General features: G+C 33.7%; 12 protein-coding genes and 1 long non-coding RNA gene across 27 annotated transcripts; 7 read left to right on the top strand and 6 right to left on the bottom strand.

The window, feature by feature from the left end:
- Positions 1–3,827: 3,827 nt before the first annotated feature.
- LOC140051297 (polypeptide N-acetylgalactosaminyltransferase 1-like) lies at positions 3,828–37,126 on the bottom strand. Its single transcript, XM_072096462.1, has 11 exons — positions 36,662–37,126; positions 32,680–32,932; positions 32,238–32,404; positions 29,850–30,063; positions 25,878–26,051; positions 7,290–7,407; positions 6,948–7,136; positions 6,421–6,549; positions 5,522–5,620; positions 5,144–5,278; positions 3,828–4,817 (listed from the first exon to the last, which is right to left on the bottom strand). Exons 1-11 carry the CDS (start codon positions 37,089–37,091, stop codon positions 4,677–4,679), a joined length of 2,049 nt encoding a protein of 682 aa, XP_071952563.1. The 5' UTR covers positions 37,092–37,126; the 3' UTR covers positions 3,828–4,676.
- A 1,476-nt stretch (positions 37,127–38,602) lies between these two features.
- LOC140052119 (uncharacterized) lies at positions 38,603–39,608 on the top strand. Its single transcript, XR_011845581.1, has 3 exons — positions 38,603–38,690; positions 39,057–39,181; positions 39,372–39,608. It is a non-coding gene; the product is annotated as an uncharacterized lncRNA (long non-coding RNA).
- Positions 39,609–60,307: 20,699 nt separating this feature from the next.
- On the bottom strand, positions 60,308–99,499 carry LOC140051843 (SET domain-containing protein 9-like). The gene is made up of 7 exons (XM_072097167.1): positions 99,326–99,499; positions 88,809–88,906; positions 78,847–78,990; positions 63,142–63,265; positions 62,518–62,633; positions 62,287–62,413; positions 60,308–61,898 (listed from the first exon to the last, which is right to left on the bottom strand). Exons 1-7 carry the CDS (start codon positions 99,406–99,408, stop codon positions 61,811–61,813), a joined length of 780 nt encoding a protein of 259 aa, XP_071953268.1. The 5' UTR covers positions 99,409–99,499; the 3' UTR covers positions 60,308–61,810.
- On the bottom strand, positions 80,321–84,762 carry LOC140051718 (zinc finger protein 862-like). The gene is made up of 7 exons (XM_072097013.1): positions 83,607–84,762; positions 83,071–83,254; positions 82,608–82,938; positions 81,821–82,161; positions 81,497–81,635; positions 81,156–81,375; positions 80,321–80,394 (listed from the first exon to the last, which is right to left on the bottom strand). Exons 1-7 carry the CDS (start codon positions 84,469–84,471, stop codon positions 80,321–80,323), a joined length of 2,154 nt encoding a protein of 717 aa, XP_071953114.1. The 5' UTR covers positions 84,472–84,762.
- On the bottom strand, positions 91,115–92,096 carry LOC140051783 (uncharacterized). The gene has a single exon (XM_072097098.1). The coding sequence runs from the start codon at positions 92,062–92,064 to the stop codon at positions 91,120–91,122; it is 945 nt and encodes a 314-aa protein (XP_071953199.1). The 5' UTR covers positions 92,065–92,096; the 3' UTR covers positions 91,115–91,119.
- A 6,908-nt stretch (positions 99,500–106,407) lies between the features above and the next one.
- Positions 106,408–106,920, top strand: LOC140052436 (uncharacterized). The gene has a single exon (XM_072098048.1). The coding sequence runs from the start codon at positions 106,408–106,410 to the stop codon at positions 106,918–106,920; it is 513 nt and encodes a 170-aa protein (XP_071954149.1).
- A 115-nt stretch (positions 106,921–107,035) lies between these two features.
- LOC140052437 (uncharacterized) lies at positions 107,036–107,458 on the top strand. Its single transcript, XM_072098049.1, has one exon. It carries the CDS (start codon positions 107,036–107,038, stop codon positions 107,456–107,458), a length of 423 nt encoding a protein of 140 aa, XP_071954150.1.
- Positions 107,459–107,476: 18 nt separating this feature from the next.
- Positions 107,477–108,427, top strand: LOC140052438 (uncharacterized). Its single transcript, XM_072098050.1, has one exon. It carries the CDS (start codon positions 107,477–107,479, stop codon positions 108,425–108,427), a length of 951 nt encoding a protein of 316 aa, XP_071954151.1.
- Positions 108,428–109,404: 977 nt separating this feature from the next.
- On the top strand, positions 109,405–150,924 carry LOC140051483 (nucleotide sugar transporter SLC35D2-like). 4 transcript variants are annotated; one of them, XM_072096718.1, is made up of 11 exons: positions 109,405–109,877; positions 134,233–134,266; positions 136,150–136,236; positions 136,918–136,985; positions 138,252–138,323; positions 138,694–138,762; positions 141,983–142,085; positions 142,695–142,855; positions 145,604–145,682; positions 145,945–146,027; positions 149,435–150,924. In XM_072096718.1, the coding sequence occupies exons 3-11, from the start codon at positions 136,150–136,152 to the stop codon at positions 149,559–149,561; spliced, it is 849 nt and encodes a 282-aa protein (XP_071952819.1). In that variant the 5' UTR covers positions 109,405–109,877; positions 134,233–134,266; the 3' UTR covers positions 149,562–150,924. The 4 variants fall into 4 exon arrangements, with proteins under 4 accessions (XP_071952819.1, XP_071952817.1, XP_071952818.1 ...); XM_072096716.1 differs by lacking the exon at positions 109,405–109,877 and adding an exon at positions 111,877–112,036; XM_072096717.1 differs by lacking the exons at positions 109,405–109,877; positions 149,435–150,924 and adding exons at positions 111,877–112,036; positions 146,147–146,572.
- Positions 150,925–151,230: 306 nt separating this feature from the next.
- LOC140051481 (protein Hook homolog 3-like) lies at positions 151,231–206,993 on the bottom strand. 12 transcript variants are annotated; one of them, XM_072096704.1, is made up of 21 exons: positions 206,795–206,993; positions 189,149–189,234; positions 188,807–188,930; positions 179,711–179,843; positions 178,917–179,137; positions 177,652–177,746; positions 177,200–177,235; positions 176,333–176,477; positions 175,332–175,544; positions 173,265–173,429; positions 172,850–173,004; positions 172,216–172,356; positions 171,353–171,440; positions 170,821–170,859; positions 170,015–170,035; positions 165,405–165,439; positions 164,881–164,940; positions 163,982–164,064; positions 163,216–163,418; positions 162,814–162,885; positions 151,231–154,600 (listed from the first exon to the last, which is right to left on the bottom strand). In XM_072096704.1, exons 1-21 carry the CDS (start codon positions 206,831–206,833, stop codon positions 154,463–154,465), a joined length of 2,292 nt encoding a protein of 763 aa, XP_071952805.1. In that variant the 5' UTR covers positions 206,834–206,993; the 3' UTR covers positions 151,231–154,462. The 12 variants fall into 12 exon arrangements, with proteins under 12 accessions (XP_071952805.1, XP_071952804.1, XP_071952807.1 ...); XM_072096703.1 differs by having other exon boundaries at positions 163,216–163,421; positions 206,795–206,991; XM_072096706.1 differs by lacking the exon at positions 177,200–177,235 and having other exon boundaries at positions 163,216–163,421; positions 206,795–206,991.
- LOC140051757 (uncharacterized) lies at positions 191,336–193,344 on the top strand. Its single transcript, XM_072097063.1, has 3 exons — positions 191,336–191,439; positions 192,002–192,243; positions 192,343–193,344. Exons 1-3 carry the CDS (start codon positions 191,402–191,404, stop codon positions 192,474–192,476), a joined length of 414 nt encoding a protein of 137 aa, XP_071953164.1. The 5' UTR covers positions 191,336–191,401; the 3' UTR covers positions 192,477–193,344.
- A 12,223-nt stretch (positions 206,994–219,216) lies between the features above and the next one.
- On the top strand, positions 219,217–226,011 carry LOC140051461 (E3 ubiquitin-protein ligase RNF170-like). Its single transcript, XM_072096681.1, has 5 exons — positions 219,217–219,358; positions 222,974–223,182; positions 223,323–223,396; positions 223,801–223,914; positions 224,234–226,011. Exons 1-5 carry the CDS (start codon positions 219,249–219,251, stop codon positions 224,492–224,494), a joined length of 768 nt encoding a protein of 255 aa, XP_071952782.1. The 5' UTR covers positions 219,217–219,248; the 3' UTR covers positions 224,495–226,011.
- Positions 226,012–230,589: 4,578 nt separating this feature from the next.
- Positions 230,590–233,271, bottom strand: LOC140052056 (rhodopsin, GQ-coupled-like). The gene is made up of 2 exons (XM_072097440.1): positions 232,407–233,271; positions 230,590–230,886 (listed from the first exon to the last, which is right to left on the bottom strand). The coding sequence occupies exons 1-2, from the start codon at positions 233,211–233,213 to the stop codon at positions 230,779–230,781; spliced, it is 915 nt and encodes a 304-aa protein (XP_071953541.1). The 5' UTR covers positions 233,214–233,271; the 3' UTR covers positions 230,590–230,778.
- Positions 233,272–263,275: the final 30,004 nt, after the last annotated feature.

Below are 263,275 nucleotides of genomic sequence, written 5' to 3' on the forward strand. Positions count from 1 at the left end.
TACCTTCAAATTCATGGCACAGCGATGGGCACAAAAATGGCGCCATCTTTTGCAAATTTATTTATGGGACAATTTGAAGCCAATTTTCTGTCCCCCCAACCAAATAAACCACTTGATCTGGACCCATGGTGAAGATAATTTGGAATCTTTTCTTCTCAATATTAATTCAGCCCACCTAACTATCAAATTTACAGCTACCAAATCCACTAGTAGCGTTGATTTTTTGGACACGATAGTGACCATAGAAAATGGTACACTCAAAACTGACCTATTCCGTAAACCCACGGATAAAAATATGTACCTGCTCTCTAGCAGTTGTCACCCCCGACACTGTACTAAAAACATACCGTACAGTCAAGCATTACGTATCAGACGTATCCGTTCTTCAGATTTAGATTTTCAGAATCGTACTGAAGAACTAACCAGACATCTCCGGAATAGAAATTACAAGAAGGAATACATCGAAACTGCTATAAAGAAAGCAAAAGATATTCCTTGATGTCAAACACCGACGTACAAACCACGTCATCCAAAAAATTCGACCAGAGTGCCATTGGTCACAAACTATCACCCATTACGGGCTATTATTGAGAAACATATGCCCATTCTACAGTCCACTCATTATTGCATTTTGTAGACCTCCCAACCTTCGTGATATATTAGTCAGATTCAAATTTAAGAGTGAAATTAACTCTCATGACAGCCAAAATTTGGGCAGTCACCTTTGCGGCAAATCTTGCAAAACTTGTTCATTGGTTGATTCTACTGACAAATTTGAGAGTAACCAAACTGGCCGCATTTTTCGGATAAGACAATCAATTAATTGTCTAACCAAAAACGTCATTTATCTCATATACTGTAATATTTGTGGCACATTTTAGACGGCATCAGATGACGGCAGAGTGAACGGTCACGCGCTTTCTTAGCTCCCGAGTCTAGCATTTAACAATGAACCAAACTAGACAAACAAGGAAGAATGCGAGCCAAGCTGTACCGGACGACATTGACTTCGAAAGCTTTGTGAAACAGTCCCTCGAAAAGATTCTAAAGTCACAGGAAGCATTATAAACTAAATTATCGAAGTCTCAGACTTTAACGATAAACGAATAAAGGAACTAGAAAAGAAAGAAGCAGTTAAAGACAAGAAATGTAATGAATTGGAATTAAAACTAGAGCAAGTAAGTGGAGAACTAGAAAGGATTAAGCTTGAAACGAATAAAGCAGAACGGTTTTCCCGAAGAAACACTATAAGAATTATTGGTTTAAAGAAGAAAGAAGGAGAAAACTGCATTGAAAAAATGGAATCTTTTTTGAACGACACATTCAAAATTAAAGTAAACATATAACGGGCACACTGGGATGGAAAACCAAACGCCGACCACCAGCAACAAATGTTAGTGAAACTCCTATCATATAGAGAAAAGGTTTCCATCATGAAAGCCCGAAGGCAAGGCCTTAAAGACGAACCTATTTTTATCGTCGACGACCTTACGACCATAGATTTGGCTGAAAAAAGAAAATGGAGTCGCGAAGTTCACAGCCTCTACCAGATCATCATAAATGGAGATTTCAATCACTGTACTCTAAAGTGTATATACAGAGTGTATACTACTATCAGCACGTCGCATGTAATACTAGGCTGAACAATAAACTAGACCTTTGCTATTCTAATAAAGAACGCTTACATGTCTACCAAGTTGCCAGGATTGGGAGACCATAATCTGGTTATGTTACAACCAAGATACACCCCGCTCCACAATATGAGCATACCCAAAAAAATCACCGTAAAGAGATGGACAAACGATGCGATGCTACAACTGCAAGGTGCACTAGAAGCAACTGATTGGGACTGTTTTAAAAACAATTGTAACTCCACACATGATTTGACACAAACTGTAAGCGACTATATCTGTTTCTGTAGTAAATTAGTTATTCCTACAAAAGTAATTAAAGTGCACAGTAATAATAAACCGTGGATAACCAACAGAGTTCGTGCAGTAATACATAAGAACAAAAAAAAAACAAATACAAATAAAAAATCGAAAGCCAGTTCACGAATAATAATATGAAGAATGTATGGGAAGGTATGAGACTTATGAGCGGTTTCAGAAATGCTAGCAAAGATTTTACAAGTTTGCCACAAATGTCCACTGAGTATGCTAATGAGCTTAATGTATTTTTTAATCGATTCGATGATGCATATGATTTTACAAACGAGAGAGCTATCCGAAATCAAATGATAAACTGTTTAGAAGATGATGCAACTTTTGTAATCACAGAAAATAATGTTAGGAAAAAAGTTTAAGAAATTAGATAAATCGAAATCAGCAGGCCCTGATAAAATTTCACCCCGTATTCTAAATTCATGTGCAGATCAGCTATGTAGTACCTTTTGTTCAATCTATAATATGTGTTTAGTCACTGAAGCTATCCCCTCCCTCTGGAAAATTTCATCCATCGTTCCCGTCCCTAAACGTAAACCTGTTAAATGCCTAAACGATCTTAGACCTATAGCGTTAACTTCTATAGCAATGAAAGTATTCGAGAGACGTGTCCTAAATGTATTCAATCCTATTATTTCGCCTTCCTTAGACCCTTTGCAATTCGCATATAGAAATAATCGTAGCACTAAAGATGGTGTATTATTTAAGCTAGACAAATTGTATTCACACCTTGGTAATGGTACACGTGGCAATTATGCCAGAATCATGTATTTTGATTTTAAATCCGCCTTCAATACCATTCAGCCACATTTATTAGTTGATAAATTGATTAAGTTAGATGTGCCACGTGTCTTCATTGCACTTTTCTTTGATTTCATGACATGTCGTACACGGTTTGTTAGACTTGCTTCTCAGACCTTTTTAGACCTTATTTTCTCAAATACGGGAGGACCTCAAGGGACAGTGTGGGCTTCTTTTATTTACTGTATTTATACATTTGATTACAGATCCACCTCGAGTTTATGTCCTCTAGTGAAATATGCAGATGATTCTGCACAGATATGCCTCTTCTGAATTCAATGAATGGTTCTCTTCTGAAATACAAGGCTGAGATTGTGAGATTTGTTCAATATTCTAAGAAACATTTTTTTTTAAATACATGTAAGTAAAACGAAGGAAATGATAATTGATTTCCGGAAAAAGAAAGAGCATCATGAACCAATATCTATACTAGACGATAATGTCGAAGTGGTTTGTACCTTTAAATATTTAGGCATCACATTTAACAATACATTGACCCGGTCTGATCATATTGACACCTTGATAAAAAAGATGAATAGCAGGCTATATTGCCTTAGGAAGATGAATAATTTCAATGTGGACAAGAAGATCCTAATATTTGTTATAATGCTGTAATCTGCCGTGTCTGGTTGTATTGTATAACAGCGTGGGGCGGTAATGTCGGGAAGGGAGATAAAAGTAGAATTGAAAGAATAGGAAGGAAGGTAGAGAGGATGGTCGGTCAGGGGCGGAGGTCGGTTGATGATGTCTATCACGACTGCGCCTTGCGTAAATTTGTGTCTGTCACGAAAGATGAAAGTCATCCTCTTTTCGAGAGGATAAACTGTCACCTGAATGTGACAAGTGGTAGATATCGTCTGCCGGCCTCCCGCACTGAACGATATCTTCTCTCCTTCCTTTCACAAGCCATTAAACTTTTTAACAAAAATCACAAGCGATGAAATAGTTATATAATTATAATACAAATATACTGTATACTGTAAATAGTTCTGCATTTTATTGTTTATATATAAATCTGTCGAGTATGTTTTTTTAGTAATGTAATTTCAATTGTTGTAATGTAATTTTTAATGCAAGCAATGGAATTTCCAGAAATGGATGAGAATAAAGTATGGATCTATGAATCTATGAATCTAGACAGGAGTTAAACTTCGATTTGTAGCGGGGAAATGGCGAAATGGAGGAGTCGCCTATACATTAAAAAAAAAAAACGAGTAGGCGAGTTGAGTTTGTGTTCACAACTAGAAACTTTATTTGTATTGACTATTATTCCTTTAATTAGACAATTATTTTACAAACTAATTTTAGGCCTTACTTTACTTAAAATTTATATTTACGACTCGGGAGTTAAAATTCAGCACGCCGCCATTTTATGGCTTTGTTTGAATCCCAGGTGTGTCACTACGGTATCGGTATGTTAGTATTTGTCTCTAATTTACATAACTACTCTTGTTTTTTTATTTTTGATTACTTTACTTTTTATTTATCTACTTCTCTGTGATTTATACTTATTATTTCCTCACAAAATCCAGACTCTTGTTATTCCATATATGTATTGTATATTAAATATCCGCATAAGTTGTTTTTTCGTAATGACTCTTTGAAATTCATGACAGTTTGATTTTATATAATATACTTTTATCTTGTTTATTTTGCTTTTACTTCTTAAAGCATGATGATAATAATTGTGTTTTAGTTCTATTTGTTTTAATAGTTTGAGTTGATTATGAAATAAGCACTTATCACTAGTAGTACAGGGCAATCATAATACATTGAATTTATAAGTATTTAATCAATTAATTAAATGTATTGAAATATAACTGTAGATATGTATTCTATTCTATAAACAATATACAGCATTATTAGACAATATTTTATTCGTAAAACAGCACTAATTGGTTTGATATCCGAACTTATATTATTGTTACAGGTTCATGTTGTTCCTTTGTATTTGACGTCTTTTTCCCATTTAATATGCGGTTTATTCGAGCATGGAAGCATGATTACATGATCAGCATCAGTTGTTGGAAGGGCCAGGCATTTTCCGCTGATTTTATGAACAATGTGCATAACCTACAATGTAAAAATAGAAGATATACCGCTACATAACATTTTAAAGAAAGAAAGTAATGTTGGACTTATTGAATTGAGATAGTACGTCATCTTATGTCACCTGGAGCTATTATATTATAATGTTTATAAAACCGTTAGAACGAGCTAATTTCGATTTGCATCCACATGAAGAAGTTCTCGCACAACAGTGTGGTGTTTTAAGTCACGTGGTGCACGTGTGTCCAGAAATCGTTTTCCCTCCCGACAAAAAAATGTGTAGACATTGCTTTTGTGATTTTGAAATCAGTACACTCTATATAAATCGATTTGTTTTCAAAGATACTTACCTTGTCTCTATACTCCCAAACTTGATTTCCGCCATTTTTATGACAGTTTAACATTACTATTTTAGAATCACTTATTGAGTAATCTAGGCAAAGAGTCTTCTGCATTAGCTCCCCTTGTGCGGTCATTACAAATAACTTAAGAAAATGAGGAAAATAAAAAAAAACAATATTTTTTAATAATGGTCATGATCACCAGATCATGTAATTGTCATTGAGCAGTAATCGCCTAACCTCTTAAACTAATTGTCTAATTCAACTTTGTTGTATACTCGTTTTCATTAGGTGCACAAAATCAGTGCAAACTTTCTCAACTTTTGATTGAAAATTACGTGCGATTTTCATTTACTAATACTACTAAAATGTATAATAGAGTCCTACCTGTGTTGTCTTGGAATATTCATTAACGCAATTATATCCTGTGACAGTGTGTTTTACTGCACCGGTGTCAAGACACATTTTCTTGTGAACATTCATAAACTACAATAGAACAGAATAAACAAACAGTGTTAAAATTACAGTAAAATAAAACATTATGATTATAATTATTATTCTCATGGTCGCCATGTAGCCAAATATCTAGCTCAACAAAAATGTTTATTTTTTATGTTTTTGAATTTGGTATGTATTCCGTAAAAATTCTTTATATTTAGCTATAAGTGACAGTGTTCAATGCCAAAATCGGCTGATAATTTAATAGATATTAAAGATTACAAGTTAGAGAATTATATTACGATCTATGTATGGGAGACAAGTAAGTTAGTAAGTCACAACTAAAATACAGGTAAAATCATTGTTCCTCCTATACATTTTAGTGCAAAATACCGCCACTGACAATCAATTGGAGTTATGCAGATCACGATATAGTGTGCCGCATTCTCTGAGTAGCAAAAATCGAATTGGGTTAGCAACACATTTCTATTTTGCGAACAGAATGGTCGTGTTTCGGCCTCTTTAACCACGCATCCTCTCTGTTAATACAAATTTTAAGTTAAGACAAATCTTTCCCTCAAGCCCAATTTTCTGTCATTTTATGGAATTAAGGGCTATTTTGTCTCTGCTGAGCATCCCTGTGATGTCTACTTCGAATTGGAAAATAATTACGGTAGTATATACATTATAATTGGGGTTTTATGGGTGAATGTTCATTTACTAATTAAACTATTTAAGCCAGAACTTATGCTGTATGCTTTTTAATTTTTAGTATGAGTTTAATTGCCGCAGTTTCTGAGTAGCAAAATAGTGTTTCTTGAATCTTTAATTACTAAATGTTCACTTACCCTTCCAATAAAATGATAGTCTAAAGGATAAACTGACTGAGGATAAACATTTTTCAGATACCACTTAAACGATTTGCATCCAAGTTTATGACGAAGTTCTTTACGTTTATCTACATTTCCAAAATCAACCTGAAAATGAAGTAAAAATATAAGTTGGAAATTTGAAATATCCTATGATTAACTTCAATGACGGTTATCCATGTTATTTAATTTGTTGCGGTGATTGTTTAATTTAATACAGTGCTTCTAAACTGTTGTCGAGTTAATTTGCGTGATTAAAAAAAAATATGTTGCAAAATTATGTAATTACATGATTTTATTTTATTATTATTTGTTATTTTAAGTGACTTATATGATTTTATCGCGTAGCTAGTTTTAATTTTTGCGATTTATTCTTAAATTGTGTAAACCTACAATTTTTGTTGGTATCCAAAGTTAGGGACTTAATTAATATTAAAGTAATAGGCGTGAAAGGTATATTTTGGCATAACGGTATATCATTAACTTAGACAAAATAATAGTAATACCTCTCGTTTTCCTGGATTGTAGGCATAATACAAATCTTTATAGTCGTCCAAAAATACTTCGACAACTCTTAGTACATTACGCTCAATCGAATTCATATTACTTTTATCAAAATACGGTGATTTTTTTCTAAAAATATGACCAACATGAGAACAAGGAACAACCTCTATGACTCCTCCACATTGCCATACCTGTAGAAGCAGATTTTAAAGTTTTTTTTTACTACAAGAAAATCATTAAAAAACATACTTAAAAAACATAATTTTCTGAAATATGAATTGTATCAAGTGGTACGTAATTATTGTGAAGATGAAATTGAATAAATTAAACTGAATCCGACAAACCTTGAACGAGAGTTCTAGGTTTTCACTTCCCCATATTTCAAAGCCATCGTCGTACATACCAAGGTGCATGAAAAAGTCCCGATGAATAGAAAAAAGGCCACCTGCCATTGTCGGCGATCTGAAGATATAATTATATATTTAACATTAATCATGTTAATGTGTTAGTATGTTGTCTGGCCGATACGCTTGACCCATAAATTATAATGGAAATAATAAAAATTGTACATTTTCAAAAGGTTAAAATGTATATTAATAAAATTAGTACTATATACAATATTTATATTATTTAAAACAATCAATATATTAAAAACAGACATGAATACTACAGAGATACAACATTTTAAAAGCAATATCAAAAATACTATAAACATTACTTTATACTGGTAAAAAAAATTTAAAATGCTAACTTTACTATGCTCAAATTGATTCAATTTAGATTATTCAGCGTTATACAACCTGATCGTATCAGTATGCCTATCTTTTATATCTCTCGGTTCTACATCTGATAGATCTATACAGATCATTTCTCTCGAAGCGCATTTTACGGGTGTTTTACGTCTTTCTGAATATTAGTGGTTTTAGATTTAATACATTTATGACATAGGCCTATTTTCCTTCAGCGAATAATTAATTTCTGTGATTAGTCCACATTTCTTCACGATGCGTTGGATCAAGTAGAGAATCGATCTTGCAACCCTATGGCCATTGCCTCTGAGCCATCCAGCTCGTTGATCCAATTGGGTTTTACTTTGTATATGAATGAATAAAACATACATTATACGTAAGCATTTTAATTGACCAATCAAAACAGGGTTGACACCTTTTCTTGAACTTTGTTTAGGTGACATTTCTGAGCATCCCAATGCTTCCGAAGACGTTGTTTCCGAAGACATGCCGAAGATGACGTTCTTGGTGACGTCACAGGTCTTTTAAATAAAATCAGAAAAAGTTTTGGCTCAGATATACTATTTCGTAGTATGTTTGTCAGCGTTTCCAACCCTCTTGAAACCATTCTAAAGGCCAATTTACACAGACGAGCGGTAACCGTAAGCGGTAAAGTTGAGCGGAAAACGCAAAAATAGAATCTATGTTATTTCTTATGACCATTTACACAGAACGCGGAGCGAACGAGCGGTTGAGCGGAAATCCGCTCAGCATCGAAACAGATTCGATTTTGTGAAAATACCGCGCGGTATTTATGGATTCTGGCCAACCAACGACATGATTGATATGACGTCATCTATCAACAACTTTTTTTTGCGTCCGTCGAGTGAAAGACGACAATATATATAGACCGGGCGCCCAGAAGATTTATTCATGTGAAAAGCCACAAAAGGTCTGTTGGGCTGATTATGTAGATATATGGCCAAGATTTAATAATCAATATTGCTGCCGGGTCCTATCCTGTAAATTTACCCTGGGGACACCAAATAGGAGGGGTAAAAAATGGATTTAATCATGTGAAAAGCCACACGGATAAAAGTTGTTGGACATTGTTCCCATATGTGTATACAATGTTAAAACAGCAATGACAGCAACTTTATCCTGTAAGTTGCCCGAGACAGTAGCCCCAAGTGACCACTAAAAAATGGTGTTATTCATGTCAAGAGCCACACGGCTAATTCCTTTTGCATTGCAACTGTTACACATTGGGGTGCACAAAAATATCATTGACAGTAACTTTATCCTGTAAGTTGCCCCAAACAGTAGCCCTAGACAGTTGCCCAGAAATGCCCGTTGGGCTATACAAAATTTAATCACACGAAGAGCCACACGGCCAATTCCTTTTTTATTGGAACTGTTACGTCTTGGGATAGACGAAAATACCGATGACAGCAACTTTATCCTGTAAGTTTCCCCAGACAGTAGCCCCAGACAGTAGCCCATAAATGCCCGTTGGGTCTGGGCCTAAAAGATTTAATCACACGAAGAGCCACACAGTCAATTCCTTTTTTATTGCGTCTTGGGATAGACGAAACTACTCATGACAGCAACTTTATCTTGTAGGTTTCCCCAGACAGTAGCCCCAGACAGTAGCCACACGGCCAATTCCCTTTTTATTGGAATTTTTATGACTTGAAATATACGAATGTATTCACGACAGCACGTCGGCGGCAGGCTCCTTAACTTCAAGTTTACCCATCAAGTTACAATTTACATTTACCACCATGTGACACGAATACGGTTTTGTCACCTATTATTGGACCATATTGATCATTCTGGACATCGTTTATAAGAAACTGTGCTAGAGCTTCCTTAAATTCTCCATTCTTTAATAGATCTATATACCTTTCTTTTGCTGTTGCTGATCCGCTCCAGTTATAATGAATGTGTTCTTGGCGTTCTACTCTGTACCTCTCTTTAATCTTTCGACATCTTTTATTGATTGTTCTATATATTTGTCCAGCAACATGAGAATAGAATTTTCCAATGGCTAAAGATACCTTAATCATGATATCTGCAACGATTTTCCCATTATGTAGACACATTATGACGAGGTAAAATTTCATGCAGAACAAGTCCGCCATCAAAGAGAGTTGTGTCGGTCGCAGGAATATCTTTCTTATGTGAACCAGATTGTCTTGTTTCTAAAATCTTCGCAAAAATTGCCTTCTCTGTTTTTGTTGGAGTACCAACGAATGTGCAATGGAGCTAGTGGTATTTCAGTGATCGTTAGTACATACTGTAATGCAAATCTGTAGTCGTCTTTGATAACAAGTATCCAAAAGCATCACGAACACCTTCAGCTGCACCAAGAGCTTTGTTGCATTTAACGATTTCTTCTTCATGTTTGAAGCAGTAAAATTGCGTACCTTTATACGCTTTACCGTCTTTAATAATCTTGTTTCGTCTGAAACACATTCTTTGTAAAATAGCTGCCGTGATAGGGCTCCTCTCTGTAGTGTTCCTAGCAAATATGTACTAGTTATGTCATTTACAGCTTTACCTGTAGCAATATTTACTAATGTGGTTGGTGAATTAGTGGGGAATGGATTGCATGTACTATTTAGCTTAATGAGAAACTTGTCTACATCATTATTATCTCTCTCAATCCTCCGTCGACGTAACTGGTTAGCTGGTGTTTCACCGGGTTGAATTCCACTCATGGACTTCATTTCAGACACAGGCATACTCCGTTGAGTGAGACTTACGCAACAACGACGAAATGCACTCTCTGAGTTCGCAAAAGCTGTATTTCCAGTTGCCGATGACGCAGCATCTCTGTTAACAGTTTGCTCTAATGTAAGATCTACGTTTTTTCGTTCGTCGTGTTGAAAAAGCACCGGCTTTTAAAACATCTAATGCTGCAGAGTCCAAATTCTTCATTTTTTTCAATAAAAAGTGACCCCCAACGAGCATAATTTGGCCGGTTCAGATTTCAACCAAATACGGTAGTACATTAATGTACAGAACCACATCATTCGTTATTACTGCACGCGCTGGAATTGACGATACAAGCGGTTGATCAGGTACACGTATAGCCCAATATGCGGCAGTGTTGCCAAATTCACCCTTTATAGGTACGATGTAAAAATTCTTCATATTCATTAAGAAGTATTAAGAATTCGTCACTGTCGGCAATTTGATTAGGCGCATTTATGTCGTCCGTTGGTATTGCTCGAACACTTTGTAGCAAAGTATCATCTTTCATAAAGTAGGTACCCAGGAATCGCTTAAACAATTCTTTCTCAAAGGCCATAGCAATGATTTGATGTATTCTGGTGCATCGGTTGTATAATTTACCATGGATGAAACCATTATCAATCAATCAATCAATCAATCAAATCAATCAAAGTAACATTTATTTCTCTTCTTTTCTTTCATAGAATATAAAATTAACAGTAAATATGATTAAAATAAGAGGGGCAAGATTCCAAAAAAAGCGAAGCTTGTATAAGGCAGCCCATAAAAACTGAAACAAAAAAAAACAAACAAAAAACAGGACAACACGGGAACCGGAAACAGGACAAAAACAGTAATGAAGACTTTTAGTTTCAGGGTACCGAAAAGACTAAATAAAGTCTTAAGTGACCTCTCTGCCAGTATACCCGATTCAGTTAGAATATATTCGATCCCAGAATCAGAAATGTATGTTCCAACCGCTCCAAAAAAAGCCCCTTCGATATGAAAATGACCAAGTAAAATTACAAGTCTATCAAAAGCTTTAAGTGCCACGTCACTGGATGATACGGCATTTTTGTCTCATCTGCAACTTTAAAGTGGAGCTACACTCAGACTTTCTCAGCTTATATTATGTTTAAGTATGTTTAATTGAAAGTGATTACATAAAAAAAACCAGGAAAAATACGGAAATATTTTCCAAAAACTCATTTCTAAAAAATCGGTCAGAAAATAGTGTTTTTTAACAAATTACAGTTTTTCAGTAACTTAGGGGTTATTAGTTTACAATACGTCGCGAAACGCGTTACACTTAGCGACTGACGCGTTTTAGTCGCTGGTCAACGCATTGTGGAAATTTCTTCCCTTTGGTAAATTATGTGTCGAAAAATTGGGAATACATTTTATACACACAATTAATACGATTTGTTTAGGCCTAAGTAATATTTCCGATAAGAATGTCAGTATAATTTACATGTAACCTCATGATTTTCACTGTACAACAACAACAGCATTATAATCTTATCAGATTGCTTTTAACTTTAAGCTAGGGCTAGGCCTAGCTAAGCCGTCTGCTCAGCCTAGCTAGGCTTGAATTTTTGTCTAGAGGCCTATGTATTCATAGGCATGGTCGTTTCGCCCCATTTATCGTTCCTGGGTTTTCTCGCATATTAAGAACTGTGAAACACAAAATCCTATACAGAACAAGAGTAGTAAAGAATAGTAAAGCGATGTGCAAGCTTAGACCTGACTGAAAAGCAACTATTCAGGCACCCTATCATGGCCCATGGGTAGGCCAAGGTCGGGTGACAGCAAAACAAACTTCACTGCTGTCAGCCTAGCCTAGCTAGAGGCCAAGCCACTAAGCAGCATCGGTACATACCTACACTCTAGTAGGCCTAGGCCTAGCTTTATTGAATATATAGCCACATCTTTCTCAAATCTCGTTAAATTTGACATTTTAGTAATAGTCTCATAATCACATTATTACACTGTGAAACATAATAGGGTCACATTCAGAATGTTTTAATATACTTTTCGCCCGTCAAAAATAACATCGCGACAAAATAACAGATCGCCAGCTGCAGTAGTGTGTGATTGTGAAAAATGTCACGTGATCGGACTCCCTAGCAAAATAAAAAACCCAATTGGACCCGAAAATACCAGAAATAGAAAGATCTGGAAAAATTACATAAATATACATTTTACTTTTTTTTTTTGGTGAAGAAATGAATTTTTTAGGATTATTCAAATATACCCCCCTTTTGCATGTAAAAGAATAGGAAATTACAAGGTATCCCCCCAAAACGCAAAAAGGCGTGATTTTCAAGAAAATCGTACTCATTGAAAAAAATTTCAAAAAAATATGAAGTATAAGGGATGATATTTTTAAATAATAGTTGAAATGTATGAAAAATAGTAATTTTCTGGGTGGAGCTCCACTTTAAGAGATCGAATCATTGTCTCTTGCACAACATCATTTCTTGTTGTTGGTTATAAAATTGGGTCCATGTATGCAATGGCAGTTAAAGGAAATGGATCGTTAACGAACGTTGAGTAAAAGCCATTGAACAGAGGAAGTTTTCAATTAGATGATAAGATTAGCCAAACTAAATCTAGGCTTTTCCATCTTACAAGGGAATAACTTGCATAGGATTCACTTATTTGTTCCTGGTCTTTTTCTTCCAATTTAAACTTGGCAAGTTTTAGATTTGAATAAAATAGTGGTACTATTTTCTCTGCTCCGTCAAATTTTCGCCTAGGTCTTCCAGTGACCAAACTGATCGGCAGTCCTTCCATCTCAGTGGTTTGCCCCTGAAGGACATTCTGATACGCAATGCGAACTGTAACATTGAGACTATTTTTACCATCCAGGGTTTCCATGTTTAAATCGTAATTGTCCCACGCAGTACCTGTAAAAACAAAACATGTCAATATATACACATAATGTACTGTGCAATTTGTCACCTTGATTATTGATACTAATTACTAATTTCATTTATAATTTTCATTAAATTAAAAATATTTATATTACCTTTAGCCAATAGAGGTTGCAACAATAAGCCAGCAAGTGTCTCCAATTCACTCAAAGAACATGTGTATGCTATTTCGATCTCCAGACGTTTACATTCATCATAACTTATTGTATGACCAAGGCGATTTAAAATAGTGATTGCTCCCTTAGATCCAAGCATGGACGTTAAACCATGGAGAAATAAGTTATTTCTCCATGGTTTAACGTCCACGTTAAGCCAAGACCTAACGATGTATGCTTCCAGGGCCTGACAGTACCTCGTGAAGTTGCAAAAAGAGCATCCGGTGACAGTGATTGCGTTTTTCTCAGTGCCGCCTCACCGGGATTAGAAGATAATCCACATAAAAATGTTTGATAAAACAATTTAGTCAGAGGTGGTAGTGGTGAACATTGTTTCATTGTGTGAATAGATTTCGGTGAAGGAATTTTTTTTTTTTCCATTTTCAAGATTTCTGACCGAAGCGCTAAACCGCACATTGAATTGTTTCATCATTTTCATTGATTTAGCTTCATTGACGCTCATGTCTTCAGTGTATAAAAAGTTTCCAGCCTTGTTTGACTCTTTGCTAATATTTAATCTATCTCTAAATGTGGTCATTAATTTAGTAACTAGTGGCTGACAAGCAAAGGAACGAATATCATCGTCAGTACCTCCGACTGCCTTATACTGTTCTTTGTACAAATCCATGATTTTACAGGCATATTTTGGTATACGTTTACAAATTATTTCCTTTTCAACGTACCTCACCATCCCATTGTATGCTTCTTCGTGTGTTTTTCTGTTTCTACTTATTACTACTTTCTGGGACTACTGTCTGGAGCAACTTACAGGATAAAGTTGCTGTCATGTGTATTTTCGTCTATCCAAAGACGTAACAGTTCCAATAAAAAAGGAATTGGCCGTGTGGCTCTTCGTGTGATTAAATCTTGTAGGCCCGGACCCAATGGGCATTTCTGGGCTACTGTCTTGGGCTACTGTCTGGGGCAACTTACAGGATAAAGTTGCTGTCATGAGTATTTTTTCTATCCCAAGACGTAACAGTTCCAATAAAAAAGGAATTGGCCTTGTGGCTCTTTGTGTGATTAAATTTTGTATGGCCCAACGGGCATTTCTGGGCTACTGTTTGGGGCAACTTACAGGATAAAGTTGCTGTCAATGATATTTTTGTGCATCCTAATGTGTAACAGTTGCAATGCAAAAGGAATTAGCCGTGTGGCTCTTGACATGAATAACACCATTTTTTAGTGGTCACTTGGGGCTACTGTCTCGGGCAACTTACAGGATAAAGTTGCTGTCATTGCTGTTTTAACATTGTATACACATATGGGTACAATGTCCAACAACTTTTATCCGTGTGGCTTTTCACATGATTAAATCCATTTTTTACCCCTCCTATTTGGTGTCCCCAGGGTAAATTTACAGGATAGGACCCGGCAGCAATATTGATTATTGAATCTTGGCCATATATCTACCTAATCAGCCCATCAGACCTTTTGTGGCTTTTCACATGAATAAATCTTCTGGGCGCCCGGTCTAATACGAGTGCCGTAGTAGGCTTAGCCTAGTTTGCAACTTCTTTTTATTCAGAAATACAAACACCTACGACGTGACTAATGTTCGTATAAGGATAGTGAAAAGAAAATATACATTTTAGTACGTTATTAGGCAACAATTCCCTATAAAACTTAGGTCTGTGTGTGCTAGGCCTACTGACAGTCAGTCACATCCATGCCAGCAGTGACTGCATTAGCCTCGAGGCCTACACGCACCTACTTTCCACCACTACGTTCGCGAACTGTGTAAATGGGAAAGGCCACGCGGTTTTTCGCTTACAATTACCGTTACCGCTCGTCTCTGTAAATTGGCCTTAAGACGTTCCTTGCGATACAATGTCAAAATGTTGGCTACAACATACATATCTGGGGCATTTTAGGTCATTACCTGATTTCTCACTACGAAATTACCGTAATTGAGTGTGTTCCGTAAAAGTTTTACTCGTGTTCCGGGCACATTGCATCTAGTTCATTTAACCAAATGTCCCTGGGCTGCCGGTCTATAAGTGACATATCGCAGCTATAAATACCCCGCCAATTTCAGGGATCGCAGTTTTGATTCGATTAGGCCCGGTGATTAGCTGTGACGTAGATTTGATTTCATGGTATCTTTATTTCGAACATATACAAATATATTTGCAGCCAAAGGCTGAATTGCTGCATCTTATTAAAAATTACAATAAAATGTACATATAAAAATGACATCAAACGTTAAAATGTATGTATAAAAAGACCATATATATACCCCTTTCACACCAAAAGCAAAACTCCGGAGACATTCCGGAGTTGACGCCCCGGTGTTTTGGTGTGAAAGGTAAAATCAAACAACAGCGGGGTTGAACAGCTGAACGTTCTCCGGAGGGCGAACTTCGGGGACACACCGGTGTTTTGGAGTGAAAGTAATAATAAGTAGAAAAAAATTAAAATAGATAATTAGTTTAAATACTCATGTGTTCACACGTACGGCGTTCGTTGTATTAATGAATGTCGTTAAACAAAGTCCAGTCCAAGTATCATTTACGTTTTAAAAGTTAAACCCTTGGTTCCTTTTTAGAATTTACACTGTCTTGATGACCATATTTTGGGTTTTTTTTAACCAGGCGTACGCCACGGCTTACGCCATACGTGTGGACAGGCTCTATATGACTTCTGAGATTTTTGAAAATAATTATTAAATTAAAAATATTTATAATTAAAACGATTCATTCATTTCATTCATTCATTTATTTATCAAAATCACATAAAACAAGTAAAAAAACAAGAATTAAAAACAACATAATCAATGATAAAAATATTCTAAAACATCTAAAACCGTATAAAAACAAAGTTTAAAATATTTTTTAAATTTTAAAAACCATTAGAAAATCTTAAAAGAGATAAAAAGGGAAAGGGAAAAGGTGATTTCGATCAGGATCGTCCAAGAAAATTGGAGTCCTTGAGGTAAAAAAAAAAAGTTTTAAAAGAAGTTAAAAATAAGTTTAGATGCTATGCCGTTTCGATGCGATATTGTTTTTAACTAATTGTCTAAATACATTTACACTCTCAGAACTTTTTATCGTGTTTGGTAATTTGTTCCATTCTTTAATTGCTGAAGCATAAAATGTGCCATTATTCTATAACATTACAAGCGATTGGTGGAACAAAATTAAAATAATTGTGTCGGGTACCATGTGCATGTTGGTTCCCAGCCTTTATAAAATTATTACTAAGATATGATGCTACATTTCTATACTGCATTTTGTGCAGTGTTTAATTTTATTTGAGTCACCCAATTCTAATGATCGTCGCTATGTAAACAAACAATATAGATGGCGACATTTACAATTTTATTTTATAACTCCCGGAGTTTCTCGACGTTTTGAATGGTCATAACCCCCGGGGTTTCTCTGGGGATTTTGGTGTAGAAGGGGTATACAATTGCAACATAGAAAATATTATATAACAAAATCTGTACAAATGACATCAAAGGTTAAATTTAAAATAGGAAAAAACCCTTTGATAAGGATATGTATATTATTATAAGAAAATACGTCAAAAAAGAAATAATGAAACAAAGCATTGCTTCATCAATCATTGGTCATAGACAGTTCGGTTGTTCAATAATCGTGTGAAGTATGGTAGTGGACTGGAGAGAAATCGGTTAGTTTTACAAGCATGTTCATTAAAATATTTATTATGTCTGAGGGAAATATGGGAATCTGGGTTGCTCCTAGAAAACTAGTGTCTAAAATAGTCAGATTTAACAGCAAAGTCTTTGTATAATTTAATTGTTTTTAAAGCAAGAGAGTTGCACTGTTTGATACACAATGGGGCTTGCAATAAGACAGGAGAATGCAAAGTTTATCAATCTTGGATAAGGATTCTATTAAGCCAGTGAAAGTATTGGGATTAAAATGACAGCCGGTCAACGATAGGCTGAGTGTAGAAGCTGAATGTATTGGATTACAGGTTCCAGAGCATTTGACAAAATGAACATGCTTTAGTTAGATGAATGCGGTATTTGACTTAGGAATAAGCTCACCCGTGAGAATAAGACCTAAAATGTTGTTGAGAATTAGGTTTTGGGGACTAAAAATAAATTGGGATACGCCCATAAGGAGCCTGAAAGACATGACTGGTTGGTACTGTTCCAAGAACTGCAATTATGTAAGAACCTACACATTCCTAGGTGCGTTAAACCCACTGGAGCGATTGACGATATCGATCCAGTATTGATAATGGTTTTCAGACGCATCAGAGAAGGCTATGTGTGCGGCAGTTTATGTCCGATACCAAATGCAAGAAGACCGACATAATATGTCCAGATTGATAGCGGCCAATAGCAGTGATTGAGCACAGAGTTTGGCAAGAAGGCCCGATTTCTATAAATTACCTGTGGAAGAATAGATAATTTTCACAAAAGTGTAGCTCGCAAGAGATTCATGAAAGAGTTAAAGTTGTGATGGCTGCAGATGTAGAGGAAGTTCAGAAGTGTTGTATCAAAGCGGAAAGGTTTAACAGTTTAGTGAGATTACTACGAGTAACAGCGATGGTCATGAGAGTTCTCAAGAACAAGAACTTCAAATCAGCTGCATTAGATCTGACGCCAAATGAGACTAGTGGTGCTGAAACAAAGTACAAAGTACAAAGACCACTAATTATGGAGGAGAAACCAAACGACTTCATTAAGAACTATGGCAGTCCAAGGTTTCGACAAGACGTAGTAGTAGTGGGCGACAGGATTAAGGAGCATGTGTTTAGCTACAACCACGAAGAGGTCCCACTATTGACTTATGACCATGCATTCACCAAGCTGGTTGTTCAAACAGTACACAATAGAGGACACAATGGAGTCAACACTACTATGTCACAGATCAGAAGCAAGTATTGGTTGGTGCGGCTTTGGAAACTGGTGAGCCATAAAAGGCATAATTGTGCCAGATGCAAGAGATATGAGGATCGGACAGCCAATCAACAAATTGCACCTTTGCCAATTCAACGTTTAAAGCCATCACCCTCGTGGCATTTTATAGATACTGATTTATTTGGACCGTTCGTGACGAGAGAGGAAGTCCAGAAACGTACTAGAGGGAAGGCTTATGGTATTATATTTACATGTTTAGTAACTAGAGCGTTACATGTTGAACTATCAATTGATACAGCTCCGATTCCTCCCTGAAAGCATTTCGAAGATTTGCTTCTATTAGAGGATACCATAGAGAAAAATGTAGTGACTGTGGTACACAATTAGTTGCAACAAAAGAGAGTTTACAGAACTTCGGAATTAAACATGGAGTTAAGTGGAAGTTTTCAACACCAGATTCGCGGTGGCAAAATGGTGTCACAGAAAGCTTGATAAAAGACGTGAAAAAACATTATACCATGTGGTGGGCGAACAGATTTATGTTATTCGAAGTTGCTAACGTAATGAACGGCAGACCGATAGGTAGACATCCGACCAACCCTGAAGACGGGGGTTATATATGTCCCAACGATTTGTTGCAAGGTCGTGCTTTATCGGATGTACCCAGTGGTCCGTGGTGTGATCACAAGGGGCATGCGAAACGCCACAAGTTTATCCAAGGTTTAATTGAAGTGGATAACAGATGATTTCCCAACGATGGTCATCCGTAAGAAGAGGCATACAAAGGTTCGAAATCTACAAGTCGGTGACGTTACGGTAAAACAAGAGGAAGGAGTTAAACGAGGACGATGGAAGACTGGTAGAGTGTCCAAAGTTTTCCCTGTTGAACTAAAGACAGTCACTGAAACGGGAGTCATGGGTTACATCAAGAGAGGCGTTTATAGATTAGTATTACTAGTCTCAGCAGATTATGAATTGGAGGTTTAATAATATTACCGTTTTAGACTTTATTGTTTATAAAAGCAAGAGTTTTAGAGATTTGATATTGAAATGTGTTAGGTTTTTATTGCTTTGGGTGGGGGAGTGTTTCGTTGAGCGAAATTGTTAGTGTACACTCAGTTTTATGTTTGAGGTGAGTCGACGAAAAGAGGGGTAGGATAATTGAAAGAGAACACAGTTATATGTAATCATCAAAGATAAGATTGTTTGTTTAAGATGCCAGAGCGTAAGTTCTGAACTTGTTATAGTTTTCACTCATTTAGATATGCTGTAATTATTACACTTCAGTGAATATGCTTCACTCACGTGGGCCTTTTGTGTAATGGCATCGTGTTTGCCGTCGTGATATGGTACTAGGATTAGGAGGCGGATCATACATTCGATGAATCTAGTAATTATACCACAGGTTTAGAGTTTATTTTTTATGAAACACATGGTTTAAGTTAAGGTGGTGGCACCAAACCAACATAACACATTTTTACTATAATAAACGCAATTGGAGGCTAACAATTACTTTTACTTTGTTGTTGGGTTTAAAACAAGTGCGTAAAAGCCCCTCTGGATGTTCCTTCCCACGTTCTCCTATATGGATTGAACTTCAATGGAAGGTTTGTTCAGTAACTCTCAATCTCTGATTTAAATTCATTAATAGCTGGTGCCATAACTGCTTTCTCTGGTAAGTCGTTCCTGCTCTGATAGAAAAGAAACTGCTGCAACTTTGACTTCTGTAGTGAGTCGTCTTGAGATAGCGTCGGGCGTAGTTTTTAGGTCATCGCGAGAACTTTAAACATGTTTAATTTTCTTCCGACGAGACAACTTGTTGGGCCTCTTCGTACAACGCTGTCTGAGATGGCATTTAAACCTAACACTTTTGCATACAGAAGTCAAGGTAAGTTGAGTGAATATATCACCATCTTTTTCATACATTGGACACCAAACTTTTTACCATATTCCTACGTTGGTCGAACTATTGACTTGTATAAGCTTAACATTCCTTTCATGATATTTAATGACGTAAACGATCTCTTAACTATCCTGAGTTTTGAGTTTGATCTTTTAGCTGCATCAGTAATATTAGTTCAAAAAGTTACATGACGGTGGTTAGATTGGCGGTTTACATCTGGAGTGATGTTTTTAATTTGAACTATCCCCCACTGATAAGAAAGTGGTTATTTTCAACAAGCTCGTGTAACACAAAGAAAATCCCAAAAAATTATGAAACATAGGGGAAACTATAGATCGATGATTATTGGAATGTATGATCAATAGAAATTTCTTGCCCGCACCCGGCCTTTAAGTATATACAGTTGAAGTGTAGCATTCTGTAATTATTAGGTTATATGCATGATATGCATATAACCTCTTGATTCTGTCAAAATCTTTATTTATTTATTTATTTATTTATTTATTTATTTATTTATTCTTTCCTTAGCACTATTTGTCCGTGAATTATCTTGGCATCAGTTTCATCTATCTAAGTCAATTTTTCACAGTATATTCCTTATGGCCAGGAATCGATGTGGTTATGTTTTCACGATGCGCAATCAAAAATTACGCGGTCTACGCGCGATTTAACGAAATCACGTTTGTAATCATATCTTCACCAACATGAATCACTTTTAAACAAAATTTGGTAATCATAAATTTCAGGTCATATTTCATCATATGGCAATACAATTACGTGCGTAGCGCATATAACGCATGCGTACGCGCGCTTAAAATGTTGAAAATTGTCAGAATTTATTTTCGATGAAATTAGAGTACGTTTCAGGCAATTTTAAGCGTTTAAAAAATTGCCATGAGTGCGCAGATTTTTGCACGCGCACTGCGCGTCAAACATTAATGCGCACTGTTTGTGTCCGATTACTGTTGTATAACCTTTCTTTAATAATATCATCATATTTTATTCACTTTTCAACGCGAAACAGCGTTATACGAGCACGTCAAAAGTGACGGGCTACGCACGTGTAAGTTAACAAAATGGTGAAAATATGCTAAATTTTAAAATTAATATATATCGTTAGAATGCTCGGGAACACCTATTTTTTATTTAATTTTCTTGAAGTGTATGTATCATATGTATGATTTATTATGAAATTAGAAGAACAAAAGTTGATTAAGTCATCATTAATGGCATATTAAATTTAACAAAATTAATTTCGACAATCAAACAAATTATAACATTTTCTTAGGCCAAAATAACAAACTTAACGTTAACTTTCTTCCTTAAGAAGTTCATATATTAAAGTTAAAAGTATATAGTTTGACAGTGCATCATTTTTTTAAATTTTTAAAGATGTCATCATAGTAAAACATTATAATTCATTGCGGTATGTAATAATCTATCTGCACCAAAGTGGTTACTGCATAGTAAATACACGGAGGAATTTTTCTCCAACTTTTAGTCAGTTGTGTATGGCTCGATGGTCTGTGCTCGTGTCAATGGCATTCAAGGTACCGAGTTCGAGTCTCACCTTGTTGGGAAACGAAATAAGATTTTTTTTTTATTATCCGTATTGTTCAAATTTATTTCTTAGTGTATAGATTATACACATGATTTATAATGAAATCTAGATAAAAAGTTACTTTATGTCTTTATTATTATGTAACAACAAATGCGGTTTATGACATTATACGCAGAGGGATCTTTGATCGGATAGTGATACCGGCTATGGTGTTCGCGTTAGCAAGGTCCTATCATATATTACAAATAATTAAAGATTCTGAGAAAATCAATCAATCAATATATCTTTTAAAAATCAATTATCTTTATTTAAATCAATGCATATAACCTATAATTCGTCATAGTGACGAATTAAATCTAGTTGTTATATTATTTGGCTTTAACAATGACTACATTCAGACATGGTATGGTGTAGTTGAAATATAGCAACTATAGCAGCTATAGCTGAGGTTTCAGGCAAGTGACCAATGTGTCACAGTAGGATAGTGATATAACAGCTATCCCAAGGCTATTTGCAGCCTGTTTTTTCTAGATGGTGTGAAGCAATTGCACAGGTATTTGTTTGCTGTTTATAATACAAAAGCTATCCCAAGGCTATTTTCAGCCTGGCTATATCAATTATAGTAACTGCAAGCTATTTCCATGCTATTTATGCTGTATAAAGTATAGCACTTACACAGCTATTTAATTGCTATTAATTGCTATTATTGCTGTATCATATATAGCAATTACACAGCTATTTGTTTGCTATTATTTGCTATTATTGCTGTATATCAGGTATAGCAATTATACAGCTATTTGTTTGCTATTATTTGCTATTATTGCTGTATCAGGTATAGCAATTATACAGCTATTTGTTTGCTATTAATTGCTGTATCATATATAGCAATTACACAGCTATTTGTTTGCTATTAATTGGTATTATTGCTGTATCAGGTATAGCAACTATAGCTGAGGTTTCAGGCTAGTGACCAATGTGTCACAGTAGGATAGTGATAGAACAGCTATCCCAAGGCTATTTTCAGCCCGTTTTGTATATTATTGCTGTATCAGGTATAGCAATTACACAGCTATTTGTTTGCTATTATTTGCTATTATTGCTGTATGAGGTATAGCAATTATACAGCTATTTGTTTGCTATTATTTGCTATTATTGCTATATCAGGTATAGCAATTACACAGCTTTTGTTTGCTATTAATTGCTATTATTGCTGTATCAGGTATAGCAATTATACAGCTATTTGTTTTCTGTTATTTGCTATTATTGCTGTATCAGGTAGAGCAATTATACAGCTATTTGTTTGCTATTATTTGCTATTATTGCTGTATCAGGTATGGCAATTACACAGCTATTTGTTTTCTATTATTTGCTATTATTGCAGTATCAGGTATAGCAATTATACAGCTATTTGTTTGCTATTATTTGCTATTATTGCTGTATCAGGTATAGCAATTACACAGCTATTTGTTTGCTATTAATTGCTATTATTGCTGTATCAGGTATAGCAATTACACAGCTATTTGTTTGCTATTATTTGCTATTATTGCAGTATCAGGTATAGCAATTATACAGCTATTTGTTTGCTATTATTTGCTATTATTGCTGTATCAGGTATAGCAATTACACAGCTATTTGTTTGCTATTAATTGCTATTATTGCTGTATCAGGTATAGCAATTATACAGCTATTTGTTTGCTATTATTTGCTATTATTGCTGTATCAAGTATAGCAATTATACAGCTATTTGTTTTCTGTTATTTGCTATTATTGCTGTATCAGGTAGAGCAATTATACAGCTATTTGTTTGCTATTATTTGCTATTATTGCTGTATCAGGTATAGCAATTACACAGCTATTTGTTTGCTATTATTTGCTATTATTGCAGTATCAGGTATAGCAATTATACAGCTATTTGTTTGCTATTATTTGCTATTATTGCTGTATCAAGTATAGCATTTACACAGCTATTTGTTTGCTATTTATTGCTATGACCAATCCTGCGCCTTAGTGCGACTTTTATATAAATCTTGATCCAAACAGCTTCCTTAAAATCATCCATGTTCTCTACTAAAGACCCTGATAGACCATTCTCCAAAAAATAAAGCAACACCTCTACCTCTCCTAATTGTTTTTGGTATGAATAGTTAATACCCTCAATTTGAAATTCAGCAATATTTAATCCGTCCAGCTTTCTCTTCTGTTAAAGCTATAACTGCGTTTACAGCTCAATATTCTTGACTGTAACTCACCTGTTTCATTCATTAAAGAATCAAAATTTGTATACATAAATGAATACATTTCTGCTTCTTCAGTTCTTCTAGTGCAATAACATTTCAGGGTGTGTGAAACTGCTGCTCTTTAGTTGAGGCGAAAATTAGGTTTAACAATACTACAATTTCTGATTGTTAACCGTTCCTCTCCAGCTTCAAATTTCGGCTCATCCTAAGAGACATATAATCTTCACGTTCTTGTTTAGTTCTATCCTTCGCAGTTTTAGCTCGTTTCTGCGCACACTAATTATTAGGTCGTCACAAACTTCTGAATTTGTCATAACAAGCATTAGTGGTCGAGCAACACTAGGATCTCTAAATTAACACTTGTAATCTTTAAAAACAGTTTTAATCATAGTATCGCCATGTTCTCTTCTCTGATCAGAAACGTTACTTGTTGATTCCGTCACCCCAAATATTATTATATTGATCTTTCTGACATGTACAGTGATGCCAGTACCTACACAGTTCATATTCTAGATCTTTATCAGCGTCCAGTACATCCTTAGAAAAGCTTCCACACAAAGTGTTATTTTTAACTGTTTTTACTACCTTTCCCATTGTTTTTTTTTATTACTCACGCTAGCTCTTCTAGGTGCTTGAGCCATCATAGTCTAAAGGATATCAACCTGGTTGTTCACCATTTACACTGCTGGCCAAGTCTGGACCTAAGAAACATCTGCTCAATTTTTCAGTTGTAGTAAATATTTTAAACTTGCCAATTCGTATAAGATTAAAACAAAGTACAACTAAAAATAGAAAAATAATTTAATCTATAACATCGGCTTAGGAGAGACACACATCCACCATATTAAAGTACCCAAAACAAAAATTACAATTTAGTTACATATGGAACTAAACTATCTGTATCTCCCAATGACTCTGGTGTAAAAGCATATAAAACAAAAAATATATAATAAATGTAATAATATGGAGATGTTCGTCGAAGACACCGAAACGTTAACAACATTATACATATTAAAATAGACCCTTCATTGGTCAAAAAATCGCAGGGTGAGTTGACTGGAATAATGTTTTTAATCCTTCAGAATCTCAGGAAAAATGTACAGAATTCTATAATACACTTCATCTCTCAATTGATACTTTCTTTCCAAAACAAACTGTGAAACGTTAACCCACTTATATTGGTGTCTGCCTTGACAAATATCGTATAAAAAGAGACAAGAAGCGTTCGCTAACAACAAGTTTGGCTTATGGAGGTTCTATCGTAATAAGATTAATACAACCACCATAAGAGTAGATAGAAAAAACTACTTCTCTAAAAATGTTAGCCATCTCAAAAACACATCGTCAGCAAATTGGCATAATGTATCGGGGCAAAGTAAGCCAAGTGTTGGAAAACTCTGAAATAGTGGACCCTAAACGTGTTGCTGACCATGTAAGCCTCCATTTAACAAGTGTGAATGATTCGCTTGAAACATTAAATAGGAGAATGTTGCCAGTTTTTTTCCCATCCACGACAGGTTGAACCATGGGAGGTTCTTGCGCAATTCTACAAAGTTCTTGTGACCCTGATCAGATATCTGCCAAGTTCATTAAGACATTTGCCTATGAACTGTCAATACCACTTGTAATCAATTGTTCATATCAAGAATCGAGACTGGAGACCGGAGAATCTGGAGACTAGACCCGACCCCCGGGCTGACAAACTTTTTTAGAATGTCTTTGATAGTATTAACAACATTAAGGTTCAATCCTGGGTGAAATAGGGTGATATCATATTTTACGGGCTCCCAGACTATAAGTGTTTGGTAATTATGATAGGCTATACTACTAACATACCTAACCGGTTCACTGTCAATGCCACGAATGCGGATGCGTTCAGTCTGTGGAACTATGTGCCAGTCAAATGTCAGGTCCCATGAAAATCCACCAACATGCATAGCTTTTGTATTCTTGTTCAAAGCGAATGTTTCATCGTCGATTACATTGATAACAGGACATGGAACATATGAGCTGGAAAAAAGAAACTTAATTGCAATGAAAATACCCTAAAGGACATATTACATTATTCGAAAGAAAACAACTTTAGCACTCTAAAAAATGATATATATTTGCAGTATTTTACATCCAGAAAAAGTGACAAAAAAGGCGGAAAGATTAATCTTTAAAATTCATTTTTGAAAATTAGAAAGAAAAAATAAAAATAATAAAAACATGTGCGGTTATTAATTCTAGTTCAGTAGCTAATGCTTACATAACCCACTGAGAGGTGGTCGTTACGGGAGGTGGTCGATTATGAGAAGCGGTCCCTTTATTACAGAGATGGTGGTCGTTCAATAGAGGGTGATTGCTTACGATGTGTGATCGTTTTAGGGAGGTAATCGCTTTCGAGATGGCCGCGTTTTGAATTCGGTGGATGGTGGATAAATTGAGAGCTAAGTAAAGAGATGGGTTTGCACATGATTTAAACATAGGTTTGTAAAATATATATTTTCTACATTAGCGGGCGATAGTAACTGCATTAGCTGGGAGGATATTTTCGTTACTACATTAGCTGTTGACCGTTTTACATTAGCTGGTGTTGATTTTGTATTTACTACATAAGCTGTTGGTTTTTAGTCGCGTGGAAGCGACTCTATAGTTCACTATGTCGGTCGGTTGGTCGGTCTGTCTGTCTGTCTGTCTGTCTGTCGGTCCGGTATCACTATGCGTTTTATCGCTTTATGACCTTATCTTGATATCAGTTTAATCTAGCTAAGTCAATTTTTCACAGAATATTCCTTATGGCCAGGAATCGATGTGGTTATGTTTTCACGGTGCGCAATAAAAAATTACGCGGTCTACGCACGATTTAACGAAATCACGTTTGTAATCATAATCACAACCATGAATCACAATTAAATAAAATTTGGTACTCATACATTTCAGGGCATAAATCATCATATGGCAATACAATTACGTGCGTAGCGCATGTAACGCATGCGTAGCGCATGTAACGCATGCGTACGCGCGCTTAAAATTTTCAAAATTTATTTTCGATGAAATAAGAGTACGTTTCAGGCAATTTCAAGCGTTTACAAAATTGCCATGAGTGCGCAGATTTTTGCGCGCGCACTGCGCGTTAAATGTTATTGCGCACTCTTTTTGCCCGATTTCTGTTTTCTTGACTTACTTTTCAACTCGAAATTACGTTATACGAGCACGTCAAAAGTGACTGGCTACGCACGTGTAAATTAAAAAAATATAAATGTTTTTAAACATTTCAACATTTTTAAACATGTTAAGTAATTTCGGTCAGTATAGTTCACTATGTCTGTCTGTCGGTCCGTCTGTCTGTCGGTCTGTCTGTCTGTTTGTCTGTCGGTCCGGTATCACCATGCATTGTAGCACGCGACTTAATGGCTGTTGGCCTTGTTCTATATTAGCTGGAGGTTTTACTACATTCAATTGCGGTTTGCTGCAGCACGTCGCTAAAAGTGAGGCATACATATATTGTATTTGCCTTGAGATATTGCCTGTTAAAGAATAGCACGGGCTAGGCTATACCATTTTGCTGTGGGTAATTGCCCTCAAATTTATAATAAATATTGAAAAACTGCAGGTATTTAAAAACGATTTTCTGATTGCTGCCCTCTATATATTTTATTCCATGGATTTTTAACTGTATTCAAAGATAGCGTCACTATCTTTTTGCTGTATTGTAGAAACCACTGCAAAGTGTTTTCGTTTTGTTTACAACCTCGTGTTTTCTGTCACATTTCTACTTCCATACAGTACGGTGTATTTTTGTACTATGATTAAGGCATAGAGATAATATCTCTATGATTAAGGTTTTATTTAAATTGCCATAGGCCTATATACAATTAATAAGAAATAACACAAGTTCAAAACATGGAGATATAAATTCAAAATGATCAAGGCAATTTTCCTTCGAGGGTATTAAAAAGAAAATAGAGCCTACACCCGACACGGGTCATACTATACTGGATACAAGCGTACTCGCATAGGCTATACATAGAGATATTATAGAAGTGAATTTTATATAAATATTATTTTGAATTGATTTGCATCTCTAAATAAGAATGTCGGTTTTAATTCAATGTAAGTTTCATCTTACTCGATAACAGATTCATCTTTTTAACATGCTCCTTACAGTTCTGTTTATGTTCAATTTTGGATTTGTTATATATGCGATTTCTGGTATTGTTAGGGCGAATTTTTTTTATTGTACTTAAGTATTTAATTGTTGAAATAACAACCATTTTAACGATGACCACCATACTTACCAACCTGAGAGATTTAAAATGCGGGACTATTTTTGTAGGGGGTGGGGCGTGATCGAAAGTATTTTCAGTCGACGAAACAAATTTAGTTTACTAGCACTACAGGATGGCCGAAAATATTACCCTCGCACGTAAAATTCATGATGAATGGCACCTAGTCATGTATTCTAGTACGGTAAACGATGCAAATAATATTAGATTGTATGATACTCTTTTTTTTTGTTAATCTGTAATTCAACGTTTTTCATGCTAATTCTTGAATTTATTTTATTAAAAAACTGATCCACCAACCAATGGCATAAAAATTGGGTTTACTTTTTATAAACACACACAAAATAATGTAATGTGCAATCACGATCGTGACTAACGCATGGTCACGGCGAGCGACGACGGAAAAATTAATTGTAATTTTCTGATACTACTAATACTAGTATTATTTTATTGATGTTTCGTGTTATACTTTTAAAATATTGAATGCATTTTCCTGTCAAATTATGATCAAAAATGATAACGCATCGCATAGGCCTCCTACTTCTGATAAATGCGTGACAAATAATATTGGGGTCATAATACGCATGTGTTCAAAACGCGTGTTTCATTAAAAATCACTTGAAATGCGGGACCGTCCCGAACGATGCGAGACGGCTGGTAACTATGGACCACATAATAATTTTAAGTAGCCCTACCATTTGTTTGTGGGAATTAATGGTATCGAAAGTTACAAAGCATTTGAATAATATGTAATGTCGTACCTTATAGCAGGGAGTTGTATTTATTATTTATTTTTGTTTTACAACTCCCTGCTTATAGCGCCAAACCAAAAATTTTGTGTTGAAAGATTTTTTGTTTGTTTAGAATGGATCGTTGACCGGAAAACAACTTAGCTTATCTTACACTTTGATAGCATGTGTTATTGGTGGTACAATTCAGAATAGGACAGGCGGTTTAGCGTTAAACCCGGCCGATGTAAAATAAAAATCGAAGAAAGTTACGGTAATTTTCCGTCGATTGTTTCTTTGGTAAGTTGCCGATGGTGGTCTAAATGTCGTCAAATTTAATAACAATTTTGTAATAGGCCTACATATATATATATTTTTGAATTGAATGCTGTTTACAGTTACTAAAGTTAAAAAGAGATGTGTTATTAAAGAGAAAACAAAGATTTGTCATTAATTATACATTTAAGTTTTCTCTATAGCCTTATCGCAGTTCAACTATTTTATACACTGTGGTATAATATACGTTACTTTAGGCTATTCGTAGACGTTTTGACGATAGTTAGAACCGGATAGGCTTGTGAATTTGTAAGAGTGTAAAACCTTTTTGGCATACACCAAGTAAATTTATAATAAATGTAATACAGTAGTAAATAAATATTTGTTATAATAATCCACGATTGAAAGGAAATTCTACATATTTTCATAGAGTTCTTAAGGCTCTACTAAAGTACTATGTCCTAATTTTGAGTAATTTGTTAACTATGATTTTCCACTTTATCTGTAAATTAATACTTTAACTTTTAACTTACTTGTCTATAGTCACACGGGAAAGAAGTGGTTCAAGCCACCCCGTTGTACACTCACAATGGGCATCTAAGAAGGTTAGTATAGCACCACTAGACTCAGCTACACCAGCCATTCTGGCTCTGATTAGACCTTCACGTCGGCCGGTTCGCAAAAGACGTACTGGAACGTCTTCTTTCAGATTATTAAGGTATTCATCCAATGGTGCCTTAAGATGACCTAAAATGTAAATATACAGTTGTTTTTGCGTGAAATGATAATATACAATAAATGCGTATGATTTGAATAGAAAAAAAAATGTTTGATTGCGTTTTCGTTGGGGTTGAATTAGTTTCTTTTAAATTGTTGTGTCAACCATTTACATTTAGACTTGCGGTTATAGTCTCTCTATGTATTCCGGAGTAAACGACACTAAAATGATGGGGGTTGGGTGCGACAGTCCGCAGTTGAATTATATAATAAACACGGTTGATTTGTCATTTTGGTTTGTTTTCGTAGTACACCATGACTGAATTATTATAAGTTGTGACTAATGTACAAATGAATTTATAATAATTATGATTGAATATGGTTGTAAAATTTTTATTTTTGCAACGGCACAAACTCGTTCTTCCACGAGGCCGTATAACATTGTCAAAACAAAGTTGAGCGCCACAATGTTAAACTTCTTTTAATTCTGTATTTGGGTAGGTAAAGGTTGTTTGTTGACTTTGTGTTGTGTTCATTCAGTATTATAATAATTTGGAGTTAGTTCATTCATTATTTTATACATAATAACATTTTCATTAAAAATAAGCTTATCTTTAGGACTAGACAATTTCAGTTCTTCAAATTCTTGTGTACTGAAATCATAATTTTAGTTGCACTGCTTTGTAATATGTGCACTTTGTTGCTTAAAGATACTTTAAGATACTTTAATGTTACATCTACACCATACAACATTGTAGTAGTCAAAGTGAGATGCAAGAATTGCTTTGAGTGTAAAAAAAACGTATTTGAATTAGGTAATTTGATTTCTTTATAGATAAAACAAGCCGGGAAGAACTTTAGATCAAACATATTCTGTCATGATAGAGTTTCATCAATTTCACACCAAGGTTACCATATATATCCAAGTCATATTATAGAATTATGATAACTTTTGGTGAGTTTCAATAATAATCATTAATTCAGTCTTATTAACATTTAGGCTTAATGTATTACTAATTTTCTTATATTTTCTAAGTCTGTGTAAATTTGTTGTGTAATATCATTTTATATTACATAGCCTATGTAAATACGTGAACGTGATTGGTTGAAACTGCATCACATGACTACCGCTTCGAGGATCGTATATATCATCGAGTACGATGATAGGGACTGAGTAATTTTTGCGTATTTATCGTGTCCCTGTCATTAAACATATAAAATCCAGCAAATTCTCGATTACGATGATATTGACTGTGTAATTTTCGTAAAGTACCGTAAAGATCTATCTATCTTTTGGGGCGATGGTAGCGGCTGTGTGGTAGTTTTGTGAAAAAAGGAGGGTGTAATAAATCCACTTAAAAAATAAAAAAGACACCACTTTTGGCGTTATGGTGAAGTAAAGTTTAGGTGTTTTTAACAATTTAAAAAAACTGAAAAACACCCATTGTTATTATGCATACACTAATTTTTTTTTTTATTAAATGAACAAAACAAAAATATCAGTCATCAAAATGCAACCAATATTTATATAAAAAACCTTAAAAAAGGAAACAATTTGTCAAAAACACCAATTTTTCCGTTGCCATGGAAATATATGTGAAATAAAAAATACTTCATATGTGATATCTCTCAACACATAATATAAACATGTGCAAAATTTGAAATAAATCCATTTTTTAGTCTGCCACTAATTTTGATATTATTTATATACAGACAATGGCCAAATAAATTTTTTTTTTTTTTATTACGATAAGAAATGTAGCTTTCAATCAATCAAAATAACAAGGTAACTTTCACAGGAATTACGTATCTCAAAAATTTTTGTCTATATAATTTCTTAAAGCTTAAGTATAGAATTTAAAACTGACACCTTTGCCACCTGCTAAATTTATATGCCAATTATTTCTGTAAATTAAAACGTGAAACTATAGCATAATATAATCTATATTTTTAAAACTATTGGTTAGGGGGGTTGTTTTTTTAATAACATATATAGCAGTAGTAGTAGTAGCAGAAACAGCCGCTGCGGCAGCAGTAGAATCTTGTGAATAAGCAGAATTAACTTGTTTAGTTTGTCTATCTGACCCAAGAGTGTAAATTAGCATGGTCTTCCGAAACTAAGCTGCCAATAATTACTACGTCAGCATTAAATAAATAACATCTAAAAATATATTATAAAAATATTATATTTATATAATACTTACTTCGATCACTCCCGTCATCAACTAAAATAATTTCCGCAAGAAGATTATGTGGAGATCGGTTTAAGACACTATGTAATGTTCGTAACAATGTTGAACGCGCTTCGTTGTAAAAAACAATTATTATACTAGTGTTCAACAAGTTTTCGTCATACCTTTTTCTTTCACATCTGGAATATATATATATATTATTATGATTAGATGAATAAGTATAAACTTTTACTTTTTTAATAATTAACAAAAAGTAAAGTGTGATTAATTAATTTGTTCATAATTTGTGCACACAATATTCAGGTCTTAGTCAGAGAAGGTTGTGGTAGACCGAGCATCGATAATCATTGTAATTAAAACTAAACTACTTAAACTTGTTAAATATTGTTTATCTATACGTATACTTTGTTTTAAATAGTACTAGTTTGTCGTAATGTAATAAAAAGTATATTACCCCTTTGCTCTTATATCTGGTAAAGAGCGATCTAGAGAAATTCGCTCGCTTACATACAGGTTAAACTCATGTAAATGGAACATTTTGTTTCTTCCTTCTTTGTCTTTCTGCCGTGATAGAATAACCGGTTCTCCCATTTCACCTTCATTGATTCCAATTAGACGATAACTTGGTTTATTAATATTATTTTTACGGTCATGTAGAGGAGGTGCTTTGATAATGTTGTTGTGAAATTTATTTTCTAAAGCAGGATCTATAATAGATAAAAAATATGTATTGAAATTATTATAATTTTGGATTACCACAGACAAGAAAAGTCGACAATTCGACAATGCAAAACTCTATCATATCGTCACTACAGGCGAGAAGAGTCGACATTCGCACCATTTCAACACCTTCCAAGCACCTACCAACCAATAGAAAGTAAATAGGTCAAAGTGTCAATTTAAAGTATAAGCCAATTACATTACTGTATTTCTACATAGAAAACATTCTAAATATGTGGATGATTAGACCATATGTGACTGATCTCCCTCCATACATTCAGGACTCCACGGACTTTATCCGCAAAATTAACCAAATTCAAAATTTACCTAATAATTCTGTTCTGGCTACATTAGATGTTTCATCATTGTATACTAATATCCCTCACGAAGAAGGAGCCGACGCATGTATTTTAAATTACAAACAACCAGGCAAAACGCCTACTAAAGCTCATTTACGAGAACTGTTCACATGTTGATTTTAACCAACAACAATTTTATTTTTGGAAATGACCATTACCTTCAAATTCATTGCACAGCGATGGGCACAAAAATGGCGCCATCTTTTGCAAATTTATTTTGGGACAATTTGAGGCTAATTTTCTTTCCTCCAACCACTTGTTTGGTTTAGATACATTGACGACATCTTCATGATCTGGACCCATGGTGAATCTTTTCTTCCCAATATTAATTCAGCCCACCAACTATCAAATTTACAGCTACCAAATCCACTAGTAGCGTTGATTTTGACACTATAGTGACCATAGAAAATGGTACACTCAAAACTGGCCTATTCCGTAAACCAACGGATAAAAATATGTACCTGCTCCCTAGCAGTTGTCTTCCCCGACACTGTACTAAAAACATACCGTACAGTCAAGCATTACGTAAAAGACGTATCTGTTCTTCAGATTTAGATTTTCAGAATCGTACCGAAGAACTAACCGGAATAGAAATTACAAGAAGGAATACATCGAAACTGCTATAAAGAAAGCAAAAGATATTCCTCGATGTCAAACACTGACGTACAAACCATGCACGTCAAATTCGACCAGAGTGCCATTGGTCACAACCTATCACCATAGGTTGCCTCCATTACGGGATATTATTGAGAAACATATGCCCATTCTACAGTCCACAGAACGTCTCAGAACTGTTTTCCGGAACCACCCATTATTGCATTTCGTAGACCTCCCAACCTTCGTGATATATTAGTCAGATCCAAATTTAAGAGTAAAATTAACTCTCATGACAGCCAAAATTTGGGCAGTCACCTTTGCGGCAAATCCTGCAAAACTTGTTCATTGGTTGATTCTACTGGAAAATTTAAGAGTAACCAAACTGACCACATTTTTCGGATAAGACAATCAATTAATTGTCTAACCAAAAACGTCATATATTTCATATACTGTAATATTTGTGGCAAACAGTACGTCGGAGAAACAAAAAACACTCTCCGTATGAGAATGACACAACACAGATCAGCTATTAAAACATTGAAGCTTGATCAACCTATAGCCAAACATTTTAATTTAGCTGGTCAGAGTTATTGTAGGCCTAATAGACCACGATGTCAAATGGAGCGACAAAACTCACAAATAAAAACCACTGGGAATTACAACTTAAAACCACAAAACCTTTTGGACTTAACATTAGGAACGTACTCCCAGATCGGTAAAATTATCTATTATTGACTACCAAAATTTAAGTTTCAATATTAACCACCATTTAAGCTGTTTTTTAAAAGTTTTTTTTGCGGAAGTTTGAAAGACATTTTTAATTGCAGACCAAGTTTGTTTTATATTATGTTGATGTTTAGTAAAAAGCTGAAGAAAGTAATCAGATTTTGCAGAGCGAGTTATAGTTATGAGCAAATTACGATATCATTTAAACATCATTTTATTTTTTGACGTTGGGTTTAAAAAAAGTATTATAAATATCATTAAATAAAGACGATAAGTTATAAGCCGAATTCGGATCATTGTTGGTAATAACATGATCTCATGACGTTGAATAAAGTTATACAGTAATCTAAATGTGTTAATATTTTCAGGGCTGATTTCTAGAGGGTGGAAGTTCATGATTGTTATGTTGTTTATCGATTAAAGTGTAGACGATATTAAAAACAGGAAGGTGATCAGTAGCATCGCAGAAGAGATCTCCGCTTAGATTTTCATATCAAAATTTGTTTGTATAAATATGATCTAAGAGGGTTTCTGTTGTTTCGTTCATTCTGCTAGGTCTATGAATAAGGGGTAAAAATGAGTTGCTAAAAATAGAATTCATAACAATATTAACACGATTATCATATTGGTATTAAATCGATATTCAAATCTTCAAGCAGATTTCTTTTCATCGTTTAATTTGATTAATATATCAACCGATAACAATATTGGCTTGAGAAGAATGTTCTATTTCAATAAAGATAGAATCACAGATTCTGGCGTGCGGATATCATGTCGAATTTTAAATAAAAGATGTTCATGAACATAGATTCCAACACCGCCGCCACGCTTAAAGATGTATTGTCCCCCCAAAAAACATGACAAATATAGATTTAAAAAATCAAATTTTGAATGGGCAATTTCACAGTTTTAATAAATTATTCACTTTTGTAGAAAAAAAAATCATAAAAAATAATTATTTCAACCAAAAACCATTGTCTTACCAGACAATTTAGGTATATTTTGCTTTAAATTACATTTTTTTGGGGGAAATGCTTTTTGTTGTAAATTTGATTTTATGTATTCTCTATATATATTAGTTGCATAAAAAAAAAATTTTTTTTGTCTTGTGTGAGGTCATCTCACGTTTATTTAAATTCTCATTGGTGAATATATTTAATACATATAAGTACATTTGTGACAATTAAAAGTAAGTGTTTAAAGTAGTTAATATACAGGTATATTTACATAATAAGATGCTTGAATTCAGTATTAACCATATTTGTTTTCATTTAAAATTTTAGATACGATGTTAATTAAAATGTAAAAATGAAAAATGGCGGTAAAATACATGATTAAAATTTTCTTGTTAAACTATCTTATTTGTGATCTTATTTGTGTTCGAGTAGAGAGGCTATAAACTCAGGGGAGGAAAATGTAGTATCCTCCCTTTTCAATATTGATTTACTTTTTGGGAACTGACTATAAAAAGAAATGGAAGCCTTATTGTGAAATATTTTTGCATTTTATGATTGCAATCTAAAGTAATGTATACGATTTTATGATATATTGCGTGATTTTTGGTTATTTTATTGTTTTATTTGCACCGTTATTGCTTACTTATAACTATTGTTATTATGTAAGTGTTTTGTGATATTGTTTTTGTTTTGTTTTTTTACATTAGGAATTTATCTTACTATAATCGATATATCCAAGCACATTTCTAATGCCATAAAATAATCTGAAATTCCACGTGTCATCACATGTATTATATGTATTCATGATATTGATTTAATAAGTTGGTAAACAGATAGATTCAATGCTGTTAGCTGTTTCCAATAAAAGAAAACCAGTAAAGCGTTACATTATTGATTTTTTTAGTAGTAGTATTTTCAGTAGTATTTAAAAGAGAGTTAATTAAGGATTTAATTTAATATCATCTAAAATAAAAATGATAAACGTACGAGTCAGTAGAATAAAATACAAGAGTTGATATACATGACGAGCAAGTGGCAAAAGGGTGGTAATTATGATGAAACAAGAAAAATTACTAACCTACAAAGTCAAATAGGTTTGGTTTTGGGTCGTCGGGTTTAAAATCTTCGATAACTTGCTGGATCCTGTAAATTGTGTTTGTATCTGCGATGCTGACGTCTTTCTTGTTTTGCAAAACTGATTGTTTAGTTTCAGTTTTCTGTCTCATTTTTGCATAAGAAACATTTTCTGGGAATCTTTCATGTTCATGAGGTTTCTCATCTTTTAATTTACTTTCGTATTTAACTTCTTTTACCAAATCTCGATAATTATAATTCAGCTGGTTTGCATTTACAATATAGGCATCCTTTTTTAGGCCAACTTCCGCAGATTCTGATAGAAACCGCGCATGACTAATGTATAAAAACATTATATATCCAAAAACACAAAGTGCAATGATTATTTTTAAACGTCGTTTTCCGTATCGTATCCTTGTCATTTTCTCGTTCATTGAAATGATTCTTTAACAGATTCCCTATCATGAGTTTAACCAACACCCGGATACCAGCTTGGTTGTTTAATTCTAGTGGGATGATATGTATTTATGTTGGCTGATAGCAGCTGTTCATAAAATAACTTCATTTAATCAATAAAAGTACAATGGTACATATTTCGACGATATCAATATTAACATCTATTTGTCAGAACTTGAATTATACGGTATATTAACTATTATGATAAACCATCAATTTCAATTGTGCATACAAACATACACGTTTATACTAGTGGTTTAAGGGATCTTTATACCCACCTGGACGTTACATTAAATCCAAATTTCTTTAAAAGCAAAACATCTAAACTAATTGTAATTATTATAATTCTAGATGTAATATTTATTTGTACGAAGTTTGGTGGGGGAATGCCAAATAAATTTTGTAAAAACAAAGATCTTAAATTATTATTATTATTATTAGGAAGTGTAGACGTTGATTCTTGGAATGATAATGACTCGGGTAAAACGGTTTTAGAAGGACATTGTCCGTGTACGTTTTCGGTCGGTTACCATTATTGAAATGCTTGAAATTCGTAAAACTAAACCTACTCTGTTACTGTTTCACAGTGTCTTAGATGAATAATAACATTTTAAAGTATAGTGTTTATTATTTGGGAGAGCCCTTATAAGGCGGAGATGGGGAGGAGGAGTTCATTTGTTGGAGGTGCTTATTCAAGGGATATGTTTAATTTTTTAGTGTGAATAATATGGTAACATTTATAATCAAATAAAATCCTCTAATAGATATGAAAAGTAGTAAAAAAGAATAACAAATGATTGGTAAATTGTAGATAACAGTGCGATGAATTCTACTACAAATAGTATAATTGTGTTATTATTAACATAATACAATATTGTGTGTATAAATGTGGATGAGCGTTTATTAGATAGTTGGGTTGGGTAAAATAAAAAGAAAATAACAGTCAAAACAAAAACAAGTAAATAAATATTAAACCTAGAATAATTTGTATGAGGATCAAGAAAAATAGGTCTAGCCTACTAACAAACCAACATTCTGTGTAGGCCTAAACCTGTCTGTATTGAAGCATATGCATCCTAGGCTGGTTACTGGGCAGACCTACAGGGGGCCTAGCATCTCTAACTAACCTAGACTGGGGCCATCTACAAGTAGGCATAATACTCGCACATACAGAATCGTCAGCACAACCAAGGTACTGAATAGTTAAAGATGTATTGTCCCCCAAAAAATGAAAAATAAAGATGAAAAAAATCAAATTTTGAATAGACCGTTTTGTAGTTAACATAAAGTTATTCACTTCCACCGAAAAAAAATCCGAAAAAAATATTGATTTCGCTTATAAAAAAATCAAAATAAGTTTACCATTTTTTCGAACTCATCGGCTCAGAAATTAGGCCGGTAGAGCTAACTCATACATATGCATGATATGTTAATGAGCATCCACACAGCAGAGATCTGATCTAACAATGGACGATGCACGTTGTATGTACAACCACCACCAGAGATCGACGCGATTCGACTGTGGGTTTCCCTGGCCTGATCGTATAAATATGTAAAGCTGAGCTGTTAATTTGTCGGTAAGTAGGCCTAGACGGTTATTTTAAAAATAATAATATATATAACGCAATAATAACATGAAGGTAAATTAATTAACTTAACCTGGGATTTTTTCAGTTCAGGGCTAGGCCTAGAATAATTAATACATGCTGCTGCATATTACTAGAGTAGGCTAGTAGCAAGCAGACTGTGACAATCGGGTCCCTGCAGAAGATGCCCAGCTAGGCCCTATCTATACATTGTACTCTTCATAGACTGGCCTAGGCTATATGCCATCAATCTTAGCTACATTCCGAAAATACAGCCAGCTTGCTGTACCATATATATTTACAGTTGAAGCTTGTTTAACTAATTTTTATGATAAAAATAAAACAAACATTTTTCAGGGAAAATGGTTGCAATACAATACAAGCCTGAAATTGAGAACCTTCCAGCAGCACTGTACAAGTAGACAGAGGGGAAAAGTCAACTTAGCCATTTTACAACACAAACAAATGTTCTCTGTACTGTAGTAAGTCAAATATTTATTTTCTCTTTTTATAAGTTATAACATTATAAGTAATGTGTTTTAATTACCATAGAAAGGTAGTATACTTATTTGACTATGTCAAAGTAAGCAATTTCACTAGCCCAATTTCGCACTAAATATGCATGATCTATTTTTTCCAGATTTTCATACTTTGCTTTTACTTTTTTTAAAGACGTTGAGCTGATGAAGACTGGAACAGAGGTCACCCAAAGACAACAATGATAGACTCGGTATTGAAATATGATTGGATATTGCAGGAAAAATATTTCTGACTCTCCTGCTGCATTCGGCCAATATGTTCTTGTCCAGCTTGTAAAATATTGTATCATTTTTTTTGTATTATATGTACAGTATATTATTTTGTAAACATAACATTCAATAAATAAAAAAAAAACTACTACAACAGTACACAGGATAAATTCTTCAAATTTACTTACACTTCATAATTTTACTGTAAATATTACAGTGCAAAAGGAGTTAATAAAATATATATATACAGTATATCTGATTGAATTCCTGTATTGTTTTTTGTGTCAATTTGTCTACTAATTATTAATGTGTTGATTGTGGCAGTAATTACGACAGCTATAGTCTTCTAAGATCGCTCACATCCATTACAAAGTGTCATTTTAATAGTAAGAAACGTTTCAATAAATTGTGAATGTTGCCACTGTACGATACATTTTATGTTTCTCACTACTTGCTCTTATTGTTCAATCAATCAACCTAAAAAAAAAAAGAAATTTGTGTCAAAATATCTGCATAAAATGTTTATTTGCGGAATGTTAATTTGAACCTATTGCATTTGATACAGAAAATATTTTAAAAATATTGCATCAGTAAAACATCCAAAACAATATTTAGATTTTTTTTTTTTTTAATTTTCACTGCCGAATAGATAGTTGAAATCTTTAAAAATTAAACCAATTCATCATGATTAAAACAAAAATACATCCCTTCTGGTGGTGTTCTACTGTAGCCCTACTAGCTAGCAGTGTACTGCCTAGGCCTACTACACTCTCTACTTCTAGAGACAGAAGTAGGCAGCAGTTCGGCTACTCGAGACTGTCAGTGCTAGTAGTAGTAGTAGTTACTAGTAGGCCTAGTAGTAGACTAAGAAGACTAGTAGTACAGTAGCAGCAAATTCGGGCCTAGGCCTAGCTAGGCCTCTCCTGTTAGCGAAACAAAAACTCACCTAAATGAATAAGATTCAACATCAAAGTTGCCAACTGTAATTCTAACTTAGCATTCTGCTAGCTATAGTTTTCGTGTTTTCTTCAAGATTCGTCTCGCATCACTACTCGATCTCTCACGCATGCATTGCTATCGTTGTTTGTTGATTTGGAAAGCATCATCCATCCACACGATGTATCCATACAATATGAATATTTATGAGCTAACTCAGGTCAAGGGTTAAATTAAACCGGAACACATTTGTCTTCCAGACAAATAGCTTCCGGTTGGTTAATTTTTGCATTAAATTGCGATTTTCCCGTGTAAAAAATTATTTTTTTCAATCCAAATTGAGGTCAAAGTGAATAACTTTTATGTGCAATTAAAATGGCCTATTCAACAAAAATATTGAAACAAATTTTTTTTTCAGGGGGACAATACATCTTTAAGGGAACTTTTAAGGGACCTCTGAGGTCCCTTAAAGGTAAGGGGAAAATAGACCAAGTTAAGGGTTTCCCTTAACCTTAACCCCTTTGTGAATACCACCTAAGTGAAACCCTTAATATTTTCTTGATTTAAGGGAAATTCTTAGGATTTAAGGGAAATATCTCACTTAAGTGGGATTGGTGAATACGGCCGGCCAAAGGAATCGATGTGGTCTACGCACGATTTAACGAAATCACGTTTGTAATCATATCTTCACAAGCATGAATCACAAGTAGGCCTAAATAAAATTTGGTACTCATAAATTTCAGGTCATATTTCATCATATGGCAATACAATTACGTGCGTAACGCATATAACGCATGCGTACGCGCGCTTAAAATTGTCACAATTTATTTTCGAAGAAATTAGAGTACGTTTCAAGCAATTTTAGCGTTTAAAAAATTGCCATGTAATGAGTGCGCAGTTTTTTTTCCACGCGCACTGCGCGTTAAACCTTACTATATACACTCTTTTTCCCCGATTTCTTTAATAATATTATTAATAATCTCCATGTAGGGCTTTCTCTTTTCAGCCCTTGGTTTTCTGCTCTTCCCACCTCTTCTGATAATCTATAATTTTGTTTTATATCTAACACCTTCTCCTTTAAAAAAAATTGCAGCATCCACTTTAGTATTTTTACTCTACTGCAGAGCTCACTATGTCGGTCGGTTGGTCGGTCAGTTGGTTGGTCGGTCGGTAAACACTAACTCAAATTTGAGCACGCGACTGTATATGGCCTTGTTACGTTCCAATTTGGTAAATGAGTGGTCATGTGATAGGTGATGGCTGAGTTATGAACAATTAATGAGGCTGAACGTGTTAGAATACATGTGCAATGTGAAGTAACATCTGCTTTGTGTTCTTTTATCCTTGTGGATAAGGTTCTCGGTGTTTTTCCTATATAAACTTTTTTACCGTAGTTGCAATTTACTTGGTATATTAAACCAGATATGTCATCATTTTCACGCTGCTGCTCTAACCTGCTACGTCACACGAGATGACTCATTTATTAGATGAAATCATGCAGCAGTTATATTACTACACTTTGACATTTTTGCTAAAATTGAAACTCGACTATAATTTATAGGTACCAGCTGCATTTCTGGTATTTATGAGTCCCATGACAATACTGTATTTCGCTGTCAGATAATCATTGAATTATTATCAAGACAGTCCATGAAAGTTTTTGTTTGTAATATGACACTTCACACTTGAAGTATCTAAGGCTTGATGAAGTGATCCCCAGACTTGACCTTAGCAATAAAATAAACTAAATTGAGTCTGTTTCATACCAAAGCTATTCACTTCTGTAACAAAATTCACATTATAAAACGAGAAAAGAAACGTTTAATTATAACTCAAAAACCACATTGTCTGACAGACAATTGAAGTATTTTTTGCTTTTAATTACATTTTTTCAGGTAAAATAACTATTATGTGACAATAAAATGACACATTAAAAAACAAATTTGAAATAAAAAATATTTTTCAGAGGGACAATATATTTTTAAACTGTCAATAAGCGAGCAGCGTTTTTTGTAAGAAATATTTCTTGTTTATTTTGTCTTTAGGGTGAACTAAAATATTTCTTAATTTGTTTTGTGGTGTAAGTGTTGACATTGTAACTAGATAAGCAGCGTCTAATTCTTTCTGATATTCTTGGTATGTATGGTATACCTATGTTCCGTTTGTTTTTGTTGTTTCTTTCGTTTTTTGTTTGACATTTTGTTTTCCTTTCTCCGATATTTTTTGGATTATCTTGTCCATGGACCAATTGGGGTACTCGAACCCAACGAACGCGTGTTTAATATTTTATTTATTTATTTATTTATTTGGAATTACACCTTTAGATCGGTGGCACACTTAGCACAAAGGTGCATCCTTCACAATATAAAATATAACAATTAACAGAAAAGTAAAAAAAGGCAAAAGCAACTACCAACCCCTATCCTACCCCCCCCCCCCCCCAATTTACATCGATACATACAGTAGATCATTACTTTACACAATGAATACAAAACAAGATATAGTAAAAGTGTATAAAATAAAATATAATCTTTTTCGTTTATGTTAGTTTCTCTTCTTTTTTAGTGACAACTTTTTCACATCTGTCAACCAGATTGTTAACCAAACTTAACTTGTGTTCCAATGGATGGCAGGAGTGATAATTTAAGTATAGATTTGTGTGGGTTTTTCTGTAAACTGTCGTCGTTATATCTCCATTGTTCAATGTAATTATGATGTCTAAGAAGGGTATTGTATTGTTGGACATATGCTCAGTTGTAAATTTTATGTTACCTGTTTTATCAATTCTGTTTAAGTGTGAGTTAAGATTTTCCGCTGAATTATCAGGAATGAGAGCTAATATGTCGTCAACATACCTTTTCCGATATGTTAGTTTCATTCCGTCTGGTGCTGTTTTTTTCAGTGCTTATTTTTTTGTAATGAACATGTTTATGCGTTTTCAGTGTTTTATCTTGTGTAAGTCTCCTTTCTACTATTTCTATTGCTTCTTTATTAGGGATTTTAGTAAAAAGAGACACTACGTCAAACGAGACAAAATGTGTGATTCGCAGGAATGTCAAGAGTGATCAGTTCCTCGACTAGCTGTTTTGAATTATCGACGTGATTGCAACAGAGAGAGGATATCAGCTAATTTTTACCCAAGCTATAGTAGATGGTGTTTATGCAATCCTCAGTTCATTTCTGATCCTCCCATTTGGGTAAACCAGCGAAAGCTAGAGTAAAAACGTAAGTTTACGGTTTTATTCCCTTTGGATCATCCAAAAGAATCAAAATTAATTGAATACTATACAGAGATTAGATAAACCTTTTTACTACTGTCCAATAATAATTATCATTGTAGGACTACTCTCCACCAAAAAAACTTTATATTAGAATGTATTTAATACGTCACGTCTTAAAAAAGGAGAATTGGGTAATATGTCTCGGGAATCTTATATCTCACTCCAACAGCTCACTCTATTTATTTAGTGGAATGTGAATGGAAAAACGGGAAATACTTTAACTTTAGAATACTCTGAATTCTGGAAGACGACTTCGAACTTAAAGAATCGCCATGGATGATGTTTAATGGCTCATAAACTTCACACATGTGGATGTGGAGGCCAGACGGATTCAGAGAAGGTCAAACCGGCTCCTCCTCCCCATTGGCAGTGGGGGAAGCGGTGGATGGCGGCGGGTGAAGGGGGAAAATGAATGAATGTTAATAAGATACAGACGAATCCCAAAACCAGCCTATTTGCTACGCTCTTTTTTGGAAAGTGAAAGTACTAGAGGTAGTATCTTTCGTATACGCGAAATGGATTATCCTTAAATGGATTGAGGGCGTGAACAGCGGTTGGTTTTTTTAAATGTTCTTATACTGCTGATCTAAAAACATCGGAAAATCTCAGTTTTTAATCAACGGTTTTTTAATATAAATAGTACTGAAAAAAAACCCCCCAAAAAACTGCTGAACTTAAGTAAACGTACATCGAAGTTGAAATCTGTGTTGGAACTTGGTTTTTCAAATTGATCATCAGGTAGGCTCCTGTCACTGTATTGTAACGCTAAGCCGTTACGTTGGTCCCCCACGAAAACCGATCATATAGTGGGTTACTCCAATCGATTGATTGATCATTCTATTACTGTCCGATGTCGCCTACTTTAATATAATTTGATATTAAACTTTTTATAAAGAATCAACTTATAAACGATCTTGAAGATCTCAACCTCAGTTACAAGAAATATCAAAGTATTATATCTCTGTAGCTGCTTTTTATTACATTTAAACCGATTTTACCGAGACAATTGACACGTATTTTAGCGCCTTTTGTCAGATCAAAGGAATCGCCGCCCAGTGCAAGCTATTACGTAACACTGAAAGAACTGTCAAGATCTTTTGTTTTCTTTTGTTTTGGGCTTCACGCTTGATCGGTTAGCAATACAAAACAACTGCTTTATTGATACGATTATCATCGATGGCTGATAAGAAACAGAAAAAGAAAGACAAACCACGTAGCTGTAGAAATCACACCTGGTATCTATAATACAAGGGCTGAATGCCGAACTAAAACTAATGGTATACATGGGGCAAAAGAAATGGTGAGGATTGACATACCTGGTTCTGTCCCAACAGAACCACAAACTGCTCGTTCTCCGCCAACCTGATTGAGAATCTGTGATGAATTCCCTCCAATAAATGAGCAACATCTTGGAACATTAGATAAAGAGTCAAACGATATTATTGCCAACTATATGCAAGAAAACTGTGAGCTTAAGCTACAAATTGTAAGAACAGAAAATGAAAATCTCCGAACAGAAAACAAATCACTAAAATCTGAAGTTGAGTCTCTAAAACAAAGGCATCTAAAAATACACTGTCCCAAAAAAACTGACGACATTTCTAAAATCAGAGCTGAGATCGACAAATCTAATGAAAGATTGAAAAAATTGGAGAAGGAAAACAAAAATCTGAAACTAGACTTTGAGTCTTGGAAATTATGGGAAAAACGGACAATGAATAAAAAAGAACAAATACAGACATTACGTTAACAAGTTACCGAAACGGAGCGTAGCTTATCCATAGCTAAAGACGAAATATATGAACTGAAAAGAACGCAAATTGCCATCGACACCTCAGATTTTGAACCACAACGTAAGACGAGAAAACAAATAATGGAAAGTCACACAAGTTCTACGACAATGCAAACAAGGAAAGTTTCTTCTACCACCAACGATTCTATAACGCAAACTGAACAATTGATTGATAATCTATTTGAGGAGCTTACCAACAGGCAGCCATCTTCTACTCCTTCAAAACTGACCAAATCAAAATCATCTGCGTCTGCTGCATACCAGGATCAACTAAGCAAATATAGAAACAAACACAAACAGATACACTCTGATACAGCTTCTGACAGAAAAATCTTGATTATTTGTGATTCGATGATAAAACAATTTAAACCAAAACGACTTAGCAGGTCAACAAATCTGAACGTTATCTGTAAAACAATGAGAGGCGCGAAAATTGATGACATTGCACACAAGGTAGAAGTACTGTCCACTGAACATTTCGTGGACAGAATTATTCTACACGCGGGAACAAACAACTCCACAGATCACCCAGCCACTATTGCAGTAAAAATATCATCTCTCGGAGAATCTTTACAACCGAAAAGAGTAACGATCTCCTCGATAATTCATCGAAAACATGAATTTGTTACAGAATCTAAGCGTATAAACGATGCCAATGACAAGATAAGATCAGTTGCTAGAAAGAAAGATTGGGGTTTTATTGACAATAGTTGTATCATGTCAAAGCACCTGTCTTCGGATGGAATTCACCTAAACCAAATTGGAGTTGGGGCATTTGCCAAAAATGTTATAAATCACATGAATGGTAATTCGTACGACGAATCTCTGCCTGTACCTGTGCCTGACATATACAAGCCATAGTCGTCAATTTTTCAACGTGCAAATCTATATCGCCGACAAACGGAAGCAAATCGTTCATTAGAGAGCATCATCAATTTCAACCAATAAAACCCCACAAAGACCAAATTTATCGAGAATGGAGATACTACCTCGACACAGTACGCCGACTGCAAAAGGACACTTTTTCTAAATTAAAATTAGAGCAAGTATCTGCAAATGTTGAGATGAGCATTCAATCCAGAAAAAAGCATAGGTCCAGAGTAAAAGCACTATCACATCTTAATTATGGCGTTCTAAATGCACGTTCACTGCGTAATAAGTGTGATGAATTTGTGGATCTAGTTTGTAGCTATAATCTAGATGTAGTGGCGGTGTCTGAAACCTGGTTATGGCCAGATGATGATCTTGTGATTGGAGATATAACTCCACTAGGATATCGTTTTGTGCATGTCTCCAGGGTGGAAAAAACAGGGGGTGGTGTTGGAATTCTGTCTAAGTCTAGCTTAGTTGTAAACATGAAAACTGATGTACATACATATGCATCATTTGAGGCTATACATGTGCAGATTACGTCTAACTCGAAATCTCTTCGTTTAGTTAACATATATCGACCACCAACCTTGTCTGTTACAGAATTCCTCAATGATTTTGAAAAAATGTTGTTTGACTATATTCTCTTTTCGTCTGAAATTGTCTTTTGTGGAGATTTTAATATCCGTATGGATAATACTAAAAATGTGGCAGCAAATAGATTTAAAACAATGCTTAGATCGTTTGGTCTCCAGCAGCATATAAATGAACCCACACACTGTAGTGGGCACTGCCTTGACCTTATAATCACTAGAGATGATCTACTGCTCCCGGATGTTAAGATACACCCTGGCATGTCAGATCATTTTGCCATATTTTGCAAGTTTGATCTTAAACGGCCCACAACCCGTAAAACTGTAAGAAAAAGTCGCAACCTAAAACAAATTGATATTGAAAAATTCAAAAATGACATTCAAGCTTGTGTCTAATATAACCGATGTAAGTGTGATTCTTGAAGATAGTGTAGAAAACTATTCTCATCTCAGAGCTGTACTTGATTTACATGCACCAGTTCAGAAAAAAACAATTAGGCAAAAGGAAGCTAAACCGTGGTATACAGATGAAATTCGATCTGAAAGGAAATTACGTCGTCAACTTGAACGTAAGTGGATGAAATCAAAGCTTCTTAAGGATAGACAATACTGTGACCAAAGATGTATTGTAAATGGACTGTGAAAAGGCCAAGACGCGGTATTACTCTAGTCTGGTTAGTGACTGCACAGGTGATCAAAAGAAACTTTTCGATTTAGTAAATAAACTGTTACATCGTTCCAAGTCATCAGTCCTTCCTTCGTCTGTCTCAGATGAAGCTCTTGCTGAAAGATTTTCTGTATTTTTTATAAATAAAATTAAATCAATTCGTGATTCACTTGAAAATGAAAATACTGCAGAAGTTACAACTGCTTCTGATAAATGTATTAATATAAATAAATCTTATGATTTAACTAGGTCCATACAGTTTTCTCAGTTCGAACCTGCAAGTGAGGAGGAAATTTTAAATTTTAATAAATAAATTCTCCCTCAAAATCGTGTGCACTTGACCCGGTACCAACTTCACTGATAAAGAAATGTACTTCTGCATTTATTCCATTAATCACACATATTGTAAATAAGTCTCTTGAAAGTGGTTCTTTCCCAGAGTTTCTTAAAGTCACTCATGTTCGACCCACATTGAAAAAAATAGGTCTAGATCCCGAGATTCTGAAAAACTACAGACCTATCTCGAATCTTAGTTTTTTAGGAAAAATAATTGAGAAGGTTGTTTCTAAACGGATATTGTTGATGGAAAGCTAACTGCTCTAGTATTATTAGACTTAAAGATCATGGAACATGGTATTTGATGTTTATGTAAAATAGTAGTATTATAGTTGTTCTCCTTGATGGATATTAAACAGACAATAAATTAAAAGTTTTCATGACATAATTAAAGTGTTTTCTGCTATTTCGCGCAACTGCTCTCAGTTCACGACTATTCGGGTTTTTTCGGCATTTTCCGGTAACCTCTGATAGTGACGTCATAAGATGAAGAAACTTTTTCGCCCGCCTGAGCTGTACTGTACAAACTAGGATGTCAACACGTATTGCGTATGATTTTGACAGTTCTTCGTCAGAGGAATTAGAAGAGGAAACATTGATAGTGGAATGCGAAACTGAGGAGAATGAAGGAGAAACTATTTTGTTTAACAATCGAAATATTGAATGGAATGTCGATGAAATTAATTCGGCCGTACATGTACGAGCCCGATTGTAGTTCTGACGATTCTTCATCATCAGAAGATGGCGACCGTCACCTAGCTAGTAGGCCTAGGCCCTAGGCCCTAGGCCTACCTACAATTCAAGCAGAGAATATTCAACTTCAAACCCAGTTATTAAATTGGTTAGTAGTACTATCTCTATTAAAAATTAATGTATAACTTTATTGTATAATTATAATATATAATATAATTCCCTAGTAGATAACTACGATATTCTTCCGTCATGCCAGTGTGTGTATTGTGGCTTAGTTTAGGCCTAGCCTAGATAGAGGCTAGGCCCTACTGTACTTTACTCCAATTCATGCGGCTAGCCCTCTCACCGGTGACGGTCGGCTATCGTCTATAAGCCTACGGCCTAGATTGAATTTTTTTAACGAAATAAAGATTAGGCTAAATTGAATCGTAGAAAGCAAAAATGTACATTACGGTATTAGACTGACCATTTTATTTAACAAATTTGCACTTTGTTGTTTGAAATAGGCCTAGGGTAGGCCTAGATAGATAGACCCACCCCTAAGGCTAGCCAAGATGCAGATTTATTTTCCTATTTCACACACAATACATTAAATTAATCATTAATAATCACTAAAACTTTAAAAATATTTAAAGGGGGGTTCCGGGTTTAAAATGAATAGTAAAAAATGTAAAATATATTTGTTTGTCTCTTGAACGGTAAAAGTTTCAATTTATATAAGCGCCCAGTGAAGCAGAACGAAGGCTGTGAAATGAGGCCAGATTACAAGTGCAGCTACGGCAAAATCACACTGTGGTTACAGAATAGGAAATTCGTGAAATGGTCAATCTTCCGACGACTCGTTATCATTAACCATATCAATTACTTTTGTAAAATTATACTTATCTGATGTAATTTTAGTCGGTCTTCCCATTTATAAAGTCAATTTTCTATGAAAATCCATCAAAACAGTGAAAAATTAGATAAGTTTGCACTTTACGTTTGCCGATTTTTGCACTGACTTAGGGAAAGCCTTCAAAATCAATGAAGCGTAACGTATACATTCCTGCTGAGCGAGGAGAGCGAGACGACGATACACATGCTCTCTCTGCCCATGCCTGGCATCGTCACGTGATAAGCAGATACAGTATACAATACCAAACTGGTCGTGTCGAGTATACCCCGTCTATAATCACAACATGAACGATGTACAGTATTTGATTGAAGGTCGACTCAACCTACCGGAATGGTATAGATAGTATAGCTCGAATGAGAGAGTTGGAATATTTGCAAACATAAGTACAGTATTGCTAATTTTAACAAGTGTAGCCTATAGTAAAAGGCCTGGTAGTATCAATTCGCATAGGGTCTACTACACTAGCTAGCTCAATTTTTAACTGGGCCGGATCGGCTAGGCTAGGCCTCCTTCCTACTACCGGTCTACTTGCTTGATGCAGTATCCGCTTTTTTGGAGAGTAAACTAGGCCTACTTATTAGACGATCGGGACACCATACGTGCGGACGGCGATCGGACCTTGTTTTGCCTCAATATTTACAGCCGATTTTTGTAGAACGTTTTAGGTTTAGATTGTTTAGGAGTTTGGTTGATAGGATGGGTTTGGAATCCACTGAGTTTTGTTATTGATGGGCCAATCGTTTAGTAATAGGCTAGCTAGGCCCATGAATAATGGCCCCAATGTTTTAACGTAGCCATCGTGGCATGGAATCCCTAGTCAGAAATGGCTCTCACCCCGGCATGAATAAAATGATTTAGGCTAGGCCTAGCCTAGTACGTGAAGCCGATATACGATCTGTACTATTAATTCGAGGTATAAAAATAGTATAATTTATGACTCCGTAATCTGTACTAAATTTTGTATTAAATTATTGCAGTCAGCTTGTGCACAAGCTATATTTTTATGAGGGCAGAACAACTCCCCACCTGAACTATTATGCTGGGGCTTTCAACACAGTACTACTAGCCTAGGCCCTTTGTGTTGCTGATTTTAAAACCGAATTAATCACCTAGGCCTACTACTCTACTATACTAGAAAGAAGTACTACCTAAGGCCTACCTTTTATTTAGTTAATCGACACAACAACTTCAGTTTTACTAATTTTTTTATTGCGTTTAAAAACACGATAATAATGCATTCGTATAACTGACTGTAACTAACCATTCCAAAGTTTGGGTCCGTAATTGAAAATGTAAACCTAGGCCTAGGACCATGTATTGTTGGTCTGGTCAATTTCCCCACGACGTTCTTCGCGTTGGTCCGCCTCGCCTTCAGAATCGGTGAGATCGGGCTCTCATATAGGCCTAGGCCTACGGTTGAATTAATTGCATTCAATAACACTTTCTTGCGTATCCATAACGTCGTCTCCTTCATCTTCATCAATTTCGAATTCATAATGGATAGTTTCCTCTTCAAAATCAGACTCCGAACTGTCGAGATCGTACACAATACGTGTTGACATCTTGCCGATACAGTACAGTTTGTATACAATAGATGCGTCGCGACGACCAGGGCAGTGCAGTGTGTTCATCTTATGACGTCACGATTTATCGCCTTGGATTTCCTGCTTCCAAATTCGACTTCGGAGATATAAACTCCGATGTATGTAAATCATAAAAAATTCATAATTTACGCTTATAGAATTTATTTTATCAAAACGTACTAATAAAATCAACATATTCAGACCCAAATCAGCCAAAAAACGTTATACATCAAATACCATGTTCCATGATCTTTAAGTGCAGCATTTGATACGGTTGACCATTCCGTGTTGTTAAATAGACTCAGTACGTATATTGGTATTGAAGGAAAAGCACTTGATTGGTGTCGGTCATATTTGGAAAAAAGGCCTCAACACGTTATGTATTGGTGATATGCTATCTCAAAAGCTTCTTTTTTAAACTTTTCTGTTCTTGGGCCGCAATGGTTCACAATTTATTTACACCCAATACGGGATATCATTAGTAAATATGATCTGTGCTATCATGTTTACGCTGATGATACTCAGATTTATATTTCTTTTAAACCTACAATGACACACAGTGACATTTCTTTGGAATTGCTCCAACATTGTATCCATGAATTGCGTGTCAGGATGAAAAACAACTTTCTTAAATTAAATGATGAACAAACAGAATATATTCTCTTTGGATCAAAGCTGCAGTTGGAAAAACTGCCACCAAGTTTTATTTACATTGGTGAAACGCAAATAGACCCGGCTAGGCAGGTTAGAAATCTAGGGGTTGAAATTGATGCGGGTATGACTATGATTTCTCATATCTCAAAAACTATTTCTACGTCGTCTTTTCACTTACGAAACATCCGAAGGATTCGAAAGTTTATTAATGAGGCAGCAGCTAAACAACTTGTTCATGCTTTTGTCACTTCACGACTGGATATGGGAAACTCATTGCTATATGGGCTACCACAAAAACAACTCCACAGGCTTCAGCTGATTCAAAATACAGCGGCACGAGTTGTTAAAAAACTACCATTACTCTAGTAGCTAGATCAACTTTCGTATGCACTTTGAGGTCCAGAGAATTTGACTTCAGAAATTGGTTTAGGGTGGTCAAACAATCATATTTGGCTTGGTTACACATTTTGAAAATGTGGCAAAAGGTCAAAAGGTCAAGGTGAAAGGTCATAAGACCAAACATAAATATGTCCTTAAATCTCAGCAACCACTTGTCACAACGAGGTAATTTTGGTCTTAAATTAATCAGAAGGTATACATTTATATTCAGTCTAATGGGACATTTTAGTAAAAAATGACCGGAAATGCCATTTATGACCTTTGACCCACAACCCAGAGCATGTATGTATCTCCGTAACTACTGGTCGTAGACACTTGAATTTGGTTTTAAATTGTTCGAAATATATGTTTTGTTATTTGTTACACATTTTGAAAAATGTTACAAAAGGTCAAAGGATCAAGGTCAAGGGTTATTTGAACAAATAAAAAAGCTACTTTTATCTCGGCAACCACTGGTCGCAGCAAGTCAATTTTGGTCTCAAAATGTTCAGAAGGCATGCATTTATATTCCATCTAATGGGGCATTTTAGTCAAAAATGATAAGAAATGCCATTTCTGACCTTTGACCCACATACCAGGGCATCTTCATATCTCATAAAGTACAGGTCGTAGAAACTTAAATTTGGTATCAAATTGTTCGAAATATACATATTTACATTCATTGTAATAGAAAATGTGGTTAAAAGATGAACAGAAATACTCTTACTAATGTCTCAAACAAAAAACATATCTACACAACTTATCCTTAGACAGTAATGTTATGCAATAACTGATACTTTAAATTGTTTTAATTTCAAGTACTAGTTATTGCTGTCCCCGAGGACATTTTGATAGAAACGTTAAGCTCAACAGTTCTTTTCAGAATGCTAGAAGTAACTTGCCATATGTATCCGATTAAACGCCCCTGGCATTTATTGTTCAAAATGGTTTTTAGGGGGAAAGGAGGCATCTTTATTTGGGGTATAATATGGTAACATGTATAATCAAATAAATACCACCTAGATGGGAAAAAATACTGAACAATTAATATCAAAAAGTGATAAAATTTTGTCAAAAAGCTTGGTAAATTGTAGATTATGGTAGTTAATGAAATGTGTTGACGTGATACAATTATTGTGATGCATGTGGCATGTTTATTCCACATGGTGTTCTATTTGAGGGAATGGTGGCGTTTATTTGAAGGAATACTCTAATATTAATAATTGTATTTCGTTTCTCAACTGATAAAAGGTACTTTACATGATTCGTTTTCCTCTTTATGCTTTTTAACGAAATGTTTCTGTCTTTTAAAATAAAAGTGATAGATTCCATTAAATGGATCTTCACCTCCAGGTGCCAGTATAATGATATAAAACAATGACACATCATTATCCTGACACGATTGCACTCATAATGGATCTTCATTCTATCATCTATTTGTTTGTAACTACAATTTGACAACAATCTTTTGCATAGTTTTAAATGCCAATACATAGTTTCATTACTATTGTACAATATGTCCAGCTTTCCTGAAAACACCCTTGTGTACTGTAGTACAGTGTTGTAGTATGATTTTATCATGATAAACTTCTGATGCTTTTATTGTCAATGCATTCAGTACCTAAAACATGTCAAAGTTTCTAGTGGTATTGATAATAAATCTCCAGAAATATATATTGTTTTATTATCTACACTGGGAACAGACGTGTATATGTATAAGTTTTGTCGTTGACATTCAAAACTATTATGCAACAGTGTTACGTAATAATGACAATGACTTGGTCTATTATTGTGGTCTCCGATACCTTTTATTACATGATTGTACTTCCTCCAGGATAGAATGAGGTTTAATCCCGTTATTATTCTTATTATATAATATATATTTTTTTTATATATAAACAAATCAGGCAAAGAACATTAATTCTAAACCGCCCGGTGATATACTGAAATTTAATTAATTTGAAACGATAAAGATGAGGAAATCTGTGAGAATGAGAAAAAGTCGCCCCAACCGAGACTCGAACTCGGACCGCCTGCTTGATATGCAGATGTCCTAACCATTAGACCACTGGGGCTTTCATGGTATTGTTCGAACTCGATTGGATAGCGACTCTTTAACATTCTCGGCGTGGTACGGCGGAACAGCACTAGTCCTCAGTTGTACGCACGCGCACCAGAGATCAAATTGATACGACCTCATCTTACATACAGTATTTTTATTCACGAGGCGGGATCTCCGAAGAGATACTTTTATATATATAAACAAATCAGGCAAAGAACATTAATTCTAAACCGCCCGGTGATATACTGAAATTTAATTAATTAATTTGAATTTATATATATATATCTGGGGTGTATTTATTTGATTATACATGTTACCATTATTACACCCAACAAAATAAACGCCTTCCCTGAATAAATAAATGCCCGAGGCGTTTATACGGGTAACTACAGTAAATTACTTCTAGCATTCTCAAAATGTTCGGGGGTAAACAATAATTTCTAGCATTATTATAAGCAAAAGTAGGCCTACAATTATTACAAACAGTAAAGGATTTGTTTTAATTCCTACAGTATAATGAAATCATTAGGCATCAATTATTGCATAACATTACTGTCTAATGATAAGTTGGGTAGATATGTTTTTCATTTAAAAGATTAGTAATTAATAGTATTTATGATCATCTTTTATCCAAATTTTCTGTTAGAATGATGTAAATATGTGTATTTCTAACAATTTGATACTAAATTTAAGTTTCTACGACCTGTACTTACAGAGATAAGAAGATGCCCTGGTATGTATGTCAAAGGTCAGAAATGTCATTTCCGGTCATTTTTCACTAAAATGTTTCATTAGACTGAATATGAATGTATAGCTTCTGAACATTTTGAGACCAAAATTTACTCGCTGTGACCAGTGGTTGCCGAGATACAAATACCTATTTGTGTTTATTCATATAACCCCTGGCCTTGACCTTTTGTAACATTGTTCAAAATGTGTAACAAATAACTAAATGTATATTTCGAACAATTTGAGCCCAAATTCAAGTCTCTACGGCCAATAGTTACGGAGATACAGACATGCCCTGGTTTATGGGTCAAAGGTCAGAAATGGCATTTCCGGTCATTTTCGACTAAAATGTTTCATTAGACTGAATATGAATGTATACCTTCTGATCAATTTGAGACCAAAATTACCTCGCTGTGACCAGTGGTTGTCGAGATTTAAGGACATAATGGTGTTTGATCTTATAACCTTTGACCCTGACCTTTTGACCTTTCGCCACATTTTCAAAATGTGTAACCAAGCCAAAAATGATTGTTTGACCACCCTAAACCAATTTCTGAAGTCGAATTCTCTGGACCTCAAAGTGCATACGAAAGTTGATCTAACTACTAGAGTACATATGCACACATATCAAATACCTTGGAAACTTTGCATTGGCTTCCTTTTAGGTACCGCATTGTTTTTAAAATATTACTTTTTGGTTTCAAGTCTATAATGGCATGGCTCCTGAATATATTTCTGACATGCTTAGGCTGTATGTTCCCAGACAGAATCTGCGTTCTAGTGATACGCTGCTTCTACATCAACCTAAGTCTCACCACTCATGGGGAGACAGAGCTTTCACCGTTACTGCTCCTCGTCTATGGAATGCTCTACCGAGCTATATCAGATTTTGCAAAACTGTTGATACTTTTTAAAAATTATTTAAACACATTTATTCATCAAGGCATATGGAAATCATGAGGTTTCTTAAAGTTCTAGAATTTTATAGTATACTTTTTCCTGACCAGCATTATCTTTGGGGTGCCTCTGTCTTGGTTGTTGTCTCTGAGCACCCGGTCGTCTGTGGCAAGGCAAATGTGTATCCTGCTCCTTTGTTTGGTCACCTAGGTAGGGGTCCGGAGAACGGATGGGGACCCTCCAAAGAAATTGCATTTTATTTGTCAGGCATTTGTATGATTTGTTTTTATTTTTTTGAATGCGCCTTGAGCACTCTTGAGTGGTATGTGTGCTATAAAAATCCTGTTATTATTATTATTAAATGATTGGTTCTTATACTCTAATTAAGATTTTACTCGCGAATGATAGTTGAAAATATGCAATGCATTGTGATATCCACGCAAGTAATGCTGTAAAAAAAAGAATGTCCAGAATAAAACCAGATAACCAGGAGATCATTTACGCGTCAGATATAATGCACTATAAAGTATAAATAATCCAACAAGATAATAGGTATATTAAATCCCAGGTTTTGCAAGACGCAACATCAAGAAATCTTATTTTTCACTTAAAAAAACGTAAATTTTACCCATTTTGGCATGTGCATTTTGCCCTTAATTAGATATGGCAATTGAAAACAGAATAGAAAACGAAAAAGAATTTGTGAATTGTTTTGTGACATTATTTTGTAATAATCTCGCTCTTCAATCAATTATTGAATTTAGGTGATACAATTATTTTCCGTAGGGGTGTTTCCAGGAATTTCATAAATGGGTATTATTTATGTCTTTCAAAGGGCTATAACTCCGATGTTAACGCTTCAAAAGCAACCATGGTGCAGGCATGGTTGCTCTTGCTGTTTCCATTATAATTATCGTGGGGAATCATGCAATTGCTATGTAGTGTTTCTAGATAAATTGTTGAAATTTACATTTTCTACAGTTATTTGTGTAATATCCAGAAATAGGTGGTATAGATTTTTCAGTCCAAAACATTTCAAATTGTTTTTTTAAACATATTAAATTATAGGGCTATTTAGATGTTACAGTAGTATTTAAAATTTACCCTGGTTCGTTTATTAGCAATTACCTAATATCCATATATTCAACATGGCTGCCATTTGAAAACCTTGTCCCTAATTATCTCTTTATTAAACGACTAAGTATATTGTATAAGAATGTATTAAGCACAAATATAAGCATTATCCTTACGATTCAGAATAAAACATTTCATTTTGCCTTTGGAGTCTTGGTCAAAGGTCAATTTATTACACTACATACAAATATGTTATATCATGGAAGAAGAGTGTAATTTCACTCTACCCTTAAACTCAAGTATTTTAATAAGAATGTATTAAGTACAAATATGTGATGTGAGCTTCAAAATAACATTTAATCTGTGCTTTCTTCTGGATGTATAAAGTTAAAGGTCAAAGGCTTAAATGACCCCCAATTTTTGTTATTGTTTAAATTACTATTTAACCTAATAAAATCATAACTTAAAAAAAAAAAATAGTAAACTGGAAACCATACCTTAACACCAGAAACCAGAAATTGTAAATATCCGAAAGGGAATGCTCATTATTACCAAAATAAGTGGCTACAGATAACCCGGAAGTCTTTAATTTAATAGACCGTAAATATTCTACAAAGCTGCGTTTAGTTTCATCAATATACAGCATATTACATTTAGTACACGAAATACAATAAACTAGAGTTCTAGTGGTGCAAGTAATACGATCTGTGATAACATAATTACAAGAAGGTCCTACTATTTTGTTTGAACATGAAAACATCTATTTCTGTTACATTTGAATTTTCCAGTTGATTCATTAGCTTTGTGTTGTAATTTAGATTTAATTAAAGTGTCTTTAATGCTTTGATCACGTCTGTAAGCTATCATTATGTGGTTCTTGAAAAATATCCTTTGTAGCGGATTTATCTTCAGTCAAAATCGAAAGGTTATCGCGGACAATGTTAATAACCTTCTTATTAATAGGATGATACGCGAGTACTAGAGGTATGCGGTCACAAGCATTTGTATTATGTGTAGGTTGCAATGTGTCCTCGTGCATTAACTGGCAAACTTTTCCGGCAGAAAACGTACAAGGAGAACGTCCTTCTAAAACCTTTTTACCCGAGTCACTATCATTCCGAGAACCATCGTCTACACTTCCTAGAGGGGGAGCGTGCGAAGAAATGAAATCTAGTGCATGGAATTTGTTTTGTATTTTTTAATTGTTTTCAAAACATAGTAGTTTTCTTTATTTTAGCACATATGTGTTTAGTTGACGCGCAGCATCTTGCGGTCCAGAACGATGGTCGATAACTCGTCTATCTGAACCTTTTAAGATTATTTACTTTTAATTAATAAAACCATATACTGATACCGCATTCGGGTAATTGAAAAAATCATATGCTTTGAAATACTATAATTCTGATTAAAATAGGCTTATATAGCCTAAGAGTAAGAACTATGTTTGTTGCGCATACTGTTCTCTAAGATCAGTCTCACATTTTCACGATGGTGTGCCTTGCTTTGGAATGTGGCTTTTTTGCTAATTTTATCCCCTTTTATTCAGAATACCGACAGGAACACTAATCCAATGTACTGTTGTGATGTACTATGATGCAATTGGACAGAATCCAATGTACTGTTGTGATGTACTATGATGTAATTGGTCAGAATCCAATGTACTGTTGTGATGTACTATGATGTAATTGGTCAGAATCCAATGTACTGTTGTGATGTACTATGATGTAATTAGACAGAATCCAATGTACTGTTGTGATGTACTATGATGTAATTGGACAGAATCCAATGTACTGTTGTGATGTACTATGAAGTAATTGGACAGAATCCAATGTACTGTTGTGATGTACTATGATGTAATTGGACAGAATCCAATGTACTGTTGTGATGTACTATGATGTAATTGGACAGAATCCAATGTACTGTTGTGATGTACTATGATGTAATTGGACAGAATCCAATGTACTGTTGTGATGTACTATGATGTAATTGGACAGAATCCAATGTAGGCCTACTGTTGTGATGTACTATGATGTAATTGGGCAGAATCCAATATACTGTTGTGATGTACTATGATGTAATTGGGCAGAATCCAATGTACTGTTGTGATGTACTATGATGTAATTGGGCAGAATCCAATGTACTGTTGTGATGTACTATGATGTAATTTGGCAGAATCCAATGTACTGTTGTGATGTACTATGATGTAATTGGGCAGAATCCAATGTACTGTTGTGATATACTATGATGTAATTGGGCAGAATCCAATGTACTGTTGTGATGTACTATGAAGTAATTGGGCAGAATCCAATGTACTGTTGTGATGTACTATGATGTAATTTGGCAGAATCCAATATACTGTTGTGATGTACTATGATGTAATTTGGCAGAATCCAATGTACTGTTGTGATGTACTATGATGTAATTGGGCAGAATCCAATGTACTGTTGTGATGTACTATGATGTAATTGGGCAGAATCCAATGTACTGTTGTGATGTACTATGATGTAATTGGGCAGAATCCAATGTACTGTTGTGATGTACTATGATGTAATTGGGCAGAATCCAATGTACTGTTGTGATGTACTATGATGTAATTGGGCAGAATCCAATGTACTGTTGTGATGTACTATGATGTAATTGGGCAGAATCCAATGTACTGTTGTGATGTACTATGATGTAATTTGGCAGAATCCAATATACTGTTGTGATGTACTATGATGTAATTTGGCAGAATCCAATGTACTGTTGTGATGTACTATGATGTAATTGGGCAGAATCCAATGTACTGTTGTGATGTACTATGATGTAATTGGGCAGAATCCAATGTACTGTTGTGATGTACTATGATGTAATTGGGCAGAATCCAATGTACTGTTGTGATGTACTATGATGTAATTTGGCAGAATAGTTGTAAGTTTGTCTGAATATTGTTAATTACTGATCTATATAAATAGTAATTATCAATAACATGTTCACTGACAGTGATGCACTGTATTATGCTTTAAATTGGTTTACAATACTGAATTATAGCACTGATTACTGTATTTGATTAAAAATGATTATGATATAAATGCATTGAACTGTTAATTAGTTATACCACTGTTATGCTTGTCATTTGTTTACTGCTTTTCATTTGTGAAACTAACTGGATTGGATTTATGTAATTTTTACTTGTTTACTTATACATAGTTTTGTTTTGATTCTTGCAGAATTGAATAAATTCATTATCTAGTAAAAGTTACTGGGTTGTTTATCTCAAATCCCTCATCTCGTCACGCCTGAGCAAATCCCTCATCTCGTCAATGTATTATATTTAATATGTGTTTACTATGTATAAATTCAAGTAATTAGGTGATCATTTAGAATAAAATGATCACCTATTGTTATTGTACAAAATCTTTATTATTGTTCTTCTTTATTTCTTTCTGTACAGATTTTGTGTAACAATTATCTCAAAAAGTTAAATTTCAATAATCACAAAAATTTCACAATATCTTTAAAATACTATAACTTCCTAATCAGCTTTTCAGCATGATCACTCAACCGTGACGTCATTTATACGCCATTTTGTGAAATCACATCAATCATATCTCCATTCATTATCACATATTAATGAAATTCACTACACGTAAACTTCAGGTCAAGGGTAAAAATATTAGCATATAAAAGTTACGCGTTTCAAGGTCATGCACGTAAAATCGAGCGTTAAAAATTTAAAAAGCTCCAAATTAAGTTTTAATCAATTTAGAGCATGAATTAGGCCATTTGCGTGTTTCCAAAAATGACTGCGCAAAAACAATTTTTTTGTACAAATCGCATTCTACTCACCATCCTTAGTACATTCACCAAATTTGAGTCCGTTCCAACTTAAAATAACGCTATACGGACAGGTTAAAAATGACAAAATGCGCACATTAATTGCATCAAAGTGTTGAAAATGGTGAAAAATAAGGCATTTTTAAAATGAAAATAATTCTTCAGAATGCACGATGACCCCAATTTTTTTTTAACTTATTCCGGAAGTCATTGAGTTGTAGATATGAATTCATGTACACATTTTACGTACAAAATGTTGTGACATCATGGCCACTTGAATTTAAAATTAAGTTTTTTTTATCTTTCGTCATATTTTATCACATTCAATAGAACGCATCTCTGTTATTTTGTGCCCGTTTTCGCTCAAATTTTAGTATGTGATTGCTCAATTAATTGACTTCCTCATGACTTGCCACTATTTTTATTTTTATGACGTCATCACGCGTAAAAACTTGAATAACGTAGGTCGTGTAATTTCACCTTCGCCGTAAATTTGAATATCTTACAGCTCTTCAGAATTGAAAGTTACCTTGATGATTATAAATTATTATGAAAGCTGATGAAATGTAGATGAATTCATATAAAAATCAAGCCTATCGGATGTTGTGACGTTAACATATGGCCAGTTGAAGTTTAAAAGTAGTTTTTTCATCTTTTTCGTCGAAGTTATACAAATTTCAAAGAGCGCGCACAGCGCTTCTACGTGCCTCTTCCAATTCTTATATTTATTTGCTCAATTCATTATCTTTCGAAATTGTCATCTTCGAGTTTATTTTGATAATTCCATCATACCAAAAAATTAGAACATGATGTGTGTCCCGTAATTTCACCTATGCTACACATTATAGAGATATATACATTATATACTGTACATATTGTATATGGCATATAATAGGCACAACTCAGCACTATAAGCGTATTATAGGATGGCATACATCAACATTTTACGATCGTATGTTAACGTACGTGCACGTAAAAAAAAATTTATTTCAGTAAAATGATTAAAATGATCACCTATGATTTGTCAAAGTGACGAATTAAATTCTAGTTTAAACTTTACTTTACTCTTATACAGCAAGTCAAGCAAAACTATTGTATGCATATTATCAACTGATTATGTTAAAATATGATGACAACAGTTCCTCTCCTTCATGAATGTCTCGTAAAGATACCAGCACAACTGAGCGAATTAATCTAGGGGGTAAAAAACAAAGAAAGAATGCAATATAAAATAACAAAGTGTACTCTCTTGTGGTGATTTTACCTACCTTTTTCAAGTTTACACATATCATTTAAAATATAAAATAGTGTAAAGTCATCACCACATTCAAATACCGAATTTTCTAATTACATGTACACTATGTATATTTATTTCATTAAATCTTTTTTATTTTAACGTTTTGTCTAAGTCTCATTTGAGGCTTAGAGAATGGATTGGAAAGAGTAGTGAGTTACAACCTGGCACTGGGTCAGGATTGAACCCTGAACCTTGGGATTGGAAGGCAAGCATGTTAACCACCAAGATACAATTCCACTACATGATTTTCTTCCAGTGCGGTACGATAACTCATGTTTGGCCTACCTGTTAGTTGAGCTTTGCCCAATATCAGAACTGGCACTATAGCATATGTATGGCAAATACTTTCGTAATTCAAATGCAAAATTTTCAGTAAAATCTATTTCTTGGTATGCAACGTTGGCAGGAAATTCTATAAAAGTAAAAATTAAATCAATTTAAGTTTTTCAATAAAATATTTATTTTAAAAGTCTGATAAAGTATAATATAAATTACTAGAATAAACAATGAACTTACTCTTAGTTTGATTGTTAACATACTGTCCAATAGATAAAGGGTTTGAGAGTTCATGGGTCAACCACGACATATCGCTCACCATGTACGGACCAACACAATCACGTTGTGAACATGATCTAAATGAAAATTTAAACATTTTCTAAAGGATGAACTTAATTCCGTATATCCTCGAGTATAATCCCACTTCGGGTCTAGTCCCACCCCTACTGTATATTTGATTTCACAAACAGGCATACTACCGTATCCCTGGGGATAGTCTCAGTATTAACTTTTGGGTGGATGTAGGCCTCTTTCTAACCAGTTCTGATGAGTTTTTAAAAGCGATGCTTACCAATCATGTTTTTTTTCCTGAACTAGGCTTTCCTCAGATATTGTCCCACCCCAAAAGTCGGCCCAATTTCGTATTTTATGGGGATGGGATTATACCAGAGGATATACTGTACGGTATATTATACAATGACTGTCTCTGAGTGTGACGGTACAAATAATTTCGAGAGATGACAGATGAAAGGTTATATTTTTACAAGGCGACAGCACAAATAAAATAACATCGACATTGGTTTGATTTGTTATTAAATATGTGATTGTTTTTTCGGTAAAATATTAAGGAATGATAAACTTTACCTAAAGATCATTTTTGACAGTCTCTTATCATTACCATCAATGTGAATTCCATCAAGACAGCGGAATATGAATGAATTATTTATTGACTGGAAGAAAATCGGGTCGTATGGTTGATAAATTGTACCTATAAAAAATGAATACCTTTTAATACTACTGTACTACTAGTAGAGAGATAAAACATATGTGGGTTTATTTCTTCTAATGTTACCATATCTACCCACCAATCAGCAGTCTCCGAAGAGGACAGTTCCACAAATTAAGAAAGGGGTGTAGACGTCTTACATGAACACATTTCGCTACATCCCCCCACCTCTCAACATGATTCGTCACTTGAATCATCAAATACAATTATAAAGGTTACATAAATTTAACTCAGAGGGTCTACTATTATTATTCTTGGAGAAATCTTGCCGGACGGTTCAGATTCTGCCGTTTGGGATATCGTGTTAAGTCATCTGGTTTGGGTCCTGATGAGTCGGGAATAGTAGAAGTGTGCGGTGTATTTACAGTTAGATCTGGTCCTTTGGACAGCTTTTTTGCAGATCAGGTAACGATTGTTAGTTTTGGGGAGACTCCTTTTGTCATACATGAGTGCGAAACTCCCCTCGTTCGAATAAGGTCCACCAGCCAAACGGTCATATAATAACTACTTCGGCCGGTTCAACGGATACAACAGCCTATCTGCCAAACATCATCATGAACAGGGTTTCTCCCGTAGACTCATGTTGAGTTGTTCTGTAAGCAAATATCGCATATGGCAAGGATCGGAATGTGTCTGCATCATGATTGCTACCACATCCACTAGTTTCCGATTAAATCGCTTAAATAAGTCATCGGACTTCGTATTTTAGGGTGTCGTTCTGGTCTTACGGTGGCAAGTAATGTGCACAACATCTCTGCAGCCGACTCAAAGTTTCTACCCTGATGATAGTGTAGTTTTTTAGGTACTCCGTATTGAAGCACGAATTCCTCCACAAACTTTTTGGTCACTGTCTCTGCATATTCATCAGCAATCGAATAAGCTTCCAGTCATTTGGTTAGATACTCGCCCACCACAAGCACGGACTTGTTGCTTCTAATCGACTGGGGTAGGGGAGCCAGGATGCACATTGCTACCCGTTCCATTGGTTCATGCGCTGTGGTGGGATCTTTCGATTAGCACATGGCCCACACTTCCTTATATGCTTGTACATCCAGGTGCATTCGGGGCCAATAAAATATTTGTTTCAATTTTTTTAATTTTTTTTCCCACTGGTAACACCTCTGTGCACTTCGTCCATTTTCTGAGACCGGAGCTTACTTGAAAACACAACTTTCCATGTACTGGTCTCCGTAATCGTTTTCAAATTTTCTGCACCATTTCATATTTCTAACAGGTCCCATAGTAACCAATATGCCCGTTTCGCCGGAGACATGCCCACCCAATCGGGCCTAGCAGTACCATTTTCTTTCACGCGGTACACCCATCATGCGATGGATTTATCCTTTAACTGCTGGGTTTTTAATGCTTCGTTCGGTATTTCCGGTTCTAGTCGTGATAATCGGATATGGTTTTCGACTGGTGGTTTGACACAGGTTGTTCATGTACAAGTTTCCCTGCAAGTACATGTTCTTTAGGTACAGGTTCTTCTGCAAGTACAGGTTTGTTAGGTACAGGCTCTTCTGCGAGTACAGGTTTTTTCGGTAACAGGTTCCTCTGCAAGTACGGTCGACGAGATAATCCATCAGCATTGAACTGAACAAGCTTACAACCTCAATTCACCTGGCTAGTTTATGTTTCATCGAAAGATAAATGATCGGTCCGGATTGATTTTTTGTTCATATACGTAGGCCCAAATGTCCGTTCGACTCCCGTAAGTCGTTCCTGTCCATCACGGTCCTGTGATAAGACCCATCCTAATGCATAATTACTAGCATCTGTGTCCAGAATAAATCCAACGTCTTGATTCAGATAAGCCGGGATAGGTTGAAGTCTGTAACATCTGTTTAAGGATTTCAAATTCACGTTGCTTCTGCATTCTCACCCCATTCGGTTTTTGCTCTGCGTCTCAGAATCGCTGAAACACCTTTTCCAATCTGGCTATCTCGTCCTCTATGGAGTTGGCATACACTATCACATCGTCTAAGTAAATCAATAACTCTTTCCATTGCATCCCGTTCAATGCCCGTTCCATAAGTCGTTCGAAAGTGAACGACGCGTTGCGCAGTTTGTAAGCCATAATAGTCCACGTGTAATGGTCACCCCCTACTACAAATGCAGCCTTCTCCTCATTCCACTTGCCAACCGGAAGCTAAGTCTAATAAGTAGTTAACCACTTTTTCCCCGATAATGCATCAATAGAATCATCGATTCTGGGCAACGGGTATGTATACGTCTTTGACAGCACCTGGTTCTCTATAGGTTGTCGGCGTGAGGTTCTCTTACATGAGCAGCATCCTTGGTTTATGTCGTGCTTTACTAGAATGGCTCATTCAAGATCGACATCACTGGCAGCAAATACGTCTTGATAATCGTATATCAACTTCTGAATTTTACTATGGGGACTACAGTATGTTTGACATCCTTTATGCTACGGTCATAAAGCTCCACCAAATGCACAGGTATCTCACCAGATAGTGTCTCTCTCTCTCTGGTAGTGACAGGACACCAACTTTCGTATTAGAATAGAATAGAAAAATCCATTCACCTTCTGTTCAATGGTTCTTTCTATTACGCTGTAGCAATGCACTAACACTCCGGTCAAAAGTTTCATGACTGAGCGGCCATGTGGTTCTCTGTCCACCGTGGTACACCTGAATCTGTCGTTCCCCAAGCCTAATTCTAGAGTGGGGATGACTGGTGCTGTTAGGTCCGCAAATATTACCCTAATGGTTCGACAGGTATTACCTACTCGTACTTCAACCTTAGCGCTTACCTTGGTCTTGAGAGTTCTGATGATAATTTAAACAGGCACGGGCGCAGGTTCACTGGTATCTGGTTGTATAAGGAAGTAGAGGTGCCCGTTGTTCCGGTATCTACTAACAGGTTTCTGTCTGTTTCTGTCACGGTCGCTTTTTACGTACGACCTTTTTCTCGGATTTCAATTGAATTGAAAAAAACATTTATATATATATACAAATATGCCAGTATTTTATATGAATATGTTGAAAGCAGCTTTAAAGTTAAACAATATTGTATATTATTTAGAGCCGCAAAATTTACAAGAAATTAAGTCACAAAACTTATGGGAAAACAAATTTATAACATCAATTGAGGGAAAATCTCTATTTTCAACACCTGGTTAAACTCTGGATACAAAACAGTAAATGATATAGTCGTTAATAACAGGTTATTGACGGCAGCAGAAATTATTCCAACTCTTTCGAATAAACAGAATGGATTAATTGAATACTTTGCAATACCTGATATATGGAAAGAACAAATAAGGTTGGAAAATGCACGCATAGATATACTATTAAGAAAACATAATATATTTGATAATAGGATAAGATCGTCTTACTATTATAAGCAAATGATATGTATTATTCCAAATCCTCAAATGAAATGGGAAGTAGAATTTAGAAATGAAATTATTGACTGGAATGAAATATGGAATAGAAAAGTATGTAGAATGAAACACAGTAAAAGTAGCTCAATTTAATTTTAAGTTGTTACATCGAATCCTTATATGTAAAAAAGACTAAAAAGATGAAAATTATCTACAACAGACAAATGTACAGTAATAAGTGTAAGAATCATATAGAAAATGAAAAACACTTATTAATTGCATGTAAAACTATTCAACCTGTCTGGAGAAAGTTTAAAGATATGCTGGTTCAGTGTCTCCCAAATGAGGTTACAGTACAACAAGACTTCCTAAAGTGGGTTAATATAATTTTGGGAACAACAAACAAACTTGTAAACGAATTAATTTCAGTTTTTACTTTTTGTATATTTTATATAAATCCTCCATAATATATAAAGAACTAGAAACGACAAAAAAAAAAAAGAATCTGCAAATATTTGGGGTCTATTTAAAAATGAAATTATAATTAACCTCATAAATAATGAGTATTCGTATAACTTTTATACTGCTGATCAGAAATGGAAAAATACTGTAGTAAAGACAAGATATTTGACCTAGTATTGAATAATTAAAATATATATGTGCTGGAGATCTCTCTCCCTACGTTTTATAATTGTATTTTATATTAGTGTGACATATACTGTATAAGTTTTAATTTAAATGTGTAGCCCTTTTTTATTTCAAGTGATTTTAAATGTAACCCTTGATTATGTTTCAATAATATATGAAATCCGCAATATTCAGCATGTCTGTATAATATATATTGTATGTAGGTCATAAGTAAATGTTTTTAATAATTGTAATTTTTTTTTTTTTTTATTCATTAAAAAAAATACTATGTCATTAAAAAAAAACATGTTTTAACAATAATCATAAATATGTACGCGTCACTTGCATGTGACAACAAAAATTGAGAACATGACCTTTGTTTTTAATATTTTAATAATACAAGAGAATATACATATTATATGCCTTATTATAGTGAACTTGTATATATTTAAATAATTTGTACTGAAAACTGAAATAAAAGTGGGCCCATAAAAGACCAAAAAAAAACCATTTATTTACATCCAAAAGACAAATAGTAACAAAAATAATAATGGCAAGAGATAAGTTAGAAAATGGACGGATGGCAGGATCTAAAAAAAAACTCACGAAAGATTGAATTCTTTCCTATACATTAGTGTGTCGTTGTAAGTCCGAATACACACATTTTTAGTGATTTATATTGCACAAGTCACAAATAACGCGGCAACAACACGCTACAAAAGCCGACGAAACGTAGGTAATTCGATAAACAAACGACAGAGCTGATATGTGGGACCATATCGATTCTCTCAAGCACGTTGTATATCATAGGCGGCGTCCTGTAACTGGCGCTAGTATACTGTATATTGTACAGTACTATGTTGTTGTTGTTGTTGTTTTAGCGTTGAAAACTTAAGCAGCGTTTTGTGGGTACCCATTTTGTGGTAGACAGATGGCAATAAGCAATGGATACCGATTTCGAATAAGAACCGAAATGTATTTATTATACGTTTTCTTATTATTGTTACGGCCTAAACCATAAAGAAAATACACTTTGCCATTGCCGATGAAGGAAGCTTAGTATGTGTTAACTAGCTAGCTAAGCAACAAACTCAATTCAAGAAGTGTGGCCTGCGATCGCGATGCAATATGTATTTGCGAAGTAGACCTATGTCTAAGGTCTAGCTAGCCGTAGCATTTTTGTTTACAAATCTGTAAGTCGAAGTTCGCATAACTCGAATTTTTATACCAGTCCCATTATATTTGACTTGGGCGGAGTTATTGGGAGAGACCCGGAGGATGCCACAGGTGATAGGGAACGGTTAGTGAGATAGCTTTTAAAAATTAAAAACATTTAAAAAGTAAAATATTATGGTCAATGGTGTCGAAAGCCTCGAAAGATCGATGAAAAGTCTGATTGAAAATTGACGATTTTCGAATGCATGCATGAATAATATTGTTTTGTTAGCGAGATCGTCAGAGCCATGGCGGTATTATGTCCTTTTCTAAAGCCATATTGCCTCTTAAAGAGAGGTTTTGTGACACCCGTTTGTTGATCATCATCATCATCAACTCTTTCCCAGGCTTTCAAAGATATTAGAGGGAGCGATATGGTGGTCAGACATCACGATTTGAAATTTGATAAAATCAGGTTTTTACTAATTATTTTGTAGAAATTTAACTAGTAACTTGATTATTAATAGTTATAATTGAAGTTTGGTCTGGATTTGAATATTTGGGACGCAGGATTGAAGTTATTTTTGTGGATTATTTTCTTAGGCCTAGAACTTGTGTTTTGATATTTTCAAGGTAGGGAATAATGGCTGCTCCAGGGTCCAAAGCTATGCCTACTAAGTCAAAGTCAACTGATACCCAACATGGAAGTGACATTGATGAATTGTCTAGTTTAAGTGTGGTTCCTGAGATTCACCAGTTCTGAAATCAGATAGGGGAATTTTTTGTGGCTTGTGTAAATATTAGTTTCACTCGCAGTGTCAAGGTGTGAATAAGACGAAGTATGATTGGTTAACAAAAGGTGATCCTTCTATTTTTTGATATTGCCGTACTTGCACTACACTAGCGGGAAATCTTATGGGAGTTCTGAACGACGTTAGTAGTAACCAGAAACTAATGAAAGCGGAAATTAATAGCATTAAAGTAGATGTTAAGAAAAATAGTGATGCGATACAACATTTTTCAGTAACACATGCTGAACACCAAACTGATACAAATTCCGAAGAGATGACTGAAAGACTTAGTCAGAGAAGTATTGTTATTGTCTTTAAACTTAAGGAGGGTGACTCTGCTGATGGTAAAGAGATGATAGAACCCAAGCAGAGCGGTCTGAATATAAAAAGTTGCGGTATACTTTAAATGCTAGGATCGAGGCGGGCGAGAAGGATCTAGAAATTCGACGTGGCCATATAAGGAAAAAACCTCAATCAGAAAAAGACTTCAAAGAATTCTTCATTTTTTTCTTGTTTTTACACAAATTGTGACTCTTTGTTCAATACGAACGATGAGTAGGTTGCAAGAATAGCTAACGAACAACCTGATTTTATTTTTTTAACTGAAGTTTTCCCTAAGAATTATTTATTCGAAATTGACTTCAATTGTTTGTTTCTTAATGGGTATAAATTTTTTCATCCAGAAAACTCAGTTCGGGGTATTGGAATTTATGTTAAGCATAATATATCAGTGTCAGAAGTTTGTTAGAAGGCAGAGTATACTGAATTCATTTTGTTAAATTTGAAACTTTCAACAGATGAAACAATTTTGATCGGATGTATTTATAGAAGTCCAAATAGTACACCGGCCAATAATGAGTTGCTTGAAGATTTGTTAGGAAAGGTAGACAATTTCAATTCAGATCACATTTTAGTAGTTTGAGATTTCAATTATAAATCGATAGATTGAACATCGTTAGAAATTCCAGGTGATAGACTTTCAAGACATTTTTTTGAGTGTATTGAAGATTTGTTTTGGGTACAGCATTGTACACTACCTACAAGAGTTCGGGCAGGTGAAGAACCAAGTGTTTTTGACTTAATTTTTTCTAGAGATGATTTCTTAATTAAGGATTTATGTTATAAACCGCCTCTTGGTCTTAGTGACCATGTTGTTTTGACCTTCAATATTGATTGTTCTATAGAATCCATTGAAGTACAATTTATTACAAAGGAGATTATAACGGCATGTGAAAGTATTTAGAGGATCTGAACCTTGAGCAAGCTGCTTTAGATTTATCTGCTAATGATTTGGCTACATTGATCGAATGTTCCCTTCAGGATGGAATTTCAAAATGTATTCTTCTTAATAGAAAAGGTAGTGGAAAAAGAAAACAATGGATGAATAGAGACGTGGAAGAAGTGATTAAATTAAATAAACATAAAGCGTGGAACATTATCAAAACGAAAGAGGTGAGTTGTCTTAGAATGAGTTTGTAAAAGCAAGAAATAGGACTACTGCGGAAGTTCGAAAAGTAAAAGCATCCTTTGAAAGAAAATTAGCTGCGGAAGTCAAAATTAATACTAAAGCATTTTAGACGTACATAAAAAGCAATTCCAAATCTAAACAAGGTATTCCTGACTTGAAAGATAAAAATGGAGTTTTTGTGTCTTCTAATTCAATGAAAGCAGAAGTTTTTAATACTGCCTTTGTTCAGGTTTTTACTGAGGAAGATTTAACCCAACCTCCCAATTTTGATGAAGTAAAGACGGATGCTTTGATTGATTCAGTTATGTTTGAAGTAGACGAAATTATTGAATATTTCAAGAGCTTAGATGTAAATAAATCTCCTGGTCCAGACATGATTAATTCTCGTGCATTGAAAGAAACTGCAGAAACAATTGGTGGAGTAGTTACTGTAATATAATGTTTCGTTGTTGAGGTACTAATGAAGGACTCTGACTCGCTTGACTGTCGTAACACATATATTATTTATTCAGTATAATACTTCAGTACAATATACAACTATAAGTATAGATAAGGAACGCGGAGGATCAATGATGCTGTCGGTGAGGTGTGAAGTGTGTAGGTCTGCTGTGAGGTGTGTGCTCCGTGAGGTGGCTGTAAGGTGTGTGCTCCGTGAGGTGGCTGTAAGGTGTGTCTGGGCCCTTCTGAAACTTGGGAGTATATTGGCTCAGTTCATTTGCATAATGTCATTACATCATCTGTGAGGGTAACGATTGGTCCTAAGTTGATCCAGGGGTGTTTAAGTGGGAGTGATTAACGGTATAATAAGGTATTTCTGTGATGGATGACACTGTCAAATCTGTACTTAAATAGTGTCGATCACTCCTGGTTTAACGATGGGAAAGTCACAAAATTAAGCTAAGTGTTTTCTTTAGGGATTCTATTATAAACTAAATGGTCATTAAAACATCTGGACAAACTCTCCTTTGGACTTTCTGGGTCAAGTTTGTGAACCTATTTGAATTCCGATACAAAGGTCAATTTCTTAAATATAAAGGTATATCATTATATTACATTACTTTAGTTTTTAATTAATTGATGTTTGAAGGAGTAGTGAGTGAGTGAGTGGCCGAGCGGTTAAGACAGTGGAACCGTAATCACGTAGCCATAACATCGGCAGGGGTTCGAGGCTCACTCACTCCATGGTTCTGGTGGTAGAACGAGTCTTCTCGGATAAGGACTATAAACCGTAGGTCCAGTGTACACAACTTGCTCGTGTGCACTTTAAAGAACCTAGTACATCTTTCGAGACGAGTAGGGGGTTACCCCGGTGTATTAGTACATCACAGCCACTGATCACCAACTGGGCCCTCTGGGAGATCAGTCTTTGACTGAAGAGGTCACCCAGTATAAAGATAAAACAAACAAACAAACAAAACAAACTCATGGAAAAGAGCCGATGTTGTCCCTTTGTATAAAAAAGGTGATAAGTCTGAACCTCTCAATTATAGACCAGTTAGCTTAACTTCTGTAATGTGTAAGTCAATGGAAAAACTTGTTAAAGACAAAATATACAAACATCTAGAATCACATCATTTAATTTCAAATCAACAACATGGTTTTTAGTCGCGTGGACGCGACTCTATAGTTCACTATGTCGGTCGGTCGGTCCGGTATCACTATGCGTTTTAGCACGCGACTTATGGCTGTTGGTCTTGTTCGTGTACAACCCAGTTAATTGAGGTCATTGATTTGTGGTCAGTATGGTTGGATAATGGTTTTTCTTTTGATTGTATTTATTTTGACTTTCAGAAGGCCTTGATAAAGTGCCTCATGGTAGATTGTTATCTAAACTCAGGTCTTATGGTATTTCTAGCAACTTGTAAAGGTGGATCGAGTGTTTTTTGAGTGATCGAAAACAAAGAATTGTGGTAAATGAGAAGAAGTCGGTGTGGCGAGATGTTATTAGCAGAGGGCCTCAGGGCAGTGTCCTGGGGCCATTATTATTTTTCATTTTTAAAAATGATCTACCAGACGCTATTTCCCAATCTGTCATTAAGCTCTTTGCAGACGATACAAAGTTGTTCAGAATAATTCAATCCGATTCAGATAGAAATTTAATGCAGATTGATATAGATACAATGTGCAAATGGTCTCATGATTGGCAGCTACCGTTTAATTTGACCAAGTGTAAAGTCACATATTTTGGGTCAAAGAATTTGAAGTACAGTATGAATACTTTATTGGCCTTGGTGATAACAAAGTTGGTATTGATAGCGTTTCTCAAGAGACAGATTTAAGAATACTGATTGATCATAAATTAGACTTCTCTGCCCATACTTCCAAGGTTGTTAAATCTGCAAACAGGATACTCGGTATGGTGACTAGATCTTTCAAATATCTTGATAGTAATAGTTATATGTATCTGTACAAATCTATGATCAGACCTATATTGGAATATGGTGGTAGTTCACGGACACCTCTGTATCAGAAAGATTACAATCGTTTAGAAAAAGTCCAACAGAGATCCACAAGGTTAGTGTCTGAATTGAGGAGTAAGTTATATGCATAGAGATTGAAGTTATTGGATTTGCCTACCTTAGCCTTTAGAAGGAAAAGAATGGATTTAATTCAAACTTTTAAAATCTTTCATAAATTTGATAATATCTAGGCAGGAAAATTATTTCAAAGATCTAAATACCAGAAAACCAGGGGGAATGTTTTAAGGTATCGAAATCCAAATATAATAAAAACATTAGAAAAAGAGCATATGCAGTTAGAGTTATAAATGATTGGAACTCGCTACCAAACCATATTGTGACGGAACCAATGATTAACAAGTTCAAAGCCGGCATTGTAAAGTTATGGTCTGACCACCATCTCAAGTTTTGCCCATGTTACCGAGGAGTTCTCATTGATGACAATGGAAGGACAAATGAGCTAGTTCTCAAAGTCCAACGGTTCAAGGTATATTCAAGGTATATAAAAAGATTGTAATGATGGAAATAGGACGATAGTTAGAAAGGTTTGATTTGGGGCCAGATTTGTAAATAGGGGTAACGGCGCGCCAGCTTCAACCTCTATTTGGAAAAATACCTTTGCAGAGGACAAGATTCTAAATGGGACACAAGAGAAGGGAGATAAGATTAATAACATGTTTAATGGCTTTAGTATGGAAATCATCAGTACCAGGAGCTTAATTGTTATCGAAGAAAAAGAAAATCTAGGACGGGGTTATGAAAATTGATTTCGGATTTGATTGAGGAAGAAACATTGCTGAGGGGAATTTTGTTAGCAAGGGAGGGTCCAATTTTTACAACAACAAAAAAACATTAAATGCTTTAGCAATAATGATGGGGTTTTTAGTTGGTACTCTGTAGTGTTACAGTTGTATTGCTTTTGTGGTTAATTTCGGTTTTTATGTTGTTTAATATTAGAGTTGATTGTTTTCCAGGTTGCATTAATATCATTTTTGTGCTTGGTGAAATATCATGGAAGTGGATTCTATTGGCATTTTTGATAGTGGAGTTTATTACAGTACTGTTTATGTTTAATTTCATTGGCAGGTGAAGAAATCTAGCATAGAGTTTATGTTAATGCATTAAGATTTGAGCAGGCCATTTGACATCCAAGATTTAATTTGTTTGTTCTTGAGTATTATTATACCGTAGTATTGAGCTGGGAAAAGAAAACACAAGGGTTACGAGAGTACACATCTGGTCGTTGATCCATGTAGAACATCCTGAAAGGTTATCATTTAGATGCAGCGAAGATCAGACTCCGGTTTTATTACCATCTTTTTCTTGTTTCTCTTTAGTATGCATGTGATACGTCTCGTCCGTATTGCAGCGGCTTTAACAGCTTCATTGTTTGAGGTCTTATGAAGCAGATTAAGGCGTTTAGATGTTAAGTTTTCTTTTTTGTTAAGACTTCTGATCGGGAACGGTACGACGTGAATTTGATGATAATATAATACTTTAATAACAATAATAATAATAATTTTGATTTTCTTGCGTCTGATCAAGGTCGCTTTAGTCCAATACTGTATGTTATTTTAGAGGCAATTAAAACGTTTGAACTTTGTCCTTTATATGCTGTTTTTTAGTCTTAGGGTCAAAGAGAGAAACTCACTACAAAGAATTGTTCACTTTAGTTCTAAATTAATAGGTTGTCAACTTCGTAGCTTATCTTCTTTCTGTGACATGCAAACTCTAGAAAAAAGTAGAGCTATTCTAAAAAATGTTAACCATGCCTTGTTCAGTGATTTCGAGCTCATGCCTCATGGGCGTCACTTTAGAACAAACCGGAAAATATATTCGTTTTTGCCAGTGCCCATTCGACTCTTAAATTCTTGAACTATGACTGTTGTTATGTACTGTACTGTGTATTGTGATATTTTGTATATTTTGTAAGATCATTTTAATCCAGACCTTTTTATTTGAATTGCCCCGTGTGAGATTAAAGAATTTTGAATTGAATTGAAATTAATATCTAATGTGTCAGTGTATCTTGTTGATTCACGCATACCATGTAAAAGTGGGCAGTTTCGTAGACTATACTGTTCTAACTCGTAACTCGTCAAGCTTATCCATCATGGTGTGGTTTTCTTCCAAAAGATTTTTTATTTTCGCGGAGAATTTTATCCGTTGTTCATGGTTACGCTGTTGTAAACACTTTGTTAATAGTACTGAAAGTGGTACTATCAATCGGTGAACCCACTACCGGGGATTTCAACGTTGCTTCCCATGTTCTATATAGGCTCGGTCGTTTCATCCTGTACACTTGTCCTTACCTACGTCTTCGATAGAATCCTTCGTTCCTTTGGATCTGGTAGATGCCAGAGTGAAGTAGTAAATTTAGTAAATAAGATAACAAAGATCGATGAATAAATACCAATGATATGTTTGTAAAAAATGCAATTTTAGGAGCTTGTACCGGAGCTATGTTGTTAACAGCGCACTACATAATAACAAAACAACGATGCACATAATCTCGTACTTTCTGACTCTTTTTGTTTTTACTTGTTGTTACCATGGTAACTTTTACACCATTCATGCTACGGTCACAAAGCTCCGCCAAATGCGCAGGTAACATCTCACCAGACAGTGTCTCGTTCTTGTAGTGACTGGATGTTCTATCATACTAGGGGTCAGGACACAAACTTTCGTACCAGCCAAAATCATTTTCTTTTCAACTCCAGGATTTAGTATAAGAAGCGGGAACGTTTGAGCATTTGGGTCTACTACAGTTCGGCCTAATAAAGCAAATGTCACTGTTTTTGTATGGTTTCTTGATTTTTAAAATGTTTTTACTCGGGGTACCTAGTCTAGTACTCTCTCATCTTCTCCTCTTCGTCTTCTTCTTCTTCCATCTGGACACTATCGAGTAAAAAGTGCGATTTATAAAGTACTAATTCTCCCTTATTAGTTGTAGTATTGAGCTGGGATTTGGCATGAATATACTACAGGGACATGTCCTCAAAGCTATAGAGCCATATAGCCGTATTTGGTAGCGAGGTTATTGATGTTGTATTTGACGTCACATCCGATCTTATGACGTCATTACAGCTTCTTTTGCTGTACCCCGAGTATCGTACATTCATGGTTGTTTTTTCTAATATTAGTGAGTGCAATAAGTGTATCGTTGTTTTTTATTTAACTAATTAAATTGTAATTGCAAAATATAATTTATTTCAGCTTTTGGCTGCCACTGTATTTTAATGTTTTTTTTCAAATAAAGATTCAGTACCATGAATAATAATAAAAGCGTTGAATAGAAAAACCCTTCGGTTCCACTATCTATTCACCTTCTGTTTCTCACTGGTTCTTTTCACGTACGCCGTAGCAATGTATTGACACTTCGATGGTATTTCAATAGTTTCATGTATCATTACTGAGCGGCCAAGTGGTTCTCCATCCACCGTGGTACACATGATTGGCGCTAGTTCCGTTTCGCACCTGTTTTTATTTCGACTTCCTTTTGACTCCAAATTGTTAAGCAACTTATTGTGAATACCATACCTTAAAATTGGGCCTCATAAGTACTTTTATGAAGAAGAATCACATAAAAAGTAACAAGTAAATCCTTAAATTGATGATTTTACAGACATGTACCGTTCGCGAATTTAGCATACACGAAGTTCAATATTTTCGTTTCTATGGAGCGCCAAAAGAGCAACAACAATAGATGGTTAAAAACTCAGTGGAATGCGTCTTCTTTTAATGCATTTATTATTTAAATACACGTTTAATTTTAATATATTTTGTCAATAAAAATGCTGTAACATTTTACTGCTAATAATTTGCTGTTTTCAAATAGCAACCAACCCTAGGCCTAACTAAGAGTAAGACTATAGACTAAGAGGAATATTATTTAGATCAGGTATACCCCTACAGCAGTACATGTAATATGATGATGAATTTGTCGATTTTCATTCCTAAAAGTTCCTGCAAAAACCATGTACAGTATCAACAGTAATAGTTTTGTTGCATTGACATTGACAAAATATGATAAAATTGAACGTAATTTTCACCAATAAATGCATTCAATATACGCAATTTACTGAGTTTTTAGACCTCTATTATGATTGCTCTTTTGGCGCTCCATAGAAACAACAACATTGAACATGGAGTATGCGAAATTCACAAACCGATGTGCGAGAAACACGTCTGTAAATTCATCAATTTAAAGGATTTATTTTTTACTTTTTGTGTGAAAACCTTCGTAAAAGTATTTTTGAGGCCTAATTCTGAGGTGTGGTACTCACGATAAAGTTACTTAACCAATTTTGAGTCGAAATAAACGACAGGTGCGAAACGAAACTAGCGCCCACATGATTTGCTCGTTCTCCAAGCATAATTCTAGAGTGGACAAGTATTCCCCCGGTCGTTAAGAGGAAATCCATTCCAAGGATGCCTGGTGCTGTTATTAGGTCCGCAAATATTTCCCTAATGGTTCGGCAGGTAGTACAATACTCATACTTCAACCTTGGCCTTAAGAGGTTTGCCATTCGCATGATTAAAACACGGGCGCAGGTTCACCAGTATCTAGTAGTAAAAAGAAGTAGAAAACAAGGTGTCTGTTGCTTCAGTATCTACAAACAGGTTCATGTCTGTTCCTGTCATCACGGCCTCTTTCACGTATAACCCTTCTCTCTAATAAAACAATGGTGCACATAATCTCGTACTTTCTGACTCTTTTGTTTGAACTCGTTCGTTCTTAACAGGTTCGGTGCAACCCAACTGGTCTGTCACGTTCTCTGATTTACTCGTTACTGTATGGGTGGGCCTCCGTCGAATCCCAACCTTCCACTGGCCCCTGCGGTTGGTTGTCAGTCAGTCGTTTCCCGACGGTCGTTCAGATTTGCATTTCTTGAGCAAAATGCCATTTCTCTTCACAGCCCTCGTATTCTGGTTCCGCCGATTCCATTGGTTCCCTTGTTTTACTGGAGTTTTCTCGTTCATTGTTATTAGGATGATCTCGTCCGCTATTACTAGTGATTACATTCGGTTAACTTGTCTATATGCTTTCGGTTTTGAATAGGCGTGTGCTAATTTTCCACCTACTATTCAGTAAAATTACCGTATCCTTATCCTTATCAATGAAACATAATATGACCACTTCAGTATTAAAAGGTATCAACCAGAGGACTGTTCCATAAATTAAGAAAGGGGTGTCAAATTTCACTACAATATACAGTATAAGTCTTCAGGACCAGCCCTACCATAGTTTGGGTGGAGCTAAGGCAATTTTGAAAAATAGATCTGCGCACCCCTCTCAAACAAGAAAAATGATTACTTAAATTAGACTTAGAAAACAATTATAAACAAATAATGAATTAACTTGAAAAATGACAAAATTCATTCACCCAAAAATCCATTTTCTGGGAAACCAATTTGAGCATTGTTTGCTTTAACAGTTAGGGGAAAAATGGCAAAATTGTTTCTACTTTCTAGGATTTTTATCAGAGAATCTATATTGTTTTGACTACTCTTGTAACATGACCACAGTGCTGATTTTGCCATTTTTCCTCTGTTCAATTTTTGGTCTGGTCAAAGTGGATAACTATTATGCCACATTAAAATGGTATAATATAACAAATATTTTTTAAGAATTATTTTTTCTGGGGGACAATAAATCTTTAAATTACTTGTACAAGTTTGTACTGCTTAGTAGGCATTAAATAGATGATACACACCTGGATAAATGGAGGTGACACTTCCAGCTGGAATGTAGCCTTTGCTTACTATTACACCCATATCTCCATCTACCACTTTACTAGGTCCACGATGAACAACAAACCCAAAGTGTCTATTCATTACACTGTCCACATCTTCCGTACCTATAAAAAATACATTTTTTATCAATAAAACATAAATTTTATTGGATCAAAATTCTGTTATGCTCTCAATTATTACTTCTGATAATTTTTTGATTTTTCAGTTTTATAGTTGCACCGTAAACTTAAAGATGTATTGTCCCCCAAAAACACATGAAAAAAAGATTAATTAAATCAGATTTTGACTACCTGTAGGTTACTTTTTAGTTTTAATAAAGTTAATCCCTTACATAAAAAAAAACATATTAAATGACAAAATAATGGTCAAATTCAACCAAAAACTGCTTTTTTCAGGTAAATAAATTTTTTTTTATTCAATTTTTGTTCAAAGTGGATAACTATTATGTGATATTGAAATGGCATATTTAAAACAAAATTTTTTTTACATTTTTTTCAGGGGGACAATACATCTTTAAACTTTCATTCCAACCACTAAGGTGCAACGCAAAGACGTACATGTGTAATGAAAATAATTTATACAATCACAAAAGCAATGAATCATCTGAACATATCACTTCTGTAAATGGGAAGATTGTGTTGAGTTGGGAAGATAATGAAAAAAAAAACTACAAGGCCGATATTCATTTTTCACGCTGCTGCTCTAGTCCCATTAGGACTACTCAATCAGAAGCTAAAGCATGCAGCAGTAGTTCTAAGGACGACAATTTTGCGAAAATGGAAACTCCACTATAATTTATTGATTCCAGCTGCTACAGTAGACCCAAAAAACGTCTGGGAAAAGAGTCTATTAGGACATGTCATGCTAAAATTACAAATCCCAAAGCATTTCGGGTATAATATATTCATTGTCAGTGTCAGATATTCATTGAATTATTATCGAAACAGTCCATTAAAGTTTGTGTTTGTAATAGGATACTTCACACTTGAAATATCTAGGGTGATGAAGTGACCCCCAGACTTGACCTTAGCAATAAAATTAACTAAAGTGACAGAAATTGAGTATTCACTTCTGTAACAAACAAATAATATTTATTCACATATAAAAAGAGAAAAGAAACCCAAAAACTATTGTAGTTTTAAGTATTTGTTGCTTTAAATTACATTTTTTTCAGGTAAAATAACTATTATGTGACAATAAAATGACACATTCAAAAACATTTGAAATAAAAAATATTTTTCAATAAGCGAGCAGCGTTTTTTGTAAGAAATATTTCTTGTTTAGAATTATATTATTAGACATAGCACACACATTTCAAATTTGTATTCAGTGCTTCTATTTTACAGCTTATAAGATGCAGCTTGGTGAGAGGAACTCGGAACAGAAAAGATTTTTTAAATTGGACTACCGGTTGTTGAGTTATGTTAAAAAATGTTACCCAGTTTCAATGCCAATTTCAGCCAATTTTGGTGAAAAATTACAAAATCGCTTTTTTCCAATATTAAAGTCTTAAAACAAGTAAAAATATAATCTGTATTATATTGTGAATTAACTCTTTCAAAGAGTGACATACTTGGAAACCTTTGGTTTAAAAAAAAGTAGGTTCTGTAATGTCCTGAAACATTTTTTTCGTGCTCATGAAAACTGCTAATATTTGTTTTTAACACTTTGACTGCCAGAGGTTTTTCCAGTTAGAAACTGCCACCGCCAGCGTTTTTAGCCCAATTCGATGTTTATATCAAAGCTGATTGAAACCAGGGAAGAGTTAAATTTTAACTCTTCCCTGTTGAAACCATGTATGTGATCTGATTTATATGTAATTTAGACTAAAATAATCATAAAGATTTTAGCTTTACAATGGTATCAAGAACGATTTTTAAATCACAATATCAGGGCTGCAAATTAACTTTTTCACTTGGTAGCACTATCAAATTTTTATGACAGCTCATAATAATTTTTGGTAGCACCACCAATTTTTTTGGTAGCACCTGATCAACTTTGTTCATTGACAACTAACCCTTCTCCCCTACCCCATCCCCCACCCCACACACAAAAAAAAACCAAAACACACTAAAGCAAACTGCATGTACAACAGTAACACTCAGTTACCATCAGAGGCAACCAACCAATAAAACTTTATTTCTTTATTAAATGATTAAAGAATACAATGTAAGATATGACAGTAGTAATATAATGTTGTGCCAGGGATCATTGATTCAGCGAACTAGTACAATTCCATCAGGCCAGTTTCTGTACATAGGCCTCCTACTTCGCTGGCCATCTGATAACCACTTTTCAGCTATAGTTGTTGGATCAAAAGACTCTAGTGTTGGACCCTCCATTTCTATTCGGATCAAATCTTCTGTAGTGCTTACGTGGAGAGAATTTCTCACATCAGTTTTAATGCGTTTTTGGGCTGAAAACCCCCTCTCGCATTGAGCAGCACTGATCGGCATAACAAGGAGGATTTGCACAAGGTGTAGGATATTCTGGTAAGACAAAACAAGTTATAGAGTAGACTAGTTAAAAAAGTAAGTTCCTCCTTATATTTAAATTTTCAAAAATTAAATTAATTAAAAAAGACTTTTAAAATTACTATAGTCACTGTACCTTGTAATCTTCACAGTATGGTTTTTTAGTAAGCATAATCTGCCACAAATCAAGGTATGACTTATCCTGTAAGTTTATTTGGATTAACAGTTTCATGTCACTCCATTCATGTAATGCCTTCAACTTGTTACATCCTTGTCTGTATAAAATAATTATATTGGAAAAATAAAACATAAAATGATTAGAAAAAAATGTGGATTAAGATGGAGTTTCTGAAGAAAGTGGACTTTTTTTTTGTCTTGCTGCTACTGCTTCTTAAGAGGAAGAACTTTAGAGAACAACAAATTAATTAATTTAATATTCAATAATGTAATGTTCTGTTACCTTTCTAGTATATCTTCAAAATGATGAAGAAGGTATTCTACTTCACCACGACCATATTCAAGTAATTCTCGCTGATTTTTCGGCCAACTGTCATGGTTGAATATGTTAAATGCATAGAGTGCTTTCTGTGGTGTTGCGTCATTGCCTACAACTTCATCATCTGGATCACTAAGAACATTCTTAAACCTGTCTTTCATGTCCCTTACAACAAACTGACAGGCGTGCTTAATCGAAGCAGTTAACCGCACATCAATCTCTGATTCAGTACCTTTCAGTTTAATGCCCTGTATAATTAAGAAACATTGGTAAACATAGAAGTTGGCAGAGAGTTTTAGTTCAAATACATGTCACTGAATTTATAATTAATTTTAATAATATGTAATAAGTACTAATTACCTGAAACAGTACTTCTTCTTTGTCAATTGTTGTATCTATGAACCTTTGAAGATAGCCACCAACCTTTGGGCTGTCCTCAAGAGCTTCAATGCTCAAAATACACCTTAACAACTGTGCCTTTGCCGTTGGTAGTATCAGATCATTGCGCTAAAGTGTCAGGCTAAGCTGCTGGATTTCAGTAAACATGTCTGCCAAGAAGTGACTGAAAGCGGCAAACATAATTGTTTCCATTTCTTTTTTTATCTGAGAAGAAAATATTCATAAATTAAAAATCACAAACACTATGCTTTACAAAGCAACACAAGTCAAACTCAGCACAGTGAGCAATCATGAAAGATGTCATGCTTGCATCAACATTTAATCAACAAATTACAGGTATGGTGCTATTAACCTTTCTTGCTCTCCCTTGAATGCCAGCAGATGTGTGGGTTGCTGCCAGGTGATCCATATGTGCATGGATTGCACCATATTGGCCAGCATCTGTCATTACATCAGGTGATTTAATGAAGGATGTGAGTGATCTTGTAACATGGGCAATCCACCTTGTACCCTTGACATTTCCTGGATTCACCACATTTACTCCAAGTTCTCTGCCAATTTGTTTAAGCTCCCTTTTGGATTTAGGGCTGAAATGGTAGGTCTTCCAAACCAAGTACAGCAAGTCATACACTTTCGTCACCGTTGGCTGTTTTTTCAGGCCAGAAAGCAATGCCAACTCAAGTCTGTTAATTTATAAAAAATAAAAGATGATATTATTTATATTGCATTATAAATAAATGAGTGAAGGCTTGGACATAAAAGCTAATCATTGATTTAACAAATATTGTTTAATATATGAAGATTTAATTCAATACCTGTGAGGCATACAGTGCATTGGTATAATGTGTTCTCCTGCGCTCTCCTTGAGATGTACAATTACTCCACCTCTCTTTCCAAGATTGACACTTGCACCATCTGCTCCAAAGCCTACTACTTTAGACTTCCATCTCTCACCACAGCCTGTGTTGTTGAATATTTTCTCCACTGTAGAAAAAACCCCTGCAAAATTAATAGAACAGGTGTATATTTTAAAAATAAAGTTTGTATATTGCTAAGTAATAGTAATTTATACTTTAAAACAAAAATAAATTTGTTAATAATATCTGTTCCTGGGCTCCTCTGATCTTGTCACTGTGTGTAGAGAGAGGCCTGGGCTAGTAATCACTCAGTTTTTAATTTTAAATCTTATATACAGAGGCCCACTACTGAGTAGAGTAGCCTACCCTAGGGCCTAGGCAGTTAGTATTAGTAAAAAATGAGAGTAGGCCTAAATTAATATTATTTAATAACAATTAATACTGTTTTGTGATTTGCTATTCAGGCCTAGGCTGAAGAATTTAATTAAACTTACCAGCTGCATGAGCATGTTCTACTTCGGCTTGACCAACCAAACGATTTACAGGCAAACCATTTTCTAGCATCCGAACGTATAATATCTCGCACTCTTTGACTGAGATATCCGTGTCGCCATCGATCAAAATACTAATGTATCGCTGTTTGTCAACATCATTTGCAAATCGTTCTTTCATCGAATCTGCTATTACGCCGATTAGCTGGGCGCACACTTGGTGGTTGGCATACGTTGGTGTGATTTCCGCTCCATTTTTGTGGTGCAGTGTTACTAAAGGTCCAAATTTTGTAAACGGCAACTCTTCCTTTGCAATAAAATAAGCGATGTTCATCTTTTTTTTTACTTCTAACAGCTTTGTCTTTTGACTTTGCAAAAAAGCCCGCTGTAATTGCGAAGGCTGTTTTTGTTGTCTGCGAAGCCAGTTATCACGGCAAGCTTGATGTGACTTTGATCTAGAATGGAGCGTCAAAGTCTCCCTTTTAAATCTTCCCTGGACTCCTGTAGCTAAAGTACTTTTTTTTCCTGCATTATCTTTGCAATACGCGCACCACATAATGTTGTCTGTCTTTGAATAGCGCAGAAATGGAAATTCTTTTAACCACTTCTCCTGGAAATGGTATGGTTTAGGCCTGTTTTTAGCAGCGAACCGTGGGCGCTCTGCAATTTCTGCGGTCTCCTCTTGGCCTTCTTCTAGGCCTAGGTCATCCTCTCTAACTCTATCTTCTTCCAACAAAGGTTCTTCATCATCAGACGACAGCGACATATAATCTGGCTTATCATCAGTAATTATTGATTCGTCTGAACTTTCTTGTTCTTCCGAGACCGAGGTAGAAGACTTAAAAAAATCAGAAATTTTTTTGTTCATCTTTTCTTGATGAAAAACACGTCACGACAAGATGATGTGATGTAATGGCCGCCGGCGGGAAGATCGGAGCCTAGTATAGCCGCAAAAACGTGTGGAGTACAATTTGTCGCAAAAAAAAGCGTGCGCGGGCGGTGGTGGTGGTGTAATGTGAGCATGCGCTCTGCCATATTTACATTTATTTTATATTTACATGACTGAAAATATTTTTCCGTTTGTTTGTAATGTAAATAAATCAAGTATTACATCTACAGCTATCTATAAACAATACTGCTGTTTAATAAATTAATTTATTAATGAATAGATATTATTATAATTATTATTACATCATTAATTACATTTTATAGTAATCATTAATTAGTAATAGCTACATTATAACCATTTATTTATAATGCATAATAAATGCCGATGATACTGCGCGGCGAAAATCCTTTGTATCTGCCGCGCTCGCTCTGGTTAACTTCTCTCTACAGAGCTCTCTGTGTACTACGGCGGCTTCCTTCTTTAAAACGGAGGTGATTTTTTCCACGAGGTTTGTGTGCGTCCATGTCACACACTGTGTGTTTGGTGTCCTTTGTGTGATTGGGTAAGGCAGCATGCTTATAAATGGACGAACTACCAATCACAACGAGTGTAAAATGTTTAGCGGCTTTGCACGCTTGAATGAATCTGACTCTGTGGTGGTGGTGACGTACGTACGACGTCGTGTGTGGAGAGACAGATTAAATTACAACAGTGTTGAAATAGGGAAAAACACACTGGACTTCAATTTGAAACAACTCGCACAAGCAGACGATCTTGTCGCAATAGGCGCGACCTATTCTAATTCTTTAGTCGCAACCAGAAAAATGAGGTCGCAAATGCGACCAAATACCCCTTAATTTGCAGCCCTGAATATGTAAATCGTAATAGTAAAATGAAAGTAACCCACTTTTTGAGTTTTTCGTAGTTTCGCACAAGAAAGTAGAGATATTCGCGATTTTGTGCAAGACATCACAATATGAAAATATCGCCCGGTGAGATCAACGAACAACGAAAAAGTTACTTACACGGCACCGATAGGCCTATAAAAACAAGTTATCACTATCGAAAAATGTATTACATTTTATAAATCATAAATCTTATATCAATGTTTCGCCAAAATCCACATAGTAAAGACACCAGGCCTAGTTAACCAGGCCTAAAAAGTTGGTCCGGAACCGTTTTACGACTAGGCCTAGGCCTAGGCTAGCCTAGTACTACTAGCCTAGATAGTAAACTGATGATAATATCCATACCATTTCAAAACAAGTTTGTTGCGTGAAACTCGGTCACTTTCAGTAAAACACCAAAACAATTAAATAGGGTATACATACAATAATAAAATTAAAGACTTCATATTGAAAATGACTCCATTATTTTTTATTCAGATAACAAACAAACAAGTCAATCCACAAAAACCTTTGTAATGCTTCGGCGGCATAGCTAGCGCGCGACCGATACACAATGTGCCAAGCCATCGCTCTACGCGCTAGTGTGATGCGCGGTGTTTGTTATTTCGACAGGTACCATTTTGAAAATCGTTCGTAACTAGATTAGTTACTTTCAAATTGTAAAATATTGACGGTCCAGACCGAATATAGTGTTCATATTTATAGTATATACCAATAATTAACCTATCTACCGGATTTTGTAAAAAAACGCGAAACACGAAGATCTTCGTGTTTGGCAGTCAAGCGTTGTGTTTCCAAAAACGAAGATCTTCGTGTTTGGCAGTCAAAGTGTTAAAGCTCAGGTACAGGCATGAATTTTAAATATAATATCTGGTTAATTGTACATAAATCAAGTATTTGTAAAAGGAATCAAGACGAAAAAACATAAATTTCCCTTAAAATGGTCAAATACAAAATTTTGCAAAATTCTGCTATAAAAACCAGGAAGACTTTTTTTCAGTAGTTAGGTAGTTAACCTAATGTAATAACATGTATGGTGACTCCCTAGAAGGTGAAAAAAGATGGTGGATATACGGTGGATAATTTTTGCTATAGCATGAAAATAAAAATCTGAAGTTGAATAAAAATACCAGAAATGTAATATTCAAGTTATATTACCTATATTTAGTCATCTGATAACATTTTTTACCACACCGTTTGTTTTTCATAGCTTTTTAAAATGCCTCTCTATTTACAAAATTTGTGTACAAAAGAATAGAGATTTTACTGTGTAATTTGAACTATCCCCCCACTGATAAGAAAGTGCTTGTTTTCTACAAGCTCGTGTAACACAAATAAAATCCCAAAAATTATGAAACATAGGGGAAACTATAGATCGATAATTATTGGAATGTATGATCAATGGAAATTTTTTGCCCGCACCTGGCCTTTAATGTAATGGCAAACCAATAAAATGTTCAAAAATTGACTAGCTAATTAATATGCATAATTGCTGTAACTTTAGTATACAATATTCAATAATAAAGAAACTTGGCACAGTTTATGTCTGCATACAGTATGTCTTTATTGTAAATACAATTTCAAGGTAACAGGTACAAGATTATTCAAATTAGCTAATTAATATGTATCTTTATATGCAAAAAGCCTCATTAAATATGCATAAATGATGTAATTAACTGGAAAATTCAATGACACATGACCATCTTGGTATAAACATTATATATTTATAAAGTGTAATCTAATATAGTTATTAACATTTTTGTTAAACTAATATATGGAAAAAAATATGCTTGTTTTATGAAAATATTTAGGCCTTGGCCCAGGGCCTAGGCTAATCAATTAATTAAATACTAGGCCTAGCCTATAGGCCAATGTATGTATATTAACTGAAAAACGTAATGGATAGCCTAGGCCTAGCAAACTTTTTGTAAAACAATTAAATATTAATAATAATTAAAATAAACAACAGTAAAACAGTATCACCAATTAAACATCAACCATGACTTTTTTTTAATTCTATCCAGCGTATAGTTGCCCGTGCAAACTCCTCGCTGTCCAATGCGATCCACGCTACTACTTGCACTGCGCAGCCTGTGGCGATCTTTTGAAATAACGAAAATGGTCCAACTTCCTAAGTTCGAAGGTTGTCAGCATCAAACCGGAAACCGTCAAAATAAAAAGGTTATAGGGGTGTCTGATGCTGTAAAAACATCAAATTTCCTGCGGGCGTATCAAGTCTAACGGCACACGCTATTGAGTATGATGTTTTAAAATCATTCGTTAATGCTTTATTTGTTGCTCAAAACAATCAAAATATATACAAAAATGAAGATGAATTTTATTGTTGTCTAATTTATTTTCACATTTGAACAATATTATGTTTGACAAATGCCATTCCAAACTCAACATTGATAAAAAAAAATCCATGCTGTGTACGTTTTTACGGTTGTGCGTACAATTGGCTGACGATTCTGTATTCGCGAGTGCTATGCCTATAATATTATTGTGTAAAATTGCACATATATTATATTATTACTGTCTTTCCGCTGAAAAGTCTGCCGACATTTCCGCTTGGGCTGCTCCGTAAATCTCTTTTACTAGTTTCTTCCAGTCTGATCTTTCATTGGCTAGTTCTTTAAGTTGTTTCATGTCTTTCTTGGTTTTCAATTGTCCGGGATACTTAATGTCTGTATTATGCTTATAAAGGGTGAGTAGGTCGTTGCTGAGAGTTATTGGTAGGGTGGTTCTCGGTCTTCCTCGAAATTTTATATTGGTAGTGTTGCTGAAATAATAAATAGCTTATTGCTGTGTTGGCTGGTGTACATGGGTCTTGTCTAAGTATGTGACCCAATAGTCTCCATCTTGCGTCAACTATTTCTAATGAAATCGGTTTTGTTCCTGTCCTTCTGTATAAATTTATGTTCGATATCCTGTCTGGGAACCTGATACCTATGATTTTGCGAAGTTGCTGTCTGTGAAATGTGTCGAGTTTATGTGCTTCTTCTTTTGTGAGTCCCCATGTTTCAGAGTTGTAGAGTAATATACTTTTAACTAGTGAGTTGTACAGCTTGATACGTATTTTTAATTTGATTTTATGTTTTCGAAGCCACATCGAGTTTAGTTTGGTCATTGCTACACGCGCTAGTTGTTTTCTTCTAATTATGTCTTGTCTGTCCCCGGCCCAAGGAGCGATCCTACTTTTTTCGTGTTTCTCCATTGTTCTTGTATGTCTTCTTTTTCTCGTTTTACCCAAAATTGCACATGCCACAGGTAATACATTTTTACATTACCATGATTTAATAGCTGGACATTTTCCAGCAGATAGATTTTTGTTTTATGAAAATTAATGAAGAGGTTGATTTAAAAACAAATATATTACACCATTTTACTCATGGAGTTTATACTCACCCTTTTTTTCTAATGCTACAAAGAATTCAGCAATGTTTCCAATAATGTCTTCATCTTCAAGTATCTTATCCAAATTTCCTGCTACTTGCCTTGCATTTCTATAATAATAAGTTGAATACATTAAAACTAAAACAAAAATCAATAGTATTTAATAGGCCTAGCCCTGGAGTTATCAATCGGGTGTGTAGAAAGCGACGACCTCGAATTGGACGACCCGGGCAACCTCGAATTGGACGACCCATAACACGAAACCGACGACCCCTATAGCCTAGCCTAGGTCTAAGTGTGGTATAACATCGCGAAGCCGAATATACTGTAGCCAAAGATCTTTAAACCATACCTATAATACTCGCAAACAAGCAATTGATTGAAAAAATATAGAAATATCGTCATTTGATACTGAATGTGTCGACACGAACAAACGAACAGATATGGAACGCCAAGAGTGCATCAATAAAACTGCATTCGACTCGATTAGCACACAAAATATCATAAACATGGCAAACCAGGTCAAAACGGCCCCTTTTTCAGCGGCGGGTAAGGTTTGACCGTATACAATGCATGTGTGAAATGTACAGTAAGCTTTCTTATGGCCCTCCCCATGCACATGTTCGCAACACGCTGCTTGATAGGCCTATAGTGTTCGTTATAAGAAGACGAGATGTAATTATACGTCTATGGTTTAACCATGTCATGTATAATATTTATTTCTTTTTAATTTATTTTTAATATGTCGAATGCAGTTTTAATGATGCACTCTTGGCGTTCCATATCTGTTCGTTTGTTCGTGTCGACACATTCAATAGTATCAAATGGCGATATTTCTGTATTTTTTCAATCAATTGCTTGCTTGCGAGTATTATATAAGGTATGGTTTAAAGATCTTTGGCTATGTTCGGCTTTGGGATGTTATACCACACTTAGGCCTAGGCTAGGCTAGGATATAGGGGTAGTCGGTTTCGTGTTATGGGTTGTCCAATTCTAGGTCGTCCAATTTGAGGTCGCCCAGGTCGTTGGGGTCGTCCAATTCGAGGTCGTCGCTTTCTACACACCCGCTATCAATCACCATCACAGCCGTGCAGTGTGAATGTTTTTTAAATTTTTACATTTAAAAAAAAATGTATTTATTTATTTATTTCTTTATTCGAATTCACAAAATAACACTACATATAAAATACAAAGAATGAAATCAGGGTAACACAAAAAAGTAACCAAAGGTCGAACTTATTTCCATTTTTGTGGCCCTAAGGATGAAAACACGTCCTAAGTTAAGAATAAACATTTTTTACAATAAACTATAACAGTTAACACTAGAAGTAACAATATATATATATATATATATAAATTATTATCTTTCAGGCATAACCTCTTTGAGATGTTTTCTGATATTTCTTTTGAATTGATTGATGGTTTCTGAACCCTGTATCAATTTTGGCAGGTGATTCCATGATGTTATAGGGTGACTTCAAAATGTCACGGGTCAATGATTTTCCGCTCGAGTTGCTTCTGGTAGACAAACAAACTCCGAGTACAGCGTGGTCAGTGTGTTTACTGTGTGTTTACGTATAGAAAATGGCAGTCAGCACCGCTAGTTCGTCGTTGCCAAACATGGTTTTATCAGCAATAACTGATAATTTATCAACAACTGAACGTCGAAGATATCTTCAGAAAATATCAGGTATCGGTAAAGACCCATATTTGATCGATAAAGATGAATTTTCGCACGAAATCGACAGTCTGCCGGACCTCACATCGATGGATATCATGGCATACTTAATCGCTACGCCAAGCCCATACACAGCTGAAAATTTTCAAGCCTACAAATCTAAAGAGGCTTACAATCAATTTGCTAATGGATTTCTGTCGGATATGAAAAAAAAAGGAAAAACAAAAAAAACAGCTTTGTAATGCAGCCGGACATTGTCTGAAGGTCCGAAGCCCTCGTAAATGCAGACGGCAAAGCTGTTTATTAAATATTAAATACGCTGCTAAACTTGTGTGGGACTTGTGTATATTTTTGTCAAGTGAAGTATTTGTATAAATAAAATACTATTGTTGTAAAAGTGAAAATTGTATCATTTATTGTGTAATTGACACATACAACATATACAGAATACAAGTCATTTAACAGAAAGAAATAGACCATTCAAAACTTTTAATTCAATTTTATTTTTATTACAGTATTTCATAAACAAAGCTTTTCATCTTCATTATAAGGGCTTCAGACCTTCAAACATGAAAATGCATGTTATTGTTAGGCTGCATATAAAAAGCTATTTCTTTTTAACTGAACATTAGAACACTAAACGAGTCAACCACTTCTAACAATGGCAGGACATAAATTAAACAATGCACAGCATGTTCTGGCAATCTTGTCAACCTTAGGTATGCCTGTACTGTCTGTTGTCATGTACTCAATTGGTAATGTTGAACTTAAAATTGAGTACTTTTGACGGACACCACCGATGACCCTCTCCATATGAATTCGTAAATGAGCAATTTTTCTTGTGGTTTCCACCTCAAGAGCAGACAGCTGTTGTTTTCCCTTCTTAAAAGCAGGAATCTTTGCTTCGCAACCATAAAACCCAGCATCATCTTTTATGTCAAAACCTCGGTCGGCAAGGATGACATCCCCAGGTAGCAGATAATCAAAAAAATCTGATGTCAATGTTATGGTCTTATCTGTACCACAGCCTTCCAATGCTGCAGACAAATATGAAATTGACCCGCATGGAGTGCAGCCAATTAAAAACTTTACTGTATTGTGGTGCTTGTAGTTGGAAAACAGTTGTGCCCTCGCTTCAAGACTTGAGGGCCACTCGCAAAAAACCTCAAAACAGTCAATTATTACTGCTACCTTCGACTCCAATGCAATTCGAAATTGCATTGGCATGGTTTTCCACAACACCGGTACAAATCGGTACGCAATGTCCTGATCTCTAAGGTTCAGTCTAAGTTTGAACAGTACAATTAGTAACTGCTGAAATCGACTTACTGATGTTCTACTCAGGAATCTGCTTTTAACTAGTTCAAAAACCAACATCAATACTGCAAATGAAGGCAACCCTGTGTAGAAATGAGTTCGCTCATTGTTATTTTTAAAAGTTAACTCTGTTATTGGCGACTCCTGTAACAAGGCCTGTGACTGGGCCTGTAAGACATCTATGTCAGCACAACACATATGTGTCTGTGTTGACATATCCACACCAAACTCTACTGTTTGAGTCGCTCGTTCTACAGGAGAAACATCTTCCATATTAGCCTCACCTAATTGGAGATCTAACGAACCTTCCACAGCAATACATTTCTTTTTTTCCAGTTCTCTTTTTTGTGACCTTTCGTATCGCTCCTTATCACGTTTTGCGGTGTGATCATCCAGGTCCAACCTGCCCATGTCTTGAGTTGGAGCCCAATCAGGATGGGCTTGCTCAGCAAGTGGTGCAGGCTTGCCTAAAAGAAATATGTATACATGTTAAATACAGTATATAGACGTAATATAGCAATTTTTGGGTTTAATAAAAAATATTCAATTCGGTGGTTATAAATACATTTTGACAACACCCTGTATGTACAGACTTCTATTAATACCTATGATATGCATAACCACCTATGATTAACTATGGTATAGTAATCAATTCACAGCATGAAGGCCTGCCAGCCCAGCATGGAATGGATGATATCAACTGAGTTAATTAATGCACATGCATCCTCCATCCTAATTATAGATAGCATAGGCCTACTCGTAAACAATGTAAATTGTGTGAAACTATATCAAATATATGTATATAAATATACTAGTCTAGGTTAACATACAATACTCAACAATGTTGAAAATCAATACATACCTCCAATAAAATGTTTAGAACATACACGATAATTTTCGATTTTGTTAACATTTATGTCCTCTCTATGAATGTTGGCTAGCCAGACCCTCTGCCTTTTGGCCTTTATTTCTTGCTTTTCAGCACCATGTAGCTGTCACACCAAAATCAGTCCGGGCCAAAATCGGTCCGGTGGAACAGTTTTGGCTGCCAAAATCAGTCCGGGGGACCATTTATGGCTGCCAAAACCTGTCCGGCCGGACCAATTTTGGCCGCCAAAACTGGTCCGGCCTGGATAAAATCGGTCCGGGCAGTAGGACTGTTTTTGGCCGCCAAATATGGTCCGGTCTTACAAATATATGGTGTGCAAAATTAGTCATAATGTATACCGGTATATCATTAAAAAAAGGCCATGATTAGTCATTATATTGAAAACTATGGGGTTTTATTTGTTATTTTAATATTATAAATTAAGCCTGTTTTTTTTATTATCATTATTAGTAGTAACTCATCAATAATTAGTACTAATTGTTAGGCTTTTTGTATACAATATGTATCTCTGCCTGTTTTTAATCCATTTTGTTCTTTTTTAACATCTTCGTTTCCCCATGATGTTAAAAACAATTTAATTTATTAATTATTTATGGTTATTCAATCAATATATCAATTCAATACAATTATTATAAAACAATTATCCAATATTGATTAGGCTGAGGAAGGAAAAAGGCCTCAATCATAAATAAAATCTAGCTGGCAATATCAGCGTCTCATACCCGTTCATGTGAGTGTGTGGCAGGCCGAAATATGAGTGAACACCTAACTAAGTCATGTTTTTAGATAAAATACATTTATTTATAGTATTTATCCGACAAGATAACTTACTAATATATATCATGGAATATTTTTCTAGCCATAAACAACTTAAAACAGCATCATAGGCCTAGTAATTCAATTAAAATCGACAGAAGAAAAGCCCGGACCGATTTTGGCAGTGGCGGACTGCTTTTGGCCACAATTTTAGAGCCCAAACTGATTTTGGCCCCGGACCATATTTATCGTGACATAGCCTTGAAACTTTAGGAATTCTAAAAAAAGAAATTCCTACATCTCTGTTTGAACGACTACCACAATCTTTCACTGCACAGAAACTTGGCATTACTCAAAAATAATATACAATTGAAGAGCAAATAATACACGTAATCACTGTGTATAACACCATGTGTGAGCATACTGGAGGTTGTTTGTCTACCAGGAGCATTGGAGCGTAGCGAGGTCAACTTTTATAACCTTTTGACCTCATATGCAATCACCCTCTCCTCCTATATAGGATGGTCTATAAATTGGCTAGCCTATCTATGATCAAAGAATATATATCACAAGAATGAGTAATCCGTGATTTTCCCTGTAACAGTAATATTGTCCATGTGGTAGGGCGCCGCCATAAGTGTGGATGTATCTGGGATGTATACAACTTTTTGTGAAGGTTTCACTAATCAAATGCTGGACCACCGGAGTATTTTCCGATGATAAAAATGTTATCAACTACATGCCAACATCATGTTAAATACTATTTGAATATTTAATTGTTCGTTTTATGCAATTTATTTAGTAAAAACTGCCGTATATAAACAGTTTGATTTATCAACAGGGCGCTACGATAGCGTGACCGGGCGTGTTGGTGTTTACGCGTTTTCACGAAGGATAGTTTAATAATATTCCTATATTTAACTTGTTTCTGGTAAAACAAATAAATGTTAATGACATTTAACATTTCTCCTATTAATAATAATTAATAATGTGTTTTATACTAATTTATATCATAAAAACAATACTTAATTTACACGGCAATGGTAAAGAATAGGCCGTGCTGAGTAATATTCGTTGATTTTTGGTGTTGCTGTGTTAGGCCTTTTTTGTGAACTAACTTAGCATGTTAGTAAATAATTGTCTGTAAAAGTGAATAAACACTAGTTTGTTAATAAATATGTATTATAAAATAGTTTACAATTGCAAAAACTATCATCATAATTCTATTTAATGTGACATGTATCATCTCTATTAAATCAAGTCTTATTTAGTATGTATACATCCGCCCTTATGAGGGCGAGCATCACTCACTGGAGCTCTCTGTTACAAATTTCTCATGCAAAAATCGCGGAATACTCATTCTTGTGGGGTGTCACGAAAGCTCAGACCACGAAAGCTCAGACCCCCTAAGACCTAAGATCACGAAAGCTAAGACCCAACACCTAAGATTAAAAATATTTATCTTTCGCACCTGCCTTGTATTTTAACTCCCAACATTTTTATTCTGAATACCACACCTTAGAATTGGCACTTTCATGAAAAAGAATCACATAAAAAGTAACAAATACATTTTTAAATTGATGATTTTACAGACGTTTTTCTCGCACACAAAATGACTAGCCTACAGTACAGTACCCCATGGGCCATGTTCAATGTTTTTGTTTCTATGGAACGTCAAAAGAGCAAAAATTATATAGAGGGCTGAAAACTCCGTGGAGTCCATCTACAGTGTGGATGGAACAATGTAAAATTAAAATTGTTATGATAATAGTATAATCATGCAAGTACGAAGAAATAAATACTGGCAAATAAATTTTAATTTAAAAATCATGATAAGTTTTTTTGTTTCGTTTTCTTTCTGTTTTTATACTTGTACTATTATTGTTGCTCTTTTGGCGCTCCATAGAAACAAAAACATTGAGCATGGGGAGCTCGAGGAGTTACATTGTCATTACAGTATACAAAGAAACACATCTGTAAAATCATCAATTTAAAGGATTTATTTATTTGTTATTATGTGTTTCTCCTTCTGAAAGTACTTATAAGTCCTAATTTTAAAGTGTGGTGTTCAGGATAAAGTTAGTCAACAAATTTGGAGTCAAAATACAAGAAAGGCAGGTGCGTAAGAAAAACATCCTCTGAAGCAACACAATGGAGTAAATATATACCAACAAACAACCCGTCAAGTTTGTTTGTTGTAAAGAAAAAATATACATTTACTCAACGGGCGAAAATAATGTGAGTTTATCTTTGTTTTTCGGTAGTATTAAATTATATTTATGGTAATAAATGAAACCTACTGTGTTTAAAATTATGTATGGATAAACAAGTATTGTTTTTAAGCTGTAGTATATCTTAGTATTTGTAATCTTAGGTGTTGGGTCTTAGCTTTCGTGATCTTAGGTCTTAGGGGGTCTGAGCTTTCGTGGTCTGAGCTTTCGTGACACCCATTAGGCGCAGGAGCCCCGGATAGCGTTACGTTTGAAAACCCCAAAAAGTGAGGTTTTCAACCATTAGCGGCATGACTGATGTGAGTGATTAATGTGTTTTACGGATGGTTTCAAGGACTATCCTACCAGTGGGCTGTTCACTGGTCAAATGATTGACACTTTGTATCACCGTTTGTAACTGGAGCTGTGACGACCTTTGTAACTGGAGCTGTGACAACCTTGCAAGAATACTAGGCCAGAATTTTTAATTGAAAAGTGCCTTGGTATATGGTATTAACAATAACATGGAGATGGAACAAATTTGTCTATCTTTCTTTCTAAAATAAATGGTCACTATAGTTTCAAACTAGGCTTAGTCCACCACATTAGTAATTACGAATCGAAACCTAAATTAAAATTGTTGGTATTCTTTGGCCATTGTTTGATTAATTACATCTTCATGCCATGTTTTTTTTTCTCTAATGATTTGGCGATACGCTCCTATATTAATTAGGCCTACTAGCAGAGGGTTCGATGAGTTTTGAAAAGTTATGGAAATGTGGTCTAACATATAGCAATTCAGTTTTTTAAGGCCCTTCTTCCTTGTCCGAGCCTTTGGAAATATTAAAAAGTTATATTAATATAATATATTCTGTGTTTTCATGTTTTGAGAAATTGTATATCATTTCAGATGTTTCGCGCTGCGCTTTTATTTGTTTCGCGCTTCGTCTTGTTCGAGCTTCCTCCGTACATACCGATAATTAATATGATTTTTCATTTCATTTTTTGTACATTATTAAAAAATAGCATACAGAACCCCATACAGAACATACCCTTCTCTGAGAAAACACTTGTGGGCGATTCCCCGAATACGGCATGATGGAATAGCTTTGGAGACTTTGACTTTGGAGTAGGCCTAAATCGAAAAACGTCAAGCAACTCAACAGTTCTTTTCAGAACTAATATAGGCCTACGTGGTGTACCGCAAATTTATATCAACAAATATGTAACTTGTTTAGCACGTTTAAAATGGATAGCAAAACATATTAAAAAAAAAACCTGAATTATTTCAAACAGACAGCACATTAGTTCAAACGGATAGCACAATAGATAGCTCAATCAAATGGATATAACTATGATATAACTGTACTGTGCATTCTATACGGATTATCGGGTAGCACATTCTTTCAAATGGATAGCACATTCTTTCAAATGGATAGCACATTATTTCAAATGGATAGCACATTAGGTAGCACAATCAAATGGATATAGTACTGTACATTATTCTATGATTATCGGGTAGCACATTCTTTCAAATGGATAGCACATTAGGCCTATTTCAAATGGATAGCACATTCTTTCAAATGGATAGCACATTATTTCAAATGGATAGCACATTATTTCAAATGGATAGCACATTGGGTAGCACAATCAAATAGATATAGTAATGTACATTATTCTATAAGGATTATCGGGTAGCACAATATTTCAAATGGATAGCAAATTATTTCAAATGGATAGCACATTCTTTCAAATGGATAGCACATTATTTCAAATGGATAGCACATTATTTCAAATGGATAGCACATTAGGTAGCACAATCAAATGGATGTAATTGTACTGTACATTATTCTATACGGATTATCGGGTAGCACATTCTTTCAAATAGCACATAATTTCAAATGGATAGCACATTATTTCAAATGGATAGCACATTGGGTAGCACAATCAAATGGATATAGTACTGTACATTATTCTATAAGGATTATCGGGTAGCACATTATTTCAAATGGATAGCACATTAGGTAGCACAATCAAATGGATATAATTGTACTGTACATTATTCTATAGCCTACGGATTATCGGGTAGCACATTCTTTCAAATGGATAGCACATTAGGTAGAACAGTCAAATGGATATAGTACTGTACTTTATTCTATAAGGATTATCGGGTAGCACATTCTTTCAAATGGATAGCACATTAGGTAGCACAATCAAATGGATATAGTACTGTACATTATTCTATACGGATTATCGGGTAGCACATTCTTTCAAATGGATAGCACATTCTTTCAAATGGATAGCACATTGGGTAGCACAATCAAATGGATATAGTACTGTACTGTACATTATTCTATACGGATTATCGGGTAGCACATTCTTTCAAATGGATAGCACATTCTTTCAAATGGATAGCACATTATTTCAAATGGATAGCACATTAGGTAGCACAATCAAATGAATATATGTAATTGTACTGTACATAATTCTATACGGATTATCGGGTAGCACATTCTTTCAAATGGATAGCAAATTATTTCAAATGGATAGCATGGATTTGGGTAGCACAATCAAATTGAGCAGATTGGGTAACACATTGCATCAAATGGGAGCCTACTGTACAGTTATTCTATTGAATTGAATTGAAATATATATTTATACTGGGTAATCTCTTCAGTCAAAGACTGGTCTCCCAGAGGGCCCAGTTGGTGATCAGTGGCTGTGATAATACACCGGGGTAACCCCCCACTCGTCTCGAAAGATGTACTAGGTTCTTTAAAGTACACACGAGCTAGATGTGTATTCTATTATCGGGTGTAGCACATTAAAATTGAGAGGATAAGATGGACATCATAATTTATTATTAAGGGGCAAAACAGCAAATCCTTACTGAGGGGACACTCCTATAAAGCGGACATTAAGGGGACGGGGAACATTTAAGCTCAGTGCCAATGTTCACTCAATATATTTTCCATCACAAAATAACAAAAAAGACGAAATATTTATATCCATTTATCGCTATTAAATAAAAATGGATATCATGATAATTATGATACTTTGTTTGTCTTGAAAGTTTTCATTGGTGAAACGTTGCCTGCTACATTTTGAATTTCCGAGTCCAGATCAGTATTGGTATTGGTTTTTCGTGATCTATTCTAACTAATGAAACAATTTTTAGAAAATGATATATCTGATAGATATCATCTAAGTGATGTTTTACATATAAGTTATAACGTTTAACTTTTCATTCTCCATACATTCAATTCTTTTAATATAGTTCTTGTATAACACCATATCAAGTAGTAGTAGAAATTATTGTAGGGTTTTCTTATTATTCAGTCAATTCAGTGTTTCTATACAGAAAAGAGTAGTCAGTGGCCTTAACATCAATTAATTGTATAATTTGCACCCAAGGTCGAATAGCAAGAAACTCAGGTCCAGTTACATTGGTGTTCATTGGTCAATAGGAAATGAACAGCACACTTATGGGTGGTGACAAAGTTTAGTTATTGATAAGTTGTCCTTGGGAAAAACACATTAGTTGGGTTGACCATGGGCTGACAGAGTTAACGACTTCGTAACGCTATCCGGGGCTCCTGCGCCTAATGCCCATTCTTGTGATATATATTCTTTGCTATGATGCATGGATTAGTAAGCGAAAGTGCAGTACTGTACCAACCTTTTACGTATATTAAATTTCAACCATGGTGAAAACCTGTAACGATAAGATTTCCATTTCGATGACACATTTCTGAACAACATTAATTATTTAAAAACTAGGCCTAGCCTACTAGGCCTCCTACCAAAGATTGTATAGAGCGGCGCAAGATAAGATGTTTCCAAGCTCCTATAACAATTCCCTGCTCCTACATAAACACGAGGAGCCTCGCTACTTTTACGGAGCGCCATTTATGCCTTTATATACTTCCGAAATAGAAATAGTGCTAAGGTAACTGATCGGTGGACCAAACTTAGCACCGGTGTAGCACGTCAGTGATATAAAATAGAATTAAGTCACTAATTTTAATATATTTTCGTATGTTAATACACTGTGCTCAAGTGGACCCAATTTGTAGCCAGTGGAGCACAATGATATAAAATAGAAACAAGTCACTGAATTTTAATATCTTTTCGTATGTTAATTTAGGGCCCAACAACTAAAACTAAATTAAGTGTTTAAAGCATTACATGGCATGGCGCCTGACTACTTGACAAAAAGTCTATCCCTTAAAATTAATAATTACAGTAAGAAATTCTAATAATTTATTAGAAGTTCCAAGGGTCTTTGGTTCTGGAAGAAATTCTTTTACTTACAACAGTGGAAGTAAAATGTGGAATGCTCTACCACAAGAAATCCGATTGAATCAAAGTCTATGGATATTTAAACGTAACGTTAAGAACTACTATTTCAACATTTTAAAAGCAGCAGATCAATCTATATAATTTAATTCACAGAATTATCAATTGTGTTTTTAATATATTTCCAATTTGTAATGTTTATTATTATATTTCTTATGTATTTTGTGTGTATGGTAGTTTTGATTATTTTTATTCAAAGGACCACAATGGAAATAAGTTTAATTAATTTTAAACGTTTTGTGTTGTTCTTATTATATTTAAGTTTATTGTTACTAGTTGTCTCTTGGTTTATCAAATTGTATTGAATATATATATATACCCAATCGAGTTTGAACAATACAATGAAAGCCCCAGTGGTCTAATGGTTAGGACATCTGCATATCAAGCAGGCGGTCCGAGTTCGAGTCTCGGTTGGATGGGGCGACTTTTTCTCATTCTCACAGATTTCCTCATCTTTATCGTTTCAAATTAATTAATTAAATTTCAGTATATCACCGGGCGGTTTAGAATTAATGTTCATTGCCTAATGTGTTTATATATATATATATATATATATAAACAAATCAGGCAAAGAACATTAATTGCAAAAGATGGCGCCATTTTTGTGCCCATCGCTGTGCCATGAATTTGAAGGTAATGGTCATTTCCAAAAATAAAATTGTTGTTGGTTAAATATCAGCATGACCAGTTCTCGTAAATGAACTTTAGTAGGCGTTTTGCCTGGAATTTGTATGTAATTTAAAATACATGCGTCGGCTCCTTCTTCGTGAGGGATATTAGTATACAACGATGAAACCTCTAATGTAGCCAGAACAGAATTATTAGGTAAATTTTGAATTTGGTTAATTTTGGGGATAAAGTCCGTGGAGTCCTGAATGTATGAAGGGAGATCAGTCACATATGGTCTTAGTAAATCATCCACATATTCAGAAATTTTCTCTGTAGCAGTACCATTGCCCGAAATAATGGGTCTACCAGGATTGCCTGCTTTGTGGATTTTAGGTAGGAAATAAAATCTGCCAGGAACTGGAATGACCTGTGCCAAATGAGGTCCAATCTTAGGATCGATGGAGTGTTTTTTTACCACACAGAAACAGATTTGGTCACCTTATCCGCAATTTCCAATTCGAGTTCGAGTCTCGGTTGGGGCGACTTTTTCTCATTCTCACAGATTTCTTCATCTTTATCGTTTCAAATTTATATATATATATTATATATATATATATAAAACAAGAGAGGCAGGCCATTGCCAAATTGCGTCAGCGTAATAGACCGGCAGCCCAGAGACATTTGGTTAGATGAGCTAGGTACCAATATCTGACTATTTAAGTGTGTTGGGGGGGGGGGGGGGCACTTGAAGTCAATGAAAATGGGAGTCTGCCGGGTACCCCCTGCTGCGACCCCGAAAGGTGCTAAAAAATCGGCTCAGGTTAGATGAGAGAGATACCACCTAATTTTAACACCATGGGATGCCCATTGGCATCCTTATACCAGTATCACAAACGACAGACTTTTTGTCTGCTGCAATAGGCCCGCCAGACCCCCCGAGGGAGGGCCTAAAATTGGGATAGCATAGATGAGTGAGGTACCACTCAAAATTAATGCCAAATGAACAAGTTGTGTTCATACAACACTAAATGGATAACAACAGACTAATTGTCTGCTGCACTGCAAGTGCCAGACACCCTAAAGTTAGACTTCAGACCCCCCTTCCCCCAACTAGCCCAGCTTAAATATTGTAGATACCACCAGCAACCAATGTTATATGATTTAGCACATTGTAAGCAATACCAAATGACCTATTACAGACTATCTGTACACTGCCTTGGCCCTCCCAGACACCCTAAAGTTAGACTAGAGACCCCCCTTCCCTCAACTAGCCCAGCTTAGATATTGTAGATACCACCAGCAACCAATGTTATAGGATTTAGCACATTGTAAGCAATACCAAATGACCTATTACAGACTATCTGTACACTGCTTTGGCCCTGGCAGACCCCTCTAAAGTTCGACTAGAGACCCCATTTACCCCAATAGTATAGCATACCTTAGATATTGTAGATAACACCAGCAGCCAATGTTATATGATTTAGCACATTGTAAGCAATACCAAATGACATATTACCGACTATCTGTACACTGCTGCCTTTAGAATGGTAAAATGGTCATTTCATCGTCATTGATGTGATATATTTTCAATTGTTTTGTGATAGTTCGATTAAAGTTAAACTTTATTCAATTAAACATGTTGTTTTGGGTTTTTTTTTATGCTGGTGTTATCTACAATATCTAAGGTAGGCTATACTTGGGGTAAATGGGGTCTCTAGCCGAACTTTAGAGGGGTCTGCCAGGGCCAAGGCAGCAGTGTACAGATAGTCGGTAATATGTCATTTGGTATTGCTTACAATGTGCTTATTGACTGCTGGTGTTATCTACAATATCTAAGGTAGGCTATACTTGGGGTAAATGGGGTCTCTAGTCGAACTTTAGAGGGGTCTGCCAGGGCCAAGGCAGTGTACAGATAGTCTGTAATAGGTCATTTGGTATTGCTTACAATGTGCTAAATCATATAACATTGGTTGCTGGTGGTATCTACAATATCTAAGCTGGGCTAGTTGGGGGAAGGGGGGTCTGAAGTCTAACTTTAGGGTGTCTGGCAGGCCTATTGCAGCAGACAAAAAGTCTTTCGTTTGTGATACTGGTATAAGGATGCCAATGGGCATCCCATGGTGGTAAAATTAGGTGGTATCTCTCTCATCTAACCTGAGCCGATTTTTTTAGCACCTTTCGGGGTCCCCTGGGTCTAGACGCAGCAGGGGGTACCCGGCAGACTCCCATTTTCATTGACTTCAAGTGACCCCCAACACACTTAAATAGTCAGATATTGGTACCTAGCCCATCTAACCAAATGTCTCTGGGCTGCCGGTCTATAATGATATTATCATTAAACCCGCTGATAAAGGTTCTGCCCTGTTGCCATGGACATCAAATTTTATGAAGAGGAGTCCTTAAGACAGCTAAACAATCCTCTTCATCATCGTAAACTTACAACAATTGAGTAAATTAACGCCGTTGTTTAAGAGTATTTTAAAAAACGATCGGTGAGTTAATCTATTTTATTGTATTAAACGTGATTATAAAAGTATTAGTTATATTAGAACGATTTAAATGCCGAAATCATAGTCTATAAATACGGTAACAGTATAGCTAGTTAGTGAACTTAAAGTTTGGAAGGAAATTACTAGTATGTTTAATTACTTAATCAACATTATAGCTTATGGTTGAACTAAGTTGTGGATTGAATGATACGGCATATGTATTAGTAATGCATGTTAGTTGTAGATGCCTAAGAACATTATATTATTGGAACTATATTCTATCAGTGTATTAATGTAAAAGTAAAATGTTAGTAATGTTCTACACAAGTACATAACGCGGATTGATATCATTTTGAGTTTCTATTGTGCTGAGGTTGGGGTTCGGCTCGTGAATGTTGATCTCTGATTAATGGTATTTTGGGGTTAGAAGTTTCTGAGTGTAGAAAGATAAGGAGAGATTTTATTACTTTGATTTGATCTACTTTTATTAGTTTTGAGCTTACAATTTTACGGAATGATTTAACATGTATAAACGTTCTTGTGTTTTTTTTAGGTGATATATAACATTTCGATGTTCAAGCTGTTGAGTAATTTGAGTTGAGTTTTGGATGTCGAAAAGTGTAAGTTTAAGTATACACTTTGATCATGAGCTGAACTTTAATTTTAATTATCAATAGCTTAGATTATACATTTGTTACACTGAGTTAAACGTTCTAAGATTTACGTATAGTATTGTATTTTTATTGATAGGTTCGAACAACCTACTTGAGATAATCAGTTGGGACACAATAAATCCACTATTCAAGTCAGTCTGAGTTCACGAGTTTTTTTATCAGTTTGAATATCGAAACATTCGAACACTTGGCAAGATTGTCAACGCACAGAGATGGAGGATGCAAAAAGGCACAGACGGAGGAGAGAACGGAGCTTTAAAACAAAGGCAGAGGAGATGAAAACATCGGTACACGCAAATCATCCACCGGAGTTGTTAAAAGATTTGTATGAAAAGTTGGACGAGTCATTCCAAAATTTAAAGATTGCGCACGAGAAGATACTAGATCTGACTGAGGCTGACAAAGAAGCGGAAGAAGACGCATGGATGCTACCACGGATAGACGTTCATAGCGCGATCAGACTACTCTTTTATAAACATAGAAAAGATCAAGAAGAGGCGGTACAAAAGGACCCCAAAGACGGAATGAGACAAACCGAAACACATAAAATTGAGCTAAAGAGAATGGAGTTGCCGAAATTCAATGGGGACATAAAGACATACACGAGGTTTAAGAAATTTGTGGAAAAGGCTACACATCCAGAGCAGTTGCCTTTCAGACTTCGGTCTTGTTTAGGTAACGAGGTGAATAAAGTTGTACAAGCAGCTGAAGACGATTATGAGCAAATGTGGACCCTACTAGACGTGAAATATGGCGATAGACACAAGCTGGTCAATGCGCTCATAGGGGACATTCTGAAGCAAAATCCTTTAAAGGAAGGAGAAGAGAAACAATTTGTTGATTTCATAGATCTAATTTCAGCATGCCATCGAAATCTGAAGCGGATGGCAATAGAGCACGAGATGAACAATACCAGAGTAATAAGTGAAATTGAGAGTAGGTTACCCGACGATCAAAAGAGAAGATGGGTCAGACTAATACATGATCCTCAATCGAAGGATAAAATAGAAAAAGACGGTAAACTGAAGATTCTTTTGGACTACCTAGAAGAAGAAGCCAAAAGTTTGAAATATATGATGACTAGCTTACACGAAACTAATCAGAGACCAAAACAGCAACGCAGCATTGTCAACACGGTATTTACAGAGAAGCCCACAGATATTGCTGCTTGTATCTTACATGACAATGCTAAACACCAAACGCAAGACTGCAAAGGTTTTAAGGCCATGTCAATGCAAGAACGAAGAGAGGTCATCAAACAGAAAAGAGTTTGTTTCAAATGCCTCAAACATGGGCATCAAGTGAAAACATGTAAGTTGGGAAATTGTGGAAACGATGGATGCAGTAGGAAGCATCACCCGTTAATTCATTTTCCACCGAAAAAAGAGCCAGCTTCAAATACTCAGAACACCGCAACGTCGCAACAGACTAGTTACTGTAGTTAAGTACCGGCACTGACGCGCCGTGAATCTTAATGGCCAAGAGCGTGATAACGAAAGGGGGAACCAAAGCCAACGCGATGTTTGATACGGCCAGTACGTCATCCGTTATATTGGCAGACGTAGCTGAAAAACTAAAGTAGAAAGGAAAGCCGCTGACAGTCTCCGTGACAAAATTTGGCGGTGAAACTGAGCAAATCGAGACATTCAGTTATACATTGCCGCTAAAGAAGAAGTATAATGGATATATTAAAATAGAAGTATTTGGGATGCCACGCATTACAAACAGACGACTCCCTCAAGACACTGAGAAGTTAGCTGACATCTTCAAGGTGGAAAAGCATCTGATAGAGAGACCTACAGGTGCGGTAGAATTGTTGATAGGAGGCTTAGGAGCAGACAATGCAAGTCTATTTCCGAACATTCTGCGGACTGAAGGGAAATTGGCTCTATGTGAAGGGACGTTTGGAGTAATGGTTTTTGGTAAACATCCTGTGTGTCGGAGTGAGTCTAACGCAACCAATCTTACGTACATAGAAAAACAGGTTTCTTCGCAATTCCTTGATATAGAAAGTATGGGAGTTGCTTGCAATCCGAAGTGCGGAAGTTGCAAGTGTGGCAATTGTCCTATTGGGTCAAAACGATTTACCCTAAAGGAAGAAAGAGAACTGAATCTTATTGACGAAGGTTTGAGTTATTCAGATGGTAAATGGACAGCCAAATATCCATGGATCAGAGATCCTAAAGATTTACCGGACAACCGATCGGTTGCGGAAGCGAAACTGAGAGCAACCGAAAAGAGATTGCAGAAAAATGAGAAATATGCAGAGTGCTATGCTTCACAGTACAGATGGATGATATGTTAGAGCGGAAAGTTGCTCGTAAGTTATCTGACAGTGAGATGAGGAGCTATAAAGGACCTGTTCACTACATATCACATCACGGAATAGCAAAACCGGACAGTAAAAGTACACCTTTATGAATTGTTTTTAACAGTAGTGCCAACTATAAGGGCCATGTGTTGAACGAATATTGGGTCAAAGGACCAGACGTTAACAATAACTTGTTGGCCGTTTTATTTCGATTTAAAAGAGAACAAGTTGCTTTAGTAGGAGATATCAAGAAAATGTACCACCCAGTATTGATATTTCAATGTTGGACCAGCATACCCATCGCTTTCTTTGGAGGAATATGGAGATAGATCGTCCAATTCACACTTATTGTGTCACAGCGGTGAATTTTGGAGATGGACCATCTGCTACTATGGCTATAAAAGCACTACAAAAGACAGCAGAGCTTTCGGCAGAACTGTTTCCGGAAGCAGCACAAACGCTACAGGAAAACGTGTATATGGACGATATAGCCGATAATCTACAGACCGTAGAAAAGGCCTACGAGAGATCCGAAGAGATCAACGCTATACTGAGCAAAGGAAGTTTCAATGTAAAAGAATGGACCATCTCAGGTGTAAACATGGACACTACCACATTTTTAGGGTTAGAATGGAACCCCCGAGACGATAAGCTAAAGGTACCAGTACCAACGTGCTGCGAAGAAGTAGGAAGCCTGACTAAGAGGAAATGCTTAGGTGCAGCCAATTCCATATATGATCCATTGGGGTTACTATCTCCGGTGATCGTAAGAGCAAAGATACTACTGAGAAATTTGTGGGGAAAGAAGGTGGATTTGGGATCAAGAAATTGAGCCGGGAGACTTAGACGAATGGCACAGCTTTCTAAAGGATGTTAAAAATTGCGAAAAGGTGTCAATACCTCGAAGTGTAAAACCAAGCAAACAAAGCGAAAACCCTACGTTGATAATGTTCTCAGATGCCTCAGAAGAAGCTATGGGGACAGTTGCCTACATCAGATATGAGACGAATCTTGGGGTCTTCGAATCTCGCTTGATGGCTGCTAAAAGTAGAGTTGCCCCCGTGAGAATAACAAGTATAGTCAGGTTGGAGTTGAGCGCGGCAGTAATGAGTGTGCGACTAGCAAAAACAATCAGAGAAGAGAGCAGAATCCCGTTTGTAAGGGTTTTATACCTAGTAGACAGCGAAATTGTCCGATCCATGATACAGAAAGAGAGCTATGGTTTTAAAACATTCGCTGCGACCAGGATAGGAGAAATTCAGCAGTTTAGTGACTCTACTGACTGGTTCTGGGTTGCCGGCAAAGATAACATTGCAGATATTATTTCTAGGAGTATTACGAGCAAATGTTTAGAAAAGAATAAACAGTGATTCCAGGGGCCAGAATTCATGAGAAATCCTTTAGAGCAATGGCCAATCTCTCAGAGTTGTAGCGTTTCGGACATACCAGAAAGAGTTGGAGTGATCATGGTGGCAGACGTAGAGGAAGTGATAGAAAGCCCTATTAACATTAAAAGATTTGGAAGCTTCGACAAATTGTTAAAAACAACCGCCATGGTTAAGCGCATAGCAAAGCAAAAAAGCTTTAAGTCCGCTGGAATAGATCTGAACGAGAACGACATATATGAAGCCGAACGGTATTGGATCAAGACTGTACAACGTCCGATAAGAGACTTAAAGATTAAAACGCCAGTAGCATTTACGAACAAATATGGTAGCTTAGGACCGATGATAGACAACGATGGAATCGTGGTAGTGGGAGAGAGAATCAAGAACCATGTTCATTTCAGTTACAATAACAAACTAGTACCTCTACTTCCAACAGATCATACGTTTTCTAAGTTGTATACCGAGAAGGTACATAAATTATCTCACAGTGGAGTGAGCGCTACTATGGCAAAGGTTAGAGCAAAATATTGGATAATCCGATTAAGGCGCATAGTATCATCAGTAAGAAACAAGTGTATGGGCTGCAGACGCCTTGAAGGGAAAGTGCAGGAACAAATTATGGGATCACTACCTATCCAAAAACTAAAACCGTCACCCCCGTGGACTTATGTAGGGTGTGATCTGTTCGGCCCATTCAGAGTAAGAGGTGAAGTCCAGAAGAGGACTCACGGCAAGGCGTATGGAGCGATACTAAACTGTCTAGTGACTAGAGCTGTGCATCTCGATTTGGCGGTTGACTACAGTGAGGGTGCAGTGCAGAAAGTATTTAGGAGGTTTTCTGCGATAAGAGGATATCCATCAGAAGTATTTACGGACTGTGGGTCACAGTTGGCAGCGATGCATGAGACACTCAAGAAATCGTCGCTGGAGTATAATGTTAAGTGGACATAATTTATAGTACGCCGGATGCTCCTTGGCAAAATGGGGTTACTGAGTCTTTAATTAAAGGCATAAAGAAAGCACTATTTCATACAGTAGGTGAACAAGTGTTGTCATTTGAGGAGCTACAGACCGTGTTATTTGAAATATTGGATCTGCTAAATAGTAGACCAATAGGTCAACATCCTACTAGTCCGGTAGATGGCACGTATCTTTGTCCGAACGACTTGTTGCTGGGTAGATCTGATAAAGCGGCACCTATGGGACCATGGAATTTAATGACAGGGGAGGTCATGCGAGAAGGATGAGATACATGCAGTGTCTGATAGAGGAGTTCTGGCAGAAATGGACCAAATGTTATTTTACGTCATTGATTGTGAAAAAGAAATGGAGAACGGAATGTAGGAACTTGAAAGTTGGCGACGTAGTATTAATACAAGAAGAAGGAATTAAGCGATGTAAATGGAAGACAGGAGTAGTTGAAGAAGCAATTGTTAGCAATGATGATAGAGTGCGCAACGTGATTGTACGATCGACAACAAATACTGGAGCTATAACAAGATTGAGAAGAGCAATTCAGAGATTGGTATTATTACTACCTGTTGAAGAGAGTTAAAACAAACAAACAAAAAATAAACATATGTAATTTTAGTAATTGTATTAAGGTGGGGGGAGTGTTTCGTTAGAGAAAGGAATTAACGCCCTCTACAAAGTTGTGGTTTTACAGTAATACACGTGAGAAGACTGCATACTTTTCTGAGAAAACGTGAAAACATTAAGAGAAATAATTGAGTAAATTAACGCCGTTGTTTAAGAGTATTTTAAGAAACGATCGATGAGTTAATCTATTTTATTGTATTAAACGTGATTATAAAAGTATTAGTTATATTAGAACGATTTAAATGCCGAAATCATAGTCTATAAATACGGTAACAGTATACAGTAGCTAGTTTAGTTAGTAAACTTAAAGTTTGAAAGGAAATTACTAGTATGTTTAATTACTTAATCAACATTATAGCTTATGGTTGAACTAAGTTGTGGATTGAATGATACGGCATATGTATTAGTAATGCATGTTAGTTGTAGATGCCTAAGAACATTATATTATTGGAACTATATTCTATCAGTGTATTAATGTAAGAGTAAAATGTTAGTAATGTTCTACACAAGTACATAACGCGGATTGATATCATTTTGAGTTTCTATTGTGCTGAGGTTGGGGTTCGGCTCGTGAATGTTGATCCCTGATTAATGGTATTTTGGGGTTAGAAGTTTCTGAGTGTAGAAAGATAAGGAGAGATTTTATTACTTTGATTTGATCTACTTTTATTAGTTTTGAGCTTACAATTTTACGGAATGATTTAACATGTATAAACGTTCTTGTGTTTTTTTTAGGTGATATTTAACATTTCGATGTTCAAGCTGTTGAGTAATTTGAGTTGAGTTTTGGATGTCGAAAAGTGTAAGTTTAAGTATACACTTTGATCATGAGCTGAACTTTAATTTTATTTATCAATAGCTTAGATTATACATTTGTATAATACATTTAATATTATACTTGAGATAATCAGTTGGGACACAATATATCCACTATTCAAGTCAATCTGAGTTCACGAGTTTTTTATCAGTTTGAATATCGAAACACTTTTATAAAAACTAGTTTACGGGTCTGGAGTAGCCTACCGTATGATGTAGGCCTATTTTGGGCAACGCGTTTCAATTTTCATGTGATTCCTGGAAGAAAGGGTCCACTTTATCATAACTTGTTATTTCGTTTTTAAACATATTCATTCCTAGTATTTTGAGACCAAAACTTTGTGACTTGGTTGCTAAATATTTTTATGGTCATTTTCTTGATCATCAGTGGTCATGATATGTCTTTTTGCACTTGTTCATTAGAGTGATATCAATATGAGTGTATTTTGATATTTAAGCAAAAACAACATTTGCTAGTTATGTAAAATGTAAGTGTGCTCCACACAAACATGTTTGTACCAGCTATAGGTTAAAGATGTATTGTCCCTTTGACTAATTCAACAAAAAAATTTTTTTTTATATTTCGAAAAAAAGTGGGTCATTTTGAAGTATCATAATAGTTAATTAACTTTCACCAAAAATTAGTCGAAAAAAAAATAATTTAACCGAAATACAGAAGTTTTTTTGTTCAAATAACTTTGACTTCCAGTCAAAGTTTTCGATCAAAACATATCTCATAATGCAACGCGCTTGTTTGGCTACTCTGTATGCATAATCATAAAACTTCTTCGCGATCTGTGTGAAAACACCTTCCCAACCGCGACGAGTTGCAAACAATCCTAATTAGCATCATGCATAATGCATAACTAATGGTTTGAAATCTTTGTTTACTTTCGCTTGTGACGATTTTCCAGACGAAATGTAATCAAATTAATTTACCTGTTAATTACGTAAACTTGTTGTTTTTGCCTCGAATTTTCGACTTAAAGTGAATAACTTTAATATTACTTTGATATGGCCAATTTATATTTAGAATATTTTTTTTTTCATTTTTTGTGTTTCAAGGGACAATACATCTTTAAACGTCATAAGGTGTTTTTTTAAATTGTGTGTATTTCTGTTGTATTAGAGCAAATATAAATATATATTTTGGGAGTAATTTGAGAATAAATTATAACTTTCTGACTAGTGGTTGCTTAGATATTGATATGGATATTTTCTTGACCAATGGTCAAAAATAAATTCACGATCATTTTTGACAAAAGTTGTCCATTAAAGTGAATAGAAATGTGTATCTTCTACGACCATATCCTCCCAACAATTTCTGAGATATGAAAAGTGTGCTCCAAGCCAAACATTTTTTTACCGGCTATATGTCAAAGGTCAAAATTATCGTTTTATTGGCAGTTTTATGATTTTTATTACATTAGAGGAAAGTATAAACATATACTTTCCGAGTAATTTGAGACCACAATTATCACTTTCTGACCCATGGTTGCTGAGATATTCATATGGCTAATTTATTGACCAGTGGTCAGAAAAGGGGTTTCCGTCCACTTTTGGCAAAAGTTTCCCATTTTGAGTGAATAGAAATATAGGTGTTCTGAGTAGTTTGGTACAAAAAATTTTCCAATACAGCCAGTAGTTAACTTTGACGATATTGACCTTTTGGCCCCTGTACTGACCAAGCATCCCAATTTTTTTTCGGCCAACAGCAAAAAAATTGATTTGTATTGATATAAGGAAGCAAACAAACATTGTATGTTGGCATAGTTAGCTAGATTTACTCATTTACTAAACTAAATTTATATGTGGCTCTGTGACCAAAGATCGTATAGCGCCACCTACTGGAGGAAAAAAATCGTCCCTCTCCCTCCCCCTCTCGACCAAAGATCGTATAGCGTCACTTCGTGGCGCTATAGTATCTTTGCTCTCGACTAGAATAATAATAATAGTGTCATATCTGATTCAATTTAAGTTGTTAACTTGTTCTCTCTACCACCACCACCATCGATCAAGCATGAGTGTTGAAAGAGCCACACAAGTGTTTGGAAACCGATTTTTATCTATTGCTAGTGCGATTTTCTATGCATCTAGTTCTTTTTTCATAGTAATTGTCAATAAAAACATCCTTACCAATTACAAGTTAGTTGAATTCAATTATATATAGGGCCTAGGCTAGGCTAGGCTAGGGCCTACCTAGGGCCTAGGCCTAGCTAGTAGGCTAGGCCTAGCTAGCTATCAATGTATCATAGCTAGCTAGTAGGCCTAGGCCTACCTACCTGTAGTAGGCTAGAGGGGATCCAGTCAAGTCGCCCCATCGCAAAGTCGCCCAAAACTAAGTCGCCCCATCGCAAAGTCGCCCCAAAACAAAGGGATTACGGTCGAAGCGGCCGCCAACTAAAGCGGCCGCTAGTTCAATAATGGTAATCTGTATGGAACGCCGTGTGCGCTTTGATTGTCGTTGTTTTGTAATCTTTGATTGTCATTGTTTCGACAGGTTTTCTTTACCTCGGACGTAAATAACAATCTACATTATTATGTAACTTATTCTCTTTTTTTTACAGATTGAATGTGATACGCGTACGTTCTTTTAAACGAAATGGCGAATCGATGATTACTTATTTTAACTGTTCTAAATGATATGTTTAATAAAGTCTATAAAATACATTGTGGTGTTTATATTAATATAATATAATAATAAGCCAATTATTAAGAATTATATATAAATAAACCAATCAATAAAGTATATCAAAATATATAAATATATTAATAATTAAAAATATTTGTTATTTTATATTAATTAATTAGTAAAGTAACTAGTAGTGTTCGCAATCATAATTTAATTACAATAACATGATGACAGCAATTTATTTAATATTCTACACTATTTTATTAATTCAGATATTTAAATATTGATCAATTGAAAATGAGTTTTAAATACTAAAATAAGATGAAAGTGTCTGTTTGATACGGTAATTAATTACGCGAATTTCTGCTAATAACTCGACTGACGGCCAGCAATAGTGCTGCTGCACATTAGGTGCGCGTCCCATGTTGCTTTATTGAAAACACAAACAATGTATTACAATGGAATAACACTTAAATGTATAACACACCCTATTACTAATAATAAAAACCTAGATTCGATAGTACCTGTAAATGAGATATAAATATTCGGCAATACCGTACGTAAATTATTATTGCAATACTGTATAAAGATTCGATAGTATGTAAACAAGATATAAATATTCGGCAATACCGTACGTAAATTATTAATGCAATACTGTATAAAGATTCGATAGTACAGTGTAAACGAGATATAAATATTCGGCAATACCGTACGTAAATTATTATTGCAATACTGTATAAAATTCGATAGTTAAATGTAAATGAGATATAAATATTCGGCAATACCGTACGTAAATTATTATTGCAATACTGTATAAAATTCGATAGTTAAATGTAAATGAGATATAAAGATTCGGCAATACCGTACGTAAATTATTATTGCAACACTGTATAAAATTTGATAGTTAAATGTAAATGAGATATAAATATTCGGCAATACCGTATGTAAATTATTATTGCAAGACTTTATAAAATTCGATAGTATGTAATGAGATATAAAGATTCGACAATAACGTACGTAAATTATTATTATTGCAATACTGTATAAGGATTCAATAGTATATAAACGAGATATAAAGATTCGGCAATACCGTATACGTAAATTATTATTGCAATACTGTATAAGGATCCAATAGTATGTAAACGAGATATAAAGATTCGGCAAAATATATTTCGATAGAGGCCTATGTATTAGTTAATAGTAAATACAAATAAAATATACATTGATTTATCGGCAGGCAGGCAAACTTAAATCAACAATCACAATCAAAGATTAAAGCGCACATGGCGTTCCATACAAATGACGATATTAAACTGGCGGCCGCTTTGGTTGGCGGCCGCTTCGACCATACTCCAAACAAAGTAGCCCCGGCACAGTCGCCCCATCGCAAAGTCGCCCCATCGCAAAGGGAAACTGATCACTCCGGCCGCGCTTAACTCCGGCTGCCGTATCAGTTTAGCACGATGTTATGCACTCCGGCCGCGGGTGTGTCGAAAGCGAAGACCTCGAAAGCGAAGACCGAAGACCTCGAAAGCGAAGACCCTGCGAAATGGTAGTGTGCACAAAATCCGACCAAAATCATACAAAATCGTGATAACACCTTGAATTTACAGATTCTAAAAAAAGATTTTCGATTTTAATTGTTATGTTATCAACAATCATGACTTTATCTATGAACAAGCTCACGCGTTTTCGCCAATGGAGTTAATATGTGATATGGTTTTACGAACAAACACATCGCGCTATTTGCAAGGCGACGGACGCACAAGAAGGACATCGCACAGAGAATTGAATTGAATGCAAGCTTACAATTTAAAACCATAGCCAACTCAGAGAATAATTTCTTTGTAGCACACGTCGCCTACAATTTAAACCCATAGCCAATTGTTTATAAGTATAGAAATAAACTACATAAAAGTAAATTGTAATAAGTAAAGGATGGCGGTATATAGGCTTTTTTAGGCTTATTTTAGAGCCTATATAAATGTGTTTTTTATCTATAATATTTGCCTATTGTTTATTATCTAAATTTGTGAATAAATACAATAAGATATTCATTTTCCTGTATTGTTTGTATTTAAACTTTTACATTTTGCCCATTGTATACTATTGCTGTTTTACTTAATCGCCAGTTTAAAAAATGTTTTCTAATGTATTCATAAATAGACAAATAATGTATCAGTATCGGAATATTCAGTGTGGTTGGTGAACGACGCGCAACATAAGAAAATACTCATCTATCTATTTTGCATCCCCTCACGATCGAGAACATCATTATGATGAACGTAAAGCAGAAACGGTGTTGAACACGTCGGTCCCCACTTGTGATAACACGCAAGGTTATTTCATTACGGCGCACTTTGCGTCTATACGTTGCGTCGATCTGAAAACCAATTTCAGCTCTTAAAATACGGAACTTTATTTTATAAATCAAAAATAATACTGTATTCAAATTATGATTTAACAAAAGGCTAATAGGCCTATGTAAAACGAACAATAGGCATCACATTCTGAAAATTGTGCTCGATTGTTAACCCGTTATATTAATAGTATATAATTCTGTTAGATTTGTTTGTGTAATGTCAATTCTATATTTAAATGGTCATTACACAACCGGTGACCTGTTTCTTCAATTTTGTTAAATTTATACGGTATTTTCTTTTGTTAATGGAGACTCATGGCAGGGATATGCAAACATTTAGAAGCGGGACGTCGACAATCTGTTGAAAATCTGGAGACTGTTTTGTCTCATCCACAAGCCATCTGAGATAGAAGGTTGGGGGTTGGGTCATTCCATACCAAATCACCCAAAAAAAATGACATTTTAAACCCTACTTTCTTCAAATTTGCTCAAATTTGGTTTTTGGGTTATTTTTAGCGCCATACGACCAACGGTTCGCGCGCTGCGTGCCGTCGTTTCTTCGCGATTTGGCGCAAAATCGACGCGGCAGGCTATATTTAAATGACCGTATCTCCGTAATGTGTGGACCGATTTTGTTGTGACCGGTATCTTTGGAAAGCTAATACTCTAGTAGCTAGATCAACTTTCGTATGCACTTTGAGGTCCAGAGAATTTGACTTCAGAAATTGGTTTAGGGTGGTCAAACAATCATATTTGGCTTGGTTACACATTTTGAAAATGTGGCGAAAGGTCAAAAGGTCAAGGTGAAAGGTCATAAGACCAAACATAAATATGTCCTTAAATCTCAGCAACCACTTGTCACAACGAGGTAATTTTGGTCTTAAATTAATCAGAAGGTATACATTTATATTCAGTCTAATGGGACATTTTAGTAAAAAATGACCGGAAATGCCATTTATGACCTTTGACCCACAACCCAGGGCATGTATATATCTCCGTAACTACTGGTCGTAGACACTTGAATTTGGTTTTAAATTGTTCGAAATATATGTTTTGTTATTTGTTACACATTTTGAAAAATGTTACAAAAGGTCAAAGGATCAAGGTCAAGGGTTATTTGAACAACTAAAAAAGGTACTTTTATCTTGGCAACCACTGGTCGCAGCAAGTCAATTTTGGTCTCAAAATGTTCAGAAGGCATGCATTTATATTCCATCTAATGGGGCATTTTAGTCAAAAATGATAAGAAATGCCATTTCTGACCTTTGACCCACATACCAGGGCATCTTCATATCTCATAAAGTACAGGTCGTAGAAACTTAAATTTGGTATCAAATTGTTCGAAATATACATATTTACATTCATTGTAATAGAAAATGTGGTTAAAAGATGAACAGAAATACTCTTACTAATGTCTCAAACAAAAAACATATCTACACAACTTATCCTTAGACAGTAATGTTATGCAATAACTGATACTTTAAATTGTTTTAATTTCAAGTACTAGTTATTGCTGTCCCCGAGGACATTTTGATAGAAACGTTAAGCTCAACAGTTCTTTTCAGAATCCTAGAAGTAACTTGCCATATGTATCCGATTAAACGCCCCTGGCATTTATTGTTCAAAATGGTTTTTAGGGGGAAAGGAGGCATCTTTATTTGGGGTATAATATGGTAACATGTATAATCAAATAAATACCACCTAGATGGGAAAAAATACTGCACAATTAATATCAAAAAGTGATAAAATTATGTCAAAAAGCTTGGTAAATTGTAGATTATGGTAGTTAATGAAATGTGTTGACGTGATACAATTATTGTGTAAATGCATGTGGCATGTTTATTCCACATGGTGTTCTATTTGAGGGAATGGTGGCGTTTATTTGAAGGAATACTCTAATATTAATAATTGTATTTCGTTTCTCAACTGATAAAAGGTACTTTACATGATTCGTTTTCCTCTTTATGCTTTTTAACGAAATGTTTCTGTCTTTTAAAATAAAAGTGATAGATTCCATTAAATGGATCTTCACCTCCAGGTGCCAGTATAATGATATAAAACAATGACACATCATTATCCTGACACGATTGCACTCATAATGGATCTTCATTCTATCATCTATTTGTTTGTAACTACAATTTGACAACAATCTTTTGCATAGTTTTAAATGCCAATACATAGTTTCATTACTATTGTACAATATGTCCAGCTTTCCTGAAAACACCCTTGTGTACTGTAGTACAGTGTTGTAGTATGATTTTATCATGATAAACTTCTGATGCTTTTATTGTCAATGCATTCAGTACCTAAAACATGTCAAAGTTTCTAGTGGTATTGATAATAAATCTCCAGAAATATATATTGTTTTATTATCTACACTGGGAACAGACGTGTATATGTATAAGTTTTGTCGTTGACATTCAAAACTATTATGCAACAGTGTTATGTAATAATGACAATGACTTGGTCTATTATTGTGGTCTCCGATACCTTTTATTACATGATTGTACTTCCTCCAGGATAGAATGAGGTTTAATCCCGTTATTATTCTTATTATATAATATATATTTTTTTTATATAAAAACAAATCAGGCAAAGAACATTAATTCTAAACCGCCCGGTGATATACTGAAATTTAATTAATTAATTTGAAACGATAAAGATGAGGAAATCTGTGAGAATGAGAAAAAGTCGCCCCAACCGAGACTCGAACTCGGACCGCCTGCTTGATATGCAGATGTCCTAACCATTAGACCACTGGGGCTTTCATGGTATTGTTCGAACTCAATTGGATAGCGACTCTTTAACATTCTCGGCGTGGTACGGCGGAACAGCACTAGTCCTCAGTTGTACGCACGCGCACCAGAGATCAAATTGATACGACCTCATCTTACATACAGTATTTTTATTCACGAGGCGGGATCTCCGAAGAGATACTTTTATATATATAAACAAATCAGGCAAAGAACATTAATTCTAGACCGCCCGGTGATATACTGAAATTTAATTAATTAATTTGAAACGATAAAGATGAGGAAATCTGTGAGAATGAGAAAAAGTCGCCCCAACCGAGACTCGAACTCGGACCGCCTGCTTGATATGCAGATGTCCTAACCATTAGACCACTGGGGCTTTCATGGTATTGTTCGAACTCGATTGGATAGCGACTCTTTAACATTCTCGGCGTGGTACGGCGGAACAGCAGTAGTCCTCAGTTGTACGCACGCGCACCAGAAATCAAATTGATACGACCTCATCTTACATACAGTATTTTTATTCACGAGGCGGGATCTCCGAAGAGATACTTTTATATATATAAACAAATCAGGCAAAGAACATTAATTCTAAACCGCCCGGTGATATACTGAAATTTAATTAATTAATTTGAATTTATATATATATATCTGGGGTGTATTTATTTTGATTATACATGTTACCATTATTACACCCAACAAAATAAACGCCTTCCCTGAATAAATAAATGCCCGAGGCTTTTATACGGGTAACTACAGTAAATTACTTCTAGCATTCTCAAAATGTTCGGGGGTAAACAATAATTTCTAGCATTATTATAAGCAAAAGTAGGCCTACAATTATTACAAACAGTAAAGGATTTGTTTTAATTCCTACAGTATAATGAAATCATTAGGCATCAATTATTGCATAACATTACTGTCTAATGATAAGTTGGGTAGATATGTTTTTCATTTAAAAGATTAGTAATTAATAGTATTTATGATCATCTTTTATCCAAATTTTCTGTTAGAATGAATGTAAATATGTGTATTTCTAACAATTTGATACTAAATTTAAGTTTCTACGACCTGTACTTACAGAGATAAGAAGATGCCCTGGTATGTATGTCAAAGGTCAGAAATGTCATTTCCGGTCATTTTTTACTAAAATGTTTCATTAGACTGAATATGAATGTATAGCTTCTAAACATTTTGAGACCAAAATTTACTCGCTGTGACCAGTGGTTGCCGAGATACAAATACCTATTTGTGTTTATTCATATAACCCCTGGCCTTGACCTTTTGACCTTTTGTAACATTGTTCAAAATGTGTAACAAATAACTAAATGTATATTTCGAACAATTTGAGCCCAAATTCAAGTCTCTACGGCCAATAGTTACGGAGATACAGACATGCCCTGGTTTATGGGTCAAAGGTCAGAAATGGCATTTCCGGTCATTTTCGACTAAAATGTTTCATTAGACTGAATATGAATGTATACCTTCTGATCAATTTGAGACCAAAATTACCTCGCTGTGACCAGTGGTTGTCGAGATTTAAGGACATAATGGTGTTTGATCTTATAACCTTTGACCCTGACCTTTTGACCTTTCGCCACATTTTCAAAATGTGTAACTAAGCCAAAAATGATTGTTTGACCACCCTAAACCAATTTCTGAAGTCGAATTCTCTGGACCTCAAAGTGCATACGAAAGTTGATCTAGCTACTAGAGTATAATTGTTAAAGCTATCCAAATCTTCTATTTACTTTTGAGATAGAACTATTTAAAAGATGTATAACTTATTCTATTCCATTTGACCTAGGATTTGACCTTGTGGGACAAATTTTTTTTAGATGAAATTTTGTGAAAATTATCTCCTACATGATATTTACATAATAAATATAAAAAAATTGGAGATATATTAATTTTTGTTTGCTTTCTAGCTCATTTCAAAGTTGGCTTACTTCAACAATTCTGGTATTTCTATACAGTGTAGATGTATTGTCGACATTATATCACTACCAAATTTACCTCTTAATACTAATCTGTAGCAAGAAGGTTGTTTTGTATAGCTTTTTGCTATGCTACACTGGCGAAACTATTCCCTGAGTTGGCTATGGTTTTAAATTGTAAGCATTGCATTCAATTCAATTCTCTGTGCGATGTCCTCCTTGTGCGTCCGTCGCCTTGCAAATAGCTAGATGTGTTTGTTCGTAAAACCATATCACATATTAACTCCATTGGCGAAAACACGTAAGCTTGTTCATAGATAAAGTCATGTTTTTAACGATTAAAATAGAAATATTTTGTTAGAATCTGTAAATCCAAGGTGTTTTTTGTCGGATTTTGTGTACACTACCATTTCGTAGGGTCTTCGCTTTCGACACACCCCTCTGGCCGCTATTTAATTCGACTTCCTGTGCAAAGGGGCCGTTAGTATGGAGCGCCCATATCTATCTAGAAGAAGAAGGAGAAGACGTTTTCTATACTGTTCAGTGTAACAAATTCTTGGTGACCAAAGGCAAAAGAATTAAAATAAAAAAGAATTTAAATGGAACTAGTTGAATATTTATTAGCAACAATTTTACTTTTTTCATTAACAATAACATTCCAAAAAGTTGGAACTGCTTTTTCTTTCATACTAAACTTAACTTACCGTAACTTTTTCCTTTCAAATAATCAAATACCCGTCTAATTAATGCTTGAATAACAATATTTAATTTAATTAAAACACAGGATTTTTTTTCGCAATATTGGGATAGACAGGATTTTTTTAAACAATTGCGGGATTTTGTACGCAATATCGGGATCGTGTTTGTAGACTATGGGATTTTGTAGGCAACATCGGGATTTTGTACGCAAGATCGGGATTGGCAGGATTTTGTTTATGAAATTACGGGATTTTGTACGCAAGATCGAGATTGACAGGATTGTGTTTGTAGACTACAGGATTTTGTTTGTAAAAGTAAAGGATTTTGTACGCAACAATGCGATTGTCGGGATTTTGTTTGTAAAAGTACGGGATTTTTTACGCAAGATTGGGATTTTGTAGGCCTACGCAATGTTGCGTGTTATTTTGTGTATCATTGCGACATTTTTAACTATTTTAACGTTTTGGGGCGACTTTGCGATTAGTCGACTTTGTGTTGGGGCGACTTTGCGATGGGGCAACTTTGCATTGGGGCGACTTTGCATTGGGGCGACTTTGCGATGGGTTGACTTTGCGATGGGGCGACTTTGCGATGGGGCGACTTGACTAGCATCCGGCTAGAGGAGGCCAGGCTACGTAAAAGGGTGCTGGTCAACCCATGGGCATACCCATGCCAAACCAACCTGCAAACTCGTACCTAATTATTTGGCTTACTTGTACCTCCTAAGTATTTGGCTCACTGTTAAGTCTTATGATTGATTGATTGAATTTGATTGATTGATTGAATTTATTTGATGCTCAACATTAAAATAACAAACAGACAAAAGACAAAATAACGAGCATCAGGAACACCCATTAGGCCGGAAAAACCAGCCCATTTCCAATGGGGTCCAAATTGCACATAACAAACAAGAGAAAATACAACATTTATAAAAAATATATATATATGGTCTAATGGTTAGGACATCTGCATATCAAGTAGGCGGTCCGAGTTCGAGTCTCGGTTGGGGCGACTTTTTCTCATTCTCACAGATTTCCTCATCTTTATCGTTTCAAATTAATTAATGAAATTTCAGTATATCACCGGGGGGTTTAGAATTAATGTTCTTTGCCTGATTTGTATATATATATACATTAAAATAAAGCCCAGTAAAACAGAAAAATTAAAAGAGAAAGCAAACAAGTAATGAGAAAAATTGCACGTTATCAAGACCATTTAATAGTTATCAAAATTATTCTAAATATAAAATATTGCATTCAAAATGTTTTTTAATATGAGATTTATTTCCTTTAAGTAGAGGTAAAACCAGATTAACATTACGTTGGCGTGTGTTATATGTGTGGATTGTGGATGTCCGTGAGAAATGTTCAGATAGATATGGAGCTGCATTGTTATTGACAATTTTATGAACATTACAAAGCCTGAGAAATTTTACTCTACTTTCCACCTTAAGCATGCCAATGTCTGATAACTCCTTCTGACCAATATGAGATCGTGGTCTGAAACCGTAAATAAAACGCACAAATTTGTTCTGAGTGGTCTGTAGTTTTTGCTTCAAAACTTTGTCAATACCTTCATACTAAGTCGAAGCACAATAATCAAACAAGCATTGAATTAAGGCAGAGCATAACAGTTTTTTCGTATTTTTGTCCAAGCAACTAGCCTGACGATATAAATACCTTAATCTACTATTCGCCTTTTTTATTACACTTTTGGCGATGTTGTTACAAGAGGCAGAACTATCAAGTTCTATACCTAAATATTTTACTGATTTTGAACCCGTTAAAGTAAGGCCATGAGAAACGTTGAAGCCTTTTTTGGGTACAAAAGATAATAGATTCAGTTTTACTGATATTGATAGATAGTTTGTTATCGACAAGCCATACTCTACATGAATCAAGAGCTTTACTATGTTTATCAGCGACGACAGTCGGATCTTTGTGCCAGAAAACAATTGCACTGTCATCAGCATATAACAGCAATTTGCATTCAGGGTCGATACTTACAACCATATCGTTTATGAAACATAAAAAAAGCAAAGGACCCAATATGCTACCCTGTGGAACTCCACATGAAATATCCATGGGAACGGATAAGGAGTCTTCGATTTTAACAATTTGGCATCTGTTTGACAAATATTCAAACCCATTGGGCCTTAGGTCTTACCCATTAGGCCTAAGCCTTATTTGGCTTACTCGTACATACCCATATTTGGCTATACTCTCGTACCCATTTGTTGGCTTACTCGTACCTATTTGTTGACTTACTCGTACCATTTGTTGACTTACTCGTACCATTTGTTGGCTTACTTACCGATTTTATGGCGCAAAACTATAGGCCATAGAGTGAAATTTCTAACGTTTTATCCTGTAGATTTGAAAGTGATACAATGAATCAACGCCATAATTCTTTTAATAATAGGCCTAATATTAATTAAAATCTTAAACAAAAAGTTAGACGTTCAAAGCGTGAACAAATGAGAGAAAATAACTTTTAAACACCGTAATTTGAAAATTGTTTTAATTCAGTTTGCCGGCGACATTTTCTGGCTTGTTCAACAAATTGTATTTTTTGTTAGCTGTTTGTAATTTAAACGCTGTGGCTAATGATACGGAACCGTATCCTAACTCCTTTTGCTAAAGGTACGGTAAAATTGCATTACGCCATAATCAACCAATGGGGTGACCTGTGTGACGTCATCGTATAAGGACTTTTTTTTCATATCGCGTCTGTAGAGATTGCTTATCGGCGCCGCCAGGCTGCATGGACGTGTGCGCTGATTCTGTGACTCAGCCCCGGGGCTAGACCTAGCAATGTTGAATCCAGAAGTTTAATAACGTGCGACAATGTCAATGCTGTAGTAATAGAGCAAGTTCATGTGGTTGGTGGACGTTACATAAAGCATTAAAAACATGCACTCAATCTCAAATATTATTTCATTATACAATATACAGTATTATAATCCGATATATTGATAGCCAAATTAGAAGTAAAGGAATTATAATTCAATGTTGGAAATTGTGTTGCATCTAGTTCATTCGTCCATAGTTACTATATATATGAGGGTTTCATTTTTATTCCAAATGGCCTATTTAAGCCTATAGTCCGGTGGCACCCGAAAGGGGACAAATTGCCATCCAACTTTTCTAGAAGGTAGGTAAGGTAAAGTCGAAACCTAAGCTAATGCTAACGGCCGTGGTGACCATCTCCATTTACTAAGTGTGTATGTTTGTGGGGGGGGGGGGGGGGGCCACTCCTCCTCCTGATTTACCTTCCCAGTACTTTTTACATACCGGTACCCATTTCTTACTATCACCTGAGTGGGGAGGAACAATGTTGATAAAGAATCTTGCTCAACGACTCACTGCAGTGACCGAGCCGGGGCTTGAACCGACAACCTCTTGATTGCAAGTCCAATGCTCTAACCATTGCGCCACAGTGCTCCACCATTTGGAAGGTAATCGATCCGGATAGGAAGCATTTTTTAGATATAAGGGGTCGAACTTTAAAATTTACCAATTACAACAACGTATTATGTATTTATGTATTAAATAACAAATTTGGTCTTTTATTACATTTTATTATTTTAGGTGTCTTTTCAATCACCTTATGAAAAAAAATCCTTGTGATGAGGGTCAAATGTCAATATTGACCTATCATAGAACGTACCTATAAAAACAAATAAAAAATAATATTTAACAAAAATTGGATGTTTTCTTTTATTTTTTTTTTTATTTATTACGGTATATATAAAATTACAAAAACAATAGCACATAGCTAATAACGTTTGTATTACAATAAAAAGTATTGAAATGAAATCTATAAAAACTACAAAAATAAATTCGGAATATACAATTACAAAATTTCACAATTATTCACTAAAATTTAAAATATTAAGAATCTTAAAATATATACACAATTTTGGAAAATACAATTGCACTTTTATTTAAAAAAAACGAAAAATTTACATTATAATATACTAAAGTAAAACCTATCTGCACTGTTCTTTATTTGATTATTATTATTATTATCTTTTAGTATAGGTGGCAACATTGCACAATTATTCACTAAAATATTCACAACATTAAAAATCTACAAAAAGATATTAAATTTCGGAAAATAAAAGTTTACAGTATATATTAATATTAAACGTTGTCTGCAGTGCTCTTCATTTGATTATTTTAGGCGGTAATATTGCACAATCATTTATTATATATTTTTTTAATTTAATTTTTCACAGGAGAAATTTAATTTGTTTATAATATAGGGAATCGTTGAATTTTTATATCGGTTAGTTTTTATTTTAGGTAATGTAAATCTATTGGGGTTACGTAATCTAGATATATTAGGTCTTTCAGCAGGCAGCATATTACGATGTCTCTCTGACTTAAGGATACCTTCTCCAAATTTTAATGTTAATTTTTCTCTACGTTCAGCAAGGCTGGTAATTTTAAGTTGAGTAAGGGCCGTATCATAGCTCTCATAGTCCTGGCCAAGTATAATTTTGCATGCTCGCTTTTGCAACCTCTCAATTTCATTGGTCTGAAGTTTTGTAATGCTAGAGTGCCAAACAACACATGCATACTCAGTCAGCGGCCGAATATAGAGTTGATAAATACTTAACATGTCACCAATAGGTGCACTATATCCTCTCAATGCATAAAGAAGAAACATTCTTCTACTTGCTCTAGAGATAATACTTTTGATTTGGATATCCCAACCTAAATTGTCTTGTAGCTCAAGACCTAATAATTTCATACTATGTACAGTATCAATTTTTTCACCACTTATAGTAAATTGGGGGTAGTTTATTTGGGATTTCATAAAATTTATATTAATAACATGGCACTTCGAAGGCTTGGGTAGCATGTCATTTTGATTACACCAACAACTCAAGGAATATAAATGGGATTGAAGTTCTGATGATGTACTATTATTTTTTATATTAATTATTTCTCCCAGTGTTAGATCATCCACAAATTTCCAACGATTATCAGTGGTGTTACCCGCATCATTCACCATAACAGTAAATATGCTGGGTCCCAGTTTGGTACCCTGGGGGACCCCACACGTTATAGTTCTTAGTCCAGAACAATGTCCCTTAAATTTCACACACTGGGTGCGATTCATCAGAAAACTGCTAATCGTTGGAATTATCGACGGTCTAACACCAGATTCTATCATCTTTGAAATAGCGACATTATGGTTTATCCTATCAAACGCAGTTGTGAAATCAACTGTACATAATGTGGCGTAGGTCCCTGGCACATCAATATTGGATATAACCGTATTCAACATATCTACTAAGTAGTGTGTTGTACTAGTTCCTCTCACGTTACCATACTGTTTACAATCCAATACTGGTTCGAAATCCGTTTTTAACCATCCCGCTAGGAATGATTCAAATACTCTACCCAATATTTTAGTTAGTGAAATAGGTCGTAATTGGCCAACCATTGTCGGTTTTTTAACTTTAGGTACTGGTACAATTGATGCGGTCTTCCACACAGTTGGAAACACCCCTTCGTTTAGACAGGTATTAAAGATTAAAAACAGGGGTTGTGCTATTTCAAAAGAAAACAGCTTAATGAGTTTCACCGGAATATCATCTGGGTGGCCAGATTTATTGGAGTTTAATTTGTTTAAACTCTTCCAAATTTCTCCATGGTATATTTTGGGGGGTGGTTTTGTAGGCAAGTACGAGGGAAGTGTTTCCAATCTGAGTGGTGGAAGCTGGCAACATACTCTTGAGAAATGTTCATTAATTTGTTCAGCCTGTTCTTCAACAGATTCACCATAATTATTTAATTTAATATTGTCTGACTTGTAATGTTTTTAATTGTTTTATTCCATTTACCGGGTTGTGCATTTTTTAGTCCTTCTATATTATCCTTATAATGTTTCTCTTTAGCTTTGTTAATTTCATACTTTACTTTGTTTCTTAGGCTTCGCCATAAATTTATATTATTAGATCTATATGCCTTTTGTCGCTCATCAATCAATTTATGTATGCGATAGTTCATCCACGGCTTTTCATTATTTCGTCGTCGAATTACTTTTTGCGGAAAATGTTCTTCGTATTTTTGTTTTAGTATATTTTCAAGGATTTCTGCCATTTTCTCTCCTGATTCTGCCAAATACACCTCCTCCCATGATTCCTGAGTTATCCATTGGCCCATCGATCGAATACAAGATTCTCTGAATGGCCTTGTGATCAAGGCTTTTGAGGTAGGCTTGCGAATTTGATTTAAAGGCTTCCAAATGATAACACAGTGGTCACTCTTGCCCAATGGACTGTGCTTTATGGGTGTTTCGTAAACATTATCAACATCAGTGACAATTTTGTCCAGGCAATTTTGTTTGCGAGTTGGGAAAAGAACGACTTGTTTAAGTAAGAGATGGTTTTCTAACTCATCAGTATCAAATTCATTGAAGTCGCCTAGTATAATAAATGCTGCTTTATTATGTGTTCCTCGAATCTTATCCACTGTTGTCACAATGTGGTCAGAAAGCAGCATTGCATGGTTGCACCTCGGAGGGTAATACACAGCGCATATACATAAGATTGATCCAATACAAGATGGTACTTTAACCTGGATCCACACCACCTCAAGATTTTCGGGTATCACAGCTTCAGTAATGCTTGCAGATTCTATATGATTACGAATGTATACTGCTACACCACCTCCTTTTTTATTTGCCCGATCTTTACGGTATACTTCATATTCACATAATTTAAATTTTCCAGAATCACTAGGTAGATCGTTAGTAAACCAAGTTTCAGTGATAATAGCGATATCTCTTCATTACAATTTCAAATTCATCCATTTTATTAACTAGTGAGTTAGCATTAGTGAGTAGTATTGATGGAAGTCTAGCTCTTTTATTAAAGGCATACTCTTCTCTCACTATTTTAACTAGAACTTTAGGCAACCTATCCTGGACAATATTATCATCGCTTTTATTGTAATTTCTTTGACTTTGCGAAATTATAGTTGCAATACATCTCCGAATATTCCTTCCTCCTCTTCGAGAACGTTTGTGTTTGAGGATTTTATTATCTCTGAGGTATTGGTAAGTAAGCTCAGGAATACGTTTATAATTTTTCGCCAAGCGAAATGAAAGCATAAACTCACGGCTATCCGAAATAGGTCTAGGCCTAGGCTGGCTGATACACATTGTTCAGCTGGCTATTGTCTCACACCCACAGTCCGTGTTGTAGTGTGTCACGCTACAGTTCACACAGTCACTTTTAATCACCTTTAGGCCTAAGAATCAGTTTAGAAAAACAGTTATTTTTGGAGAGGCACTTAGTCAGCAGAAATCAAAATTTAGGTTACTACACATTCAGCATTACAAACAAACACAATTCACGGTATAACAGTAACCAAAACAGTAAAATAAAGGTAAAAAGAAAAAAAATGTGTCCAGGTTAGCTAGGAGTACAGGCGTCAGCACTACAGCGCCCTCTTATCCTTTTAATCGATCATACGCAATGTAAAAGAGCGAATATGTCATTTCATTAGTTGACATAAGGTCACTTTTATCAGTTGACATAAGGTCAAAGGTCAACATTTTTATATGCGTATTAGTTAATTACCAAACAAATGCAAAGTTGTCCAAACTATGATATAGATGGTTTTATAGTACAAGTAATCAAATTATTTGATCAGTAAAGTTATGTTATTTTATTATAATAATAATATGATTATAAAACTGTAATTAATCAAATCAGACATAAAATGTTACGCTGACATTGAATAAAATAAATGGTAAAAGCACAACTTATAAAACTTTTCAAAATTCATTTTTCAAGGATTAGTCAGAACATGGTTTGGCTTGCAATATTCATTTTGAGGCAATAAACTATCTGATTTGCATCTGCTTCTTTATGTTGGCAATATATAATTTTGGTTTTTATTTGTCTAGGTACTCAGATAACTGAGAATACTTAGTTATGTACTAGCCAGTCTGTGCACCTTATGTGTTTATTTCTAGATTTGGTACTGGTAGCTTTGTAAAGTTTACGAATTAGTCTCCATTGGTTTTTCACATGCGCCTTGAGCACTTTGGTGGATAAGTGTCTAACAAAATCTTACTATATTATTGGTTATCACTTTATAGTTTTTTTTTATTTGACAGGTCTTTGAGAAATGTGTGCCAATAATAATGACCATTCATTGTAAACATCGTTTATTTAGGCATTTTATTTGTTAACATTTATTTAAATGTAAAATATTTTTATAGAGAACGTTTCTGTCTATTATTTACATACAGTAGAGAACATTTGATTAAGAAAAAATTATTTTACTGTTATAGTATAGTATACAATTGAATTAAGCCTAGGTAAAGTACCAGCAACGTATTATCAATTGTTATACTTATCAATTTTTATCCTTATCACCTAATTATCTTCCATGATTACATTTATTCGATCAAGTAAATATTAATTCTATTTAGATTCAATAAAAACGTTAATGTACATTTTATTGGTATATAAGATTGTTTGAATTAAGAACTCCCTGTTTTAAGCAAAGAGCCTGCAGGAGGGCTATGTGGTCGAATTACTCGTAGATTTTGTGCTACGTGTGTGCTATGCTGAACGAGATTCCCCTTGTATAAAAAAAACACGCATTTATAGGGTGTCATTGTCAAATAGATTAATTAAATTTTAATAATATTATTCATGAAAAATAGAATTCAGTAGGCATGATCCTACTTACCATATAATAAGCAGCCATTGACATCTTCCATGTAAAACAGCACCCTCAATTATTAACTTAGTAGCTAGCTAGATAGTATACCGTAAATCTTCTAATAGTAATCCACACTCTTAATAGTAACCGCCCTTCTAATAGTAACCCACCTTATAAGTCAATCTATAATAATAACCCACTACTCTAATAGTAACCCATGCGGGTTACTATTACTATTAGAGTCACACTTATGATGCAACCGTATTTTGATAATGCATGTTGATCTCGGGTGTGGGGAAGGATTGAGTGTCTTTGAGTTTATAGAATAAAGTTTAGAGTTCAACCAAGTTTGTTTATTTCACTGTTTTATTATTTTGCTATGAGTTGCTGACCGGAAAAGTTGGGGTGGGGGGAGGGGGAGCTTACTATTTTCAGGTGCCTAATTTAAGATTAGTAATAGTAACCCACTACTCTAATATTACCCCCCCCCCCCCCTTAAAAAAACAATCAAAAAGAATAATAACCCAGGGTCAATTAGAAAAATTACGGTTTCCAAAAACGGTGGCTGTACCTTTTTTGTACGAGTCTGTAAATATATTATACCTTTTAGGTCAGTAGTTTTTGCCATTACACTTAAATACAGTATCGATCATTATGATTGGTATCTAAAAATGTATAAAAACTGGGTTTAAATGTAATCAAATATACTTTAGCATTAAACATGAGTATGGGCCAGCCCATGATGGGTTTAAGTGAGCTAAAAATTTGGGTATGAGTTGGTGGGTACGAGTTGGCATGGGTATGGGTTGACCTATATCCGACTAGAAATCTTGCTTTCCTGGCTATTATTAGGGACTTTACAAAAAATGACGTTTAGGGAAAGACGATGAATATAGAGCGTAAAATCATATACAGTCAACATTAGTCGTTTTATTAGTTGCACGAAGACGACGATGACCAGTCTCTCCTGTCTCGTGGCGCTGGGCCCTTCTGAATTGCTTGGCTCTGGTTATACAGCATAGGCCTAGCCTTAGCCAGGGGGGAGTAACAAAGTATGAGGCAAATGAGGCGCGGGCCCCTTCTGAATCGCTTGGCTCTGGTGATACAGCATAGGCCTAGCCTTAGCTAGGGGGTAGTAACAAAGTTTGAGGCAAGCGTGGCAAGTCAAATATTTGTGTGAGGTATCGTTTTACCGTAAACAAAAAATGCGAGGCACCATTTATTATTTCCTAAAAGTACGAGGCAGGAATCCAACAAAATGAATGTAAAAATCCGGGACGATTCGGCCCTGAGACGTTGGTTCCACTTTGTGGGTTGAACGTCTCACATTATAGTCCAAACCAATGATTGTTAATATACATTTTTAGGTATTTTTTAATATATTTTATTGATATTGCAAATGTTATATAATTATAATGTAAAATAAAATACTAAAAATTTTATATTGCAATTAATTATTTCGAAAACTGTTGTTAATTGTTTACATCATTCGCGTGGGTGGCTAAATATGATTATTTTCGGCATTCTTTTAGGCCCTATATTTGTTTATCGCTTGTTTATAGTAGTATTACTACTACCCCATAGTTTCTCTGAAAAGAAAGTTGGAAAAAATGTTTATTTATGCTTAATTACAGATCTACAAAATTATGGAACTTTCTACCTAACAAAATTAAAAATTATCTTTATGATATGACAGTATCAACTTTCAAATCACAAATTTCAAAACTTTAATTTTAATTGAAAACTAAATCTAATTAATGCTCAATGATACAACTTCTTTTATCTTGTTTAAAAATCTCAATTATTTCTGTTTTTACCTTCAAATGTGCTTACTTTAATTGTGTTAATTTGATTTTAACATTAACAATATTAGGTTTAATTTTATATTTTCTTTTGTCCATTTATATACTGTATTTTGTTTACATTATGTAGTTAAGAACTGAACCACTTTGGAAATCAGTACATTGTATTGAAAGTGTATTTCAGAATAAAGAAAGATTAAATAAAATGAAATGCACATCAAAGCCGATAAATTTAAGTTAGACGAAATCGTCCATACTGCCAGAATAGTATTTCAGAACCAATATTGCAAATACCTAACAAACAAAGGTAGATAATTGTTCATTTATTAAACCCAAATTTTATCGCAAAAATCGTGCGGTTTTATGTTAAAAACGATAACATTTCAGCAATAACGACCTTGTTCACAAAACTACCAAACTAGAGTATTTATGGCCCGCCCATAGTGCCTTTAATAGGAGAACAATAGCAGATCGGTTATTATTGTGTGTTCTTTCTTCTTACATTTTTCAAATAATTATTGATTTAAATAAAAGTTTTCTTTTCTTCGTTTACAAATATTAAGTGAATATAATACTTTCTATGTCATAAACATATACTATACAGTATAACACAGTGTTAAACATATAATTATAATAAATTTTTATATGATTATTTCTAGTTTTAAGATTACACCTTGTGAGAGATTGCCATAAAAGATATACATTTAAATATTGTAGCATAAAATTACATTTAAAAAATAACAAAAAAAAAGTTTTGATTAAAAAGCAAAAGTGTTTTCTGTTGTAAATCAGTCTGGTTTCATGTTGTTAATTAATGCTTTGTTTTTGAGATTCTGATCAATTTTCTTAAAAATACAGTGGCATTGTTAGTGAGTTATACAGTAAGTACTAAGTTTCTAGGCAATTTAGACTTGCGAGCAATACATGGACAAAAAGGTATGCAAAATCCACCTCACCTCACAAAAATACGGTAAAAAATCTCCCGTTAATTGAAAACAAACAACATATTGTTATAAAAACAATAAAAATCATCTTCATGAATGATGTTACCAAAATGAAAAAACAAAGCAAACACTATTTTCAAATAATTATTCATTTAAATAAAAGTAGACAATCACTTTTCATATGATGCATTATTATTTCTAGTTTAAGATTTCTTAAACTTTTATTATAAGAGATTGCCATTAAGGATAGATAATTTAAATATTGTAGCATAAGTTTATTAAAAAACATTTACTTTAAAATTCTATTACCCAAAAAACATCAGTTTTTCTGTTGCAAATGAGTCTTGTTTCATGTTGTTAATTAATGCTTTGTTTTTCTGATTCCGATAATTGTTTGTACAGTACAGTACATGTTAGCAACATGTGATGATTCCCAGTATATATAAATATGATATCTGATCTGATATATAAGAATAAAACAAACTAATTAAAAGAAATAACATTACTTATTTCAGCAAGTAAACAGATTTAAGAATGCCTGATGAGTTTGTCTGGATATTGCCAAAAGTTTCCTTTAAATGTAATAAACTAAATAAAATGAATTGTACTGTACATTATATATTTTTAAATTTAAATTTTTGTTTTTAATAATGTTTTATACATGCCCTATAAAGTATAATTTTGTATTTATTATTTAGATTTGTTTGATACACTAATTTTTAGAAAGCAAAATGTGTATACACATACCCCTTTCCAATCAATAATTTTACAATTAATGCAAAATATTGTTGCAGCAGCTCAATGACAACATGGTTAGCCATTTGCTGACACAGGCCTCACACATTCTTCCCATGTACATGGGCATTCTTCTAAGTTTGAAAATCAGCATTTGAAAAAAAAATGCAGAAGGTCTTACTTAACTGCAGTGCACTGCCCTATGTTCAATTAAAAAGTTCACTACTTATCTCATTTTATTTAATTCATACTGTATATATGTATTTTGACTATTTCTCCTAGCACTGAACATCAAAATACATTTTTTATACTAATAGGCCTAAATTAATAGGTTCTACCATCTTTTTAAAAGGTTGCAGTGAATACAAGAATAAATTATGAACACACCCAGGCGTTCCATAAGCTGATAGCAATAATTGCATCCCACCGAATGAATACAGTATAAATAAATAATTATATTTATTAAAGATGAATATCTGAAAGCATGATAAACTTATATTTTCAATTAAATTGCGATTTTGTAAAAGGTAGTCCCGAATTAAATGGAAAACTTCCTTCGCAAACAGTTCATCTAAGCACTGTTAAAAACACTGGTTTTCATTCCCCGGTGAGTCGACTGCACTCTTGTTATTTCTACCTGTTTTGTTTAGAGAAGGCACCAAACACGTTTAGACATCTTTGGATATCGGTTTTTTTTTGGTAACCCTATTGAAAATGTTAAAAACTGAGAGCATGAAGCATGTCCATATGATAACCGATACGACCTCATGCCAATCAAGCACTGAGTCATTTAATGTTGATTGTCATACTAGTATAGCAACAACAGCAATCGTCGGAAGACTGTCGGTGAATAAAAAAAGGCACATACGGATGGCAACTATCCACACACAACTTGAACAGTTTAGGACACTGTTGTAAAAATGAACTCAAATAATTTGACATGATGAATATTTATTTATTCATTTGTATTTTTTATGATATAGTCTATTATAAAAATATAAATAATTGATTTATACAATAGCATAGTAGCACGTTAAGATATGCCCGCACTTTTTTGAAATTGTAAACTACATGCCTCGATGATCTAGGTGCGTGTGCGTACAATTGAGGGACTAGTGCTGTTCGCGTTTTGTGGGTACCTATTTTGTGCTAAACAGATGGCAATAAACAATCGATACCGATTTCGAATAAGAACTGAAATGTATTTATTATACGTTTTTGTATTGTTTCGGGCTTAAACCATAAAAGAAAATACAGTTTATCATTGCCGATAAAGAGGCTTAGCATTTATTAGGCCTAGCTAGCTAGCTAAGCAAACTCAATTCAAGAAGGCTCATCGCGTGGGCCGCGATCGCGACAGGGCAGGGTCCACTAGCCATAGCGCGGCTAGTGAGTGAACCTAGGCCTAGCATTTTTTTTTGCAAATCTGAAAGTCGAAGTTCACGTAACTCACATTTTTATTTCGCGTTCCATACTTTATTAGAGGCTGACTTGTTTGGGGCCTACTTGACGTGGGTCCGACTTGACGTGGGGCCAAGACAGTTTAGGGCCGATCGAATTCGGTAGAGAACTTTACTGTGGAGACTTCGTACCAATAACACACATGTCATAAGGGAGTCACTAGGCCTAAGTCCAAGTTATATTTTGCTTTTGTAGTAGATATGCCTACCTTGATGAAGTTAACCCTACCTGGAAAATCAAGCCCACCCACATTCACTTTCCATTTTCATATTATGTTTTATTAATATTAACGTTTTATTTTTCTTATATTCCATTTCTAGGTTTCCTTCCTTCCAATTTGTCGGTATAGGTCAGGTAAATAAATACAAATAAAATATTTCACTGAATTACTGTATTGATTGGTACAAGATAAAGATAAATTAAAACTACATTTAATTCGTCACTATGACGAATTATAGCTTATATGTATTGATTTAAATAAAAATAATTGATTTTTAAAATATATATTGTTTAATTGATTTTGTCAGAATCTTTAATTATTTATAATATATGAAGATCGGATTTTGCTAATGCAAATACAGTAGCCGGTATCACAATCTGATCAAAGATCCCTCCGCGTATGTCATAAATCACCCTTGTTACATAATAATAAAGATATAGGTTACTTTTTTTTACTTTTTTATTCCATGGGTATATTAATCTATTCACTAAGAAATAAAATTGAATGAACAATACAGATATAAATAAAAAATCTTATTTTGTTTTGTCTTCCAAGGTGAGACTCGATCTCGGTACCTTGAATACTATAGACGTGAGCACAGACCACAGAGTCATATAAAATTGATTAAAAGTTGAAGGATTACTTCGTGTATTTACTATGTCAAAGTATATAATTTTAACTTCAATATATAAACATTTTAAAGAAGTTAAAAAAGGTTAAGTTATTTCAGTCCAAGAAAATGTCACTCATAGTTTGTTTGATTGTCGAAATTAATTTGTTTAAATTCAATATGCAATTGATGATGATGTAATCAACTTGTTTTCTCTTGATTTTATAATAAATCATACATACATCACTTCAAGAAAATAAATGAAAGATAGTGTCTATATTAATTTTAAAATGTAGCATATTTTCACCATTTTTTTAACTTACACGTGCATAGCCTAATTACCACTTGGTTTCAAGTTGAAAAGTTAATAAAATATGATGAAATTGCTAAAGAAAGGTTGTAAAACAGAAATCAGGCAAAAGAGTATGCATTACAGTTTAACGTGCAGTGCGCAAGCAAAATTCTGCGCACTCATGGCAATTTGCCTGAAACGTACTCTAATTTCATCGAAAATAAATTGACAATTTTGAAAAGTGTAAGCGCGCATACGCATGCGTTATATGCATTACGCACATATTTGTATTGTCATATGATGAAATATGACCTGAAATTTATGAGTACCAAATTTGGTTTAATTATGATACATGCTTGCGAAGATATGATTACAAACGTGATTTTTTATTGCACATCAAGAAAACATAACCCCATCGATTGCTGTCGATAAGGAATATACTCTGGAAAAATTGACTTGGCTAGATGAAACAGATATCAAGATAATTGACGGACAAAATAATGCTAAGGAAACAATAAACGTATAAAGATTCTGACAAAATCAATAAGGTTAATATTATATAATGTTAATGCATATAACCTAATAAATGATAACCAAACAAGAAAAATATACACATAGTTACCAACCGTCTTGCATTTAGCAGGACGTTCCACGTTTCAAAGTGATTTTTAATGAAACACGCATTTTGATCAACTGCATGAGTGACCACATCTCGCATTTAGCAGAATTATATGCATGATCATTTTTTATAACAATTTGAGAGGAAAATGCATTCAAATTGATTGGTATATTTTAAAAGTATACAACATTATGTGAGTATTCATATTATAACACCACACATATCAACAAAAATACTAATAATTAATTTTTCCGCGGTCACTCGTTGGGACGAATGATGGGCCAATAGTCATGATGTTGTGTGCTTTTATAAAAGGGGCAACTTATATACCAATCAATGCAATACAAAGTTATGAGGTTACTGTAGCTCTGATAAAACTAAACACAATTGTTTCAGACATTCACTGTATTTATCATGGTCTACATAGTAAAAAAGAAAAAAACAACATTATAATACATTGCAATTACTATTTCAGATATATTATTTTTATTTTCAGATGGTTGCAACAATAGTTTTATTGTTCATTGCGAAATGTGCGAATATTGTGACTTACCCAGATTTGTCAAGACAGATTCCAAAAAAGGTATATTTCCCCATCATTCAAAATTTTATCTATCCACTTAAATAACTTTTATTTTGAAAGACTGTTGATACAATGGCACACAACATCCAGTGGTGCATCCGAAATACAGCTAAAAAATATACAATATTGTACAAAGTAAAAACAATATTACCGTACTGATGCGGCTATAAGCTCATACTCGGGTATAAGCCTACCCCCGACTTTTGACTAATTTTCGTGCAAAATGAGGCACTCTGGTAAGCCTACCCATTAATTCGAAGATCTACAGTAGGTGCCGTAATACATTATTTTGTATTTGGTAAGGACGAGTATTAATTTTGTGATAGTCAACCTGTCTGGGGACTTCCATACACCGCATATTATTACCAAACTAGGCTAATATAAGTTAGGCCATATCAGGCCTAGCAGTCCTGTCCCTTTTTGGTATCGGCTGCCATAAACAGGCTTAAATGTCTTTGGTACATTTCTATCTAACAAACATTGTATACCTGCTTTTCTGCTTGATAAATTCTTGTTTGACGTTGATGTTTAAAACCACAAAAAAATTAATTTCCTCATTAAATTGGCCATTAATAACCTTTTCAAAGCCTTTATTAAGAAATATACTTACATTTAAAATCACAAATTGTACAGTATATAATAAATAATATTCATATTCATCATATTTCATTATCTAACCAGATATGGCCATTACCTGTTATTTACATGGGAAATATGGTTTTTGGTCTCGGTGGCACAAAAAAGCTGAGGTAAGGTTTTTACTATATGTTCACTGTAATGGTGGGAGTATTCGATAGGCAAAGATTGTACTCTGTTCACATGACACACACACACAAATAGCTCTATACATAAACGATGATTATCCTCACAGAAGCAGCAGTCCATCCCCTCCCTACATCCAAAAAAAATCCCCTCCCCACACATTTCTCCATTTTCTCCCCCACCTGACTATATAAATGTATGTTCTCTTTCTTTCATCACAACCTGATCTGGCAATCCCTCTCTTTGTTGGCATTTCAAAAAACACGTGATCAGTAAAAATAAAATTGTTGGAATTGTTTAAATAAGGTTAGAAGCAACAAAGCTACATGGCCAGATGGTCTATTGGCCAAAACTATCAAAAGTTATGCAAATGAGCTATGTTATATTTTTAGCAAGTTAGTTATTAGCTGGTCACTGGATACTCATACCGTTCCACGATTGTGGAAAGTGTCTAATATACCACCTCTTCAGACCTATTGCACTTACATCTATTCCGATGAAGTGCCTTGAGTCATTAGTTAAGTGAATTCTGCTTAAGGTTTGTAGCCCGCTTTTAGACAGGTTCCAGTTTGCTTATAAATATCACGTAAAATTCTTAACCTTTTTTATGATAGTGTTATTAGAAGTGTTCTTTTATTCGGCTCAATTGTCTGGTTTTTTTATCTAACTCAAATGGAAAAAAACAAACTAGCTAAAATTGTAATAGTGGGCCAGTAAAATAATCAGCATTAGCCTTGAACCTCTTATTTCACTTCATGAAAGGGACATCCTAAAAACTGTCAGTAATCTAAATAAATTCTTTAAGCTTAGCCAAATTGGTAGACTGATCACTGTGAATCACAACACTAAACATTGCCGACAATCATTTGTTTATAATTCTATTCATGTATTTAATACCAAGCTTGTTAGATCTTTGTAACTTCTTTGTTTTTGTATTTATATCAAATATAAATTAACAAACCAAATTTTATTTGTACCTTGTTGTAGAAAATGACAATAAACTATACTATCGTAAATATACAGTATTAAACAATATACTAGCAACTATCACTAGATACATTAGAACCCTATCCCCTATTTGAGATCAAATAAAGTGTGTTTCCACTAAATAGGGGTTGGTTGTATATATTTCCTCTCTAGTTCGTTCACAGAGATGTCTTAAAGGGGGTAGGTTGATATGGGGAAAAGGGGAGTTCTCTAATAATATCCCAACTTATGTAAAGAAATTTAACTAAAGTTATTAATTCCGACAGCTTACCAATGTTCACAGTTCTGAGAAGATTCTCAATTCTCTTTACAATGTGTTTGGAGTTTTTATTATTGGGGTGAGTAGGAGTGTAAATAGGTAGGAAGCATGCTATATCAACTATAAACTTACTCAAATGTTAGAATAATTATGATTTTGTTGAAATGTTTCCTAATGTCAATATTGTTAGTTCTCCTATTGTTTATAGTATAGTTTTACCGTTTTGATTTAACGATCATTCGGGAAACCACCTCACGACGATTATATATGATTTATGTACATCAAATTTGATATTGTATTTTATTGCGATTCTTGTGTTTTTGACACCCTGTTAGGTCTTGAATAAATAAATAAAAATTAACAAATATTTTCTTAATAAATTCTTTATATAAAAAATGTATTTAAAAAAAGTAAAGATAAAATTGATTGTAATATTTTTTTTTTGGTAGAAAGAAAACAAGTGTGCGTGTACAATGTACTGTATATGCCATGATATTGGGAGCTATTGTAGCTGCAAGGTTTGTCACCCTAATTATAATATTCATTTGATTGGTTAATTGTGTAAATGTATATTATTATGTATAGTACCGTAATACCTAACTTTTGAAGGGCTTCTTTTCAAGATGGGCTTCTTTTAAAGATTACTTTTACAAACTAAAGAGGGGGGCTTCTTTTTTAAATGAATGCTGTGAATGTTTTGAATTGCTACTACAATAATTCATAATTTGAAACGCGATGACCAGCTTCACTTGTTCAGGAGACTTGAACAGTGTAGTAAGAAATTAGTAAGTTGTGAAACGTCAATTGAATTTCTTCTATGTCAAAACCTTGGACTCACTCCGACATTTGCCAAAGTGGATCAGGAAAAGTCAAAGAGACGATGGAGCAATTCTGCTAAATTCTTTGAGAAAAATGTAATATCGGAAGAGCTGAATAGACTATCGTTCTTTCAAAAGCTAGCGCTCAGCCGTGGCTTACAATTTGCTTACCCTCACCGAGTTTCATCCAGGGAAATTAAAGCAAATTTCGAGAAAGCGTACTGGAAGCTGGAGCCTAAAATTGTTGGTGAGGAAACTAAAGAATTAACAGCAGCTACTCTAAAGTCTATCGCACTTAATTATATAGAAAGGAAAGGACCATCCCCACCAAAAGCCTTAACAAGAGCGCTTGGCCAATTAAAGAAGAGAGATGATATAATCATCACAAAGCCAGACAAAGGATCAGGAGTAGTAGTCATGGATAGAAGTGAGTATGAACATTTATTATGTGAAGCATCAGTCAACAATGTTTCCAAATTTATACCAATCTCTAATGAACAACCAAGAACAAGAGGAAGAGCAATGACACATTACCATCCACTCCTGAAAAAGGAGAAAGATATGATTTCAACGGTTCATAAAATTCTTCCAAAAGAAATTGCTAAATCAATTTGTCAAACCGGATCAAAGTTAGCTCATTTGTATGGATTGCCTAAAACACACAAAGAAAAGTTATCTATGAGACCAATCTTGTCAGCAACAGGTACCTACAATTATAAATTAGCTCAGTGGCTGGATGAGAAGTTGAAACCGCTATCCCAGAACGCATATACAATAGATGATGTATTTAGCTTTGCAGCTGATATACGCTCCACCGTTATAAATGCTAGTGATATTTTGGTATCATATGATGTCTCGTCCTTATTCACAAATGTTCCTTTAACCGAGACAATTCAAATTATTGCTGATAAAGCATTTACTAACAACTGGTTCAACGATAATTATGGACTAAACTTAGATAAGGACGATTTAATTGTACTCCTCAATATAGCAACGAAAGATCAGCTATTCCAATTTAATGGTAACTTGTATGAACAGGTTGATGGAGTTGGAGTTGCAATGGGATCACCTCTAGGGGCCCCTTATGGCAAATATATTTATGTGCCACATCGAGGAACGCCTTGAATCTACGAACCACATGCCCAAATACTACAAACGGTATGTTGATGACACACTAGTATTCATGCCAAATCTAGAAGCAGCCAATGAATTTTTAGCTTTACTTAACACAACCCATCCTGTGATAGCGTTCAAAATGGAAACTGCCGTGAACAATTCAATCCCTTTCCTAGGAATGCTGATAACCAAAGATTTGGAAAAATTGCACACACGGGTTTATAGAAATCCAACAGACACATGCTTATTGCTACACTACAATAGTCACGTTGACAACAAGTATAAAAGGTCACTTATTATAACTATGTTAAATCGGGCTTACAAACTATCGTCGACCCACCAGCTTTTTAATGATGAATGTGAAATTCTAAGGAAGATTTTTAAGCGTCTGAAATATCCAGATGAACTAATAACAACAACCATACAGAACTTTAAACCAGCAGAGAGCAATAACAACACTGCAGAAGGTGAAACAGATTTATCCGAAATACCAGTGCGAATCATCCTGCCATTCAAAGACCAGAAATCTTCGAACTCCGTCAAGCGACAACTATGCCAACTAAGTCACAAAATAAACAAAAACATTGTCCCTGTATTCATAAGTAAAAAAGTTAAAGATAACATTAGGAAAGTCGAAAAGAAACCAACTATTATAAGTCAACAATGTGTTGTGTATAAATTTAAATGTGACTTGTGCGATGCAAGTTATGTTGGATATACATGCCGACACCTCTACCATGGAGTAAATACTCCATGCCTCTACCAACGCATTGTTGAACATAGTAGATGCTTAATAGGACAGCATTTAAAGGATCATAACGTGATTGTTAATCCAAGTAAAATTAATTCATGTTTTAGTATACTTGGGAAATGCAAAAACAAATTTGACTGTTTTATCTATGAAATGTTGTATATCAGACAATTAAAACCTAGTCTGAATAAACAAAGTGACTCTGTAAAAGCTAAGCTTTTCATTTGACAGGATGTTAGACAATAGGTCTTTTGTTATTTAAACTTTGACCCTTGGCTTGTGCTATTTAATTAGTTGTTGTTTTATATTTTATTCATTGGACTTGATAATGACCCCATGATCAATATCAAAATTATTTAAAAAATAAATATTGAGATAATTAAGTAATTTGGTTTTGAAAGAACTAACAGAAATATTTAAGTTGCGGATTTCACTGGGTAAGTTATTCCAAATTCTGGTAACACGTGGGATATATGATTGAAAAGGAGATTCAGTTCTGCAGCGACGAATATCAAAAAGAGTACCAACAGAAGAAGAGCTACGAGTAACACGTTGTGGATTACGAATATTAAATAAATTGTCATACCCATAGATGTTAGACAATAGCTCTTTTGTTATTTAAACTTTGACCCTTGGCTTGTGCTATTTAATTAGTTGTTGTTTATATTTTATTCATTGGACTTGATAATGACCCCATGATCAATATCAAAATTATTTAAAAAATAAATATTGAGATAATTAAGTAATTTGGTTTTGAAAGAACTAACAGAAATATTTAAGTTGCGGATTTCACTGGGTAAGTTATTCCAAATTCTGGTAACACGTGGGATATATGATTGAAAAGAAGATTAAGTTCTGCAGCGACGAATATCAAAAAGAGTACCAACAGAAGCAGAGCTTTCGGGCAACACTAGTGCAAGTGATATAAAATATATATATATATATTAAATATGTTAATATTTATATGACCTATACAATAATATATGATAGAATAGCCAAGTAGTACAAATATAATATTCATAAACTTATTACGATATTTTTTTTCTTTTTCAGTGATGATCTAGCATTTGATATGTTAGGTTATTTTTTTATTTCAATGAACAATATATTTACAGCATGTAATAATGTTTATGTAAAAAAGAAATTAGACTCTAAGGTAAGTATTATATATTAATCATGCTTTATCCTTTTAACATTGTTATTGTTTTAAATACACTTATACAAGGGGACAAAGTATCACCCTATGTAGCTCTGTCTACACTACCAAACTAGTTTGATAAAAAAAAGTTTGATGTGCCCAAATATGGTAGTGATATGCTTAAATATAGTAGTGATATGACATCATCATGTCCATATATGGGAACATCACATCTTTTAGTCACATAAAGTTTGATAGTGTAGACAGCTTTACTGGTAATGTCCTAAAGGAGGTGTTCCACTGCAATCACAATGTTTTACCAGTGTTATTGTAACTTGGGATCCCTTTAGAAATAAATTTAAAGGCAGCCATCTTCAAGATACTGTATCACTGAAAAACACAATTATGTGAACGTATGGGTACATTAATCCTAGATAACTGAACCTGTTTCTTTCTTTATTAATTATTCTTATTCCAATTCTATCATTGTGATATTCAATTTTTTTTATATAAATATATGAATATGAACATACATTATGCGTACAATTAATATTATATCAATCATATTTAAACCACATGCTTAATTGGATTATTGCGTATTATTAATAATGAAATCTTCTATTTCAGGATTTAGGAAACAATGGTGTTTTATTTTACAATGCACTATTTATGGTGATTCCCTTATCATGTATAGCATTGTACAATGGAGAAATAAATAAAGCACTACAATATGATAATTGGCATAATCCAGCATTTTTCTGCCAGTTTTTGTTGGCTTGTGTTTTTGGGTATGTGGCATTTAAATTTATCTCTAAACTGCGATCAATGTAATGAATTGTGCTGTTAAATTATTTATTTAATTTTTTAATATCTTCTTCCACTTGAAAAATTTAGAAGAGATTTTATTTATGTTGTAGTTACAGACTAATAATAGTTTGTTGTAATTTGTTTCTTTATACTGGTTGACATTTCAATATAATAGTTCTCCCAGAGGACTCAGTTGATGATAATGATCGGGACACTGAAAGAAAATCCCCTACACTTTTCATATAGTGTCATTTAACAAGCACTTATGCCATGTATGAACATGAGACCAATGGCTTTACATCCCAAACAAAGGATGGGGCAATGAAAGAAACAAAGTTGCCTTAGGGTCAAGCAATATGGCACAGACAGCTCTCGAATACAATCCTCTCCTACTTCGATATTATTGGTTATCCGCTACAAAGTTGCAGGATAACCCTTGTGATTGTCAAAGATGATCATCTTTTTTTTTTTCTGTTATTTTTGTGTCTCGCATATCTCTAAAACTTGCAAACATAACATTTTGTAACTTTCTCAACATATCATAATTCATGTGAAGTTGTGCATTAGGTGTACATCCCCATTAGAACTTTTTGGTCAAAATCCTTATCAGATAAATCAACTAAGCAGGTGATTAATTACCTGAATCCTATTATACCCCTGTGATTTTATTAGCTCTCTTGTAATTGATTGATTAGGACAAGTTACATTCTTCAGTATGCAAGGTCAATGGTCAGGCAAAAACTAGCAGAATTCGGTAATGATCAAATAGTTTAACGACCTGCCTATCAAAGTTGGACTTAAATAAACACATGTCACAGTAGGAGGTTTCAAAACTTCGGGTAAAAATCAACACATTCTCTAATGGGGCTGTACACGTAATGTGCAGCTAACATTTTCATGACGTTTACAATTGCGCAACTTGACTTACACACGATTTTATGAATTTCACAGAAAGTTATGCGTTTGAAAATTTAAATCAAGTTCTAATCAACTTTCTACGCGTTTCTTGTCATTTTAAGCATATACATATGTCCATGCGCGAGCAATTTTTTTACATGCACATAGGCTTTGTGACATATTTTTTCCCTGTGATTTATGTTTTTCCAGCCTTTTCTTTTATAAACAATTTCGACTTAAAATCACATCATACGAGCAAGTCGAATTGGACAATTTTGCATGTTTTTTATGAAAAAGTTTAAAAATTCGTCAAAATTATGATTTTTTAAACATAAGACATCATTTCTAAACTAAAAGGTGAAAGTTATTTTTTTTACGTATTCTGGAAGATGATATCGAGTAGTAGTTATCGAATCTTGCAATAATATGGCTAACCGGACATTGTGACATCATCGTATGGCCACCCGAATATAAATTATAGGATTTTTATCTGTTTGTCATAGCTCATCACATTTAATAGAGCGCATCGCCACTTATTTGTTTTCCATTTTTCCCAGATTTTGATATAGTCTAGGTCAATCAATTAACTTTCGCATGATTTACCATTTTTAAAATGTTGATGACGGCATCATGTTCAAAAGCGTGAATAACTTGGGTCACTTATTTTTATCATTACAGTAAATTTCAATATGTTATAGCTCCTCAGAATAAAAAGTGATACTCATAATAAAACGTTTTCTGGAAGCTGTTGAATTGTAGATACACATCAGATGTTGTGACGTCAACATATGGCCAGTTGAATTATAAAAGTCGTATTTTCATATTTTGCGTCATAGTTCATGACATTTAAAAGAGCGCGCATCCATTTCTACGTATCCAAATTTCTTCAACACGTTAATATGTTGTTGTTCAGATAATTTCCTTCCAAAATTGCTATCTACTTGTTTCATTTTGATAAGTCATCATGTTAACATTTGGAATAAAAGGAAGGTCCCATTATTTTCACCTATTCTGCACTGTATGTAGTATGTATACAGTAGTGTATACTGTATACAGTATTATACTTAGACACAAAATAGAGAGGGCACAATAACATTTTATTTTCTTCAGCTCACAATAGCATAATCGTTTTTCTGTGCACAATATTCTAACGTATGACGTGCACGTGGCTTTTGCGCGGTGGATAACCTAACTCGTCCATAGTGACAAGTTCAAATCTAGTTATTATTATTTCTTTATACTTGTTGGCTTCAGTCAAAGACTGTTCCCCAAGAGGGCCCAGTTATGATCAGTGGCTGTGCGCTGGGAGTAACCCCTACTCATAGTAGATAGAAATCTTTCTTTATTCTGGATATTCATTCAATATTTGTACATTGTTCTTCCTTGAAGTCCAGTTAACACTTACAAATTACAAATAACCCATATAAACAATAAAAATGGAAAATTATGAAAACAAGAGAAAAAAAACCAGTTCAAATTTTTAAACAATTGCAAAGTTAATGAATTTATAGAGCTGCGAATATCTGGTGAAAGATTATTCCAGAGTTTGACTGAGCGGTATTGAAATGTTCTTTTACCAGAATCATTATGCCATTTTGGTAAGACTAAAGTTTTTTCGATTTGCTTCTTGTATTTAAATTGATGTACTAGGTTCTTTAAAGTGCACATGATAGAATGTGTACACTGACCCTACATTTCATTCTACCACCAGAACCATGGAGCTAGTAAGCCTCAATGATGATGTCTACGTAATTATTGCTCAGCCACTTATTCAATGTTCTTTAGCCATACCGCAATCTGATTATAATTATCTCTTTGATTTAAATTTTCAGATTTGTATTGAATTTATCAATAGTTTTGTGTACTTTGCACAACTCTGCTTTAACTACTACAATAGTAGGTTGTATCAAAGTAAGTTTTTTTTCACGAAAATATAACCGCCAAAACCGAATCGGTTTTTAGTGTAATAATTGGACCATGGCTATTAAATTCAAGCATGAGTTAAGTAGTGTCTATAGTAATTATGAATATTGATATATTTAACGAGGCCCTCTTGGTTAATCAATTTTTCACAGAAAATGTCATGTGTAAATTCATGATTTGGGCCAGTTAACTGGGGCTGGTTTACTTTACTAATTTTTTATAATTATTTTACTATTATTTTCACTTTCAGAATATCGCAATCACATACATAGGTATTGTGTTTAGTAGTGACTATATTTTTAGTGCAACAAATTTTGTTGGAGTTAATATAAGGTAAGATATTTTGTTTGATACAATTTTTGAATATGATATGAGTGTTATCGTTTACCTGTTGTTTAGTATTATGAATTTTCATATGTAAAAGTAACAACAGCACAATGATTACATTATAGGACTATATCATTAGGAAAACAATCATGTCCTAATATGTAGGTCATATAGGCAAAAGTGCTTGATGCAAAGCAGAGCAGAATGGTATACAAATAATGAATGTTATACACCTAAATAAATTCCTGTCATTTGATTGGACGATTGTGAGTCACATGGCGTGCAAAAGTATGTACTATTAAACGATTGTTTAATAGTACCTTTTTTAGTGTACGGAAAACAAAATCTGTTCGCATTTGGAAAATATTTTTACGATACTATTGCTTTTGAAATACAACAGCGCCAGCTATTTTGTACTTTCGTTGTCGCCAATGTTATTTTATGACTGGTTTAGCGATGGAAGTTCATTTGTTGAGAGATATATATACTAATTTAGATCAAAAAGGCATTTAAATTAAAGACACCTTCCCTACGTTTTTTAGATCTATTTTAAATTTAAGATCAAAAACTATATTTAATCTAAAAATAATACTATATGGTCCTATTGCGATAACTTTTTTCGTCTTTAAATGGTTAAAAATGTGAAAAATAAGTCGATTCTAATAATTATAGCGGCTTGCTATAAATCCCAAAATGCATTGCGCGCGGATTGATATTTCTGTTTTTCTTCTGTAATTCACCCACTTTTCGATCGATCGTGAGGCCAAAACAAATGGAAAACTTTTCAGCGAAAATACCGGGTTTTCCCCAATTTGTATCTACGGAGTCTGGCAAAAATAGAAAGACAATTAATGCAGCAACTACACAACGTCAGGCTAGGTATATAGCTAGCGTACGATGTTCGTACGTTACCGATGTTTACCAGCTAGGCCTACAAAACAAAGCCTAGCTAGGCTAGGCCTAAAGACCGTCCACGAGAGGTCAGTCGCCGCGAGCTACCTAGGTAGTGCATTGTTTCTCACTTTTTATCATAATTTACCATAAAACGTACATTTAAGACAAGGAATGACCTGGTTTAATGTTTTTAAAGTAATATATTATGTATTATTTTTACAAAACGTCACAAATTTTAGCGAAGGTGTCTTTAACTTTAGATTGTTTTTAGGATTTTGAATAATTAATGGAAACATTTCTACAAGATGTGAAATCATGGTCACGTGGTGAATGATAAAAGGTTATACAATATTTGAACTTGGCTTGCGCCTTATTGAAATATAACCTTTCATCATTCACTTCATGCCATTATTTGTACAATTACACTAATAAACATTCATTATTTGTATAATAACGTACCTACTTTTAATCAATTTATCCATCGTAGATCATTTAACGAATGCTAGGCTATTAAAAAAGGCATTGCTCCAACTTTATATGTGGAGTAGAACAGTTATAACTGCAATTTTTTTTTTATGAGATCATGAACAATGCTGTGTGGCAAAAATGTTCAAAATGTTTACAGAAAGCAGTACAAAAATATCACCATAGATATCAATTTTCACACTAGTGTGTTTTACTATTTCTAAAAGTATATATATATATATATATGGTCATTTTGCTTCTCTACTTTCTGCTATATACATATATAGTATGTTGTTTTTTAGAGCACTCTTCAGTTCAAAACGGTGCATTTTTGTTGTGAATACTACAGTATTAGCATTTTGCAAATCACGCTCGTTGAGGTTGTGCACTCTTTGTGTTGATAATCAGTGTACCATGTCCCACATAACTGCCTCAGCCTATATATTGTGCCTGTTCTGCTGTACATTTCATTTCAAAACCGGAGCTGCACTGACGAGATCTAATAAAATCGAACCAGTACTGTCTGCAGATTGGATATATATATATATATATATATCATATACTGTCAAATTATTGAAACAGTGCTCTTATTTTGAACAAATAATTTGACAGATGATTTATATATTCAGGCTTAGTAGCTTGGTTGACACGTAGGCCTCTTTAACATTGGTGCAACACTGGTCCAGTATAGCTAGTCCGCCGGTATGACAGTTAACAAAAATAATGTATACAGCTTTTCTTAAGTCTACAGTGATTAAAGTCACCATTGATAGCGATAAATGCATCCGGAGATTGACTTTCAATATCATGTATTTATAGTTCACTTACTTCATTCGCTGCCTGCTTTGCCTTATTTCTGTGAGGTATATAGACCGTAAAAACAATAACATGGGAAAACTCGCGCGGAATGTAGAAAGGTTGAAATGCCAACGACGAGAATCTCTGCATTCGTTGTGCATCTGTGGTATTTGCTATGTACATTATTTGGGTGGCAGTATTTCTCATTTACATAAAGACAAACACCTCCTCTGCCATGTTTTTTTTTATGTGTCCGATCGCCTCTTACTAACTTAAAGCCATCAATATTAACATGGTCATTGTTGTGTTTTTCACCAAGCCACGTCCCAGTAAAGGCCATAATACTGGCTGATCTGAATTCATGCATGTATTCTGTAAATCCATGTAATTTGTCTATTTGTTTGATATAGACAGTACATTCCCCATGATTACTACGGAAGGAATAAATGGTTTGGACTTGCGTCATCGGAGCCTTTTTCTCACACCTGCAACTTTCCCCATTTTCCTCTGTAGGCCTATAGGCTTTTAATGCATATTGTTTTAGGAAAAAAAGAAAAGTAGGCAAAGCTTATATTATATATAAACTTCCCAAACACTGCAAATACATATGGACCAGAATAGGCTGCCCCTGTTTGGCACAAAAGGTACAAAAGAGAGCATTGCGAATCATGCTAGGTAACAACTATTTGTGCTATGATCATGCATTATCTGTTACTGGATTACCTGCTCTTTTAGAGAGAAGAAACAAACTGGTGTTGTCTTTCGGGGAATGCTTATTAAAATCCGAGATGTTTAGAGAAATACTTCCCCCTCTTCATAAGCCAGCTCTCAGAGTCAACCGCTTTCTCGAAGTATCTAAATGTAAAACCAGCAGACTTAGGTCGTCTCCAGTTCCCACCATGGTGGATATAATTAATAGGCACCACCAGGTGTTTTTTTTTTTCTCGTTTAGTCAATGGGCCTTGTTCGATTCCTTGTTGTAATTTGGCACCCCAGTATTTTTAAGATATTTTTAAGTGAATGTTTTGAGGTTTTTTGTTATGTATGTTTTCTTAATTCATTGTACGATAGTTAATTTTAATAGGATGTTTCTATTTTTATAGCAATTTTAACTAATTTTTATATATTTGTAATGCAATTCATTTCAGTCCTTGACTGTTGTTTTGTAATATATATATAAATATATTATATGGGTACAAAGTATCTTAGTTTTATACATGTTTTTAATTAATTTTTAATTAATCATTTTTTTTCAGTGTTGTAGCCAGTTTAATATATTCCTACTACACCTTTATAATGAAGCAAAAACCAAAAGAACCCTTATCTTTAGATCAAATCAAAGTGAATGGACAGAAACATCAAACCACAGAGCCTTGTAACTGACAACTAAAAAGAAGACAACCTATCTACCATCAACAATAACACATTCTTCGTTATTAATTATCCCAATTATTAATATTAATGTGACAAAACTCTGATAATACTGTTACTATGTATTGATGTATCCAAAGAGATAGTTCAGCATTTCATTTTATAATATTAGCGATTGGGCATCTATTTCAAAATCTAGGATCCACGGTTATGATTATGATACAGTAGTACATTATTATATAAGGAACTATCCAATTGATAGTATTGAATTTCGTGAGCTAAACAGAACAAAACACTACAAAGAAAGATTGTAAGAAACATGCCAGTCGAGCTCTTAAGCCTGTTTTCCACTAGGCAAATTAAGTTCGCACAAATCCACTGTTTCATTTTGATTCGCACGAGTGCTCATGAACGCGTCATAACTCATTACCTGAGCTCTGGTTAGTTGATTTTTTGTTTGCCTCTCAAAAAGTAGAAACTATTCCAACTACAAATTTCGCTGGAGCGAAAAACTCAAGCAACTAGAATTCGTCGCAGAGAGGGATTTGAAGGATGGAAACATGAATACACAATACGTATAAGCTGACACTTTTGATTCACACGAACATTCGCCTAGTGGAAAATTGGCAGTCATTTAAATTGTCTCGAAAATGAATAACAAATATAAACCCCCGTGATTCATAGAAATCAATTCAGTATAACATGGATATCATCACTATGCCATTATAATCCTAATTTATTGATAAAACTAGATGTTTTAGTGTGCTAATTTGGTATTATGCTATTTGAATATGCCATGGTGTATAAAGGTACAAATCTCAATAGTTTCAGGATAACTTAATTGAAATATAGTATAATATATAATAAAATTGTTTATGCTTGTTACAACCGTTAATGTAGAAATTGTCAACTAATGTAAAAATTAAGAGAGATGGTTGCTTACAAGGGGTGGAAAGACTGATAGCAAGTAAAGATCGATGCATTTGCATATGATTTAGACATTTTTGTAAAATATATAACATTTTCTACATTAGCTGGCGATAGTAACTACAAAAAGCTGGTGTTGATTATTATTTACTACATAAGCTATTGGTGTTTCTACATTAGCTGGAGGTTTTACTACATTAGCGGTTGTAACACTGCTGAACCCACTGTCTATTATAGTGACACAAGAGAGGAATTTTGATACTAAATTCGTTGTTTCCATTACGTATAGTTATTTTATTTATACAACCCATCAGCTTTAGTATATTTTTATATAATGTATCATTGTATCATTGTATCATCTTCTTAAAGTTTTTTTTTTTTTAAGTTTTATATTTTGATAATGCTTCATTGCAGTTAGTGTTTAACCTAATGCAGTAATTACTTTACTTAGACATTAATAGTATTGCCATATTATATGTTATACATAATTGGTGTAATTTAGCTATTCTAATAAATTCATTTTTTTGAATGAAAAGAAGTTGTATTTTTTTAACTTTGACCAAGTGTGTTTCTATTCAATTTGTCATTTGGCATTATAAGTATGAATGCCTTAATATTTATCTTTAATACTAATATGTCAAAACAGAGTCTAGAATCTAGAATAGCAGTTTACTAGCATAACATGTGGTAAAAGGTCTGTCACAGCTGTACCATAATAGTCTTTGTGTGCATGTTAATGTGTAGAATGACTTTTCCACTTTTTACAATTACAACAAAAATACATTACATTTTATATATAAAATATATATTTTCTGTATTAATGGGAAGAATAATGGCAACTTCACAAAAACAATGTGTACACTTGTTTATACTGATTACAGTAAACTCATTCATGCCTATTAAAATAAAGAGTACACTATTATACTGTAATGCATACAATTTAAAAAATTACATTTACAGACACTCCTATTTGAATATATATGTAGAGCTGTATAGTCAGCCACTGTAACTAAACAAAATACTGTACAGTAGTAATCACATCATTGGTAGGTTAAATGGTGTAAATATGCTTACAGAACAGTAAATTCAAAAGAATTTCAGAAGAATTCCTATGTTGTTGTGAGGATTGATGACCACCAATAAACTGTGCGTGCTGTAACCTAACCTAGTTATATACCAGCACGTATACTTATAATATTCGCTCTCAATGCTTGTAAGCGCTTCACATTATTACCTCGGTAATTTTTTTTTTACCAAACACGTATAATGCACCTAGTAATCAGGGCAAAGTTGTGTCTTGATCCAACTGAGTACCCATTTTTTAAGTAAAGTATCTTGCCTAATGCGGCGAGAGTTGGATTCGAACTCAAAATCCAACGTCCAACACATGCCACATATGAACTTTCACTCATACATCATGAATTTTATTGTAAAAAAAGAAAGAAATTTGACAACATATTCCATTTGAGTGTTCATTAAAATTGATTTATTATACAGGAAAAGGCATATTCCTAATACAATAAAAAAAGAAATAGTATATATTATGATATATAACGAGACCAACATATTTCACAATGTATATAATTTTAAAACAGCAACATGTAATAATATTTGAAACCAACATTTGACCAAAAGTAGAATATAATAAAACTGCAAACTGGTATGATGTATGCAATAACAATAGAAGTATTATAATGATAATGAATAATATAGTAATATTATCTTGAAAAATGTTAGTTTGCTGTTAAACACACGAGATAGAATAAATACCCTGTGTAGAAATAAAATTAAAAAATCAATGCTGGCATTCTACGACCCTTTAAATCATTAACATATTTAAGTAGTTATTATTCAATGAAAAAAAAAACACAACTTTTCATTTGTTTATTTACTTTTTTAAAATGGTCAAAGTATTTGAAGTGAGTATTGAAACGTAAGTTATGTTTGTTAGTGGTTATATGTTAATATTCATTACAAAACTGGATTTAATACAAAAATCTATTTCTTTTTAGAGAATGAGGTAAAAATAACATATAAAACTAATTGTTATCTCATTGTTACATTGTTCTTGTGTTACATATTAAATGCATCCTTCAACTATTTTTTGGCATCATTTATTATAATATTTTAAATGCGTTATTTGATGGAGTTATTAAGTAAATCAAAATATTAATACAACTGCACTAATTTAAAATCAGATGAACATCAAAAACAAAATCACGTTCATAAATCATATTTTATATGAAAAATAAAGCTGACTATTACGGATTTACAACAATCATAAGTATATTTAGAAATTATATGTAAATAAAATGAATACAATAAATAGAACACTTTACAGTAATACACTACACTTAAATACATAATCATACATCAAACTATCGTGGTTGACAATGAAATAAATATCAAGTTTTTGAAAATCAATTTACATGATTGTGATTTTACATTGGTCTTTAGTAAATTTCACCAATGATTCTAACCGAATTCTGAAAGGAATCTTCTACATTTGATTTTAATCCAAACATTATTAATTTCCCATATAAGATATAGAATTAACATTGCATTTTATTGTATTATCCATATTGTGTGACAATTACTTATAATTACTTTGCATCCAACTACTCATCTCATCATAAGACATCTCTCAAAATCACATGCATCCTTAATCTTTTATTTTTATCAAATAAATTTCTCCAAAAAATATCCAACCAATCATTAATATTATCTCATTAAAACTTGATTATTAAGAATAATGTTTAACCTTAGACATATCCAAAATATTATTTATTTACAATTTTATAATATAGTAATAGTATAGTAATTTATATAGCTGTACTGAAGGAAACTAAAAGAGAGCTGGTTTTAAACATTACGCTCTCTAAAAGGCAAAAGCCTCAACATAGCAATCCCTCCAGCCCCATATACACCTAAAAATAAGGTTTATTTCTCGTAATAGTAATTTATACATTACTGCACAACACTTTAACTTCTCTCTCTTGTATTTACAAATCTCAACTAGAAGACTTTAGCAAGTTATACCCATGTCTTATTTACACCATTGAGACCTACATCAGTATGTGATTTTTCCACTACATTTTTAATTGATTACACACTGGGTAAAATATTCCTAAATGTTAGCCATGTTTAGATGTAATGGACAATGTAATCTGTGATAGCATGTGGTAATAAAATGTAGTAAAATTTGGTTCAACAACACTCACTACATAATCAATAGCACCTGCAGTAATTTGCATATTATCTTATTTAACCTAGTAAAGTTAATATTAATTATCAATATCAATCAATAATTATGTTTTGCATGCTGCTCCTTAAATGAAACCATTTTACAAGATAGCTATTAATTAAGCTCTGTCTACACTATTAAAACGAGTTTGACAAAAAAGTGTGATGTGCCCAAATTATGGTAGTGATACGACATCATTGTGTTCATATATGGGCACATCACCTTTTTTGTCAAATACCAGGACAGAGTCATGATCAGTTGAATTTAATAAAGATATAGAGCACCATTCTCTAAATATACTGATCGGGTTCAGTATATGAAAAACTGAATAGAAAGTTTTACATACAACATTATAATTCTACATTCAACATAAACACTGCTAATCATAATACAAAAGAATAAAACAACAAAATACAATATACTTAACACAATCCATAATTACAATATAATCTGTAACAACATGTTTAAATTGTGAAATAATAATGGTTGTCATTCCTCGATATCCTTTGATATCTCTTGTTATCTGTAGGATGTGGATAGTTTGCTGAACTGATGGTTATTGCCTATTCACAATGGCTCTGCACAGTTCATAGTGCAAGAAACAGTGATCAGACAATTCTGTATCTAAAAATTCATATGCAATGTTTTTGTAGTTAAAATAAACAACATTTGACAAAAACATAAAAGGGAAGATGTATTATTATATATATAAACAATTTATAATCTCAATTCATAACAAGACTTATCGGTTCATCGAGTTTGTCCCCGTTACTGCTTGTGATCTTTTCTGTGAAGCTTGTCGTTGGCGGGCAAGGAAAGATTGTCCACCTCCAGAGTGGATTAGCCGGTCTTCAGCTGCTTTTCGGTGAAGATTCATACCCTATAGTATGCAATAAATATTATTTCAATTACCATATTTATTCAAATAAATGTGATGTTTGAATAAATGCCCTGCTCTGAATAAACGCTCAAATCAAATCAACCCCGACCCCACTTCGAATAAACGGTCAGCCACATGCATATATACAAAATATTGTATCACAACACACTTTTATTTGTAGTAGAATTCATTGATTGACATGATCTACAATTTACCAAGCATGTTGATACAATTTTTACTGTATTACAGTATATCACCTCTTTATATAAAAAAATTAAATTTGTTTAACTAGGGGTATTTATTTGATTATACAAGGTACCACTACCATATTACACCAAATAGTTAGGGACCCAGAAAGGGGTTACCTGCACCCTCTAGCAAACTAGTGTTATGTTTTTTTGCTTTCTTATATCAATACAAAACAATTTTTTGCTGTTGGACAAAAAAAAATTGGGATGCTTGGTCACTACAGGGGCTAAAAGTTAGGACTTTGCGTAAAAGTGGACGGAAACCGCTTTTCAGACCAATAATCAAGAAATTGGCCATATGAATATCTCAGCAACCACTGGTCAGAAAATGATAATTGTGATCTCAAATTACTTTCAAAGTATTAAATTATATTATTATTCGACTAGACGTACCTTTTATTTTGTATCAGCAGCATATACAGTAATTTTTACAACAATATTTCTATAAGGGTAATCTAATTAATCATAATGAACGCAAAACTCAGAAGATACATATATCTATTCACTATTCACAAATTTTGGCAAATTTGACTTATTATTTTATTTTTGACCATTGGTCAAGAAAATGGTCATATCAATATCTCAGCAACCACTAGTCAGAAAGTTATAATTTTAGTCTCAAATTACTCGCAATATATATATTTATATTTGCTCTAATACAACAGAAATACACAAAATGTTTAAAAACACCTTATTTTGACATTTAACCTATAGCTGGTACAAACATTTTTGCGTGGAGCACACATACATTTTTAATAATTAGCAAATATTGATGTCTTGCTTAATATCAAAATATCAGTGGTTGTTGTGTGCATATGGTATATACTATGGATACTTTGTATTGAAAATCTATGGCACGCCAGGACGGACATAACTATGTCAAGTTGACCTCGTTCGTGTTATGTAGACATTGCTCGTGTTGAGTTTACACATCGCTCGTAATAATAATAATAATTCATTGAAACTACACCTTTACAACGGTGGCACCCGTTCATACACGGTGCGTTCTATATACAGATAGACATTCAACAGATACAAATTAATAAATACAAACAGATACAGAATAAAACTAGTCAACCGCCGACTTGATCGCCATCGTAGTCGTACGTCACTTATGCAATATACAATGAGTTAAAAAGAAAAGTGGTACAGTAACTGAAAAAAAATATATTGTACCAAAATTTAAAAATAGTAATATTAAAAACTCAAAATAAAAAGATCTCTATACTGCAACAAAACAAAAACATTACATGCTATCTGCGAGTTGTATAAGATTGTTTCGTATTTTCCATGATCTTGTTAGGTATACTTTACAAAATTTGTCAAGACTCAATAGAACATTATTACTGAGGGGTAGTGTATCCGTCCCCAGAACATATAACATTTTTTCGTCATTATTACTCGTGCAGAATGTTTCCCAAACATCTAACTCGTTATGAAAAATTAAGTCTTGTTTAAGTATATTTAGCTGTTCTTCTCTTACACATTGTAATGTATCACAACTAAATAAAAAGTGAGATATGTCCTCTATATTTCCAGAGTTACATAATGAACAGAGACCATCATTATCCACGGTCCATTTACTTAATTTAAAATTTAAAGGGAGAGTATTGGAACGGGCTTGAAATTTAAGACGGGTACCATTAAAATTTGTTTTATCAAGTAAAAACTTTTCAAGATCCGGCTTTGATTTTAACTTTGCATAAAAAGATAGCGACGATTTAGATGCGAGGTCCTCTGACCATTGATTATTTACATTATCTAAAATATTTTGTTTCAGTAAATTAAACCAATTTTCCATAGTGCGATTTTTAATAACATTGTTAAAAATATGCATGCATTCAAATCTACAGAAAGTGGTTCGTACACAACTAAGAAATTTAAATCGTAATTCTTTTGTGTTGTAATTAAGCATAGTCTTGTACAATAGGTTGGGCCATTGTTTCTCATTTAACCAGACTAAACGTTCAAAGAATTTTAGTTGTAATATGTTATGAGATACGGTTAAGGGTATCCATCGTAAATCTCCATATAAGGCCACTTTGGGTGTATACACTGGTGCTTTTAAAATATATCGTGCCATCTGCATTTGAAGCCGTTCCCGTCTCTCAATATCTGAATTGGACCCTCCAGTTCAAACAGAGCAAGCAAAATTAATAGAAGGTAAAACAACATTGTCAATATGCGGATGTTCACATAAATTTCTCAATATTAGCACTCCTAGATATTGGTAGGTGTCTGTTTCTGTGATGTGATGTTTGCCAAGATCCCATTGTTTATATTTATTTATCTTTTTTCCAAATTCATAGTTAAAATTAATTTTCCAATCATTTGAAAAATCACCTGCTAATTTAAGCATCTTTTTAAGGTCATGCTCATTATTGGCAATTAGCACGACATCATCAGCCCAGAAAAGACTACCCATCCATTTATCTTGAATCTTAACACCAACATTATTAAATTCATTAATAAAAATGGAAAAGAGTACAGGAGATAGAGTACATCCCTGTTTAACTCCTTGATCGATTACAAATGAATCATTAGAAATGTTTCAAAATTGTACATATCCTTCAACATTTTTATATAATTTGTCAATATGTTTCCATATATTACCCCTAATACCACAATTCCATATAGCTTTTAGTAGCCCTTCTCGCCATACACTGTCGAATGCCTTTCGGAAGTCCAGGAAAGCCATATAGGTGTTTTTCCCTTCTGCAAATCTGCAGGCAACAATACTTTTTAATGTAAAAATGTGATCCTCACACCTATGCTGTGCGCGAAAACCTCCCTGTACTTCCAAAAGGACATCGCCTTCTTCAAGAAAATCGGTTATTGAGAAAGCAATAATCCTATTGAAAATCTTAGATATACAGGAAGTCAAAGAAATACCTCTATAATTATTTAAGTCTAACCTATTTCCTTTTTTGAAAATAAGGATAATAGTAGATTTGTTCCATTCATTTGGAATTTCTCCTAGTTCGATAATTCTTTGGAACATAAACAAAAGAGAGTATTCAATATAAACACCCCCATTTTTTAGGAGTTCGTTTGTAATTCCGTCTGGCCCTGACGCCTTATTATTTTTGGCATGTGCAAGAGCAATAGAAACAGTATTAATATTTAATTTGATATTATGTAGGAATGATTCCGAGTGTTCATTACTATTTGCATTATTATCATTAATATTAGTATTATTATTAGAATTTTCTGAACTTAGATCGGAACGTACCTTCTGGATAAACATCGACGTGTTAAGTGAGATGCAATCAGACATATTCATATGCATTGTTCCTAGAGTTTCCCAGTATTGTTTTACTGTTTGGTTCATTTTAACTTTTTCCGTAATAATTTCGTCCGAAAAAGGTGATTTAATACAACTGACCACTTCCTGTTTATGTTTAGGGCCTCTTAGGGCTTTCCAGAAATCTTTACATCTTGGTCCACCTTTATTAGCAATTTTAATTGAATTATCGACTCTTTTCTTGTTAATCTTTTGTTTAATTAAAATTTTAGTATCGGCACGTTTTTCCAGGTAATTATTCCATAAAAATTCTGAAGTAGCATTATCTTTATCTTCTCTTTTAATGTACTTTCTACGCGTTCGTGCAGCATTTTTGCTACGTTTTATTGCAATATCAGCTTCTTTATCAAACCATGGTTTATGTTTATTATTAATTACTCTCTTTCCAATTCCATTTACCGCAGCTGAAATAACAATTGACTTCCATGTTTCCCAAATGTCATTAACATTATTGAAGTTGTTAACAATAACATCCCAGTTATCAAAGCCTAAAGTTCAGTTCTTGGTGGTAAGCAGAATAATCTTGACCTTTATGTGTATCCCAAATGACTGACTTATTCTTTCTTTCACCTAAACTATACTGATTATTTTCATAATTAATTAAATTTAGGATCAACATGTAATGATCACTACCAATACTATAATGCCTAAGTTCGTCTACTATTAGCTTACTAATCTTATTAAGAATACATTTAGAAGAGAGCATATAGTCAATTGTACTGGTCTGATTACCTTTTACCCATGTTATTTTCCCTTCACAGAAGATAGTACGATTCAGTATTTCTAAACTAGAATTATTACTGAACTCTAGTAACTTAATTCCGTTTGAGTTTAAAGTTCTATCACCATTTACAATTGCATTGCCTATCCAACCATTAAAATCGCCTATTATCAGGATAGAGGGGTTATCCTTTTCGTTAATATTTTCTATCTTTAAAATTTCTAATAAGAGTTGATTATATAATTCTGCAGTCAACTCTTTATTAACTCCCTCGACGGGAAAATATACAACGGCAATATAAAAAGGTTTGTTATTAATATTCATTTTTAGCCACATCCTTTCATATTCATCTAAATTGCTTTCAAATAAGTTTTCATCGAGTACAACAATATCATTAGACACAAATAGGCCAATACCCCCTCCATTCTTAAGCTTCCTATTTTTACCGAACCATTTATACCCATTAACAGAGACTGCCAGATCGTTTCTTAAAAATGTCTCAGTGACACCAAAGATATCTATATTATTGTTATATAAAAGGATGAAACTTCATACATTTTAGGTCTGAGATGATTAACATTATTAAAGGCAATTTTAAGAGTTGACTCTTTAAAAGGTGTTTACCTTTTTTACCTCCTCTTCTATGTCGATAGTTCTTTTTGGAGTTCGAGCTAGATGGTGATTCAATCAATTCTGCTATATTGGTTCCATGTGTGATTGTGAGTTCATCATTTAAATAGCAAAATCTATTGTCCTCATGACGTTCGTAGTGTTTTGAAAAGTTGCAGGCTGTATCCTATGGGGACCGGTCGTTGTGTAACCCGTCTCGTTGCTGAGTACAGTTGTATGCTTTGTGCCCTATCTTGTGGCAAGTGAAACATTTTATCGCGTGATTGTAGTGTGATTTGTTAGACCACACTTCTGACAACGCGATACATAGCTTTGTGACAGGCGTTTTCCTTTTGTTGTTTTCGTAACATTGTGTCCTCTATTGTCTTTCCGCTTCCGTTGTGCTATCTTGTAAGTGTTCGCGTCATTTACTCTTGTTTTAATAATGTTATGTACCATATCGATGTTGTGAATTAAGGTTCGCGTGCCTTCCTTGGAGAGATGCAAGCCACTACCGTTAAGGTTCCTTCTTGTTAAAGATCCATTTTTAAGCTTAAACGTTTGATCATGATCGACGAACTCGCAACGATGGGAGTCTTCGCGATTTCTTTGATTGCATCATTAAAGTCGTTGACAAGTAGTTGGTATTGCGGGTTATCAGATCTTGGACATACAGATGAGATTAATAATGAGGCGTTAGGTAGATCAGATTTCAACTCTTCTATCATGCCTTTGAAATCGGTAATTCCTTGGTTACACTTTTCTTCGGATACACAGTTATTTGTACCCACACGTATTACGATATTTTCATAATGGTGGTCTGACTTGCTGATAACACTCAATTTATTCTTTATATCACATACTTTTGCACCTCTCATGCAGATGACTTTGGTTGTTTGAAGTCCTCCTTCATTTATATCCTTTACCATTGAGTCGCCGATTATTAGTTTCAATTTTTCATTAGGCTTATTTTCGGGTCTTCCTGATGACTTTGAATGGGAATGTTTCGATGAAGAAGGTTGATTCACACTGTCTGTGCGAGGCGTATCTTTCGTTGTAGTTGTTGACTGCATGCGTAATTGCGATTGCATGTTTGTAATTATAGTCGCTTGTTCTTTCATTTCGTTCTTTAGATGTTGGTTGATTTTGATTAGATTTGTAATCGTCTCCTCAAGTTCTGATGTTTTCTTATGCATATTGCCGAGATTCATAGGAATCTCTTTACAAGTCGGGCATATCCAAATGCGTGGATTCTGCTTTACTTTCATTCCCACACATAGCTTGTGGTGTGAGCTTCACATAACGCGCATTCTAGTGATTTGCCCTTTTCCAAATTAACGTGAAATACATTTGATTGTGGATGGTATTTGACTGTCGTCTTGGTAAATCTCTGGATCAATATCTTGAAAAACTTAGTCCACTGTAGTTGTAGGACCGTCGTCTCCATTTGAGTGTTCCATTGTGATTTGAAGGTATATTCTTTGTTCTGACAAAGGATGTTAGCTTTTATGGCCTAGCTTTTAGCTTGGTTAGGAACAACCGAGTTTATACATCGCTCGTGTTATGGAGACATCGCTCGTGCCTTACTCCATGAGTTTACACATTGCTCGTGTTATGTTGACATCGCTCGTGTTGAGTTTATACACATCGTTCGTGTTATGTTGACATTGCTCGTGTTACACGTCGAGCGTGTTGAGTTTTTACACGACGTCGCGAGTGTTGAGTTTTTACACATCGCGCGTGTTGAGTTTTAACAAGTCGCGCGTGTTGAGTTTTAACAAGTCGCGCGTGTTGAGTTTTTACACATCTTTCTCAAGCATAGTAATGTCAGCATTTTTATTTATTCTTTTAGCCAGTTTTATTGCATATTTTAACTAATTATTGGAACCTGTATAATGTAATAGATAGTATTTTTGATGTTCTTATATGTTGCTTTTAAAATTTAATTGTATCCCTGTATTATTCAAGTCTGTTTTTAATATATTGATTGTTTTAAATAATATAAATATTGTTTATAGTACGCAACATAAGATTGTAGAACTTTGTCATAAGATTGACCTGTAGATGTTATAATATATGACTTTAGAGTTGCGCATCGTAAGTTACGAGTGATTTTATGGATTTCGCGTATTTAACATATATCGAAAACCATATAACAATTTAAATTGAAACTTAGCAAATATGTAATTTATATCACATGACCTGTCCCTTAAATTTTTGAACCAAGATCATTTAACCTCTCAAAATTGTAATGAGGTATCCACAAATACAGCACAATCTGCTTTATAGGGACTGCTACTATACACTTTACAGTAGTACAGTTTCTAGGTGGCCTTGTACCACTGGACACTAGTGATTAAGGAGTCATAAATCATTAGAATTAGTGATTAAGAGCTTTTACTACACTGAGTGAGGCTCTCCTCATCAGGGTATGACTGAAAATTAATCTAAGGAGCTTGTACACATAATGATGCGCGAACTTTCTGTGGAAAAAAATGGCATGTTTCACATACTGTATATATTATAAGGCACAAAATAGACAGATTATTATTATATTATTATCAGGTCATAAGTGCTGCAATCTTTTTTCTGTTTCCTAGCGTACGTGCACCTGGCGTCGTTGTTGTGCGGATAACTAACTCATCAAAGTGACAAGTTCAAATCTAGTTAAAATTGTAAATGTGCTCCACGCAAAAATATATATATACAGCTATAGGTTAAATGTCAAAATAAGGTGTTTGTTAACATTTTGTGTATTTCTATTGTATTAGAGCAAATATAAATATATTTTTTTATTTCATTTTATTTTATTCAATTAAAACCAACAGCGATAAATACCGCCACTAACAGGTTTGAAACATAAAACAATACAACATCAAAAACGGTTAACAATAAAATACAGATAAAATATATAAATATATATATAAAACATAGATATACTTTGCGAGTAATTTGAGACCACAATTATCACTTTCTGACCAGTGGTTGCTGCGATATTCATATGGCAAATTTCTTGACCAGTGGTCAGAAAAGGGGTTTCCGTCCACTTTTAGCAAATGTTGCCCATTAGAGTGAATAGAAATATGGGTCTTCCGAGTAGCTCGTCACAAAAATATTCCAATACACCCAGTAGTTACCAAGTTACGCCAAGTCTTAACTTTGACCATATTGACCTTTTGGCCCCTGTACTGACCAAGCATTCCAATTTGTTTTCTTGTCTTCTACCTCTGTACAACTCTACTAATGATTATATATAATAATAATATAATAGATAATGACATTTCAATAATGCTGATTTGTTTGTTTTTGTTTGTTTAAGAAATATACTTACCATATTATACCAAGCTGAAACTATCAATTTCTCTTCTATGTCTCTGGTAACCTTTGACTTCTCTTTTTCACTCTAATGTATACAAAAATAAAATATCTGTAATTATAATTTCATTTTCATTCAAATGTTTGTAACTACTGTGGAATAACTTTGCGTCAGGGTATCAACACAAATAGAACTATATTTCAAATTTGAACAATAAAATGAAAGCCCCAGTGTAGTGGTCTAATGGTCAGAACATCTGCTTATTATGCAGAAGGTTCTAAGTTTGAATCTAGGTTGGGGCGGTCTTTTCTCATTCTCACAGATTTCCTCATCTCTATCATTCATTAATATTCAGTATATCACCAGGCGGATTTCAAAATTCATTTTTTTTAAAACATCTTTGCAAATATGACTCGCCTCTAAATGTTCTATAGTACGTTGTTTCTCTTGTAGTTGGCTTTTAAGAGCTTGTATCTCTGGTGCTGATCCAGGATTGTGTTTAGGGTCTAGGGTTCGAATCACTGCCTTTGCTTTTTCTAAATACTTCTTATATCTCTCTTCCATTGCCTTCATATCCTGATCTTTCTTAACAAGCTGTGTCTGCATAATTTTAACTTTATCTGCTAAAAAAAAAATTATACAATGTTACACTATGAAAACAATTATTTCAAAAATACATTTTGCATTAAATTATAATGAGATTTATATGCATGTTGCGCAGTGTGTTGGACGTTGGACTAATGATCAGGAGATCATGGGTTTGAATCCTTTAAGCAAGACACTTTACTTACATTTGCCTCTCTTCACCCAGGTGTACAAATGGGTACCTGGCAGACACAACTTTGCGCTGCATTATGGGAGTATGTTTCCATACATCTTTGATAAAAAAATGACCGGGGTAATAATATGTACAGTGCTTAGAGGTTTAACAACATTTTATTATTTAGCACTTTATCTTATAAAAATATTATATTATATGTGCTCTAATGTTCTCTTTGGAGCACATTGTCAAGGATTTTTTTAATAGGGTATTTCACAGTAAGGTTAATACAAAACCTCAATTTAATTATGTCTAAATTGTAATCAATCTTCATACAGTTTATTGAACTGGTCTACGTGTTTTCATATAAATTTTACAGGAATGAAGATATTGATGTGTTATGCATTGAAATTAAAAACTTACTATTGGAGACAACTTTGGGCTCTAGATGGTCAATGTATTCCCTCTTTTTCTGTAGTTCTGTGTCAGCTTCAATTAATTTCTCTCTGTAAAGCAAGATAACAATATTTCATTTCATTCAGAACCAAATACTGGTATTGCTACAAACCATTCTTCAATAATGCACTTCAAAACAATTCCAAAGTAAAGTTTGAAAAAATAAATCATAAATGAAGACGTTTTTTTAATATACAATGAAGCAATCAAAATGCAGTTTAAACTAATCTTTATTTTAAAATAAAATTAACAAAAATGTTAATACTGAAGTAAAACTGATTTAAGTTTATAATTGTTGTTAGTACAATATGTTACCAAAATTGAACAAATAAAAAACATTCAGCGGCATTAAATTATAACCATCCATTGGTATTCTAACAACTTTTTTAATTTTAATTTTCAATACAATTATTCCAAAAGAAATAAATAAATAAAAAGTAGCTAAATAAAAAAAAATCTACCCGATGATTTTTTAAGCACATTGCTACAGCATACCTCATAATATTTAATAACAGCTATCAATAACTATTATAAAACTACCATTATGATAATACTGCTGTTAGGATACTAATACTTAATAGCCATTTTCAAAAGCACCCCGTTTTCTTGAAGACCTCTAAATATTATATTTTTTTGCCAAAAAACAAAACCTAGACGTCAAGATAAACTTTAAAGTTGGCATAGAACACAAAGCGAACCTAATAAACAAAACTTAAAGCCTGTGTTCCCCAAACTTTTTTTTGTAAGTACATACAAAATTAGTTTTTGCATTCACTTTCTGTTGCCTATATGAATCTCTTGCTCTGCAAGGCATTCTCACTTTATTTGCATTTGACATGCACTGGGCTTGATAAGCCTAAAGTTACCTCTTGTTTTGTGACTGAGCATAACCGAAACTGTAAGCCTTAGGCCTGTTGTATCTGGTGCTATAAAGCAAAGGTACACTGTGATGTTGATATAGAGTAGGTCACAGACTGACCATACAACATGTTATTAAACAGGTATTCAAGTTGTAAACCAAAGATGTTAAAAACAAATCTCAAAACATGTACCAATACTTTTGCACACTTTTTTAAAAAACATGACACAATAATGAATGAATATAAAAAGATCTGGTAACAAAATCAGTCGTCATTAATTATTGGAAAAAAACTTGACTATTATGCAATGTGGTATTTCTTCTTATTTTCAAAACTGTAGTAGTTTCACATCTCACAATGTGTCCCTTTAAATCCCGAATCACCCTAGAACTTTTTTTTTTCTTTTTATATACTAATTGAATAGATTCAAATTTATGTTACACATTTTGCTGATGCTTGAGAATAGTTACGACGATACGCAATATTTATGCTACAAAATGATTTACTATAACATTTTGAGGTATACTTACTTTTGCTCTTCAATCTTCAACTTTAAGTCAGTATTCTGAAAATATTCAGTAAAAACTATGTTTAACACACAGTTAATACAAATAAAGTTCTGGTAGTGATAAACCAAGTAGTAGAACCATGGACATAGTCTTAAAATGATAATAATTTAATAAATATTTATTGCCCTTTATGGCAATCAGAACATTATATATATATGCATCACGAGTAAGAGATAATTAGATAGTCTGGTTACAGTGCTCGATACCATTGATAGAGCTAGATATATATTACAAATAAAAACTAGACATGAAACTCGTCACTTTGACGAGTTAGTTATCCGCACGACAAACGCCACGAGCACGTCATACGTTGGAATATTGCACACAGAAAAAGATTATGGCATTATGACCTGAACTGAAGAATATGATTATGTTATTATTGCTGAATTCTGTTATTTTGTGTCATAATACACAGTATAATCTGTATACATCACATACAGTGTAGAATAGGTGAAATTACGGGACCCCCTATTTATTCCAATTTTTAACATGTCGACGGTTTCAAAATGGAACGCGAATGTAGCAATTTTGGAAGGAAATTATCTCAGCAACAACATATTAGCGTGTAGAAGAAATTTGAATACGTGAAATATTGATGCGCGCTCTTTTAAATGTAATGAATTATAATGCAAAAGATGAAAATACGACTTTTTTTATTCAACTGGCCATATGATGACATCACAACATCCAATTGGCAAAATGTTTACATGATTTCGTATCTACAATTCAATAGCTTCCAGAAAAGGTTTTAATCGTGATTATCACATTTCATTCTTACGAGCTATAACAGATTAAAATTTACTGTAAAGATGAAATTTATGCCACATGTAATTTAAATTTTTAGGCATGATGACGTCATAAAAATTAAAATATTTTTAACTCATGCGAAAGGCAGTTGATTGACCTAGACAATATCAAAATCGGGGTGAAAATGGAAAACGAAAAAAAGTGTAGATGCGCTCTATTAAATGTGATGAGCTATGACGAAAGATACAAAAATCCTAAATTTTGTATTCGCGTGGCCATACGGTGACGTCACAATGTCCGGTTAGCCATATTAATGCATGATCCGATATTTCAATCAATATTTCATCAACTTCCAGAATATGCAATAAAAATAATTTTCACCCTTTAGTTTAGAAACTACGACTGTTTAAAAAAAGGTAAAATTGTGACGAATTTTTGAACTTTTTCATCAAAAACGCACATAAATTATCCAATTCGACGTGCCCGTATGAGGTAATTTTAAGTAGAAAATGTTTAGAAATTGGTAAAATTACTAGAAAAGGGTGGAAAAACATAAATCACGCAAAAAAAAATTGTTTTCAATGCTACGTGTACACTGCACGCGTAAAAAAAAGCGCACGCGTGGGAATTTTTGACATGCTCAAAATGACATGAAACATGTAGAAAGTTAATTAGAAATTGATTTTTCGCAACTTGAAATTTTAAACGCGCGTGCGCGCGTAACTTCGTGTGAAACATGCCTTTTTTTCCCACAGTCAGTTAGCGCAAGATATAAATTAAACTTTTGTTTCAATTTAAATTGTTATATGGTTTTCGATCTATATTAAATACGCGAAATTCGTAAAAACTCTCGACGTCATTCACAATAGGAGGTGCACAATTTCACGTGAATGCCCACATGTTGACAAAGTTATAAAATGTTATGTTTACACGTTTTTGAGTTACACGAGACACAAAATTGACAGAAAGAAAGAATAATACAGAAAAAAAAAAGATGATTTCATACAGTTACAAGGAGTTATCCGCTGAATGTGGATAACTAATAAACTTGGTTACTTCATGGTACTTTTATTGACTACAAATTTGTTTTTTATGCTAGCAAAGCTAACACACTCATCAGGTCAAAAGTACAACCATAACTGACACAGCTCTACAGGGTTACAAAACATGTATGGGCAGCAAGTCAGATTGTTTATTTGTTTATAATTGCCTATTGTTTGTGGTTTACTTTTTGTGTTATTAATTATTTCTATGTCTACAAGTATATACCAGCTCATTTTGGTGTAGTTTGCATTAACTACTTCTTCTATTAGGTTGTTTGCCTTCAACAAGCTGAAGATTTTGCAACTTGGAGGCCTACTAGAAGGCCTACTAGAAGGCCTACTTTGAGTAGTCTTCAATATCCAATTTAATTCATTTGGTCAAACACAGTGGCTTGAAATACATTTATCAGTAAACCAAACCACTAAATACTTGTATTACAGGAATGTATTTTTTAGTTAACATTTAACAGTAAAAGAGGTTTTTTTTTTAATTCTTAGTCATTTTTCAGGAATACAATTCCCATTCCTGGTGCAAACATAAATAAATGCTTGTGATTAGACTATGCAAGGTGTAAGAATAGGAAAATCGAAACTAACAAAGTGAATTCTATTCCTGAAACATACCTGTTTTGAAACGAACATACACAACACATAACATAAAACAATATTTAAAGAACGTTGCAAGCAATACCAATGGAACAAACAGAAGTACAGTACAATAATTGCTATCAGAATATTACCAGACACTGAATTTTCCTAATTTTATTAGAAAAATAAGCAATTCAGAAAATGTAATAAAACAGTTAGTATTATATTACCATACATGCATATAAATCTATAAAGCATAGTGTAAGGATTTGGTATGGATAATTTATTAACAATAACATGCACGGTTAAAACAAGCAAGTGTGACTGTGGTAAAATTATAATGTGTGGATGTGCTCGTTTTTCATGACATAAATTGTTATTTTTTTTTAATGGCAATTAAATATCAACTCTACTCCTATGAGATTTTGACTTTTTGTGTAAGATTATCATGTTTTGCAATATACAGATGAAATATGAGAAATATCTATATACAGTATATATAACAAAAAAATAAATTACAGTACTAATAAAAGATTCATACATTCATGCTACATTATTATGCATATTCATTGAATAATAGATACATTAATAATTAATGAAAAAGATAACACTATAACAAACAGAACATAAGAAAGAAAAACATTTGAAATAACTGAAGTCAAACTAAAGGATACGAAAATAAAAGATTACGAAAATATAAGGATACAAAAATAAAAGAATATATAAAACAAAATAAATGAAATGCAATACTCACAAACTATGTAGGCAACAGCATGTGATGAATATAGCAAGTTAATAATGGAAAAAAACACACATAGCTTAATGTATTAATAAAGCATACAGCCAAATATAAACATTTATATTATTGTTAAATAATAAAAATAATGAGCTTTGTGTTGTGATTTTATAATAAATATATAAATAATACATTTTTGCTAAAATTAATTTGCTGTGCATAGGACCAATAAGGGTTACAAAGAAATAGGTTTCCTATACGATTTTGCGATAATTAGGGTTATAACAAGTAGGTTGTAAGCGGATCTGTTTGTTTGAATGTTCCAGGTTGTAGAAGGAAGCCATTTTTAGAACATCAGCATCATTTCATGCATGTATTAAGTTATTTATTCTCTATTCTCTCTGAACAAACAAATTCATTATTCTATTTCTGATTTTTCTCTCAATTATTCTTCAATTACTACAACCAAGCTTGAGAATCATTCACCCTAGCCAACTATAGAGTAGTAGATTTCATAATTGTTACAGTAGTTGAACATTTGAAAACAAACTAAAAAAACTTTTTAGGTCTAATAAGATTCTTGAGACTTGATATGCCAATTTCTGTAAATTAAATTGTATGTATAATTAATTTATTTAGAAAATGCGCTACTTATTAGTTGGGTAGCTCATTTCTCTAGTTATATTTTGCACAACTAGCAAAGGTTTGTTATTAAATTTCTAGCGCTGACTATATAAGTCAATATGTTCTCTCTGGTCATCATGTGGTTCTGGTACATCGTTCTGCTTTACCACAATCTAACTACCATTCATCCTATGGGCCACAAATTCTCTACAACATCTACTGTATGTTCACAATCTACAACCTTTTGGTGCAATTAATCTTTTGCTAAACTTGCACTCTAACAATTTCTGACTTTCACTGAACTATAAAACAAAACCTAAACTCATCTGGTTTTACTTTAACAAGTGCACTTCCTCTCTCCCCGGGTGTCCATACAATTTCTCTAACTACACACACTTTTTTCATTCCTTCTATAAATATCAACAACTATATAATTCTTTCTAAATAGGGAAAACACTATTTATTTCTTTTTTTTTTGCCCAGTTGACACTTGTACGCATTTTGGGCCTTCATTGGATAATGTGTGGAAACTTGCGAGAGTTGCAATACAATGGATCAAATGTTAAACTTATGCAAACCTATGCCATGCATTGAATGCGAAAGTGTCGTCTTTACCACTAGATCTGAGGTAGTCTATTGTTATTAAAACGGTATTTAGGTAAAATGTCACAATTACACAAGAAAAATATTTAATGGTATTAAAAGTTAATCACCACAATAAAATAATAGCAATATGCAAATAAAAACAATTACTGTATATAAATGAATATTAATGACTTATATGACATGCCACGTCAGACAACTGTTAGAGTATGCATTGCAACATAACTTGCCTTAATTCCCTTGTTCTTTATCTGTACACATAATAACAAAACATGAATGCTAATACTAATCACAGCAATAAATGTAAACACCTTTTTAATCTGACATTGCCACTTCCAATCTATTTTCATAGAATTATCTTAAATTCCATGCTTGCTTACAATAAAAAATCTCTCCTTTTATAAGAGTCACTTGAAAACATTTATTAAATGTTAATAAAGTTTCATAGCATGCATGTGTTATAATAAACAATATTTAATGTGTATGAGTAAACAAAAATGTAACCAAGAATGATGAAAATGTTATTGAAATGTACAATCATACATCATACAATACAATATTTGTTATCCACAGAATGTGATTGTCTACTATTTAGAATGTCAAGTCTTGCATATAACAGGTCATTTTTGTATTTATGTTCTTGCTTCCGAAATAAATAAAATTAAGCATAATTAACTGATATTAATGGTCATCACCATTCTATATTTAAAGGTTAACAAGTGCAAAATATTATAATTATCAAATAACAATAAATATATTATATAATTATATATTATTTTGTTTGAATAGTACTGTACATGTGTAACTATAAAATGCATGTACGTGCATAAACACATGTTTGTATGGTGGTAAATGTATGGTTATAAAATATAAACACACCAAGGTATTTCTATAGTATATGCAAGCAGAAATTTTAGCACCAACTAAAGCAAATTCAACTCTCGTAATTTACATTAAAAATCAGAGTATGTAAATGAGATTATGAATAGGCTAATGAGCAGGCAACACCCAATTATTATTATGAAACTTTTTGTACCTGTAGCGTTTGGAGGTAAAGCCTTTTAGAAAAATCCGTCTATAGAAACAAGTTATAATATGGTAAAATTAATGTAAAAATAATAGACAAAAATAAAATTAAATATAAAATATTTGAATATTGTGTGTATAGTAAATTAGCCCTGGTGAAGGACTAGCGTTTTATGAAAGCTCAGAATTTGTTTTATGGTCATTTAGTGCCAGATCCAACTACTGATCCCATATCATGCCTTGTATAAAGCTCCGTCTACACTATCAAACTTCATGTGACAAAAAAATGTGATGTGCCCATATATGGACGATGATGTCATATCACTAACATATTTGGGCACATCACTCTTTTTTTGTCAAATTAGTTTTATAGTGTAGACAGAGCTGCTTTAGAGCTAATGCAATAATTTTGCTTAAATATGTTATGGTTTTCAATGTCTTCCTATCAAATGTTCATAAACTGACCACATAAAAACAATAAAGGTCTTTTAACCTTATAATAATATAAGAATAAAATAAAGATTTAAAGAATATTGACTGACCTCCGACTTGCTTATTCCCTGTTCTCGTTGCTGTTTCTTCAACTCTTCAAGTTCAGCTTCAAGTTCCAGAACACGCTGATTGGCAAATCTATAGTTGTAGTTAATTGATAGAATAATTCTGGACATACAGTATTTGGATATAAATTACGTATGGGGCATGTATAGGCACATTACATTTATAGATGAATAGTTAACTGTGCCGATTGAAAATAAAAAATTACATGCATGGATGACCATGCTAGTCATTTCCATAAACATCAAACACAATTCCAAATAAAGCTCTATGATTTCAGAATTGATCGTGTATTTTGTTGCATTAAAAATGATGACGTTTCTGACAATGAAGATGATGATACTGGTGTGACTGACAATGATGATGTGACTGACAATTCCGATGTGACTGACAGTTAAGATGTTACTGACAAGTATGTGACTTACAATGATGTGACTGACAATGATGATGTGACAGACAATGATGATGTGACAGACAATGATGATGTGACAGACAATGATGATGTGACAGACAATGATGATGTGACAGACAATGATGATGTGACAGACAATGATGATGTGACTGACGATGATGTGACTGACGATGATGATGTGACAGACAATGATAATGTGACAGACGATGACAATGTGACTGACAATGACATGTGACTGACAATGACGATGTGACTGACAATGATGATGTGACTGACAATGACGATGTGACTGACAATGACGATGTGACTGACAATGACGATGTGACTGACAATTATTGTGATTGACAAAGAAGATAATGACAATGATTATGTGATTGACAATGAAGATAATGACAATGATTTTGAATGAGATCAATTATTAAAATAATTTTGATTTACCTGTTATCAGATTCTAATTCATTCTTATGGCTATTTGAATCATCAAGAAGACTTTGCAGTAACTGTAGGTTTTCGTCAACAGATTCTGTTTGCTGTAACTTCAACATTTTGTTCTCATGTTGAAGGCGAATCATCTTTTCTCTACAGAAAAATAAAAAGGAATAGCTACAATATTGCGATGACATAAAAACTAGTGACATTATTTTAATTCACTATGCATACGTGCCCTCTCCTTTCACCAACAACATCAGGTCCTACGTCATAACAAATTGAACACTCTCTAATAAACATGTCTAGTCAATAATCATTTCATATAGCACATAATCAAATTAATAGTATATAAAATATAACCGGTTTACCATATAATCAGACCCTTGACAGTCATTTTGATTCAAACTACAAAATCATTCAACAAATTTATGAAAGAGAAATACAACAATATTCAAAATAGAACCTCTATTAGGACCCTACAATCCAGGGGACAATCATATTTAAGATACCTTTTTTATAAAACAAACAAGGGACATTACATGCTTTCATGCTAGTGCCAACTCCTATTAAGGGGACACTCTGATTAGTGGGACATTGTGTTAGGTCTAAAAGGTGCTTTTAAACGTATACATTATTTACACACCTGATTTCAGGAGGGATCATTTCTGTGAATCCTGGAGAGGTAGATAATTCTGGACTGCCAGGTGAATTGTGCATCATACTAGCACTACCATACAACTGGGTACACGTCAACTCATTGTTGGTTTCTTTTAATGTATCACGTTCATTACGCAGTCTCTGTAAAATCAAGAAATTGATCAAGTTTTTCATTCTTGTATTTATTTGTTATTGTTTATTCATTATTAATTTGATTTGAATTTATTTGAATCATTATATAAAGAAATACCTACAAAGTGATAACATTAACTATACTGAAAGTACAAATAAAAACATTTATAGAAGATTTTCCAAGATAGCCCAAAAAGCTTATTTCCATTGGGATCCTAAGTAATAAATGTTATTTCCTTTATCAATATTAAATTCTTCATTAAGCTCACCTCATTTTCAGCCTGTAATTGTGCCATTTTATCTCCTTGTCGTCCTGCCTCAAACTCTAACTTGTCTGCCCTTTTTGTGATTTCTGATAATTTTATATGAAGTTCCTGTGTTTGTCGTTTGTACGTTTCTAGTTGTGTTTTTAATGCATTAGCTTTTTTCAGTTCCTTTGAAAATTGAAAAGACAAAAACAATCTTTTATTGATCTACTGTATTTGAGATGTTTGTTCCTAAAATAAGAATTCTCTGAAAAACACTACAGTAATGATAATCATCAGATGGACATCCTCTAACATAACTTTATCAAATGTTGGAAAGCAGAAAAAGTATTTGGTCAGCAGCCACGTTAAAATGGCCACCACTTTTACTAAATATGATCAAAAAGTAGATTTCAGCAATGCTAGACACTTGCTTTGGTATCAAAATGCTCACAATACTAATAGTTATATTAGTTGTAATGACGCATTTTCTCGATAACTTGCCAGAAAAGCGAGTATTGCCAGAAAACTTTTTTATATATACAGTAAAAATGTTGTATTTTCACAATTGATCAGAAAATCAATTTCAAACAGGAACATTTGTACAGTATAGCCAATGATCGAATACTATAATCACATATGTCTGAGAATCAGATGAATCAAACAATTCTTCATACAATGGTAACGGTACAATGTGCTATATTCCTTCCTCCACCCAGACATGTAGTTAAGGTTGTCTTTTTTGTACAGTGCAACCAAGCTGACACAGGTCACAAATAACTGGATTTTGGTTTTGTAATTTGTTTGATGTGCATGTAAAATATGTTGTTTCCATACTCCAGAAATAGTAGTAGTAACGCATTTTTTTACTCCTTGATGAATTTCTCAATTTCCTAATCAATACATTTTACTTATTTTAAAATTAAACTAATTTCTTCTCATAATCGAACACCTCTCATTAAGTGACCACCTCTCTTAAACGACCATACCTCTCATTAAGGACCACGTCTAAGGAACAGCTTCTCTTAACAACCACTACCTCTCATAAGTGACCACCTTTTTTAAAGGACCACCTCTTGTAATAGACCATATTCTCTCATAAGGGTACGCTTAACATAATTGACCACTTCTCATAAGCAACTACCTCTTCCAAAGGACCACCATGTCTCGTAAGGGTGGTTCTTTATAAGAGATGGTTCCTTACGAGAGGTAGTGGTTGTTAATAGAGGTGGTTGATTATGAGAAGCGTTCCCTTACAAGAGGAGGTGGTCACTTAAGAGAGGTGGTTGATTATAAGACACAGTCCCTTACGAGAGGAGGTGGTCGATTATGTCAAGAAGCGGTCTCATCATTTTTCGTAAGCAGAGACGGTGGTCGTTTAAGAGAGGTGGTCGGTAATGAGGGTGGTTGCTTACGATCTATGGCTGCTTTTGAGTAAAGAGATACATTTGCACAAATTTAAACATAGGTTTGTAAAAAAACACATGATTAAAACTGAACTTAAAAAAAAAAAAATACAGAATATTTTCCAAGTCCAAAAGTATCTCAACATTTTCTACTGTTGTTACATTAGTGGTTAAATTTTGTTACGTTAGTGGTTAATAAAGTTTGTTACATTAGTGAATGATTTTTGTTACGTTAGTGGTTAATGCTACATTACTGGTTGATTGTTATGTTAGTGGGTGATACAGCTCTCAAGTACAAAAGAGATTATATTTTATAACAAGCAGTCTATTGTATAACATAATAAATTTTTATACTTAAAATATAGCCCAAAAAATTGCAACATGCCATATAGCTACAATTTGTACTGGACTATCACCACAGTATAACTGTAGTACTATCAACAGTCCAGTGAAATAGTGCCTTCACTAATTGCAAAACAAAAGAATTTTCATTTTCACAGTAATTTTGAGTAAGCACAATACTAAAATTCACCCCTCCCCTCTCCTCCATCTAAAAAGGGAAGTTTGTTTAGCAATATGCAAATTACTTCTAGTCATGACGAGAATTCATGGTGACTTTTAGTAGGGTAATTATGGGATCATTCCGATAAGCAGTAAAATAAATTGACTTGACATCATGTCATACCTCTTCAAGTTCAATTGTATTTTTCATATAACTTGTGTTCTTTTCTTCTAATAGTTTCACTTGCTTTCTTAAATCTGCCAAATCTTCAAGCTTCTTTTTGTACGTTTCAATTGATGCTTCATACTTTGCTAGTTTTGCGGTGGAATGTCTCAGGACATCCATTTCATCTTTTAAATGCTGGGCTTCATCAGCTACTGCAACTAGTTCATCATTCTTTAAAACAAACAAAAATAGAAACAAGTTTTTTTGACATACATAGCCATAGGGAAAACTGTGCCAGTGTTCCTGGGTATAATGTTTTGCAAAAAATCAAGGAGTGGGATTTTTTTTCTTAAATTGCATTACAATGAATTTACCAATGAAAGGGTGTACACTATACTTGCGTATGTTACTGAACTTGAGTAATTCTGTAGTGCTTCTGAAATGTTTGTTAATTTTGGTGTTTCTAGTTTTGGTGAATTTATGCGTCTAATTATAGTTTTTTTGTTACGTATTAATTTATCTAATAATATGATTGTGAAAACTGTGTGTGATAAACTGATTTTTAATTCCAAATTGTTTGCTAACATGTCTGGCATTTTACATCCAATATTTTTATATTTTAGATACTCCTGTTATTTTGATATGCATATTATATGCATGCATATGAACTGTTTTATAAGTTGTTTTGTGACTGTGCAATTTGGTAATAGTCACTCTTCATACTGTACATTTAAAAGTAACACATCCAAATGCCAACTTCAAGTCAATGGGTACCAGATGTCTCTGTGAGACGGTTATTTGAACCAGTACCAGTACCAGCATTGAATTTGTGAAATAAAAGTGTATACATACATACATGGTGTACCATGTCCCGCATACCTGGCTTATTATGCCAGTTCTGCGGTACATTTCATTTCGAAACCTGAGCTGCACTGATGAGATCTAATAAGATCGAAACAGTACTGTTTACAGATTATTTTTGTCACATCAAGTTTGATAGTGTACACAGAGCTTAATACCTTATGATTGAGCTCTAACACTTCTCTTTCAAGCATTTCTGCTTTGATCCTGAAATCATCCTTAATTCCCTCAACTCTGAAGTTTTCCTCTTGTAGTAGCTCAACTTGCTGTTGCAACTGGTGGTACTTTCTCCCAGAGGAAGAGCTGAAATGCAACCACTTACAAAATTAACCTTACAACGCTATAGATAAATTTACTTTTGGCAACATTCTTCACAATTGTCAAATCAAAGGAAGTACTGTGTAATATTAAACTGTGCTGAATGGGAGGCTTTTATGAAAATACAGACTATGAAGTGAAACAAACATTTCTGTAAAAATATTAATTAAAGCAAAATTTTTAATTTTGAAGGAAAAAGCACAATAATAATAAATAAATAAAATTATTCAATATGGTTATAGAAATTTCTTAATTTTGTAAATGCATCCTATCTTCGCAGAGATGGGCTATTTTCAGTTTATCCAGTTAACCTAGGCACAAAATACACAACTAAAATCTACTGTCTATAAAAAAAAGAAACCCACAGCCATAAGCAGTGCTGTTTAGTACAGTATGAAAAGTAACATAACATGAATAAAATGTATCTTAGAATCGAGGTGGTGGTGTAAACAGACATTAAAACACATTATGCAACCGAGCGCTATATAGTCTGTATACACGTCTACAGAAGTGACTAATTGGGAAACTTTCGTCTGTCAGTGTCCCAGAGTAGACAGTGTAATGATTAAACACAAAAAAACATTAAATCATGCCTACAAAAAGGATTAAAAAAACCAGCAGTACCAGCACATACACTTAAATCAGAGTAGATCAAAAAAAGTTAAAGAATCCCACGTCATGCGTTCTTATTTAACTTGAATACATACCTATGTTGTAGAGCAGGCAATACTTCTACATTTGCACTGTAGATTACATACAGTAATTATATTTAGTACAGACGAATCAAAACAATAAGAAAAATCTTATGCTAATCTTGCGAGAAAAATATCTGGTTTTTTTTGCTTTAGTTCGGTCTACACTATCAAACTTTGTGACAAAAAATGATGATGTCATATCACTACCATATTTAAGCAATCACACTTTTTTTTGTCAAACTAGTTTGATGATAGTGTAGACAGAGCTTGAGATGTATTTACCTTTTTCCAGATAGTGCATGGGGCTATAATTTAATTTAGGTTAACTAAAGACAAAAAAATGTTTGTTCAAAATAAGCCGTTTATGTTGGGATTATTCAAATGGCTTTTGTCCGTGATTTATTCATTTTTTCCAATTATTAGTAAATTTTTCTACTGTAAATGTAACGTAACTTGCACCGTACCTTGGGTCATCTAGGTGATATCCACTTTCAATCCTTTGTAATAATGACTCATTATCATTTTGTACAGCATTCTTTTCTTCTTGTAAGGCTGCAACCTATTGACAAATTATTAAAATTGTTTCACTCTTCTCTGATTACAAGTTAGTTACTGACATTCAACTAGAACATGACCTCGTTGGACAGTTTCTATTGCAGAATTATGCCCAGGGATTATAATTACTGTAATAGAAAGCAAATGTAATCAACTTTCATAAATCTATATTTATATTATATTATAATAACAACCAAAACCCCAACATAGATTTTCATGCAGTACATGTGTGACAAACGTAACTTTACTAAGTGTTTATTGGCATTCAAACAATATAAAAGAAGATGGTTTTTCTTTTCTTCTGTTTGTATTTATATGTTTCATATGGCCAATTATTTACTCTTAGTATTAAAGTAAATTACTTTCCTTTTATAGAAAATGCGATGTACAGCAAACCTAACTTACCCACATTGTATTAGGCGCTATAAAGCTCTGTCTAACTAGTTTGACAAAAAAAGTGTGATGTGCCCAAATATGGTAGTGATATGCCACAATATGGTAGGTATATTTTTTGTGACATTTAAGTTTGATAGTGTAGACAGAGTTTTAAAGACAACCATTATTATCAGGTGACCATTTAGAATAAAATGATCACCTATTGTTTTTGTATGAAATCTTTATTAGATGATCATTTAGAATAAAATGATCACCTATTGTTATTGTATGAAATCTTTATGATTAGGTGCTCATTTAGAACAAATGATCACCTATTTTTATTGTATGAAATCTTTATTATTAGGTGATCATTTAGAATGAAATGATCACCTATTGTTATTGTATGAAATCTTTAAATATCTTACAAGTCACAGCTCTTCAGAATTAAAGGTGACCTTGAATTTTATTACTTATTATGAAAGCTGCTGAAATATAGATATGAATTCATATTGAAATTGTGTCTATCGGATGTTGTGCCATTATCATATAGCCAGTTGAAATTAAAAAGTACACTGTATAGTATAGGGTATAATATAATAATAAGCACCAATCAGCACCATAATCATTATGTATCAGGTCATAGGATTGCATAAATCAATATTTTGCGGTCATATTTAATGTACGTGCATGTTGAAAAAAAAATTTAATATCAGAAAATTATAAAAATGATCACCTATAATTCATCAAAGTGACGAATTAAATTCTAGTTATTATTATTTTACTACACCAACTTACTTACCTGCATATCCAATTCATGACACTTCTGTAGTGCCAAATCTTTTTCCTCGCGTAATCTTCGCGTTTCGTTTTCCAAGACTTTTGGGTCTTGGTCATCATAGATATCCACAAAACCGTCTGTAGCATCATTTCTATGTTCATCCATGTTCATTATTTCTTGAATTGCTCCCATTATTACTTGCTGTACATCTTCTTCCATAATCATTATGGTGTTGATATATTCTATATATCCAAAAGGTAAATTTGTGAGAGAACTTTTATTGTTGTGCTTGATCCCATTATGTCATTCATGTTTGTTTGTGGAAAAAACAAATATTTTATTGATGGTGTGTGTTTGATCTTAACACTCAAATTTGTTTGTATATTTTATACTAACTGTGAAATGGTTCCATGGTTTTGTGAAACCAAGTTCTCTTTTTTATAGTAACAATTTTTGTTAATATATAAATATCTGAATATAGTTAATTTCAATGTAACATTTTATGATGACACTACAATAAATAGTGTGTATGATTAGGCATACCCAATAAAAGCTTCATAAATAATTGCAGGGTAAAGAGTTAATACAAAGCAGCAAAAATTGAAATGGAAAACAATTAAAAATAGACAATTACTATAGTAAAACTCACAAACTTTACAAAACTTGATTAAAAATCTTACTTTTTAAATCTTTTTTTATATTTATTTTTGGATGCTGCTGTTGTTAAAGAAATGGCTATATACTGAAATAAAATACATCATAATGTAATTACAACATTATGTTAATTTACTATAATTTAATTTGTTTATTTTCACCTTCTTTTCTGTCACAGTTGACTGCAATCCCCAGCACTAATTGCAGAAGTCGTCCCAGGTGGTACTCATTACCATGCTCAGCAATAGCACCCAAGTCAGGCTTAGGAAATTCTTTTATAGATTGGTTCAGAACCTACAAATATAAATGTCACATTTAGACATGCATCACATAATTGCTGTTGATTGTGTCATAATGTATAGAAAATTCATTTTCAATGATAACTTATTTCAAGCAATAAGGGCCTGTGTGTGTGGAATGCTTAAATGCTTTTACTAATGTTGTTATACTAACTGTAGAACCCATACTAAAGCCTAGCGAAATTGTTTGCACTAATTGAAAGCTTCACCACACATGCCTATTCATGTTTCTATCTTCCAAATCCCTCTCTACGCATGCGTATAAGCTGATGCTTTCGATTTACGCAAACAAATTTCTCCTTGTGGAAAATAGACTTATTGAAAGCATCAGCTTATACGCATGCATATTCATGTTTCTATCTTTCAAATACTTCTCTACGCATGTGTATAAGCTGACGCTTTTGATTCACACAAACAAATTCGTCTAGTGGAAAATATGCTACACCTTTGGAACCTAACTTAATAAGTATGTTGTCCTCTGAAGAATAGAGTTTAGTGTTACTGTTAAAACATCCATCTTATAGGGGTGTCCTAAATCACCAATCAAACAAAATTATGTGAGTCCGGGGGGACGGAAGTGTGACGCTTGATGTGACTCCTGGGGAGAACACTGAATAAACCAATCAGAGGGCTTATTATATTACACTTTAATATACTATAACAAGCCCTCTGATTGGTTTACCTCTTTGCCAACAGGAAACCAGTACTGCTATCAACTGTGCCATTAAACAGAAAATGTCTACAACAAATATCAAATTTGGAAAGGCTGGAAGTTATTAATAATATAACTTTTCTACATATAAAATGAATAATAATTTAGTTTTTATTTTAAACTAGCATTTTAATACAAATATTTTGTATATTAACATTATCTGTCATTATTTTGTATCAATATTCCAAAAAAAAAGAATTACGAAAATCTGACAGTTTGTAGTTTACGAAATATAGGGTCTAAAACATCGCCGAAAATGATTGTTTTTAGCCACGAACGATGTTAACAAATTGTGCCCTCAGTCGACAATTGTATGAACTAAAATAATTACATATAATTACGTTTTATAGTAAGTTATTTTTGTATATCAACATTGGAAATATCAATAAAATATGTTATTAAATGTTTATAAAATATATAAAGTTGTTAAATATTTAACGAAATTCAGACAAATTCATTGCTCTAAATTTGTGTAGTAACGATCAATACAGAGAGATCATGTGACTTCACGCAAGAGAAAACATTCCACTGTCGGTGATTCGCGTCCACCAATCAAATAGCCAGAATCCAAAATCATTCAACCATGAGCTCAGCAGCTTTGATTGGCTTACAATGACATATCACAAAATGGTGGTTTTGTAGTTGAGCCTCACGTAAATTTCACAATTTTGAAATAAATGGATATTTTTTATGGTAAATGTGTGTGATTTTTCTCTAAAAGATTTGAATAATAAAGACTTCATATCGAGAAAAAACGTTATTTTTGGCACTTATATAAATATTTCTCAGAGAAAAAAGCACATGGCATGTGGAAATATATTATCTTGGCGTAGAAAGACCAAAAAAATGCCAGGTCATGAGAGGCTCAACTACAAAAACAAGGTTGAATAGGGTAAGGTCACTTGACCGTTCAAAGCTTTTTGAGTAAACAATCGTATGGTCGTACGCGCTAGATGATGATATTTTAACTACATTTTTTACATGTTTGGTTGGATCCTGGAGGAAATATATCCTCCATGGTTGGATGTAATGGAAATGAAAAATAGTTGATCTGATAGAATAATACGTAAATAAACAAACACTCAAAAGAATTATGTTTACAGTTCAATTATTTTCAGAACAATAATACATAACTAGACATGTAACTCGTCACTTTGACGAGTTTGGTTATCCGCCGCGCAAGTGGTGCAACATTAACATTAAGGGGATAGGTTGAGGACAAAAGGAAGTGTTCACGTTGGCATTATGACCTGAACTGAAGAATATGATATGTTGTTATTGCTGAATTTTATTATTTAAATTCATATATAGTATACACAGTATAATCTGTATCCATATCACATACAGTGTAGAATAGGTGAAATTACGGGACTCGCTATTTATTGCAATTTTTAACATGTTGACGGTTTTAAAATGAAACGCGAAGGTAGCAATTCCGAAAGGAAATTATCTCAGCAACAACGTATTAGCGTGTAGAAGAAATTTGAATACGTGAAATATTGATGCGCGCTCTTTTAAATGTAATGAATTATGACGCAAAAGATGAAAATACGACCTTTTTTATATAACTGGCCATATGATGACGTCACAACATCCGATTGGCAACATTTTTACATAATTTCGTATCTACAATCCAATAGCTTCCAGAAAAAGTTTTAATCGTGATTATCACATTTTATTCTTACGAGCTATAACAGATTAAAATTTACTGTAAAGATGAAATTAATGCCACACGTGATTTAAATTTTTAGGCATGATGACGTCAAAAAAATAAAAATATTTTTAACTCCTGCGAAAGATACTTGATTGACCTAGACAATATCAAAATCGGGGTGAAAATGAAAAACGGATAAGTGGAGATGCGCTCTATTCAATGTGATGAGCTATGACGAAAGGTACAAAAATCCTAAATTTTATATTCGCGTGGCCATACGATGACGTCACAATGTCCGGTTAGCCATATTAATACCTGATCCGATATCTACAACTCATCTACTTCCAGAATATGCCATCCACAAAAAGTTGACCGTCTAGTTTAGAAATTACGACTGTTTAAAAAAAGGCATATTTTAAACAAATTTTTTAACCTTTTCATAAAAAACGCGCGCAAATTGTCCAATTCGACGTGCTCGTATGACGTATCTTTAAGTCGAAATTGTTTAAAATTTGGTAAAATTACTAGAAAAGGCTGGAAAAATATAAATCACGCGAAAAAAATACGTTTTCAATGCTACGTGCGCACCGCACACGTAAAAATGTGCGCACGCGTGGGAATTTTTGACATGCTTAAAACGACATGAATCGCGTAGAAAGTTGATTATAAATTAATTTTGCGCATTTTGAAATTTTAAATGCGCGTGCGCGCGTAACTTTGTGTAAAACACGCAATTTTTTTTCAACAGAAAGTTAGCGCATGATATAAATTAAACTTTTGCAAAGTTTCAAGTTGAAATGTTATTTGGTTGTCGAGCTATGTTAAATACGACAAAATCGTTAAATCGCGCGTAAGTCACGTTGCGCAATTGTAAACGTCATGAAAAGCTTCGCTTGACGACGTTACGTAAATGTCAATATGTTAAGATAGTTACCGAAATGTTATGTTTGCGAGTTTCAGAGAAAAGCGTTACACAAAAATCATACAGAAAGAAAGAAGAAGAACTAGACATGTAACTCGTCACTTTGACGAGTTTGGTTATCCGCCGCGCAAGTGGTGCAACATTAACATTAAGGGGATAGGTTGAGGACAAAAGGAAGTGTTCACGTTGGCATTATGACCTGAACTGAAGAATATGATATGTTGTTATTGCTGAATTTTATTATTTAAATTCATATATAGTATACACAGTATAATCTGTATCCATATCACATACAGTGTAGAATAGGTGAAATTACGGGACCCGCTATTTATTGCAATTTTTTAACATGTTGACGGTTTTAAAATGAAACGCGAAGGTAGCAATTCCGAAAGGAAATTATCTCAGCAACAACGTATTAGCGTGTAGAAGAAATTTGAATACGTGAAATATTGATGCGCGCTCTTTTAAATGTAATGAATTATGACGCAAAAGATGAAAATACGACCTTTTTTATTTAACTGGCCATATGATGACGTCACAACATCCGATTGGCAACATTTTTACATAATTTCGTATCTACAATCCAATAGCTTCCAGAAAAAGTTGTAATCGTGATTATCACATTTTATTCTTACGAGCTATAACAGATTAAAATTAACTGTAAAGATGAAATTAATGCCACACGTGATTTAAATTTTTAGGCATGATGACGTCAAAAAAATTAAAATATTTTTAACTCATGCGAAAGACAGTTGATTGACCTAGACAATATCAAAATCGGGGTTAAAATGGAAAACGGATAAGTGGAGATGCGCTCTATTCAATGTGATGAGCTATGACGAAAGATACAAAAATCCTAAATTTTATGTTCGCGTGGCCATACGATGACGTCACAATGTCCAGTTAGCCATATTAATACCTGATCAGATATCTAAAACTCATCTACTTCCAGAATATGTCATCCACAAAAATTTGACCGTCTAGTTTAGAAATTACGACTGTTTAAAAAAAGACATATTTTAAACAAATTTTTTAACCTTTTCATAAAAAACGCGCGCAAATTGTCCAATTGGACGTGCTCGTATGACGTATCTTTATGTCGAAATTGTTTAAAATTTGGTAAAATTACTAGAAAAGGCTGGAAAAACATAAATCACGCGAAAAAAATACGTTTTCAATGCTACGTGCGCACCGCACACGTAAAAATGTGCGCACGCGTGGGAATGTTTTACATGCTTAAAACGACATGAAACGCGTAGAAAGTTGATTAGAAATTAATTTTGCGCATTTTGAAATTTCAAATGCGCGTGCGCACGTAACTTTGTGTAAAACACGCAATTTTTTTTCAACAGACAGTTAGCGCATGATATAAATTAAACTTTTGCAAAGTTTCACTTTAAAATGTTATTTGGTTTTCGACATATGTTAAATACGAGAAAATCGTTAAATCGCGCGTATGTCGCGTTGCGCAATTGTAAACATCATGAAAAGCTTCGCTTGACGACGTTACGTGAATGTCAAAATGTTAACATAGTTAACAAAATGTTATGTTTGCAAGTTTTAGAGAAAAGCGTTACACAAAAATCATACAGAAAGAAAGAAGATGACAAAAAAGATGATGATGATTTCGTACAATCACAAGAGGTTATCCTGCAACTTCGTTGCGGATAACCAACTAGACATGTAACTCGTCACTTTGACGAGTTAGTTATCCGCACGACAAAGGCCACGTAGACGTCATACGTTAGAATATTGCACACAGAAAAAGATTGTGGCAATATGACCTGATCTGAAGAATATGATATGTTGTTATTGCTGAATTCTGTTATTTTGTGTCATATTATATATACAATATAATCTGTATACATATTACATACTGTGTAGAATAGGTGAAATGACTGGACCCGCCATTTATTCCAATTTTTAACATAGCGACGGTATCAAAATGAAATACTAAGATAGCAATTTCGGAAGGAAATTATCTCGGCAACAACATATTAATGTGTAGAAGAAATTTAAATACGTAAAATATTGATGCGCGCTCTTTTAAATGTGATGAATTATGACGCAAAAGATGAAAATACGACTTCTTTTATTTAACTGGTCATATGATGACGTCACAACATCCGATTGGCAAAATGTTTACATAAATTCGTATCTACAATCCAATAGCTTCCAGAAAACGTTTTAATCATGATTATCACGTTTTATTCTGACGAGCTATAACAGATTGAAATTTACTGTAAAGACGAAAATAAGTGACCCACGTAATTTACATTTTTAGACATCATGACGTCATAAAAATTAAAATATTTTTAACTCATACGAAAGATAGTTAATTGACCTAGATAATATAAAAATCGGGGTAAAAATGGAAAACAGATAATTGGAGATGCGCTCTATTAAATGTCATGCGCTATGATGAAAGATACAAAAATCCTATATTTTATATTCGCGTGGCCATACGATGACGTCACAATATCCGGTTAGCCATATTATTACATGATCCGATATCTACACCTCATCAACTTCAAGAATATGTCATCCACAAAAAGTTGACCGTCCAGTTTAGAAATTACGACTGTTTAAAAAAAGGCATAATTTTGACAAATTTTAACGAATTTTTTACCTTTTTCATCAAAAACCCACGTAAATTATCCAATTCGACGTGCCCGTATGACGTAATTTTAAGTCTAAATCGTTTAAAAGTTGGTAAAATTACTACAAAAGGCTGGAAAAACATAAATCACGTAAAAAAAATTGTTTTCAACGCTACGTGCGCACGGCGCGCGTAAAAAAATGCGCACGCGTGGGAATTTTTTACCTGCTCAAAATGACATGAAACGCGTAGAAAGTGGATTAGAAATTGATTTTTCGCGTTTTGAAATTTTAAACGCGCGTGCGCGCGTAACTTCGTGTAAAATATGCCATTTTTTTTACAAAGTCAGTTAGCGCAAGATATAACTAAAACTTTTGTTAAGTTTCAATTTAAATTGTTATATGGTTTTCGATGTTTGTTAAATACGCGAAATTCGTTAAAACGCGCGTAAGTCATGTTGTGCAATTCTGACGTCATTCAAAAATAGAAAAGCACAACTTCAGGTGAATACCCATATGTTGACAAAGTTATGAAATGTTAACTTTACACGTTTTTGAGATATGCTCTGCACAAAAATGACAGAAAGAAAGAATAATACAGAAAAAAAAACTAGACATGTAACTCGTCACTTTGACGAGTTAGTTATCCGCACGACAAACGCCATGTGCACGTCATACGTTGGAATATTCCACACAGAAAAAGATTATGGCATTATGACCTGAACTGATGAATATGATATGTTGTTAGTGCTGAATTCTGTCAATTTTTTGTCTTATAGTATATAGTACAAACAGTATAATCTGTATATATATTATATACAGTGTAGAATAGGTGAAATTAAGGGACCCGCCATTTATTTCAATTTTTAACATGGAGACGGTATCAAAATGAAACACTAAGGTTGCAATTTCGGAAGGAAATTATCTCGGCAACAACATATTAATGTGTAGAAGAAATTTAAATACGTAAAATATTGGTGCACGCTCTTTTAAATGTAATGAATTATGACGCAAAAGATGAAAATACGACTTTTCTTACTTAACTGGACATATGATGACTTCACAACATCCGAATGGCAAAATTTTTACATGATTTTGTATCTACAATCCAATAGCTTCCAGAAAACGTTTTAATCGTGATTATCACATTTTATTCTTACGAGCTATAACAGATTAAAATTTTCTGTAAAGATGAAATTAATGCCACATGTAATTTAAATTTTTAGGCATGATGACGTCATAATAATTAAAATATTTTTAACTCATGCGAAAGATAGTTGATTGACCTAGACAATATCAAAATCGGGGTGAAAATGAAAAATGGATAAGTGGAGATGCGCTCTATTAAATGTGATGAGCTATGACGAAAGATACAAAAATCCTCAATTTTATATTCGCGTGGCCATACGATGACGTTAAAATGTCCGGTTAGCCATATTAATACATGATCCGATATCTATAACTCATCTACTTCAAGAATATGTCATCCACAAAAAATTGACCGTCCAGTTTAGAAATTACGACTGTTTAAAAAAAGACATAATTTTGACAAATTTTTGTACTTTTTCATAAAAAATGTGCGCAAATTGTCCAATTCGACGTGCTCGTATGACGTAACTTTAAGTCGAAAGTGTTTAAAAGTTGGTAAAATTACTATAAAAGGCTGGAAAAACATAAATCACTCGAAAAAAATATGTTTTTAATGCTACGTGCGCACCGCACACGTAAAAATGTGCGCACGCGTGGGAATTTTTTACATGCTTAAAATGACATGAAACACGTAGAAAGTTGATTAGAAATTAATTTTGCGCATTTTGAAATTTTAAATGCGCGTGCACGCGTAACTTTTTGTAAAACATGCCATTTTTAGTGCACTAACAGTTTGCCCTTCATATGACTTAAATTTTCATAAAGGGTAAAAAAAAAATTACTCTTGGTTTTTAAGCTATGATCAATCATTAAAAATCATAAAATCGCGCGCAAGTCACGTTGCGCAACTCTGACGTCATTCAAAATAGGAGATGCACAACTTCACGTAAATGCCCACATGTTGTCAAAGTTATAAAATGTTATGTTTACACATTTTAGAGAAACGTGACTCACAAAAAAATGGGAAAGAAATAAGAAGAATACAGAAAAAAAAAAAAAAAAATATTGATCCACTACAATCACAAGGAGTTATCCGCTACTAAGCGGATAACTAATAAAAAAAAGATGATGAAACAGGACAGTTACAAGGAGTTATCCGCTGAGTGCGGATAACTAATAAAAAGTTGATGATGATGATGATGATGATTTCGTACAATCACAAGAGGTTATCCTGCAACTTCGTTGCGGATAACCAAAAATGATGATGACTAATGGACGAATAATCAATGACATAGCGCGCATGGCAACGGATGTGGAGTGGAATCATGGCAATAACAATGAGGTCAACTCTCGGTAATCCTAAAATGAGTACATATATCTCTCCAAAAATGTACCATCGCGAAAACAATAACATTTGCGACGAAAGTACAAAATAGGTGGTGCTGTTGAAATTTCAAATAAGCAAGAGTATAACAAAAATATTTCCTAAACACAAAATGTGAAGAGATTTTTGTGTTTATAATATCTGTTGAATGACGATAAAATGGGGTTCAAATTAATAAATATAATTAGAGATTGCAAAACTTTAGTTTACTGTGTCATGTTGACCAAACGCCAAAATGAACTGGACACCGGGCTTTGGGCCAGCATTGAGAATTCAGCATGCTAGGTCCTACTGTATAAACTGATTTAGTATAGGCGCAAAGTGTATCTCTTGACTTTAACAGTGGATGGAGCACCGCCTTTTTTAATGGCCTAGCTTCCCAGCAATTATTATTCGGCAATGAATTACGATGGATAAATTTAATAAAAGTATGTGGTTATAAAACAAATAATGAATTTTTTGTATTCGTTGAATGGAGAGAATATTTTATTCTATTTTTAACAAAGCCAATTTTTCAACTAATTTTCACCGTCCAACTGAAAAATTCATTTTTGTATACTACTGCGTACAGTTATTATGATCTTGAAAGATGAACTTACGTCATTATAATAGTCTGTTACTCGTTCCATGACCTTTTTCAGATTACTGTGTTTTATTCTCCAGTTCCCTCCTACATCTGGTTTTATTCTTACCAGCCATTCATCATCAAATTCAGTGGGTACACTATGTTTTTAAATAAATTATACCAGTTTAATTAATAATACATGTTTACTAAAAAATAATCAGAAAGGAAGATTTATGTGTAACAATCAACTCTCCCAATACTGTCTGGTATTCCAATGTTTTTAATGGTAACAAATTAATTTTAGTGACCATTTGGACATCAAGAAAGAGAGTTAACAAAATTAATAATTAATCAAAAGGTATTAATGATCACTTACCACTGCTGCAAAATCTCTGCTATAGCTACTCCATCAGCTAGGTCATCGACCTTTGCGTGACGTGCCTTAACTTTAAATGTATCAACCTAACAAAAGCAAACAATATCTATTAGTACTAGTAGAGCAGTTAATGACATGAGCTGTGCATTTTATTACCAAAGCATGAAACTTGGCACAAAGTTTCTTTAATGCATAGATTCAAAATATCGGGGGCGCCAAGTGTCCAACGTCCGGTATGGCGGCCATCTTGATTTCAAAATGGCCACCATAAAAACAAAAATTGTTCATATCTTGGCAACTATACACATTAGAGACTTAATCACTAACTATATATTTCTATTTGCTCTAATGAAAAGTTTCGTCCAAGAATGAACGGAAATGACGTTTGTTAAAGTTTGACCTTTGACCTCGTATTTGTATATCTCTGTAACTACTGGTCATTTTCAATCAATTTTTGTGTCATTTTGTTCAGAATAATTACATTTATATTTGTAGTAATTAAACATTTTCAAATAAAATGACCGGAAATACAATTTATGACCTTTGATTTTTAATGTGAATATACTGTGTATGTGGGTTTTGTTGGTCTTAAATGCACCTAATTTTGAACTTTGACCTGATAGGCGTAATTATATTAAATGATTAAGGGACTTAAATTGTATATAGTACATAAAATTGGTAAACATTGTGCTTGGTGGTACCATTAGTTCAGCGATGTTGGCACCTTCTGATTCGCTAAAAGTTTTAATATTTTGATTGAGGAAATAACATACATGTTATGGAATACCGTAAAACCTCGAAAAGGTGATAGTATGAGCTTCTTTTCGAGATAGACTGTATTTGAATGTCAAATGAATAGTATGATGATCGTGTTTATATCAATATATTATTAATGACCTTACAAAGAACCCTTTATATTTCAACAATTAAGCCAATATTCTACAATTTATTGTTTTCCAAGTGGAATTTTGATTGCATCTTCTTTTTGTATGCTTCCTCGGTCAATATGGTCCTAACCCTCCTTCTTTGTCTGTAGATGGTCTTATACCCCTTCTTTATCTGTGGATGGTCTTATACCCCCTTATGTATCTGTTGATGGTATTACACCCCTTTCTTTGTGTGTCGATGGTCTTACACCCCTTCTTTGTCTGTGAATGGTCCTACACACCCTTCTTTGTCTGTGAATGGTCCTACACACCCTTCTTTGTCTGTGGATGGTCCTACCCCTCCTTCTTTGTCTGTGGATGGTCTTATACCCGCTTCTTTGTCTGTAAGTGGTCCTACACCCCCTTCTTTGTCTGTGGATGGTCCTACACCCCTTCTTTGTCTGTGGATGGTCCTACACCCCTTCTTTGTCTGTGGATGGTCTTATACCCCCTTCGTTGTCTGTAAGTGATCCTACAGTATACCTGTTTCTTTGTCAGTGGATGGTCCTACACCGCCTTCTTTGTCTGTGGATGGTCTTATACCCCTTTCTTTGTCTGTGGATGGTCTTATACCCACTTCTTTGTTATGGATGGTGTTACACCCCCTTCTTTGTCTGGACCCACTACTTTGATTGATTAAATCAGACATTGTTTCTTCAAAATGAAAGTCCACAGGTGGATGCCTAAAAAGGTCTTGTACAGAACAGTATATTGTTGGTCCATGTCACTAATTTGAGGAATACTTGAATAATTATATTGAGATGTCTTTTACGAATTGATTTGGTTCGGATTTTGCTAAAAAATCAATGACTAGAGAAAATCGAAGAAAAGGATTCAGATGAAAGGTTTTAGGACATCGGGTGAAAATCCTATCGTTCAATCCCGTTCCAGTCTCATTAGCCTAAAAAAACTCTACATGATAATTACGTTAATAAAAAACGTATCATATAACAAAGAAAACACATTTCAACGTCAGTATTTTACAAATTTTTTACATTGTGTTGACCCATGACCTTTTCCACACAAAACTCTTTTAGCCAAAAAATGTTTTTTTTTTCATTGAGGTTTTATTCATTAAATAAAATATTTATTCACAAAAACTACATTCAATAAGCACAGTGACATTTAGTATATTTATTATAACAGGAAACATGATAATAAAACAGTATTATCGTAATTTTAGTACAACAATTGTTAACGATTTGGTGAATATGGACGCGTGACATGAACTATGCACAAACAACAACATGGCTTCGATTGATGTGATCTTCAAATAAAATGTTGTTTTCACCATGAAAACATTATTGATAAAACAGCATTTCCCATTATGGAAGTTCGATTTATAAGGTTGTTGCTTGTACCAAGGTATGGGTAAACTTAGATGGTACCTGTAAAAATATAGGCCTAGGCCTATATTGCTAATAAACTAAGCCTAGCCTAGGCTAGGACCTAGCTAATGTAGGCCTATCCGAGCTAGCCTAGGCCTAGATATTCTTAATAAATCATATGAAGACATAATAACAAAGCATCCATATTTTGGATTTCATCACCATTGTTAATATCGTAAATACATCAAAACAAGAACGATAGAATTGCCTATTCAAGTTTAACACATTCACTAGCCTAGACCTAGGCTTATTTCCTTTAGTGCAAAGATTCAAACCAAAATATAGGCCAACGATCCGAGTAGCCTCCTACCTAGTCCTACCGGTGATTCCGCCTAGGCCATGGAGTTATAAAATTCTAATTTTATAACTCTAGGCATAGGACATTGACTCAAGCGCAGTGAAAGTAACTAGGCCTAGATTAAATTACAATTAGAAGTAGACCAACAAATAGAGTATAATATACAACTGTGCAGTGGCTGGTAGTAAACTCTACATAGGCCTATGCCAGTTAACAAAATTATTCTTAATTTTTCATTCAGGCTGAAAATTGTGTGTCGAAAAATGGAAAGTTTCCAGCCAACTGACCTTGCTAGTAGTACTGCTAGTGATCCTCCACCAACTAAAAAGACTAAACATTTGTTACGGAGCAAGACCAGTATCAGTCAATCAGGGACTATTTTACCTAAAGTATGTATTATTTGTAAGAAGGCACAGAAGCAGATTAGAAAAAATTACAAAACCTGCAACCAGAAATTGAGAAAGGCTGTCACAGATGATGCAGGTAGGAGCCTTTTAAAACAATTAATACATTTTTTTGTACGTGGTATAGATTATGTACATATATAACTTATTAACCATTTTTTATGCTGTATATTTAAAGGATTGCTACGAGCAGCTGCTGAAATGAAAAATGACCAAGAAATGTTGGAAGGACATACACGGAAAGAGCTGTATTCAATGCACCATCACCAAATAAACATGGATGGACAGTGGGTGATTACAAAATTTGTGTAAAATGGATGAATCAAGACCCAGCACTGCAGACATTATTAGAAATAATAAAATGTGGTTGTAAGTCTGGATGCAACCAAGGAAGGTGCCAATGCAAAAAATCAAGTATGAAATGCTCTGATCTCTGCCGCTCCACAAACGGCGGGAATAGACTGGAAAACAAAGCTGATGATGAATCAGAAGATGAAGAGCTTGATGATACCTGTTTGGATGACCTCTTTGCATAGGCTTTTTAATACCTTTTACATACTGTATTTTACTTGTGACTTGTTTAATGCACTGTATTATTTTGCCTAATAATAATCATTGTTTATAATGAAGAGATACATTTCGTGTCATGTTAGAGCATTAAAGTACTTTCATGCACAATGTCATATTCCCTACATTTATAATGTAGTTTTTGTTATGTAAGCTGTAGAAGTTAACATACTACATTAGTATGGATTTTGACCACAGCCCTGGTTTTTGACGTGTGACTTGACTTGAACTTGGTTTAAAATGCCTACAATAATAAAGGGATCAATGTTGTGCCATGTTAGAGCAATTGTGCTTCCATGCATTATGTGACTCATCCCTACATTCAAAATGTAGTTTTTGTTATGTAAAAGCTGTAGAAGTTAACATACTACATTAGTATGGATTTTAACCACAGCCCTGGTTTTGACTTGTGACTTGATTTGAACTTGGCTCAAAATGTCTACAATAATAAAGGGATCAATGTTGTGCCATGTTAGTCTAGAATTGTACTTTCATGCATACATTATATTCCCTACATATTGGAAGCAAGAAAGAGAACCTTCACGTGGTCCTTACTGTTATGCCTTAGGGTAACCGATCTCTGCAACTATACCAATATTACTTACCTTATGTTCATTGAATTTTATAACGGATAAAATATGTAAATCTGATAGCATTTATCCTTTTCTTTTTGTATTTTGTCAATTCTGATGCATCTTATCTGTACATATTTTACAGTACTGTGTATTTTACTTTTTGTTTTAACATTTTACTGATTTTATTTTATTTTTATATTAAGTTGCCATGAGAAAAACCAATTTCAAATCTTTCGTTGATGAACTATTTGACAATAAAGTTATCTTGTATCTTGTAAATCTAAACAATAAAATTTAGTTGAAATGTATTGTGGTCTTAATTAAATGGTTTAATTTTCAAAAGTAATGATAGAAATAAAGAAATAATTCAAATGCTTTTAGAATTATATATATAATGTGTATTTGATGGCGGACACTCATTGGTTATCCGCAACTTAGTAGTTGCGGATAACCCTTGTTATTGTAAATATCTTTTTTTTCATCTTCTTTATTGGTTATCCGCTTAGTAGCGGATAACTCCTTGTAATCGTCCTGGATCTTTTTTTTTTCTTTATTAGTTATCCGCTTAGTAGCGGATAACTCCTTGTAACTGTATGAAATCATCTTTTTTTTTTTTTTTTTTTTTTTTCTGTATTATTAGTTATCCGCTTAGTAGCGGATAACTGCTTGTAATCGTCCTGTTACTTTTTTTTTTTTTAGTTATCCGCTTGGTATACCAAGCGGATAACTCCTTGTTATTGTATGAGATCAACAGTTTTTTTCTGTATTATTAGTTATCCGCTTAGTAGCGGATAACTCCTTGTAATCGTCCTGTTTCATCATATTTTTTTTTTTTTTTTTTTTCTGTATTATACTTCTTTCCTTCTGTCATTTTTGTGCGTCGCGTTTCTCTAAAACGTGTAAACAGAACATATCGTAACTTTGTCAACATATCGAAATTTACGTGAACTTGTGCACCTCCTATTTTTGAATGACGTCAGAGTTGCGCAACGTGACTTACGCGCGATTTTATGAATTTCAATGATTGATCATAGACTAAAAACCAAACATAATTTTGTTTTGACACTTTGTGAAAATTTAAGTCACATCAAGCGCAAACTTTCTATGGATTAAAAATAGCATCTTTCACAAAAAGTTACGCGCGCACGCGCGTTTAAAATTTTGGAGTGCGAAAAATCAACTTCTAATCAACTTTCTATGCGTTTCATGTCATTTTGAGCATGTCAAAAATTCCCACGCGCGCGAAACTTTTTACGCACGCGGTGCACACGTAGCGTTAAAAACATGCTTTTTTCGCGTGATTTATGTTTTTTCAGCCTTTTATAGTAATGTTACCAACTTTTAAACAATTTCGACTTAAAATTACGTCATACGAGCACGTCGAATTAAATAATTTGCACGCGTTTCTGGTGAAAAAGTTCAAAAATTCGTCAAAATTATGCCTATTTTTAAACAGTCATAGATTCTAAACTACATGGAGAACTTTTTTTTAATTACATATTCTGGAAGTTGATGAGTTGTAGATATCGAATCATGCATTAATATGGCTAACCGGACATTGTGACGTCATCGTATGGCCACGCGAATATAAAATATAGGATTTTTGTCTCTTTCGTCATAGCTCATCACATTTAATAGAGCGCATCTCCACTTATTCGTTGTCCATTTTCACCCCGATTTTAATATGTTCTAGGTCAATCAACTATCTTTTGCATGAATTAAAAATATTTTAATTTTTTCAACGTCATCATGCCTAAAAATTTAAATTACGTTGGTCATTAATTTCATCTTTACAGTAAATTTTAATCTGTTATAGCTCGTAAGAATAAAATGTGATAATCACGATTAAAACGTTTTCAGGAAGCTATTGTATTGTAGATACAAAATCATGTGAAAATTGTGCCAATCGAATGTTGTGACGTCATCATATGGCCAGTTAAATACAAAAAGTCGTATTTTCATCTTTTGCGTTATATTTCATTACATTTAAAAGAGCGCGCATCAATATTTCACGTATTCAAATTTCTTCTACACGTTAATATGTTGTTGCTGAGATAATTTCATTCTGAAATTTCTACTTTTGCATTTCATTTTGAAACCGTCAAGATGTTAAAAATGACAATAAAATACGGGTCCCATAATTTCACCTATTTTACACTGTTTGTGATATGTATACAGATTGTACTGTGTATACTATGTATATGACACAAAATAACAGAATTCAGAAATAACAACATATCATATTCTTCAGTTCAGGTCATAATGCCTTAATAGTTTTCTGTGTGCAATATTCTAACGTATGACGTGCACGTGGCGTTTGTCGAGCGGATAACTAACTCGTCAAAGTGACGAGTTTCATGTCTAGTTCTTCTTTCCATCCTTCCTTTTTGTGGATCGCGTTTCTCTAAAATGTGTAAACATAACATTTCATAACTTTGACAACATATGGGCATTTACGTGAAGTTGTGCACCTCCTATTTTTGAATGACGTCATAGTTGCGCAACGTAACTTACGCGCAATTTTATGAATTTCAATGATTGATCATAGATTAAAAACTAAAAGTCATTTAGTATTGACACTTTGACAAAATTTAAGTCATATCAGGGGCAAACTTTCTACGGATTAAAAATGGCATGTTTCACAAGAAGTTACGCGCGCACGCGCATTTAAAATTTCAAAATGCGCAAAATTAATTTCTAATCAACTTTTTATGCGTTTCTTGTCATTTTGAGCATGTCAAAAATTCCCACGGGCGCGCAATTTTTTACGCACGCGGTGCGCACGTAGCGTTAAAAACATATTTTTTTCTCTTGAATCATATTTTTCAAGCCTTTCCTAGTAATTTTGAAAACAATTTAGACCTTTTCCAATTTAAATAACGCCATACGAACACGTTGAATTAAACATTTCATGCGCGTTTTTTATGAAAAAGCTTAAAAAATCGTCAAAATTATGTCTTTTTTTAAACAGTCATAGTTTCTAAAGTAAACCGTGAACCGTTTATTTTTATTACAAAATCTAGAAGTTGATGAGTTGCAGATATCGGATCATGCATCGATAAGGCTAAAAAAACATTGTGACGTCATCGTATGGCCACACGAATGTAAAATATAGGATTTTTGTCTCTTTCGTTATTGCTCATCACATTCAATGGAGCGCATCACGCTTATCTGTATTCCTTTTTCTCCTACATTTATACATTGTGTAGGTCAATCAACTTTCTTTAGCATGAGATAAAAATATTTTAATTTTTATGACGTCATCATGCCTAAAAATTTTAATTACGTGGGTCATTAATTTCATCTTTACAGTAAATTTTAATCTGTAATAGCTCGTAAGAATAAAATGTGATAATCACGATTAAAACGTTTTATGGAAGCTATTGGATTGTAGATACGAATTCATGTAAACATTTTGCCAATCGGATGTTGTGACGTCATCATATGGCCAGTTGAATAAAAAAAGTCGTATTTTCATATTTTGCGTAATAGTTCATCACATTTAAAAGGGTGCGCATCAATATTTTACGTATTCAAATTTCTTCTACACGTTAATATGTTGTTCCTGAGATAATTTCCTTCTGAAAGTGCTATCTAAGTGTTTCATTTTGATACCGTCGCCATGTTAAAAATTGGAATAAATGGCGGGTCCCGTAATTTCACCTATTCTACACTGTATGTAATATGTATACAGATTATACTGTTTGCATGTATATACTATATGACACGAAATTGACAGAATTCAGCACTAACAGCATATCATATTCTTCAGTTCTTGTCATAATGCCATAATCTTTATCTGTGTGCAATATTCCAACGTAAGACGTGCACGTGGCGTTTATCGTGGTGCGGATAACTAACTCGTCAAAGTGACGAGTTTCATGTCTAGTTTTTTCTTATTTCTTTCTCCCTCATTTTTGTGTCTCACGTATCTCAAAAACTTGTAAACATAACATTTCATTACTTTGTCAACATATGGGCATTTACGTGAAGTTGTGCACCTCCTATTTTTGAATGACGTCAGAGTTGCGCAACGTGACTTACGTGCGATTTTATGATTTTTTATGATTGATCATAGACTAAAAACCAAGCATAAATTTGTTTTGACACTTTGTAAAAATTTAAGTCATATCAAGGGAAAACTTTTTGTGGATTAAAAATGCCATGTTTTACAAGACGTTACGCGCGCACGCGCATTTCTCCTCTATTTTTGTGTCTCGCGTATCTAAAAAACGTGTAAACATAACATTTCATAACTTTGTCAACATATGGGCATTCACGTGAAGTTGTGCACCTCCTATTGTGAATGACGTGAGAAATGCGCAACGTGACTTACGCACAATTTTATGAATTTCGCGTATTTAACATAGATTTAAAACCATATAACAATTTAAATTGAAACTTAGCAAAAGTTTAATTTATATCATGCGCTAACTTTCTGTGGATAAAAAATTGCGTGTTTTACACAAAGTTACGCGCGCACGCTAATTTAAAATTCAAAATGCGAAAAATCAATTTCTAATCAACTTTCTACGTGTTTCATGTCATTTTAAGCATGTAAAAAATTCCCACGCGCGCGCTTTTTTTTACGCGCGCGGTGCGAACGTAGCGTTGAAAACCATTTTTCTCTCGTGATTTATGTTTTCAAGCCTTTTATAGTAATTTTACCAACTTTGAAACAATTTCGACTTCAAATTACGTCATACGGGCACGTCGAATTGGATAATTTATTTGCGTTTTTGAGGAAAAAGTTCAAACATTTGTCAAAATTATACCTTTTTTTAAACAATCATAGATTCTAAACTACGAGGTGAACTTTGTTTAAATTACATATCCAGGAAGATGATAAGTTGTAGATAAGGAATCATGCATTGATATGGCAAACCGGACATTGTGACGTCATCGTATGGCCACGCGAATATAAAATATAGGATTTTTGTATCTTTCGTCATAGCGCATCTCATTTAATAGAGCGCCTCTCCACTTATCCGTATTCCATTTTAACCCAGATTTTGAAATTTTCTAGGTCAATCAACTATCTTACGCAAGAGTAAACATTTTTTTATTTTTATGACGTCATAATGTCTAAAAATATAAATAACGTGGGTCACTTATATTTATCTTTACAGTAAATTTTAATCTGTTATAGCTCATCAGAATAAAATGTGATAATCACGATTAAAACGTTTTCTGGAAGCTATTGGATTGTAGATACGAATTCATGTAAACATTTTGCCAATCGGATGTTGGGACGTCATCATATGGCCAGTTGAATAAAAAAAGACGTATTTTCATATTTTGCGTAATAGTTCATCACATTTAAAAGGGTGCGCATCTATATTTTACGTATTCAAATTTCTTCTACACGTTAATATGTTGTTCCTGAGATAATTTCCTTCTGAAATTGCTATCTAAGTGTTTCATTTTGATACCGTCGCCATGTTAAAAATTGGAATAAATGGCGGGTCCCGTAATTTCACCTATTCTACACTGTATGTAATATGTATACAGATTATACTGTTTGCATGTATATACTATATGACACAAAATTGACAGAATTCAGCACTAACAGCATATCATATTCTTCAGTTCAGGTCATAATGCCTTAATATTTTTCTGTGTGCAATATTCTAATGTATGACGTGCGCGTGGCGTTTGTCGAGCGGATAACTAACTCGTCAACGTGACGAGTTTCATGTCTAGTTCTTTCTTTCTGTCAATTTTGTGTCTCGCGTATCTCAAAAACTTGTAAACAAAACATTTTATAACTTTGTCAACATGTGGGCATTCACGTGAAATTGTGCACCTCCTATTGTGAATGACGTCAGAATTGCGCAACGTGATTTACGCGCGTTTTAACGAATTTCGCGTATTTAACATAGATCGAAAACCATATAGCAATTTAAATTGAAACTTAACAAAAGTTTAATTTATATCTTGCACTAACTGACTGTGGAAAAAAAATGGCATGTTTCACAAGAAGTTACGCGCGCACGGGCGTTTAAAATTTCAAAATGCGAAAAATCAATTTCTAATCAACTTTCTACGCGTTTCATGTCATTTTGAGCATGTCAAAAATTCCCACGCGCGCGCATATTTTTACTCGCACGGTGCGCACGTAGCGTTGAAAATCAATTTTTTTCGCGTGATTCATGTTTTTCCAGCCTTTTCTGGTAATTTTACCAACTTTTGAACAATTTTGACCTAAAATTACGTCATACGGGCACATCCAATTGGATAATTTACGTGCGTTTTTTATGAAAAAGTTCAAAAATTTGTCATTCATTCATAGATTCTAAACTACGAGGTGAACTTTTTTTAAATTATATATTCTGGAAGTTGATGAGTTGTAGATATGGAATCATGCATTAATATGGCTAATCGGACATTATAACGTCATCGTATGGCCACGCGAATATAAAATATAGGATTTTTATATCTTTCGTCATAGCGCATCACATTTAATAGAGCGCATCTCCACTTATCCGTTTTTTATTTTCACCCCGATTTTGATATTGTCTAGGTGAATGAACTATCTTTCGCATGAGTTAAAAATATTTTAATTTTTATGACGTCATCATGTCGAAAATTGTAAATAACGTAGGTCACTTATTTTCATCTTTACAGTAAATTTCAATCTGTTATAGCTCATCAGAATAAAAAGTGATAATCATGATTAAAACGTTTTCTGGAAGCTATGGGATTGTAGATACGAATTCATGTAAACATTTTGCCAATCGGATGTTGTAACGTCATCATATGGCCAGTTGAATAAAAAAAGTTGTATTTTCATATTTTGCGTAATAGTTCATCACATTTAAAAGGGTGCGCATCTATATTTTACGTATTCAAATTTCTTCTACACGTTAATATGTTGTTCCTAAGATAATTTCCTTCTGAAATTGCTATTTAAGTGTTTCATTTTGATACCGTCGCCATGTTAAAAATTGGAATAAATGGCGGGTCCCGTAATTTCACCTTTTCTACACTGTATGTAATATGTATGCAGATTATACTGTAGTGTTTGCATGTATACTATAATATGACACAAAATTGACAGAATTCAGCACTAACAGCATATCATATTCTTCAGTTCTTGTCATAATGCCATAATCTTTATATGTGTGCAATATTCCAACGTATGACGTGCACGTGGCGTTTGTCGTGGTGCGGATAACTAACTCGTCAAAGTGACGAGTTTCATGTCTAGTATTATTCTTCTTTCTTTCTCCTCCATTTTTGTGTCCCGCGTATCTCAAAAACTTGTAAACATAACATTTCATAACTTTGTCAACATATGGGCATTTACGTGAAGTTGTGCACCTCCTTTTTTGAATGACGTCAGAGTTGCGCAACGTGACTTACGTGCGATTTTATGATTTTTTATGATTGATCATAGGCTAAAAACCAAGCATAATTTTATTTTGACACTTTCTGAAAATTTAAGTCATATCAAGGGCAAACTTTTTGTGGATTAAAAATGCCATGTTTTACAAGACGTTACGCGCGCACGTGCATTTCTCCTCTATTTTTGGGTCTCGCTTTTATCAAAAATGTGTAAACATAACATTTCATAACTTTGTCAACATATGGGCATTCACGTGAAGTTGTGCACCTACTATTGTGAATGACGTCAGAAATGCGTAACGTGACTTACGCGTGATTTTATGAATTTCCCGTATTCAACATAGATTGAAAACCATATAACTATGTACTGTAAGTTGAAACTTAGCAAAAGTTTAATTTATATCTTGCGCTAACTTTTTGTGCACTAAAAATGGCATTTTTTAAACGAAGTTACGCGCGCACGCGCATTTAAAATTTAAAATGCGCAAAATTAATTTCTAATCAACTTTCTACGCTGATCATGACATTTTGAGCATGTCAAAAATTCCCACGCGCGCGAACAATTTTACGTGCGTGGTCCGCACGTAGCGCTAAAAACATCTTTTTTTGCGTGAATTATGTCTTTCCAGCCTTTTATAGTAATTTTATCAAATTTTAAAACAATTTAGACTTAAAATTACGTCATACGAGCACGTCGAATTATACAATTTGTGCGTGTTTTTAAAGAAATAATTCAAAAATTCGTCAAAATTATGCCTTTTTTAAACAATCATAGATTCTAAACTACGAGGTAAACTTTTTTTTACTTACATATTCTGGAAGGTGATGAGTTGTAGATATAGGATCATTAATCAATATGGCTAACCGGACATTGTGACATCATCGTATGGCCACACGAATATAAAATATATGATTTTTGTCTCTTTCGTTTATTGCTCATCACATTAAATGGTGCGCATCACGCTTTATCTGTATTCCTTTTTCTCCGAGATTTTAATATTGTCTAGGTCAATCAACTATCTTATGCATGTGTTAAAAATATTTAATTTTTATGACATAATCATGCCTAAAAATTTAAATTACGTGTATACAGATTATACTGTGTACTTTAAAATGTATATACTATATGACACAAAATAGACAGAATTTAGCACTAACAACATATCATATTCTTCAGTTCAGGTCATAATGCCATAATCTTTTTCTGTGTGCAACATTCCAACGTATGACGCGCACGTGGCGTTTGTCGAGCGGATAACTAACTCGTCAAAGTGACGAGTTTCATGTCTAGTTCTTCTTTCTTTCCCGGAATTTTGTTGCATGCATATCTCTCATCCTTGTCAACATAAGATTGTATAACTTGGTCATCATATAGACATTTCCCTGAAGTTGTGCACCTCCATATTTTGAATGACGTCAGAGTTGCGCAACGTGACTTACGCGCGATTTTATGAATTTCAATGATTGATCATAGGATAAAAAATAAGTCATTTTAAATTGAAACTTAGTGAAAATTTAAGTCATATCATGCGCAAACTTTCTATGGATTAAAAATGGCATGTTTCACAAAAAGTTACGCGCGCACGCGCATTTAAAATTTCAAAATGCGAAATATCAATTTCTAATCAACTTTCTACGCGTTTCATGTCATTTTGAGCATTTCAAAAATTCCAACGCGTGCGCAATTTTTTTACGCGCGCATGCGCACGTAGCGCAAAAACATCCTTTTTTTGCTGGATTTTTGTTTTTTCAGCCTTTTCTAGTAAATTTATCAATTTTCAATCAATTTCGCATTAAAATTACGTCACACGAACACGTAGAATTGGATAATTTGCACGCGTTTTTGATGAAAAAGTTCAAAATTTCGTGAAAATTATGCCTTTTTTAAAACTGTCATAGATTCTAAACTACGTGGTGAACTTTTTTGAAATTACATATTCTGGAAGTAGATGAGTTGTATTTCTCGAATCATGCATTGATATGGCTAACCGGACATTGTGACGTCATCGTATGGCCACCCGAATATAAAATATAGGTTTTTTTCTCTTTCGTCATAGCGCATCACATTTAATAGAGCGCATCTCTACTTATCCACATTCCATTTTCCCCCATTTCTTTATATTGTCTAGGTCAATCAATTATCTTTCACATGATTTGCCATTTTAAAAATTGTGATGACGTCATCATGTTCAAAACCGTCATTAACTTTGGTCACTTATTTTCACCTATTCTGAACTGTATGTAGTACGTATACAGAATATAGTGTATACTGTATATACTTTGACGTGACGCAAAATAGAGAGCGCACTAACATTTTTTCAACGTATGACGTGCACGTGGCGTTTGCGCTGCGGATAACCTAACTCGTCCGTAGTGACGAGTTCAAATCTAGTTTATACTGTAATTGTAAATTAAATAAACTACAGTAATTTTTCTTATGACGCGACTTGACTTCGCCTGACACGTTTTACATTGACAGTGACGCGATTTGATATTAAGTGACGCGATCTAACGCATCGGGACGTAACAACGTACAATTACCACGGTACTCGTCCACGCTTTTTGCCTGTTACTTCAGCGGGATGTTTTTAATCTTTCGGGCTAGCGATGGTCTTTTATCAAGGTAATTGTGCATATGTGATATACAGTATTTTGTTGAAAAAGTTTAAATTATTACTTAGAACATGTTAATATATTGATCTATGACAATTTTTTACTCGGGGTACCCGAGTCTAGTACTTACTCATTTTCTCCTTCTCTTCCTCCATCTGGACACTATTGAGTAAAAAGTGCGATTTTTAAAGTACTACTCCTCCCTTATTCGTTATAGTATTGAGCTGGGATTTGGCATGAACATACTACAGGGACATGTCCTCAAAGCTATAGAGCCGGATTTTTAATTTTTTGTTAATTAATTTGTTTAATTAAGAAGCCACAATGTGTGACACACACCACAGCGTTATGTAGTTATATGGTTATATGCGGATTCTTGGCGTAGTGGTTATCACGTTTGCTTAACACGCAGAAGGTACCTGGTTCGAGCCCGGACGAAACCTTTTTTTTAAACTTTATGGTGAAAAGTACTGTATACGCAATATGATAATTATACAGAGTATATCTTATTTTTATTATTTTTTAAAATACTTATTTTGTGTAATCGGTAATTATCACTTTTACACATGTTTATTTTGCTTTGTGCTTATTACCATTTATTTGTAATTTAAATGGATTAAAAAACTTTCTGTAACCCACATTTTTAATGTAAGAGGTTTCGTAGTGTAGTGGTTGTCAAGTCTGCTTAACACGCAGAAGGTCCCGGTTCGAGCCCTGGCGAAACCTATTTTCTTTACTTTCTAACTGTATACGTCTGTATACAGCTTCTTTCGCTGTACCCCGAGTATTGCACATTCGTGCTTGTTTGTATACTAAAGAGGTTGGAGCGAAAAGTGTTTTCTAGTGGCTTTTTTTTCTTCACCCGATGGCCTATTTACAGCAAAGGCCCATTACCATAAAAATGGAGTTATACATTTTTTTAGATGCAACGAAAATGAACAAGAATTATCTGAGTTTCTGACTAATGAAAGTAGGTCTACTGCACAAATGCAGGATTAGTTTGTAGTAAGTACTTTGAAAGACGGTGTTCTCTTCTCTTAACTCATGAAAATGAGAACTTTCCGAACTTGTCTCATATGCAACATCAAAGAGGTCAACGAAAGAATGCTACTTTACATCAAAACTTTTTCCAAATGGCATCTAACAATTCAATTCAACTTTTATTTCAGACAATTGTCCATATGGTATAATACATTACAAAAAAAAAGAAAAGATGAAGGAGAGAGGACCAAAACTTTTATCTAACACATCACAGTTTAGCAAACAAGTCGGCATAGATGAGCTCAGTGATCTGTCATACTTTATGCCTATCCTATCACATCAAAAGTCAAAAATTCAGAATAATAATTCCTGGTCATTTTGCGTTAAGTAATTTATTTCGGTAAAAAAATTAGGTGCATTTATACCAATGTAAACCACATACAGTATGTTCACATAATTATATATGTCAAAGGTTATAAATTGTATTTCCAGTCATTTTATGTGAAAATGTTTCATTACTACAAATATAATTTAAATGTCTCTATTCTGAACAAAATGACACCAAAATCGAATCAAAGGTCAAACTGGAAGAAACGTCATTTCCGGTCATTTCTGGACGAAACTTTTCATTAGAGCAAATAGAAATATGTGGTTTGTGAACAATTTAACACCAGAATCAAGTCTCTACTGTTTATAGTTGTCAAGACTACACCACAACAGTTTTTGTTTTTATGGTGGCCATTTTGAAATAAAGATCGACACTTGGCACCCCCCGATATTTTGAATCTATATACATGAAAGAAACTTTGTGGAAAGTTTCATGCTTTGGTAATAAAGTGCACAACTTGGCTATTTTTATAGCATTAACTGCTCTACTATATGTACTGTAGGTATGTTTAACAAAATCAACTTTTTAAAATAAAAGCACATTCTTTAACAATAACACATTGTTGATTGAGTATAAGACATATCACTTCAGCAACATTTTAAACTGAATTATTAACACCTTTTCATATTTCTGTCAAATTGTTAGATGTGATATCCCCCTCTATTTTTTTTAAATATCCATTTTCGCCATCATATTAGGCCTATTACTATTATACCTTTCCGTAAGTCATATTCTGATTTTTTAATTCATTCTATGTCACCTGTACCAAAAGCAGAATTTTGGTAGCGTTTGAAATCGGTCGCAAAAAATCAACTTCCGGCAATTTGTATGGCGCGCCGCTAGAGCTATACTTCTGATGATATCGGTTGCGTTTGAAATCGGTCGCGCTATTTTGTATGGGGTGGGATGCATGCAAGCGGTATATACATTTTCTTTGTATATATACAGTAGATGTAATTGATATTTTTTAGGAACTGCATTATTTATGTGGATTTTTTTATGGTTAATAAATATTATCAATAATTAAATTGTGTAGAGAACAATATATTAAAAAACAATCATTTTTACAATGTATGTAAAGTCAGCGTATTTATTTTAATAATAATTAAAATTTAACTTTTTAATATCAAATAATGACTTTTTTAAATTTTTCTGCAATCTGACGGATCACTTTTATCGTTTATGAAATATTTAGCTCCCCTAATCTATAATGCTGGATCGTAACAGTGCCTTAAAAGAGTGCATAATCTAAAATAATTGCATTCTTCTGGGCTGAATTTTTATTTTATTTTATTTATTTTCTAGGCCTAGTTTGCCCATTACAAAGTATGCACTTGTCAATTGTATGAGCCACTATACGACCCCCGGGAGAGGTGCGTCATTTGTCCGATGTGTGTCATACCTTATGAATACCATGACACACCCATGCGTAAAAAATGTGACTTACTTTTAAGTTTTAGATGAAAATGACGCACCCATTTTGAAACACTATGACCATGTTGTTTATGATTGTTGTTTTTGAGTGGTAAAGTGACCAACATTGACACACCATCGTTCATTGATGTGTGACGTACCTTCTAGTTTTCTTTACACACCTCTGCCCCTGCGTCAGTAATTATTTATAAATGACGCACCTCTCCCGGGGGTTGTATAGTGGGTCATATAATTGACAAGTGCAACCAAAATAAAACGCGACTGATAATTTATCAAACATAACCAGGCCCTAGGCAAGGCCTAACTAGGCTATAATAGTAATAATAGGCCTACCTACGGCCAGGCTTAGCCTAGGCCTAGTAATAAATATGATTAATAATACTTAATAGCGTATCTAGCACTGAGAAGCGCTCCATACAAAATACCAGATGTCGATTTTATCGCGACTGATTTCAAGCGCGACCGATTTCAAGCGAGACCGAAGCGTTGTCTCTTGTAGTGGGAAGCCTAGCTAGTAAATAATAAGCCTAGCCTAGGCCCTACTGTGTAGGCCTAGTTTTGGGGTAAGCGTAGGCCTAGCCTAGCTAGGCTAGAGAAAAAAAATAAAATTGACCACCGCGCCGGAAATTTGGCTTTAATTTAGCCTGTGTGATTATAGTATTATTGTGTATGTATTGTATGATTCTACAAAATGAATTGTTACATAGGCCTAGATCCATACATACCCATGCTATAAGGCTGCTACATAGGTTGTGATGAGACATTATTAAATGTAAATTAAATAAATAAAACGAAACAATTTTGCCTTGACTTTCTTTCACGAAGTCTCCTCCACACTACTCTCTGTGAACGTCGTTGTTGTCGTCGTCAATCGTCTTTTTAACAAATTCCAACAAGAAAATAATGTACTGCCCTCTATGTTGATCAGTGGGCGTCGACCAAAGATCTTCTATACTAAAGATGTGACACTACCCGCGTTTACGCGTAACACTTTAGAAGCGTCAAATTATAGTGCGCCCCCTCGCTTCGTGACGATCGCAGTATTCTTTAGAAAATGGGATTGAGGACTGTGCTGCAATTAATTGTAAAAGCAATTCAAAGGCCAACCCAGAACTTAAGTTTGACAATTTTCCCAAAGACAAGAACAGGTAAATTTATGTAATTAAATAAGTAGCCAACATCTTAACATAATGCTATGTAGGCCTAGGGACTAATCTTACTTTACTGTATTCAATTTATACATATTAAGAGCCATTGTCTGTAAGAATCAAAGAAATATCAAAAAGAGTGGCAGACTCAAAAAAATGGATTTCTTTCAAATTTTGCACATGGCTATATATGTGTTGAGAGAAATCAAATATGAAGTATTTTTTATTTCACACGTATATTTCCATGGCAACGGCCAAATTTGTGTTTTTGACAAATTTTGTCCTTTTTTAAGGTTTTTTAAAATGGATATTGGTACTACTTTGATGAACGATATTTTTGTGTTGTTCATTTAATTAAAAAAAAAAAATTAGTGTATGCATAATAACAATGCATTGTGTACCTGTTTCAAATTTTTTATTTTTTTTTATTTCATACTTTGGGAGATACCATTTATTTAAAAAGGGGTGTTTTTCACTTTTTTTAAATTGTTCAATGCAACTAAACTTTACTTCACCATAACGCCCAAAGTGGTGTATTTTTTTAGCTGATTTATTACAAATAGGTAGTTCTAATGTTTAATAATTGATTTCTAAAATAAAATACTGGGGTAAATTTAAAATCTACAAGCAGTGTTGCGAGAAACAGAGGCATTTTTATAAAAAAAAAACATGGTATATTAGTAAAAACATTTTATTTTCTTTGATTATTTGATTTGAAACTCATTGGTCAGAAAAATTCTTAATGTTTTATATAGTTCTAGTTGTGTTGTGAGAAAAAAAAATTAATTTTTAATTATAGATTCTGTAATTCCCAGTTTTAATGTCGTTTTATAGATTATATCCTCTGGAAATTTGAATAAATTATCAGATCGTTGTGAATTTTAATCTTTGCAACAGATTACTCCTCTCTTATTTTGAAGCTCCTCTTTCATTTGTTTACTTCTTTTATTTGCTAACCTAAGCAGATCCCACATGCCCATCCACCACCACTTTCGACTACCACCCCCCCCCCCCCCCCCGACTATAACCGCAAAAAGATAAACTGCAACACTTTGGTCGATCATCCACTATAGAGTGTCAAATGCATGCATTCAAGCACCACCCACACTGCCGCTACCATCGCCCCAACAAATAGACGGATTCAAACTCCTCCATCCCACCCCCTCCCCCTTTCTCCAAGCCCCCATCCACCCCAAGTTAAAAATGGCAATGCAAAAGATAGGACATAAAGTTAAGTTTTTAGACCCTCGCCTTCAACCCCCTAACTATTTAAAAGTCCTGGATCCACCACTTTCCCCTCCCCAAAATAGAACCAATCAAAAGTCAATGATATACTCAGGTATGTTAATGCTACATAACAAATATTGAAGCCCTGATTTGAAATTTCATTTCATTTAAGGTCAGCATGTAAAATATCACACTTTATTATTAAATATTGGTTTTAAATTCTATATTTTTTTACTGTGATGGTTGGATTCAGTATTAATTATTAATTGATAATTATCTGATAATTATTTAATTTCCCTTAGTTATGCATAGCAACAGTTACTATGGTAACTAAAAATGAGATATTCTTTAGATTTTGCATATTTATCTCATACAAATTTAAATTTGTAGATTATTAGCAGGCATGCCTTATTTGCATTTTCAAATTACCGTTTCACAAGGTCATATTCGTAAGCACTTTCTTCTGTGATTATTTTTATTCATGAAAACCCCATATTTTATTTACAGCGGCCACCTCCCTTAACGGATGCACTTTGAAAAGCCTGTTTGTTCTTCCTATCTAATTAGTGCATTTTGTGCTTACCGTAAGCAGCTGCGGGCACCTTTTTAAACTAAAAATGAGATTTTTTGTAAGCGGCCAATCGAAAAATGTGATACTTATTGCATGGACCTATGAATTAGAGGTGCATGTTTATTGTATTTCTTTATATATTAGCTTTATTTTGAAGAGGTTTTAAAAACATTACTGTGAAGAGATGAGAAAACTACACAGATTTTGACCGAATTTTTCATATGATAAAAGTTTTTAAAATTTGTCTGAAAATGCTAAAAAATACTAAACCACATGATTATAAATAATAATAGGCCTACAATTAGCTGGAAAATTGAGAGGCTCGTTTCGTTAAGAATATCGTATATAGCCATAATAAGTGATTTTGGCCCTTTATCGGCAGAACCTCCCGTAAGGGGTCACCGCCCGTAAGCGGCCACTTTTCCAGGTCCCGAGGGTGGCCACTTACTGTATTTAAAAAAACAATTATCCTTAGTTATGCATAGAAACAGGTTCTAAGATAACATAAATAATACATTTTGACATAACTTGACCCAACAAATGACCCTTTCACAAGGTCAGACATTTTCTGGGATTCTGTAGATAAGTAAATTTGGGAAAAGGTAGTAAAGCTATGTAATCAATTGTTTGTAGTCATGAAACCCCAAATTAAAAATATTGTACTTAGTTACGTATAGAAACAGTTGCTACAATACACTATAGGTAAAATGTTGATGTCATTTGACCTCAATATGTAAAATTTTTTTTTTTTCATGAAACTCCATATTTAATTTTTTTTTTTTTAATATCATTTGTTACGTAAACAGGTTTAAGATAACACTAAAGGTCATTTTTTTTACCTTTATTCAGATTCGTCAAGACTTTCTTTCTGAGATTATTAGGATTCAGTATCTAAAGTAAATTTGGCAAAAAGTAGAAATGGAAAACTATGTAGAAAAAATGTTTTGTATTTATGAAAAACCCCTTATTTTTTTTTAAATTTTCGCATAGAAACAGTTACTATGGTAAAATGTTGACCTCAAAATGAATGAATTTACAAGGTCAGGTTTGTCATTAATGGAATGCAGTAGAAGTAAAATTGAGAAAAATTACAAATGCAATCAATTCTTTGTATTTATAAAAACGCCATTTTTTACGTTTTTTTAAATTACTTTCCTTAGTTACACATAGAAATGGTTGCTAAGGTAACACATAGGTAAAATATGAAAATTGTTGAGAATTGTTATGAACTATCTTGTAAATTTTGATAAAACATTAATAGTTGTAGTAAAGTGGGGACCTGTCCTGTTTTGCATTCTGACCCCTTTTGACCTCAAATGACCTATTTACAAGGTCAGATTTTTTGGGAGGTCTTTCTGTATCTCTTTACACAAAATAGATTTTAAAATTTATAAAAACCATTGACGCAATTATTTCCAAGTTTAACATTATTTTCCATCAACTAAATATTTCAATGCAAAATACTGTTTTTCTGGCAATTAATTGAAATAAACCTGGCAACACATTCTCCTATTTTATCTAAACTATTCGTATGACTCTAGTAGCATTATGACAAGCCACATATACATTTTATTATTGGATTAGCCATATTTAAATTGTGTTTCATGTGTTTTGTTTGTTGATATTTTGTTATATTTTTTGTATTTTTCGTATTTTCCTGGCAACACAAAACCTATGTACAAAATTTACCCCAGTGTTTTTTTCGTGATTATTGTTGACAAACCTATTGACTATCAAATTAAAAAACCTCATTGATTTAAAAACACCACTTTGGAAGTTATAGGTACGTTTATGAGGTATACTTTTATAAAAAAAATATTTTTTAAAAACACCCCTTTTTAAAATAATGGTATCAACCAAACTCCATTTTGTAATTTATTTTTTTTCTACATTAAATGGAACTCAATACATGTTGTTTACACTGCTATAAACAAAAACTGTATACTGTAAGTATTTTTGGTTAAAATAAGTATACAAGTTTGTACTTTTTCACTATAGAAAATCTGTGAAAAATGGCAAAAACATCAAAATTTGGATAATTGACCGTTGTCATGGCAACGGAGGCTAAAAAATAAAATGAATGTTGTAGATATGCTTTTTATTGAAATGTCTATTCATGGTAAAAATTTGAGAGAAATCCATTTTTTTACATCTGCCACCAAATCTTTGATTTTTACAGACAATGGCTCTTAATAAACTAGGCTAGGTAGGCCTATTATTAATAATTATTATTTAAACGTATGAAATGATTATTATTATCGGGCTACTAGTACATTAGTTATATAACACTGTAACAGTGAAATTACACTAATTTCACTGTTCCCTGGTTATATTACTTATTCTTTAAAATGTAGTACCCTTAACAAACAATTTTTAAAACTTTCAATTCAAGAAACATTTATTGACCAAATATATATCATTACAATTGTTGGCATATAAGTAAAAATTTGGTCGAAAGACTACAAGAAGCCCGATTGGCATGTCGCTGTAGGCCTAGCCTAGTCCCTCTTTTTACATTATACAAATAATAATAATACTTAATATAAACAAATTGTGATCTTGATTATTTTATGCTTTCCGTCTCATGGTTAATATTTGCTTTCTGTCTCATGGTTATTTTATTTCGTTTAATTTAACTAGCCGTTAAATACATTACAGTATTAACGCATGAAATGATTATTATTATCATTATTAGGCTAGGACATTAGTTATAATAGTATTTGTATTGTTCCCTGGTTATATTACTTATCCGTTGAGTAGCCCTAACAAACAATTTTTAATTGAATCTTATACTTAATATTTATAAAATTCAACCGTTAGTTAGTGGTTTTAGGTTAGGCTTAAGTATTTGTTTTTAGGCCCTAACCAATTTGAAAATCAATTAGCATGCACGTAGACGTCCTATAATTACGTAAACGTTAATTATGATAAAGCAAAAACTCACTAGACAATTATTAATTTACAGGTGTGCAAAATGGGCACAGAACACACGACGCGCGGATTTGAAAACGAAACCAAGTTCCTATTTACACCGTAATTGCCACTTGTGCAATATTCATTTCGAAGAATCTCAAATACTGATGGTCAAGAAGACTTGTACTTTCTTCACAGTCAACGTACGACCGACACCACACACAAAGTGTATGCGCTGTTCGACCCACCACCGCATTTAATCAAGAGTGTTCGAAACAACTTAAGAGCCATTGTCTGTAAAAATCAAAGATTTGGTGGCAGATGTAACAAAATGGATTTCTCTCAAATTTTTACCATGAATAGACATTTCAATAAAAAGCATATCTACAACATTCATTTTAATTTTTAGCCTCCGTTGCCATGACAACGGTCAATTATCCAAATTTTGTTGTTTTTGCCATTTTTCACAGATTTTCTATAGTGAAAAAGTACAAACTTGTATACTTATTTTAACCAAAAATACTTACATTATACGGTTTTTGTTTATAGCAGTGTAAACAACATGTATTGAGTTCCATTTAATGTAGAAAAAAAATAAATTACAAAATGGAGTTTGGTTGATACCATTATTTTAAAAAGGGGTGTTTTTAAAAAAATATTTTTTTTATAAAAGTATACCTCATAAACGTACCTATAACTTCCAAAGTGGTGTTTTTAAATCAATGAGGTTTTTTAATTTGATAGTCAATAGGTTTTTCAACAATAATCACGAAAAAAACACTGGGGTAAATTTCGTACATAGGTTTTGTGTTGCCAGGAAAATACGAAAAATGCAAAAAATATAACAAAATATCAACAAACAAAACACATGAAACACAATTTAAATATGGCTAATCCAATAATAAAATGTATATATGGCTTGTCATATTGCTACTAGAGTCATACGAATAGTTTAGATAAAATAGGAGAATGTGTTGCCAGGTTTATTTCAATTAATTGCCAGAAAAACAGTATTTTGCATTGAAATATTTAGTTGATGGAAAATAATGTTAAACTTGGAAATAATTGAGTCAATGGTTTTTATAAATTTTTAAATCTATTTTGTGTAAAGAGATACAGAAAGACCTCCCAAAAAATCTGACCTTGTAAATAGGTCATTTGAGGTCAAAAGGGGTCAGATTGCAAAACAGGACAGGTCCCCACTTTACTACAACTATTAATGTTTGATCAAAATTTACAAGATAGTTCATAACAATTCTCAACAATTTTCATATTTTACCTATAGTGTTACCTTAGCAACCATTTCTATGTGTAACTAAGGAAAGTAATTTTTAAAAAACGTAAAAAATGGCGTTTTTATAAATACAAAGAATTGATTGCATTTGTACATGTTTCTCAATTTTACTTCTACTGCATTCCATTAATGACAAACTTGACCTTGTAAATTCATTCATTTTGAGGTCAACATTTTACCATAGTAACTGTTTCTATGCGAAAATTTAAAAAAAATAAGGGGTTTTTCATAAATAAAAAACATTTTTTCTACATAGTTTTACATTTCTACTTTTTGCCAAATTTACTTTAAATACTGAATCCTAATAATCTCAGAAAAAAGTCTTGACGAATCTGAATAAAGGTTAAAAAAAATGACCTTTAGTGTTATCTTAAACCTGTTTACGTAACAAATGATATTTAAAAAAAAAATTAAATATGGAGTTTCATGAAAAAATAAAAATTTTACATATTGAGGTCAAATGACATCAACATTTTACCTATAGTGTATTGTAGCAACTGTTTCTATACGTAACTAAGTACAATATTTTTAATATGGGGTTTCATGACTACAAACAATTGATTACATAGCTTTACTACCTTTTCCCAAATTTACTTATCTACTGAATCCCAGAAAATGTCTGACCTTGTGAAAAAAAATTTTTGGGTCAAGTTATGTCAAAATGTATTATTTATGTTATCTTAGAACCTGTTTCTATGCGTAACTAAGGATAATTGTTTTGTTAAATACAGTTGAACCTCCCGTAAGTGGCCACCCTCGGGACCTGGAAAAGTGGCCGCTTACGGGCGGTGACCCCTTACGGGAGGTTCTGCCGATAAAGGGCCAAAATCACTTATTATGGCTATATACGATATTCTTAACGAAACGAGCCTCTCAATTTTCCAGCTAATTGTAGGCATATTATTATTTATAATCAGGTGGTTTAGTATTTTTTAGCATTTTCAGACAAATTTTAAAAACTTTTATCATATGAAAAATGGTCGGTCAAAATCTGTGTAGTTTTCTCATCTCTTCACAGTAATGTTTTTAAAACCTCTTCAAAATAAAGCTAATATATAAAGAAATACAATAAACATGCACCTCTAATTCATAGGTCCATGCAATAAGTATCACATTTTTCGATTGGCCGCTTACAAAAAATCTCACTTTTAGTATAAAAAGGTGCTCGCAGCTGCTTACGGTAAGCACCAAATGCACTAATTAGATAGGAAGAACAAACAGGCTTTTCAAAGTGCGTCCGTTAAGGGAGGTGGCCGCTGTAAATAAAATATGGGGTTTTCATGAATAAAAATAATCACAGAAGAAAGTGCTTACGAATATGACCTTGTGAAACGGTAATTTGAAAATGCAAATAAGGCATGCCTGCTAATAATCTACAAATTTAAATTTGTATGAGATAAATATGCAAAATCTAAAGAATATCTCATTTTTAGTTACCATAGTAACTGTTGCTATGCATAACTAAGGGAAATTAAATAATTATCAGATAATTATTAATTAATAATTATTACTGAATCCAACCATCACAGTAAAAAAATATAGAATTTAAAACCAATATTTAATAATAAAGTGTGATATTTTACATGCTGACCTTAAATGAAATGAAATTTCAAATCAGGGCTTCAATATTTGTTATGTAGCATTAACATACCTGAGTATATCATTGACTTTTGATTGGTTCTATTTTGGGGAGGGGAAAGTGGTGGATCCAGGACTTTTAAATAGTTAGGTGGTTGAAGGCGAGGGTCTAAAAACTTAACTTTATGTCCTATCTTTTGCATTGCAATTTTTAACTTGGGGTGGGTGGGGGCTTGGAGAAAAGGGGGAGGTGGTTGGATGGAGGAGTTTGAATCCGTCTATTCATTGGGGCGATAGTAGCGGCAGTGTGGGTGGTGCTTGAATGCATGCATTTGACACTCTATAGTGGATGATCGACCAAAGTGTTGCAGTTTATCTTTTTGTGGTTATAGTCGGGGTGGGGGTGGGGAGGGGTGGTAGTCGAAAGTGGTGGTGGATGGGCATATGGGATCTGCTTAGGTTAGCAAATAAAAGAAGTAAACAAATGAAAGAGGAGCTTCAAAATAAGAGAGGAGTAATCTGTTGCAAAGATTAAAATTCACAACGATCTGATAATTTATTCAAATTTCCAGAGGATATAACCTATAAAATGACATTAAAACTGGGAATTACAGAATCTATAATTAAAAATTAATTTTTTTTCTCACAACACAACTAGAACTATATAAAACATTAAGAATTTTTCTGACCAATGAGTTTCAAATCAAATAATCAAAGAAAATAAAATGTTTTTACTAATATACCATGTTTTTTTTAATATAAAAATGCCTATGTTTCTCGCAACACTGCTTGTAGATTTTAAATTTACCCCAGTATTTTATTTTAGAAATCAATTATTAAACATTAGAACTACCTATTTGTAATAAATCAGCTAAAAAAATACACCACTTTGGGCGTTATGGTGAAGTAAAGTTTAGTTGCATTGAACAATTTTAAAAAAGTGAAAAACACCCCTTTTTAAATAAATGGTATCTCCCAAAGTATGAAATAAAAAAAAATAAAAAATTTGAAACAGGTACACAATGCATTGTTATTATGCATACACTAATTATTTTTTATAATTAAATGAACAACACAAAAATATCGCTCATCAAAGTAGTGCCAATATCCATTTTAAAAAACCTTAAAAAAGGACAAAATTTGTCAAAAACACAAATTTGGCCGTTGCCATGGAAATATACGTTTGAAATAAAAAATACTTCATATTTGATTTCTCTCAACACATATATAGCCATGTGCAAAATTTGAAAGAAATCCATTTTTTTGAGTCTGCCACTTTTTTTGATATTTCTTTGATTCTTACAGACAATGGCTCTTAAAGCACCATCAGTTTGTCGTAGATGGCAATACAATTAAATGGGAGTACATAGTGGAATTTTATAAGAATGATTCCATTGCCATTACGAATTGGGATATGACCGGTTGGGCCGCCGACAAGTTGAGCCGCCGGTAATTTCTATGAAACGCCCAGTGCGTCTTTTACGACATTTCGCGTAGTGATAGAGGGGTGTCCTAGAGTACATAAGTTCATGGTCTTTAGGTTTATTGTGTCATGAAAATAAATAATAATTACATACTACAATTTTGTTGGTTTGAACAGCCATAACAACACAGCAAAGGAAAGTAGTCATATTTAATAATTTAATTGTTTTTAATCTTTCAAATCTTTCAAATTCTTTCAAGTGCAGTGCACTCCATAATATTTTTCTCGCGTAAAATCATGTTGTCTCTCAGGACTAAGAGTATTGATACTCTTCGAATCAGGTTAAATAATAATTATTTTTTATCTACTATCTTTTAATATCATATTTTATTGAATTTTACAATGTTAATACACAAAATATTTTACTAAAAAACGGTGATTTTATGCAATTATTTTACCGAAAAATGGAGTAGGCCTAGTTCATACAACTGCCGCCTAAGGGGGAAACATGTTTACGTCATTTTTGGCTAAAAACGATCATTTTCGGTCATGTTTTAGGCCTTATATTTTGGAATCTACAAGTCAGATATTCATAATTATTTCTCTTTAATTATAATATTTAATAATATATACTAAAAACCGTGATATATAAACTTTGGAATATACATCGTTATATCTAATAATTAATATAAATAGAACTTCTATTAAATAGAAACGAGCACCGGCGAAAGTAAGCATTTGGCGTTTCATAGAAAATAACGTTTTTCTGGCGGCGGCTCAACTTGTCGGCGGCTCAACTTGGCCTAATCCTACGAATTGCCCCAAAATTGACGGCCAAGCATATTGAACAACTCCCTCCATTCTCCCCCACGCAGGTCCTCGGCAACAGTGTTGCATCTGGAATCATGACCTATGCATCGCTTGGAAAATTGCCTCCAGATGCAGTACACACAGCCAAGTCATCAGCACAATGGACAAATTATTCGATTCATGCAATGCCAGATGCATACAGAATACAAACATATAGTATATAAGATCTTTGGCGTCGACGACGACGACTTACGACCAATGAGCTAGGTGGTAAAGCCGAAGGCTAGAGGGCGCGCTACAGACTGAAAAGTCAGAGCCATATATGGCTCTGTGAAAAGTCAGAGCAAATCTTTGGTCAGAGAGCCATAAAGAGTTGCGACTATGAATGGAGTAGAGGCCATGTTTGTGTCCAACTATTCCTATGTATAGTATAGGCCTAGTTGAGTCTTTTGTTTTGAAAATGTATAACGTTCAAAAGGCTCTAACTATCGAATATAATATCAAAACAATTAATTTGTTTAAAGGTTTTTGTTAAAATAATAAAAAAATTATAAAGTTGCATGCAGCGAACATGATTTTAAACAACAAAAATAGCAATTTCGGAACGGCTCTTGCTGTGCATTTAATGCAAGCTCTTCGAGTGCGCGTTTAGTTTGTAGGGCCTACAGCGATTTTCTATATTATAGTAATGCATTGTTTTAACATTTTGTTGTTTAAAATCATGTTCGCAGTAACTTTATGATTTCGTTGTTATCTCAACAAAAAAACCTTTAAACAAATTGATTGTTTTTACTAAATTCGATATTTAAAGCCTTGTGACTGTTATACATTTTTTAAAGCAAATGACTCGACTCCATACTCTACATAAGCATAGTTGGACACAAATATGGACGGTGTGCATCCCATGTGACTTTCTAAAATCCGTGAACGCAAGCCGTATATATATATGTCTCTGTGAAAAATGATTCCAACAGAAGGGGAACCAACAAGATGGCGGCCGTAAATGTGTTCAAAAATATTATTTAATATAAAAAATAGTAATCTATACATTAAGACCACATCTTGTTGGTTCCCTCTCCATGGAGAATCACTTCTTGAACTGCTATTACTCCATGCTATAACATTGTTCATTGTGATCTAGTCTTCGGTTATATAAAATCTGTGTATGCTATTAACGTCTCGCCTGTAGGGGGTCCAGTCCAGTCGCCCCCTATAAAAAGTTTTCATAAAAATTACCTATTAATAAATATCTTCATATCGGGTGTTTTAAATTAAACAATTAAGACAGTGAAGAGGTACGGAATAATACGTACACGGACGTACGACGAATACACACACGCACGTCATCATTTACGACATATAGTGGTGATATGAGCGAAAGTAAACAAAGATTTCAAACCAATGCATATGATATGCATGATGCTAATTAGGATTGTTTACAACTCTTCGCGGTTGAGAAGGTGTTTCACACAGATCGCGAGGAAGTTTTATGATTATGCATACATACAAAAAAACGTCCGTATTTCGGTTAAACTAATTGGTGAAAGTTAATAACTATTATAAATGACCCACTTTTTTTTTTAATTAGTCAAAGGGACAATACATCTTTAAGATTGTTGTTTGTAAGGTGTCTGATCATTTCGGCCGCCGGTTATGGAACGCCCAAAATCATAAAACGCCAAAAAAAAAAACAAAATATGTATCATCATTTCGGCCGCCAGAATCGTCAATAACGTATTATTAATTGTCAAAAAGGGTGTATAGACATGTGTATGTGTAAATCACACAGCCGATTTATGACTTATAGAGGGATTAGTTTAGTAGTTTTAACTAAAGTATTTCTACACGACTTAGGCCTACTTTATTTCACATTGGTTGTTGGGTTGTAGGGCTCAGGAAGAAGCCGGAGAATTATAGTAAAATATTTATAGCGCAACGCCATACAAATCAAAAAGTATGATCGTTTTTGTTGATTGCTGCTTGCATGAATACGCACGTCTATTCAGGCGATAGGCACATGTATACACCCTTTTTGACAATTAAGGCGTGCCATACATTAACAATATTGACGATTGTGCGCGGGCGGCCGGCCGAAATGAACAATACATATTTTGTCCTTTTTGGCGTTTCATGATTTTCGTTCCATATAACCGGCGGCCGATAATTATAATGCACTCTGTGTCACTACTGTTGTGTGACCGTTTAATAAAAGATTATGGAACCCGAAAACCAAATGATAGAGGGTATAGGGAATGATTTATTAGCAGGTTTAAGCTTAATATTAGTGGCATTTATACCTGTTTTAATGGCCTTTTTAGTGAACAGGTAGGTGCTACAATTTACAAACACATTATTATTACTTCCCGCTAGGCCTAGCTAGGCTAGCTCCTACCCTAGCTAGGCCCTAGCTAGGCTAGGCCTAGCCTAGTAGCTAGGCTGCAGTAGCGCCCTTGTAGGGACAAACCTGCCCGTTAAAGTCATAGTCGTTTCGACCAAATAGCCCTAGCCTAAACCTAGCTTCAATGTTCAATTTGAAATTGTGTTTAGTGAAATTGATGACTATAATAATTGGAAAACCAATTGTTAAATAAATCATTCAACTTTAGGCCTAGCTCCTAGCCTAGGGCTAGGCTAGGCCCTAGAGTACTAGTAGGCCTAAAAAACCGCCTAGGCATAGCGGCGCTAGGCCTAGCCTAGTTCCGTTTCGCACCTGTTTTTAATTTATTTCGACTTCCTTTTGACTCCAAACTTGTTTAGGCTAGTTACTTATTGGGAATACCACTGCTTACCACACCTAATTTTGGGCCTCATAAGTACTTTTATGAAGAAGAAGAAGACATGTTTCTCGGATTCTAGGATGATTCGGCCCATTTTTGGTGGGACGATTCGGCCCACTTTTGGGCCGAAACAACCCACTTTGTGGGCCAAAACGTCTCACTTTAGACCAAATTCATATTAATTTTTTTTGGTATTTATCAAGTTTTTAAAGGTCTTTAACAATCCATATTTTATTGATATTGACAATGTTGATATAATATATCAAATAAATTACTAAAAAAACGTAATTTTATAATTAATTTATTATTTCGAAAACTTTGTTTTTTTCGTGCATTCGCCAAGCGGCCAACTTGTTTACATCGTTCAAATATCAACCAACCCTAAATCAGCATCACTTACCTAGCCTAGGGCAAAAAGTCTGTCGTTTGTGATACTGGTATAAGGATGCCAATGGGCATCCTATAGTGGTAAAATTAGGTGGTATCTCTCTCACCTAACCGGTGCAGATTTTTTAGCACCTTTCGGGTCTCCCCGATCTAGACGCAGCAGGGCGTACCCGGCAGACTCCCATTTCCATTGACTTCAAGTGACCCCCAACACACTTAAATAGTCAGATATTGGTACCTAGCTCATCTAACCAAACATCTCTGGGCTGCCGGTCTAATATTATTTAGATCATTGAGGTATAAATCTACAGTACATGTGTAATATGATGGATGAATTTGTCGATTTTTATTCTTAAAAGTTAACGAAAACCATGTACAGTATCAACAGTAACATTTTTGTTGCATTTACATTGACAAAATATTTAAAAATTTAACGTAATTTTTACCAATAAATGCATTAAATATACGCATTATACTGGGTTTTTAGCCCTCTATTATAGTTGCTCTATTGGCGCTCCATAGAAACAACAACAACATTGAACATGGCGTATGCGAAATTCATGAATCGATGTGCAAGAAACACGTTGAATTCATCAATTTAAAGGATTTATTTGTTACTTTTTGTGTGATCTCCTTTGTAAAAGTATTTTTGAGGCCTAATTCTAAGATGTGGTAATCACGATAAAGTTGCTTAACAACCACAGAACAAACATTTACTTCATCAAAATGCCATACAAATAATACATTATTGAGCATAAAAATGAGGGCCAACTTAAGTAAAATTATAAGAACAAGTTATAATAATGAAGCATCAGTAGCCTTAATAAATAATATAAAGAAAAAAATTAATTATTCTAAGAGTAAAAGAAATTCTAATCCCAACCAATGACATATCTACAGTATTCAATCATTAACCGACTTCTAGCTACAAGTCTAAGTTTGCTCCTAACACCTCTGCATCCCCTGTCATACAAGAGGCTGAGGCGTTTGTCAATGATAAATCCAATCAGTTGAGACTTGAAATATTCAATTATATTAGCTGTGAGGATGTACAAAGGCAAATTAATTATCTTAATAAGAGAACTGCTCCGGGAACTGACGGCATTATGGCTAAACATCTGATGCATAGCCTCCATTTACTAAGTTACCAGATGTTCTGGCCTTTGTGTTCAATACCTGTATTCAATTTCGGATTATTACCAAAATTTTCAGAAGGAATTAGTAGGCGTGTTAAGGAGGCAAATCCTTCAAATTGTGATAACATTCTGAAACTTGGCACAGTTATTAATAGGTCAACATCTAATTTTACCAAATACCATACCGTTTGGTATCGTTGGATTAACAATTAACAAAATATATATTTCAAACAACTTAAGACTAAATTCATGTGTCTATGACCAGTATTTACGGAGCTACATACATACATGCCCTGTGTTGTGGGTCAAAGGTCAGAAATGGCATTTCCGGTCATTTTTTACTAAAGGGTCCCATTAAACTAAATATAAATGTATACCTTCTGATAAATTTGAGACCAAAATTACCAGTGGTTGTCGAGATTTAAGGACATATTGGTGTTTGGTCTTATAACATTTGACCCTGACCTTTTGCCACATTTTCAAAATATGTAACCAAGCCAAAAATGATTGTTTGACTACCCTAAACCAATTCTCTGGACCTCAAAGTGCATACGAAAGTTGATCTAGCTACTAGAGTAAAATGAAATTTCACTGTTCCCTGTTTTTTATCATAATAATAATGGAGCAATAAATAAATACAGTACACACCATTTAAATTTTAATATTATCACAAATTTCACCTCAAATCAGACAACAAGTTTTGTACTGTACATCAAATTAGCAAACACTTTTGTACTAGGCCTAATCTTTAAAAGATTTTCTGTTACTGTATTACCATTATCTATTTGCCGATTTCAAAATTAAATTTAAACTTTATTAAACTACCAAACAACAACCAACCAGCGCTTGAACCTTAAAGTAAGTAAATTATAAGGTAAAGTTTTTAACAATTAAATGTCCTTTGGCAATACAAATCTGTAGATATCCATAATTAATGTATTAATTAGTGTTGTTTCACATTCTGTTACCAGCGGTAAATTAAAATGAGAAATTGTTGTTGATTTATTCTATTTGTATTGAAGAATGCAGAACAACCCTCTGTGGTCTGTAAAAAAAGAATTGAGTGTGTCATTTAAAAAGCAGTTATAACATATATGACGTTACAACTACCTTATGACGTCATATTTACGTCATATGGAAATTTAAATGTGCTAATTGGAAAGTTTAATGTCACATTTATATCTACTCGCAATGCACTTAGGTGGTCTAAGACCAAGGAGATACGGAGCTTCAAAATGGTATAGTAAATAGCGGCCATTATCAACCATATCAACTAGATAAAAAAAAATTGGTTGCAATTTGTTCTAGGTTCAACCATACCTTTTCTGGACTATAATTAATAAGGGTATAATGAAATAAAATGATCAGTATCAAATTCTCTTTCCACCATAGATGCCTATGTTTCAGTGTGCAGTGTTTGGCCATTTAGAAATTTAAAATGGCCGCTTTCCCCTGGCCAAATGTTGTGCAACCCTTCCATTCTACGTTTTTGAGACCCAAGGTTTGGATGGAGCTAACAACATTTAGAAAAATAGAGTGTTTAATATTTAAGTAAATAATATTTCTTTAGGCCTAATTTCTGAATTTGAACAAAATGTTTGATTTCACACACACACACACACACACTATTTTTCTTGCAGAAGTAACCGTACAATACATCCAGAAAATGAAGAAAGGGTCAATACAGCAAGACAAAGATTACGAGTAAACCAGCCTGAAAACACAGATACAGGGGAAGATGAGACAACAATACCAAGAAGAGAAGTGAATCACGATTCACAATGTCCCATATGTTTGATTGACCAAATTGTTTTTGCCACTGAAACAAATTGTGGTCATGTTTTCTGTGGTATGTTCTATGTTTATCCTGCAATTTTTTATTTTAGTTGTAAAAATGAATCCAGACTGTATTTCTTTATGCATAATATTACATTTTGTGATTTTGTTTTAAAGGTACTTTAATAATTTGAAAAAGTGTTTTACTTTCAGCAAACTGCTTAATAACATACTGGAGGTATGGTGCATGGCTTGGAGCTATCAATTGTCCTGTCTGTAGACAAATAGTATGTCCCATTATTATGCACTTGTCAATTGTATGACCCACTATACGAGCCCGAGTGCGTCAAGGTATGACGCACATGGACAAATGACACACCTCTCGGGGGGGTCGTATAGTGGTTTATACAATTGGCAAGTGCATTATTAATAAACAGCTGACAATCACACTTTAAACAACAACATTTAATTATATACCTGTACTTACATTACAACATTACTAAACTCTACTTATTTAAGTATTTTACAACTACAACATTTTAAATCATTCCCAAGAACTAACATAAGGTGTATCGACTGATCACTTCCACAGTTACGCCACTGAGTATATAGCTTAAGAGACAAATGTCCCAAATGAACAGTTTTTTAAATATCAAAATCATTTCTTTAATAAGTTTTATCTTATTTTCAGGTAACAATTTTATTTCCATGTTTTAGAGAAAATGAAACTGAAGGTGTAGACCATCAGGCAGTTATGCAAGAAATTCATGATTATAATAGACGGTTTTCAGGAGAGCCAAGACCAGTGAGTTTCCCAGACTTTCAAATTTACGATTTTAAATATTGTTAAAAATGTTAACAAGTTTTTGATGGTGGGAGGTTTTGAAAATGTCTGTCGTTTCAGTGTACCCACACTTCACTGGGCAGATTCAAAACTGTTTAGCCTGTAAAAATCATAGATATAAAAAATTATTTTATTTTAGCTGCCAAAAGGGGGAGGGCACAATCCTATCATCTTGAAACCAAAGGTTACTCTACCAGTACCAAAAATAAGCCCTACGGGATATTCATGAAACATCATTTTATCTTCTCTAGCAATTAAAATTACCTTATTTTATTTGTAGATTGTAGATTATTTACGTGATTTACCAACTCTTCTGCGACATCTTGTCATTGAACTGTTTTCTCCAAGTGGCCTTGTTTGGATGTTCAGACTACGTATTTTTATTTGCTTCATAGCTGCAATTCTTTACCTACTTAGTCCGTTAGACGTTATACCAGAGGCAGTTTTCGGTGTATTAGGGTTTTTTGATGATCTTTTTATTATCTGTTTAATAGGTATATATGTTACTGTGATATATCGAGGAATTATTGCTAATCGCTAAAAACAAATATATTTACTTTTTATATTTCTGATGGTTAATTCCATATTTGTAAATATTTTGTTAAATTAAAAATTTATGCAACATGTCTATAGTTTTTTAGGACACACAGAAGATATTGTACTATGTCATAACATGTATAATTTTACACCTCCCGGGTTATAGTAGGGACTTTAAGAAACAGGACGGTGGACATCGTGTGTTTGCTAGAGCGTAAAATATACATACATTCACATAGCCATATACGGACAATTTTATCGTCCTCAAAAAGTTAAGACGACAGATTTTCACACTAAGCTCTACCAACTTTGTTAAAGCTCATGCATAAATTATTCATGAGCACCATCCTGTAGCTTCCCGTCCTGTTTTGTAAAGTCCCTACTGTCTTTACAAAAGGCACTGAAATTGAGCAATGACTTGAACAGCTATTAATTATAGATCATTCCAGGAATGACAATAAAGCCTTTCTTTGGTTGCTGCCATATTTAATTTATATGTTTTGGTATCCACTTTAAAATTTCTTATGCATCCAACAGGCACTGGCCAATTACAGGATGGATAAACCATTTTTATAATTTATTATGCTTATAAGCTAAGTCTCATTTGAGGCTTCAGGAGTGGAGTTACAAACACTGGCACTAGGTCAGGATTGAACCCTGAGATTGGACTGGAAGGCAAGCATGTTAACCACCAAACTACAGCCCACTACATTAATTAATGATAAAAGACTATTTGACTGAGACTAATAAATTACTTGCTCCTATTATTTATCACTACAAGATATATACAGTACAATCTACAAACGACATACCGTAGTCACTATTTCATACTTGTATCTAACAACAGGACACTAAGCTTGGCTTACCAAGAAAACTTGTAACATTCCTTTGATCTTATGTCTGGCTGTGACAAATACACTAACAGTACTGTACTATGTACATATTCTCTGTGGGGCAAGGTGCCTGTTAAGGGGTGTGGAACTGATTATTTCTCAGCCACAGATAAACCAATTAAATTCCAGAGCTCAGCATCCTGTTGTTAGATTGCCTTGCTTGTACTAAATTCCATTGATTCAAGCAGCTTTATTAAAAAATATTAGCACTAGTTGTATACATGATACGCAGACAAATAAATGTAATGGAGAGTAGGATTAGTTTTCCTTAAGCTCTGTCTACACTGTCAAACTAGTTTGACAAAAAAGTGTGATGTGTCCAAAATATGGTAGTGATATGCCCAAATATGGTAGTGATATGACATCTTCATGTCCATATATGGATACATCAGATTAAAATAATCTTGTTGGTATTAAATGTAACTTTTATTAATATGTTTTTTTTTATTACTTAGGAGTATTCATAGTCCACGGAGAAAAAAAACATTTAGGTCAAACTAGGAAAGAATAATATTCTCTTCCGTGAAGAAAAGGTTTATTTGATGAATGTGTTAAATTCTTGAAAATACTACAAAAATGGAAATGAATTCCATAAAAAAAAATTGAATAAATTTTGATTTAGTTTTGAGTTTGGAGCGATAAGCTATTTATTCAGTATATTATTCTTACCAGCGAACAATTCAGTTTTTCTGTGAAAGTAAGTGAATGAAACTACAACTTTTCAATTTATAACTAGTCGATTGATTGTTGATTGTGCAGTTTGATCCCAAATAAGATGTTAGTGTCTTATAAATTGTTGAATTGCACAATGGTTTCACAGTATCCGAAGCGTTGGTTGTCGAAGTTATCCAATGGGTTGATTAGTACCACTAGACTGTGGAGTACTTATTGATGTATTGTCCCCCTGAAATCTTTTTGTTGAATATGCAATTTGAATGTCACATAAGGGTTATTTAATTTAACAAAAAATTGAATCACAAAAAAAACATTACATGAAAAAACTGTAATTCAAAGCAAAACATACTCAATTTTTTAAGTGAAAACATTTTTTTCGGGTTTTTCTATATGGAAGTGGTTAACTACCTGGCTTCAAAGTCTTATTTATTAATCATCATCATCATCATTTTTTATGTTTTTGGTAGACAATACATCTTGAAGCGGCTGAATGAACAGTGCTGGTGTGTCAGAAATAATTTCCAATGTTCACTACAAAACAGCAAATGTATTAAAGATGCATAGGATTTTTATTATCTGTCCACAGTGCAATAAAAAAAAACATCACAGACATATGATATGATATTAAAATAGTATTTATTCAATTGCTGGTTTGTTGAATTGCACAAAGATAAGATAGCGATTTATTGTGCCTATTTGTTGTACGATTCTATAAATAACATCTCAATTATGATAAATACCAACAGAAACAGATGTAACGTTACAAACATTATTATTACTTAGTGGCACAATAACAAGTGTGACATGTAGGCTATATAATTTTAAGTGATACAAACAATGTAAATAAAACGGTGTATATTACTTTTAATATTATTGTAACAGTAATTTATCATATTATCTCTTCAAATTGTCAAAGCATACAGTGAAAATGCACAGATTCATCAATAATGAAAATACATGTATATATGAACTTTGGAAACAACAATATATTGAACCACATTCACCCATGTATATAAACTTATAACTATACATCTACAACTCTTCATATATTTCAAAAATTGATTGTGTCTTCTACTTCATCTTATATACTAATTGTTGTCAAAACTGATGTCTTCATTTTCTACTTCCTAACCTCAAACAAACTGGGAACAATATACGTCATACAATAAAAAAACTTAAATACGAAATGCAATATCTCTGTGTATAGTTCCAGGTCATTTACACAACTCTGGAAGTAGCACTACACTAGGCTACATGCTAGTCTAACCCCGGATGAACTTATCCATGGGCTAAGCTTGTGAAAATAACAATTACAATACATGTATACGAATAATAATAACATACAGAATTAAAAGATTTATCACTGTGTACCTCATAGGCATATGTACAACCTTTTGCTTAAAGGACAACTTGTCCGAGAACCATATTTTAACAATGTATAAGCATGGATTAAGGAATAGAAGGATATGCATAGATGGTGACATCAAACGATTTTCCAACGCACTTGCCTATACTAAAGCACTGTTGCCAATCAAACAAACACGCTCATTGAACTCCGTGTCTCTAACCGCAGCCCTCTATAGAACGCTGCGAATCAACTTTTACATTTTTTTAGAACAAAACAGCCATGTAGAAATACTGTAGTACTAGTATGTGCAGTCTGATTGTTCTATTGACATGTCTGCGTCGATGATTAATTGACAATAACAATATATTGCTGAACAATTCTGTTTTAATGTCATCACAATTGGACTACAAAAAGTTCACTTTCTTATGACCGGTAATTTTAAGTAGTTGGTAATATTAATAAAATATGCAATTTTTATATTTGAATTATCATATTGGCCTGCCACCTCCTGCCATTAAAAATTGCGTTAATCTATAGAATATTAAATTATGCATTTGACAATGTATGTTGTTACCGTGTCTTGTAATCTCAAGTACAACAAACATGTTTTTAATAATAATATATGGCTAAGCAGTGGTTTCTTCATAAATCTCCTTAATTATTGATGTGATTATATTTAAATGTTAGTGCCTGGTGATTGTTATCCACATCACATCCAATCACCGGGCCTACAGTAATTGAATGAAAACTGGGATCCCTGATCTGGGATTGGCTTGCTATGTATAGTTGAGATACGTTACCACTAACTCTACTACTCTCTAGTGCTCGTTTCGTTTTGAAAAGTAGACGCAATGTAAACTTAACCATGACCAAACAAAGCATAAAAGTACCTTGTCTATTACTGTACTGTATTATTATTCCCACAAGAAGTAGACAACGATGAGAATATAGATCATGATTACATCATGGCCCTTCATGATTACACGTTGTAGCTACTACACTTAAGATTAGCCTACCAATAGGCCTACCTAGACCTAAATCAATGTCGGCAAATCATAGGGTTTACTAGTAAGCACATGGCAAAATATATTTTTTTTCCAGAAACTAGTTAAAATCAAATCAAACTTTTCAATCGTCGCAACGCATGTAAATAAATGTCAAAACCTCGGTGCATCACTTATCACCAGGGGGTGGAATGTACAAGCCCATAGTGCCTTTAACTGGAGAACAATTAGCTTTGAAATATAAAAGAATATGATTCTTTAAATCATAGAAATGGGTTTATTATTTATTTGAGTATATAAATATGCAAAATGTGTGCAAATTTAAATATATTGTTTATTAAAATTATATTTAAAAGTATAATAGAATTTGTCAAAATGTAGACATTTTTAACATATGCAATTAAATTGAACACATAATAAGAGATAATAATGTATGCAGGCAACGAAGACAATGCCGTACCTATCAAGAGAAGTAATTTGAGCGGTAAACAAACTAATATAAATGTATTAAGTTTAAATAACAATGTAATTAACTTATTTAATTCTCCTTTAAACCATATGTTTGGTTTTAATAGATGAATGTATTAATTATACTGAAACCTCTGAATTAAATCAATCCCATAATATAATTAATAGGCAAACTTACGATGACACCAGTGTAAGTTATGAAAAAAAAATAAGTCTCATAAAAATCAAGCATTAAAGTAAAAAAAGAACTATCAAATTCTAACACTATTTAAATCACCTTGCATAATATTAGAGACTGCAAGAGCAAGAAAAAGAAATAAGCTACTTAAAAAACCTACGTACACAAATTTGAGTATTTTTGGTATGGTTGAAACTTTCTTAAATAAGGAAGAAAACATAGATATTAAAAATTACAATTGGATTGGAAAAAACAGACTAAAAGTAATAAAAAAATCACAAGGTGGAATTAGATTACTTATAAAAGAAAATATTAAAATTTTAGATGAAAAATGTTTTTAATTCAGAAGTAGATGACCTAGAGCAATTTGAAAACCATACTGATTCTATATAGTAGAGCTGTTTTTTACTTTCCATGTGAAGGATCAGATAAATACCTCACTCATGAAATGTATACAGCTCTACTTTCGGAAATTTTTATAATTAAAGATCAAAATGAAGATTTACTATATACAAAATAAGTTTAGATTGTCTTACTTTAATAGACTTAAAAATATGGTCATTAATTGAGGTTTAAGGTAACATTAAATGGAAGTGGATTAACCATATCAAATAATTACTATATCATTTTGACTTCTAAATTGCATTAAACCCGGAGAGTCAGACGTGGCTCAAACATTTTAAATAATGTTAGCTCTTTAGAAAATGCAAAGCAATTGTTTGAATGAGCAAAAAGCAAGTCAACTTTGTCTGACTACTTAAAATATAAGCATAAACCTAAAGCGGAGATGTACCTATTTGATGTGGTTTATTTTGATTCTTAAGTTTGAAATTTAAAGCAAGAAGTAACACTCTAGAACTAGAAGGCAAAAAGAATACATGGTCGAAGGATAAAGAGGGTGGTTTCTGCAAACTATGTAATAATAATAATACAGACCACTTTTTTATTTGAATGTGGGAAACTTACTACTATAAGAGACTTACACTGCAATTCACTCAAACATGATCTTATATATTTTGGGTATGATTCTTTTTGGAAAAAATTTGTCTATGGGTAATACTGATTATCAACATCGTGTACTAATTGATGACCTTTTTTGTATTATTTCCTTTTAAAAAAATAGGTGAATTTGTTGATTACTATTGTAAACATTACATAACTGCTGCATGGAGATAGAGCCTATACTTAAAGATTTACCACCCACCACGTCAATTAATAACTAAATTATTTGTAACTGTTTTTTTTTTATAGTTTTATCTACATTTGTATATAGTTTTTCAAATAGTTTTAATACCTGATAGTCTTGACAAATTCTCCATTTTAAGTTAAGTATTGGCTGTAATTCGTATATATTTAAATCTACTTGCTGACCATTTTTATTAAGTTAATTTTTTTTGTCTGTTTTGTGTAACTTATTTTTGTAACTGTATTGTTAATGTTTTATAAACATGTGCCACTGATCCAAAAAGTTTGTTTGAGTTTGAGAAGGAGAAAAACAACAGACCCTACTGTGTTAATGATTAAGGTGTACGATTTTTTTTGGAATTGATTAGCAAAATTACATTTTGGGTGTGTACTTGTATTATATTATGTGTTCGGTGATAATTGCATATGTTGAAAATGTCTACATTTTGACAACCTGTCTCTCCATGATACTTTTATAGAATCATATTCTTTTATATTTCAAAGGCTCTGGCGTGATGTTCTGCTGTTGTTCAATACTCATTGTTCTCCTGTTAAAGACACTACGTACATTCCTCCCTCTGGTGAGTGATGTACCGATGTTTTGACAAGCGTTTGACAATTGAAATTTGATCTTTTAACTGGTTTCTGGAAAGAAAAATATATTTAAGTTAAATTTACCACTAAAGTGTGTTAATAACATTTGCTTGATATCATTTTATATCATAACCCTACCGAGCGAATATTAGCATGACTGGTAGGACCCGTTTACCGCTAAAGATCTAAACTCATTGTAACTCATCGTACACAAATGAGTGGTGCAAGAGGCTGGTCGTGGCCCTCTATTAGCCCCTCTCGTCTTCTGAAATTGTCTTAAATGTTATAGTTGAGTCGACTTCAATTTAGCAGGGAGAGCATTCCATGAATTTACAACTCGTTGGGTAAAAAAATGACTATGGCAATTTAATCGAACATTATTCTTTTTCAATGTATGTTTATGACCCCTAGTGGCAGTATATTCAGACTTATGAAAAAGTAAATCACTATCTAATAGCCGCTTTGTTAGAAAGAATATTGTATGCTCCAATCATGTCACCTCTTATTATGTTGCCTTTCTTCTAAGGTTGTAAAATTAAAAACCTTTTTTTAACCTTTCTGTTTGTTTACATTGATTTCGGTGGTGTGTCGCATTTCCTACTGCTGGGTAATACGCTTGTTGGTGGTGAAATGGGCGTGCGCCCATGCGATTATCATTTTTCGCGAGTCACTTCCATTTGCACCACTATATCATATGTCACTGCGACACTACGATCTTGGTTGTGGCAGCCTATATTATAATATAAGTAAGTATTGATTTGCCTACTACACTAGGCCCCTAGGGCGCTGATCTATGCCTAGCCTCCTAGCTAAATTCTAGGCCTAGGCCCTACTAGCTATCTAGGTATCGAGTCGGTTTGATTATGTTGCCACCATTTATGAACGCCTAAATGATATGCATGAACTATAACTTACTCACCATCGTCTTTGAATACAAAGGATTAGGCCGGTGGATTCCGATACTATAAACATCATCGTCTTTATTCACACACCGAAAATCACCGCATGTGTATTAAAAAAGTTTTTAGTTTGATATGGTTGAATGATTCCAAAGCCTCATCATTTGTTTCTTTTGCCTATCTCTGGATTTTAAAATACCAGAAAACATTTTGGCAAATTTAAGCCTAATACAGGTTAAATTAGCATTTGTGAGTGAGGGTACCTATCTCTTGTATGTTAACAGTGAAAACTCATGAGGTAGATTTTGCCATGCACTTGTGACGTCACAGCAAATTACGGCGACGGCCGGCTGCTGTGTGTACTGTACGGCGAGCGCGCGCCGGCATTAAATCTCGCGATTGTTCGGAAGTCATATGTACAATACATACTAATAATACGTTGTTAAAATATGGTTCTTTAATATCCTTTAACTTACCAAGTGTAAATTACCGTTCACTTGTATTACCGTCTTTGTCATACAGTTTTGTCATTTTCCTTCATTTTTTTTTACTAGGCCTATTACTTATTAGTCTATCTGTGAAAGATATTCATTTCGCTGTTCCATTCGTTGGCTATCTGTCTGACTTTAAACTAGATAATGATACTGGACCTGTGGTCATAGGGATACCTACGTTTTCTTCTGGATTAGGTGGAGGGTCCTCTGAAACTTGAGTCGTGATAGAGGTTTCCACAACGGCACTGATTGAGCTTTCTGCTGTTCTTCTAAATTGAGCGCGTTGGTGAATATTCTGACTACGCTCTCTAGCGGCAACTTCTTTCTCGTATGAACCACAGCAATTTTGCAAGAAGCGTTTGGTAAGCGCCGTTTTAAACTTTTCGTGGGTGATAGCATACACGATTGGATTCAAAACAGAAGAACTCTTTGCGCAGACTACAGGCATGGTCTGCAAGAATGGATTAACTATGGATGGGTCGACAAATTGGGCTATAAACGAAACAGACGCGTATGGGAGCCAAGCAATACAGAATAAACTTGTCATGATCATTCCAATTTTTGCTATCTTAAATTCTTTCTTCTCATTTTTCAATTTCTTCAATTTAAGTGTATCTTCTAACTTATTGTCCACGACTTTTTTCATTTCTTTGTTATGAGCGCGAACGGTAAATACAATCTTCGTATAGCAACCAATAATTATTGCCAACGGCAAAAAAAAGTCTGTCACGAACAACATGGCAACAAAAATTGAGTTGACGAAACTTTGATCTACATAATCAAATGTACAACTCAACCCATAACCTTCGCGGGAATAGCTCCCAAACCCAACCAATGGTGGCACTGACCAAGCCAAACAATACAACCAAACTGCCATAATTATGCGTTTGGAGCGCCGTTTCGATATCGTGCGAGTAGTTTTCATGGGCTTACAAATCGCATAGTAACGGTCTATAGATATGGCAGACATTGATGCTATGGACATAACGCCGAATGTAGAGCCAAAGAAGGCGTAAATCTGACAACCTACAAAAAAAAAGCAATTATTAATTATTTTATTATTTTTTTACTCAATGCAGCAGTGTACGGTTCGCATCGAACACTACATCTTCCTATACATCAAAATGGTTGTTTTAAGTCTATTTAACGTTGGATTGTTTACAAGGACAACCCATGGTAATTAAATAGTCAAGTCGAAACATTTATTTCTTACATGCCTCGATAGTATTTGCTTCATTACCAAGTCCAACAAAAAAAACGTTGGTCAAATTTTTTTTAAAGTTGACAAAAATAGAGAATCAATATCGGTAGTGTCTTTTACCAGCATCGAAGCCGCTTTGGGACGGTGTATAGAAAAACAAATCGAGCGATTATTCTTTTTTCGACTTACGGTCGAGTCATTAATAATCAAATGGACGCCTACTGATTATATTATCACTGGTCCACATTGCCACTACCAAGGCGGTCTAACAACAGGACATAATCTCGCCTTGCCAAGATAGGAACAGTCTTTAGATCTTAATGTCGGCTGTGCCAAATACAAACAGTACTGTATGTTTGTATTTGGCACATGCACATATAGCGCTTGGTGTCTGCGTGGATTATTTAATAGAATATTCATTAATCCATGTTGTCTGTAAGGGGCGTGGAACTAATCGTGTCGCAGTCACAGATAAACCCTTTGAGCTCAGTATCCTGTTAGATTGCCTTGGTCTTACCTATGTCACCGTATAACCACTGGCCAGCCACTGTAGTAACGAACATGGCTGGGAACTGGGTGATCACCATAATCAGATCGCCAACGGCCAGATTTATGATCAGCATATTTCCTGGTGTTTGTAAAGATTTTGTTCTGTGGAATAAATAATCATCGTTTATGGTTTAATGATATAAACATGGATGATTGAATTTACACGAATTTAAGAAAATACCATTTAATCATAATTATTTATTATTTGAAATGAAACAGTTTGATTCCTTCAATCTCCACGAAGTTTTAAGATCTGTGGTCTCATGTTGACGTCAGTAACTGATTTATAGTTGTACTTACAGTTAACATGTCATTTAATACAATAATTACAACTAGAGTAACGGAACTAAATTGTTTTTCAAATAATTATAAGTTTTCTACTTGAAATTCATCAAAGATGCAGACTTACAAATCCGATCATCAATCAATAGATTATTAAATATAACATATACTCCACAACTGGCGACAACAACTAATTTGACAGTCATTGAATTATTGATTTATAAATAACTCAGTCCGAGTCGGTCGGTCAGTCAGTCTACCATGTTCTAACATTACTCTATAATCACCAGTGGAAGACCATGACTTTAATTTGTAAGCAATTCAATAAATAAGAATACAACAAGTGCTTTAATTAAAAAAAAAAAAGCTTGAAAGCATATAATAAATAATATAAAAACAAATCCTCACTTTCCAAAAATGAATATGACGACTGAATTTCCTATTCCACCGATTGTTCCAACAATGATAAGATAGATGGCCAGAAAATAATTAAGATATCGTGGTATTTCAACGGCTGACGATAGTGTTACTTCTTCACTAGTGAAATCCACCTTCGTGGTTGTCATTTCCAAGTTTGTTTGTTGAAGCGCCATTGTCATTGTAGGCTACAGTTCAGAAGAGTTTAAGACTAAAGCACCAACTGTCGACACCAACAATGTTGTATAGAGTGACGTCAGATTTAGGGTAGATGAGTTATAACATCTAAGTAAAAAGAAATTACATGATATGACGGGGTTTAAGTACTAAACAATGGGTTATTATGATTACATGTTTTCATTGTGACATTAACATTATAATTCAGTTGCATTGCATTCTTATCGAATTTAAGAAATCTTATACAAATAAATAATTTTGCAGTCAGAAATTGCATTGACGTCATCAACATATTGTGTATTTAAAATTGACGTTGTTTGAAGCACATAGATTTTTAACTTTCATATCATTAAATTAAATTCTCCTTACTTATGATATTAAACATACTATAAACTATAAATCTCTTACAAATTATTTTGAAAATATCTGCTAATGTGGGATTAATTTAAAGAGAGTGATATAAGGAAATTCACAACATACACATACATACATTTAGCAAACTAAACAAGTAGATTTGATTTGATTTTTAAATGTTAAAATGTTAAAAGATTGTTTTTGGCCTACCTTACCTCTAATAATATTACTTTTAACCTATCTTTGATATCCGCGGTAGGCTTAATATGCTAAGCTGACGATTGATACAGTCCTGATGCTGCTAAGCATTATTTTTATTTTATTTATTATTATTAGTTATCCGCTTGGTATACCAAGCGGATAACTCCTTGTTATTGTATGAGATCAACAGTTTTTTTCTGTATTATTCTTCTTTCCATCCTTCCTTTTTGTGGATCGCGTTTCTCTAAAATGTGTAAACATAACATTTCATAACTTTGACAACATATGGGCATTTACGTGAAGTTGTGCACCTCCTATTTTTGAATGACGTCATAGTTGCGCAACGTAACTTACGCGCAATTTTATGAATTTCAATGATTGATCATAGATTAAAAACTAAAAGTCATTTAGTATTGACACTTTGACAAAATTTAAGTCATATCAGGGGCAAACTTTCTACGGATTAAAAATGGCATGTTTCACAAGAAGTTACGCGCGCACGCGCATTTAAAATTTCAAAATGCGCAAAATTAATTTCTAATCAACTTTTTATGCGTTTCTTGTCATTTTGAGCATGTCAAAAATTCCCACGGGCGCGCAATTTTTTACGCACGCGGTGCGCACGTAGCGTTAAAAACATATTTTTTTCTCTTGAATCATATTTTTCAAGCCTTTCCTAGTAATTTTGAAAACAATTTAGACCTTTTCCAATTTAAATAACGCCATACGAACACGTTGAATTAAACATTTCATGCGCGTTTTTTATGAAAAAGCTTAAAAAATCGTCAAAATTATGTCTTTTTTTAAACAGTCATAGTTTCTAAAGTAAACCGTGAACCGTTTATTTTTATTACAAAATCTAGAAGTTGATGAGTTGCAGATATCGGATCATGCATCGATAAGGCTAAAAAAACATTGTGACGTCATCGTATGGCCACACGAATGTAAAATATAGGATTTTTGTCTCTTTCGTTATTGCTCATCACATTCAATGGAGCGCATCACGCTTATCTGTATTCCTTTTTCTCCTACATTTATACATTGTGTAGGTCAATCAACTTTCTTTAGCATGAGATAAAAATATTTTAATTTTTATGACGTCATCATGCCTAAAAATTTTAATTACGTGGGTCATTAATTTCATCTTTACAGTAAATTTTAATCTGTAATAGCTCGTAAGAATAAAATGTGATAATCACGATTAAAACGTTTTATGGAAGCTATTGGATTGTAGATACGAATTCATGTAAACATTTTGCCAATCGGATGTTGTGACGTCATCATATGGCCAGTTGAATAAAAAAAGTCGTATTTTCATATTTTGCGTAATAGTTCATCACATTTAAAAGGGTGCGCATCAATATTTTACGTATTCAAATTTCTTCTACACGTTAATATGTTGTTCCTGAGATAATTTCCTTCTGAAAGTGCTATCTAAGTGTTTCATTTTGATACCGTCGCCATGTTAAAAATTGGAATAAATGGCGGGTCCCGTAATTTCACCTATTCTACACTGTATGTAATATGTATACAGATTATACTGTTTGCATGTATATACTATATGACACGAAATTGACAGAATTCAGCACTAACAAACAGCATATCATATTCTTCAGTTCTTGTCATAATGCCATAATCTTTATCTGTGTGCAATATTCCAACGTAAGACGTGCACGTGGCGTTTATCGTGGTGCGGATAACTAACTCGTCAAAGTGACGAGTTTCATGTCTAGTTTTTTTTTTTATTTTTAAGAATACTAAACAAAGGTGTCGAATTTTCAAGAGGCCATGTGTCAACAAGATGAATTAGAGCATAATTATAAGACTACGAGAAGCCATGTATAAACAATTGCTATATATTATTTATAAGCTATAATGATGAATTGTTAAATAAAATGCACAATTAATATACACTATTACTTTGGTATTTTATAGACCAGCGATTGATGCTGGCTGTTTTATGAAAATACTCTCTTGTTGGGAATGATTATACTGCCTTGGCGGGGTAAGATCATAGGGCCACTGCAATGGAATAAGTCAAAAAAGTTGGCTGAATAATAATCAACTAATTGAATTAGATACAAAACTATTATAATTGCAAAGTTCGGCCTATAAAACAGACAAGTATGATAATGAAGAAGTTTAAGAAACGTATATAGAATACTATTCTGTTACATAGAATACCCGAAAAGAAACACAAATACATTAATTACAAACATGTCTTTAAAACAGTCTTTTGTATGGACAATTGTAGCAGATCCAGTAATTTTGGGATACTGTTTTTATTAGAAACCCCAAACTTGAATCCAATTATAATAATAACAAAACAAATTGCATTTTCTTTCTGATGAACTACGAATTAGTTGTAGCTCCGTTGATTTAAGATGATAATAAGAATTTCAGAAAAATGCTATAATTGATTTATCATCTTAATTTTGTTTTCTTTGATTAGGCCTTTATTGTGCATTGTTTTATCCTTATTATTGTTGTATATGTATTTTATTTAGATGTTGACCTCTTTGATCTCTTAATATAAGTTCTTTTGGAATGAAAATGTGAGTTATCCTCCGTTAATAAATTAAAACATTAGTAATTCAATTAAATATGACTATATATACTACTAATATACTGACATTTACTATCAATCGACATACATTAAAAATACGTCACCTATCATCTGTTTGGTAAATAGGACCTATAATTTTCTTGAAACAACTAAAATGTGTAACGAAATACGATGGTTATTGCTACCCGTATATGAGTTGAGATCACCAGACCCAATATTTATGAACCTAATGTTAATCAAACTTATTTGTGAGAAGTAAATTCCAACTTACGCAAATCCAAGTGGAAACATTACACGGTGAAGTCGGGCCTTTCATTGTCAAAACTATAGTGTACTCCGGCACCGAGTGCTAGCTTCTATGTCAGATTCTAAACCAACCAGAGTATTCAATAATGCTGACGTATGTCATAGGTCTGCTTTCATTGAACAGAACTAATAATTAACATATGAGAGAATGGGACGTTATAATTTCTTTAGTTTATTTTTAAACAGTTAAGAATGGATATGGCATGAAATAGTTATGACAATTTGTTTTTGTTACGATTAAGTAATGCCACTTCGCCGAAAATAATAAATTGATTATTTATAGGTAGTAATCCCAGATATAGGAATTACTTTGTATAGCAATTTATCAACATATATTTCGTTTAAATTAAATTGTCAGGGGTGTTAAGTTACTCGTCGTTTACTCATCGACATGGCGGATTCGTGGAGTGCATAGCTGGTCGGCCCAGCAGCATCACGCTTTGATTGTTTTTGAAGAATATAGACACCAATGGTGGAAAAGTACCAGAAAAAAGTAATACGTAATTTTCACGTCTAAAGCGTGATTCCCACTAGCGACGCAACACAAGGACGTAACGCAACGCAAGTGAATTGACCAATCACAAGCGATGGCTTATTCGCTTGTGATTGCTAACTGTCTATAACTTCACTTGTCATTGGTTAAAACGCTTGCGTTGCGTTTACGTCCTTGCGTTACGTTCTAGTGGGTACCAAGCTTCAAGGTGAAAATAGCAGAAATTACAAATTGTCCATGCGTTCAATTCCGTACCTTCAATGAATGAACAAGTATACAGTACACACCAATCTATATGGCTCACGAAGACCATCTGAAACGTAGGCCTTAATAATTTATTTTAAGGAATTTCAGAGGGGTCCATGAGATATGCTTTGGAGAGCCTATCCTACCAAAATAAGAAGTAAGACAATGTTTCTTAAGACATTTTTAAATATCGATTGATGTTGCCTCTTTAATAGCTTGTGACAGATTATTCCAAAGACGAGCAGAAGAAAAGATAAATAATATGTTGCCATAATAGAAAACAGTGGCCGGTTTTGAAAAATTAAGTTTATTTTGGCTAGATGTTCTTGTGACCTAGGAGGACAACATGATGTGTGATAACTCATCAATGTGGGATGGCAAACTTGAGTAAATAAATGAAAAATACACTAACCGTTTGATTGTATACGGTTGCTAGAAATTCAGACCACATTTACCCGTCGTTGCAAATGTTTTTAAACTATAGAGACGTGAAAATGAAGTTGTATCCATGAGGCGTAAACACGTACAACGTGATCTAACTAGATGTAAACCAATGTAAAGTAACAAATAACTTTAGTTATGTCTTAACTATAAAATACCCGAGACATTATCTGCAAGTTTGCTAACAAAATAGGTCTAAGAGCAACCTATTAATTTTCCAACGACATTGCTTGGGTTAATGAATTTTTAGTCCCAAGTGGATATTTTGATGTAATCAGATAATTGTTTCAGATTGATCAATAGTCTAAACTGATTTACACAAAATCTTATCTTCTGAACGCCGTTCATTTCTTTATACTTCTCTTCCATTGTACATTAATGTGAATGTGACTTAAGATTTTAATTCCACAGTTGTATTTATCAGCAATATTTACAATCCATTAATTTTCAAATGACTTGTTTCTCTTTATTTAACTGTTGTATTGCTCTTAAAATCAAATCTAATTATGACAAGCTAATAAACTGATAATTAAACACTTCGAAATGACAATGTTATTAAAATATCACAAATCACACATGTCTATAAAACACCACATTCAAGTTGTATTACGAGAGCCACGATAAATCTATATTTCTTTTCGCTCGTTTCTTTATAATCACAGTCTTAAATCTAGACTTTGCGACAAAACAGGCCTGTTTTTCCTGACTGATATGTTTCCTATTTTCTTTTTACCATCCATTAATGTATTTATTCTAATGTTAAATGTTAATTTTGTCAAATTTAGGCCTATGGAGTGTTTTCAACAATCAACAGATGGTCCCAAGGCGCTTAAAAATAAAGATGAAAGATTGAACAGATTGAAATGTTATAGTAATGTATACTTATGCTGCAAAATGTCATACACATGTTTGGTACCGTAAAGGAAGTGGAATTATATACCATTACTGGTGATGTGATGTATTATCTTTGTGTATCTAAGTGCGAATCATATTGAACAGCGAAATCGAAATGTCAAAATGAACTTGTTTTACTGGATAAAATGCAATGAAATTCTCATGTACATCCGTCCATTTTAAATTCAAGTTTTTCACTCAATTTGACGGAAATGCTAAACCTAACGTCCCATTGAAACTTACCCATATATTGATCGATAGTAAGCACAGAAGACGTCTAAAGGTTGTTTATAACCAATAATAATTGGCTTACGAAGGCAATGTATGAAATCATGTCTTAATTATTTTAGGAGAACTGAGAATATTATTATTTTTTCTTTATTATAGCAATAAATTCACATAATACATTTGTATACAGTAGGCTTACTCAATAACAGCGATTAATTGAAATTCCTTAATACTATTTATGTCGAATACTTGTTTTCGATTAGGTCATATAATCATTAAACAAGGCCATATTCATGCTTGCAGTCGCGTGCTGCCGACCGACCAACCGACCGACATAGTGAGCTGTAGAGTCGCGTAGATAATTCTACCTATATTTGATATCGTTCCGTACTACAACAATAATGAGATATTGTTTAATTATAAGAGTGGGAAACGAGAAAGTAATAAAAAGCTACTGAAAATCTGACAATGCTGAGGGTATCAGTGGTTGGATACAAAATAAAAACAAGCTAAAAGGTAAATCAAAACGATAAAATAAAACAATCTGAATTTGCAGAGCTTATTATAATGAAATAGCTTATTTTTATAGAGCTAGGTTAACCTAACCTAGAAGACGTATTGTTACCGTTGCTTGATATAAAACAGGCTCTATATTTTCTTGTTGTTCGACACTTGCACTGTATAATTGTCCGCAACCGATAACATTTAGAGTGCTTTCCATTCCGTATACATTTTATACAGTATTATTGCATTATCAATGTTAAAGAGACAAAGCCAACAAATAATTTCAATTATCTTCAAATATTTAAATTAATTCGTTAAAAAAGATTGGATCTGTTTCCATACAGAATTCAAGGCTACGTTTTAATGCTTTTAAAAAAGCATGGTTTAAAAATATCGTTTTATTAGTTGTAAAATCAATATGTAATTATTTTAATTAGCTTACAATTACCATAAAATACGCATTTTATTCACGTCTTAGTTTATTTTATCGTGTATACTGCCTAATGGATTAAATGAATTGTTACAAAAAAAAAATTAGATTTCGATTTACATTTGAAACACACCTCGCCAAATAAAGTATGTAGCATTATCTGTCATGTGTTTAGATGTTGTAATGCTTTATCACCTGTGTATATACATGTATACACGTTAGTATTGCTCTTCGATTAACTCCTCTGAGGTCACATCTTATAATTCTCCTCGAGTACATCATTTAAATATGTGTAATAATTCCAATCAGACGTTGCATTAGTTAAAGTTCTGTCTACACTATTAAAGTTTATGTGCCCATATATGGACATGATGATGTCATAACACTACAATATTTGGGCATATCACTACCATATTTGGGGTACATCACACTATCTTTGTATTACAACTATTTCCCCCCTCAATTTTGTTCAAGTTTGTTGTTTATGCGTATTGTAAACCGGACCTATTGCAAGATTTGCTTTGCTAAACGTCGTAGTTATAATATTATATACATTATCAGTTATCAGGATCGAACTTACTCTATATTTTACCACTGCTTCGAAAATAGAGGTGACCTACACAAATTGAGGACGTGGAGAAATCTTTCGAGAAAGTAGATAATGAGTTAGACCTATTGTATGCTATTTAATTGATAATCATTTCTACTCCTACAGACTATGTTTCTTCTTTTGCGTCTATAACGACAAGCATACAATCTGATTAACTATCACATTTCCTTTTACATTTCGAACAATTATTGTCCTCTCAACAAATTATTTTTTTTAATGAAGAAACTATTAGGTTAATAGGAAATCACAGATCCTATTAGTATTACGCACGTATTCGCAAACAGGCCTACAATTTAAAAGGGCTATTATCATTAAAACTCAGCGCGCAATGTGATTCAATAAAAAAAAACAATTTAAAGTTTTACTTCATTTTGAAAAAAAAAATACAATTCATCCATTTAGGCCTACATATATGCAAAAACATTTTTTTCAAAATATTTTTCTCATTTGAAATTCAGATATCTTAAATGCACTTAACAAAATGTAAATTTGCAAGGAATATATGCAATTCTATATTTACAGTCAAATCCGATTAAAAAAAAATCTTTTTTCTTCACAATTTGTCACCAATGTAAATTATAGTTAACCCGATATGGTCGAGACTCACTCTGGTAGGCCTAATTACTGGGTTTAAAGGTTCGAAAACGCCTCTTATTACCCTTTTCAAATTCGATACCAGCATCGGAAGTGAAGGAATATGCCTGCATATAGATCATGACGAATTTTGCACCTTTTGTGGAAGAATCCTGGCTACGGGGGCTTGCACTGGACATGTTTTGTACTGTCGCCTTGATGTAACTATGTTTTTACATTCACCATTATGGATAAACGCACCAATTGTTATCGCCACTTGCCACCAACAACATTATATTATTACTACGTAGCTATTGAGTTTCCCTCACTTTCATTTCAAAGTTTGTAATGTTATCAAATTAATCTATTGGTTGAGTGCGGGATGTTTTAGTTTCTTGATTACTTCGGACAGAATAACACTACTGCCTAACCAATAGGGTAATTATTGTTTTTATTTTTTATTTTATTCAGTTGTCAACCAACAGCGATGAAACCGCCACTAACAGGTTGAATCTGTATCCATATTACCATCCCAAAACAGTTTTGTGAGGTGAATATAAATGCGTAACCAACAATTAGAGCCCATGAAATGTAAATGTTCGTGGAAAACAGGCTTATAAGGAAATGATAAATGAAATGTTTACTGAATAAAAGATTACTGTACTCATCGTGGACACGTATCTATATATAAATTATGGTTAATTCTGACATAGGCGAGCACTATGGAAAAACTTCGGTACAAATCTCCGCCTTGGATACCTACCTTATCTATCTCAGATGTACCGCAAAACGTAGATTTGATAAAATTAGTTTCAGTTCGACGCTATTGTTCCATATTTCTATCTTAGGAAGATATTATAAAGAGTTTTTAAACAAAATTTATGATTTCAATAGTAGATTTTCAACTCAATTTCAATTCTTCGCGGTCAAAGTAATTTCCGGGTTTACGATGAGTTCACCTTGCAACAACCTGGTTTCAACTATTTTCTTTTTTTTTTATACACAAGGGAGCAGTTCAAATAATAGATTCGACCCTAAAGGTGACTGGAAACTGGCACTTTCCATCAATCAATACAGTGTCCCTTTGGAATACAGAAGAAAAAAAACAGCTTAAGTTGGCCATTTGTCATAGCCATTTCAGTTTTTTGTTTATTTTAGGAACGGACCGCGCGTGTGAAGGTACAGTAGTTAAAAAATAAAACTTATACTGCAAATTAATAAAGATCAAATTAAATATACGCCATAAAGAATCGGAATATATTGTGGGGAATAGTAGTATAAAATTACATAGGGAGATTTGATGATACGACATTTTGTTTAAAATCGAGTGAAATCTCGATATCTGAGTTTTATTGAGTAAGCTGGCAGGAATAACTGTAGGCTATCTGTGTCCCGTTAGGACCGAGATGTCTGATATTGTGGAGAATAGTATTATACAATTACATAGGGAGATTTGATGATGAGACATTTTGTTTAAAATCGAGTGAAATCCCGATAGCTGAGTTTTATTGAGTAAGCTGGCAGGAATAACTGTAGGCTATCTGTGTCCCGTTAGGACCGAGATGTCTGCCGATGTTGCAAGCCTTAATGTCTTCTTTCTTGGGCCGAAACGGCCCACTCTGTCACGGCAGTTAGTTTCAAAAGATGTTTAAATTAAATAATGTATTAATAATTATTAGGATGGTATTTACTGGACGCCTCTCCAATAAAACATCAATTTTAATAATAATCAACCCCCACCCCAACCCAACTATCTAATAAACGTCCATCCACATTTATAATAACACAATTATACTATTTGTAGTAGAATTCATCGCACATCTACAATTTACCAAGCATTTGTTATTCTTTTTTACCACTTTTCATATCTATTAGAGGATTTCATTTGATTATAAATGTTACCATATTATTAAAACTAAAATATTTAATATATTCCTCGAATAAGCACCTCCCTCAAATGAACTCCGCCTCTCCACCTCCGCCCTATAAGGTCCCTACCAAACAATAAACACTATACTTACTAATGTTATTAATCATCTAAGACACTGTGAAACAGAGTAGTTTAGTTTTACGAATGTCAAGCATTTTCAATAATGGTAACCGACAGAAAACGTACAAGAAGGAGAACATTATCATTCCGAGAACCATCGTCTACACTTCCTAGAGGGAGAGCGAGCGAAGCGAGCTCACCCTCTAGTCTATATATACATTTACGTAAGGGCAAAATTCGGTAAATCGCGAGTTATTTCTAGAATGTTTACTCGATGGTATATAAATTGGTTAGAATCTCGGTACTGATTTTAACCACCTGATGTAACCCTGTTTACTAATTAAATTGATTTAGATAATTAGTTATTGACAATTAAAACGAATTTAGGTTCAACGATTTGCCCCAAATAGGGGTGTTTTCCGATCGTGGTATACATTGTCTATTGGATGTCCTCTTGAAAAATACCTGCACACAATAATACGAAGATGCTTCGCATTTTCCTATCTCCTCCTACGATAATTGTTTTTAATAGTTGAAAACCGATTGAACAGCTCGAGTACAGTATCATAATGTTGAAGACAGGCCGATTTTCTTTAAAAAAATACTATTTTTATAGATTTAATATACGTTTATACAAATGTATTGATTTGCGATGAATGGAACATTCCAATATAACTATTTTGTTTAACCATGGACGTATACCTCCATGGTTTAATACAAGTAGGTAAATCTATAGGGCCTTGGAGAATAAAAATAAATAGTATTGCAAAGCTCTACAATACTGTAAAAAGATCGCAAATTTCTTATTGCGAGTGTTGGTACTGTTAGATATAAAAAACAAAAAATACAAATAAATGTCTTTATTACTGTGAGTGTGGGTAGCCGCAACTGTTAGATTATAAACACATACTATACAAAATACACTATATTACTGACAGTTGCTTCTCAACGTTTGTATTAAATAATAATTACAAACGTAGTGTATTGTTACATGTACTTTACTATTTAAGTGACAGTTTTAACAAAGTAGGGGCCTATTAAATCGCAAATGTTTTACTGTATTTAGGCCTAGCAGTATATTACTTATAGGCCTATAAAACATGAAATCAATATTTCGTTACTGAGTGGATAAAGAATATATTAAACAATTGTTCCTCTTTGTACCTATCCTCTTCCCCTTTCCTCAACCCTAATGTTACATAATTAATTGTTAGCACAAATTGGATTTGTTTAAAATGAGTCCAAATCATTCATTTTGTAACAAGTTTCTTTTTCGGAAGTAATTCCCAGTGCTAATTTTGGTTGACTACATAAATCATTGTCTATTCGTTTCTGTAAACGACAGTGTATTATAGTCCAGCGGTACGTACATTTGAAATCGCCAGTGTTTTTACGCTGAAATTACTGTGTATTCGAGAACCATTTGTGGGCACGACCTAGATGGTACGCGAGCGAAGCGAGCATATTAATTGATCATAAGCTTTGTTTGAGAAAGTTTGAAAACATGTTTATGTCAGAAGGTTTCATTTCAAACAATCGGATCATCGAAAAGAAATCGCATATCTTTGATATTTTGTGTAAAATATTAACACAATTGACAGTTTATATCATTGAGAATTATAAATGTTTAGATTACCACTTTGTTCACTAAGACAACATGGGCAAACGATCTATTATTATTCCAACTAGAAATTAAGCCTGTAAATGTAATACAAATACGTTTATAGAGAACAGAGCAATAAGACAGCGTCCCTCTATTATCGTAATAGACGTGATAAGTGATAAAATCCGCTTAAATTGTTATGGTTGGTCCAATTCCTTCTACAGCCGACAATAATAACCAGTACCCTCATATACATTTATCAATATCTAGGGTTGGTTGGTTATGACATTATTTCACCTGGTTTGTGCACAGTGCTATTTTTTGCTATACTTTTCCATCTGTTATGGTTCATACACTATAAAGCTAAAATGTAACACATTATATAAAATAATTGTATAATATAATTTATACCATCATCATCATCTGCCTGTTTTTCTGATAATATATTTGTTACTACTTTCATTAAACAGGCCTCATTTAAAGTAACAATTAGGCCTAAAGATCAATTTATAGATATACCAGTAGACTAAATTGTGTTTTAATTTGACAGTTTATAGAATATCTATGAAAATTAAACAAAATTGTATTTCATGGTTAATATCATTAAAGTGCTGTACTATCAATCGAATGACCTTTGAAATAGCAAATTGGCGCCTTTTGCTAGAACCATTTTAAATGTCAGGAAATTTGATTCGTGATACTTCTTTTAACCAAATACAATAATTATAAGTAAAAGGGAAAAATTCAACAAAAATTAGGCCTAATTACGGTACTTAATTACTATCTTTCACTTTTAATAACAAATAAACTGGTATAGGGCGTAGTTATACATACATTGCGTTATCGAATGTCGACACGGAACTGAGCAGAACTGACGATGGAACTAGATGTGCGAACGCTTATGTCGACACAGTTGAGTTGAGCTCCGTGTCGACATCATAAGTACACCTTCAATTAGGGGTGGCCGGCCGGCCCTGTGTTAAAATATGTCTTCCATCGTTAACTTAAGTTAATTAATATGTGTCCCCTGAATCGTAGCCTTACGGATTTAGATTAAGCATTGTTACAGCAGCAGACATCCATGTTGCAAAATGAACATATATCAAATAAAAAAATGAAAACTGTTTGAAACAGGTCGATCAATAAAAACACATTCATCGTGAATTTCAACACAGCATTGATACATGTTACCACAGTAGGCCTACATTAATTCGCGTTATATTTAAATCCAAAATCTCTTCAAATTTAATTTAATATTTCGGAATAAGATTGTGACATTCAAACTACATTTCAATAACTATTTTCAAGCACACTTTATATACGGCGGGAATATCTACCATCGTTAATTTAACGGATGTGCTATAATATATGTCCCCTGAATCGTAGCCTTACGGATTTAAATTAGGCATGGTTACATCAGCAGACATCAATTTGCAAAATGAACATTGTCTGAAACAGGTAAAACAATAAAAACACATTCTTCGGCGATAAATACCAATTTGATGTCGGATGAGAAAGTAGATCCACATTATGTAACAAATCTCGAAACATTGATTTGAGCAAACAGAAAACGAAATCATCAAAACAAGTTATTGCTAAGTAGACCTACGCAAGATGAGATTGATCAACAAAATACAAAATAAACAAGATCTGTATAAACTTTGATAGTCTAGGCAGGGAAAAGTGAAATTGTTCACTCTTTCTTCCAAAGCAATTTTGATAGTCTAGACAGGGAAGAGTGAAATGTTTTACACTTTCTTCCAAGGCAACCATGATACTAGTCTAGACAGGGAAGATCAAAATTGTTCACTCTTTCTTCCAAGGCAACTTTGACAGTTTAGACATGGAGAAAAGTTAAATTGGTCTGTCTTCCCTCCAAGGCAACTTTGATAGTCTAGGCAGGAAAGAGTGAAATTGTTCACTTGTTCTTCCAAGGCAACTTTGATAGTCTAGGCAGGGAAGAGCAAGCTCGTTCACTCTTTCTTCCAAGGCAACTTTGACAGTATAGACAGAGAAGAGTTAAATTGGTCTGTCTTCCCTCCAAGGCAACTTTGATATTCTAGGCAGGGAAGAGTAAAATTGTTCACTCTTTCTTTCAAACCAACTTTGATAGTCTAGGCAGGGAAGAGTTAAATTGGTCTGTCTTCCCTCCAAGGCAAATTTGATAGACTAGGCAGAGAAGAGTGAAATTGTTCACTCTTTCTTCCAAAGCAACTTTGACAGTATAGACAGAGAAGAGTTAAATTGGTCTGTCTTCCCTCCAAGGCAACTTTGATAGTCTGGACAGAGAAGAGTGGAATTGTTCACTCTTTCTTCCAAGGCAACTTTGATACAAAAATGTAGGCCTATACCTTAGGCAAATATATCTTTTTTTTTAAAGAATACGTATATAGTTTTTAATATTTCTTTGCTTCTTGTAAGTTACATTATCTTATACTTAATGCGATGTTAACGATAGTAAAGCTTTTTTTTTCTCTCTTTTGTGGCGCAAACACCACTTTTATTCACATTCATATTATCTCATATTACATAAAATCGTATTATTTAACTTGTAAATGTCGTTACAGTTCATAAGTAACATTTTTACATATATGAATTCTGTATTACTCCTTTTTTCATTAATTTTCTTATATTTTGTTATACACTTGACAGGATCATCATTATCATCTATCCCGTTTTAAAATAGTTCACACATTTTCATTTGTTTGTTTTCATTTTACAACCCGGATTATACAATATATTTATATACATGATAAAAAAAAACAATAATAGCTCAGTACCACCAGTAACCCGTATCACTGTAATTCTTTTTCGGTTAATCGTATCAAATTAGAAATTATATTATCATAATCTTATTTCTTAAAGCTACCCATTTTTCTATACTTGTTTCTTTATTGTTATATGTTTCACATTCAATGTTATATAACATATTGCTTTTAAATGAATTCCATAACGATTTACCCACTGGCTTATTTAGTGCAGATAACATTTTTATTCTATAAATAGTAAATGCTGCAAAAGTGTAAATATAATCTATTAGCTTATCTCCCGTTCCTAGTATTAATTGTTTAAATGATATATTATTGTGATTTAAACTTACAAAGATACTAAGCATTTTCCTCCAATATTTCTGAATAAATCTACAACTAAAAAACAAATGATTTTCATTTTCAATTTCTCCACATTTGTCACACGTTTTGTGTTTCCTTAACTTTCCACTGATACAGCCGTTTGTTGGTAGGCAGTATTCTATGTAACATCTTATAATTGAATTGTGCTAGTTTCTTATCTTTCATTTTACATACTTTCCGTAACCAAGAAGTTTTCCAATCAATGTTGTTATCATTGAAGTACTCTTCCCATTTTAGTTGTGACATTGGAATAATGAAATATTCTTTCACAAACCATGAGTATATTAGTTTGGTAGTATTAATCTCATACTTGGTCCCAACTAATTCATCATTATCATCACAATTGAAAATATCTACCTCCTTAATAATACGTTTCCATTGAATTGGTATTGCCTTAATAATGCACAAATACTCATTTAACCAGTTTGTTTTACATTGTAGTTTCACCAGTATTTCGTTTGATGTTAAAAAAGTGTTCTTATTAACAATATCTTTAATACTGATAATGCCACTGTCAATCCAATGCTTGTAGAAAAGCGATTTTTTTTTTAGTTTAACGTAGTGGTTTCCCCACAGTTGCTCATTCATTATATCGTTATAAGTTTCAGGGTTTTTTTTTAGAGATTCTGTTATAATTTATGTAGGCTTTTATCATATTTTTGTAAAACAGTGGAATTTTATCAGAATTAACATCAATAATGTTATAACATGACATATTAAGTAAAACATTAACATCACATATTTTTTTAATATAATACATTGGAATATTTTTCCATTTAGCACCATCATCATTCATAATTCTTTTTAACCAGCCACACATGAGTGCGTTAACATGAAGAGTAAAATCAGGCATTTTAATGCCTCCCATCTCAACATCACCAATTAGAGTTTTTCTTTTTATCTTTTCCCTTTTATTGTTCCAAATAAAATTATATATTAGATTTGTAACTTGTGTATATACATATTTTGGAACATCAGTGATATTTGCAGCATATGTTAATTTAGATAGTGCAAGACTTTTCAGGATTATTATTCTACCAAAAATTGAGAGATTTCTAGCATTCCATTGTTTTAAAGTCTTTTCTAGCTCTATCGGGTGTTTTACCCAATTTAATTCTAAAGGTCTATCTATTCTGTTCTTCCATTTACCAATCCAGAAAGCATTGTTTTTTTTTTATTTAGTGTCATTCCAGATACTTCACAAAAACGTTCAATTACACTGACTGCTGACTTAATACTTTTGTCATTACCAACATACAAAACAGTATCATCGGCTAATTGGCTTATTCTAGCTTCTATGTTTATTATTTTATATATTATATTATTTGGAAGTTTAATACCCTTATAGTCATCTTTGTTTCTTATTCTAGATGCCATTACTTCAACCACTAAAATGAATAACAGAGCAGATAGTAAAGCTAATACATTTCTTCATATTTATTTTCTTCATCTTTAAAGCACTTTATAAGAAAGTAAACACTTTGGCTTTATATATACAGAAACAACCCAAGGTAATAAGGGTGTTTGTATACTGTTTATCTGTTTCAATTATGATATTCTCAAAGCTTATATTGCTCTGTGTTATTTCATTTATCATAGTCCATACTTGTTTGGCGAATACGCAGTCATTAGTAGATGTTTTTCGTCTTCGATTGTATTACATTTTTGACATCTACATATATAAAAGGCTAGACTTGCCCCAAGTCTGTATTGTTTTTTATTTTTATTTCGACGGCGATTTTTGTCTGAAAATACAGACTTGTGAAACACGTATAGAAATCGATTTGCAGACCGCAAACATCCAATAAGAATGACGTAGGTTATCATACCGTATTTGGCTTTATGGGGCGGGCGGTATGTAAATATGGATTTCGAATCAACCAATGATCATTTTGTTTCAAAATGAAAAAGATCGAGTACGTACAGTGCTGAATGTACGATCGAGACTGTTGAAATATGAAATCGTGTTGCCAAGTTGTTTTGTTTATTAATTGTTTAGTCCTTAGCCTAGGCCTCCTTCGTAGGTCCTACTCAACTCGCACGTATGACCTGCCAAATAAAACACCAATAAGGTAGGCCTACATACCACCACCGGCACACAACAGGATTCACACACAACAGACAGGGCTACACCAGTCCAGGGAGTTGTACACCACTACACAGAACAGGACAGGGTCTGGGTGGGAATTAAATCAAATTATCTCCGCGTAATAATGATCCATTCAATGTTTGATTTGCGGAGAAGCAAGACGAGTTTTCTTGGGAAAAATCCCATCAAATGTTTACCAGACTACTACTAGGCATACGGTATAAAATCATTTCTAGCCTTCAGAAACTTTCATTAATGTACCCAAGTACACATTGTCTAAACGTAACATAGCACATGCGTACCTTCTTAGTTGTTGAGTCTTTGAAATTCTGAAACATGAATATTAAAACCGTGTACGAGTGAGTAGCCAATCGCATGCAGCTGAAACTAGTCAACCGGATAATCTATGCACCAAGAATTCTTGGTGTCAAACCACGTGACTTTTGCGTGTTTCCCCAGACGGAGTATCCAAACTCAAGTAATACACGTATGAAACGCCATATGTGCAAAAATATTTATATTTTTACTAATATTAAGAAAAAACTCCGTCTGGAGCCCAGACTAATAAAAGGCAAACACAAAAAGTTTTTCCTCTATGCACGCCGCGGTACAACCTCTGACTGGCGTGAATTTTGCACTCAACATCAATCTTGCAACGGAGATGCGGTCATGGTCTATATAAAACGTTTGTAAACCAAATATTTATTAAATTATGACTTATTAAATATTTTAAAAATTACCACTGGATCACAAGGCTATGAAATGTAGAATTTCCAGAGGGCGTAATTAATACTATAAAAGCAGCAACCGAGAAAAAACGGTAGAATTACCGTTTAGAGAGGTGGATCAAACAAAATTTTATTTACCTGAAAAAAACTGTAAGTTAAAGCAAAAAATGGTCAAATTGGCTGCCAGCCAATGGGTTTTTGGTTAAATTTAACCATTTATTTTGTCATTTTATAAGTGAAAACATTATTTGTTTCGTTTTTTTTTCCGGAAGTGATTAACTTTATTAAAACTACAAAATAACCTATTCAAAGTCTGATTTAATTAATCTTTATGTTTTTGGGGGACATCTTTAACAGTTTGTCCCCGTATAGCTTATATTAGTTTTGATTTTTGTCTCTCCAATCCAAGTTCTACAATTAAATAAGTGTTAATGTATAGGCCCTACCATGGAGTAATTTATAATTCTTCCATAAGCTCTTCCTAATTACATGTACATGTATCCTGTAAAGGTACGTGAAAGCGTCACATTTTATATCTTATTTGTTTTGTGTATTAAATTTGCATTGTATTTCAGTAAAAAAACGGCTATACTACTGTAAGGAAACATTTTTACCTTCGCCAAGGAGGTTATATTTTCCGACCCCTGTATGTTTGCGTGTGTGCCTGTGAACAGCTATGGAGGCCACAGTTTTTAGCCGATTCTCACCAAATTTTTTCACACTTATCTATGCCCCAAAAGTTCGGACGAGTTCGAATTTGAGAGGAAAAGGTCATTAGATCAAGGTCACAACTAACAAAAAACTATTTGACTTCCCAAAGACCACAGTTTTTATCCGATTCCAGGTATATAAAATATACCAAATTGGCTAGTTGAGAATTCTCAACTATTACCGCAGTACGCCTGTACGAAGAAGCCTACCGGTATAATGGGATAGGCTGATTTCCTTGTTAACTTAAGGGGTCATTTAATTTACTGAATTATGATTGGTAGTAAAGGAAATTTACTGGAATCCTATTGGATGGTAAGTTGGTAGTAGGACCATGTCCATCCCATTGCAGTAATAATTTAGTACAATTAATAAGAAAAAAGAATACACTTAACAATATACAACAAATAACATTAATGTACGATCCCGTTTAACACTGTTCTCAACTATAGTCATTTTGGTATACTTGAGCACAGTGATAAAGAATAGGATACACTTAACAATATACAACAACAATGTACGATCCCGTTTAACACTGTTCTCAACTAAAGTCATTTTGGTATACTTGAGCACAGTGATAAAGAATAGGATAAACTTAATAATATACAACAAATAACATCAATGTATGATCCCGTTTTACACTGTTCTCAACTATAGTCATTTTGGTATACTGTACTTGAGCACAGTGATAAAGAATAGGATAAACTTAATAATATACAACAAATAACATTAATGTACGATCCAGTTTAACACTGTTCTCAATTATAGTCATTTTGATATACTTGAGCACAGTGATAAAGAATAGGATAAACTTAATAATATACAACAAACAGCATTAATGTACGATCCAGTTTAACACTGTTCTCAACTATAGTCATTTTGGTATACTTGAGAACAGTTATAAAGAATAGGATAAACTTAACAATATACAACAAAAAACATTAATGTACGATCCCGTTTAACACTGTTCTCAACTATAGTCATTTTGGTATACTTGAGCACAGTGATAAAGAATAGGATAAACTTAATAACATACAACAAATAACACTAATGTACGATCCAGTTTAACACTGTTCTCAACTATAGTCATTTTGGTATACTTGAGCACAGTGATAAAGAATAGGATAAACTTAACAATATACAACAAACAACATTAATGTACGATCCAGTTCAAAACTGTTCTCAACTATAGTCATTTTGGTATACTTGAGAACAGTTATAAAGAATAGGATAAACTTAACAATATACAACAAAAAACATTAATGTACGATCCCGTTTAACACTGTTCTCAACTATAGTCATTTTGGTATACTTGAGCACAGTGATAAAGAATAGGATAAACTTAAAAATATACAACAAAAAACATTAATGTACGATCCAGTTTAACACTGTTCTCAACTATAGTCATTTTGGTATAGGCCTACTTGAGAACAGTGATAAAGAATAGGATAAACTTAACAATATACAACAAAAAACGTACATTAATGTACGATCCCGTTTAACACTGTTCTCAACTATAGTCATTTTGGTATACTTGAGCACAGTGATAAAGAATTGGATAAACTTAACAATATACAACAAAAAACATTAATGTACGATCCTGTTTAACACTGTTCTCAACTATAGTCATTTTGGTATACTTGAGCACAGTGATAAAGAATAGGATAAACTTGATAATGATACCACAAATAACATTAATGTACGATCCCGTTTAACACTGTTCTCAACTATAGCCATTTTGGTGTACTTGAGCACAGTGATAAAGAATAGGATAAACTTAACAATATACAACAACAATGTACGATCCCGTTTAACACTGTTCTCAACTATAGTCATTTTGGTATACTTGAGCACAGTGATAAAGAATAGGATAAACTTAACAATATACAACAAACAGCATTAATGTACGATCCAGTTTAACACTGTTCTCAACTATAGTCATTTTGGTATACTTGAGAACAGTGATAAAGAATAGGATAAACTTAACAATATACAACCAAAAACATTAATGTACGATCCCGTTTAACACTGTTCTCAACTATAGTCATTTTGGTATACTTGAGAACAGTTATAAAGAATAGGATAAACTTAATAATATACAACAAATAACATTAATGTATGATCCAGTTTACCACTGTTCTCAACTATAGTCATTTTGGTATACTTGAGCACAGTGATAAAGAATAGGATAAACTTAACAATATACAACAAATAGCATTAATGTACGATCCAGTTTTAAACACTGTTCTCAACTATAGTCATTTTGGTATACTTGAGCACAGTGATAAATAATAGGATAAATTTAACAATATACAACAAAAAACATTAATGTACGATCCCGTTTAACACTGTTCTCAACTATAGTCATTTTGGTATACTTGAGCACAGTGATAAAGAATAGGATAAACTTAATAATATACAACAAATAACACTAATGTACGATCCAGTTTACCACTGTTCTCAACTATAGTCATTTTGGTATACTTGAGCACAGTGATAAAGAATAGGATAAACTTAAAAATATACAACAAAAAACATTAATGTACGATCCAGTTTAACACTGTTCTCAACTATAGTAATCTTGGTATACTTGAGCACAGTGATAAAGAATAGGATAAACTTAATAATATACAACAAATAACATTAATGTATGATCCCGTTTAACACTGTTCTCAATTATAGTCATTTTGGTATACTTGAGCACAGTGATAAAGAATAAGATAAACTTAACAATATACAACAAATAGCATTAATGTACGATCCAGTTTACCACTGTTCTCAACTATAGTCATTTTGGTATACTTGAGAACAGTTATAAAGAATAGGATAAACTTAACAATATACAACAAAAAACATTAATGTACGATCCCGTTTAACACTGTTCTCAACTATAGTCATTTTGGTATACTTGAGCACAGTGATAAAGAATAGGATAAACTTAATAACATACAACAAATAACACTAATGTACGATCCAGTTTACCACTGTTCTCAACTATAGTCATTTTGGTATACTTGAGCACAGTTATAAAGAATAGGATAAACTTAAAAATATACAACAAAAAACATTAATGTACGATCCAGTTTAACACTGTTCTCAACTATAGTCATTTTGGTATACTTGAGAACAGTGATAAAGAATAGGATAAACTTAACAATATACAACAACAATGTACGATCCCGTTTAACACTGTTCTCAACTATAGTCATTTTGGTATACTTGAGCACAGTTATAAAGAATAGGATAAACTTAAAAATATACAACAAAAAACATTAATGTACGATCCCGTTTAACACTGTTCTCAACTATAGTCATTTTGGTATACTTGAGCACAGTGATAAAGAATAGGATAAACTTAAAAATATACAACAAAAAACATTAATGTACGATCCAGTTTAACACTGTTCTCAACTATAGTCATTTTGGTATACTTGAGAACAGTTATAAAGAATAGGATAAACTTAACAATATACAACAAAAAACGTAACGTTAGAATATTGCGCGCAGAAAAACGATTATGTAATGATTATAGTTGAGAACAGTGTTAAACGGGATCGTACCATATGTTGATGAGTAGTATATTTATATAAATCGACTTTGAAAAGTGAAATAACACTAATATTTGTAGATGAATATGACGTGGACACGTACATATATTGATTAGTATATTGATATAAATCGACTTTTAAAAGTCAAATTAACACTAATATTTGTAGATGAATATGACTTGGACACGATTTACATGTTGATGAGTATATTGATATAAATCGACTTTTAAAAGTGAAAATAACACTAATATTTGTAGATGAATAGGACGTGGACACGTACGGTACATAATTTTGATGAGTATATTGATATAAATCGACTTTTAAAAGTGAAAATAACACTAATATTTGTAGATGAATATGACGTGGACACGTACGGTACATAATTTTGATGAGTAGGCCTATATTGATATAAATCGACTTTTAAAAGTGAAATAACACTATTGATTGTAGATGAATATGACGTGGACAAGTACATTTATTGATGAGTATATTGATATAAATCGACTTTTAAAAGTGAAATAACACTATTAGTTGTACACTATTGATCATATATGAATATGACGTGAATTGCACGTACATATGTTGATGAGTAGGCCTATATTGATATAAATGACTTCGAAAAGTGAAATAACACTGATTTGTAAATGAATATATGACGTGGACAAGTACATTTATTGATGAGTATATTGATAAATCGACTTTTAAAAGTGAAATAACACTAATATTTATAGATGAATATGACGTGGACACGTACATATGTTGATGAGTATATTGATATAAATTGACTTTTAAAAGTGGAATTAACACTATTGATTGTAGACGTGAATTGCACGTACATATTATGTTGATGAGTGTATTGATATAAATCGACTAAACGTTAAATAACACTATCTTGTACAAGTACCCTCACTTGCACTGATGAAGGGCTAGTGTTGCCCGAAAACTCTGCTAACTGTTCTGGCTGTTTTACTTTATCGTTTTGATTTAGCTTTTCGCTTCTTTTTTTGTATCTCCATTGAGACCACAGCATTGTTATTATTTCAGTATTTTGCCTTTGGATTTACTAATATTAAAAGTGAAATAACACTAATGACTGTAGATGATATGACATTTATGTTGATGTATATATTTTTGTATATATAATATGCACACGTACATACGTTGATAGGTATTGATATAAATAGATTTTTAAAAGTACGGTAATAGACACTTTATTTGTAGATGAATACGACATGGACAAGTTGCAATAAATTTTATCGTTATATCGTATGTTGATGAGTATTGATATAAATCGACTTTTTAAAAGTGGAATAACACTAAAATGTATAGATGGATATGGCCTCAACAAGTATTGTATTAAGCGGTACTGTATATTGATAGACTTCATACCTGCAATGTCAATGAAATCTGGCAACAAGAATTGTGTTTGATCCTCCTAATAGTATTCTAATAATCTTGGTTTGTAAAGGAGGCATGAAAAATCTAAACGCATAGCCAGGGGAGGGGTTGGAGTTTCGAACAAACTCCCCTGTGCCCGTCCTACAGTTTTTGTGAACTTTTTAGTAGCGTGCAAACGCGACTCTACAGCTCACTATGTCGGTCGGTCGGTAAACACCAACTCAAATTTGAGCACGCGACTGCAGCCATGTATAGGCCTATGGCCTGTTTATACTAGAAATCTGCAGTGAAAGTATATGTAAATAATATGTGTTAATATAGAATTAGTTTTTTTTATTTAATAAATAGTGTTAAAGTTGATCTTATTCTTTATCTGTGATTAATTATACTCAAATGACTATAGTTTAAACAGTATTAAACGGCATCGTACATTAATGTTATTTGCTGTTTATTCTAAGTTTATCCTATTCTTTATCACTGTGCTCAAATATACCAAAATGACTATAATTTAGAACAGGGTTAAACTGGATCGTACATTAATGTTATTTGTTGTATATTGTTAAGTTTATCCTATTCTTTATCACTGTGCTCAAGTATACCAAAATGACTATAGTCGAGAACAGGGTTAAACTGGATCGTTCATTAATGTTATTTGTTGTATATTGTTAAGTTTATCCTATTCTATATCACTGTGCTCAAGTATACCAAAATGACTATAGTCGAGAACAGTGTTAAACGGGATCGTACATTAATGTTATTTGTTGTATATTATTAAGTTTATCCTATTCTTTATCACTGTGCTCAAGTATACCAAAATGACTATAGTTGAGAACAGTGTTAAACGGGATCGTACATTAATGCTATTTGTTGTATATTGTTAAGTTTATCCTATTCTTTATCACTGTGCTCAAGTATACCAAAATGACTATAGTTGAGAACAGTGTTAAACGGGATCATACATTAATGTTATTTGTTGTATATTATTAAGTTTATCCTATTCTTTATTACTGTGCTCAAGTATACCAAAATGACTATAGTTAAGAACAGTGTTAAACGGGATCGTACATTAATGCTATTTGTTGTATATTGTTAAGTTTATCCTATTCTTTATCACTGTGCTCAAGTATATCAAAATGACTATAGTTGAGAACAGTGTTAAACGGGATCATACATTAATGTTATTTGTTGGTTGTATATTATTAAGTTTATCCTATTCTTTATCACTGTGCTCAAGTATACCAAAATGACTATAGTTGAGAACAGTGTTAAACTGGATCGTACATTAATGCTATTTGTTGTATATTGTTAAGTTTATCCTATTCTTTATCACTGTGCACAAGTATACCAAAATGACTATAGTCGAGAACAGTGTTAAACGGGATCATACATTAATGTTATTTGTTGTATATTGTTAAGTTTATCCTATTCTTTATCACTGCGCTCAAGTATACCAAAATGACTATAGTTGAGAACAGTGTTAAACGGGATCGTACATTACTGTTATTTGTTGTATATTGTTAAGTTTATCCTATTCTTTATCACTGTGCTCAAGTATTTACCAAAATGACTATAGTCGAGAACAGTGTTAAACGGGATCGTACATTAATGTAATTTGTTGTATATTATTAAGTTTATCCTATTCTTTATCACTGTGCTCAAGTATACCAAAATGACTATAGTTGAGAACAGTGTTAAATGGGATCGTACATTACTGTTATTTGTTGTATATTGTTAAGTTTATCCTATTCTTTATCACTGTGCTCAAGTATTTACCAAAATGACTATAGTCGAGAACAGTGTTAAACGGGATCGTACATTAATGTTATTTGTTGTATTTTATTAAGTTTATCCTATTCTTTATCACTGTGCTCAAGTATACCAAAATGACTATAGTCGAGAACAGTGTTAAACGGGATCGTACATTAATGCTATTTGTTGTATATTATTAAGTTTATCCTATTCTTTATCACTGTGCTTAAGTATACCAAAATGACTATAGTTGAGAACAGTGTTAAACTGGATCGTACATTAATGTTATTTGTTGTATATTATTAAGTTTATCCTATTCTTTATCACTGTGCTCAAGTATACCAAAATGTCTATAGTTGAGAACAGTGTTAAACTGGATCGTACATTAATGCTATTTGTTGTATAGGCCTATTGTTAAGTTTATCCTATTCTTTATCACTGTGCTCAAGTATACTAAAATGACTATAGTTGAGAACAGTGGTAAACTGGATCGTACATTAATTTTATCCTTTGCTTTACTGTGCTTTGATTTGATAAGCAAGTTTGGTTGCCCCGCCCCCATATGCTGCCTACTAAATTAGGATTCCCTAGCTTTTCTATAAAAATTGAAGTACCCACAATGCACGTTATACGGAAGTCATAGTCTTGTAAAATACAGACACAATAGTTTTTATCGTATTGTTTTCATTTAAATATCACTAAGATTGTCTTAAACTACAAACAACTAAAATTAGTGAAGGTATGCAAGTGTTTCTAAATGTTTACTACTGGTAGTATTAATACAATTTGGATTATATCATTTTCCAGAAAGGTAGAAAAAAACATAAAATAGTTGAGAATTCTCAACTAGCCAGGATGGTATAGGAAATATAGCTCCCGATTCTCACCAAACTTAGCCACAATGATCAATGACTCATCATATAATTGTGGTTAAATTTTGAAGTGTGAGGGTCAAAAAAATCTCAGCGGGACTTGAACCAGCGATTTCAACTGTGAGAGGCTGGATACAACCATTACACCAAACGCTCATCCACAACTTTTTAGTGTGCAGTTAGCCTATTTACACTAATAAAAAATATTTAACAAATATATATATACTAGCAATTATACCCGCCCCAGGGCGGGTTTCAAAACCAGTTTAAAGGCTTCTCAGTATATAACACACGACGCCAGTATGTCCCTATACTTACCACACCCCACACTCTTTTTGGAAAACAAACTTTTCCCACGACAAATTCAACTTCAAGTGAGTGGGGTGTACATAGCTACGATAGGCCTATGGTTTAAGTACGTTGTGAACTTTGTAAATGAATTGGTGTCATATTGGCTGATAATTAAAATATCTAATTTTGATCTGCGGGCCCCCAGCCTTCTTTCTCCTCTCACCATCCCAGCCACAATTAACAACCCTTAACAACTCTACCACAGGACAGTTCACAGTTAGTAACTTTTCCTAGTACAATCGCAATCATATACTTCATTACTTCCCTCCTAACACACCCCAGATTCTGGGTGATGTGTTTAAGACGATTCTAGACAAATTATGTTAGCCATCACTCCCAACCCATAATCCCTCAGTGGCAGTTTTCAAATGTAGTAAATTCCCAGTATAGTTTCAGTCATGGGAATAGGCCTACTTCCTCACCCCACCTAGCCTAAGGAAAATCCCCTAAACCCCAACTTTTACACCCTATCTCCCAACCTCCCTCTCCCACCAATTACCCTCTCCCTTTTCGAAATGTAGTTTAAAACTTTCCCGGTACAATTGCAATCATTTTGATACCCCATATGTATGGTTATGTGCAGAAACATAGTGGGATACCCCACATGTAGAAACAGAAATTTGTATAACGAACAAACATCGAAAGTGGGCCATTCTGAACACATTTTGACGCCTAACATGGATCCTAGATGGCGGAAGTTGTGATATGGTAGTAGAACACAGTAACAGTAAATAACTGTATATGTTCACACAGGAATAGATCTCTCTAATGAGACAATCCAGGAGACCGATACATAGCTAGATATGGTTAAAGTATGTTGCTGAATGTGTAATTGAATAGGTGTCATATTGGTTAATGAATAAAATATGTATATCTATACGCCTTGCTGAGGATAATTAAAATACTGTAAAACTTTTGTAGTATAATTTTACAATTCGATAGCCTACAACCCCGAGCCCTAGAAAAAATGACATCACAAACCACCACACCACCCCCCCCCCCCACCACCCCTCCGACAAAAACCCCAAGAGCCGGGGGAATTTTTTAAAATGTAGTTTAAAACCTTCCGGGTACAATTGCCATCATTTTGATACCCCATACGCATGGTTACGTGCAGAAACAGAAATTTGTATAACGAACAAACATCGAAAGTGGGGGGTTTGACCACATTTTGGTCCCTAACTTGGATCCTAGGTGGCGGATGATGTTGACATATAGCTTAGAACATTCCCGGTACAATTGCGGTCATTTTGATACCCCATATGTAAGATTATGTGCAGTAACAAAATTTTGTATAACGAACAAACAGACAAACAAACAGACAGACAAACTCTCTCACTTATAATATAGATAATATAGATATTTTCCGGGGACATTTTATGTAAGGAAATTTTAGAGTAGGCGGAGGTTTGTACTCTCGGAGTAGGCCTACCCGTCCGAGCTTTTGGGGCATAGATCATTGTGAAAAAATTTGGAGAATCGGCTAAAAACTGTGGCCTCCAAGCTGTTCACAGACACACACACACACACGCAAACATACAGGGGTGAAAATATAACCTCCTTGGCGGAGGTAATGAACATAGTAATTGGTTTAAATTATAACATAATTTTAACGCAAATTCAACGTTGAAAACAATACGTCATTTAATTGCGAATTGTCAACTAAAATTCAACTTGATTTCAATGTTGAAATAATATTAATAAATTAACATAATTAGTTAAATTACAACATAATGTTAACGTAAATTCATCGTTGAAAACATGATGTCATTTTATTCGAAATTGTCAACTAAAATTCAACGTGATTTCAACGTTGAAATAATATTAATAAATTAACATAATTAGTTAAATTACAACATAATGTTAACGTAAATTCATCGTTGAAAACATGATGTCATTTTATTCGAAATTGTCAACTAAAATTCAACGTGATTTCAACGTTGAAATAATATTAATAAATTAACATAATTAGTTAAATTACAACATAATGTTAACGTAAATTCATCGTTGAAAACATGATGTCATTTTATTCGAAATTGTCAACTAAAATTCAACGTGATTTCAACGTTGAAATAATATTAATAAATGAACATAATAATTGGTTTAAATTACAACATCATTTTAACGGTAAATAAACGTTGAAAACATGTAGTTGTAATTTTAAACAAAAATGCAAACATAATATATAACTTTGTCGTGGGTGTATGCATGTATGCATGTGTGCAATTTCGTACTCGATATGCATCTGTGTGTAGAGAGGAATAGTTAAAATAAGAAAAATATGAAAAAAAGTGGATAATACATATAAAAGTATAAAGTAAATATATATATATATATAACTGACCGAACTGTTTCGATCAAATCGTATAAAAGATAAAAGAAAGTACAAGAAAATGACTGGAAAAAAA

The sequence above is a fragment of the Antedon mediterranea genome, chromosome 6, assembly GCF_964355755.1.
Source record: "Antedon mediterranea chromosome 6, ecAntMedi1.1, whole genome shotgun sequence".
Classification (NCBI taxonomy): domain Eukaryota; kingdom Metazoa; phylum Echinodermata; class Crinoidea; order Comatulida; family Antedonidae; genus Antedon; species Antedon mediterranea.

Coding starts and splice junctions, on each gene's coding strand:
- LOC140051297 (XM_072096462.1), bottom strand. CDS start 37,091: ATGAACGAGAAAATGACAAGGATACGATACGGAAAACGACGTTTAAAA. Junction 7,408..25,877: donor ATTGACAGTGAACCGGTTAG/GTATGTTAGTAG, acceptor TTATATCTTCAG/ATCGCCGACAATGGCAGGTG. Junction 5,621..6,420: donor ACTATCATTTTATTGGAAGG/GTAAGTGAACAT, acceptor GTTCTATTGTAG/TTTATGAATGTTCACAAGAA.
- LOC140051718 (XM_072097013.1), bottom strand. CDS start 84,471: ATGAACAAAAAAATTTCTGATTTTTTTAAGTCTTCTACCTCGGTCTCG. Junction 81,636..81,820: donor TTTGAAGATATACTAGAAAG/GTAACAGAACAT, acceptor TATTTTATACAG/ACAAGGATGTAACAAGTTGA. Junction 81,376..81,496: donor CATACTGTGAAGATTACAAG/GTACAGTGACTA, acceptor TTGTCTTACCAG/AATATCCTACACCTTGTGCA.
- LOC140051783 (XM_072097098.1), bottom strand. CDS start 92,064: ATGGAAGATGTTTCTCCTGTAGAACGAGCGACTCAAACAGTAGAGTTT.
- LOC140051843 (XM_072097167.1), bottom strand. CDS start 99,408: ATGTTGTTCAGAAATGTGTCATCGAAATGGAAATCTTATCGTTACAGG. Junction 78,991..88,808: donor TGTAGCATTAGAAAAAAAGG/GTGAGTATAAAC, acceptor TATTTTTTATAG/GTACGGAAGATGTGGACAGT. Junction 62,634..63,141: donor CTGTCAAAAATGATCTTTAG/GTAAAGTTTATC, acceptor ATTTTCATTTAG/ATCATGTTCACAACGTGATT.
- LOC140052436 (XM_072098048.1), top strand. CDS start 106,408: ATGGAGATAGATCGTCCAATTCACACTTATTGTGTCACAGCGGTGAAT.
- LOC140052437 (XM_072098049.1), top strand. CDS start 107,036: ATGTTCTCAGATGCCTCAGAAGAAGCTATGGGGACAGTTGCCTACATC.
- LOC140052438 (XM_072098050.1), top strand. CDS start 107,477: ATGAGAAATCCTTTAGAGCAATGGCCAATCTCTCAGAGTTGTAGCGTT.
- LOC140051483 (XM_072096716.1), top strand. CDS start 111,912: ATGAGTGTTGAAAGAGCCACACAAGTGTTTGGAAACCGATTTTTATCT. Junction 136,986..138,251: donor GGTGGCACAAAAAAGCTGAG/GTAAGGTTTTTA, acceptor TAATTCCGACAG/CTTACCAATGTTCACAGTTC. Junction 142,086..142,694: donor AAAAGAAATTAGACTCTAAG/GTAAGTATTATA, acceptor CTTCTATTTCAG/GATTTAGGAAACAATGGTGT.
- LOC140051757 (XM_072097063.1), top strand. CDS start 191,402: ATGGAAGTTCGATTTATAAGGTTGTTGCTTGTACCAAG. Junction 191,440..192,001: donor AGGTTGTTGCTTGTACCAAG/GTATGGGTAAAC, acceptor TTTTTCATTCAG/GCTGAAAATTGTGTGTCGAA. Junction 192,244..192,342: donor GGCTGTCACAGATGATGCAG/GTAGGAGCCTTT, acceptor GTATATTTAAAG/GATTGCTACGAGCAGCTGCT.
- LOC140051481 (XM_072096703.1), bottom strand. CDS start 206,833: ATGTCTCATCACAACCTATGTAGCAGCCTTATAGCATGG. Junction 179,138..179,710: donor CAACTGTGACAGAAAAGAAG/GTGAAAATAAAC, acceptor TTGGATATATAG/AATATATCAACACCATAATG. Junction 164,065..164,880: donor GCTCAGTCACAAAACAAGAG/GTAACTTTAGGC, acceptor CTTGCTTTACAG/AGAGAAATTAATTGAAGCTG.
- LOC140051461 (XM_072096681.1), top strand. CDS start 219,249: ATGGAACCCGAAAACCAAATGATAGAGGGTATAGGGAATGATTTATTA. Junction 223,183..223,322: donor TTGTGGTCATGTTTTCTGTG/GTATGTTCTATG, acceptor TTTTACTTTCAG/CAAACTGCTTAATAACATAC. Junction 223,915..224,233: donor TTTCAGGAGAGCCAAGACCA/GTGAGTTTCCCA, acceptor TTTTATTTGTAG/ATTGTAGATTATTTACGTGA.
- LOC140052056 (XM_072097440.1), bottom strand. CDS start 233,213: ATGTCCATAGCATCAATGTCTGCCATATCTATAGACCGTTACTATGCG. Junction 230,887..232,406: donor CACCTAATCCAGAAGAAAAC/GTAGGTATCCCT, acceptor TTTTCTTTCCAG/AAACCAGTTAAAAGATCAAA.